The sequence below is a fragment of the Bubalus kerabau genome, chromosome 1, assembly GCF_029407905.1.
Source record: "Bubalus kerabau isolate K-KA32 ecotype Philippines breed swamp buffalo chromosome 1, PCC_UOA_SB_1v2, whole genome shotgun sequence".
Taxonomy (NCBI): Eukaryota; Metazoa; Chordata; class Mammalia; order Artiodactyla; family Bovidae; genus Bubalus; species Bubalus kerabau.
In genome coordinates this window covers 190,366,040-190,630,407 of record NC_073624.1, presented here as the reverse complement: position 1 = coordinate 190,630,407, position 264,368 = coordinate 190,366,040, and the positions used below count along the sequence as shown (strand labels likewise).

At 42.7% G+C, this 264,368-nt stretch overlaps 4 protein-coding genes, 1 long non-coding RNA gene and 1 pseudogene across 6 annotated transcripts; 3 read left to right on the top strand and 3 right to left on the bottom strand.

Annotated features, from left to right (window-relative positions):
• The first annotated feature begins 13,694 nt into the window (after positions 1–13,694).
• On the top strand, positions 13,695–44,593 carry LOC129625354 (uncharacterized). The gene is made up of 4 exons (XM_055543571.1): positions 13,695–13,970; positions 14,040–14,378; positions 23,000–23,115; positions 44,158–44,593. Exons 1-4 carry the CDS (start codon positions 13,695–13,697, stop codon positions 44,396–44,398), a joined length of 972 nt encoding a protein of 323 aa, XP_055399546.1. The 3' UTR covers positions 44,399–44,593.
• Positions 44,594–44,629: 36 nt separating this feature from the next.
• Positions 44,630–46,175, bottom strand: LOC129628449 (uncharacterized). Its single transcript, XR_008702823.1, has 3 exons — positions 46,044–46,175; positions 45,031–45,068; positions 44,630–44,832 (listed from the first exon to the last, which is right to left on the bottom strand). It is a non-coding gene; the product is annotated as an uncharacterized LOC129628449 (long non-coding RNA).
• Positions 46,176–85,186: 39,011 nt separating this feature from the next.
• On the bottom strand, positions 85,187–92,180 carry IRF1 (interferon regulatory factor 1). The gene is made up of 10 exons (XM_055547884.1): positions 92,041–92,180; positions 90,913–91,004; positions 89,536–89,635; positions 88,563–88,739; positions 88,390–88,439; positions 88,150–88,282; positions 87,837–87,959; positions 87,480–87,529; positions 86,490–86,625; positions 85,187–86,175 (listed from the first exon to the last, which is right to left on the bottom strand). The coding sequence occupies exons 2-10, from the start codon at positions 90,997–90,999 to the stop codon at positions 86,063–86,065; spliced, it is 969 nt and encodes a 322-aa protein (XP_055403859.1). The 5' UTR covers positions 91,000–91,004; positions 92,041–92,180; the 3' UTR covers positions 85,187–86,062.
• Positions 92,181–138,471: 46,291 nt separating this feature from the next.
• IL5 (interleukin 5) lies at positions 138,472–141,471 on the bottom strand. The gene is made up of 4 exons (XM_055566672.1): positions 141,328–141,471; positions 141,090–141,122; positions 138,946–139,074; positions 138,472–138,838 (listed from the first exon to the last, which is right to left on the bottom strand). The coding sequence occupies exons 1-4, from the start codon at positions 141,469–141,471 to the stop codon at positions 138,740–138,742; spliced, it is 405 nt and encodes a 134-aa protein (XP_055422647.1). The 3' UTR covers positions 138,472–138,739.
• A 14,252-nt stretch (positions 141,472–155,723) lies between these two features.
• RAD50 (RAD50 double strand break repair protein) lies at positions 155,724–263,858 on the top strand. 2 transcript variants are annotated; one of them, XM_055547866.1, is made up of 25 exons: positions 155,725–156,225; positions 158,741–158,824; positions 190,989–191,140; positions 195,022–195,207; positions 195,545–195,749; positions 203,000–203,128; positions 203,346–203,511; positions 205,460–205,653; positions 206,057–206,263; positions 207,328–207,510; positions 208,311–208,468; positions 214,878–215,053; positions 215,552–215,789; positions 221,906–222,095; positions 224,468–224,594; positions 225,237–225,430; positions 227,654–227,764; positions 228,214–228,306; positions 228,392–228,505; positions 235,239–235,366; positions 237,265–237,489; positions 259,142–259,227; positions 259,777–259,919; positions 261,978–262,111; positions 263,511–263,858. In XM_055547866.1, exons 1-25 carry the CDS (start codon positions 156,097–156,099, stop codon positions 263,695–263,697), a joined length of 3,939 nt encoding a protein of 1,312 aa, XP_055403841.1. In that variant the 5' UTR covers positions 155,725–156,096; the 3' UTR covers positions 263,698–263,858. The 2 variants fall into 2 exon arrangements, with proteins under 2 accessions (XP_055403848.1, XP_055403841.1); XM_055547873.1 differs by lacking the exon at positions 158,741–158,824 and having other exon boundaries at positions 155,724–156,225.
• LOC129641245 (tigger transposable element-derived protein 1-like) lies at positions 199,946–202,080 on the top strand (annotated as a pseudogene).
• Positions 263,859–264,368: the final 510 nt, after the last annotated feature.

Sequence of the window (264,368 nt, the reverse complement as noted above, 5' to 3'; positions counted from 1 at the left end):
CAGCCAAGAACCAAGAACCGGACTGACTCTTCACCCCAGGAGTCTCATATGAGAAACTCTTTTCACGGATGCATAGGGAAGGTGTGGAAATACACCTTATACATCAAGGAGAGTTTGCTGAATGCATGCAGCGGTATCAGTATTTCCCAGGCTGGTCTACTGAGCCTTCAGAACTATTTTATTCATAATCATGTAACCTTTGATTATGAGCAAAATAGTTCTGAAAAAAAAGAAAGAAATGTTATCTTAAAACTGCCTTCCCCTAGATGAAACAAAAACAGCATTAAAATGTAAAAACCTATGAGGTTTTTTTTTTCACCAAAATGAACCAAACAAGAAAGCAGCATAACTTAATACACTTTAGAAACTGGTGGAAGGAAATAAATAGAAGATTCTAACATTGCCCCTCAACTCTTCAGCCATACTATGAATAAAAAGTCATCAACATCTGAAATAGTCTCTACTTACTCCCACATCTGACAAATAGCAAACTGGGTGAAGGTCTCTACTTCTGTATTCAAAGATTTGTGGCAACTATCATAGAAAACAAATGGATGAAATGGAGAAGATGGACAACAAGGCTAATCACTCTGAAAAAAGCGAGACCTGCTTGGGACTTCCCTTGTGGTTCCAGTGCAGGGAACGTGGGTTTGACCCCTGGTTGGGGAACTAAGATCCTGCATGTTGCCAGGCATGGTCAAAAAAAAAGAAGTGAGACCTCTTGTTCTATGAGAAATGCTAAAGGGAGTCCTTCGGGCTGAAATGAAAGAACAACACTAGCACAAAAACGTGAAAGAATAAAGAATACAGATAAACTGGAACTAGCTAATAAATATAAAAGACCGTGTTAATGAGAGTGAGGAAATCACTACCAATAAGAGAATACTATAAACAATCATATGCAAACAAATTAGATAAGCTAGATAAACTGGACAAATTCCTGCAAACACACAAATTATCAAAATTGTCTTAAGAAGAAATCGGAGCACACTTTGAATTAATAAACAGCCTCCCAACAAAGAAAAGCCCAGGATCAGATGGTTTCACTGGTGAATCTACCAAGCATTTAAAGAATTAACACCAATCCTTCTCAACTTCTTCCCTAAAGTAGAAGACACTTCCTAATTCATTCTATGAGGCCAGCATTATTCTGAGACCAAATCCTGACAAAGACATCAGAAGAAATCTATAGATCAATATCCCTTATGAAAATAGATGTAAAATATTCTACACAATACCAGCAAACCAAATTCTGCAGTATAATAAGAGGATTACATATTTGACCAAGTGGGATTTATCCCAGGAATACAGGGGTAGTTTCATGTACAAACATCAATCAATGTAATACAGCACATTAATAGAATGAAGGTTTTCAAAAATGATGATATAAATTGATGCAGAAAATCATTTAACAGGGAATTCCCAAACTATCCAGTGGTTAGGGCTCCGTGCTTCCACTGCAGGGGGCATGGGTTCAATTCCTGGTCAGGGAACTAAGATCCCACAAACTACACAGCTGAAAAAAACCCCAAATCATTTGATAATATGCAACACCTTTTCTTGACACACAGACAAAAAAAGGACAAAACACTCAACAAACTAGAAATAGAACTCCCTCAATATGATAAATGACCTCTATAAAAATCCCATAGCTAATCCCATACTCACTGGTGAAACTGAAAGTTCATCCCCTAAGATCAGTAACACGACAAGGATGTTCATCTGGCCATTTCTGTTCAACACTGTGCAGGGAGTTCTGACCATAATAATAATTAGGCAAGAAGAAGAAATAAAATGTAGCCTAAGTGAGAGGAATAAAATGAAGCTACAGTATGGTTTTTCCAGTGGTCATGTATGGATGTGAGAGTTGGACTGTGAAGAAATCTGAGCGCCAAAGAATTGATGCTTTTGAACTGTAGTGTTGGAGAAGACTCTTGAGAGTCCCTTGGACTGCAAGGACATCCAACCAGTCCATTCTAAAGGAGATCAGTCCTGGGTGTTCTTTGGAAGGAATGATGCTAAAGCTGAAACTCAGTACTTTGGCTACTTCATGCAAAGAGTTGACTCATTGGAAAAGACTCTGATGCTGAGAGGGATTGGGGGCAGGAGGAGAAGGGGACGACAGAGGATGAGATGGCTGGATGCCATCACTGACTCGATGGACATGAGTTTGGGTGAACTCCGGGAGATGGTGATGGACAGGGAGGCCTGGCATGCTGCGATTCATGGGGTTGCAAAGAGTTGGACATGACTGAGTGACTGAACTGAACTAAACTGACAGTAATGAAAACACTGTGGTACGGGCAGAAAGACAGATATATAGACCAATGAAACAGAATAGAGAGCCCCGAAACAAAGGTTCACATACATAGTCAAAGGATTTTTTTAAAAGATGGCAAGACCATTGAAAGGGGGAAGGACAGTCTTTTCAACAATGGTGCTTCCAAAACTGGATGTGTGTTTGTATGTGTGTGTGGTGTGTGCTCAGTTGTGTCCAATTCTCTGCGACCTCATGGACTGTGTAGTCCACCAGGCTCCTCTGTCCATGGAATTTTCCAGGCAGGGATACTGGAGTGGGTTGTCATTTCCTACTCTAGGGGATCTTCCCAACCCAGTGATTAAGCATGTGTCTCTTGCATCTCCTGCATTGGCCAGTAGGGTTAACTTAGTGAAGTGAAGTTGTTCAGTCATGTCAGACTCTTTGCTACCCCATGGACTGTAGCCTACCAGGCTTTTCCGCCCATGAGATTTTCCAGGCAAGAGTACCAGAGTGGGTTGCCATTTCCTTCTCCAGGGGATCTTCCCGACCCAGGGATTGAACCCAGGTCTCCTGCATTAACAGATGGATTCTTTACCACTGAGTCAGCAGGGAAGCTTGGCATTTGATGGTATGGGCAACAAAAGAATAGATAAGTTGGACTTCATCAAAATGAAAAACTTCTGTTGTATGTTGATTATATTTCAGTCAAGTTGGGGAGGGTAAGTTTTGTGTATCGCCCAATATTTTGTCCTTGGTATAGGAGATTACCAAGAGATAAAAAGGCAACCTACAGAATGGGAAAAAATGTTTGCAAATCATATATCTAATAAGGGGTTAATATCCAAAATATATGAGGAACTCTGACAACTCAACAATTAAAAAAATGTTTTAATGGGCAAAGGATTTGAGGAGACATTTCTTCAAACAAGATATACAAATGGCCAATAAGCACAAGAAAAGATGTGTTAGGCATGAAACATGTGTTAGCACATGAAAAGATTTGCATTAGGGAAATGCAAATCAAAACCACAATAAGATACCACTTCACACCCAATAGGATGCTGCTGCTGCTGCTGCTAAGTCGCTTCAGTCATGTCCGACTCTGTGCGACCCCATAGACAGCAGCCCACCAGGCTCTGCCATCCCTGGGATTCTCCAGGCAAGAACACTGGAGTGGGTTGCCATTTCCTTCTCCAATGCATGAAAGTGAAAAGTGAAAGTGAAGTCGCTCAGTCGTGTCCGACTCTTAGCCATCCCATGGACTGCAGCCTACCAGGCTCCTCCGTCCATGGGATTTTCCAGGCAAGAGTACTGGAGTGGGGTGCCATTGCCTTCTCCGCACCCAATAGGATGGCTGTTATTAAAAACAAAACAGAAAATATTAAGCATTGGTGAGGAAGTGGGGAAACTGGAACCCTTGTGCATTGCTAGTGGGAATATAAAATAGTACAGCTACTATGGAAAACAACATGGCCATTGTTTCAAAAAAACAAACAAACAAACAAACAAAATTACCATATGATCCAGAAACTCTACTTCTAGGTATGAAAGTGACAGTGAGAGTCGCTCAGTCATGTCTGACTCTTTGCAACCCTATGGACTATACAGTCCACGGAATTTTCCAGGCCAGAATACTGGAGTAGGTAGGTGTTCCCTTCTCCAGAGGATCCTCCCAACCCAGGGATCGAACCCAGGTCTCCCATATTTCAGGTGGATTCTTTACCAGCTGAGCCACAAGGGAAGCCCACTTCTAGGTATAAGCCCAAACAAATTGAGAGCGCACAGTTAAACATATTTATACAACTATGTTTATAGCAGTCTTATTTACAATAGACAAAAGGTGGAAACAACCCAAGTTTCCATTAACAGATGGGTGGATAAGCAAACTGTGGTATGTATACACAACATAATACTATTCAGCCTTAAGAAGGACTGGAATTATGAGACATGCTATAGCCTGGCTGAGCCATAGAAACACTGTTAAGTGAAATAAAGCAGATACAAAAGGACAAATACTATATGAATTCATTTATATTAGGCACCTAGAATAGTCAAATTAATAGAGACAAAACACAGAATAATGGTGACCATCGGCTGAGGAGGAAGAGGTAATGGAAAATACTGTTTAATGGGTAAATAGTTTTAGCTTGAGATGATAAAAACACCATCACCATTCTGGAGATGAATGGTGGTGTTGACTGCACAACAATTTGAATGTACTTAATGCCACTGATTGTACACTCAAAAATGGTTAAAATGGTAAATTTTATGTTACATATATTTTACCACAATAATTAATTTTAAAAGAATTGTTCAAGTATAATGGAAATAAACATTCTCAAATACAAAATTCAAGCAATAAAGTACCCATAAATCCTTTTTGAAGGAAATTATTTAAAAGTTAAATCCAGCCCATTGCTAAAGGAATCCACTTGCAACTCATATTTTGTTGTTGTTCAGTCACTAAGTCATTATCTGACTCTTTGCAACCCCATAGACTGCAGCACGCCAGTCCTTCCTTCCCTGTCCTTCCCTGTCTCCTGGAGTTTGTTCAAACTAATGTCGATTGAGGTGATGATGCCATCCAACCATCTCATTCTCTGTCATCTCCTTCTCCTCCTGCCCTCAATCTTCCCAGCATCAGGGACTTTTCCAATGAGTCGGCTCTCCACATCAGGTGGCCAAAGTACTGGAGCTTCAGCTTCAGCATCAGCCCTTCCAATGAATCAGTTTGGTTCAGTTGCTCAGTCGTGTCTAAATCTTTGCAACCCCATGGACTGCAGCACACCGGGCTTCCCTGTCCATCACCAACTCCTGGAGCTTGCTCATTCATGTCCATTGAGTCGGTGATGCCATCCAACCATCTTGTCCTCTGTTGTCCCCTCTCCTCCCACCTTCAATCTTTTCTAGCATCAGGGTCTTTTCCAATGAGTCAGTTCTTTGCAATACGTGTCCAAAGCTGTTGGAGCTATTGGAGCTTCAGCTTCAGCATCAGTCCTTCCAGTGAATATTCAGGGTTGATTTCCTTTAGGATTGACTGGTGTGATCTCTTTACAGACCAGGAGACTCTCAAGAGTCTTCTGCAGCGCCACAATTTGAAAACATCAGTTCTTCAGCACTCAGCCTTCTTTATGGTCCAACTCTCACATCTGTACATGACTACTGGAAAAACCATAGCTTTGACTATATGGACCTTTGTCAGCAAAATGATGTCTCTGCTTTTTAATACACTGTTTAGGTTTGTCATAGCTTTTCTTCCAAGCAGCAAGCGTCTTTTAATTTCATGGCTGCAGTCACCACCCACAGTGATTTTGGAGCCCAAGAAAATAAAATCTGTGACGGTTTCCACTTTTTCCCCATCTTTTTGCCATGAAGTGATGGGAAGGGATGCTCTGATCATAGTTTTTTGAAAGCTGAGTTTTAAGCCGGCTTTTTCACTCTCCTCTTTCACCTTCACCAACAGGCTCTTTAGTTCCTCTTCACTTTTTGTCATTAGAGTGGTATCATCTGCATATCTGAGGTTGTTGATATTTCTCCCAGCAATCCTGATTCTAGCCTGTGGTTCATCCAGCCTGGCATTTCACATGATGTACTCTGCATATAACTTAGATAAGCAGGGTGACAATATACAGCCTTGACATATTCCCTTCCCAATTTTGAACCAGTCTGTTGTTTAATGTCTGGTTCAAACTTCTTGTTGCTTCTTGTCCTGCATACTGGTTTCTCAGGAGACAGATAAAGTGGTTTAGCATTCTCATCTCTTCAGGAATTTTCCCCAGTTTACTATGATCTACATAGTCAAGGCTTTAGCGTATCAATGAAGCAGATGCTTTTCTGGAATTCCCTTGCTATCTCTATGATCCAACAGATGTTGGCAGTTTGATCTCTGGTTCCTTTGCCTTTTCTAAATCCAGCTTGTAAATCTGGAATTTCTTGGTTCACATACTGCTGAAGCCTAGCTTGAAGGATTTTGAGCATTACCTTGCTAGTATGTGAAATGAGCACAAGTAGACAGTAGTTTGAACCTTCTTTAACATTGCCTTTCTTTGGGATTGGAATGAAAACTGACCTTTTCCAGTCCTGTGGTCACTGCTGAGTTTTCCAATTTGCTGGCATATTGAGTGCAGCACTTTCACAGCGTCATCTTTTAGGATTTGAAATAGCTCAGCTGGAATTCCATCCCCTCCACTAGCTTTGTTCATAGAAATGCTTCCTAAGACTCACTTGACTTCACTCTCCAGGATGTCTGCACCTCATATAACAAAGAGCTAATTTACCAAGTATAGAAAGATCTACTACAATAATAGAATAAAAAATAAGAAATCAACAACCCCAATAGAAAATTGCTCAAGAAATAAAAACAATCTGTATTGACATACAGATGACATTTACTTTTATTTTTTGGCTGTACTGGGTCTTCAATGCTGTCAGGCTTTTCTCTAGTTGCAGTATCCATTGTGGTGGCCTCTTTTGTAGCAGAGCACTGGCTTGAGGGCACTGAGGCTTCAGTAATTGCAGCTCCTGGGCTCTAGAGCACAGGCTCAGTAGTTGTGGTTCATGGGCTTCATTGCTCCGTGGCATGTGGGATCTTCCCGGATCAGGGATCAAAGCTGCATTGGCAGGCAGATTCTTTACCACTGTGGCAGATGCTAAGTTACTCCAGTGTGTGCTAAGTTACTCCAGCTGCATCTGACTCTTTGCAACACTGTGCACTATAGCCTGCCAGACTTTTCTGTCCATGAGATTCTCCAGGCAAGAATACTGGAGTGGGTTGCCATTTCTATAGGGAATCTTCCCGACCCAGGGATCGAACTTAAGTCTCTCATGTCTTCCGCACTGGCAGGCAGGTGCCTTACCACTAGTGCCACTTGGGAAGCCCCTAGAGATAACTTTTACACCTATGAGAAGATTCTGTACCTCTCTCCTAGTAAGAGAAGTACAAATGAAAACTATTCTGTCCATTCGTCCTTCTGTCTGAATAAGTGCAAAACTAATAATATTTTCCTAATATTAGAAGTAATACTTTTTAGAGAGAAGGATTTGTGGAGCTTTTAACACATTTATTGTGGTATTTGCTACAGTGTTTATATTTCTTATAACGAGCATGTATAAATTTTCAAGTAGTTTTAGTTAAAAAACAAAACTGGAAGTAAATGTGCAAGATGAAAATGAGGATGGATTGTTTTCTTCTGTGTACTTTTCAGTATTTTTGAATTCCTCCCACCCACTCCCAAGCTTTCACAAGTTTTAATGTACTTCAACTCCTGATATGACAGACTTTCAGTTTTACACTTCTTTTTGTCACTCCTGCCTTCATATATACATTGTCCTCCTTCCTCTCTGATTATCCTAATTCCACCCATGTTCAAGGTTTACTTCAAAGCACATCCTCTCCTGGGAGGCACTACAGCTACAGCTAAGTGTCCACACCAGAGCAGATATGTGGTCCCTGAGATCCAAAAGTAGGCTTCTCCACTTACTAGTTCTGTAAGTTTGAGCAACTCACTTAACCATTCTGAGACTCAGTTTCCCCAGTTATTGAATAGGTGGTCTATTTTAACCTATCTCATTAGGTTTTTATAAGGATTCAATTGGATCGTGCATGTAAAGTAAGTAGCAGAACTAAATTTGTGTTGATAACAATATTGCTATTTCTCCTCCCTCCAGTGTAATTTGTGAGTCTACAAATAATCTTTATTTTCTGTTTGGTTTCATGAAGGGAATTATAACTACCTTTGGGAGAGAAAGACAGATCTTTTAACCCTAAAGTACTTAAGTAGTACATTCACTTTACATTTGGTTGTTTTTCAACAAATACTTTTACTCATTCATTCCTTAATGAAGGACAGACCTCTCAGGAAAATATATTTCAAGAAATATGTATACTTCACACAGACGTCTTTTTCTTTTTAGTCATCTGCTGTCAGCCTCCACATTTCACAGTGAGATGGGTATGGATTTTCTGGGGTCTGGGATTAGTGAAGGAATTGTTTGTCCTTTGAGAAAGCGCAATAGTAGTCATGATTTGTGTTCAAGCCTGCTTCAGTAGGATAAGCCAGTGCTGGGCCTAAAGAGCTCTGCCCTCTGACAGGTGATTCACTCCAACAGGCATTCTCAATGGCCAGCTCATCCTATGCCACCAAGCTCTCCAAGGGAAACTTGCTCAGGGAGAAAGATATCAGAGCAAGAGTGACTTTTGGTGTGCTAACTTATTTTTCGCACAGAATGACAGAAATTTCCATCTGTACTGCCAAATATATGTCTTTCCCTTTGGGAACACTTATTAAAAAGACTTCTTTTTCCCAGAAAACCAGGGTCACCTATAGAAAAATAATTTACCTTAGATTGTTCAAGAATAATTGCTCACTTCTTTCTATTTTTTGATTCTTGCCTCCTCCTCAAGAAGGTTGAAAGATATTTTTGCTGTTGGTTGGTCAGATTTCTGTAGAGACCAATAGTTACAGGACTGAGTTCTAAACTGAGGTTTGGAGATTATCCATGGAACAAACATTTTATAAAGAAGATACCAGCTCACACAGAGGACACAGCTGATAGTTTAATAGTAGAGCAAAATATATCTTATGAATGGGAAAGTGGATAGAGAGGTCCCCTGCCCACCTGACACCTCATCGGACATGGGCAGAACCAAAGTCCTCCAAAATAGGGTCCTTTTCCAGACTCTCCAGCTCAGTGAAGGGCACTGTTGTATCAGTTTGAGTCCTCCTAGAGCAGATGGCTAGATGGAATTAAACGTGTGAGCTTAACAGGGAAAGTGCTCATGAAGGGTTAAGAGGAGAGGGAGCGAGAAAAGGCAGAGAGACTCAGATGACATGCAGGTATGTCGCCTTATGAAAGAGGAGAGCAAAGGAAGGAGGACTAGGTAGAAAGAGCCTCAGACTGCAAAGCAGTTCTGGGAAAGTGTTGGCTACACTTACGGGATGTCCCAGAATACAGATTTGCTGTTGGAGTCCCACCTTGGGCAGAAATGGCCTGGCTCTGGAACCCGCCTTGTGATGGTTCATTGACTGGTAGCAACCAGAGTGTGAGGCCTTGTGTGAACACTTCAGTGGATCTGAAGGTGCAGTGGTTACAGACTCACAGCTATGTTTATCGTAGAAGGGGGCTTTTTTTTTTTTTTAATTTATTTTTTATTGTGCTGGGTCTTTGTTGTTGAGAGGGCTTTTCTTTAGTTACAGAGGGCGGGGGCTACTCTCATTGCAGTGGCTTCTCTTCATGTGAAACACAGGCTCTAGGGCACCCAGCTTCAGTAGCTGAGGCATGTCGGCTCAGTATATTTGTGGGTCCTGGGTTCTAGAGCACAGGCTTTGTTACTCCGCAGAATGTGGGATCTTCCTGGATCAGGGATCAAACCCATGTCTCCTGCCCTGGCAAGCAGATTCCTTACCACTGAGCCACAAGGGAAGCCCTAGAAGGGGCTCTTGAAGAGAGAGCTGAATACTTACATGGCTGCCAGAACCATTTATTCAATTATGCAACCTGAGAATCATGCCTGGTGTCTCCTTCTCTCTTATCTCTGTGACCCAATCCATTGGTATATTCCTAGACCATTTTATCTCCTAAATAGGTCTCACATCTGTCTATTGCTCTCCATCTCCTCTACCACTACCACCATCATCTTGCTCCCAACTGGTGACCATCTTTCAACCCATTCACCACACAGCAGATAATCTTTCCAAAACACAAGTCTGATGATATAACTCCTTGCTTAAACAACATCAGTGCTCATGGGATAAAGACCTAAGTCCTTAGCATGACCTTCAAGGCTCTACTTGATATGGCTTCTGCCTTGCTCTCCAGCCTCCTGGGACTTGGGTTCTCCTAACTGCTCAATTGACCCTTTGGGGTATCAGATAGATAATGGTTCAAATGCTCCAGGTTGGTTCTTTCCTGCCTTGGGACCTTTGCACATGCTTTCTTTCACTGATTATCTCTTCTCCAACCCTGTCCCCCTTTACAGTTAACTAATTCTCATTCTTCCTCCCAGTTCAAACAACCCTTCATCTAAGCAAACTTCTCTGACTCTCTCCCTCCCCTCAGGGAAGTTCAAATCCTACTCATAGAATCAAATTCCCTTTGTAACATTTAGGACAGTATTCTATAATTGACTGACCATTTGATTGTCTGACTACATCACTAAACTGTGTTTCCTGAGGGCAGAGACTGTCTATTTTCACTCATTATTGAATCCCCAGGATTAGCAGAGTGGCTGCATTTTGTAGTTGCCACAAAACACTTTTTGAATGACTGAAGTATCTAAAAGATTAAAAAAAATTTTTTTCACTTTTTATTTGAATCACACACCAGGTATTTTCTTTTCTAACCATCTATTTCCATTTATATTGTTCTCTAGCTACATACAGAGAAGGCAATGGCACCCCACTCCAGTACTCTTGCCTGGAAAATCCCATGGACGGAGGAGCCTGGTAGGCTGCAGTCCATGGAGTCAAAAAGAGTTGGACACGACTGAGCGACTTCACTTTCATGCATTGGAGAAGGAAATGGCAACCCACTCCAGTGTTCTTGCCTGGAGAATCCCAGGGACAGGGGAGCCTGGTGGGCTGTCGTCTATGGGGTTGCACAGAGTCGGACACGACTGAAGCGACTTAGCAGTAGCAGCTAGCTACATTACATTATCTCCATCCCCACTTCCATTCCTACTCTCTGACCATGATAAAATTTCTGAGCTCTCACCTTGGACTTAGATTTTTGGGTCTTCATTGATGAGCACTGCAGGCTTGGATAAAGTGCTTATTACAGAACTTGCTATTGCATAATATTTTATTCTAGATTTAGAAGGTCAGGGAGGGTAAGAAAATAAAGTGAGTTACCCCCAAAGAGTTGGAACACACAATTAGATTATAAGTCAAGTCAATCAGAGCAAAGATACGCTTCCATAAAAAGAAAGGAGGACTCCAGGACCTAAAAGGCCTACCAATACTGTTATTCAGTAGGGCCTTATTTTATCTAAAAAAGGAACGTGTGCATCTGAGAAGGAGCAGCCCATGAAGCATAAATAAAATTTGAGGGTCGATCGGGCACCATCCCAAGGAGAAGGGCCAGCCAGGCCAGCAGGAATGAGTGCCCAGTCCTCCCAGCAGGTCATGTGATCTTTCGTGTGGAAGAAGACATAGGAGAGACTACCTAAGGCTGTTATCATTAATCATTTAAAGCAGATAATTCACTCTTCTGATTCTCTGTCAAGCTCAAGAACCCACTTTCTAATGATTAGGCTCCAAATTGCACACTTAGGAGAAGATAATGCATTCATTAGGAAAACCCGAGAGTCCAGTTCTCTGGACAGTTTTGCTTCTTACAGGAACAGTTAGGCTCCAGATTTTGGAATCAGATGACCTTTATTTGAACCCTGACTCTACCACTTATATACACCCTAACTATGGGATCTTGGGCATTTCCTTCATCTTTTTTCCTCAAATGAAAAAATATCACAAGGTACCACATGACTGTAGAGAGATTAAATGAGTCTATAGATGAAATATACTTAACATAAGTGTCTAGCAAATAGTTAATGAAATCAGTAAGTCTGCATTCTGATTTTATACTTCGCTGATTTTTAATCAAAGCTGGAACACTGAAGAGATGAAAATTTTGATCCCAAAGGTCAAGGACCAAATCTAGACCTTGGGAAATCACCAAGACTCCAGGCTAGCCCTCACCTCCTGGCACCTCCTGGTTTCCATGGGTAACATCTATAAAAAGCCAGGATTTGACTTTATCTCTGAGTGTCTTTTCTTCTCTTTTCCCTGCCCCCTATCTCCCAGACATATTTCTTATGCAGAAGAAGATTTAGGTCTATTTTGCTGTTACAGAGTCAAGAATCATCGCCCTCTAACAAAGGAGAGGCTCTGAGGCTGTTTTTTGTTTTTGTTTTGTTTTTTTTTGCTTTTTACTTCATACTACACACCAAAGGCAATGGCACCCCACTCCAGTACTCTTCCCTGGAAAATCCCATGGATGGAGGAGCCTGGTAGGCTCCAGTCCATGGGGTAACTAAGAGTCGGACACGACTGAGTGACTTCACTTTCACTTTTCACTTTCATGCATTGGAGAGGGAAATGGCAACCCACTCCAGTGTTCTTGCCTGGAGAATCCCAGGGATGAGGGAGCCTGGTGGGCTGCCGTCTATGGGGTCGCACAGAGTCGGACACGACCGAAGTGACTTAGCAGCAGCACACACCAAAAGCATCATCTTCTGGAGGCCGGATGTGTGTTTTTCTAAGGTCATCATTTGGCCTGCCCCACTTCCCCACCTGCTCTTGGGGGAAACACTGCCAGGACACATACAAAGCCACAACATCAGTCACCGATGAAGGCCTCCGTGCAGGGAACTGCCTAAATTACACCCAGGCAAACCAAAGTGACTCTGGCAGATTAAGCAGTTTGTTTTTCTGTTCCAGTTATCAGACCACTCTGTGACAAAAACACCAAAGAAACCCATGGTAAATTGTGTTTAGAGTATGGAGTCTTGACAGTGTTTTTTGGTTTCTATGGAAGTGCCTGCTGCTGCTGCTGCTAAGTCGCTTCAGTCGTGTCCGACTCTGTGCGACCCCAAGACAGCAGCCCACCAGGCTCTGCCATCCCTGGGATTCTCCAGGCAAGAACACTGGAGTGGGTTGCCATTTCCTTCTCCAATGCATGAACGTGAAAAGTGAAAGTGAAGTCGCTCAGTTGCGTCTGACTTTTAGTGACCCCATGGACTGCAGCCCACCAGGCTCCTCAGACCATGGGATTTTCCAGGCAAGAGTGCTGGAGTGGGGTGCCATTGCCTTCTCCGTCATGGAAGTGTCTACAGAATTATTTTTCAGATGTCAGTGGCTGATGCTGGACAAAGCTGTAGAGACTTCTGTCAAACTTTGTAGCAGTGGCATAATTACAGGGGCTAATCGGCAGGCTCAGTGTGAGGTGCCCTCCAAAAAGACTGCAGTGTTCCCCCTCCCCCTCAATTCTTCTAAGTCAAGATAACATGGTTCAAACTTTGAAAACGACCGCTTTTCAGCTGACCATTAGAGAATGTCTATCAAGCATCCAGGAAAACAACTTGATCGCTGCCCTCACAAAACCCACCTAGAGCCTAATAGAAAATACCAAGTATTTTCTCCCTTATATCATTTAATTTAATTCCCACAACCCTGAGGTAGGTATGGTTTTTATCCCCATCCTACAGGAGAATAAACTAAGGCTAAAAGGAGTAAATATTTTGCTTCAAATCACACAGCCAAAAAGTGCGAGAATCTGTGCTTGACCGAACCTGGAATCTCTAAATCCTCGGGTATTGATGGGCACCACTTAGGCCAGGGGGTCCAAACCTTAAACTTGCAGTTTCTGTTTTCCTTATCAAACGAAGCGTCCCTCATTTCACAGACATCACTGACTTTTCGTTCTCCGCTGACCCAGGATGAAGAGCCTGGTACCTCACGATCAGGACCCGGCTGTCAGCCTTGCTGGTGCCCCCAGCTCAGCCGAGGGACCAGTGCGCATGTCTGGGCTGGGGAGCGCCGGACCCCTGGGGTCTGCGAGCGAAACCCGCCCCAGTTCCCTGAGCGCCTCCCACGGGGACCCCTCAGTGACGTGCTCCCGGCCACACAGGCCGGCACCCGCCTGCTCAGGCCAGAAACCCACGAAGCGCCGCGGGCAGTCAGGTTTCGGGCCCGCCTGCAACCGCGAGGCCCCGGCGGGCGCTGAAACCAAAGGCAGATGAGGGAAGCAGCGCCAGGGGACCGAGGCGCCGCGGGCCGCGTAGCCGGGCGAGGGCACGCTGCGCCGCCGCGACGAGCGCCATGGGCTGGCTTATCGGGGTCTCAGGTGGACGCGGCTCGAGCCGGAACGCCGCCGGGACCGCCGTGCGCAGACCCGAGGCCTGGGGCCCCCGCTTCTGGCTGCCGGCCCGCGCTCCGCGTTCTCCGCGCACTCGGGCCCGCCTCTCGGCCGTTTTCGCTTTCGCTTTCTTGCCGAGAGCGTTGAGGAAAATGAAAGTGGCAGTGTCCAGAGCCTGCGCGGCAGCCGTCGGGGCGAGGGGCGCACCGTGCGGGGCGGCCAGCCTGGAGCGGGCGAGCCGGAGCTTCAGCCCGCACCCGGCGAGGTAAGCGCAGCCCCTTTCGCGGTCGCCTCGCGGGCTCCTCCTTGCGGACCGCGCGGGCGGGACGCCAGGAGGCAGTTGGACGTGGCGGGCCCGGCTGGGGGTTCTTGCCGCGGGGTTGAGAGGGCTTGAGATGCGGCACCACTGGGGCTTTCGGGGCTCTGGTCCTCCAGGCCGGGCTGGAAGACCTGGGCGAGCCTCGGACTAACGTGCCAAGGATCTGGCAGCCTGAGGTCGAGGTGGGGCGGGTGCAAGCCAGGCCACCCCTCCCAGCACACATTTTCTTTTTTGTAAAATGCCGCCCCGACCCTCCCCCGTCCCGCCCCACCCCCACCCCCACCGAGTTTCGATGAAAATCAAAGTGGGAGGATGTATATAAAATGCTGAGAAGAGTGTCTCACCTGAGCCCAGCAGGGAGGAATTCATAGTTTACCCCTTCTTACCTATCAAACTCCTCTGTTTCCGCACGCGGCCCCAAACCTCGCTTGTTTGGCCAAGTTTTTCAGATCTGGTGCACTTGCACGCACTTGGGATGCCCTCCAAGCGCACCCTGAACCGGGAAGCTTGCGACTAGTCTCTTTTCGTCGTAGGTATGGAGAGGAGCTAGGCCAGGATGCCACCCACTTCCCAAGGCTCTGTCCAGGTGAAAACAGGGGCTGACTCTACAGGAGCCCCTATCCACGGCTGGCAGAAACGGTCAGAGATGGGTGCAGTGAGGAACTCAGTGCATCCCAGACAAGGACGCTTTCTGTGCAGAGTCCGCCAGCAGAAGGGTGAAAGATGAACGCCCAGATCTTGTATGCCCGCTCAGAATTGGGCTCCTCCTCAAGGCTGTTGGGACAGTCTCTGCTTTTGGGTGCCCCCCCATTCCCTGGCAAGAAAAAATATATATGCAAACCAGTTGTGTAGATGAGGGAAGACACTAAATGTTAGGAGTAAAGTGACGAAATCTGCAGGCACTTGATTTAACATTTGAGTGAAGATGGTTTCTGTAGGCAATACCAAGAACACCACCCCCATTTTAGTCAACTTTTGTCTAGTCTAATCACATGTATCTGATCATAACACCCATTACTGAAAGAAAACTTGAATAACCTTAACTTTGAAAACAGATATAGGTCCTTCCTAATTTTTAAAACATGGAGTTCCTCTTTTGTACTCTGCTTCAGGATGGTGGTGAGAATTCACCACCTTTTAGAAAATACCACCTTTATCATGAGCCAGAAAATCAGATTCTTTGATTTGTGTGATGTACTTTCAACAAGCTGTTCCTTTTCTTCGGAATTCATAATGTCTCTCTCTCCTCTCTCTCTCCTGTTAACTAAATTTAAGCTGTAATGCATGGTTCTCTCCCTTTCCTCTTCTGTCTGTGGGTGGAGAGGGAGGGGGTTGTAGTAGACACCATCCACAGCATTTTCACCATGCCAGGTTCTTGCTTCCATGATGGTGAAAACTGAATGACTCCACTAAAGATCAGGCAAGCCTCTATCTTCCCCACTGCCTTCTTTCCTCCTGGCTTTATTACTCATTGGTTTAGCATGTGATGAACTTCATTACGTTTTTCAGAAGAAAATAATGCGTGGGATTTTATTTTCCGTAGGATGTCAGGACTTCAGAACTAAATTGATCGTATTCTTCAGTTAATGGTGCACACTATAATCCTTGGTCTGTTTAGAGTCATTTTGTTTTATTTCTTTCCTCCTTTTATCTTCCATTTCTCAACACCCTCCCTCCCATGCTTGCATACTTGGGCAGGCATGGTGACATATTTGTTCTTACATCTTTCCTTATATCTTCTCAGAAAATGTGTGTCTTTGAAGGGTATGTCATGTTTTGCTCTTGTTGTACTTATCTGAACAAAAGCCACCGTGCTATAAATCTCATACTGTTTCTCTCTTTTCTTTGGCCACATCGTGTGGCTTGTGGGATTTTACTTCCCAAGAATCGAACCCAGACCCTTGGCAGTGAGAACGAGAAGTCTTAACCACTGGACTGCTATAATTCCCTCATACTGTTGATTTTTTTCCATGTTTTTAAGTCAAACCATCTTGATATATGTGAGTCTAATTCATTAGTCCTGGCTGTTGTGTACTTTTCTATCAAGAGTGTACACCGCAAGTTCTTAACCAGTCTCCTGGGAATAGACGTTAGGTGATCTTCATCTCCTTGCTTCCACAAACAGTGCTGCACCAGAAAGCCATGTGTTCTCTAGCAAGAACTTCTCTGAGACAGATAGATGGATAGATAGATGCTAATTTTGGAATACGTGTATGATGTCATTTACTAAAAACTGCTGCTTTGTGCTGCAGAATGGCTTCATCAGTTTTCTCCCATCAGGAGTGCGTGTAGGGTCCCTTTTCCATCATCTGCCAGCACTTGCTGCTGCTGCTGCTAAGTCGCTTCAGTCGTGTCCGACTCTGTGCAACCCCATGGACTGCAGCGTACCTGGCTCCCCATCCCTGGGTTTCTCCAGGCAAGAACACTGGAGTGGGTTGCCATTTCCTTCTCCAATGCATGAAAGTGAAAAGTGAAAGTGAAGTCTCTCAGTCGTGCCCGACTCTTCGCGACCCCGTGGTCTGCAGCCTACCAGGCTCCTCCGTCCATGGGATTTTCCAGGCAAGAGTACTAGAGTGGGGTGCCATTGCTTTCTCCACTGCCATCACTTACTATTCTCTAATTTACTAACTTTTTTGTCAAACTAGTAGGTTAAAGCAGAACTCCATTTCTGATTCAGTTGAGCATCACATCATAGTGTCCTGCCATTTGTGAATTGCCTGTTTGTCTCATTTACTGTTCCTTTAGGTTTCTGATATTTTTCTGTCTGGTTGTCATTTTGACCCTTATATATTGGTATGCTCACTAAATTGTTAATCGTTCATGGAATGGCAGTGTTATAAATCATCCCCTAGTCTGGTCACCCATCTGTTAACTTCATTTATGGTCTTCATTTATTATTAGCACCTTTATTAAGATATAATTTACATACCATAAAATCCACCCATTAAAAGGATACAGTTCAGTGGTTTATAATATATTTGCAGAGGGTGTAACTATCTCCATAATCTAATTTTAGAACATTTGTATTACTTCATTAGCAATCACTCTCCAGCAGCCCTTAATATTCCCCTCTCCAGCCCTAGGCAAGCACTAATCTACTTTCTGCCTCTATATACTTGCCTTTTTCAGGCATTTTGTATAAATGAGATTGTACAATATGTGGTTTGTCGTGACTGGCTTTGTACACTTAGAGTAATCTTTTGGAGGTTTATCCACATTATAGCATGTATCAGTAGTTTGTTCCTTTTTACTGCCCGGTATATTCCATCCTGTGACTATACTGCATTTTGTTTATCCATTCATCAGTTGGTGGACATTTAGATTGTTTTTGCTTTCTGGCTATTATGAATAATGTTTCCGTGAACACCCACATACAAATTTTTGTGTAAGCATATATTTTCATTTCTCTTGGGTGTGCTGCTAAATCGCTTCAGTTGTGTCCGACTCCGTGCGACCCCATAGACGGCAGCCCACCAGGCTCCCCGTCCCTGGGATTCTCCAGGCAAGAACACTGGAGTGGGTTGCCATTTCCTTCTCCAATGCATGAAAGTGAAAAGTGAAAGTGAAGTCGCTCAGCCGTGTCCGACTCTTAGCGACCCCACTGGACTGCATGCATCCAATCAGGCTCCTCCGTCCATGGGATTTTCCAGGCAAGAGTACTGGAGTGGGGTGCCATTGCCTTCTCCATCTCTTGGGTATATACCTATTAATAAAAGTGGAATTGCTGGATCATATGGTATGTCTGTGTTTAAACTTCCGGTTCACGCATGCAAAGTCACTTCAGTCGTGTCTGACTGTCTGTGACCCTATGGACTGTAGCCTGCCAGGCTCTTCTGTCCATGGGATTCTCCAGGCAGGAATACTGGAGGGGGCTGCCATGCTGCCATACTTTTCCAAAGTAGCTGCAACATTTTACATTCTTACCAGCAGGGCATGAGTGTTTCAATTTGTTTGCATTCTCACCAACACTTGTGTATATTTTTTATTATAGCCATCCTAGCAGGTGTAAATTTCTAGCTTATTGTGGTTTTAATTTGCACTTCCTGGATGACTTATGATATTGAGCATCTTTTAATGTGCTTATTAACCATTTGTATATCTTCTTTGGAGTAATGTCTGTTCATATCTGTTTGGAAAATTTGATTGTATTTTGTTACTGAGTTGTGTTATTTATATATTGTTTCTTTTTTCTTATGACATCTGAAATCATCAAGGTGTCTTTAGCTCCATTCTTTCCTTCCTTCATTTCATTCAGTGACTTGGAATTCTGTATCCTATTAGGAGCCCTAAACGTAGGTAAACGTTTTCCTACAAATGCTAAAAATTAATTAAAATCTCCAATTTCATCCCAAACATAAGCAACATTTTAGCATGTTTTTAATTCTCTTCTTCTCCCACAGGCACATGTGTGTGTCTGCCTGAGAATTATTGAAATAATCTGGAAGCCTCTTATTGTTATTAACTCTTCATGCTTCAAAATACATTTTTATTTTTCTATTTTATAAGTCTTTTCTTAAGAATTGCATTAATTTGTAACATATTTGCAATTACCTATCACACCAAGATAGGAAGGCTTGACCATATATTTATTTTAGAGTTTTGATTGACATACTGAAAATTTTTAGTGATTTGTGTCTCAACAGTAGTGCCTCGCTGGGTCTCTTTATTTCTCAGAAGCATTATGTGAATCCATGTTATTCTGATCCTTATTTGACCTTTGCCAGAACAAAAGCATTCTAAAATTTGCAAATGCTAAAGTCACTTCCTCATATTTTACTGCGTTTACTTTAGCTTGGTTAAACCAAGTGCGGTATCAGTTTTGCAATATCACTAGCCGAAGGTTTACATAATTGCCTTCCCCCCAGCGTCAGAAACTGGCCAGAGGAATATGAAAATAGCTTTGAAAATTCAGCTGCTGAGTATCTTACACTACAAAGCTTAACATTTTTGTTTATGACAGTATTTGAGGGTGAAGTAAATCAGGCACTCTAATAGTAAAACTATGGTAAAACTAACTTGGATGGAGTTTATCAAAACCTTCTTAAAACGTCCATATGTTTTTATCCCAGTAATTCTACTTTCAGCATGTATCCTAAAACATGTTTGCCTTTGGGCTTTTTTCAGGTGGTACGGGGTAATTCTAGGTGGGGTATATTTGCAGCATCACATAACACTGACTCCCATGGCGAGAAAGTTATTCCTCTGGTCGATTCTTTTCCAATCTTCTGATCAAGGGAAGGAGAAAAATCTCAGCTTGGGACTAGTATGTCTTTAACACCGTGTTAAGCCTTCCTAATCCCACTTGATATGAAAGGATGAGCAAAGGGATAGCAATATCAACTATATTTTCATGACACCATTGTGTTTTCCATTGTATTTATTCTTATGACTGTCTTCATTTATGACATTTAATGCTGGCTTTCCATTTACAGTAGTAAATAAGGTTTGCTTTTAAAACATTTATTTAAGGGTAGAAATGAATTGATTTAAAGAGAAATGTTAAGTACAGTATATATGACATTTAATTATGGGAAAATAATAATAGTGATGTATGGATGGCTGAAAGGTGTGAAACATGACCCTAAGAAATAATCTGAGCTTCAGACACAGATTTTAAGTGAGGAGGTTTTCTTATAGATGGGGCTGTTCCTCCCAGTCTGACTTCTGTTATCATGAAGTTAGAAACCAGTTAGTTGTCCAGCAATTAGGGATTAATTAAGAGATTTTGATACCATGGAAAAATAGTGATAGAATACTGCCAACTGTTACAAGTATATTTAATGACATGGAAAAATTATATACTATTAGATAAAACAAAGCTGGTTGCCAAAGAAAACTGTGCACAGTATCCTAATATTGTTAGAAAGTGTATGTTTGTATGTATGTCAGTGTGTGAGAATCTCAAAAATTATTGGAAGAAATATTTACAAATAAGTTACCTCTGAACCATTGGGACTACAGGAAATGTTTGTTTTTTCCAGTAATAAACATGTCACTTTTGTCAACAGAAAAACAGTTTATATAAATAAGTGTTTTAAAATGAACCCATTGGAACGTCCCCAGGACTGCCTGGTGTTCTGCCGTCTGCAGGCGCTCCTGCGTCCTTGTGTGAATGCTCCAAGCATCCAGCCGGGTCTCTGGCCTGCAGAGCCGCAGCAGGTTGGCAAGACTTCCTTGTCACCACTCAGTGTCCTCCAAGGTTCTTCTTCTTAGTGTGTCTATATTTATACTTTTGGCGTAAAACAGAACATATCTAAAATTCCCTCTTCTCAATAGCCCTATTAGGTTGGGCCAAATTAGAATCCCACTTTCTTAGCGGGTCTGAATCATTAGATAGGAATGGAGGAGATGGTGAGAGAGGGTCTCCTAGTTTCTCCTTTATTCTTTTTCTGTAACTTCTGCATTATTCTACTGACCATGAAATTTCTACATGTTGGGTAAAACCATGTTTGTGTTTGTTTCACCTGGGTTTAAGATATGTGTATTTAAATTTTAAATGCCTCCTTTCCAGGATTACAAAATCTCTCTTAGGAAGAAAAAAAGGTTCACAGCAAGGCCTCATGTTTGGCCGGAACACTTGCTACTTTTTTACTGGTAGAAATTCCTAGGTTGTTACTTCTTAGAGCATGTTCCTGGAAGTCCCTGGACTTCTTTGTGGGAAAGGGGTTGACAGGTCCCTGTCAAGTGAGCAAATGGTGTCTGTGTCTGGAGGTGGTCTTACCCCCCTGTGCAAACTTCCTCCTTCTACAGAGGGTAGTGGGCTCTGCCTAGGGTGAGCCAGGCAGGTCCTGAGCCTAAAGAAAGCCTGCTTCAGCATTCCAGTAATGTCTGGAACTTGACTGGCAAATACCTCCCCTCCTGAGGTCCTTCTGTTCCCCTTCACCTCTCTGCCACTGCTGTGGTTCAGGCTCTCACATCTCTTGTCTGGGGGACACAGTGACCTCCAGCTGGTCCCTGCCTCCACTTCCCCTTACTTATAATCTGTGTTTTACAGAAGCCAGTGTGTAGTAGTGTATTGTTGCTATAACAAATGAACACAAGATTAGTAGCTTTTAACCATCCAAATTTATTATGTTACCATTGCAAAGTTTTCAGAAGTGCTCTTTTCCTTCTGGAGCTCCTGGAGGAGAATCATTCTGTTGACTTTTCCAGCTTCTGGAGGCTTCCTGCATTCCTTGGCTCATAGACCCTTCCTCCACCTCTAAAACTAACAAGTGTTTCTCACGCTGCAACACTCTAACACTCATCTTCTGAATCTCACTTTGCCTCCCTCTTACAGGGACACTTGTGATTACATTGGGTCCACCTGGATAATCTCCCCATCTAGAGATCCTTAATCACATCTCCAGTGCTCTTTTTGTCATTGTAAGGCAATATAGTCATAACTTCCGGGAATTTAGATATTGACTTCTTTGGCGGGACCATTATTCAGTCTACCACACAATGTAATCGTTTAAAAACACACACAGCCAACCATGTTACTCCTCTGCCTAAGGCCCTGGTGTGGTGCTCTCCTCAGAGGATAAGGACCTCCTGTGGCTGGAAGTGCCGTGCAAGGGCCACTCCCCCCCACCTCCTTCTGCTTCCCATCTCCCTACTCTGCCTCTGGCCTGCTGTCTGTGATCCAGCCTTTGCACATGGTCTGCTTTTTACCAAGGATTCTCCTCCTTCTCCCACTGCATCCCAGGTTCCTGAGCTCCCTAAGATGCTCTCACTGGGACCTGTGCCATTCTGCTATCACACCTACTACAGGTCAACATCTTCGCTTTTACTTAAGTGATCATATGCTTCTCCCATGTGAGTAAGTAACCCCTACAGTCAGGGGTCATGTCTATTTTCATTCCATCAGTGCGTCTCAGTATGGAGTCTGCTTGTGGCGAATGGTTAGTAAGCTCTTGGAAATGCATGAATAAACGAATGAATATTAGCAGCATGGTCATCACCCTCTATCCCCTTTACCCTGCTTTTTTCTTCTGTACAACGTTTATCACCTCCTCTATTGTGGCTTCCCTCCACCAGAATGGAAGCTCTTTGAGAGCAGAGACTTTGTCTTTTGCGTTCATGCCGTTATTCCCAGGTCCTAGAGCAGCATCTGCTCCATAACGGGCATTTGATAAATATTCAGGAATGGATGATCTGGGGATGTTCAGAATCTGTCCCAGAGTTTTCTTATCTGACCCTTCTTTGAAATCAGGTATTACCAAGTTTTTCATTTTAGTTATTCAGCCTAACTCAATAATCAGGCAAATTGGCAGAGACCTCCTAAAACATTCACCCAATTTTTATGAGGATTAAATGAGCTAATAAATATAAGGCATTCAGAGCAGTGTCTGGCACATGGTGAGCCCCGTATAAGGGTTTGCTGATGTTGTTAAGATATACTTGAGCCCTTGATTGTTTAGAATTTTTACCATGTCTCAACTCTGTGGTGGGATCCCAGATGCAGAACTGAGTGAGCTCTTCTGGTTCTTGCACCTGGACAGGACCCAGGTGTTTCAGCCCAGGCAGGAGGGCTTCAGGTGGGTGATTTGAACCATAACTTGTGTTTTTTTCTGTTTTGCCTGCAGATGGCGGTAGGCCCTGGACTTCCCTGCACTGCAGGCAGTGATGAGGCTGGGCAGCAGAGAAACAAGAAAATGGACTCCCTTCTCCTGAAGACAAGAATGCCAGCTACCAGCCATGGGTGAGCTTCCAGCTTGACCAGAGTTTTTCTCTTATTTCTTCCACATTATTTGTTGTTGTTGTTATACAGGATTGGTGTAGACCATACTTGTTTGATTTTGGGGTAGTTTGTTGATTTTCACAGTTTGTTTATCAAGACAGAAAAGCAATAGCAGTGAAACCAGAAATATTACTGGAATGTTACTGAGGGAATGGAGGGCCAGGTGCTCATGCTCTGCACTGGGAGTGCAGCATCCCCTCACTTATGCTCCTTGGGCCTGTCCCTTTTGTCGTCCTAGGGCATGGTACCCACCCAGGCAGTCCCTTTAATTCAACAAGTGTGTGGTAAGCTGGAAATATGAGGTGTTCTTTGCATGGACTTTGTGGTCCTTCTTGCAGTTGCTCACTGGGCAGACTGTTCCTGTGCTGCTGGAGAGACGCCCCTGGCCAGCAAGGCCCAGGGCTTCTTTGTGCTCACCCTGACCTTGTTGCCCCCACAGAGGGCTTCTTCCCCGGATCTCCCCGCTGATCCCGCACTGGGCAATTTCACAGCTCTAGTTTATTTGTCCTAAAACCACCATCAGCGTTGTCACCTGAGCAGTTTGAGTAGAGAGTGTTTCTGTTCTATTTTAACCCCATTTGTGAGATTTGTCCTCAGCAGGCAGTAATTCTAAGTTTCCTATTTGGTAATAAGAATACTTTCTGTCCTTAATGCTAAGGACAACTACACCACTTCTTGGCATTCTGATGGGGTCTAACAAAGGCCTTCCTTGAATTTCAGCATCTGCCTGGTATGGTGGTGTCCTTCCCTTAGCTACAATCCCCTTAGGGTCCTGCCCGACAAGAATTCTGGGACACCTTCCCTCTCAGTGTCACAAGTCTTTGGGAGGAACTTGATGTTCCCTTGACCTTCACCCCAATCTATGCCAGCTTTGCCTCAAGCCTCTATGTGTTAGGCACTATGCTCCACGGTTTACATCTTATTCAGTCTCCTTGCAAACAAAACAAAAAAAAATAAGTGATACAATTCATTTGTTTCAAATATGGAAACCAAGACTCAGAGATTAGGTTACTTTCAGAGCTAAAATGTAGCAAGCCATAGTGGCAGCCCAAGGTCTCCGAAGCTCTTGCCTGTTAGCAGAAACTTAGGCTGCGCCTTCCCTGATAGCTCAGTGATAAAGAATCCGCCGGCCAATGAAGGAGATGTGGGTTCGTTCCCTGATCTGGGACGATCCCATATGCAGCAGAGCAACTAAGCCCGTGCACCACAGCTACTGAAGCCCACGTGCCCTAGAGAGTAGCCCCTGCTCGCTGCAACTAGAGAAAAGCCCACACAGCGCCGGAGACCCAGTACAGACCCCCCAAAAAATAAATAAAATGATTATTTTTCTAAAGTTAGACTGGCCACTTACAGGTAGAAGATGAATTATATTTGCATACATGTATCTGTAATACACTTCTTTTTTCATATTTTATTTAACCTGAACTGTTGGCACACACTGGTAAAATTTGCCCTTATTACTCTTTGCCTTATGTGCATCATTATGTGTACCAGTTGATGCAGGGTAGTCCAGTAGTTTATCTGAAGAACCTGTAACCTCCGTAAATTGAAAAGGTTTGATTTCAAACGTCTGAAGTCTTCCTCTGCACCTGGGAGGTTTAGTGACCCATTTGAGGAGGAACAAACTGACAAACGCCAAGCGTAAATCTGTTTCAGCCTAGTTCCAGTAAAACTGACACAACCTCAGTCTAAACTGTTGTCAGGGTCAGCCGTTTTATAAACCAGGTCACTAACAAGTACCTGCTGATATCTGAATGTTTTAAAATATTACAGTTAAAACTGTGGTCGGTGAAAGAAAAACTGTCCTTTGTCCCCTGGGACTGCTTTAGGGCACTTATTCTCAGGCCACTCAGGACACCCTTGAGGGCACATGAATTCTGGATGTTTCAAACTGATACACTTGTACCGTAGTCTCAGAAATCACAGGCACTAACTTGAGATTGTGGAGTAGTCCACAATCTCAAGTGGAGTGGAGTACTTTTTCTGTGTCCTCTTTTTAAAAAATTTTATCGAAGTATAGTTGATTTAAAATGTTGTGTTAGTTTCTTCTGTACAGCAAAATGGGTTATACATAGATATATCCAGTAATACACATCTATATTATTTTTCATCTCTTTTCCATTATGTTTATCATGGGATATTGAATATAGTTTCCTGTGCTATACAGCAGGCCCTTGTTATTTGTATCTTCTGTATATATTAGTAATCGTTTGCCTCTGCTAATCCCAACTCCCAGTCCTCCCCCCAGCCATGCCCTCCCCCTCGGCAGCCACAGTCTGTTCTCTGTATCTGTGAGTCTTTTCTGTTGCGTAGATATGTTCATTTGTGTTGTATTTTAGATTCCACATGTAAGTGAGACTGTATATTATTTGTCCTTCTCTTTCTGACTTATTTCACTTAGTATGATAATCTCTAGGTTTATCCATGTTGTTGCAAACAGCATTATTTTATTCTTTATGACTAATACTCCATTGTATAAACATGGTACATCTTCTTTGTCCATCCAAATGTCAACGGACAGTTAGGTCGTTTTCATGTCTTGGCTATTGTGAATAGTGCTGCTATGAACATAGGGGTGCGTGTATTGTTTTGAATTACACTTTTGTCTGTATATGTGCCAAGGAAAGGAATTGCTGGGTCATGTGACAATTCTATTTTTAGTTTTTAGAGGAACTCGCATACTATTTTCCTTAGTGTTTGCACTAATTTACATTCCCACCAACAGTGTCAGAAGGTTCCCTTTTCTCTATACCCTCTCCAGCATTTGTTATTTGTAGGTATTTTTAATGATGGCCATTCTGACCAGTGTGAGATGGTACATCATTGTAGTTTTGATTTATATTTGTCTAATAATTAGCAATGATGAGCATGCTTTCTTTGGAGAAATATCTATTTAGGTCTTTTGCCCACTTTTCAGTTGGGTTGTTTGGGTTTTTTTTTGTTATTGAGTTGTATGAGTTGTTTGTATATTTTGGAAATTAGGCTTTTGTTGGTCATGTCATTTGCAAATATTTTCTTCCAGTCCATAGGTCATCTTTTTGTTTTGTCTGTTATTTCCTTTGCTGTGCAAAACTTATGTTTGATTAGGATCCATTTGTTTATTTTTGCTTATTTCCATTGCCTTGGGAGACCGACCCAAGAAAACATTGGTAAGATTTATGTCAGACAGTGTTTTTGCCTGTGTTCTTTTCGAGGAGTTTTATGGTGTGATGTCTTCTTTATGGTGTTGTGTCTTCTTTTTAAGAAACAGCTTTATTGAAATATATTTCTCATACTGTGCAATTCACCCATTTAAAATGTACAGTTCAGTGGTTTTTAGGATGTTCATGGAATTGTGCATTCATCACCAAAGTCAACTTAAAACATTTTTCATTACCCCTAAAAAAAACTGTGTACCCCTAATTATTGCCTCCCCAATCTCCCCATTTCTCCCAGCCGCTGAAAACCACGAATCTACTTTCTGTCCCTAAAGATTTGCCTATCCTGGATCATATGAATAAAACCATACAATATGGGGTCTTTTGCGTCTGGCTTCTTGCACTTCAGCTTGATGTTTTCAAGGTTCATCCACATTGTAGCATATGTCAGTATTCCATTCCTGTTCATTGCCAAATAATATTCCATTGTATGGGGATACCACATTTTATTTATTCATTCATCATTTGATGGATGTTAGGGTTATTTCTATTTTGGGGCTATTACAAATAATGCTGCAGTGAGCATTTTTGTGTACAGGTTTTGTGTGGACTATGTTTTGTGACTCTGTAAGTGTACTGACCAAGTCCTGTTTTTAAAAATATGATAAAGGAAAAGAACTAAGTTGCCATTGTTTGAAATTTAAAGGGACAGTTTCTTCGTGTCGATGTAGAATTGCATTCCAAAAGATTATCTAATACCAGGTTAAAATCAAAAGATATCTTGATACTCTAATATCTCTCTTGAGTTTTCTAAGTGGTATCTTTTAATATTCTTTAAAAAAACACAAGAAAGAAATATACATTGGTCCTTAGGTCTTACTTGAAACAATGTAGAATTAGTTTACCTGGGGAGTTATGCAAGTACTTTTTTCCAGATGTATTTAGTAGATGAGTGGGGGAAGCAGAGGCACGGGCCAGAGAGAGGAACAAGGCAGGAGGGAGATCTCAGGCGGTGTTGCTCAGCTTCCCCAGGGCCCACCCCTGTGGCCACAGGCGCTGGCCAGTCATTCTTAGTGTGCCTATTGCTTGTTCTCTGGGTGTTGTGCTTCACAGCTGAGTGCTTCTGTGTCCAGTTTCACTCTGCTTCTGACTCACAAAGCTTTGGTGTTGAGCTGTTGGTTTTTAGTAAAAGCAGATGTTAGAAAGAATATGCTGAAGGGTGAATCAGCCCCTAAGGGTCTTTGATAGACATGGTCCTAAAAAACACTTCCTGTCTGTTTGTTGTGTGTTGTTTTTTTTTTTTTTTAACACCAGTTAACAGTTTTCAGTTTAACTGTGTTTTCCTTCCTGAAATCTTGAAGTGAGACTAGTCCTTGTGATTTATTCAATGCATTGTTTTTAGGGAGTTCTTTTACTTGTCAAGTCTGGGTTGGAGGTAGAGGTGGGTTTTTTTTTTTTCCCCTTCCCTTGGGTAATAGAGGTAGTATTGGAGAGCATTTTAACTGAATTCTAACTTCAGATGAGTTGGCAAGAATTTTTATGTATTATTTAATGCCTGGTAAGGAAGAGACATCATAAGAGAAGAGACAGTTGCCCTCAAGGATCCCACATTCTGGTTGGAGAGTCAAAACTTTGTTCCTACCTGTTAACATGCAATACTTACACCAGTGAGTGCCCAGAAAAGCCCATGTTGGGGAGACTTCGTGCTGCCTGCCCCTGGGCTTAGGATGACTCTGGTAGGAGAGAAGAAAGTGGGTGGTGGCCCCAAGTGCGCAGGTATGAGAAGGAGCAGGAGTGTTGGAGGGAGTCAGAGGGACCATACCTGGTACACTGGGTTGACCGGATTTTGGTGATGGTGGGATTTGATGATCAAGCCAGGGAGTTTGACTTAATATCACGAAGAGTAGGAAGTAAAGACTTTTGAACAGGAAGACAAGCTTACTAAAGGGGGGACATTTATTTCCATTTTGCACCTGAGAAAAGCAGTGTTTTTCAAATGTTGTCTTTTCAAATGACTCTCCAAAATCACACGGCTGATGGAGGTTGGATCTGTCAGACCCCAGAGTTCACACACACACACACTTGTGTTCACGCTGGCCTGCGTTATCTGCAGAGCACAGACTGGTCTCCAGTTCACGAAGGCTTCCCCCAACTCTGACCTCATGTGACCCTCTGACACTTGCGTTCACGCTGGCCTGCGTTATCTGCAGAGCACAGACTGGTCTCCAGTTCACGAAGGCTTCCCCCAACTCTGACCTCATGTGACCCTCTGAATCTATACATGGCTGCATTTGTTTGTGTCACTCCCTGGGCTGACCCAGTCTAGGGGGGAAAGGAGACTTTGGGCAACTCACTTGCCAGCCTGTCTGAGGCCCTGGGAAAGCAGGGACAGGAACCTAGCCAGACCTTCATGGTCTGCACAGCAACAGCCCAGACAAGTTCCAAGAGCTGCGAGACTGACAGGGGAATTTTGGAGGTACAGGCCCCCAGGCATGCCTTCCCTCCACAGTGGGAGCCACAAGGCTGATCAAGATCTGGGCAGGGCGACAGCACAGCTGCAACCACAACACAAGTTGACTCTTGCTGCTACCTTAATCCTCCAACGCAGGCCAGAGGATGTGAGGACGCGTGTTGATGTTTTCCATTCATTCCTTTGTTTATTCCTTCATAAAGTATTCAGCAAACAGCTAAGGACCTTAAAGGTGTCAGTCTGTAAGCTTACAGCAGTGAACAAAACAACCTGCCTTCCTGGAGCTTGCAGTCTGATTCTGGAGACAGGCAGTGCCTTTTTGTTGTTGTTGTTGTTGGCTGTGCTGGGTGTTCATTGCTGTGCGGGCTTTGCTCTAGTTGCCGTGAGTGGAGGCTACACTCCAGTTGCGTTGCAAGGGTTTCTTGTTGCGGTGGCTTCTCTTGTTGTGGAGCACCACTCTAGGTCGTGGGGGCTCAGTAGTTGTGGTTTGTGGGCTCTGAGCACAGGCTCAGTAGTTGTGGCGCACAGGCTTAGTTGCTCCATGGCGTGTTGAGTCTTCCCAGACTAGGAATCAAACCCGTGTCTCCTGCACTGGCTGGGGAATCCTTTACCACTGAGCCACCAGGGAAGCTCAGACAGACAATGCTTTATGCAATGTTTGGGAGCAGTAGATGCTGTGAGGAAGAGTCAAGCAGGGAAAGGACTTAGAGTGAAAGGGTAGTCCAGGAACACTTCTTTAACGGTGTCTTTGAGCAGAAGTCTAGGTGAAAGTCAGGGAGCAAGCAAAGTGAATGTCTGTGTTCCAGGCAGAGGGAACAGTAAATTCATAGCCCTGAGTCAGGATTGTTTGCACAACAGGAAGGAGGCCAGTGCACAGAGAGCCCTCTCCTCCTGCCAGGGAGGAGAGGCAGCAGCGGGAGGAGGGGCTCACCTCGCAGGGCACTGAGGGAAGGTAGGATCTTGCTCTCCTCCCAGCTCTAAGGTGTGGTTGAAGCATTGTTCCTGGTTGGTTGACCTCCGATCTCAGAATTCTGTTTAGACCCTTCCCTGGCAGTATTAGCCACTATTATTAGTTCTGTTGTCTGCAACTATGAGCCCTGATACAGAGCTTTGCCAGGAGAGGGAAGACCAACCACGGTCAGAAATCAATATTGACCAGCTTTGTCGTGAAATAAAATTTGCTTTTAAGGTTAGAAAGGGTATACTTGAATATTATATTAAAATGTTTAAGTTTTGGTTGGAGGGGCTCCACCTTAACACAAATGGGAATCCTAGTTCTGTCTTCCTCTTAATCTCCCTGCGGAGGGCCTAAGTTGGCCAACTTTGCTTAACCTTTCTGGTGTCATCCATAGAATTTGGCTCGTCGTGGCATTCTTGCCCACAGGGAAGGAAGAAGGGGGAAAAAAAATGACTTATTGAGGGTCTTTCCCGTCTTGGAGGTCTCTGATTCTGTGGACACATTCTGCAAAATGTGCTTCAGGGGACTAGGGTTATACCTTAAGTGATGTCCAGGGAGTTGTGATTTTTATTTATATTTTGAAGCCCCTCTTCCCTTTTTTTTTTTTTTTTTTTTTTGCTTTGAAACAATTTTACAGGTGTCCTTTATAAAGTAACTCTGTATGTCACAGTGGGGAACAGCTTAGAAAACACATGATCCTGAGAGCCAGAGCCACCCTTTCTAACTATGTGGCTCTGGGCATGTCTCCTAACTTCCCTGTTCCTCCACAGTTTGCTGCAAATGGCGGGGAAAATAATAGCTACCTCAAAGGAGTCTCTGAAGATGAATGTGATAATGCATCCAGCATAGGGCCTGGCTCAGAGTAAAACCTCAGTGAACGTCAGCTGTGATGATGGTTTAGACCAGGGAGGTCGAGTGACTTGCTTAAGGTCATGTGGAGAGTTAGGAGCAAAGCTGGAAATAGGAGCCATGGCTCATGGAGTTCCAGGCCAGTGCTTTCTCCCCAGGATTCACTTTGGTGTCCAAGAGAAAATGGTAATGTACAGGAACAGCTCTGAGTCTAATGCTCTGGCAGCTGGTACTGGCTGTTGTAGGGGATTGAGGCACAAGGCCTTCTCAACACACGGGACCCTCAGCCTTGGGCCTTAGGACCCCTTCAAAGAAGGGCATCCATGGTAACAGATGTTGGGAGCCTCCTTTGTTTTCTGAGAGGCAGAATGGGGCTGGGGGCAGTTCTCTTCCCCATCCCCCACCAGACCAGATCAGACCTGCACCACCCTTGCCCTCTCCCCAGGGGGCGACACAGACTAAACCTGGAGTGTGGGGGCGCCTGAGCAAACACACAGGGGGCAGGTGGGCACTCTAGAACTCTTTGTCCTGAGCAAAGCTGGGCCCTTACTCCTACAGCAGGACCCTGTACCTCAGGCCTGCAAAGTGGCTGTGGGAGGAGTCTCCTAAGACCCTCTGGGAAAAGCAGCCTGACTTGCCCTATGGGGGAGGGATGGCAGATGCTCTTCCAGCTGCCCTGGTCACCCTGCGGCCCGAGGACTGCTCCCACTGGTCTTAGGTACACAGTTGTGGCCCTTGCTCCTAGCAAAGTAATTTTAAGGTCTACCCAAGTGGGTTTTCCCAGGATATGCACAGCTCTTAAAATGTTGCTTCAGCTAGTATAGCACAGTAGAGAAGCCCACAATCAGTCAGGCCTGGGCTTGAATCCCAGGTGTGCTTCTTTGAGTGTGTACACAGGTGAGTGGAGGTGTACTTAGGAAATTGTTCAGCTTCTTCACCTCTCATTGTCTACATCTGTAAAATGGGAACAAAGAGTGCCTACCTCACAGAGTTGCAGCTTGAATTAAATGAAATAACCTGCGTGAACTGCTTAGCATGTGCATGGCCCATGCTGGCTATTTTTATCATCCTTGTCAAGCGCATGGGTCCGCTCCACTAATCTGTGGGTGGAAACAGCTTTCACGTGTGGTTCAGTCTGTTGTAGGCTGTACATGAGGAGCCTAGAATGACTGAGCGAAAGAGCTCAAACCTGTCTTTGCTGTACTGTTATTTGTAGTCATTTCTGTTATCCAAGGCAGGTAATTAAGTTTCTGCTGGTGTGTAATACCATGCCATTTAATTCCCTGTTTCTCTTCTGTTTAGTTCATTGTTCTTGAAAGAAAAAATAGTTACACAGCTAAAATGCATTGAGTGTTTTATAACTAAAAGTTTTATGCATTATCCTCTTTAATTCCCATAATAACCAAATGAAGAACCAGAGGTTAAATGATGCCTAAGGCTACTCTGCTGTCGTGCAGCAAGGCCAGGCCTCGCAGGTCCAGTTAGAGGCCATGCTCAGCCCTGCACCGCCTCCCTAAACAGGGCAGTGGTTGACCTTGGTGGCCTTGAGGAGTCAGGAGTCTGGTCTGTCCCCCAGCCCCCTCCCTGTGTGTCACAGAGGGGAGAGTGAGAATCTGTCCCTGAGAACACTGTGACTCTTCCTTTGGTAGCCACTTCAGGGTCTGCAGGGGCAGTGGCTTCTCTCTTAGCCCCCTTGTAGTGTCCCTTTGAGGCCAGTTGTCCATCCTTGAGGGTCGTTCTGTCGAGGGTGTGCTCTGTCGTCAGGTGGACACGCTGACAGTGAGGGTGACCTTCCCCTGGCATGCTGAGGGTGGGACCTTCTGCCCCTCTGACCGCGGTGCTTGGCATCCAGTGCAAATGTGGCCACTCTTCATCCCTGTCTGCCCTCCAGCCAAGTTGCTTGACCACAGCTGACTCCTTCCTCAGAGGTCTGTAGGACTCCTGGCTCTGAGAACAGAGAAAGTGGCCTGTGAGCCCGCTGGATCTCTTGAGGAGATGAGAGGCCGTGTTTAGCATGGCCCGCAGTCCCTGGATTGACCCAGGTAGTGGTGGATCTGCTCCAGCCACAGCAGCCCTTCCAGGGCTACCCAAGGCGCCTTGAGGCCTGAGAGCCAGCATCCACTCTGGGGGATTCTTCATTCAGCAAGCACTTATTGAGCACCTGTTTTGTGCCTCCAGAGCCCACGTGAAAGAGACATCAGGTGTCAGTTGGTGTAGGGCTGTGTCCAGCCCAGCGGGCAGGGCCACTGGTGGCCACCAGGGAGCACCACCGCTCTCAGAAGGACCCGAGGCTGGCAGAGGAGCCAGGTTGGCTGTGTTGCTGTTTATGTGAGCAGCTTCCATGACAACCGGAAGATAATTACCTGAGGTCAAGCAAATCCTGGAGCAAGATTAGGGTGTCTGGATAGGGTGGGGACTGCACTGTTATTTGGAGACCCTTAAGTGACCAGAATCTTTTGGATGGTCTATTCAATATGTTTAACTAGTTTGTTAATTAATTAATGCCCCACTATATTCCAGAAAGGATTCAGAGTGATTTAGAGGGAAGAAGGTATCCTCAGCTTGCTCTGAGCTAAATGTTAGGGTTTAGACCTCACAGGGGTCATTTACCAGCTCAGCTCCATGCTCCCAGGGCTGGCTCCCTGGAAAGCACAGCCTTTGCTGCCAAAACTGGTTTGCAGCATTTCTGTGCTCACCTCCTGGTTCCTTTGCAACAAGTGGCCCCGACGTCTTCCTGCCTTGAAGCAAACCACGTGACTTAAGAGAAGCAAATCTGACCTCAATTACCAGGCGCAAATATCAGTCACTGGGAGTAACCAGGAGGCCAGTGTCCCTGGTCGTTTCGGCCTCTGGCGTTAAACATTAAGAGTGCACTGTTCAGGATGTGATAAAGCCTGTCTCTCACAGTTTATGGTTTCCAGTAAACCAAAGGACTTCAAGGAAGGGCCAGGGGCAAGGGAGAGACTCAAGGCCTGGCCTGCCGCTGAGCTGGCAGAGCAGTTACTGCAGGAGCAGAGGGGCAGGAGGGAGGCGGCAGCTTCTCAAGGCTGTTTCTGTGGCAGAGCCAGAGAGACATGCTGCCAAGCCACGTGAGGCAGGGCCAGCTGCTACACCCAGCCAGGCAGCTCCGTGCACTCTCAGGGTGGTGATATGGGAAAGGAAGATTTCTGTTCTCAGTATGCTGGACACTGCGCTTCCTTCCTGCTGGGTGCCAGCCCAGCTGGGAGCCCTGAGCATGTTCCTCTGTCAGTCTGAGCAGTGAGCATCTGGAGCCACTCTCACAGAAAGCTGGAGGAACGTTCTCAGCATCTGGAGCCTGCAGATACATGGGCCAAGATTCCTCAGCCTCTGGTCACAAGGATGCTGTAAGCAGGCAGCATGTCCCACCTTGGCCTAGGAAGGAACCGAGGCCCCCTCCCGGCCTCCAGGGCCATGAGGGAGACTCGTCTCAGTTTCTCTGGACCACCTACTCCAACAGCTAAGAGAGAAGATATACATCAAATTAAATCAAAATACAGCAATAGTTGCATGCATCATTCATTTGACAGATGTTTCATGAACACCCCGCTAAATGGCACATACTTTACCAGGTGCCAGGCATACAGTTTTGAACAAGGTTCCTGCTCATGTGGACCTTAGGGTCTAGTGGTGGAGATAGAAAATAATTAAAATAAACACATAAATAAAGTGTCAACACAGTAAATGCTATATAGCAAATTAAAATAACTGATGTGGAATCAAGTGACTGAGTGACTGCTTTGGATCAGGGGTCAGAGGCAGCCTCTGAGGACGTGGCATTTAAGAGATTCCTGAAAAAGAAGAAGACTGAGGAAAGAGCAGGCAAACAGTCATAAGGTTACCTGTCCTGACTGCTGTTGGTGCAGGAGAGGCAGGGTGACAGGAGGAGAGAGGAATGCTCTAGAACATGTAATTAGGTTAATTTAATGCCCAAATTAGGTTAATTTGTGACACTTGTATTTTCTGAATTATTTCTTAAACATTCTTTCATTCAGTATCCTTCGTGTGCCAGGCATTCTGCTGAGTGGTGATAAAACCAACATGAGTATAAGGTCCCTCAAGAGGTTTTCAGTCTGTTGGGAGACTTAGGCCAGGAAACAGGACAGTGTAGTATGTACTGTGAGACGATCAAAGAGGGTTAGTGGGAGCATACAGAGGGCTTGCCAGCCCCTTTGGGTGTTGAGAGGAGCAGACAAGTTCAATAAGGCTTCCTGGAGGCAGTGACATCTGGGAGGGTCTTGGAGGATGAGGTGAGATTAGTCAGGTGAAGAAGACAGAGTGTATGTTCCAGGCAGAGAGGATGGCCTGTGCAAAGGCCTGGAGAATCAGCACATGTGAGGAGGAGCAGATAGACAAGAATGTTCTGCTCTGTAGCCTATACCAGACACTCAAGAGTAGTTTGTAGAGTTAAGACAGATTCCTCAGGGGCCACGTCAGCAACAGGCAAAGCCTTAAGGAAAGGATTCTGGGGTTCAGGAGCTCAGACCACTCTCTGGACCTCCCTGCCTACTGGGAGTCATCTCATGAGAGGACCAACTCACTCCAAGCAGACACTTCCCAAATCAAAATATAAGATTCCCTTGAACCAGGCACATAGATGCAAGCATGCATGAACATCCATATGAACAAATTTGACTACTTCTTTTTTGGAGGAAAGAGGGTACTGAGATAAAACCTATTAATCTATGGGTAAGAACAAGATTTGCATTTAGGGTAGGAATACCTCTTTGCATCCTTAGAAGTCTCACTAGGCTTTCTGGCAAGTCTCACCAGGCTGTAAAATTGCAAAGGCACTGTTGTTACATCCCAGTAAGTGCTTAATTTGATCACAAACTAAGATAATCCCATGTCCACTTCAGCCTGATAGGGAACATACAGCTTTCTCCCATCCTTTCCTCCTACCTTCTCCCCTTATTTTGTTTCTCTCTCTCTTCCCCAGCCCCCAGAGCCCCTGGTTATCTTTTTTATGTACTCATTGTACCCTCAAAACCCTGTAATAGTGATAACAGCAGTTTATTACTTGTAAGACACCTCAGTTATTCGTGACCTATTAAAATCCAGAAAGCAAGCAGTAAATTAAAAAGGAAGCCAGAAAGAGAGCAAGTGAGAGAGAGAGAGAGAGAACCAAAGTTCAGAATGAATTAACATTTATTGAGGACTTGTGGACTTACTATGTTCAAGGCCTTCTGCTAAGCTCATCACATTCTCTGTTTTGTTTAATCTGTCCAAAAGCTCTTCCATTTGTGCCTCCAGATCTGTTCTCCACCATCTCCACCTGCTCTGTGGTGTGGAAGACTGACCTGTATGCACTGCATCACCATCTGCCTTGCCTCTGACTTCTGGCTAGGTTTGGCTAATAGGGAGTACTGGCCAGAGATCGGTGGACACAGGAAAACTAGATCAAGAATTTATTCTCCTGGTTTGCCATCGATTCACTGCAGGCCAGTTGCATCCTCCACTGAATCCCACAACTCCAGTCAGACACCTGTTCAGACAGCAGCCTTCTCTGGGTTCGTTTACCTCCTGCCTTCCTTCACGTCTTCAGGCTAGAAGTAGTAACAGCTCCCCATTGTCGCCAGCCCTAAAGTGCTTCACTAACCGTTGTTGATTTCCTTAAACCCTTCCAGTGTGAGTGTGCCATCTGTTTCCTCCAGGACTCTGACAGTACGATAAACTTTTTGAGGGACGCACAGTTCAGTTCAGTTGCTCAGTCATGTCCGATTCTTTGCGACCTCATGGACTGTAGCAGCCAGGCTTCCCAGTTCATCATCAACTCCCACAGCTTACTCAAACTCATGTCCATTGAGTCGGTGATGTCATCCAACCATCAAGTCAGTGATGTCATCCAGCCAAGAGGGAAGCACAGTATTATCCCATTGTAAGATAAAGAACCTGAGGTTAAGAGAAATTTAATAACTTGTTCAAGAACACACAGCGGGCAAATGGTAGAATTAGCACTCAAATCCAGGTGTTCCTGATACATGTGACTAAACACACATATGTTCAGTCATATGTCACATTGCTTCCTAGGACTAAACACCACGTCCCCCAAACTCCACTAAATATCAGTTTGCTCTTGTATTTTGTTTCCTAATCCACAGCCATTTAAAAAGAGTAGAAATTATAAGTCAGTGCTAAAAGCAGGCTTTCAGTTAAATATAGTGAGAAGTGATGGTGACAGTTTGAGATGGAGAAAAGGCATAATTGCTATTAAAAATAGGCCTAAAAGCATAAGAAGCTTTCAGAGTCCACAGTTGGCTGTGTCTTCTCCACGTTTTGAGGGATGGTAGTGCTGACACTATAGTCCACTGGAGCCCAAAGTAAAATTTCTCAGTTGGCCAGAAGAGTTAAGCTGGGGTTGCCCAGTTCTCTCTCACGCTATTCCTTATTATAGTGGCCAGTTTTCATGCTTGGTTTGTGACACTCCAAGCAAAGGGGCAGAGGTTCTTTTTAGTTCTGAAACTTCTGATTCAGTTTGCATGAGGATATTACTTTTTAAGGAACTTTCAAAAACACCTAAAATTTAATTGTAGCCATAGTTGAGTTAGAGAACCCCTGGGTGTACAATTTTCTCCACCTCTGGTGTTTATAGAATCTGACATCATTTGGGTTTGGAGGGAGTCTCTGGGGAGAAAGGCCAGGAGACACTCAGCAGGTGGAAGGGCCTTTACCTTGGGATTCTTCTTGATGGGCAGCTGTATGGAAGTTGTTATAAAGACTGTCAGCTCCTGAGGGTCCTCTTGATGGCTTGTCTGGCCAACCCTTCAAGATCTTAGCATGAGAAGACTATTAAGAAGGCTTCTTTACATTTATTTATTAGTAAAGTTGACCTTTTAAAAACACTTTACATTTGTATTTCTTTTGAGAATTCTTTTTCTTCTTTTCAGCCATATCATGAGGCATGCGGGATTTTAGTTCTCTTCACATGCATGTTAGAAATTGCTAGTTGTTTTCCAATTTCCATCCCCACCCCCTTTCTTAGTAACAAATCCAGTTTTTTAGCTGAGCCCTTTGCCACATGACTGAAAGTCTGTGTTTCCTTGAAGCTTGGTATGACCATGTGACCGAGCTCTGGCCAATGAGATGTAATCATTATGTGGGATTTCTAATAAGTTCCCTTAAAAGGAGAAGAGTGTACTGTTCTACCCACCCTCCCTTTCTCCATCCTACCTCCTTAAATGAGGGCGTGTTGACTAGAGCCCTAGCAACTGGCATGGGCTGAGAGCTGCACCCTGAGGATGGGGCAGAATGAGCAAGATGCCTGTCTCAAATGACTCCTGGAGTTACTATCCTAACCCTGAACTGACTGTGAACTTCTTTTTTTAATGTAAGAGTGAAATAAACTTACATCTTGTTTAAGCCCCTATTGTTTTCTGTTATGTGTAATTGGACAAAATTCTAATCAATACAAAATGCTTGTTTTTGTCTGACCCATTTTTTTTATTAGTGGTTTTTTTTTTAACATATGAGTAATATTTCTTCTCTGTAAATGTTGTGAATATTCGCCCTGGTTTTGCTTGCCTTTTGATTTTGTTTGTGTTTTGTTTTTAAAGAATAGGTGTTTATTTTTAATGTTGTAAAAAGTTAACAGACTTTTAAAATGCTGTTTGCATTTGTGTTTAAAGTCCTCCGTTCAGATCAGATAACATTCACCAATATTTTTTCTAGTTTTTTTTTTTTTTTAACAGTTTCACTGTTTATATTTAGCATTTTAGTCCACTGGTAAGTGCTGCTGGTGAGTTGTGACTCTTCCATAGGTCATAAGTTTCTATCCCCAGCTACCCTCCTAGCTGTGGGACAGAAGCCAGCATCACTTCTCATTTACACCACCTGGCTTGGCCCAAGCCTCTGCACTCAGGCCAGCACACTCAGCACACATCCCCTCTCCATCTCCTTCCTCCACCCACTCCTCCTCTGCAGGTCATGTATGCACTACCCAGGACAGCACTCTGGGCTTCTTTTGGACCTTCTGTCTTTGCCAGAAGGTCCATAGAGCCTGCATTCAGCTCTATTCCCGATCATCTCTAATTCCTGTTTACCTAGACCAGGCGATTGACATTGACAGACCTCCCCAATATCCCAGAAGCTTTTTGTTATAGTTTCCTCTGGATAAGAAATATAAAGAATTTTTATATTTTTTTTTCCAGGAGGACATGGAGCTTTTTAAATTGCGATTTTGTTTTAAGAGAGATTATCTGTGTTTATCACCTTAAAAATTGGAAAATACAGAAAAGCACCAAAATAAGTAAAAATAAAAGCCTGATTCTCTCTCTCTTAATAGTACTTTGTAAAAACATAAAGTAAAAAAGTGAAAGCCCTCCACCCTGAGAAATAATCTTTATCAACAGTTGATGTATCTCCTCCCAGACTTACGTATATAAGCACCTTAGAAGATATGTATATGCACACTTTTGTTCTTGAAAACTGGATCATGTAGTATATTTGTTCAGCAACAGGCTTTTTACAAATGGCAGTATAATGTAAACCTCTTTCTAAGACAGTACAGAGAGGCCTGCTACATTCTTTTTAAAGACTGCATAGTATATTATTTTATTGTGTGGATGTACCATTTTTATCTTCCTTCTTACAGATGAACATGGAGCTTTCTAATGTCATGCTAATATATATAAGGCTACTATAAACATCCTCATCATTATATTTTCATGTATTTGTCCTAGCATTTCTGCCAGATTTCTAAAATTGGGATTGTTGAGTTAGAGTATATACATAGTAAATTATACACGCTGCCAGTTTCTTCATGTCAAAGTCTTGTACCCGTAAATGCACTGTCCTTTTAAATGGCCCTTTCACCACCACGTTCCCTCCCTACTGGTTCATTCCTCACTCTGTTGCTAGATAACATTTATAAAATTCATATTGGATCACGCTTCCCATATTTAAAAGACGTCAGTGGCTCCTCCTTGCCAACAAGTCAGAGTCCAGACACTGAGGATTCATCCAGGATCCTTCTCAGTTTGGATCCTCTGGGTAGCAGACACCAAGATGGAATTCAAAGTTCAGGAGATGACACGGGGGCTGGGGGATAATGCCTGTGAAAGATAAAAGGAGGACTTCCCTGGTGGTCCAGTGGTTAAGAATCTGCCTGTCAATGCAGGGTACATGGTTCCACCTCTGATCTTGGAAGATTCCACATGCAGCTAAGCCCGTGTGCCGCAACTACTGAGCTGGTGCCCTAGAGCCTGTGCTCTGCAGCGAGAGAAGCCACTGCAGTGAGAAGCCCGCGCAGCGCAACTAGCGAATAGCCCCTGCTGACCACAGCTAGAGAAAACCCACAGCAGCACTGAAGACCCAGTGTGGTCAGAATAAATAAATCAATTGAATTCTTTTAAATAAATAAAGGGCAGGCAGCAGGAGTCAGTCAGGAGAAGGCAGCCTCCAGAGGGGAGCCCAGCAGCCAAGGCCGACCTCCTGGGGAGGGAGAAGGGGAGGCAGCAGGGTTGTGCAGGAAGGCCCTCTGGCTGTGACGCAGCTTTGAGAACCTCTCAGTGGGCTCACTGGGAAGCTCCAGCACAAAGATTGCCCGTTAGAGGAGTACCACTAGGAGCAGAAATGGACAAGCCCTAACACCCCTGCCACAGTCTGCTCCTGGCTGGGAACTTGCTAGGAGGCAGTGGGGCCTTGACGTGAATGGTTGGTATGGCAGATGCTGAAGCTGCCAGGCGGTCACTCCACACAGCAGGTCCTCTGAATGGCACTTATCCACGGCTATCATAAACTGCAGCCTGCCTTTTATTTTCTCCTTCCCTGCCCCTAGACCTCAGGCTCTGGCGCCGCTGGCCTAACTACATGATGTTCCCCATGCAACCAACTGTGCACTCCCTCCCCAGACCCTAAGCTTTGTTCTCTCAGTTTTTTCTGCTTGGAATGCCACTCCTTCCCAGCTTTACCCATCAAAATCCTAGTATGTTTTCAAAGCCTAACTTAAACGTCACGTCTCTAGGTCACCTTCCCTGATCCCACCATGCAGAACTAGTTGCTCCTTGCGCCTGAGGTGCCATTTGTAGATTAGTGCTTCCCAGGTTGGATTATTCCTAACTACTCTTTTCTCAGATTCTTGTCCCCTCAAACTTTAAAACCTAGCTCAGTGTAGGTATACAATAAATGTTGACTGAACTGTTTTCCTGCTCCTCCCAAAATGCCCAGAGATTGCGTAACTCCAGCTCCTAGAATGGTAGGACGCAAAGTCAGTGGTCAATAAATGTTTGCAGAATTATCCGGGACCTCATGTGGGTGAGGCAAAGTGGGCTGAAGGGTGCCAGGGAGAGGTTGTTTACTGTTGTTAGGGAACACTTGGTTTGGTACCAAGTCAGAGTTTTAAGACTAGAGCATGTCTTTGTTTATATTTTCCTCTGTGATTTGGAAAGACCCCAAAGGTTTTGTGTGTGTGTGTGTGTGTGTTTTTAAGTCATTATTTTATTGCCTCTGGTCAACAGATGGGAACTTTTGGGGGGCTTCCCTTTTTCAAACACATTTTTATGTGTTGGGATTTTGCATTTCTTCATCAGTCATTCTCTTTATGGATGTAAGAAGAGCCATTAGGGTACCTGGCATGAGATCTCCAGTTATTTTCTAACTGAGTATATTTAGAGAGTGGAGGGAATTCGGAGGCCATAGACATATTTTTCCTCTTCCTCTTTCCCACACCCACCAGTTAAAGAACTTCCCTGGGAGGGGACCTGTGGGAAGTGGCAGAGGGTTTTCAGGGTGGACATAGTAGGGCTGACATTAGGGCTTGGTGTGGGGGTAAGGGTGAGTGGAGAGAGCAGAGAGGAAGAGCTGCTGACCCCGACTCTTCAGCCTCCTTTACATGTCCCTTGGCCACTGTCCCTCAGCTGAAGGAGGTTAGGGCTGGGGTGGCCACACTCTCTCTCCTCTCTTCAACCTCTCCAAGCTGTGGGGCCTGAGGAGAAACACGAGGGTTTTCTGTCAAGGGGGATGGTCCTGTGCCTCTGCATTCTGCCCAGGGTGTCCAGTGCAAGTGGAGGTAGGGTCCTGCACTGAGGCCTCAGCTGCTGGTGCTTGCTTGGCGGAGGTTAGGAATGCTTAGAGGCTTTGTGTTATCAGAAAGCCCCTCCAAGGCCGAAGTTCTTATCTCTAGGTTCACCGGCTCATCTTCGTGGGCTGTGAACCCATTCTTTCCCCCTCAAGTGGTATTTAACTGTGTATTTGGTGGAGACATAGCTCTCATCAGATTCTTTTTTACTGGAAAAGTCTGTGATCCAAACAATACTCTAGCTCAAAGAAGAATAGCCTTTCTAATTTAAAACAACAACCAAAAAAAAGGAGGTGTTTTTCTGTAAAGGCTGGATTCTAGTTGGATTGCCAACTAGGCGATCCCAGGGTGATTCTAGAAAGAAGCCCAGACTGTCACCTTCACACTGTGAATGTCCCTCAGGAACTTTGCATTTCCCCTGTAATCAAGGTTTGTGGTTTAGGGACCAGGAACTTATGGGTTCTGTTGGTAGAGATCCAGAGAGCTGAACCCCTGAGAGTTGTGCCAAGTAGTCTGATGTCCACCTCCAAGGAGACCAACCCAGAAACACAGCAGCCCCTGCAGGTGTGTGGAGGGGGACAAGGGAGCCATGTTGACTCTGGTGGGCACGGAATGTTTATGAGAATAGAGTGTTCCCAGGCTTTTAAATGAATTCCAGCATAACCATGCTAAAATCCCCTAAAAACCTGAATTCTGGGCAGATTCTGGTCTCCATATTAGGGAAACAGTTCTGATGCTGCAAAAGCACAGAACTTTAATATGACAGCCTCTGCAATTTTGACAACCCCCCCTACTTTTATTTTTTAAGTCTTGGCCACAATTGTAAATAGGGAACCATATCTGTTGAGACTTCCCAGGAATTACATAAACAGTTTTTGGATGGTTATATTTTTACACGACAGTTTCTGAAAACACTGGGAAAAAATCCCACTTATTTAACAGCGTGATGCCTGAGCCAGCCCTGGGAGTCCCTGGGAGGCCTTGCTGCAGAATCACTTCCTCCTGGCCACAGCAGGGGCAGGGCCCTGGTGTGATCATGAAGCTCACTGACCAGGCGCAGAAGGACAAACAGGGCATGGTGGGAGGGGCGAGGAGGCCTCAGATTGCTCCTCCTCAGGACAGCTGCTGTGTCTTATCACCAGCAGAGAGTAGGGAACCAGGATGCAGCAGCCATAACTTTTCTGAAGGCTTGGCCCTTTTGCGAAGGAGCATAAGCTTCAGGTGTGTTCCTCCCACTTGAGGACTGCTGTGATCATAGAAACAGGGTTCCTGGGCCCCTAAGTCACAGTGAGAACCTTCCGTTCTTTCAAAGGCCTTAGCAGCCTCAGTGGCCTTGGAGGTGTCTTGAACCTGAAGGACTGAGCTTCATCTGAGAAATTCCTATGTCTCTTTTGACAACGCCTGTCTCTCCTGTAGTAGCCTTAAAGAAGCCATCTAGACAGAAAAACTGATCTTCTGCATGGGTGGGAGTAGCTGAAAGGATAGCAGGAAGGCCTCTTGCCTCAGTGTCATCCTCTCCACCTCAGGTTTCAACTGTACTTCAATTTTGCCGTTTAGAAATACACCTTCAGTTAAGCATTCTCCTTCCCGAGGTGTTGTTTTGAAAATCCAATTAGCTAAAGATGCATATAAGTCATTAGTGTAATTTCACTTTATACTGTAAACTAACTTCATCTTTAAATAGAGGGCTTGGTCCAGTCATTCTCAGCATTTTTTAAGTCACACACCTCTTTCAGAACCTAAGGAAATAGATGGACCATTCCCTCAGGAAAACTCATGAACATACAGGATTTTGTATACCACTTGTGGATTTCAAGGAGCCCTTTAACCTTACCCTGGAGTTGTGAGTTCTTATGAGAGGATGGTAAATGGGAGAAGGTAGTGGTGAGGGGTAGGAACTGGGACAAACAAGGAAATTGGGTGCTGCTGCTGTGATCACTTTGTGGTTTTCCCCAAGACCCATCATGTGAATACGTCAGAAATGAAGTCTGTCACCTGGCTAGTGCTTCTGTGGGTAGTGATGCTGGGGACTTGTGTACCACATCTCTGAGCTCCCAAGACCATGTGTGTGTATCTCTATGAAGCTGCATAAGGAGAAAACTACCCTGGGGATGCTGGAACTGGCTTTCTGCTGGAGGAGCCTTGTGTCCCTCTGGTGGGCCAAGGTCCTGTTGGCAAGGTGATAGGGGCCACCAGCCTGCTACCACCACCCCCCAGCAGAAGAGGTGGTGGCTTGGTCATTCTGGACTACGTACTCATAACCTTGAGTCTGAGATCTCTTTTATTTTCTTTGGGGAAGTCAGCTTTACGAGGCAGCTTGTGATTCTCTGGGTATTGTTCAAACTGGGGGAAACATGGGGGAAGTTTTTGGATCTAGACTTCATCTGAAAGCTCGCAGGGGATTTTGGAAGTGATGCAGCATAGTGAAACAAGCATGCGATCATTTGTAGTCCCATGCTTGTGATGTGAAGCTCTTTCTGTTTGTGGTGACTCGAGGAGGGGAGAATTCCCCCATTGCGAGCCAGCTGGACAAGTGTCAACACTGCTCTCTCTGCAGGTTCCAGCATGGAGGAGGAGGAGCAGGGCATGGACTAGGGGAAGCCGCCAGGGTTTGCGGAGCTGGACCCAGTTTAACACACATGAAAGGGGGTGGTCCTTCTCTTGAGCCAGTCCGCCAAGGTCCCCCTGCCCCCACAGAGCCATGCTCAGACCTAGCACAGCACCCTATCCAAACTGGACACCAACACCTGCTTGCTGAACTGATCAGAGACTCACCTCTCACCTACATCACATCCTAGAGTGAAACACAGGCTTTGCACGTCACACTCAAGTGGGCACACCCTCATGGACAATTGCAGTCTTTCTCCTACTCAGTCAGACTTTGTCCTTTCAATTCTTTGTATTTTTAAACATTAGCTTTTTGTGATTATTTCTGTGTTTACTGGATTTATTGATATTAAAATAAATATTTCTTTTTTTTAAGAATTTATTTTTATGTTTATTTTATTTATTTATTTTTGACTGGGCTGGACCTTTGTTGCTCCGCGGGCTTCACTCTAGTTCTGGTGAGTAGGGGCTACTCTCTCGTTGCAGTGCCTGGACTCCTCATTGCACTGGCTTCTCTTGTTATGGCTCCCAGGCTCTAGAGCACAGGCTTGGTGGTTGTGGCGCTTGACCTTGCTTGCTCCTGGCATGTGGGATCCTCCCGGGTCAGGGATCGAATCCATGTCTCCTGCATTGACAGGTGGATTCTTTACTACTGAGCCACTAGGGAAGCCCCTAAAATAAAGATTTCTTAAACAGTGTACAAAAAGCAATAGTCATCGATGAGAAAATAGATAAATTGAAATTTCATGGGCTTTGGTTCATCAAAAGATACCATTAAAAGAATGAAAAGGCAAACCACAGGCTGGTACTTTCAGTAACATACCTGACAGAGGATGTGCAGTCAGAATATATGAAGAACACCTGTAGGTCAATAAGAAAAAGACAGGCAAGATCAGCAAAAGCCTTGAGCAAGAACATGTTTAAAGTGGATAGCTAAAGAGTCACTTTGCAAGTTAGAACTTATAACACTGTATATCCAGCCTAAAGGAACAAAACCTTAAAGATTGATAACACCAAATATTGGCAAATCCTCATGTGTTGGTGGGCTTCCCTGGCGGCTCAGCCAGTAAAGAATCTGCCTGCAATGCAGGAGACCTGGGTTTGATCCCTGAGTTAGGAAGATCCCCTGGAGAAGGGAAAGGCTACCACTCCAGTTCTGGCCTGGAGGATTCATGGACTATACAGTCCACGGGGTCCCAGAGAGTCGGACACGACTGAGTGACTTTCACTTTCACGTGTTGGCGATAGGAGTATAAATTTGAGCATTTGGAAATTTGGAAAACTATTTAGCAGGATCTACTAAAGCTGAGATTACACTCATTCCATAAACTCTCAGTTCCACTCCTAAGTATGTACTCAATAGGAACGAGTGTGTATATCCTCCAGTGTTTATAGTGCTCTTATTCATCAACTGGAAACAGCCCAAGTGGCCGTCAGCGACAGAACGGATAAGTAAGTTGTGTCATATGCATACAGTGGAATACACCAGAGCAATTTGAAAAAGAACAAACTACGTTGGCACATAGCAATACAGATGAATCTCAGGCGTGTTGAGTAAAAGAAGCCAGATACCAAAAAAGTACATATTGTATGATCCTGTGTTCCTGGAGGATAGGACCACACCTTTTATCTCTAAAAGTAAATATTTGTTGACAGAGTGAGTAAAGGAAGACGTGGCCTTTACTCTCGAAGTTTTCAGAGTAACGTTTGTGTGTGTGTGTTAAGGTGAAATTAGTTCGGGATGCAGTTAACAAATGCTCAGTTTGCTGTAAAATGAAGCAGAAAATACATGCTAAAAAAAAAAAAGAAGAAAAAGCAGAAATGAATCCATTTTACCTTAATGGGGAAGGGAATAACAAAGGGGCTGTGGGATTCAGGAAGAGGCATTCACCGATGCTCAGGGGACAAGGAGGGCTTCCTGAAAGGAACAGTATTGAGCGGAACTTTGGCAGGGGTTGAGATGACAACAAGCAGAGAAGGCCTGAGAAGGACACCCCAGGCTTAAGGAATGGCACATCCAGGCGGTTCTCAGGCTTTAGCACGTGTCAGAATCATCTGGAGGACTTTTGAAAACACAGGCAGCTGGGCCCCACCCAGAGATCTTGGTTCAGTAGTTCTGGAGTAGGACCTGAGAATTTGCATTTCCAACAATTTCCAGCTGATGCTGATGCTGCTGGTCAGGGAACCACACTTTGGGACCCAATGGCTGGTCCAGGTAATTGCATCTCATATGAGTCACATTCACTTACTTAGGTAAGTGAAGTGCAAGATGGGAGGGTGTTTTTAGGCAGGTAAAGTGGGGCCATAGCCTGGAGGCCTTTGGCTGCATCTGAGCTTAGACCTAATCCTATAGACTTAATTTAGAGCCACGTGGATAGATGTGTGTCACATCTGATTTCCAGGGTGTCCCCCTACAGGATCTAGATACCTTCAGCCTTAAAGCTTAAGTCTTAAGCTTAAGGCTGTACAGTTGTGCCAGTGATAAAATGCATCCTGAGCTTGGCCTTGTAGAGACAAGCCCTGCACAAAGCACACCTTCAGAGGGCAGCACAGTTTACACTGACGGGCCGACAAGGGTTGAAGAAAGGCATTAGTTTAAGTATGCAACATCAGGATTATTTGTAGCCATGTAACACATGCATGCAGGGGCTTCCCAGGTGGCTCAGTGGTAAAAAATCCACCTGCCAGTGCAGGAGCTGCAAGAGACATGGGTTCAATCCCTGGGTCGGGAAGATCCCCTGAAGGAGAAAATGGCACCCTGCACCAGTATTCTTGCCTGGAGAATCCCGTGGACAGAGAAGTCTGGTGGGCTACCATCCATGGAGTTGCAAAGAGTTGGACACGACTGAGCACACAAAAACAACAACACATACCACGGGAATGGCAGGTGGAAAAAGAACCTGCTGATCTGACCATTCAGGCCAAAGCAGCAGTTTTACTTTAAAGAAGAGATAATTACTCTGAATATTTCTTTCTCATGGCCCACAGCCCTCCCACATTCCTCAGGACAAGGATGTTACACCATACACCCAGTCCGTTTCCGTCACCAGAGAGACACACAGAGTCAGGAGATTCCCCCCAGATGGTCTTTCTTTGGCTCAGGAAAGGAGAGTTAGTCACCTGGGTGGGATTTGGGGAGGGAGGCACATACCCTGAATAGCCCAGCTGAAGAGTCCCTGCCGCTCTCTGGGGCCATCCTGGTCAGGACACTGGACTAGCAGGACTGCCCTTTCCAGGATGACCCCGGCACAAAGAGCCAATGCCATCTGTCCTCCTTTATACTGGCTTCCAGTTATACCTCAGTAAGCTACAATTCAGTTGCTATTACCGAATTCCAAAATATTCTACTGGGTGTGGTAGAGACACAGATGAATCAGCCACAGACCTGCCCTCCAGAAACTACAGTTTAATAAAGGGGAGAGGAGACAGAGGTTGTTCTTGGTCATTCAGAGCCCTCCTGCCTGGTCCCTTGTTTCCTCCCTCCACATCCCTGGTTTAGGTCTAACGGCTCCCTCTCCCTTAGTCACTACTGTTGGAGGCTGGGGGCTCTCACTCATTCAGTAGGATCCTGAGGTCACAGAGATGAGTAAATCAAGATGCTTGTGGTCTGATAGGGAGCTCGTCCTGCCCCACAGTTGAAGCCAGGCCATCCCTGAGCAGATACCCTGAAGCTGCCACCCCTGTTGCTGGGGCCAAGACCTTCAGCTCTGGGCTGGAGAAACCTGTCCCCTTACCAGCTGGGTTCCACACTGATAGATGCTGCCTGGAGTCCCCACCTTTGCATCAGCCTGTCCCAGGCCAGCTAAACCACAGGCCTCTGGGGGTTGCAGCTGTTGCATGCATGGTGATCCACAGGAGGATAAGAGGGGGCTCCGGTGACTGCTGGTGCCCTGACAACTCTCCAGCTCCCTGAAGACCCCACTCCTCTTGGAGTTCTGCTGGCTTTTTCCCTCGGGGGCCCTGGGAACCAGCTTGCTTCCTCCTTACCCCCACACTATTTGTAAGAGAGTGACCTAAAAGTGAGCAGGGGCCCAGAAATCAGAACTGGGTTTAGATCTTGCTCTGCCACTCCCTGTCTGTGCACCTAGGGCAAGGCACCTAACCTTTCTCAGCCTCAGTTTCCTCATCTGTAGAATGGGAACAACAGCCTTGCTTATTACTTGATATTGTTGTTCAGAGACACAGAGGATACAGACAGAATTCTTGTCCTTAAACTGCCCTAAGCCTAATGGGGTAGTTGGACAAGCACACACAGTGTAATGTGTACCACACCAGAGGCATGTTTGGGATGCAGTAGTGAGCAGAGTAAAGGTAAACTGATTCTAGCAAGGGTGAACTGCAGAGCTTTACGGCAGTGCCATGTGCAGAGCATGGTGGAAGCACTTCTCCAGGGCTTTGGCCGCTAGTGTTTCTTGAATACCTGACACTGTGTTAATAATTTACCCATGTTTTATTTTTTAATTCACAACAAACCAGTGAGGTGTTATCAACCCATTTTACAGATGAACAAACTGAGGCTCCAAAAGGAGCATACATTGACCTGGCATAGGATTTATTGAGCACCTACTACATGCTAAATTTTACAGATATAACAGTAAACAAGAGAGATCCAAGTCCCTCCCTCCTAGAGCTTACATTCTGCAGGTGAAGTCACTTGCTCAAGATGAGGCTGAAATGTGCCAAAGTACAGATTCAAACCCATGTCTGAGGACCTCCTGGGCTTGTGCTTTTCCCACTCACTCCAGAACTCACTGTGTCTGAGGACACTCCTCTCATGGGAGGCACAAACTGTCCCTGCCAACTCCTCTGAGGAATTCAGGGATTCGGGAGCAAGGCTAGATCAGGAGTAAGAGAGGAGCTCCTATTTCTGTAGAACCCTTTCACAAGCACTCCCCAGCAGCCCTGCCCCAAAGAAAGACTGCCGGCCTGACCCCTCAGATATTTTCCCCAGGGAGGGGTGGACGGAGGAGCTTCCCCAAGGGGATTTCAAGGGAGGGGTGGTGCTGTCTATGCTCAGGTCAGAGAGAGACACCCCCTTCCTGGCTCTGGTGGGGAGTCCCTTTGGATTTCACTTGGCCTGTGGGAAGGGCCTGTTATTTTCCTATTCCTCAGGTCCTCTAGGGAGGAAGTCGGGCCTGGGCTATGTCAGAGGATTAAATCAGGCTCTGGGGCTCTTGGGTGCAGGCCCCGCCCTCCCTCTGCCCTTGGCCTCAGGCTGCCTCTTGATGCCTGAGATCTGTGGCACTCCCACTGGGCAGTGACATTTTCTCTTAATCCAAGGAAACAATGAGAAATTTGCAAGTCTCTTCCACTAAAGAAAAAAGACACATATAGGATTACTTATTATAATATTTACTCATAGTAGCAGTCACCTGGAAACAATCTAAATGGCCAGTGTTTTGGAATTAAATAAAATATGATAAAAATATGCCTTCAGTGAAATACTATGCAGCCATTAAGAATCGAATGGAGAAGAAAATTATATGAGTGCTTATAATTTAGTCACAACTCATGACTAAAACAGTGTACACAAAACAGAATATACAACATGATCTCATTTTTTAAAAATGTGTGTATATGTGCATAGAAAAATGTCTAGAAAGATGCACGCCAAATGTGTACAGTAAAAATAAAAAGTGTGAGCAATACCGATCTCTGGGTAGTTGAATTGAAACTTCTGTTTTCAGTATTTCCAAATCTTTCAGTGAAAGAAATGTGTGTATTTTCTGATTATGGAGAGAAGAATCCCACCGTATATATTAGAGAGAGAAGAGACTATCTCTTTTTGGACCTGTACTTAGCTGGTTCCAGTCCCTACTTAGCCTAGGGAGATTTGAAAGCTCAAGAGTAGTGTAGGATTGGGGACAGCTCAAGGAGAATGAGCCGCCCTCTATTCAGTTCAGTCGCTAGGTCATGTCTGACTCTTTGCAACCCCATGGACTGCAGCACGCCAGGCTTCCCTGGGTCTCATCTGAAATGTCGTCTGCCAGAAAGGCCTCCTAATGGCACACCCGGGCTGAAGGAGGCCCCTCCCACATTCTCTCTGCTTCCCTCGCCCCATTTTATTGTCTTCATTGCACTTAATTATGTCTGCAGTGACCTGCTGCTCATCTGTTCTGGGTGGTTATTCGTCCTCTCCACCAGAAGGCAGGCTTTGTGAGAGCAGGACCCCTGCCATCTTGCTCCTCTGACTTCCCATCAGGAGAAGAGACCTGAGCAAAATCTTGGTTTATAAGAAGCAGACCAGGCTGTTCAGCAGCCCTTTAAAGTTGTGGGCATTGATCCTAAGGCTCCAGGTGACCTGGAGAAAATGGGATTAACATCTTGGGAGTCTAGAGACAAGCTGAGTCTAGAGACTCTCTCTGGGGACCAGAACTGGTTGAAGTTGAGCAACATGGAGAACCTGGTCCAGCTTGATAACAGCAGCTGCCAAATTGTTACGTGTGTTGTGGAAGTGCCAGCTTTGTGCTTTACAGCTTATAAATGAGTGAAATAAAGCTAGAAGCAGTTTATCTGATCATCCCTTACCCCTTTGCTTCCAGAGCTCCTGAGGCTGCCAGCCCCATCTGTCCTCTAGCTCACAACTTGGGCTCCTCTCTTTCGAACCTGTTCCAGTCAGGTTCTCATCCCAACCATTTCACTGACTCTGCCTTTGACTGAGATCGCCTGTGCCTCCAAGACACTAAATCCAGTTATTAATTCTCTGTCCTCATGTGACTTGACCTATCACAGTGAATTGCTCCATCTCCTCGAAACCCTTTTTCCTGGTTTCCTTCCTATTGTACTTGCTACTCCTTCTCAGTCTCCTTTGCTGAGCAATTGAATGGAGCTTAGCCTTCATGAGGGCTTCCCTGGTGGCTCAGATGGTAAAGAATCTGCCTGCAATGCGGGAGACCTGGGTTTGATCCCTGGGTTGAGAAGATCCCCCTGGAGGAGGGCGTGGCAACCCACACCAGTATTCTTGTCTGGAGCATCCCCATGGACAGAGGAGCCTGGCTACAGTCCATGGGGTCACAAAGAGCTGGACACAACTGAGCAACTACATATTCACACAGTCTTCATGAACTGAAGGCAGCTTGTATATTGACAGTTACTCCCCTTGGTGACCTCCTCCTACTCCATGGCTTCATAAGAACTACATGCTGAGTGCTTGCAAATCTTCACTTCCAGTCTGGATCTCTCTCCCCTGAACTCCAGACACATATATCCACCTGCTTACTCACCTTTCCACTTGAGTGTCTAAAAGTCATCTCATGCTTAATAAAAACTGAGTTCCTCCCTGCCAGACATGCTCCATCATCAGGCTTCTGCATGCAAATAATGACTATTCCTTCTTCTCATTTGCTCAAGCCAAAATCTCAGCATCCTCTTTGACTCCTTTATTTCATATTTCTCTTCTAAATCCATCAACATATCCTGTTGGCTCTACTTTCTAGTATCTGACTAGATCTCAATCCTGGTCCCCCGCCCCACGCTACCTCTCCAGTCCAAGCCACCATTGTCTCTTCCAGGATTTCTGCAGTATCCTCCCAACTGGTTTGACCTGTGCTCCCCAGGTTACTCTCAACACAACATTCAGAGTGACCTTGTTAAAGTGTGAGACACATCGTGTCCCTTCTCTGTGTAAAACTTCCCAGCGGCCCCCATCTTGAGTCAAAGCTCAAGGTCAGTGCTTGATGAACTTCAGTGCTCTGCACACTCTGGAGCCTCTCACTGCCTCTCTGCTCCCCTCCCTTACTGCCTCATCACTCACTCTTCCCGGGCCACACTCCCCTCCTCTCTGATCTTTACCATCTCAGACAGGCTCTTCCCTTCAGGCCTTTTCACATGCTGTTGACCCCACCTGGGAAGCGTATTCCCCTCTTATTCTCAGGGTGCATGTCCTCATTTTCTCAGGTCTTTGTTCACAAGTCATCTTCTCAGATGTCTGGGCTTCCCTGGCTGCAGTATTTACAGGCTTAACACTCCTTTCCACCTTCTGCTCCAACATTTGCTTCTACCATCTTTTGCTTTGTTTTTCCTCCAGAGCAGTTAACTTTTCTGATTACTATTCAATTAATTAATTTGGTTTGTTGGTCTTCAAGTTCCACAGGGGCAGGGTTTTCATCTGTTTTGTCTCGTGCTATATTTCTAGAGCCCAAGGAGAGTACCTGGCATATGGTAGGTGCTCAGTAAATATTTGATGAATGGATATATGAATAAAAATGTATGATGGGGACTTCTCTAGTGGTCCACTGGTTAATACTCCACACTTCCACTGCAGGGGACATGGGTTTAATCCCGGGTCAGGGAATAAGATTCCATATAGCACATGACATGCCCACCCCTACCCACCCCCCACAAAAAAAAAGTATGACAAAACCACTTACTGTTTATATAAGGCCTTGAGACGAGGGGGAAGAGGTTTCTGCCAGCAAAAGAGTGTCAATGAGCCGAATGAGAAAGAACTGCCCTGAGCAGGAGAATACCCCTGTGGATGTCAGGGGCCTGTTTCTGCCTTGGGCCAGCATGCAGCCAGCTCACAGCTGAGTTGCCGCAGATGAGCACTCATCACTTCCATTCAGGTTTACTTTGCCCCAGGGCTCCCCCTTAGTGCTCTCCCTTAATCACTTACTTTCCTTTTTACCTACAGGTGCCAGTTTGCAGCCTGTTGAAGGAAAACAATATCAAGGTAAAAGAACAATAAGACTGTGTCTAATTTAAAACTTCTCAACTTAAAAGGCCTTGAAATGTATTCAGTGAAGACCCAGAGGGCTGAAAGTGTTGGCAGCCAAATAAAACGAATGTGCGGGAACTCGTGTTGACTTATTGGTTAGAGTGAGAGCTGGGGACAGTGAGGAACAGCTAAGTATTGAGGAATGGGTCAGCAGAGGTGGCTATCCAGTCTTCAGACCCAGGAAGACAGTGCTTCCCTTGGGAAAACCTGGCAGCCTCCCCCACGACAGGCAGTCATGGGCCCACAGCCTGGTCCTCCTCCCCTGCTTCCCTCCTTCCAGGCTACTCCTCTTCTTTGGTCTCTCTGGAAGTTCTACTCTGTCTGCTGAAGTCAGAACAGGCCTTGGCAGAGTGTTTGGGCTTTTCATATTTTTTTAAAGCAAGAATGATTTGGTTCTAAATCTAGAGGAATATATAGGATGCTTCCAGCATAGAGGGGTCTCTGTTTCTGTGTTAAATCACAGTCCAAATTTTAAAAAGTGAAAATATTCAGTAAATAACGAATATGGGGGGAATGTACAACAATGTGTACTGCTGATGTGATTGGAAAAGGGGCCACTTTTAAAAATGTATCTAGCTTTTGTCCAAGCAGTTCTACCATCTGGAATTTATCCTCTGGAAATAAACACATTTTTGCAAAGGTGGATGAATAAAGATATTTATAACTGCATTGTTTATAATAGAAAAAAAGGAAACATTGGAAAGCCCAACAAAAAGGAGTTGGTTGTTTAAAATCTGGCATATCTATACAAAGACATGTCATGCATGCGGCAGCATGACCTAGGGGTGTATATATATTAATAAGAACAATGTTTGCATATATTGCTAGGTTAAAAAAAAAAGTGTATGGTCAGGCCACTCAGTAGAGCTCTTCTCTTTTTTGTTTTGTTTTTTAAATATAATTTTATTTATTTATTTTTGGCTTTGCTGGCTCTTCATTGCTGCTCAGGCTTTTCTCTAGTTGCAGAAAGTGGGGTCTATTCTCCATTTGTGATGCGAGGGCTTCTCATTGTGGTGACTTCTCTTGTGGGACACGAGTTCCAGGGCACACAGGCTTCAGTAGCCGCGGCACATGGGCTCAGTAGTTGCGGCTCCCCTGCTCTAGAGCACAGGCTCAGTAGTTGTGGCACACAGGCTTAGCAGCTCATCGGCATGTGGGATCTTCCTGGATCAGACATTGAACCCATGTCTCCTGCATTGGCAGGTGGATTCTTTACCTCTGAGCCACCAGGGAAGCCCAGAATGGCTGTTCTCTAGGTCTCAGTACATGCCCTGCTGGATCAGTGCCTGCTTCACCTACACCCTATTCACATGACTGCCCTTCCTATTTACTTGCTTGCCACAGGCCCCAACTAGAGATTGTTCTTGTCCAAGAGGCAGTGAAGGGCGTGCCCCCCTGCTAGTTTCCCTGGTAACCGATGAGCCAACCTACCATCTATTCCCCCTGTAACAACAGGCAGTCTCCCCTCCCCAGGAGTGAAGGCTGCCTCCTTGTCCTGCTCACCATCACGTGGTGAGGTGTTGCTCCAGGACTTTGCTTTACACTTGTAAGATGAATCCCCCTATCCATTATATCATTGATGTCTCTGTCACTAACTCCAGGCTCTTTTTTCAGTGTTGAAACTGGGTAAGTACAGGCCTTATAGGCCTGTGAAATGCAGTCCAACAGAGAGAAAAAGAAAAATCTTAACAAAACATGCAAGGAAAGTAGCTTTGTACTCAGCCTAGTGGGTTTAAATCGAGATCAGTCTCTTAACCCACATGAGAACTCAGGCAAGTGATATGATCTCCCTAAGCCTCTGTCTCCTACCTCTAACATGGGCATAATAAGGCCTGCCTCACAGAGTTGTGAGGATTTAGTGGGATTAACGCCTCTAAAGCCCCAGCTCAGAGTCCAACATATATTGAGTGCTGGTGGTATTCAGATGAGACATGAACCAGTAGTACTCTTCCTGGGTACCTGTGAGGAAGCCTGGAAACATTCTGCAAGTTCATAGACAAATATGATTTTATTGATATTGATAGACAAATATTGATTTTATTTGGCTGGTTAAAATATAGATGATTTTCAACATTTTAAAATTTTTCTGCAAGGAATACATTTTACTTATGTTGACTGAAAAAAAAAATATGCAGCCTAGATGAGAATTGTGTTTTATTCCATGAATTTTATGAGGACTTCAAGCCTGGGAGTCAGCCTTTCAGATAGCTCTGAGGGACTGTACTCAAAGAGGTAAGGTAAGGGAGGAGCCAGGATACAAAGGAGTTTTGCCAAAAAGAGCAAGTAATAAGAACATCCAAAAATTACTGTTAATTAAAGAAAACCAGACACCTCAAGTTAATGAATTTAGCGCTTTTCTGTATATGGGGAGATGTAAGAGTTTGGGCTCATTGAAATCCTTCCTTTGATATGCACCTTAGCTGTCTAAGGCCAATATTTTGGCCAGTATCTCAGGCTCACTGTTGGGAGTGGTGGTTAATGACTGATGGCTTGATGATCATAGCATCCCTTGTTTGCTGATATGGCAGGCAATATTTTTCATCCACACTTATATAATGATGATGTAATTTTTAAAAAGGAAGTAACAGTTGAAAAGGCTTAAAAGAGAAAACAAACTTCAGGCAGGCCAACTGAGCGGTCTCTGAGGCAAAGCTCCTGAGGACTGAGGTAGAAGGTAGTGGAGAGGGGTAACAGGCAGTGGGTGAAGGAAAAGGATGGTTAGGCTTGAGGGCTGGTGCCCACTTAGATGTACCTCAGAGGTAAGGCTACAGACTTCATAAGCACGTTCCCCACTTTGCCACCCCACCACCACCACCACCCAGGGAGCCTCTGGTAAGAGATATGGTGACCCATCAGATGATAATGGGTGTATATAGTCACCGTTGGCTGCTGAGACAACCTGACTCGTGCACCTGCAGGGAAGGATCTGTGGCTCCAGCCATGGGCTCAGCTGTTGCCCACCCTCAGAATCCACACTCAAGGGCAGGGTCTCCCAAGCAAATACAACCTGCTGGGAAAGGGATCTGGTGATGACTGCCCAAGGGCTGCTCTGCCGTCCCCCGTCCCCACCCCTACTCCCACCCACCAGGTGCTGGCCAGTGATATCAGGAGACTTCTTCCACATGAATGAGCTACGTGCTGCCCATGCCAGTTTATTGAGCATTCTTAGGGCATGGCTTGCCCACCTGGGTGAATTTTCCAAATAATTAAATTTAATCCCATCATACTGCAATTTGTTGATTGGATTCATTTTTAATAAATTTTTATTTTATCAAATTTATCAAAATAATGTACATATATGGTTTAAACAAAATAGAGGCTTATAATATTAATAAAAATCCTCTCTCAATGTTTTTCTGCCCCACTCTATTCAGAGAATAGAGTTAACCTTTTATTATTTTCTGTTTCTATTTATGATGTTATTTCTTGATTTACCAGTTTTAGACCTCTGTGGACTTCTTGTGGTAGCTGAGAATTGAGCTCACCTACAAAACCACCTCCAGTTCTTCTTCCATTCTTCCAGTAAGACTAACAAGATTTTTGGTTAACTCAATACATAGTGAATGTAGACATCCTTTACTGCTGTGCTAAGTCATGTGTGATGTATCTGTCCTTGAGTTCTGGGGGGAAAAAATTAATTCTTTGATAATTTTCTCCCCTCTCTTTTACCTGTTGAACCTAATGGATTAATCATCTAATTTTCTTATGTTTTCTTTTTTATTTCCCCTCCATTTGCCTTTTGGAAATACTATCTTGATTTTAAAATTTTTTGGCTTTTATATTTTTAATATACAAGTACTCATTCTTGTTTCTGATTGCTTCTTTTTCATAATATTACAGTCTTGTTTTATGAATACACTGTCTCCCATTTATTTCTCTGAAGGTATTACTTATTTTTCATTTGTCTGTTGGTTTTATTTTAATATTTTTCTATTCTCTAAATTGTCTTTGTTTCCCCCTGGCTTCTTTTTGTTTTCTCTCTCTCTCTTCCACATTGGAAGTTTTCCTCAAATACTAGAAATATCTATTGATATTTATGAGTAAAGCAATAAAAAGCTGAATTAAACTGTATTTGGGGAAAACTTGACTGGGGCATCACTCTAGGCAGCAAGCCAGTCTTTTCATTAACAAGCCTCTAAATGTAAGACTCGTTTCTCTAGAGCTGGCTTTCTCCACCTTGGCATATTGACACTCGAGGCCAAATAATTCTTTATTGTAGGATGTTTAGTAGTATCACTGAACTCTGCTCAGCAGGTGCCACTAGTAACCCCCCTCCCAGAATTGTGATAACCAAAAATATCAATAAACCTCACCAAATGTTCTCTGGGGAGCAAAATTACCTCCTTAAGAACCATTGCTCTAGAGCTACACAGCCTCTCAAGAGAAGGATTCTAACTCCTGTTCCAATTACTGTTACTGCCTAACAAACCTCACCAATACTTAGTAGCATAAACAACAACCACTTTGTTGTCTGCAAGTCAGAGGCACGGCTCTTCTCTGCTCGACAGCGTCTGAGATGGCTGAAAGTTGGAGCCAGCTGCGGCTGAAGGATCCACTTCCAAGATGGTTCTTCACTTGGCAGGGAAAGCTGGAAGACTGGGCGCAACAGGACTAGAGACCAGGCAGACGACACATGGACTCCCCAGAGCGACAGCCTGGTAGTTGGACCTCTTGTGTTGTAGCTCAGGATTCTAGTGTGAATGTTCCTGCCAGCAATATGGAAGCTGCAGGGCCTTTTATGGCCTGGCTTTGGAAGTCACATAACATCACTTCCCCTGTAATACAAGCCCACTCAGATTAAGGAAAGGAGAAGAGTCCTCCCTCTCAAAAATTTTTGTAGCCATGTTTTAAATTCACTGTACTTTGTTACAGGACGATACACGGCTGGGCAAGGTGGGGTAGACAGACTTGCCATCACCCCTCCATTTACATCCTTGTGTTCATCTGCCCTCTCTTCTGCCAGGGTCTCTCCCATTTAGTGTCTTCAGTCTCCTGCTGTGTTGGACAGAGTATGACGTGTGATCTGGGAGGATTCCAAACAATTGCCCTGGTTACTTTCCCTACCCTCTTTGTACTTGACTCCCACCATCATAATACCTGGACTCCCCAAGGTCTGAGCTCTCCCACGGTTCTGAGACAGGAGTGGCTTGCTTCATGTCAGTCTCCCACTCTGGGAGCTCTTAAGAGACTAACTTTTTCCATATCAGCCCTCCTTCATTCTTCCATCTGCTTCCCAGTTTCCCAGAGTTTGCTGAGATTTCTCATCCACTAATGTCTCTTTACCATCCTGTTTGCTCTTGAGTGTATAAACCATTTTACTTCTTGTCTGGCATTTTTAGTGACACTTCAGGAGAGAAAGGAGGTAGAGACATGTGAATAACTTGATATGTTTAATGGTTATACTTCTTTTGAATGGGTGTGTGTGTGTGTGTGTGTGTGTGTGTGTGCTCAGTTGTGTCCAGCTCTCTGCAACCCTCTGCGAGGCTCCTCTGTCCATGGGATTTTCCAGACAAGAATACTAGAGTGGGTAGCCATTTCCTTCTCCAGGGGATCTTCCCAACCCAGGGATCAAACCTGGGTCTGTTACATCCCCTGCATTGGCAGGTGGGTTCTTTACCACTATGCCACCTGGGAATCCCCTTGAGTGGATATATGGTATCTCTAAATTGTGTTATAATCTTCTCTTCCCTGTTGGAGCTCTGTTAAGTAGTACAGTGACTACATTTAATGTGTTATTGATAATTTAGACTCTTCTTTATGAACATACATGTTTACTTCGGAATTATTAAACTAAGTAAAGCTATCTATCCCCCTTCATGTTGAGGATGACCAAAATTCCTTAAACCTATTTCATGGACATCTCTATCTCTGACTGCCTCTTGTCCCATTTATATGTGGTGAGGGGGCCATATTACAGCACATTAACTTCTAATTTACTCCTTTTAAATGGCTACTAAACTAGATGACTATGCAGGATATGGACTTCCCTGGTGGATCAACAGAAAATAATCTGCCTGCCAAGGCAGAAGATGTGAATTCAATCCTTGGGTCGGGAATATTCCCTGAAGGAAGGCATGGTAACCCACTCCAGTATTCTTGCCTGAAAAATCCCATGGACAGAGGAGCCTGGTGGGCTACAGTCCATGGGGCCACAAAGAATCGGACACGACTGAAGTAACTGAGGACGCACACATGCAGGGTGTCCCCCACGAGCCTGCCCCTACACATTTTCTACCCTTTCCCACACCTCCCAGTATTTGACCTTTGTGGATTGCACCAACCAGGCTTCGTGCCCTTGTGCTTCCAGTTGGGTTTGGCCAGATGAAGGCCCCTGCAGGAGATAAAGAGAGTAATGTTGGGGTATATTAGGGTACTTTATCCACCCCTCCCCGCTGCCAGCTCCCTCCCTTGCCAGGCCTCAGATCAAGTCTGTGTTCTTCTCCTTAAAGCCACTGCAACTCTCCGCAGCCCTTCCCTGCAGCTCTCTCAGGGTCCTAGAACAGTCCCACCTCCTCCTCCCTCCAAGCCACAGTCACAGCTCCCCATTGTCACTGGCTCCAAGATGTTTCTCCTTCCCTCGATGCTGTTCAGCCCCTTGGAAACAGTCCTTCCTTAAGCTCTGCTCAGTTACCTGTGCAGTGTGTGTGTGTTTCCTACCAGGACCCTGCCCAGACAGAAACTTCTTCTGATTTGCTTCTAAAACAAGAATGGTCCCTGCCTGAGCCCTGAAGCATCCGCTTTGAAATGTTCTGTGTGAGCTCCCTGACATCTCTGGGTTACTCAGGGGCTTTTGAAAATTCACTTCCTAGTTGTTAAGCAGAATAGATAGTAGAGGGTACGGGATTAGTGACGTCTTCATATAGGGAAATGTTACTGGAGTGTTTTGAAAAGGAAAATAAGCATATAAATGGAAGGAAACCAGGAGAGAGAGTTTATGATGACTTTTAGAAATTATAATGACAGGCTGGAAAATATCAGGGGTTTTAGAAAAGGATTAAATCCCTTCCTGCTTAACGGATCCTTGCTGGGTCTTAAGGTAAAGTGGGTATTTGGGGGACATCCAGAGCAATTCTGAGTGGGATTCCCCCAGTGTGACATTAGAAGTCCCTCAGTTAAGACCTGCCAGGCCTCTGTGCTTCCCGGTCAGCAGCTTCTCTGATGCTTTTGCTCTGAGAAGTGTCATGTGCTTGTCTGTCCACTAGAGCCCAGTGAGGCTCATGGCCCTGCAGCAGCATCAGGGCTCACACCCTACAGCAGCCGAGCTCTCCTGTGGCACCTCTGAGCTCAGCCCTCACGACTCACCTTCTGGAATGCTCTCTGGATTCTCTTACCTCCTCACCTGCCATCCAGTCAACCCTTGGTGAATTTATGCACCCCTTTCAAGCAAGAACTCTTCCTGGCCATCCATTTCCTAAAGCAGAAAAAGGAAATGTATCATAAACACTTCTCAAAGATGATGACAGGAAGGGGTAGTGTCACTCGGGCTGGCCAAGGTTTCCGCCGTGGCAGTTCACAGACAGGCGGTGAGGTGGCACATGGGGGCTGATGTCCCAGCCAGGGGCAGCACAGGCACAGCCCTCAAGGTCCAACCTCCCCGACCTACACCAGCTGACTCCTGGACCCTCAGCCCTCCTGGGCAGGAGGGAGAGCCTGGAGGCATTACCCTGTTTCACAGGAAGGAGCCCAAAGCCAGGAAAGTCGAGAGTTGCAGCTTCAGTAGAGAGACATGCTTATACCCTGGCTTCCTTATTCATGATTCTCTTACCTCTAAAGACTTTTTTTATTAATAAATAAAATTATTTTATTAATAATTTGAGGAGTGGGGACTGGACAGTTGGAGAAGGGTTTGTTATTTTCAGTGTGGCCACCCTCAAGTGACGTAGCCTTTTTCAGTTTACCTTAGTCTCTTTCAACCTACACGACTCTGTGTCCTTCTGCCAAGTGAGCCCAACCAAGGCCCCCAGTGTCCCACCCAACAGAGTTGCAAGAGGCCCCAGGCCCCATCCTGTTCATTCTTGCTCTGTAAACGTACCACTGGGAGACAGATATGTAGAAACGTGGCCAGAAGAGCCAGCCCCTGCCTGGAAAGTGGAAGACCCTGGAGAGCTGGGGGAGGTTTCTGGGGCCTCCCTGCACTCCTCCTATAGCCGAAGTGAAGGTTCAAGGTCCATGCACTTCTGGGAGGGTGGATGGGCCCCAAGCAGGCAGAACACTTGTGTAGTCTGTAAGTCCATGTCCTGTCTTGTCCTTTCCAAACTGCCCATAGTTTGCTTCCGTTCAGTTCAGTTGTTCAGTCATGTCCGACTCTTTTCGACCCCGTGGACTGCAGCACACCAGACTTCCCTGTCCATCACCAACTCCTGGAGCTTAGTCAAACTCATATCCATTGAGTCAGTGATGCCATCCAGCCACCTCATCCTCTAGTCGCCTTCTCCTCCCACCTGCAATCTTTCCCAGCATTAGAGTCTTTTCCAATGAGTCAGCTCTTCTCATCAGGTGGAAAAGTATTGGAGTTTCAGCTTCAGCATCAGTCCTTCCAATGAATATTCAGGATTGATTTCCTTTAGGATAGACGGGTTGGATCTCCTTGCAGGCCAAGGGACTCTCAAGAGTCTCCTCCAACACTACAGTTCAAAAGCATCAATTCTTCGGCTCTCAGCTTTCTTTATAGTACAACTCTCACATCCATACATGACTACTGGAAAAACCATTGTTTGATTAGACGGCCGTTTGTTGGCCAAGTAATGTCTCTGCTTTTTAATATGCTGTCTAGGTTGGTCATAGCATTTCTTCCAAGGAGAGACCATCTTTTTATTTCAAGGCTGCAGTCACCATCTGCAGTGATTTTGGAGCCCCCAAAATAAAGTCTGTGTTTCTACTGTTTCCCCATCTCTTTGCCATGAAGTGATGGGACCAGATGCCATGATCTTTTAGTTTTCTGAATGTTGAGCTTTAAGCCAACTTTTTCACTCTCCTCTTTCACTTTCATCAAGAGGCTCTTTAGTTCTTCTTCACTTTCTGCCATAAGAGTGGTGTCATCTGCATGTCTGAGGTTATTGATATTTCTCCCGGCAGTCTTGATTCCAGCTTGTGCTTCATCCAGCCCCGCTTAGGGTGTGCCAGAATTCAGCCATTGCTTGGGCGGCTGCCACTAACCACATAGAATAGAAGGAAAATTCTGAACCCAGGCACATGCACCAAGCCTGACGTGGTCCTCAGCAAGATGTCGCAAGTTCCTAATCTGGACGCAGAGGCCAGAGAGTTTGCTCATCATCTAGAGCCCAGAGTGGGCTGTTACCCACAAACACAGACACCTTGAATGGAACGTACACACCCCGCCTTGCCTGAGGAGGGGCCAGGGCCCACTTGATTCCCATGATGCACCACTGCAAACTGATGCAACCAGCTTTCAGCAGACCCTGCCAGGGAAGAAACACATTACATAAGCATACTGCAATACTTCCTCTGCCCAGGCAGGAGGCTTCATCGCATCAACAAAGTTGGAATTCTCACCCCAGCATCTCACTCCACCAAGCTGGAAGTGCCTTTTATCAAGACCATTTACAGCCTCTTAGTAGATCTGCTTCTCCTAAGAAATTAAACCAATGGCTTTCAATCCTGGCTGCACATTACAGTTATCTAGAATATTGAAAGTACTGATGCCTCAGTACTTGAAAGTACTCATCCTCACCCCAAAGATACTGACTGAATTGATCTGGGCTTTTATAAAAAAAAAAAAAAAATTAAGTCTTTATTGACAGATAATATATATGCAAAAAGTCTTTATTGACAGATAATATATATGCAAAAAAATAAGAAAAAAAAAACAAAACATGAGTGTAAAGCTTGGTGAATTTTGACAAAGTGAATTTATCCTAAGCTGCTTCCAGATCAAGAAACATCATTTGCATCCCCTGGTGCCCCAAAGCATAAACACCATTCTCATTTCTAATGGTAGAAATATAGTTTTACCTGTTTCATGCTTTATATTATGTAAGTAGAATGAAATAGAATATATTCTTTTATATCAGCCTTCTTCTGCTCAACATTGTATTTGTGAGGCTCATCAAAGCTATTTTACAATTGTTTGTGGTTGTTGTAGCTAGTTCATTCTCATTGCTATAGGTTGTTCCACCATGTGGATATTCCTCTGCTTCTGTGTATTTGACTCTCTGGGTTGTAGTTGGCCAGTTGGGGTTATTATGACTACTGCTGCTATGAGCCTTCATTGGTGTCTTCGAGCACATTTGCTTGCGTTTCTGTTGGGTCCATACTTGGACATGGAGTTGCTGGGCAAGTATGAAAATCAGTCTGTACAGCTTTATTACATTACGCCAAATAATTTCCAAAGTGACTGTACCAATTTATACTTTCTCAGTGATGTATGAGAGTTCTGGTTGCTCTACATCTTTGCCAGTGATTGGTGTTTTCTAACTTTTTCATGTTAGCCATTCTGGTGGGTGTGTGATGATATCAGAGTGTGGTTTTAATTTGCATTTCCTAAATCACGGCAGATGGTGATTGCAGCCATGAAATTAAAAGATGCTTCCTCCTTGGAAGGAAAGTTATGACCAACCTAGATAGCATATTGAAAAGCAGAGATGTTACTTTGCCAACAAAGGTCTGTCTAGTCAAGGCTATGGTTTTCCAGTGGTCATGTATGGATGCGAGAGTTGGACTGTGAAGAAAGCTGAGCACCAAAGAATTGATGCTTTTGAACTGTGGTGTTGGAGAAGACTTTTGAGAGTCCCTTTGACTGCAAGGAGATCCAACCAGTCCATTCTAAAGGAGATCAGTCCTGGGTGTTCTTTGGAAGGACTGATGCTAAAGCTGAAACTCCAATACTTTGGCCACCTCATGCGAAGAGTTGACTCATTGGAAAAGACCCTGATGCTGAGAGGGATTGGGGGCAGGAGGAGAAGGGGACAACAGAGGATGAGATGGCTGGATGGCATCACCGACTTGATGGACATGAGTTTGGGTGAACTCCAGGAGTTGGTGATGGACAGGGAGGCCTGGCGTGCTGCAATTCATGGGGTTGCAAAGAGTCGGACACAACTGAGCGACTGACCTGAACTGAATGACTAATGCAGTTGAGCACCTTTTCACACGTTAGCCATTAGGTCCTCTCTTTGCAAAGTGCCTGTTGAAGTCTTTGGACATGAGTACTTTTAAGAAGTTCCTTAGGTGGCTCTAGTGTGCAGCCAAGGTTAAAAACCATTGAACTAAACCACAGCTTCAAATCTGTTGTTCTGCTTCTCAGTGTTCTGCCTTTGAGCTTAGAGTATTTTGGATCTGAGGGACCTAATGGACATGGAGAAAGATGCCTGTTGCCTGCCATGCCACAATGAACCTCCCAGGAAAAAGCAAGAGATTGGAGCTAGAGTTCAAGCAGTTGAAAGTCTTTGGGAATGTGGTCTCCACTTCAGAAGGGTTCAGGGAGGGCCTGTGGTGTCCACAGCTGCCACAGGCATTTCCTGACCACAAAAATCACCCCTTTCTGGTCCCCGTGGAGCTCTAGGCAGTCATGTGGAGGAAGTGGAGGGGCCCCGTGCCAGGTACTTCCCAGTTTCCAGGCCAGCATGAATGGGACACAGCTGGTGTGGCATTGTGGTCAGGCTGAGGGCAATGGAGCATGTGCTTCATGTGAAGCTGAGGGAGGCCTGCTCCCAATTACACCTTGCCTTTTATTAAGTCTTCATTGCATCATCTGTGCTCTTCTCCTCCCCTGCTGCAGCCTCATCCAGGACTGCTGGACACTTCTCTGTGCTCCCCAACAGTGGATTAAGTGGCAATTGGTAACTCAGTGATAATGTCCTCCAAATTGGAAAGGAAGATGCAAAAAAATACAGATTATACACAGTCCTTCCCTCAGCCTGGAGCTCCGCAGGTATCAAGCAGTATATCCCATGAGGGCTCTGTGTTGGCACACGTGCCACTCATCTGGTAGAGGGCTCTGATGCTGGTGCCTGACTGGGTGTGCATACCCTGGTGGAGTTTACCACAGTGCCCAGAGCTGGCACCATGTGCCCTTGAAAAGAGCAGAGTCCACCTTCTGCTGACTGAAGTCCTGCCAGCTCTCTGACATGAGATGAGGTCCATGGAGGCATATGGGCAAAGTTGACAGTTTGGAGCCTGGTGAGCACAGAGCCAACTCTGGGCTCTTGGTTGTTCCATGTCGCCTGGATTCAGGCCCATCTTGGAAATTGCTCTGGACATAAAGCATTTCATGTCCGATAGTCCAAGTGCAGATGCTATGGTTCCCTTCATTGGCCCAAATGGTAGCCCGAACCAATCAGCAACCAGAGTGCTGTCTGAAGCTTGGAAGAGCACTCTTCCAGCAGTGTGTGAGAGCTCCGGTTGCTTCACATCCTTGTCAGCAACTTGCATTTCCTGTTTTCTTCATATTAACCATCCACGTATCATAAAGTGAGAGACCCCTCTCCTCCCATTGACCCTGCACCCCCATCTCTCCCCTTTCACCCAGACCCCTATCCAGCAGTCAAGCCCTTCAGCTCTCTCAAACCTGGGTCTTCAAACTCTCCTTCTCCCCTGCCTCCTGGGGTGCAGTACTTGGCATGCTCCCGTCTCCATCATCCCTGTGATGTTTCCCTCCATCCCCTTCCCCACGGAGTACAGCCGTGCTGTCTGCCTCTCATGGCCAAGATTCTGGAAGGAGACATCTCTTCTCCCCTCTTCCTCCTCCTCACCTGCTCATTTATTCAGCAAGTATTCATTTTATCCCTGTCTGCGCTGGGCAGAGCAGGTTCAACAGTGAACAAGACTATGTGGCCCTGCTCTCATGAAGCTTATAATCAAGTAGGGAAGAGAGGAATAAATCATTACCAAGTGCTAATGGAGGGGCTGCCACAGCCCAACAGCACAGACCAGTTCCTTTCTGCCCTCACACACCTGCAAACGTCTGCTCTTCTTTTGGGGCACAGCTCACAAGCCACCTCATCTGTGCTGCCTTCTCCACACTGTACCTGAAGACAGTGTGGCCCACTGGGCCTACAGAAGCCTTGGGTATAACTACTTCCCACAGGGGTTGAAATCTGAGGGCAGAGACCAGACTACACTCACTTTAGTGCCTCCTCCTATCTGGCACAGAGCCCAGCACATCAGCAGTGCTCTAGATGAATGCACGTCTTGGCCAAGGCTGAGCCAAAGTGTGTGAACGTCTTCAGGGCCTGAGGATCCACATATTCCTTCTTCCTTTTTTTTTAATAGCCTTTTGGTTCTTTGAATCATTGTAAAATTTGGTCACAACAGTGAATTTACTTAGCAATATTGAACTGTACATTTAAAAATGGTTATGAATGTAAATTTTGTGTTATGTGTATTTTACCACAATTTAAAAAAACATAGTGCAAAGATTAAGTATTGCAAAAAATGAGGAAAGGTCCATATTATTAAGAAATAAAGGACAAATGATTTGATTCAGGCGAAATTTGATTAAAAATAAATAGTTTGGGACTTCCCTGGTGGTCTAGTAGCCAAGACCCTGTGCTCCCAATGCAGGGGGCCCACATTTGATCCCTGGTCAAGGAACTAGATCCCTCATGCCACAACTAAAAATCTTGATCTCCATGCTGAAACTAAGCACAGCGAAATAAATAAATATTTTTTAAACTAATAATTAGTTTGGATTAGGGAAATGCAAATCAAAACCACAATGAGATACCACTTCACACCCTTTAGAATGACAATTATTAAAAAAAAAGAAAGAAAATAACAAGTGTCAGTGAAGGTGTGGAGAAATTAGAACCCCTATGGAAGGACTGATGGTGAAGCTGAAGCTCCAATACTTTGGCCACGATGCGAAGAACTGACTCATTGGAAAAGACCCTGACGCTGGGAAAGACTAAAGGTAGGAGGAGACAGGGACGACATAGGATGAGATGGTTGGATGGCATCACCGACTCGATAGACATGGGTTTGAGCAAGCTCTGGGAGTTGGAGTTGGTGATGGACAGGGAAGCCTGGCATGCTGCAGTCCATGGGGTTGCAAAGTTGGACACAACTGAGTGACTGAACTGAACTGATGCCCTGCCACTGTGGAAATGGTACAGTCGTTGTGGAAAATAGGATGGCAGTTCCTCAAAAAATGAAAAATAAACTTACCATATAATCCAGCAATTCTACCTCTGGTAGAATTAAAAAGAACTAAAACTGGAGTCTGAAAGAGACATTTGTATACCCATGTTCATATTAGCTTGAAGGCGCAAACAGTTGACAAGCGTCCACTGACAGATGAATGGATAAACAAGATGTGGTATATACACACGTGGAATATTATTCAGCCTTAAAAAGGAATGAAATTCTGTCACATGCATGAGTGAAATTCCTAAAATTCATGCCGCATGGATAAACCTTGAGAACTAAAGCTATTTCACTTTCTAAAGTAAGAAGAGAAATAAACCAGACACAAAAGGGCAAATATTGTATGATTCAACTTATATGAGGTACCTAAAATAGTCAAATTCATAGAGACAGGAAGGAGAATGGGGGTTACCAACCACCGGCAGTAGGAGAGAGTGAGGAGTTAGTTTGCTGGGTTTGGAGTCTATGTTGAGGACGATGAAAAAATTCTGGAGTTGGATGGTAGTGATGGCTGCACCACAGTGTAAATGTACTTAATGTTATTGAATTGCACACTGGAAAACAGTTAAAACGGCAAATGTTATGTTATATATATATATTTGCCATTATAACGTAATTTGGGTACACTGTAGACATTTTAGAAACTATTGATAAGCTCAAACGGAAAAAATTCAAGTCATTCATAATCTTACCAGCTAGAGAAAGCCTGCTGTTAAAATTTCAGTGTGTATCTTCCCATTCCTTTCTCGTTCTCTCTCTCTAAAAAAAAAAAGTGAGGGTGTGTGTGTATCTTTGGAGACCACACTGGACCTATAGAAAGCCTCATCACATGTCCCTCAATTGTCTTAATTGTTCCTGTTGATGCTGCTTGCTCCTTTCCAGACATTCAAAACGATGCTATCCCTGTTTTATACAGCAATCCTTCGAACAATTTCTCACACTTGTTATAATTTCACCGCTTCTAGGGTTACTCTTCACTGAAAATGCGCATTTCTTCCATGGGTGTGAAATGTGGTACAGAGCGGGCCTGGCCATATGTCTGAAGGGGTTGGAGAGAACAGCGAGTGCCTCTCCCACTTTCTCAGATACTGCAGGTCTTAGAAGCGTGCTTCTGAGCACGTCAGCTTTCTTGGATGATGCAGTTGCTGTGGCTCCTGCAAAAGTCGCTGACAACTAAATGCTAAGCCTGTTGGGCCAGGCTGCACTTAGCCCAGATACACAGGCACTGCCTCGGGCGGGAAGGTCCTTGCTTCTTGGACCTGGTGCTGAGCCTCACATTATCGCTGCTGATTCTAGCTCCTAGATCCAGGTTCTGCAGCCAAGAGCCTGTAGCCCCAGGCCCCAGTGACCAGATCCACCCTCTCCACCGTGAGGGAGCGCAGAGAGGAGTAGGGTCCCATAGACTCTACGCCTGCTGGGTCCTGGGAGAAGCAGCCACGTCCTCTCTTCCTCCCTTGAGAAGTGGGCCGCCTTCTTCACACCAGACACCACTCTGGCCTGCACAGCCCTGAGCCGGCAGGCATGAGCCCAGCTAAGAGATAAGGGTGCCTTCCACTACAGGGCTCTGTGGGCTTTGGGGCCGCCTCAGGCCTGGCCGCCAGAGCTGTGCCTCAGCTGTAGCCCCTTGTGAAAGTGCCCCCAGGCCCTCGCCTCTGGGCCCAGCCGCACCCTCCCTCCCCAGCTGTGCCACCTGGTCCAGGAGCCAGGACACAGCCAGCTTCACCAGCAGTGAGAGGTCAATCAAGAGGCCACCGTCACTCAGGTGACTAAAGTTCATGTCTGTGCCCAGCCTTCATTGGTTTCTAAATCCAGCCACAGACGCGAGACCCTTCTCTCTTGGCTTTGAGGCCTCCACCAAAGGGTTTATTTAAGGTTTCAACCAAAACCTTTATAGCCCAGTCCTGAGAAGATTATCTTTTTATTGCAACTTTGATTAATGATTATCAAAAAGTGATACTAGAAACACTGGAGAACAAATTTGCCCTAGAGATTAGCAAAGGCCTACATCTGCCAGGCTTGGGGACCTAACCACCTGCTTCCTCCACGGTCATACCAGGGCAAGGTACTTTGGAAGACCCACCCCACACACAGGTTTTCTCTCTTTCTGTTTCTGTCTGTCTCTCTCTCACACACACATGGGGAAAATACAGATGTGTAAATGTTCTTAAATCCTTTCTGGAATTAGCAGGGACAGAACAAAAGGGCGTGAGGGCTTTTAATAGAACTTTTCTTTCTTTTGTTTCTATTAATGCCTATTTTAATGTCTACTACAAATTAACATCTTAAAGGGAGATCTGGAGTGTGAGGAAGAAAGGAGGTTGTGTGAGGACCCACAACCTGAGCTTCCTCAGATCTCCCCCTGAAAAGAACTGACATCTGAAACATGTCCAGTTCCAAGCAGGGAAGAGGCAGGGCATGTGGAACAAAGCTTCACACGCAGATGTGGGAAGAGCCTTGGGGAGTGATTGGGCTCTGCTCAGCTGAGGTCTGGATGTTTTGATGGTCTCTGAGGCCGTGAGTCCTTGTAGGGTCCAGAGGCCACGTCAGAATCAGAAGGACCCAAATCTACCACCTCAGAGACAGGGGAGCAGGGATCTGCATTTTAACAATCTCCCCTACCCAGGGTCTGCCCAGTCCCCACCTCTGTGAGCTCCATGGAGCAGGGTACTGACAGGAACATTTTTTTTTTTTCTTCTGCCTCTCGGCCCCTCTGGTGCCCTGGGGCATGAGGAGTGGAGAGCTGGCAGAACAGCTTCTACATGAAAACTGAAAAATGAAACTGGAAATCACACCCTCACAGCTCAAGGAAGTGGGCTTTCTTTTCCACAGGGAGAGTCCCTGAGGGTAAAAGAAGCAGAGGAGCGGGGAGAAGCATGTTTAGTGAAGGCCGCAAAGTGTTTCTTAAGGAGCCTGCCGATGGGCACACTGAGGCAGGGTTGCAATGGCGCCCTGCAGGCCGGGCGGTGCCAGCAAGGATGGCTCTGGGGGCTAGCTGGCTGGCTGCTGTCAGCCCTAGAGGGCTTCCTCTCCTGCAGAAGCTAATTTCAGGCTTTATGTTGAACAGCTAATTTCAGAGGTACTTTAGGAAGAGCCCTGGCTCTCAGTTAATCTGAAAATGTTTCTCAGAATTGAAAGTTTCATACCAGCATTTCATCCCAGCAACTTCTTGCCCCACCAGGCTCTCCCACACGCACACACAGGCCTTTGATGAGGATTGAAGAGGTCTGAGTTTAGCTGAGGATCAAAGATCAAGCACCCTCATCTGCCCGCCCCTCTGGTCTCCCACACCACACACACCTGAGTTTGTGCTCACCCAGGCACAAATGCTAAAAGAGCTTTCACAAAGACACGGCTTGAGGCAGCCTTGAAGATACTTCGCAGAGCAGCCTTCCTGGAAACAGATTTCCTGAAGGGACTGGAATGCGGGGGAGAGGAGGTCAGTGGGATAGGGGCCAAGAACTGTCCCTACCCACTAACTCCACACCATCCTGGCTGCCCAGCCCCCCATCCCACAGAGTCCTTCTTTGATTAGGACCTTGAGGGTGAATCCTCTCACAAGACACTGTGTTTTCCAGATATTTGTGTAATTACTTGCCTCACATCTGTGTCCCTCATTGGAACTAAAGACTCCTCAAGGCCTGGAACATGGCCTGTGTTATTTACCGCTGAATCCTTGATCTTTTGCATAGTGTTTGACACTTGGTAGGGACACACAAAAATATATGTTCCATGAGTGAGGGCAGCCTGAAATGCCCAGCAGAAGGATGGTGCTCTAGCGCACTGGCGTATCTCAGTGTCCACACCTACCCTGGCCCCTCAGAGCACCTTCAGCTGAGGAGGCGGTGGACAGATAGACGCCCCAGCTTGGCTGTCCACAGTCTCCAGGCCCATGATTGCTTTTACTGTCCCGGTGTGTACAGGAGAGGGCTTAGTGTTGGGTTCTTCTGTGCCTCATCCTCCATAGTCCCGGCTTTGCCTCCTTCACCTGACAGATGGACTCATATACCCTCATCCCAGCAAACCAGGACCTTGGCTCTCTGGGCTACCCCAAAAAACAAAGGCCACTTTATGATTATTTTTATTTTTGGCTGCGAGGCATGTGAGATCTTTCCTCAACCAGGAATCGAACCCGCATTCCCAGCAGTGGAAGAGTAGAATCTTAACCACTCTACCTCCAGGGAAGTCCCAAGAAAGGCCATGTTAGCATATAGGTCAGGAGGAGACAAGCTGGCGTTGGGTGTGGGGAGAGGGGGAAGTGTGACAGTGATTAAAAAAAATAAAAAAGAAGATGCCAGTGAATGGTCCTCCAGGAGGAGACGTGGACATGGAAGCAACTTTGATTTCAGGCCCCTTGTCTTTTATTCTTCTCAGCCTCCCTTTCTCATCCAGAAATAGGATTTGTTCTTTTGAATATGCCTCGAAGCCAATATAACAGAAGATAATAGGGATTACTTTGGAATTGGGCTATCTGGGATAAAATGTCAGCTGTGCATTTACGGACTACGGGACCTTGAGCCGGTCACTGAATCTATCTTTACCTCATTTTTCTGTCAAATGGGAACAATCATAGTGGATTCTGTGCACTAATTCATGTTCCTGACACTGGTTGAGAGTTCAGTCATTGTTAGCTATTATTACCTTACCAAGGCTTGTGAGGATCCAACAAGATGACAAATGTGAGCACAGTTTCCAGACCCAAAGGTGCTGGGCAAATATGAGGAAAGAGGGGAATATGTTGGAAATACTGAAGGCACAGCTTCCCTCCCACATTTGTCTGGGGTGGGGCAACAGTTAGCTTATTTAATGTTAAGTTAGAAGATGCACCAAAGGAAGGTGACGAACTGAAACCGCCAACCGTTTGAGCTGTAGGCTGCACTGCAACGTGTGGCCGGTGCAGATGGCGAGGGCCCGGGCAGGCCCACTTCCTCCCTGCGTGCCACGGGTCTTCCTCATACCAGCCGCTTCCCAAGGCTACAGGAAGTGGGGCCAGGAACACTTCAGGGTGTGTGTGGGGAGGCTTGGGCCGGAGGTTGGCAGCTGTCAGGGTGAGAACTGAAGCCTTCTGGGTCCTTGGTGGGTCCCAGGGCCACCTGTGCAGTAGACCCTGCCCGGGCCTGTCCAGAGCAGGTTTGTAGCAGACTCTCCACCCAGGCTCTTCTCTCTTGAGGTTGCAAGCCACTGTACACGAGACGTCCAGCCCAAGAGAGGCAGGCTAGAGAAGAGAGCTGAATCTTTTCACAAAGGAAATGCAGTTGTGGTTTTAAGATGTTCACTTCACATCTGTGGTTGGCGTTTCCCAGGGTTCTCAGAGGTGAATGCAGGGTCAGCCCGATGTTGTCAAATAAGGTTCACCAGTGACCCTAGCAACAGGCTTCGCTGCCCATTGGCTGCCACTGCTGCTGCTAGCCAATGAGACTTCCTGCAGGCCAGTGCTGACGCTTCCTCTTGAGCAGGGATCCAGCTGCTACCTGTCAAATCACTGCCCTTTGAAGCAGTACAGATAGGTAGAGAGCTCGGGGCAAAGGTGCCAAGACAGTAGGACTTGCCTGGGTGCCCACATTTCAGAGTCCACTGGGCCAGCGTGCCACTGAGTCTCTGCACAGCATTGGTCTGCATCCTCAGCTTAATGGCCTGCTCCCAGCTTGCCAGCATGAGTTGTTCCCTCCCACTCCCACCATCTCCTAGCTTGGAACTCTGTAGTTCCTATTTCATAGCTCTGTCCATTCCTCATTTGCACCAGGCACTCTGCTAAGCTCCTTCTACTCATTGTCTCTTTCAGCTCTCTCAATAACCCGGTGAGTGAATTAGCCCCATTTTACAGATGAGGAAACTGAGGCTAATAGAGGTAACTGGCCTGGTGTTGCACCAGTAAGTAGGAGAGCCACAATTTAAACCCAATTTAAACAAATCCAGACCCCACGCTATTAACTGTCGTACTGTATTGCCAGTTGCTCAATGTCTCTGACTCAGTCCCTCCTTCTGTGGCATGGGATGCTAACACCTACCTCACAGGTTTGGGGTGAGGATTACGTGGCATAACTTATGTGCAGGAACCTAGTGCAAAGTGGTGGCTTGTCCAGTGGTGCACCTTGGCACCTGTGAGCTTGGAGCCGGAGAGGTGTGCAGCCTGCACGTTTCTCTCCCACGAGTGTGCTGCTGAAACGCTGAGGTTTGTGGGCTGGACTTCTCTGTGGCCCTCATATTTGGTTTCCACTTCCTCATTCTCAGCCTCCTCCCACCCTCACCCAACTGTATCACTGAAGTAGGGAGGCGGGAGAGGAGTCTGCTGTGAGAGGCCCTGACCTATGGGTGCCAGAGAGGATAGGATGGCTGGGCTGAACAAGACAAGTTTGGAGGACAGGAAGTGGGCCGGTCAGATGCAAGGGCAGGAATCCTTCATTTCCTCTATGCCAGATAGAAACATTTTCAGAATTGAAAATACGTAAATGATCTGATAACAATGAAAATACATGAACCCTATAACCCAGCAACCCCACTTCTCAGAATCTGCTCTAACCAGAGTCTCACCCATGTGCAGCACAATATTCACACAGCACCAGCAAGAGTCCAAATGCCCATCAGCACTAGAGAATGCAAATAAACTGTGGAATATTCCTGCAGTGAAAATGAATGAACCACAGTGACCCATGATACTGTAATATTGGATGATAATACCACAATAATACTGTGGCTCTCATCAGCAATGTTTAAGTGAAACCGCAAAAGAATACACACAGTGTAATTCCTTTCATGGAAAGTTTAACAGCTGGCAAAACTAAATTGTATTGTTTGTTTAACGATATGTGCAGGGAAGGTAAAACTATAAAAAGCACAGAAATTACCGCACAAGTCAATGTAGTTGTGACCACAGGGGAGGGTTGAGGTTGTGATTTGAGGGTGCTGGCATTATTTTATTTCTTGACCTGGCAGTGATACAGGTATTTGCTTTATATTTTGTACTTATTAAACTGAACATGCGCTTTGTGCATTTTTTTCTGCGTAATTATTGTTTTGCAATTAAAAAAAAAGTGCGTGTATGTCAGTTCTAGCGCTGCACCATGCAGTGGATGGACAGGGCAGCAGCATGAGCTCTGCCCGATGCGAGCCTTTTTTTTTTTTTTGAAACAGCATGCAGGAGTTCCACACTGTTTGCTGAAGCACAGCTGTTAACTGCAGATGAGGAGCCTTGGCAGGAATGGAAGATAAAGGCCATTGTGGAGTTTAGGATTGACAATGATATATTCAATGGATTGGACAATGATATGTCCTTTGACGTATCATGGCAGCCAGTGGTTGTGGAAACAGGGGCTGGATCACACCATGGTGAAGACCTGGCTGAACTTGAGGGGATCTGAATGGGCAGAAGGACACACTCAAAGACCATAGCCAGAACCCAGACTGCTTGGCCCCCATAGAGGGTTGATTCAGCCAGAGTTCCCATCCCAGGATCCCCTCTTTGTTGATTATCCGCTGTATGCCTAACCCCGTCAGGATTCAGGAAGACAGCAAAGAGTCGAAGGCTACAGGATGCAGCTTTCCCGTCTCGACCTCTAGGGGTGCTGGCATTTCCAAGGTGGCAAGCTTGTTTTATTTATCCTCATTTCCCTACTGTGAAGTAGGCAATGAATGACTGTTAATAAACCTTTATATAGAATATATGCTGTAGAGAGTAAGGTCTCATCAGGCTCCAGAGGTGCAGCCTGCCAGGCAGCCTGCTTCTCTGGCCCATCTCTAGCCATCCCAGCCAGCTACAGCAGACTTCCTCAGGAGCCCCCAGGGCTCTGGCCCAACAGCAGCCCATTGGGTATCAAAGATAGCCCTCCGTTGTTTTTTTTTTTTTATCTTTCCAACCTAAATATCACCAGTTTCCACAATCATTTGTCTTATAGCCCTCAGTATTCTGGTTATCCAGTCTGGAGAGGCAATAAAAATATCCAGACATGGTCTGAACAGGCAGAAACATGCCTGCAGATGGCAGATTTAAGTTTGTGTGCTTTGACAGTCAGTGTATCGAATCTGTGATGGTGACAGCAGCTGGCGTGGCCTCGGACATGGTCAGAAGGTGCATGGTTACTGCTGAGTGTCTTTCTTTCTTTGGTATTCTCATGGCCTTTGCATGACAACTTTTTGATGTAAAGCCCCAAGCTGTAACCCTTGACACAGTGTCATATTTCTCCTCAATTCTCCTGGAGACTCCCTGATTGTTGGCTAAAGGTAGGCACTCCAAAGATATTAGCTCCTATTATTTACTTTACTATTTTCTTTATTTGAATGGACAGACATAACTTCAGTGTCATTTACTGAGCATGCACTATACGCCAGGCACTGCTAGGTGCTGGAATATAACAGTGAACAGAATAGGCCTGTCCGTGGCTCCCTGAGAGCTCCCAGACACTCTGGGAAGACTTGTTGATTGAATGGTTGAAGGCACTGTGATCCACACCATCACCCGTGACATTCAGACATTCCTTGGGCGCTCTCTGTGGGTTCAGTTCAGAATGCATCCTCCTTGCCCTCCAGTGATGGACTGTGAGAGTTATTGAGGAAGATACCACTGTGGGAGTGAAAAAACTCTGAAGCTGAACTGTCTAGAGATTAAGTCCTAGCTCTGCCACAGACCCACTGTGGGACCATGGATGAGTTGACCCCTCTGAGCGTCAGTTATCTCCTCAGTGAAATGGAAATAACAATCCATCCCTCAGAGACAAAGATGATCAAATAGGGTCCCTGCATGCACAACTCCAGGGGGTGCCATTCACATTTTAGTCTCTGCAGCTGCTGGTGGCCTAGGATTAAATGAGACCACTTTTGCTGTGTGACCTGAAGTTAATGGTCAATAAATGGTAGCTATTGTTATGTACAAGTTAGGAGGGGAGCAGAGTTCTCTGCAGGCTGGCAGGCTGCTTAGGATTCGACCAGGCTTTGTTCTTCAAGGAAGGGCAGGGCTCTGAGAAGCACAGACTGTGCTGCAGGCAATTGCCAGGAGGCAGCGACTCTCAGGGCAGATCTGGTGGAAAGGAAGCTGGTGAGGGAGGTGGTAAGGAATTCTCTAGAAGAAGCCCACTGGAAGCTGGGTATGGAGCAGAGATGGATGTGACTAAGATGAATGCTCTAATTATTGAGCTGCAGAGAATCCTAGAGCATCTTGTCCAACATCCAGTCTCACTGGGCCAGCAGAGACCAGGGAAGGAAAGCAGTTGAATCTCTGAGGTTCTGCAGCGAGGACCAGAGTCAGGACTCCTGCCTTTGCAGCACCCAGCTCAGATGACTTCCAGTCCAGCATGTGGTTACACAGAAGGAAGTACCTGGCATTTTTCATACATATATATATATATATATATATATATATGATTTTTTTTCTAACTGTAAAAGTACTTATAGGTCATTGTTGAGCATTTTTAAGTTATAGCAATATAAAGAAGAACATATAACTGCCTACAGTCCTACTAACCAAAGATATCACCATTAGTATTCTGATGCATTTCTTCTAGTAGGTATCCCATGTATAAAATTATACATTATATATTCATTAGATTGGAACTGTATTGTGTAGAGTTTCATGTTCCACCTTTTCTCTGTAAAATTGTGTTTCATGAGAAAGAAGGACCATTTTTTATGCAAAAGAAATTCTAGAAAACTACTTTGCTTAGGAGAAAAAAAAAAATGTGCAAAGCCCCAGTCTGCAGTGGTGGGAGGACATCCGGAGGTGCAGGGTGGCTCCGTCTCACATCCGGTCTGAGCTCTGAGGCAGCGGCACCAAGAAAGACGAGTCCTTCTCTCCTCTCCTGCCCAGGCTGCAGCCTCCCGCCTGCGAGCAGGCAGAGGTGATGAGTCTGCACTCAGCCTCCCTTCCCTGACACAGGATGTGTCACCCACTCCATACAGAAGCCTGCGGGGCTGCGATCGTTACTGTGGACAGTTACTGCTCGTGAAAGACAACAGCATCTCAGTCTGTGCGGCACAGCGTTTCCTCATGCATTGTCTTTCCCGAGACTCACACACACGGTCAGGCAGATGAGACAAAGGCTGTCTCACCCACTGTACAGATGAAGAGGCAGTCTCATGAGAGGTTTAGCGCCTTATCTGAGGCCACACAGCCACTAAGTAGCAAAGCAGGGATTTTATGAAGATCTGGCTGACTTTAAATCACTTTGGTGATTTTTTTTTTTTCTCTCTAGTCCTAGCTTGTCCTAAGCTAAAATGAAAGAAAATCCCTCTAGTGAGGCCAAAGACTGACAGAGCTGTGCGCACTATGGGTGTGTGGAAAGGACACAGAATACCGCCCTGGGAGTGTTAAGCCAAGTGCTGTCGGCTCTGGCTGGATCCGCTGGGTGGCCTGACCTCAGGGCAGCTCTTCAGGACAACTCAGAGCCAGCACCGAGGTTTGGGGAGTGGATTTAGGCAGGCAGCTGCTTCCTGTAGGCTAGTCCCACAGAGGCACCACTCTTCAGGCATCCTTCTTGACCCACCCAGTCATGGGGCGCATGCCCTGCCCCGGACTCCAGAATCACAGTGTCTCCCAGGACAGTCAGCTCCTTCCCAGAGAGGCTGTGGAACTCTGTGAGGCTAACTCTAACCAAGGGATTCTGAGCAGTTACATCCCTCAGGTGGTATCCCAGTACTACTTCTTTAACAAATTACCATAAACTAAGTGGCTTAAAACAACATAAGTTTATTGTATTTCTGTAGGTCAGAAGTCCAAAATGGGTCTCGCTGAATTAAACTTGAGGTGTCAGCAGGGCTGCATTCCTTTCTGGGGAGCTGTAGTAGAGAGTCAGCTTCCTTGCCCATTCTGGCTTTTAGAGACGACTTGCATTCCTTGCCTTGTAGCCCCTTCTTCCATCTTCAAAGCCAGCAATGGTTGGTCAAGTCTTTCACATAATGCTGTCTCCCTGATGCTGACTCTTCTGCCTCCTTCTTCATTTAAAGAGGCTAGGACACTTGTAATTACATTAGACCCATCCAGATAATCCAGAATAATCTCTTTATTTCAAAGTGAGCTAATTAGCAACCATAATTCCCCATTGCCGTGTAACAGAACATATTCACAGGTTGCATGCATTAAGATGTGGACGTCTTGATTCCACCATGGACCATTATTCTGCCCACTCCTCTGGGTTCTCCAAAGGCCCCGTTCTGAGGCACAGAAAGCAGGCCAGACCAGATCACAGTCAGGATGTGCCCACCCTTATGAGGAGAGGTCCTTTATGCTTAGGTCCTCTCCCTCAGCTCAACCTGTCCTTGATTCCTTTTTTCCCATCCTCTGCTCCCAGTCTTAGGTAGAGAGGAGTTAGGTAGGAAGTGCCAGGGAGGGTGGACATGGAGGAGGGGAGGTGCAAGGGTGGATTCAGCAGGGCTGGATGCAGCAGGGCTGGAAGAAGCCCTGGGAGCTGAGCACCTCCCATGCAAAGACCCTTGGGCTTCTAAGGACTGGGGCCTGAGCCTTGTCGCAGAGCACTCAGGTGCTGAGGTCTAAGGGTAGGTCCAGGCCTGGAGGGGCAGGCAGCCAAGTATTGAAGCCCCTCTGCCTCAGCATCTCTGACTGCCCTTGACAGCCAGAGCTTACCCGGCCTCTTTCCTTCCTGCTTGTCTGCCTTTAGTCATTCCCTTTTACCACTTCTTCTCTGGGCCTCAGGCTGGAACTTTGTGGGGGCCTGAGGGAGCCATGGGCCCTGTGGAGCCTCTGTCCCTGGGCTGCCTGCTGAGGTCCCCAGGGATCTAAGACCCAGGAGGAGGGCTGCCCTCCAAGTAAGGTGACCAGTTTACCCCAGTTGACCCAGGACTTCCTCAGTTTTAGCACTGAAAATTCCCATATCCCGTGAAACTCATCTGTCCTGAGCACACTAGAATACTTAGTCATTCTGCTTCCAAGGCCCTTTGCCCCTACTAATCTACTCTAGATTACCTCAGCAGCCTGGATGGATGGCCCTTTGGACTCTTTGATGCCAACCTCTGCTTGGTGTCTGGGAGCAGAGATCTGGGGGCTGGTGAAAGGCTCCAGTCGAGTGCTGGGGAAGCACAGATCCTGGCTTGCAGTGTTCCCAGCAGAGGCAGCACTCCTGGACCCATGCCACATACCTCCATGGGACAGAGCTCCTAAATATATGGACAGGGGACTGAAAAACTGGGCTTGCACCCGGTCTCCAAACATTTAACAGCCCGATTACTTTGGGGTGGTGGATTGCAAGTGGCTTTAATTAATGTTTCTGTTTACTCATCTGTATTTCTTAACTCTGTACAATTAAACCATGTTCTTTTTTACTTGTGTACATTTTTAATAAAAGAAAGTAATTAATGACTCAGCCTTCCATCTCTAGCAGTCCCGCTGAGGGACACAGATGGGTTGTGCTGCGTGTCGTGGGACACAGTGGCCCTTGTTCTGGGGCCTCTGGCCTCTGGCTGGTCATGGCCCATTCTGCCCAAGGCTGCCCTGCAGGGTCCGAGCTAGTCACCGCTCTGTGCCCTCCCTGTCTCTCCGCCTGCTCCCTGCTCCCAGCCATGATTGTCCCCCAAGGAAGGACTCAGACAAGCCAGGTGCACTGTGGGTAGAGAACGGGAGCAGACACTAACTACAGGGCTTTGCTGGCCCAGCATTTTGCAGAAATGTTCTCAAGCGCCAATCCTGCCTGAACAAGATCTCCTCCTGTGAGAATATGGAAATGAGCTGCTTGCCTTGGTGGAACTTCCAGTCTGCTCAGAGAGGTTGGGCACGTGGGGAAGTAGCAGACAGAAAGGGAAGAGGCACTGGCTGGTGAGGTTTTGCCTGTGTGAACAGTCAGATCTGCGAGGGCCCCAAGACTGCATTGCATGTGTCTCAGTCTGGCCAGAGACCAAAACTGGGGTCCTCCTGAGTGTCCTGAGGAAGGCCCCTCAAGTGGGTGGCAGATGGTCTCCTAGGAGGAGAACTCAAGTGGCTTGCCACTTCATGAAAGAAGTGTGGCCATGAACTGTTTTCAGATGCTGTTCTGAGTCCTAGAAGTTTGAACACCCTTCAGGCCCTGTCTGCCACACCCCTCCGCCTGGCAAGCTCAGCAGCAGCACTGGGAGGGGAGTTCCGAGTCCCCATCAGAGGCAACCACATTCCACCTCCCACAGGCAAGGGCAGCATCCCCACCCCAGTTCACCATCGCCGTGGTATGGGCAACATGAAAGGACTTCTTGACTTCTCTCAGTTTTAAGGAAAGCAATTGCTCTTCTGGCGTAATGACTCTCTCCCTCCCTATTCACCCTAGATCCCTGAAGACCAGCTCCACACAACCGCACAACTTCCTCGTTCCATGAAGTCAGCTTTCTCAGAGAAGCCTGACACACAATTCCCTCCCCCCAATCCCCACCTGAGGACTCAGATGGCCTGGGCCACTTACTTTGCTCCTGAACTCTGATCCCAAGCATAGCCCTTCACCAGTCTGAGCAAAGGTGTGGCTGGAAATTTTTAACTGCTGTGCACCTGCCCTATAGCTCCAGGCTGATTTGGGATTGACAGTGTGAGGGAGAAGTTGCTAGTAGAACCACATACCCCACATCCATTTGGCTGGTAAGGGAGAGGGGAGAGCAGAGACAGAGAAGGCCCCAGGCCAGTCAAAGGTAGACGGCCGGAAATGGAGATGAGCAGCGCCCAGGCTGTCTCTCAGCAGGGTCGGAAGGACGGGGGAGGCCTTCCCTGAAGGAAGCTCTCCAGTGCATCTGAGAGCCCAGCTGATGTAGGGCTGCCAGAGGTGCTGGGTTTTCTCAGGGGTCACAAAGCCAGGATTAGACTCAAAACAGCCAGAGGGTGGCCCCAGCCTTGTGAATGAGAGTTAAGATGCACCATTGACAGGCTTGGCTCATACCCAGAGCCGGAGTCCAGATCTCTGAGGGCCCCAAGGACTTAGCAAAGGCTCTGATTTACAGCAGAACAAGAGAGACCTGGTTGCTTTGCTCAGACAGAAACGCAGCTGAAAAAGTCCTCTTGGATCCCTAGGGCTGAGCCAAAGCCTAGCAGGCTGGAGTTCCCTGGAGCTGGGAGCTGGTTCACAGAGACTTGCAGGGTTGAGCCCTGCTCTGAGGCCAAGTTACAGGCCACTCTGTGTTCCACCCTCAGGGGCCCCACCCACTGAACTGCAGGTGGCCTCCAGGGCATTTGCATCACTTCCCTTTAGAACCAAGTCAAGCCTCACCTCACTGGGCAACCGCCCCCCACCCCCACCCCGGGGCCGGTGGCCCACAGCCTCGTTGCCTGGGGTGGGGGCAGGGAGCTGAAGAACGGGGTCCCACACGGTGTCGGGGCAGCTGCAGCTTCTGCTGCCTTCCCTGTGTCTACAAATGATTTTTGTGCATGAGATACTAGCTGCCCCAGGCGAGCTATCCCAGACACCTTCCCGAGGTCTCAGTTTCCTCCTCTGTGGGCAGCGTGACACTGTGGAACCAGTCTGGGCTCTGGGCAGACAGATGTAGGTTGGAATCCAGGCCCCATGCTGATTAGCTGAATCATCCCGGACAAGCGCCTTGTGCCAGTTGAGCTTTGGTTTCCGTGTCTGTGAACAGTGGGGTGCCAGAGCCATGATGCGTACGGGGAGCTTGGCAAGTACCGGGTACAAAGTGAGCACTCAGGGCATGTTGTCATTACCTAGCCTGACTCGGAGGTCCTTTATCAGTTCTGCTCCTCTCTGAGCTTGTGGAGCTGGATGAGGGATGTTGCAGTGGGCAAATGTCTGTCTCTCCACTTGTACTCAGTCACCATGTCCTGGCCTCCTTGCCTCCAGTATCTTCCCAATTTAAATTAAACTCAGCATAGACTTCCTCAGCCTGCCTCACCGTTGACCTTACAGAAGTAGGGGGTTCTTCTACAACTCCCCACCCCTAGGAAATGGGCAGAAATGGGTCTCTTGAGAGCTGCCTAGAGCTGGGAAGACCATGTGGCCATGTGTACCCTAGTGCTGCCTTAGACTTGGCCTCCCAGGCGGGTCCTGGCTGACAAAGGCAAGCCTCACTCTGCCCTGTACTTTGACTCCTGGAAAAAGAAATCCATGAGCTCCTCATTCTCCCTGCAAGCCTCTGCCCCTTTGACTGGCACAAGTGGGAAAGGTGAGTGCAGAGTTCTGATGAATTTCAAATGTCATTGTGATGGGAGGGTTAGTTGTGCCCAAATTAAGAAAGAGCATGATGTCTGACAGACAAAAGCTTCCTGGGTGCTCCAGCAGGGCTGCTGAGGAATCCTGTACCTTGCTAACACAAGGACTTTTGGATGTGTGCAGACTACGTAAAAAAAGACCAAATGTTCCTAGAGAATGACAGACAGCCTGGGTGTGACTCAGCCCCACCAGCCTGGGGGCATCATTTCCAGGGGAAAGGACTCCACCTCCAACCAGGCGCAGGACTTTTTCCAAGACTTCAGTTCTGTCTTTGGCAGTCCCCACCCAAGACTTCCAGAAAGATCTGAGAAAGCGCTTATCTTGCACACAGTGCACTGAGATACTGCACACTGATATGTCAAGAAGGGATGATTGGCAGGTCTTCCCTAAAGGTCTTCTAGGAAGCTAGCATATTAGCCTCTAGCTTTCTTTCTGTTGCCAAGTGAGCTGAATGAGTAACAGCCCAATTAAAGTGACACCTTCAGAGTAAGGTGAGGAAATTCCTTTTACTAACCAGAAATGCCCTGGAACATCTGTAGACTTGGCAGTTCTGCCTGGTGTGCCTGAATCCTACTTTGCTGGTTTATCCCATTGGAAGGTGGTCCTTCATGACAACGATGTTATCACAACCCCAGCAAAGCAGATCTTTCTATGAACTCCTAGCCCCTCAGCCAAGAGCTTCTACCATCAGTGCTTCAACTGAAGTTCTTGGGAGTAAGCCGCAAAAGCATTGGCAGGGTCTTTGAATGAATTTAAATTATTTTTCCCAAATCTGACACAGATTATACTGATGTTGCTCCATTTCAGGCACTATTTGGCTAATGAGTTAGTGTCAGCTGCCATCTCAGGCGTGGTGGGGTGTGGTAAGGTAGCTCACCATCCTGGAAAATCTGGCTCCATCTCACACTACCCCTCCAGGTCTGGCCCCTGGGACCCAGCTCCCTTGTGATGGGGAGGGGGATATTTTGGGGTCCCTCCTGGACATTCCAAGGAGCTGGTTCCAGTTGTCTCGATGCCTAGGGTATGAAGAGTTGGAGACCAGGACTCTAGAAACTCCATCTTGGCTCTAGAGATTGGGAGTTCATTGCATTGATGGAATTCCTTTCCCATTTTGGAAACTTATAAGTGATGAACTTTGTGTACTAAAACTTGAGAGATTTCCATACCTACCTGGACTTCAGCATATCCACTGCCTACTTAACTGTCAGGGATTAAGTCTGAGGTCCCTGCTGTTTGCCCTGGGTTGCATGCCTTCCCCGACATCCCTCCTAGGTCTGATCTACCTGGCTTCACACTACTTCCAGCCATCATTAGTTGGAAAAGCCACCCACTAGACCTTGCCAAGCCCCCAGTTAGAAGCCACAATAGGCTGGCCTCCCCAAATACTATTTTTCACAGTAAGGGCTGGGCCCTGGAAGAGCTGGGAAAGGCCTTATTCCTCTCCTTCTGTCGCCAGGTGATGTTACTCTTGGAAAATCCAGGTGGATCTTCTGATGGGCAGGGCTTGAGACAAGTCTGCCTAGGCTTCCACAAGTAGAAGGCCCACCCGGCAGGAGGCCACCTGCCATTCAAGGAACAATACTTCCTAAGCTTTGCAGAGAATAGCTGACAGAACTTTTACCCATTTTCCAGTTTTTTCTTTATTTTCCCACTCAGCCTTCCCCCCCTCACACTCTTTCCAGACAGCTTGGCCCAACAAGGGGTTTCTTGGACCAAGAATATGGAAGATGTGTCCGCAGGGCTTGATTTTCCTGAGCAACCCCTTCACTGCCATGGCCTCATTCCCTGGAGGATACTAGTGATGCCTGCTGGCTTTCCTGGGCCAGCTTGCCTACTACTGGGTGCTGTTTAGCCCCAGAGCCCAGCCTGCAGAGAAATGAGAAAAGCCCATTTCCAGACCTCTGACTCTTCACTCTGACTTGGTCCTTCATTGCTTTGTATCAGTGATTCCCAACCTGCAGATTTCAGAAACACTGTCCTGATTCTTCACCCAGAGATTCTGTGTGTGTTAGCCTAGCCAGAACCCTGAAAAGATGTGGAATAAGGATGTCTGCTTCATGTAAGTTCATCCAAGGTTTTCCTAACACATTTGTGCATGGAGCTGTTTCATAGTACACTGCAGGGCTGATTTTCAGCACCAGTTTTTATTAGCTGTCAAAACAGTAAAATACTTTTGAACAGTCAAGTGAATAGTCCCAAGCCCCAGTCCCCAGTGTCCTCCAGCCACCCCAGCCCCTCCCCCTCAAGTCTGCTCCCAATCCAGTATCTACCTTTACTATTCAATATGGTAGCCACTGGCCACGTGTGGCTTTTTGAATTTTAACTAATTAAATGAAACTTTAAAAACCCAGGGAAATCCCTGGTGTCCAGTGATTAGGACTCCAGACTTCCACTGCAGGGGGCATCCGTTCTATCCTGGGTCCAGGAACCAAGATCTTGCATGTGAGCAGCATAGCCAAAAAAATTTTTTTTAAATCCAGTTCCTCCATTGTACTGGTCACATTTCAAGTGTTTGATTTAGCACACGTGACTACACCACTACCTATTGTAGTGGACAGCGCAGACAGAGAACATTCCCATCACTGCAGAAAACGGACAGCAAGTTATGCTCAGCATGGAAGGCCTCAGGGATCTTTATGGGGCTGGGGTCTGTTCTGATGGTGACCATGCTGTGCCAACTGATACCTTTGTGAAGTAGCACCTGAGTACACTTGCATTTGAGTTTATAGCAAAACATTGGAGTTTATGGCACATTCGTCAGAAGAACTCAAAACCTAACACTCCTTGGGGCCCGGGGCCCAAGTCAACTCATAGCTCTACCTATATAGCCAAGGGCAATGACTGTATTTACATGAACATATCCCTGTGGCACAACTGTCCTTTCTCCTGCCCTCTTCTCCATGACCACAGCTGAAAGGATTTCACAAAAGGTGTGTTACCACTCATCCCAAAGTTAAGCTCAGGCAGGATGCCAACAATGAATCCATCAGAAGGTATCTACAAAAAGTAAAATCACCTATGATTTATCTCTAAATAAAAGGCCACAACCCTTATAAACAATACAATTTTTATAAAAAGACAAATGTACATATTTACATACATATTCATGTGTGGTCACACATGACTTAGTGGTCAGATGATACTTCCAATTTTAAATCACACCAAGGTGCTCACGCCTGCCTCCCTGGGCCTGCTGGGGGCTGCCGGGGCCTGCCTGAGGGGGCACGTGGGTGCAGGGCAAGGCACAGTATAAATAAATGCAAAGGCCAAGAGCTTGGGGAAACGTTAGTGTACACCTCTGATCAGAAATGTGGCAAGGTCCACAAGAAAAAGTGCCAGGTTTTTTCACAAGCCCCTCAGCCTAGGCAGGGAGCAGGGCAGAGCTCCTCTGAGGCAGAGGGGGCACTGTCCCACAGGGACCCCATTCTTCCTTCATATTTCACTGGCGTTGGAACAGTCCCCAGGGCTCAGCTAGGAAGGGAGGCGGTTACTTTGGGAACAGGATTCACTTAGTGCAATTGTCTCTTAGTGCAGAGCCAGCCCTGGAGGTGGTGCCATGCTTTCCGAGGTCACTGGTCCGTTCTCTCGGGCCAGCTCAGGAATAGCAAAACCCTCTCCAGGCAGTGGGGCTCCAAGGGGAAAGCTGGAGGCTGAGTCCTGTCTGAGACTGCCACCTGACACACCAGTCTCAGAACCCCATCTTCCCCGGAGGCAGGGCCAGCTTCACCCGACAAGATGAGTCCAGACCCTGCCCTGCCGGACTGCAAGAGGCCACTGTCCCGAGGCGGAAAGACCCATCCTTGGTCAGCAGTGGGGTCACACTTCATCATATCAAGGGGCCGCAGGATTCCTGCTTCTTTGCACCACAGCCACCATGATGCCAGGCCCTGTCGCCTAAAGGAGTCAAAGGGGGTCTGGGGGCCCATCTATGGTGCGCAAGGAATGGCCTGGATGGAGGGCAGCCTGACTGGGGTGAGCAGGCTGTCCAACCAGCTGGGATCCATGTTCTTCATATCTGAAGATATCAGGCCAATATAACCTAGAAGATACAAAGAAGGTTGTGTGAGGACTGGGGGGTGAGGAGGCAGGTGTGTTACCCAACCCCACCAACCCTCCAGCCCATTCCTGGAAGGCACAGACACAGCAGCTCCTGCTGTCGACCCCTCGGCAGCCTCATCTTAGGCAAACCTGAGGGCCTGGGAGCCACAGCCAGTCTGCAAGCTGTCTGTACCCAGATGAATTTAAGAAGGATGCTTCACCTCTGCTGCTATCTCGTCCTGCCCCCAAGTCTCCCCCACCACCTCCATGGGTTTCCCATCTTTGAGAAACCATATGGATCCAGGGTCTTCTTACCCCCAGGGCTGTCAACTTCTGGCTCCTCCTTGCAACTGAACTCTCCATAGACAGAGGTGGGCTGGGCCCCGGGTTCATTAAGCAGGTACCCCTTCCCATCCACGCTTGTCTGCTGCCACCCTGTTTGCTCCAAGAGCTGGGGACAGATAAATAAGAAGCCATCAGGTCACTTCCAGTACAGACTCACCCTCTGGCCCTGCCCCCAATGAGCCAAAGCTTCTCAGCCAGGATCAGGTCCTTGGCTATTTTCATATTCTCAGATGGATACATATGTGGAGTGCAGTTAGGATAAAGGCCTGGAGGTGAGGGTCTGCCCTGGGACCCTGGGCTAACATTCCCACATCTACCTTCTGGCATAGAATCTCCAAGATCTCCCTCTCTAAAGGGTAAGGACATACCAACTGGGAGGGTGGCTTACAGCAATGGTTAACATGCTAAGAAAAGATGCCTTGAAATTTCAGCTAGAGATAGGGAATTATGCCCATATCTCCATTTTCTGTGCTGAAGGAACACAGCCTGGGTACAGCTACTACAAAAACTTTTTTGTATTTATTTAAAAAACTGAAGCAGAAAAAACCTGGAGAATAATTTGCTTAAAAAAAAAAAAAAGCCATCATGTTATAGATCCCAAAGGGTGATTATTGAAACCTGATGTGCATTTCCCAAACTAACAGGACTGGGGCATGTTGGGGCGGAGGACGCGGGCCAGGGACCCAGCACTGATGGGAGCTGAGTCAGAGCTATCTGAGGCCTGCTTTAGGACAGCATGTCAGAAACCCAGCCTCCTTCCTCCCCTCATTCCCACAGTGCTTCTTTCCCATCAGCCAAAAAGGTCAGTGGTCCCCAACCATATGGACGTGACACCTGTTGGACTATGCAAGCCAGCAGGTCACAACAGCAGCAGCAGCTGCCTACCCTACAGTTTGGAAGCCCTCACTGAGAAGTAGCCACCTCTAAAGGGCACCAAAGGAGGAAGGAAGGGGCTTTTACCTTCATGATGTCCTCAGTTAATTTCCCTTCCTCGTCCTCATCTGTTGCAGCTGTGGATGGGGAACAGCAGAGAGGTTAGCTGAGGTCAGCCAGGTTCACCCTGAAGTGCTAGCCCACCTGGTCCCCCTGCTCCTTCCTACACGCACACACACACACTGGCCTCCCAGCAGATGTCTGCCTGCCATGAAGATCACAGAGGAAAACGCTGTCCCGGTGACTCAGCCTCTCGAACCCTGAAGCCACACCTCTTCCCACCTCTTCCCTCTCCTCTCCAGCCCACCAGTCAGCTCAGTGCCAAGTGGAGTTCCAACCCCTCCTTGGACCCCAACAGGAAGGCCAGGCCCCAGAAGCACGAACCTTCAGAGGTGGAGGGCATGGGCGACACCTGAAAGTTGTACAGGTCGCTGGTGCTGTCTGGCACAATTTCCACCGGAATGGACCAGTTAGGGAGAGTGCTACTGACGCCACACGGTGACAGCGCTTCAGGACAACAGAAACCAAGGGTCAGAGCTGTGTGCTGTCTTAGTTTGCCAGATACCCAGCACCCCCCGCCCCCACTCATAGCCTGCTCCAACAGGCCACCACCCACAAGCTCAGTGCCTGCTAGATCCAAGAGCAAGAGCCTTCCCACCAGTGTACACGGTCCCCTGACAGACCCGGCCCTCCTCACCTGGAGTGAGAGTCCGTTCGATGTCCAGGTCCTGCCCCATGTAGCTGCGAACTGTGTAGTTGCTGTGGTCATCAGGAAGGGTGGAGCTACTGAGTCCATCAGAGAAGGTATCGGGGCTGTATTCCCCATATGGCTGTAGAAGGAGAAAGACGCTTAGGCCCAGGCTTGCCGTGGCACTCCTTTCACTACCCACCCTGACCCTCAGGAGACCAAAGGCTAAGTGCTTAGGATCACACTCACCTTCTTCTTGGCCTTGCTCCTAGCGTCTCGGCTGGACTTGGACTTTCTCTCTGTGGGGCAGACAGGCTGTCAGCCCAGCCCTGGTAGAGGCAAGCATGCCAGCCCCAGCTGCCCTTCCTCCTCCTTCCCTCTCTCCCTGAGGGCTTCCCCAGGACCCAGAGCCCTTTGGGTACCTTTCCTCTGGCTCTTGGTGAGGGGTGGGAGCATCCGGTACACCCGCACAGCTGAACTGCCCTTGTTCCTGCTCTGGTCCTTCACCTCCTCAATATCTGGCAGCGAGTTCATGGCGCAGCGAAAGTTGGCCTTCCAGGTCTTGGGATCCGGCTCCTTTTCCCCTGCTTTGTATCGGCCTAGTGGGCAGGAAAGGTGGAGAGGATCGTCAAGGCTCTAGGTGGGAATCCTCATTTGTGCCCTGGCTAGGAAGGACAAAGACAAGAGTATCCCTAAAGTTTGCATGCTGCCAGAGATCCACAGTAATCAAACCAGCATGTATTCCTGGATGACACTGGTGCAGGCCCAGGGCTTCTCAAATGCCCAGACTTGGGCATTTGATACACCCAGCAAGCCTCTGGGAAAGGCCTACCCAGAAGCACTAGAGAGCCCAAGCCCAAAGTGCTATCTTTGTCCCAGATCAAGGCAGTCTCTCTTTGGCTGTCAGCAGCCAGAATGAAGGGACTGGTGCTTGTCTGATAGTTCCAAACATGGGAGAGGACACAGAGTAGGCAACAAAGAATGTTTACTGATAGGTGGACTGAGTGGTCCAAGATGGGCCAAGAGCCCCTTCCTGGAAGGATAAAAGGAGACTGCCAACCAGATGGGCCCAGGACCATTAGTCAACATCAAGAAAAAGGAAGGCCTGGATCTTTTTCAGTGTCCATGCTTGCCACTGCTTTTGCCAGGGAGAACTTTAATTCAGCCACAAACTCCATGAAGCCATACTTTTAAAGATTTTGGCTTTATAAATTCCTTTGTGAACTTGCTGAAATGATGAACCTCTCCCCTAAAACAAAGGCCTGCTCCCTGCCCACCCTGAATTATATACATCTCAGGGAACTCAGAGACCCCAGTGAAGATCCTCTGTGTTAACAGAAGTGCCTCCCTTTCTCTCTTTCCAGCTCCTCTTAAGCTAGAGTCCAGCACACTCACCTGTGTGAATGGCCCAGCTCCGAAACAGACAGGCGTCCTTGTTGATGTCCCAGCCATGCTTCGCAGCGTGCTTCCATGGGATCTGGAAGATCATCTCCTCCTATACAGCACACAAGCACATGTACACACAAAGCTGTGTCAGCTCAGAGACCACAGGTTTTTGGCCTTAATCTGCCCAGCCCCCCAGGTCTGGGAAAAGACTGACTTCCCTTTTTCACCCTGACATCTGGCTGGGGTTGACCCATCCCGACAATGGCCTAAACAGACTGGTGCATCCCTCTGGATCTCTCAGAAGAGGCTCTGGGTTCTGATGAGCTATGGCATCATCAGGTCAGCAAAGACCTCCTTCTGCTCATTACAGATGTGCTAGGACCCATACAGAGGACCCCTGGATGCTTCTCTCTGGCTTGTCAGCACCAACATGGAAGTGAGAACTCAGTCCATTATATGGGGCTTCTCAGAACAACTGTGAGCACTGGCTCCTACAAAGGGGGTTCTGGTCATATACCTTCAGGAGCCCAGGACCAGACTTGGATGATGACTACCTGTGTGACCCTGGCATTGACACTGTACTTCTTTATCCCTCACTGGTTTCCATGGAATGGGGAAAAAAAACAACAACAACAACCCAGTAACAAATATAAAAGCTAAGGTCCCACTGTTCTCATTACTGGTGGTTAACAGTATGGATTTTTGAGTCAGGTTGCTCAGGTTCAAATGTGTGATCTCATAATCTACCTCTCAGTGCCTGTTTCCTCGTCTGAAAATGGAGATACTGGTAAAATCTTCCTCGCATAGCTACTTTGAGGATTAAATGACACAGTGTAAGTAACATACTTAACATGGTGCCATGCTCACTCCTAGTAAGTGAGCATAGTAAGCATTAGCTATTATTAGTAGTACTACTAAGCCTTCAGGGTCTGTTCTTTTTTGCAACAGCAAGAGACCTCTTGGGTTTAGACAACTGGTGCAAGGTTAATTCTTGGGTCACCTGCTGGGTCAGCCACCTCTTCCTGCCAGCAGTGCCCACTTCTCTGTCTCCTATCTGCCCAAGTGGAGCCCTCTAGAAGGCTGTGTGTGCCTGTAGAGGTCTCCCTCAGTACAGGCCAGAACTCTGGCTCTGCAGATGCTGGGAGAATCTTGCTGCTGGAAAACTGTCAGGTGGATGCCCCATGCTTACCTCAAGAAGGGAGGTGGGCAGAAGGCAGCCAGTGGGGCCCTGCCTGGGCTGGGTCTTATACACTCCCTGCAGGATCCACTGGGAAATACATCTACCTACTCCCTATCACTTCCCTTTTTGAACTGCATCTGAAGCTTTGGACCCCTGAAGAACATAGGTTAAAACAGTGGCAGAAAAATCCAAAGAGTAACACTCACTTTATTAATCCAGATCAGCCCTGGGATTTGGTTGGAATTAATCTGCATCTCTAGCCAAGGTCTCATGCGCATCCGAGTGATGGGCATGTTGGCTGTGAAGAGAAGACAGAAGGCTCCTGTTTGGAGTCTGTTGAGCACTCCCTGGCCACTACCCAGCCCCACCCCAGGTCATTCAGTTACCCTCCCCTGCCCTCATCTAGATACCAAGTACTACAATCATGCAGAAGGGGACTTTCTAATAAAACCTCCCTCCAAATCTTTTCAGCATCTTGAGCAACACACTCCTTCCCTCAGCCCCTCCTAGACAGTCTTGGGAGGAGACAGACATGCCAAGTGATACTTTCAAGATTTATGTTAAGGAAAAGGGAGAAAACACACAGATATCTAAATACTAGAACTTTTCTCCCCAAATTCAAATTATTTGGGAAGAGAGGGGCTTGTTTTGCTTGATGCCAAGCAATTTCCCTGTTTGAGTTGTTGTCACTAGCCGTGCACCTTCCCTAATGGACAATTACCCTGCATCCTCGTCACCACCACCCCCCAATCTATCCTATGCCTCCCTGACAGCCACAGTGCCAAGGCCCGTACGCTAACAATTTCGCCCTGGTTGCCCTCCGTGGGCAAAGTGGCCCAAAGAACACCTGTGGCGCCTCTTCCCGCGGTCCCGTGAGGTCCTCCAACCACCCAGCGCAGCAGGCCCCAGCCCCGCCACCTGCAGAGACAGCCTGAAACCTGGGGGCTAGGCCTGAGCTGGAACCGCCGAAAAGCCGGCGCAGGGAGCAAAGGGCGCCCACGCGCTGATATACAGTCGAATCCCCCGCACAGTCCTTGGATGCGTGCAACCAACACAGAGGGCCACCCAGAGGCCGCCAGCGGCTTCGCGCACAGGTCTGCGACAGCGGCCAGGCACGGGCAACCTCGGCGGGGTGGGCGGTCCACGCCGCTACTCGCCCTCCCCGCGCAGCTGCCTGCGGCTCCTCCAGCGCCCTCCCGAGCCCGCGCGGGGGCCCAGGCAACGCCGCGCGCCCGTCACTCTCCCGGCAAGGGTTTTCGTCCCCCACTTCCTGGTGCCCCGAGCGCGCCTTTGTCCGATGCCACCGTTGCCCCCTGCGGCGAAGGCGAGCTCACCTCGACAGCAAGCGCTACCCGACGGCAGCAACCGAGGATCCCGGCGAGGACTGCTTTTGCGGGCGCTAGGAGCGCGATTCAAGTGGGAACGGGGAGAAGGCAGAGGATGCCCAGGTCGCGGAGCCACTGGTCACGGCTGGCCTTGACTTGGCACGGCTCTCGCTGGCCTCTGCTAGCCCGACTTGGGCGCACGTCCTGCCTCGACGAAGGAGTGGCGCGCTCTGCCTGAACCGCGGCGCCGCGGAGAATCTAAACACTTAGCGGGATTCCCCCAGCCCGGGCCGGGCCCCGCCTCCTAAAGAGCCGAGAGGACGCCCATTGGCCAGCGCCGCCTCATCATTTCGGGGAAATCAGGCTGTTGTAGAGCTAGCGGCGAAGGGGAAGTACAGGGCGGCTGCCTCTCCCCACCCCCTCCGGCCTGGCGCCGCTGCCCCGGGGCGACCGCGGGCCCGCCCCGCCGGCTCCCACTCCACCCCCGTACCAGCGCACCCGGGAGAAAGCGCTCCTGGAAAGTCGAACGCCCCCGGCCCGCAGTTGCTCCCCTCACTCGGCGCTAACCCAGCCTGCTAGCTCCTGAGGCCATCTCCTTGCCCTTCTTTCCTGGGGATGCCCCGGGATCTCTGTCTTCCCAGCTCCGGTGAGGGGGTCACCCCGGCACCTGCCGTCCTCTTCAGAGTGGACGCGAGAATTGAGTCCTTGAAAACCAACCTGCTTCCTCAAGCCCGTTAATGGGTGTCAAGCAGGGAGGGTTTCAGCCTTCAAACCTTCGAGGGGTGGCCCACCTCCGGGGGGTTCACCTTCCCCGGGGAAGTGAAGGAAAGCCTACCCTGCGTGGGGCTGCCGAGACTAAAAGAAATCCCAGTTTGACAGCTGTAGTTTCCTCAACTCCAAAACAGTAGCCCTACTTTGCTGCTTTACCGTGACAGAGAGAGGATGTCTGTGAAACATCATGCCCTACTTGGGCAGCAGATGATGCGTGGTTTTCGAGGCCCCTGCCAGAGTCTGTGACCAGGGAGGGACCTCTTCCGCTTCTCCATCTACATTCTTGGGACTGCCCCACTGCTGGCCTTAGGGAAAGAGAGAAGGGTTTCAGAGAAGCCAGGACTGCTGAGTTGGGGTGGGGGTGGGGTAGCCTTGGTTCCTCCTAGCACTCCTGCCTTAGGCCACTTCCACAGACTCCCTTGGCCCTTGCATGACAGCCTTCCTTGGCAGCACTGGTTTAGTTTCTGGGGCCTCAGGGCTTGGTCCAGAGAGATTCTGGGCAAATGGGGGTAGTTGCTTACGTTGATCAAGGCCATGGGTCTAGCTAAAGGGTTGGGGAGCCCAGGTCCCAGGTGCTTTGGGAATGATAGCTATCGAACTCCTGTGCTTACAACTAGACCTTGCCCTACTTGTACACCTAGAGGCTGGGCTGAATGTTCATTTTTCTCTCCAGAGCTCTGGCCAGCAGGCTTCTTTCTTCATCTCCCCAAAGCTGCTGACTCAGAAGTAAATCTCTCTTCCAGGTCAGGTTGATGTGTCTTTCCTGTCATCCCAGCTCTCCCTCCATAGCAGGATCCAGCTGCAGTGTTGCAGGCTATAAACAGACACGTGGATGCACCATTCACCTGTCAGTCACACTACAGCTTTCCTCCCACAGAGGAAATGGATGGGTTAATCCAATTCTGGTACACCAGAATCTGATGCTGTGACTAAGGCCACACTTGGTTCCCAGGAAACCAATAGGAATGGGTCAGAACTGTCTCCCAGATACTGATGGGCGAGGGAGCTGAGAGGCAGAGAGACAGGAGAAACTGTGAGGAATGAGACTACCTGGGTGTTAAGCAGATGGAAGGTGCTGAGGCCCTGGAAGGGGGAGAAGGGTTGGGGTGCTTTAAATGATAGAAGGGAGTGGGAATGCACTACAGAAACCAAGACCTTTCAAGCAAGAAGAGAAGAAAACAAGTGGCTCCTGAGTTGCTAAATCTGTTTTCTGTGCAGCAAATGAGTGCTTGTCCTACCCCTAGGAAACTGACAGCTGCTGGAAAATGCAGAGTGACATTGACCTTGGGAAGGCAACAGGAGAGAGTAAAGTGTGCTTTAAAATAAAAATTTTAATTCATAGATAATCATCTGTATGTATACATCTATAATGAGCGTCTTTCTGTGTCATGAAACGTACTTCTGCAATATCATTTGTAATGGGTATATATTATTCTACCATAAGGATAAATAAAAATTTACCCAATTAATCCCCTATTGTAGGACATTTAGGTTATTTCCATTTTTTCATAATACAGACAGCACTGTGTAGCTAAATCTTTGCGCACACCAATCATTTTTTTGCTAAGGAGAAATTCCCCAGTGTTAGTATTTACCAGTGAAATTGTCATTTTACATTTTTGAAGTGATCTTTGCCTTTTTTTTTTTTTTTAACTGTAGGGATTCTTTCATATTCCTGATGCTTATTATGATTGGGGGTGCTATACTCCAAATCAGTGAAATAAAAGCTAACCCCTGTTTAAGCATCTCACATTTTTATTGTAACTGTTCTTGATGAATCCCATTCTAAGATGCATCACACATTCCTTGGGAAGCTGGACAGATGCATTTTGTCCTTTTTAGGTTTCTGTTAGTAATTCAGGGCTGGCCTTTCCACATTTCTGACTCAAAATACTCTTCTGTACTTCCAGACATCCCCTTTGGGCAGGTGACCTCCAAAACCACACTGTGGCTGCCTTCTGGCTGCTCCCCTACAAACCTATCCACAGATTCCACACACAGCAAACAGAACTCTTGGCCTCCCCTTTCCACACTGCCCGGAGCAGATTTCTTCCTAGTTCCAGCTCCCTCTCTGATGAAGTCTTTCCCATCCTCCTCCCCTCTTGGCCTCACCTAGTCCTCTGGGTCTTTCTTCCCTACATCAAGTCCTGCTTTCACATTTGAGGATCAGACTCTTGTTGCCACAGCCTCCCCTTGGGACTGCCTCCCTTTCTGGCCTGCCCTCCAGGCACCTCTGCTCTAGGATTATTTCTGTAACTTTGATGATCTCCCTAACATTCAGGGTACACATGGGAGCTTTCTGAGTTCCCTTAGACTCCTTAGCCCCACATTCAATTCACTGCTGACTGTGGTCCCAAGCGTCCCATTCCAACCTTCTGTCCCACAACTCCCCTACCCTTGGACTATAGGGCCATGGAAAGAGAACACAGAATTTGAGTTGTGACGCTCCATTCTTGTGCTTTTTGCCACTTTGCTGTGTGACCTCAAGCAAGTTACTGTCCTTCTCTGGATCTCAGTTTTCTCATCTGTAAAATAGAAGTACTCTCTGCACATCTGTCCTAATTGTTACAAAGATGAAAGAAATTATATAGACTATCAAACTCCTTTCTCAAGTGTAAGACATTAGTCAAATGACATGTATTCACAGTAATGCATGAACCTTTCACTGTATTTCCATTCTCTGAACACACTTTGTATTTTTCCCGTCTTTGCTCTTTCCATTTGCTCCTCATCCCTGACTTCCTAGGATACTTAGCATCACTCACCTTACCTGCTGCTCCCCCACTCCCCCCACTTCAATTTCAGTCTCTGTTTTAAGGCCCAGAGCAAATGCCTGGTCTTCTATGAAGCACCTCCAAAGCAGCCAACCAGAAATCCTTCCCCTCCTCAAAACCCCCTAGCCCTCAACTTTCGTGTTGTCTTTTCTCTTCTACTTATCACCTTCTGGGTGGTGACTTTCTGTAGAACGAAGTCTGCATTTGTTTTTGTTTTTGTTTTTTTTTTTAACCACCCGAACATTATGCAAGATCTTAGTTCCCAGGGATCAAACCCATGCCCCCTGCAGTGGAAGTGCAGAGTCTTAACCACTGGACCACCAGGGAAGTCCCAAAGTCTGTGGTTTTTCTGCAAGAGACCTGAGGGTTTTCTGCAGGGTTCCTCACACTGCAGCTGGAGTTAGCTCCAGAGCAGGGTCTCATTCAAGGATACCTTCCATCTATACCGTCACTCAATAAGGGCACATTTATTGCAGTTGTTCTGTATTAGGGTCTGGAGTTTTCTGGGCTGCCAGATGAGGCTGACTGGCTGGCAGAACCACCTTTGAGATGGCCTCTGCAATCAGGCTGCTGAAGGCAAGATCACCTCTCTGGAAACCTTTTCCTTGATGGACCAAATCATGCCCCCAGTCCCCTCCCTCAGGCTCTCCGAGGCTCTCAGTGTTCACCACCCCGGGTGGGTTCTAGTTAGTCCTGAAGTACAGGACCCAGCAAGGCTTTAACTAGGTTTTTGAGAGTAATGCAGTCCTGAGCCCCTGTAGGTCCTGCTACCCAGAGAAGAGGGCACAGTCCCCAAAGCAGATGAAACCCAGCAGGTGTTTCACCCCCCAGGTCCAGAGGGAGGGCTATCTTAGATGCTAAAAGTCCATCCCAGCCATCATCTATTTTCACAGCAACTTGGAAGCAGGGCAGTCCTAAACTATGAAGTGCAGAACACAAAGTCAGGCATAAAAAAATCTAAAAGCAATCCAAAGCTTTAAGATAGAATCTAGGCATCATCACTCTAGCTGAAATGAGCCTAATTGGAGATGAAGAAAGTCGTTTCTTAATTCATTCAACAAATATGAATGGCACTCCTGCTCTGGGTCAATTACAGGTTTGGCCCTGGGGATGTGCTCAGGCACGAGACTAGCCCCTCCCCTCTCACAACTCAGGCAAAAATGGTGTATGACACAGCAGAATAAACGTTGTGCTGTTATAAAAATCCTAAAAGCAGAGTGGGAGGCTGCAGCTGACTGGGAAAACACTAGGGGTCTGGCGATGTAAGAGTGGGCCGAGGATTGCTCCAGCGCTCAGGGACCGGAACCCCGGAGGGGGAGCTGGGTGTCAGTGTGGGTTGCCACTGATGCCCTCTGCAGTTTCATTTCTTATAAACACCGCGTTGGGAGGAAAAGCAGCCTCGGCACTCCAACCACCCCAAGGGGCCCTGAGGCGGGGCTGAAGCTCTGTGGCCACCCGGAGTGGGGCTGGATGGGACCAGCACCCTCCTCCACCCTTCCTACTCCCACCCCACCCCCGCCAATGGGTCTTGCACCACGGCCAGCGCCCCTGGCAGACTTCTTGGCCTTGCTGGGGGCAACAGCACCCCTACTTCGTCCTGGGTAATCGAGTCCCGGTGTAGAGCCCCTCGCCCTAGGTGACCCAAGTTCGCGCTTCCCGGGGTCTGAGATGGGTGTGTTTTTGGAGGGGAGGGGGCGCAAGCTCTTCCGGCCAACTTCCACATTCCTGCTCGGCCCAGGCTGGGGGTGAGTTGGGGTGAACGGCCGGCTCTGGGCTGGCCGGCTTCCTGGAAAGGGAGGGAGAGAAGGAGAAAAGCAAAGCCTCCAGTCCTCGCGGCCCGGGTGGCGGCCTGGGACCGCCCCTCCCCCTCCGCAGCTGGCTGCCCCGCCCGTGCCAGGCAGCTCACCTGCCGGCAGCCGGCCGGGGCACTTCCTCCTTCGCCCAGCCTCCCGCTGCGCGCCACAGGTTTGCAGCCAGCTTCGCAGCTACAAGCTGTGTGATCTCGGGCAAGTTGCCAAACTGCTCTGTGCCCGCCGCCCCCCCCCCCCCACGATGAAGGGGTGCAGAGTCTTGGCACAGAGCTCTTTGTAAACGCCCCTGCCCTTCCTTCTTATCCCCCCTGCGTCCCTCCCCTGGTTTGCCGGACGCACAGTAGGCGCACACAAATGGCGCCCACCTCTACATTGTTGCAGGGGTGGCTGCGCTGCTTGCCACCCCTCGCTGGGCACTCCGCCGTCGGATGTAACCTAAACGATCGGGTTAGAATTGCAGCTTTCCCGCGGGCGGTGCTGAGCCGCTGGGCACGATACCCTCAGGGGGTGGGCGCCGAGCGCAGCCCTGGCACTCAGAAGGGGCCCCCACCTCCGCCTCCGCCCCGTCGATCCGGGAGGGGCTGCTCCGGCCGCCCAGTTCTGACCCAGCCCCGGGCGCAGGCCCCAGTTGCCAGCTCCCGGCTGGCGCGGGGGGGCGGGGCCTGGGTTTCGGTTTCTTGCAAACGCGGCGGCGACAGGGAAATCGAGGAGTTTCCGGGAACCTCGCCGGGAGCGCAGAGGCTCGCGAGCTGCGGATGCGGGAGGAGGAGGGGGACGGGCGGGTGTCCAGTGTCGCGGGCCGGTGGCCCTCTGGAAGTTCCAGCGGGAGCCGGGGAAAACCAGCCTTGGAAAAGCCCCACCTGCATGCACCTGCCCCCAGCCTCCTCCCGGGTGGCGGTCGTTCCTAAGGGAGCGTGGTGCGGTGTGGATGCTGGCTATACTTGCATGTGAGGAGCGTATGCAGGCTGGAGAAGTCAGGAATGTGGAGGCCCCCCTCAGAGGGCCGAGGTCCCCAATTGTAACACTGGCTTGTTGTATTGTCTTCATAACTCTTATCATTGTCTTCATAGCACTTATCATTGCTGAAATTATCCTTTGTGTGCATGTGTTGGAGGATTCCTAGATAGGTAGGATTCCTCCCACCTATCTTGAAGCCCCTTGAGGGTGTGGCCCTGCCTGCCTAGTCCAGCCTGCTAGGTCCTTAGAGCCTCCAATGGGCCTAACACAAGAAGGATGTCCGGTGAGTGCTTATTGAATGCATGAAGAAATGGAATGAATTAGAAGCATTTAGGGTGGCCCCTGTGGCCTTCTGAGCTGCTCCCAGGGGACCTCTGGGCCCCCAGCTGTTCTTGTGCCCTAACCTGGTCAGGTCAAGCTGATGCCCCCAGCTGAAGGAAGCCCCACTCTGTACGAGAGGCCTCAGCCTCCTTGGGAGGGAGTCCCCTGTGACTTCCCGAGAACTGCCTTCCAGATGGGGTGGCTGGGCAGTGAGCATACTGTCGTCATCACAGAGGAATGCTGGCTGTGGGGGTCGGCCACTTCCTTCCCTCCCCAGGGCTTGCAGCTCAGGCCAGGGATAATTGGGGGTTGGGCCTGTATCTGAGCCAAGGAGGCTGGGAGTTTGGGATGGTGCGGCAGAGTCTAACACCCTACCTTGGCCTCTTCAGACCAAAGTCATGCCTGCGGTTAAGGTGGGCTACGCACACATATTTCTTAAATCCTTGCTTTGGAGCTCCTGCATAAAGATCTCCTTGCTTGTAGCCTTGAGAACATGGCTCTTGGAAAGACAAATCAAACAGGTAGAGCTCCCTGAGTCCAGAGAAGCTGAGGGTGGAGCAGTGAGCAGCAGTGGCCACTCTGAGGCACCCAGCTAGCCAGTGGAGGGGCAGACAGACCCTCAAGCATTCCTTGTCCAGTCCAGCATTGGTTTCCTCTGGCCTAGGCTCAGGAGCAGGGTGGCTGGCCTGGGAGAGGGCCAGGGAAACTCCAAATGCTGCAAGAGTGGATCTTGTGCTATGAGCACAGTCCCTGGTGACCCTGGTGACTCAGTCTGGGAATCCCAACTCCAGGGGCTGCCATGGAAATAAGGGTTAAGACATTGAGGGGGTGCCCCTAAGGGGTCCAGAGACCATGGCAGCAATTTAGTGAGGCTCCAGACCAAATAAGGTCTTGTCTCCTCCTTCTCTTGTGGCCCAAGTCTGGACCCACTGTTGCTGGTCCTCTGCCTAGTCCAAACAGTCTCTTTGAGGCAGAGAACTCAACCCCAATCCCTGATCCTCTCCCATAAAGTGGACTAGGTGAAGGACCAAGTCTTCAAGTGTCTACGTCCGACTTCATTTGCTGTCTCATTTTGGAAACAGTAGATGTAGCTTAAGCTAGAAAATATCAACAAGAATATGTCTTTGTAGCTTGGATTCAGCAACTACTGAGTTATAGGAATGTTCATAGAAGGAAAACAGGGCAAGAGACAGGAGAAAAGGGGGTTAGCCCAGCAGGTGCCCTGTCCTGTTCTCTGCTGTAACCCCAGGATCCAGCCTTGCCTGAGCACAGCAGATACCCTATGAGCGAGGTGTGGCATGGATGGGGATAGATGGATGGATGATGGATTTGGATTGTCTTAGCAGTGTGCCCCCAGTGGGAAGGAAGAAGGGAGGGACATGGCTTTCCTGAGCATCACCGTGGTCATTTCTCTGCGGTTCTGTCATTCCAAGAGGATCTTTGCTCCCTCTCCAGTTGTCTTCACATGTGTGTCCTCTCCCAGTCATGCAGAGAGACTGGGTGTCCGGTGACATTGGCCAGCCAGCCACATAACAAGGGGAAGGGGATGTTAACATCAGGTAGGGTTTCTCTTCCTCTCCTAGAAGGTAGGTCCACAAAGGCCTCAATTTAGATAGAACCTCAGCTAAGTATGAGAGGTTCCAGTCCTTTCTCTGCATAAGTGAGTATCAAGAAAGTCTCTCTTGACTGACTGACTGACTGGCAGGAGGGGTGAAGGGTCAGCAGAGACCCACCTGCCTGGATAGTCCGGAGAAAGCATGACTGACTGCCCTCCAGCTTGGCAAGTGAGAGACTACAATGATCATGTCACCAGGTCAGATAGCCACTGTGAGAGCTAACTCCTAGATTGCTGCTCTGGGAGTATTTCAGAGGACTCGGTCCACATTGGGAGTAAAATGGACCAGGGTTTGCTGAGAGAAGAAGCTCCTAGCCAGGAGGCCCCTGGTGACTCGCCACTGCCAGGAAACAAAAATTAGTGTCCTTTCCTCAAGAACCCTCAAGAATGTTGGAGAAGAAGTCCCACAGCCTCATGGGCTGGAGCACACGTGTATTCTTTGTTGCTAGTTGAGTGGTGGCTCTAGAAGCCTGAAGACAGAGGGGCATCTGATGGGCATGCAATGTTTCTCAGGCCCATGCCCATACCAGCCATACAGAGGCACTTTGAACTGAATTGGCACGGTCCCCACTGCTACCCTGGATATGAGCTCTCTGGGGACAAAAGATGATGGGGTTATTACCCTCAGAGCCCCCTCCCTGGCACCCAGCTCATTCCTTACAAACAGCAGACAATTAGTAAGTGCACTTGATTGCAGAATGACAGATGTGTATCCTACCTGGAGTATGAGGCGAAGGAGCAGAGATGCTGGGATGTGGGGACAGAAGCGATTTATCTCAGCCAGAGTTCACAGCCACTCTGAGGAACTGGCATTCAAGGGCCTTGAAGGGTGATGAGTTAGCCATGGGAAAGCATGTTTAGATTGTAGGCACAGCCCAAGCAAAAGCCTGGAGGCTCCCAAGTGCAGGAGAGATCCTGCTTGTGGTGTGGCCTTGTGGCCTCGTATGGCTGCTCCAGGAACTAAGGCTGGACCAGCCCACAGGACCCATACCATGAAGAGGCTTGAGTGCTCCTCAGAAGTATGGACTTGATCCTGGCTGTGCAGGGTGAAACTGGGAGTCTGATCTGTGCTTCAGAAATCTGTCTGTGGAGGAGACACTCACGCAACCCTGTTCTTGCATGACCATGAGAGTGAGTGCCTCCCTTTGAACGTCATACTGCAGGCCCCTATTTGCATTGCCCTTGTCTGGGACCCTGCTGCAAACCGAGGCAGGGCAATGGCTAGGAGGCAGCTCGGGTCGTTCCACGTGGATTGGGGCTCTCGCCACAAGGGATGGAGAGAAGTGAGCTTAGTTGACAGCAGTATTCGTGGATGGCCTGGATGTGAGATGGGTTGGAGTAGAACCCTTCCCAGGCCTTCCCAAGGTTCCCCATTCTGGGAGAAATGTAGGGAGATTCCCCACTTTGCCTAAGGGGCCATTGCTTTGATCTCAGGTTGTGAGTCCGGGGAGCTGAGGGCATTGAGCTAAAGTGTAGGACAGGTGATTAAAATTCACACATTGTCCCAGGAATACCCAGGTCACTGGTGATCACAGCCAGAACCTTAAACAACATACCAGCACTGTTTGGCCCTGCCCTTTGGACACTGGGTGTGTGGGTACAACAGGCCAGGAAAGCTGAATAAGGGTGCCCCACTGCCGGATGCAGTGTTCTATCAATTCATCATCCCTCTGCTGTCTAGTGGGACCAGAGTCCACCCCCAAGTCCACCTGTGTTCCCAGGGGATCTGAGTTCTATTCACAAGCCCCAGCCCTCTGAAAGCTCTGACCCTGTGACCGCAGCGCCCCCTGCTGGATAGCACCCTTCTTGGAGTCTGCTGCTGCTGCTAAGTCACTTTCAGTTCAGTTTAGTTCAGTTCAGCAGCTCAGTCGCTGTCCAATTCTGTGCGACCCCATAGATGGTAGCCCACCAGGCTCCCCCGTCCCTGGGATCCTCCAGGCAAGAACACTGGAGTGGGTTGCCATTTCCTTCTCCAATGCATGAAAGTAAAAAGTGAAAGTGAAGTCACTCACTGCTGCTGCTAAGTCGCTTTAGTCCTGTCCAACTCTGTGCAACCCCATGGACTGCAGCCCACCAGGCTCCTCTGTCCATGGGATTCTCCAGGCAAGAGTATTGGAGTGGGGTGCCATTGCCTTCTCCGTTCTTGGAGTCTAGGGAAGAAAAAAGGGTGCAGAGACAATGCTAGCTCAAAGGGTGTGAGCAGGAATTATGGGTGGACTTTGGCTAGGGGAGATAGGCAGGTGCCACCTGGTAAACAGAGCACCTGTTTCCTGGTCAGTAGCCTTTAGCTGACTGCAAGAAAAGGAAGAGATGGGGTTTTCTATTTCTGCTTTATTGACTATGCCAAAGCCTTTGACTGTGTGGATCACAATAAACTGTGGGAAATTCTGAAGGAGATGGGAATACCAGACCACCTGACCTGCCTCTTGAGAAACCTATATGCAGGTCAGGAAGCAACAGTTAGAACTGGACATGGAACAACAGACTGGTTCCAAATAAGAAAAGGAGCATGTCAAGGCTGTATATTGTCACCCTGCTTATTTAACTTATATGCAGAGTACATCATGAGAAACGCTGGGCTGGAAGAAGCACAAGCTGGAATCAAGATTGCCGGGAGAAATATCAATAACCTCAGATACAAAGATGACATCACCCTTATGGCAGAAAGTGAAGAGGAACTAAAAAGCCTCTTGATGAAAGTAAAAGAGGAGAGTGAAAAGGTTGGCTTAAAGCTCAGCATTCAGAAAACGAAGATCATGGCATCTGGTCCCATCACTTCACGGGAAGTAGATGGGGAAACAGTGGAAGCAATGTCAGACTTTATTTTGGGGGGCTCCAAAATCACTGCACATGGTGACTGCAGCCATGAAATTAAAAGACGCTTACTCCTTGGAAGGAAAGTTATGACCAACCTAGACAACATATTAAAAAGCAGAGACATTACTTTGCCAACAAAGGTCCATCTAGTCAAGGCTATGGTTTTTCCAGTAGTCATGTATGGATGTGAGAGTTGGACTGTGAAGAAAGCTGAGCACCGAAGAACTGATGCTTTTGAACTGTGGTGTTGGAGAAGACTCTTGAGAGTCCCTTGGACTGCAAGAAGATCCAACCAGTCCATTCTAAAGGAGATCAGTCCTGGGTGTTCATTGGAAGGACTGATGCTGAAGCTGAAACTCTAATACTTTGGCCACCTGATGCGAAGAGTTGACTCATTGGAAAAGACTCTGATGCTGGGAGGGATTGGGGGCAGGAGGAAAAGGGGACAACAGAGGACGAGATGGCTGGATGGCATCACTGACTCAATGGACATGCGTTTGAGTGAACTCCGGGAGTTGGTGATGGACAGGGATGCCTGGCGTGCTGTGATTCATAGGGTCGCAAGGAGTCGGACACGACTGAGCGACTGAACTGAACTGAACTGAAGGTAACTTCTGGGGGAGGCAAGTGAACGAGGACCCTGTCTTTTCCCCTGGGGTCATGGCCCAAGAAGGCCCGCAACCTAGGCTGAGCGCACATCTCTTCAGGTGGGCTCAGGAACCCCATCAGGTTCTCCCAGAGCAACCCCTCTGATCCCTAGAGTGATTTGTCTTGGGACTGAGGGCCAAGGGTTAGGCCTGGGAGGGGACAGACAGTGCCCTAGGCACTCTAAAAAGAGGAAGAGTCATCCCCAGACAGAATGACTGCCCAACCATCCAATCCTGGCTGAGAATGGAGACAAGGGCCTGTCACAGAGTCCATCAGCAGCTGTCTTGCTTCTCAGATTCAAACCTTATCTGGACTCACTTCCCTCCTGAGCCCCAGGCCAGTGCCTGGGACACAGGGTCCAATTTGGAGTGCAGTGAGATGCCTAGCGGACAGAGGGGTGGGAGGACCCCAAAGGCGCCACCTCTGCCCCCCATCTCTGAGCCAGAAGTCCACAATTAGGGCCATACCTTGGGCAGCCACTTCCCAGAAGGTGACTTTCCCCGATGAGTCGTGCCCTCCCATGACCCTGGCATCTGGAGCCCCCACCTCCGATAAGGAGCTGCTGGGAGTTTGTTTACATTGTGACTGTCAGTTAGAGTGAAGGCCGAGGCCTCACCTGGCTCCTTGGAGCCCAGGCAGCAGTCTTGACCCCCCAGGAAACTTGTTTCCCAGGCCAAGCCAGGGTGTCTGCTGTCCTCTCTGGGACTGGGCCCTGGAGAGGGCCTAGTGCTCAGGAGAGCAGCTGCTCTCCATGGCCCAGGTGTGGCCTTGGCAGCCATCCTGATTCAGCGGCTGGAGATAAGCTCCTCACAGAGACTCTTCAGAGCACTCACCTACCAGGTTCTTGGGAAGAGATGAGGCCTAGAGGAGGGTCCTTGCAGAGAAGAGACTGATGCTGTGTGCTAAAGCTGCCTAGCACACCAGGCGCCGTCTCACCCAGCAGTTGTTCATTGCTGTTGTTAGTCACTAAGTTGTGTCAGACTCCTTGCGACCCCATGGACTGCAGCACGCCAGGCTTCCCTGTCCATCACTATCTTCCAGAATTTGCTCAGACTGATGTCCACTGAGTTGGTGATGCCATCCAACCACCTCATCTTCTGTCATCCCCTTCTTCTCCTGCTCTTAGTCTTTCCCAGCATCAGGGTCTTTTCCAGTGAGTTAGCTCTTCACATCAGATGGCCAAAGTATCGGAGCTAGAGCTTCAGCATCGGTCCTTCCAATGAATATTCAGGGATGATTTTCTTTAGGATTGACTGGTGTAATCTCCTTGCAGTCCAAGGGACTGGCAAGAGTCTTCTCCAGCTTCACAATTCGAAAGCATCAGTTCTTCAACGCTTAGCCCTCTTTATGGTCCAACTGTCACATTTGTACATGACTACTGGAAAAACCACAGCTTTGACTAGATGGACCTTTATCAGCAAAGTAATGTCTCTGCTTTTTAATATGCTGTCTAGGTTTGTCATAGCCTTTCTTCCAAGCAGCAAGCATTTTTTTAATTTCATGGCTCAGCCAGGAGGACTGGTGCCAAATGGCCTTAGAGAGAGTGGGGACCATGGGAGCAGCATGCTATTACCCATTCATGGGGGAGCTCACCCACCGTGCTGAGGGTTGTGGAGTGGGAAAATTACCGTGCAGACTCCAGGAAGTGGAGGAGCAGAGTGAACAGTGGATTAGGTCAAAAGGGTCTAATTTCCTTTGACAAGCACGCCTCGTGCAGGCCTTTGGGCTGTGCCTACAAACTGCACCATTACCTCCTGTGCATTATGTGTGGGCCTAATAGCACCAGCAACCAAGGTAGAGGCCTCCCTTGGGTGGGAGCCCATACCAAGGCCAGTGATATGACAACTCTGTCATAAAACTCCCCACATACTTCTAGAGGGACTGGTTTTCTCTCAAGCTTCTCTGCAATTTTTCTCTGGTCATTTTCCTAAATATGTGTCTTTTCTCTCCCTCTTCTAGCCCACGGATGCTTTTTGATCACTGATGCCATGGGGGTGGATTACTTGACAAATTCTGACAGCAAACATTTGCTTTCTAGCCAGGTGACAGGCACAGAGGTAGGTGCTATGGGCACAGACATTCAACATGAATTTATTGAGCCTGTACTATGTGCTAAGCATGGCTCTAGACACTAGGGATATCGAAATGAATGAGATCAAGTCCCTACTCCCATGAAACATATTCTAATGAAGACAGGCAACAACAAGGAAAGTGTCACACTGTGGTAACTATTCTGCAGAGAAATAAAATAGCTTGAGGTCAAGACAGTGTGGAGGTAGCAACTTTAGATTTTGTGTTCAAAGAATATCTCTCTAAAGGGGTAATATTTTAACTTTCTAAATGACAGAGGGGGCAGCAATGTGCAAAACAGGGTGAAGAGCACCCCAGGCAGAAGGAATAGCTGGTGCAAACGTCTTGGGAAGAGAACAAACTCAGTGTGTTTAAGGAAAAAGATTCTTGTGACTCCAGCATGGCGGCCAAGGGGAGAATGACAGAAAAAGCATCCCGTAAAATAGGCGAGGGTCAGATAGCGTGAGGTATTTGGGGCTTTAGCATTATGCCAAGGGAAGAGAGAGCCTTTTTATGATGTTATGCATAGAGGAGAAATGATTCAGTGTGCATTTTTAAATGCTCAGTGGCTGCTCAGTCCATTTACAGATTGGACTGTGGTCCAATCCAAGTCTTTCTGCAAGTGTGAAGCAAGAAGACCATGGGGGAGGCCAGAGGAGGAGGACGATCCAGGAGAGACGAGCAAGGGCGGTGGTGGTATCAGTGGAAAGAACAAGGAGTGGATCCAGGCAGAGTATGGAGGGAAAGCCAAGCAGAGCTAAACAAAACACAGTGGCTGCAGAATGGGAGAAAATATTTGCATATCATGTCTGATAAAGGACTTACATGTAGAATATAAGTTTAAGCAAAGAATGTTTTAAACTCAATAATAAGAAGACAACACATTTTCTAATGGTCAGATTTGAATGGCTGTTTTACATCTTCTTTGATAAAAGAAACATGCAAACTAAAACCATAATGAAATGCCACCACACATCTACTGCTGCTAAGTTGCTTCAGTCGTGTCCAACTCTGTGCGACCCCAGAGATGGCAGCCCACCAGGCTTCACCGTCCCTGGGATTCTCCAGGCAAGAACACTGGAGTGGGTTGCCATTTCCTTCTCCAATGCATGAAAGTGGAAAGTGAAAGTGAAGTTGCTCAGTCGTGTCCGACTCTTCGCGACCCCATGGACTGCATGAGGCCCACTAGGCTCCTCCATCCATGGGATTTTCCAGGCAAGAGGACTGGAGTGGGGTGCCATCACCTTCTCCACACATTTACTAGGAAGGCTAAATGGAAAGACTGTACCAAGTATGAGCAATGATATGTAACAAATGGAATGCTCTTAAGCTACTGACGGGAATGTAAAATGATACAACTACTTTGGAAAATGTTTTGGCATTTTCCTAAAAAGTTAAACGTACACCTACCATATAACCTAAGCTTTCCGTTCCTCGGTATGTATGCAAAATAAATGAAAGTATGCGTCCACGCAGACTTGTAAATGAATGCTTATGGCTGCTTACTTTGTAAAAGCCAGAAACTGGAAACAACAAAAATGGCCATTAATAAGAGAATTGATAAAAAGATAGTAGGATATCTATCCAGTGAAATACCACTTGGCAGAAAGAAGGAACGAACTAGGTAACGTGGAGAGAACATTCTCCTCCCTGTCTCTCCCTGTAAACGCAACACTAAAACCTGGATTGACTGCGTGAAAGACTTCCAGGAGTAAATATCAGGGAGTCCCTGGCAGGCCAGAGGTTAAGACCTCAGCTTCCAGTGCCGGGGTTGTGGTTTGACACCTGGGCTGGGAGCTGAGGTCCCGCATGCCTTGGGGCCAAAAGCCAAAACACGAAAAACAAGCAGTATTGTAACAAAGTCAATAAAGACTTTAAAAATGGTCCACATTAAAAAAAAAAAAGTTTTTTAAAAAGTTGTAAGAAAAAAGAGTAAATATCAATAGCGGGTGAACTGGGGCAGAAAAACAGAATTTGGAGTACCATTGACATAGGGATGAGTTTCCTGTTTTCCCTCCAGTATTTCCTGGCTGGGCTCCCCAAGTGGTTCAGTGCTAAAGAATCTGCCAGCCAATGCAGGAGATGGCAGGTTGGATCCCTGGGTCAGGAAGATCCCCTGGAGAAGGAAATGGCAACTCACTCCAGTATTCTTGCCTGGAAGATACCATGGACAGAGGAGCCTGGTGGGCTACAGTCCATGGGTTACAAAGAGTTGGACACGACTTAGTAACTAAACAACAACATTCCCTGGCCAGACTCAAAGCAGCCTGGAACTTTCTGGTGAAAGTGGGCAACTGGGCCATAGACAGTGAAAACTCTAGGAGAACCCTTCTAGTTTTGGTTTGAAGAATGGGAAAGGAACTCCTAATGTTCAAAGTGAGTGAAGAAACACCCCTTTAAAATTTTTTCACTGGTCTTCATGCCCCAACCACCTAATATTCCTGCTAGAGTGACATCTGAGGCATTAAGGCACCTAAAACTCCTAAGGAAGAGACACTTTCATTCTGATTGCAGGTGTATCAAGAGACTGGGACAAATCTCCCTCCTCTTTCACTCGCTCTGTTTCTCTTTTCTCCATCCTTTTGCCACTTAGCCCTGGGTGAGGGCACAGTTGTAGGAAGTACACATCAAAGCAAAGCAACTTAAGAACCAAAAGGAGAATCAAAAAGAGGAGCCCCAGAGAGCCCCAAAGTACCAAGGAAATTGTGGAGAAGGCCCTTGGGCAATTAATTCCATAAAATTGTTTATGAACTGTGCTCTCACCCACAAGAAAAGCATGCATGGATTCAATCCTCAGCAGCACACCCAAGACTGGAGGACTAAACTGAACCACCGCCTGTTCTCAGAATTACCACTAGAGGGTGCACGTACAGGACAAATCTAAACAGCACCGGAAAGGTTTTGAAAATGGAACTTGCCTTGAAACCACAATCCACAGAAGGCTACTCAAGATTGGTGGCTCAAGCCCAGCAGTCAATTGCCTGCTAAAATATACATCTCAACGTTCTCCATAGTATTCAAATAGGACCCGGACTCTCATAAAATTCAAATGTCCAGGACTTAAAATTATTTGGCATACAAAGATCCAGGAAAACCCGGACTTGAGTGGTAAAATATGACCAAAAGAGGCCAACAGTGAGATATTAAAATTAAGTGACAAAGACTTTAAACTGCTATAATGAAAATGCTCCAAAAGGTAAAGGCTAACACTCCTGAAATGAATGCAAGTCTTAACAGATAAATAAAAGATAAATAGGGAAACTAAAATTTTAGAACTTAAAAATATGAGCCAAAATCAGATACTTGCTAGATAAGCTCAAGAGCAGAATAGCAATGACAGAGAAGTCAGTAAGTAAACTTGAAGGTAGACCAGTACAAATTATCCAATTTGGATAACAGTGAGAAAAAGATTTTTTTAAAAAATGAAAAGAGCCTCAAAGTCCCAGAAAGTCTATCATTGGAGTTCCATAAAGAGAGGAGAAAGAGTGCAATGAAGGCAAAAATAATGACTGAAAACTTCCAAAATATGACGAATGACATAAACCTCTGGATTCAAACATCTCAGCAAGTCCCAAAAAAGGGTAAACCAAAAAAATTCATGCCTGTATGTATCATAATGAAACTGTTGAAAACTTAAGAATACATAACATCACATATATGTGTATGTGTGTATTTCACTATTCTTATTGTTCAGTTGTTCAGTTGTGTCCAATTCTTTGCGACCCCATGAAATGCAGCACTCCAAGCTTCCCTGTTCTTCACCATCTCCCAGTGCTTACTCAAACTCATGTCCATTGAGTCAGTGATGCCATCCAAGGATCTCATCCTCTGTCATCCCCTTCTCCTCCTGCCCTGAATCTTTCCCAGCATCAGGGTCTAAGTCGGCTCTTCACATCAGGTGGCCAAAGTGTTGGAGTTTCAGCTTCAGCATCAGTCCTTCCAATGAATATTTAGGATTGACTGGTTTGATCTCCTTGCTGTCCAAGGGACTCTCAAGAGTCTTCTCCAACACCACAGGTCAAAAGCATCAATTCTTTGGTGCTCAGCCTTCTGCTTTTTAATATGCTGTCTAGGTTTGTCATAACTTTTCTTCCAAGGAGTAAGCATCTTTTAATTTCATGGCTGCAGTCACTACTCGCAGTGTTATATGTTATGTATTTATGTGTAAATACTTTAAAATATGTATATATTTTGATATATGTATATGCATACACACACAGACATGTATCTGCCAGAAGAAAATATCTCATTGCGGAAACCCAAATGAAGAGGATCACATCTTTAAAGTATAAGAGCAAAAGAACCATCAACCAGAATTAGATACAATTCTGTATCCAATAAAAAAGAGTGAAGGTGAAATTTTCAGATGAAGGAAATCTGAGAGACTTCCTTGACAGCAGACCTATTCTAAAATAATTTCCAGAATTTTTTCAGATAGAATGGAAATAGTACCAAAAGCATACTTGGAGTATCAGGAATGAAGGAAGACCAACAGAATGGTAAAATATGGGTTAATTTAACATTCTACTCTTTTGCTCTTGAGTTCTTTAAAAAAAATGTATATTTAAAACAAAAATTGTGACATTTTCTGATGGTATGTTCAATGTAGGTATATGTAATATGTAAGAAAACTACAACAGAAAGAAGGGAGAATAAAGGAAGCTATATGATGGCTAGTTTTTACATTCTAAAATGGTAAAAAATATCTATCCTAAGCAAGCCTAAAAAAGGAAATATGTATCTTGTAATACCTAGAGTAACTACTTTAAAAAGAGAGGTAGTTAAAAACACAACAGATGCATTTAACTGGAATGCTTAAAGAGATGTTCAAACAATCCAGACATACTCAGGACAAAGGGAATAGAGGGAGGGAAAACAGAAAATAAATAATAAAATCTCTAGGCATAAACCCAACCATATCAATAATTACAATAAGTGTAAAGAGACTAGGACAGATGGCACAGAAGTGGTGGAGCAGGGACTGCCAAACGCTTATCTCTACACAAAAGCAGCCTGTCCGTCACCTGGACATCTCCCTGTCCCTCACCAAACTGGCAAACCTGTCAGAACTGGCTTTATTGGAACTCTGGATACTTACCAAGATTTTACAGCAACTAGAAAAACGCCTGGGCTTCCCGATGGCTCAGTGGTAAAGAATCCACCTGCCATGCAGGAGCCTCAGGAGACTTGGGTTAGATCCCTGGGTCAGGAAGATCCCCTGAAGAAGGAAATGGCAACCCACTTCAGTATTTTTGCCTGGAAAATTCCACAGACAGAGAGCCTGGTGGGCCACAGTCCATGGAGTTGCAGAGTTGGACACAACTGAATGACTAAGCAAGCAAGCAAGAGGAATACTTCATCAAGAAAAACAAAACAAAAACAAAATGCTGAATCCTGATAGGAGAATTTTGTGGTGTTTTAACTTACCAAGGCCCAGTCCTCTCTCCTCAGCCTGGTGAAGGCCTTGAAGACAGCAGCCTGAATTGTCAGTTCAGTTCTTAGTACCAGAGGGAGCAGAATGGGCTGGGTTCTGAAGGAATTAAGGTTGTTTGTTTTGATCTGTATTTTCAGCTACACAGGAAACATTCTCAAGGGTAAATCATATGGTAAGACATAAAACAAGTCTTAGTGAATTTAAGATTAAAATTATACCGAGTATCTTTTCTTCCCCCACTGTGCCACATGGCATGTGGGATCTTAGTTTTCTGACCCAACCGGGAATGGAATCTGTGTCCCCTGCAGTGGAATCGAGGAGTCTTAGCCACTAGACCACCAGGGAAGTCCCATACCAGTATCTTTTGGATCACTCGGTTTAGTTAAGTCACTCAGTCATGTCTGACTCTTTGCAACCCCATGAATCGTAGCACGCCAGGCCTCCCTGTCCATCACCAACTCCTGGAGTTTACCCAAACTCATGTCCATTGAGTCGGTGATGCCATCCAGCCATCTCATCCTCTGTCGTCCCCTTCTCCTCCTGCCCTCAATCTTTCCCAGCATCAGGGTCTTTTCCAATGAGTCAGCTCTTCACATCAGGTGGCCAAAGTACTGGAGTTTCAGCTTCAACGTCAGTCCTTCCAATGAACACCCAGGACTGATCTCCTTTAGGATGGACTGGTTGGATCTTCTTGTAGTCCAAGGGGCTCTCAAGAGTCTTCTCCAACACCACAGTTCAAAATCATCAATTATTCTGTGCTCAACTTTCTTTATAGTCCAATTCTCACATCCATACATGACTACTGGAAAAACCATAGCCTTGACTAGATGGACCTTTGTTGGCAAAGTAATGTCTCTGCTTTTTAATATGTTGTCTAGGTTGGTCATAACTTTCCTTCCAAGGAGTAAGCGTCTTTTAATTTCATGGCTGCAGTCACCATGTGCAGTGATTTTGGAGCCCCCAAAAATAAAGTCTGACACTGTTTCCACTGTTTCCCCAACTATTTGCCATGAAGTGATGGGACCAGATGCCATGATCTTAGTTTTCTGAATGTTAAGCTTTAAGCCAGCTTTTTCACTCTCCTCCTTCACTTTCATCAAGAGGCTTTTTAGTTCCTCTTCGCTTTCTGCCATAAGGGTGGTGTCATCTGCCTATCTGAGGTTATTGATATTTCTCCCAGCAATCTTGATTCCAGCTTGTGCTTCTTCCAGCCCAGCGTTTCTCATGATGTACTCTGCATATAAGTTAAATAAGCAGGATGACAATATACAGCCTTGACGTACTCCTTTTCCTATTTGGAACCAGTCTGTTGTCCCATGTCCAGTTCTAACTGTTGCTTCCTGACCTGCATATAGGTTTCTCAAGAGACAGGTCAGATGGTCTGGTATTCCCATCCCTTTAAGAATTGTCCAAAGTTTATTGTGATCCACACAGTCAAAGGCTTTGGCATAGTCAATAAAGCAGAAATAGATGTTTTTCTGGAACTCTCTTGTTTTTTCTATGATCCAGAGGATGTTGGCAATTTGATCTCTGGTTCCTCTGCCTTTTCTAAAAGCAGCTTGAACATCTGGAAGTTCAACGTTCACATATTGCTGAAGCCTGGCTTGGAGAATTTTGAGCATTACTTTACTAGCGTGTGAGATGAGTGCAATTGTGCGGTAGTTTGAGCATTCTTTGGCATTGCCTTTCTTTGGGATTGGAATGAAAACTGACCTTTTCCAGTCCTGTGGCCACTGCTGAGTTTTCCAAATTTGCTGGCATATTGAGTACAGCACTTTCACAGCATTATCTTTCAGGATTTGAAATAGCTCAACTGGAATTCCATCACCTCCACTAGCTTTGTTCATAGTGATGCTCTCTAAGGCCCACTTGACTTCACATTCCAGGATGTCTGGCTCTAGGTGAGTGATCACACCATCGTGATTATCTGGGTCGTGAAGATCTTTTTTGTACAGTTCTTCTGTGTATTCTTGCCACCTCTTCTTAATACCTTCTGCTTCTATTAGGTCCATACCATTTCTGTCCTTTACCGGGCGCATCTTTGCATGAAATGTTCCCTTGGTATCTCTAATTTTCTTCAAGAGATCTCTAGTCTTTCCCATTCTGTTGTTTTCCTCTATTTCTTTGCATTGATCACTGAGGAAGGCTTTCTTATCCCTCCTTGCTATTTTTTGGAACTCTGCATTCAGATGGGTATATCTTTCCTTTTCTCCTTTGCTTTTCACTTCTCTTCTTTTTGCAGCTACTTGTAAGGCCTCCTCAGATAGACATTTTGCTTTTTTGCATTTCTTTTCCATGGGGTTGGTCTTAATCCCTGTCTCCTGTACAATGTCATGAACCTCTGTCCATAGTTCATCAGGCATTCTGTCTATCAGATCTAGTTCCTTAAATCTATTTCTCACTTCCACTGTATAATCATAAGGGATTTGATTTAGATCATACCTGAATGGTCTAGTGGTTTTCCATACTTTCTTCAATTTAAGTCTGAATTTGCCAATAAGGAGTTCATGATCTAAGCCACGGTCAGCTTCCAGTCTTGTTTTTGCTGACTGTATAGAGTGTCTCCATCTTTGGCTGCAAAGAATATAATCAATCTGATTTTGGTGTTGACCATCTGGTGATGTCCATGTGTAGAGTCTCCTCTTGTGTTGTTGGAAGAGGGTGTTTGCTATGACCATTGTGTTCTCTTGGCAAAACTCTATTAACCTTTGCCCTGCTTCATTCTGTACTCCAAGGCCAAATTTGCCTGTTACTGCAGGTGTTTCCTGACTTCCTACTTTTGCATTCCAGTCCCTGATAATGAAAAGGACATCTCTTTTGGGTGTTAGTTCTAAAAGGTCTTGTAGGTCTTCATAGAACCATTCAACTTCAGCTTCTTCAGCATTACTGGTTGGGGCATAGGCTTGGATTACCGTGATATTGAATGGTTTGCCTTGGAAACAAACAGAGATCATTCTGTCATTTTTGAGATTGCATCCAAGTACTGCATTTCGGACTCTTGTTGACCATGATGGCTACTTCATTTCTTCTAAGAGATTCCTGCCCACAGTAGTAGATATAATGGTCATCTGAGTTAAATTCACCCATTCCAGTCCATCTTAGTTCGCTGATTCCTAGAATGTCGATGTTCACTCTTGCCATCTCCTGTTTGTCCACTTCCAATTTGCCTTGATTCATGGACCTAACATTCCCAGTTCCTATGCAATGTTGCTCTTTACCACATCGGACCTTGCTTCTATCACCAGTCCCATCACAACGGGGTGTTGTTTTTGCTCTGGCTCCACCCCTTCATTCTTTCTGGAGTTGTTTCTCCACTGATCTCCAGTAGCATATTGGGCACCCACTGACCTGGCAGTTCCCCTTTCAATATCCTATCTTTTTTGCCTTTTCATACTGTTCATGGGGTTCTCAAGGCAGGAATACTGAAGTGGTTTGCCATTGGACCACAGTGGTACAAAACTAGAAATCAACAACACAAGGAAAGCTGGAGACTACACATGGTGGAAACCAAACAGCACACCCCTGAACAACCAAGAGAAATCCAAAGAGAAATCAAAGAATACCTCAGAACAAATGAAAATAGAAACACAATTTACCCAAACCTATGGAGAATCCCCGGGACGAGGAAACCTGGTGGGCTGCCGTCTATGGGGTCACACAGAGTCTGACACGACTGAAGCAACTCAGCAGCAGATGGGATTCTGCAAAAGCTGTTCTAAGAGAGAATTTTATAGTGATAAATGCTTGTATTAAGAAATTAGAGGGACTTTGCTGGTAGTCCAGTCTTCCTTGGTGGCTCAGACAGTAAAGAATCTGTCTGCAATGCGGGAGACCCAGATTCAATCCTTGGGTCGAGAAGATTCCCTGGAGAAAGGAATGGCAACCCACACTAGTGTTCCTGCCTGGAGAATCCCATGGACAGAGGAGCCATGGGGTCGCTGAGAGTCAGACACAACTGAGCGCCAAACTCTTAAGGATGCATCCCTGGTGGTCCAGTGGCTAAGACTCCATACTCCCAGTGCAGGAAGCCTGGGTTTGATCCCTGGTCAGGGAACTATTAATAGACCGCACTTGCTGCAACTAAGGGTTCAAATGTTACAACTAAAGATCCTGCAGGCTGCAACTAAGACCTGGCACAGCCTAGTAAGTAAATAAATAAAAAAGAAAGAGAGAAAGTGCTCATTCAAAAAAGAAAGAAAGAAAAGAAATTAGAAACATTGTAAATGAAAGCTTAGCTTTTACGTCAAAGAACTCGGAAAAGAAGAGCAAATTAAAGCCTAAAGTTAGCAGAAGGAAAAAAATAATAGATCATAGTAGAAAATAAATGAAAATAATAGAAACAAACGAAATAGAGATCAGAAAAACAATAGTAAAGATCAGTGAAACTAAGAACTGCTTTTTAAAAAGATAAGCAAAATTGACAAATCTTTAGTGAGACTAGTAGGAAAAAAAAAAAGAGGACTCAGATAAAATAAAAAATGAAAGACGAGAAACAATAGCTCACACTACAGAAACACATACAATCGTAAGAGACTATTATGAATAGTTATATTACATCAATAAATTAGATAGCCTAGAAGAAAGGAATAATTTCCTAGAATCATACAACCTAGCAAGACTGAACCAGGGAGAACTAGCAAGTCTGAACAGGCCAATAAAGAGTAAGGAAGTTTAACCAGTAATCAAAAACCTCCCAATATAGAAATCTCGAGGGCAAGATGGCTTCACAGGATTATTCTACCAAACAGCTAAAGAGGAACCCCAAGCCATCTCCAACTCTTCTCAAAAACTGAAGGAGAGGGAACACTCCCAAATTCATTTTATGAGGCCAGCATTACCCTGACACCAAAGCCACATAAGCACACCACAAGAAAAGAAAATTATAGACGAAAATCCCTGGTGAACATAGATGCAAACATTCTCAACAAAAATTAGCAAACTTAGTTGAAGAACTCATTATAAAGGTTATATACCATGGCCAAGTGAGATTTATCCCCAGGATACAAGGATGGTTCAACAAATGCAAGTCAATAAATGTGATATCTCACATTCATAGAATGAAAGAAAGCATATGATCATCTCAATAGATGCAGAAAAAGCATCTGACAAACTTCAACATCCCTTCATGATAAAAACCCTCAATTGGTTGGATGTAGAAGGGACATACCTAAATGTAATAAAGGCCATATACCACAAACCCACAACTAGCATTATAATTGATAGAGAAAAATGGAAGGCTTTTCTGGTAAGATAAGGAACAAGATAAGGGTGTCCACTCTCACCACTCTTATTCAACATAGTACGCTAAGTTCTACCTAGAGCACTCAGGCAAAACAAAGAAATAAAAGGCATACAAATTAGAAAGGAAGAGGTAAAGTTATTGCTATTTGCTGGTTATATGATCTTTTATATTGAAAACCCCAAAGACTCAACTTAAAAATATCCTGGATTTAATCAATGAATTTTGTAAAGTTGCAGGATATGAAATCAATGCACAGAAATAAGCTGCTTTTCTATACACTAAAACGTCTGCAAAAGAAAGTGTCTCATTCACAATAGCATCAAAACAATAAAATAACTGCCATTATGGCAATTATGTTGTAATATAACTGTACCAAATCAATACATTGTACACCTTAAATTTATACAGTATTGTGTTTCAAATATAACTCAATGAAAATAAAAATTTTAAAACTTACTATAATGCTACTGTAATCAAAAGATAACACATATCTTATTCAAATTTATACACATATATATTTGGAACAGAATTGACAGTACTAAAACAAATTCTTACATTTATAGTCTATTCATTTTTAATAAAGGTGTCAGGACAATTCAATTGTATTTACAACAAATGGTGCTAGAACAGTTGATTATCTACATTCATGAAGAAGTTATATAATTACCTCACATAAATATTCAAAATGGGTCATAGACATAATTGTAAGAGTTAAAGCTATAAAATGTTTAGAAGCAAACACAGGAGAATATCTTTAAGCAAAGAGCTCTGAGCTACACTACCAAAACCACAATCCATAAATGAAAAATTGACAAATTAGACTTCAAAATATAAACTTTTGCTTTTCAAAGGACATCATCAAGAAAATGAAAAGTTAAGCTTAAGATTTGAAAATATTTGAAATCCTATATTGGATAAGTGAAAGTGAAGTCTCTCAGTCGTGTCCGACTCTTTGCTACCCTGTGGACTGTAGCCCACCAGTCTCCTCTGTCCATGGGATTTTCCAGGCAAGACTACTGGACTGGGTTGCCATTTCCTCTCCAGGGGATCTTCCCAACCCAGGGATTGAACCCAGGTCTCCAGCATTGCAGGCAGATGCTTTAACCTCTGAGCCACCAGGGAAGGCAAAAGATATACCTAATGTATAAAGAACTCAGAAAGAGAAAAGAAAACAAAGAAATGAGAGAACAGAAAATGAACAAAAAAAAAAAAAGGAAGATTTAAGCCACAATATATCAGTAATTAGATGCAAATATTTCAGCATCATTAACTACTAGATAAATGCAAATCATAACTATGATGAGGTACCACTACACATCTATTAGAATAAAATAAAAAATATTGGCGAGACCAAGTATTGGTGAGGAAATGGAGCAACTGGAATTCTCATACATTTCAGATGGAAATACAAAATGATACAGCCACTTTGGAGAAGAATTTGACAGTTTCTTGTAAAGTTAAACAACATTTATTCTATGATCCAGCGATCCTCCTTCTAGGTACTTATCCTAGATAGATGAAGATGTATTACATGTCCACACAAACACCTGTGCACAAATGTTTATAGCCGTTTTATTTATAGCTGTCAAATATTGGAAGCAACTCAAATATGCACCGAGTGAATGGATAAACACACTCAGACACCCATGCCATGAAATGCTACTCTTCAAAAAAAGAAAGGGAGGGAGGGAAGAAAGAAAAAGAAAGAAAAGAAAAAGAAGGAAGGAAAGACAGAAATGAACCCACGATTTGGGTGAATTTCTTAGTCATCGTGCTGAGTAAAGGGAACTGATCTCAGAAGGCTACATGCTGTCTGATTCCACTAAAATGACATTCTGGAAAAGATGAAACTATGTTGATGGAGATCAGATCATTAGTTCCCAGACGTTCGGGGTGGAGATAGCATCAAGGAGTTTTCTGTTCTGTATTCTGATTCTGTGGTGTTGGTTACTCAAATCCATACCCATGTTAAAATTCATAGACCTGTTCACCAAAAAGTTGTGGTTTTTTTTTTTCCCCCCTGTGGGGGACTTTCTTGGTGGTCCAGTGGTTAGGAATCCGCCTTGCAAAGCAGGAGATACGGGTTCGATCCCTGGTCAGGGAACTAAGATCCCACATGTGGCAGAGGAACTAAGCTCTTACTGCTGCAGCTAGAGAGTCTACATACCACAAAAAAGATCCCACATGACACAGTAAGAATCCTGTACGCCGCAGCTGAGACCTGATGCAGCAGCAGCATTTTAAAAGGTTTTTGTTTTACTGTAAGTTAATTTAAATATAAATCTAAATAAATAAAAATAAACAAAGAATAAACTAGTGGACCCTGAACCACGCTGGGTTAGGGATCCGATTCCGCCATATAGCCAAAACATGAATATAACTTTTCACTGCCCCCACACTTGACTACTAATATCCTACTGTTGCCTGGAAGCCTCACAGATAACACAAACAGTTGATTAACACACACACACAGACACACACACACATATTTTTGTTTTTGTTTGGCTGCACCTGGAAGCTTGTGAGATCTTAGTTCCCCAATCAGGAATCAACCTCTTTCCCCTGCGGTAGAAACACAGAGCCCTAACTACTAGACCTCCAGGGAATTTCCTAACACATATTTTCTATATGTATTATGTAGTATATTCTTAGAATAAAGTAAGTTAGAGAAAAGTAATGTTACTAAGAAAATAGTAAGGAAGACAATACATTTACAGCGCATATGTGTATTTATTTTTTAAAATCTTCATTAAGCGGATTCATCGCCAAGTTCAAACCCAGGCTGTTCAAAAGCCAGCCCTACTGATGTATACAGTCAGTCAGTTCAGTCACTCAGTCATGTCAACTCTTTGCGACACCATGGACTGCAGCACGCCAGGCTTCCCTGTCCATCATCAACTCCCAGAGCTTACTCAAACTCATGTTTGTCAAGTCAGTGATGCCATCCAACCATCTCATCCTCTGTCATCCCCTTCTCCTCCCGCCTTCAATCTTTCCCAGCATCACGGTCTTTTCCAATGAGTCAGTTTTTCACATCAGGTGGCCAAAGTTGATATATACAACAATATGATAAATCACACAGTAATTCTGCCAAGTCAAAGAAGCCAGTCTGAGAATGATCCCATTTTTATAAAATTCTAGAAAATGCAAACTAATCTATAGTGACAGAAAGCAGATTCATGACTGCCTGGGGGAGGGAAGGCCAAAAAGAAAAAGTGGAGGAAAGGATTGCTAACTGGCACAATGAAACTTTTAGGGGTGATTGATCTGTTCAGTCTCTTGATTATGGTGACGGTTTCACAGATGCAAACATATTCCAAATTTATTAAATTGCCCAATTTAACTAAGTTCAGTTTCTCCTTTGTTAATTATACCTCAGTAAAGCCGTAGAATAAAATACAGTGGTTGCCCTCAAGGAACACAGGTTCCGGTGACAAGGAAATTGACAGTTCTGTGACCCAGAGTTACAGGAATAGAAACTGTGGGAGCCCAAAGCTGAAACACCCCCACCCACACCAATCCCCACCCAACTCAGACATCCTCCTGCAGCTGGTTACCGCTAACACTTTAACTTTGCATCCACAGCCTGAGTGACAGAAAACACAGGCCAGCTCATGGTAAAGCTGAACACATGAGAAAACTTTTCCTCTTTTCAGATTGCTCTCCCAGCACGTATCTTTTGTCCTCATTCCATATCCCAACTATTCACAAGCTGTGTGACTTTGAGCTAGTTACTTGGCCTCTCTAACCCTCACTTTCCTCACCTATGAAAGATGGGTAATTAAAGTGCCCACCTGGCGAAGTGAAAAAGACCAAGGCTATAAAGTAGCAACATATCCCTAACTGACTGGAGGATACATTTGGGAAAATCTTGCTTTATACATCATGAATACACACACATACACACACACATACATATATATATTTACACCATGCATATAACTCTTTTGATGCAGAAAAAAAGGAGAACTGCAACTCTGGGTTAGGACGACACAGTCCTAAGGAAGGTTGGGTACCTTCTCATCCCACTTACTTCCTAGGGCTGGGAGTGCCCCATTTTGGTTATGGTTGGGGCCATGAGAAGGACTTGAGATGGAAGATGGATCACCTCTACTTCCCCTTGGCCTTTCAGGTTCAAGGTCCCACCTGACCTCTTCCCTTGACTGAACTCAGATAACTGCTGAGACTCAACTGGGTAGGCCCCCAGAAATATAATTCGCAGAAGACAGAACTTGGTCCAAGGACTTGTCTCTGTCTCCATCTAGGGAGTGAGCCGATCGGCATAAGGTTAGGGAAGGCTCTGCGGTAAGAGGTGGTACAGTGGGTTTTAGAATTAACATCTGACAGCCACCAGAGGGCAGTGTTGGGTCATGTGAATACCCCAGGAAACTGTCCCTCAGCCAGGGAACAGTAAAGAGAGCTTGGTTTCCTTTAGCCCAGATTTCCGTGTCAGAATCAGACAGTTTTAATTTGTTTCCTGATGTCTAAAGCACCTTAAACTCTTAGGACCAGTATATGTGCAGGGGCTTCAATGGCAGCCTTGCAGCCAGTCACCGTATCCGGTTTCAGTAGGAATTATTAGGGAAATACCCAAATCAGCCAGTAGAGGGAGCCAGGAGGCTGAGGTGGTGGGTCCCTGGGTGAAAAGAGCTGAGGTCCCCAAACCTCTAGGAAACGGCTCTGTATAACAAACGAACTGGAATTGGGTGAGTGGGGAAGGGGAGTTGGCAAGACGGCACGAGGTTAGAGATGAGAATCGTGAAAAAGGAGATGGAGAAGCGGAAAATCCACCACACGACTTCAAAGACCAAGAACACTAGTGCTCAGTTTGAGACTGCTTCTGTCATAGAGGTCTGGGTGGCTGATCAGCTTTACTGTGTGAACAGGATTCAGTGGAAAGGGCTGCATGCTAGGAGCAGCACTCAGAGAGTATCTGGATAGACCACAAATTGCAGGAGCAGGGAGCCAATGATGATCATGCGAACACAAGCCCCTGGAACCTGCGGCTACCTTGGCAAAGACCGTGGGTGGGCAGATGGGAGCTGAAGCCTGCTCATCCAGGTCTCAGGAGCCAGACCAGACTAGCGTTCATTCGTCTCTGAGTTACAGGAGAGGGCTCCCGGGCCATGAAGCAGCAGGTGGGGAGATAGCGGGCAGGGACCTTAGGTCCACGGAAGAAGCTGCAGGGGTAGAAGAAGACAGAGATCAGGCTCCCACATGATGGGATTCTGCTCCCTCCAGCCCATCCCACACCATTCCCCCGTATCACAGACGCAAATTCAAGCCACCGACAGTAGACCAATAGCCTCCTACCTGGTTTCCTTGATTAAACAGTACCCTCATCTGTTTCTACACAGAAGCAAGAATTTCTTTTTTTTAAGAACATGTGAGATAATGTCCCTCTTCTGCTTGAAACATTCAGTGAGTTCTCACAGTAGAAGAAATGCTAAGTCTTCTCCATGGCCTGTACAGGCCCTCCCTCTCTCCCTAGCATCGTCTCCAGAACCCCAGCTAACACGCTCCGGCGTCTCTGTCTTCCTGCTGTTCCTCAGCCACACCAAGTTCACGCTGCTTCAGGACTCTCCCGCTTGCTGCTCCTGCCGCTTCAGGACTCTCCCGCTTGCTGCTCCTGCTGTATGGCTGTGCCTTCCACAGAGCTGGCTCCTTTTCACCATTAGCACAGAGGCCTTCCCTGATACGTACAGTGGCCCTCACTCCCCAGCACCTCCTCAGTCTCCCTCCATCACATCAAGTACCCGGCCCTTACCACTCTCTGAAATGTCCTTTCCTTAACCACTGGCTTCCTCCACTATGATGTAAGCATGTTGAGGGCCAGGCCTTGCCTGTCATCTTCACGACTGATGCTTTGTGCCTGGCACAGGGAAGTGTTAGCCATTCAGTTGTGTCCAACTCTTTGCAACCCCATGGACTGTAGCCCTCCTGGCTTCTCTGTCCATGGAATTCTCCAGGCAAGAACACTGGAGTGGGTAGCCAGTCCCTTCTACAGGGAATCTTCCCAATCCAGGAATCGAACCCAGGTCTCCCAAATTGCAGGCAGATTCTTTACCATCTGAGTCACCAAGGAAGCCTGGCATATAGAGGTGCTCAGTAAATAGTTTTTGAACAAATCACTGTTCAGCCAACTCTATACAGTAAGATTGATTATCACTGCCAATTTATAGAAAAGGAAACTGAGGCCTAGAAAGGTTGGTTAACTTGCCCAAAGAATGGGCAGTAGAATTTGAACTCAGGTAGCCTGACTTTCGGGCCTTCCAAGGTGGCACTAGTGGTAAAGAACCTGCGTGCCAGCGCAGGAAGACACGGGTTCAATCCCTGGGTCGGGAAGATTCCCTGGACGATGGCATGGCAACCCGCTCCAATATTCTTGCCTGGAGAATCCCATGGATAGAAGAACCTGGCGTGCTACAGTCTGTAGGGTCGCAAAGAGTCAGACATGACTGAAGCGACTTAGCACATAGCCTGACTTTCACACTTACACCTTGACCTTGTGGTTGTTTTCCTCCACCTTTGTCTAGCACTCACCACAGTTTAGGTGTTCGGTCTGCCTGTTGTCTGGCCCCTCTGCTGGTGTAATGGTGCTCGAGCAGGCCAGGATCCTGCTCCCTGCCGCATCGCCAGTACTGAGAGCAGTGTGGTGCATCATGCGTGCTCGGGGAGTGTTTTCTCACCAAGATGGATAGTCAACCATGTGACCAGACAAGGGAGGGATGGATGTGGAGGAACTGAGGGCACGGGTGGTGGCAGACGTCTTAGGCCCCAGCGGGAGACCACGCCCAGAGCCCAGTGCCATCACTGTGGCACAAGGCTTCACTGAGGGCAGGTGACGGACGTGACCTTGCTGGCTCTTACAACAAAGGTCATCATTCTTCAAACTGGGGGTCATTCCCCACCGAGGGGCCTCCGCTTGGCCTGTGCTCCTGACCACAGCTGGGAGTCCAGCCTGTCCAAGCCTGTCCAGCCTGATACCCAGGGTTCTGAATGGATTTGTATAAACAGCAGCCTGGCTTCCACTCATTACATCATGTCAGCACCTTTCTTAACTTCTGAGAAACAGGAAGCATCATGATGTGTGGTGGGGTTTGAAAGGACGATAAGAGACGTAATCACATTTCTCTGGTTTGGGCATGGAGGGCTGGGGTTCCTGTTTCCTCTGACTCTAACACATCACCTTTTCCCTTAAACCAGAATTCTGGAGGATGAGGACTGTGTGGAAAATATGCTTTGGGAGGAGGAGGAGGAGCAGGACGGTAAAGAGCTTTAAAGTGATTATTATGAATGTATCATACATATAAAATATAGTGCACACGTACAATTTAAAGTTTAACAAAATAAAAACCCATGTGCCCACCATCCCATCCCCATCGAATGTGTTTCTTCCACAGCGTCCCTCTCAGTCCCCACCAGAAGTAACCGCTATCTTGATTTTCTGGTTAATTATTTCTTTGCTATTCTTTATAGTTTTATCACATATGAAAATAGCCTCAAATTATATATGATTATGTTTTGCTGGGTTTTGGACTTCTCATAATGGAATCGGTATTTAAAACTGGCTTTTACTGCTCAACAAAATGTTTTCAAATTCATCCATGCTGACCCATATAACTGTACATTTATTTACTGTATTTACTATAATCGGGTGAGTGGATAAACCACAATTTATTTACATTTCCCCTCAACTTTTATATTAAAAAAATTTTTTTTGCTCATTTTTTGCTTATTTTTGGGTGCGCTGGGTCTTCCTTGGTCCCCGATGGCTCTCCCTAGTTGCGGTGAGTCGGGGGCGGCGTTCTCTCTTTTGCAGTGCACAGGCTTCTCATGTTGAGGTGGCTCCTCCTGTTGCAGAGCACAGGCTCTTGGCATGTGGGCTTCAGTATTTGTGATACACAGGCTTAGTTGCCCCCACAACTAAGATATGGAATCTTCCCACATCAGGGGTCAAACCCATGTCCCTTGTATTAGCAGGCAGACTTTTTACCACTGGACCACCAGCGAAGTTCCAAGTGTTTGCTATTAAAAACAATGATGCAAAAAGGATTAGATAAATAATAAGGAAATCTGAATAAGGTACAGACTTTAATGAATAATAACATATCAGTGTTGGTTCATCAATGTGACAAATGTACATTACTCACATGCGGGCTAAGTCGCTTCAGTCGTGTCCAACTCTTGGCAACCCTACGGACTGTAGCCTGCTAGGCTCCTCCTCCCATGGGATTCTCCAGGCAAGAATACAGGAGTGGGTTGCCATGCCCTCCTCCAGGGGATCTTCCCAACCGAGGGATCGAACTCAGGTCTGTTATGTCTCCTGCCTTGGCAGGCAGATTCTTTACCACTAGTACCACCGGGGAAGCACCGCGTTACTTATATACAATGTTAATAATAGGAGAAATTCAGTGTGGGGTACTCTGTACTCTCCTCACAAAATTTACAATTTTTTTGTAAATCTAAAACTAATCTAAAATAAAAATTTATTTTTAAAAAAGCCAGTGCTGTTATGCACAAACTTATAGTTTCTGGTGTACACATGCAAGAATTTTTGTAGAATACACAGTAAATTGAATTTCTGGGTCCAAGAGTGCACCCATCTTCCATTTCACTGGGCACTACATTTCAAAAGTACCAGTTTACACTCTTGCTTACCCTTATACTTTACAACGTGTAAGAATTCCTTCTACTTCACACCCTGGGCAAGACTTGTAATATCTGACTTTTTCATTTTTGCCAGTCTGGTGGGTGTGAAATGTTATCTCATTGCGGTGTAATTTTGCATTTCCCTGACTACTAACAAGGTTGAACATCTCTTGATATGTTTATTGGCCATCTGAGTTTCCTGTTCTGAGAAGTGCTTACTCATGTCATTTACCTTCTTTTTGTAGTGGGTTATTTATCTTTTTCTTATTGATTATGAGGACTTTGTTACATGGTCTAGAAATGAATCCTTTGTCTTTTATACATGATGCAAGTATTTGTCCTACATTGTGGCTTGTGTTTTCCCCCTCCTTGTGGTACATTTGAGAAACGTCGACTGTATCCATCTTTCCTTTAATAATCTATACTTTACGGATTTATTTGCAAAATCTTTGTCTTGGTGCTGGAGAGCACCTGCGTGCCCCTTCAGATGCCCTCGCCGCCCTTCTTTAGCCTGTGTCCTGGGAGGCATACCAGTGTGGACTCTGGAAATGATTCTTTGCTCGAAGGCCCCCCATTGGGTTTGGCTGGGAGCTCAGTCAAGGTAGGATACGTGTCCTCCCAGCTCCCATCTTGCAAGGTTGCTGAGCACTGTGCAACGCAATGGCTGTGTCCCTTGGCTGAGGGTCCTGGCTCCTACCAGTGACCCTCTCCACACAGCCCTCTGGAGCTCAAAGTTGTAGATACTATTCTCTCTCTCATTGCAGCTCCTGTGGTTAGTCTCAGGGGTTGCATTTTCCTTCACGGTTTTCCCACACCCTGTTCTCACTTTTGGCTCCCAGGTGGCTCAGTGGTATAGAATCCACCTGCCAATACAGGAGACACAGGAGATGCAGGTTAGATCCCTGGGTCAGGAAGATCCTCTGGCAGAGGAAATGGCAACCCACTCCAATATTCTTTCCTGGGAAATCCCCTGGAAAGAAGAGCCTGATGAGCTCCAGTCCACAGGGTCGCAAAGAGTCAGACACGACTTTAGCGACTAAACAACATTAGTTCCATTTTTAGCTTTCTAAGAACCTTCCATACTGTTCTCCACGGTGGTTCCACCAATTTACATTCTCACCAACAGTGTCGCAGGCGTCCCTTTCCTCCAGACCCTCTCCAGCTTTTATTGTTTGTAGACTTTTTGAGGGTTTCCCTGATAGCTCCCCTGTAAAGCATCTGCCTGTAATGCAGGAGACCCCGGTTTGATTCCTGGGTCAGGAAGATCCGCTAGAGAAGGGATAGGCTACCCAGTCCAGTATTCTTGGGCTTCCCTTGTGGCTCAGCTGGTAAAGAATCTGCCCACCATGTGGGAGACCGTGGGATTGATCCCTGGATTGTGAAGATCCCCCGGAGAAGGGAAAGGCTACCCACTCCAGTATTCTGACCTGGAGAATTCCATGGACTGTATCGTTCATCCGGTTTTTGATGATGGTCATTCTGACTGGTGTGAGGTGATATCGCATTGTAGTTTTGGTTTGCATTTCTCTAGTAATTAGTGATGTTGAGCATCTTTTCATGGGCTTCTGCCATATGTATGTCTTCTTTGGAGAAATGTCTGTTTAGATCTGCCCATTTCTTGGTTGTGGGTTTTGGTTTTTAAAAGACTGGTTTATTTTAAGTTAGTTCTTATTCTGAGAGTATAAATCTTCAAGGGTCCCAGCTGAAAACAGCAGTACTTACAGGAACTGTTCCTACCTGGTGGGCACGGAACTCCCATTTTCGTTCCCCTTACCCATGAGACTTCGTAAAACTCTGCTTTATCCACAGCCCCTCAGCCATAGCTCTTCTGTTAGCGTCTCTGTGGCTCAGCTCCTCAATCTCTAGACCGATGGTTTGCTGTTCAGTTTCTGAGTCATGTCCGATCCTTTGCCACCTCATGAACTGCAGCACACTAGGCACCTCTGTCCTTCACTCTCTCCATAGTTTGCTCAGATTCATGTCCACTGAGTCGACGATGCTATCTAACCATTTAATTCTCTGCTGCTCCCCTCTCCTTTTGCCTTCAATCTTTCCCAGCATCAGGATCTTTTCTAATGAGTCAGCTCTTTCCATCAGGTGGCCAAAATATTGGAGCTTCAGCTTTAGTATCAGTCTTTCCAATAAATATTCAGGGTTGATTTCCTTTAGGACTGACTGGTTGGATCTCCTTGCAGTCCAAGGGACTTTCAGAGTCTTCTCTTGCACCACACTTTGAAAGCATCAATTCTTCAGCACTCAGCCTTCTTTATGGTCCAGTTCTCACATCCATACATGACTACCGGAAAAACCATAGCTTTGACTGTATGAAACTTTATGGACAAAGTTATGTCTCTGCTTTTTAACATGTTTTTTTGGAAACTTTACTTTCAAGGAGCAAGTGTCTTTTAATTTCATGGCTGCAGGCACTATCTACAGTGATTTTGGAGCCCAAGAAAATAAAATCTGTCTCTGCTTCCACTTTTTCCTCTTTTATTTGCCATGAAGTGATGGAACCAGATGCCTTGATCTTAGTTTTTTGAATGTTGAATTTCAAGCCAGCTTTTTCACTTTCCTCTTTCACCTTCGCCAAGAGGATCTTTAGTTCCTCTTTACTTTTTGCCATTCGAGTGGTATCATCTGTGTGTTTGAGTTGTTGATATTTCTCCTGGCAATCCTGATTCCAGCTTGTAAGTCATCCAACCCAGCATTTCGTATAATGTACTCTGCACATAAGTTAAATAAGCAGGGTGACAGTATACAGCCTTGATGTACTCCTTTCCCAATTTGAAACCAGTCCATTGTTCCATGTCTGGTTCTAACTGTTGCTTCTTGGCCTGCAAATAGGTTTCTCAGGAAACAGGTAAGGTGGTCTGGTACTCCCATCTCTTTAAGAATTTTCCACAGTTTGTCGTGATCCATACTGTCAAAGGCTTTAGCAGAGTCAATGAAGCAGAAGTAGATGTTTTTTTGGAACTCCTTTGCTTTCTCCATGATCCAACAAATGTAGGCCATTTGATCTCTTGTTCCGCTCCCTCCCAGGAGGCACTGGCAGTAAAGAGTCTGCCTGCCAATGCAGGAGACATAAGAGACAGGGTTTCAATCCCTGGGTTGGGAAGATCCTTAGAGTAGGAAATGGCAACCCACTCCAGGATTCTTGCCTGGAGAACCTGTGGACAGAGGAGCCTGGTGGGCTATACTCCATAGAGTTGCAAAGAGTCAGACACAACTGAAGCGACTTAGCACACACATATTCTCTGCCTCTTTGAAACACAGCTTGTATATCTGGAAGCTCTCAGTTCACACACTGCTGAAGCCTAGCTGGAAGGATTTTGAGCATTACCTTGCTAGCATGTGAGATGAGCACAATTGTATGGTAGTTTGAACATTCTTTGGCATTGTCCTTTTTTGGGATTGGAATGAAAACTGACCTTTGCCAGTCCTGTGGCCACTGCTAAATTTTCCAAATTTGCTGACATATTGAGTGCAGCACTTGAACAGCATCATCATTTAGGATTTTAAATAATTCAGCTGGAATTTCATCACCTCTGTTAGCTTTGTTCATAGTAATGCTTCCTAAGGCCCTCTTGACTTCACACTCCAGGATATCTGGCTCTAGGTGAGTAACCACATGGTTATCCAGGTCATTAAGACCCCGTTTTTTTGTATAGTTTTCCTGTGTATTCTTGTGACTTCCTCTTAATCTCTTCCGCTTCTGTTAGTTCTTTACTGTTTCTATCCTTTATTGTGCCCATCTTTGCATGAAATGTTCCCTTGATATTTCCAATTTTCTTGAAGATATCTCTAAATCTTTCCCATTCTGTTATTTTCCTCTATTTACTTCCATTGTTCATTTAAGAAGGCCTTCTTACCTCTCCTTGCTATTCTCTGGAACCCTGCATTCAGCTGAGTATGACCAATGCTTATTAGTCAGTAAATACCTCAAGTTAAAAGCTATGCCATGACTGGCTCACTTCTAAGTTTCCCTCTCTCTGGGCTTTGATATTTTAAGTCTTTATTGCCTTGTTGTGCTCTGATTTTTTAAATAGATTTTAAAAACTATTTAACCAACTTTCCTAACTGTTTGTAGGGCTTCCTGGGTAGTTCAAACAGTAAAGAATCTGCCTGCAAAGCAGGAGATCTGGGTTCCATCCCTGGATTGGGAAGATTCCCTTGGAGAAGGGAATGGCTACCCACTCCAGTATTCTTGCCTGAGAATCCCGTGGACAGAGGAGCCTGGTGGGCTACAACCAAAGGGCTAGTTTGTGAAAGCTGGTCTGCTTAAGCCTGAGGGATGATTGTACATTGAATGGCATTTGATAATCCCTCTTTCTTGCTCTAAGAGCAACTCAATGTAATAGCCATCACAATAAATCCCTGAGAGTCAAAGATCAAGGGACCCTGACTGCCACTATGGCCTGGCTGCCAGTTGTAGAATGATGTCCACCTTGCCTCTGATGACCATGTGCCCCCAAACTTGCCACTGCCACTCCAGGGATCCCATCACGCTCACTGATATTAGGAAGCTCATGTCAATGGCGGCATCCCCCACCTTCCACCCAGCTTACAGAGAACATCCACTACCAAGCTGTGTCATGATGCCTGTTTTCCTCACTAGTGTTAGTGAAGTAACTGTTGCTGTGTTAGTGAAGGAGCGTCCCCTGTGCTCCTAGGCCCTAGGGTCTAGGGAACATAGAGCTTCAACACTACAGAAAGGAAGTTCTGGCTTCACTATTTCGTAGGCCATCATCGAGGTCAGGTTTCAAAGCGACATTCCAGCAAACTGTCAGGATCGGCTCCAAGAGTTCTTGCCAAAACATTAAATCCTGAGTCACAGTGAGTAGCCCGCGTGTCAGTGAACTCAGCCCTGCTCAACTCTGTGTTCTTCTAGACTGATAGCCTCAGGTCCGCTGTGCTCTGGATTTGGACAGCGCATATTAGTGAGCTTCTGGGGGCCTGTTGCTTCCCTGCCAAGACTGAATGTCAGTTTTGAAGCTCTTGCCTTTCAGCTTCACACCTGCCTTCTATACTCTGCTAGGACTGGGTTCTGCAGACCAACTTCTCCTTTGCCAGCCGTTTCTCTGTTAGAATCTGTTGATAGCGGGTGCTAGACGAGGAAGCTGGAGGAAGAAGGGACTTGCCTCTTCCTGTTTGTTTCCTAGTCCTTATTTTTGTTTCCTACTCTCATCTTTGATATTCGTATTCCTAACCCTGAGGTTAACCCTGGCTGTAGCAGTTTGTTCCGGTAGCGGCAAGTGATTACACTTTGCAGGTTTTCCAACATTCATAGAACCAACCTCAGCACAAACTCATCTCCCTTTGAGATCCCAGCACCAGCCACCCGGCACCCTCTAATAGGTCTGGATCCCATTGCCAGAGACCCCTTTTCTCCCCTGGCTCAGAAACACTACCGTCAGTAGGGCAGTGCCCCTCCTCCAGGGGCCTGAGTTTCAGGCCCTCCAAGATTCTAGGTTTTAATATTTCTACTCCTTCCTTTCGACTCCCAGCCATAGGGGTGAGAGCTGCTTCCAACAGCCGCTAGCTTCATGAAATACCTTATTGTTCCCTTTTTGCGCTCCCTGTATTCAAATACCTGCTTAACAGTTATTAATATTCAATTCTATTAAAGTAACCAGTATACTTTCTGTCTTCTAATTGGGCCTTAAATTATACAGGCTATCTGAGATCTGACTCTGATTATTGGCCCTGAGACTGTAGGAAATAAGGGCCTCCTTTAAAGTTGCTATAGAATATTCTAGCAATTGGAGCATATCTTAAAGTGGAATTGGATTGTCCTGAACCCATCATTCATTCTCTTTTGGTAAGGTCAGGAGAGTACTCTGCAATCCTTGTAATTATTAACAACATGGTTCCCATAAGTTCCCGGCCACTTTAACTGCCATTGCCTTGTTCTCCATCTTCCCTTCACCCAAATTAGCCAGAGTTTAAAGCTTAAGACATTCCCAAGCCACTACACATCAGAAGTTATTGCCAGTCCACGTATTCTCAGCAAAAAGGCTCTTATTATTTTACAGAGGTGAGTGCTCCAACCCCAAAATTCCATTCCAAGGATCCATTACACCTGATACCGATTGTCATGGCCCAGTTCTCCTCAGAAAGCAGAATGTGAGGCAAGGATTGGAGAGCTGACACTTTATTTGGCAGTTATAAGCCTAGGCTGGTGATGCTGGGGAGAGCGGGGAAGTGAGGGAAGAAAGATGTGAAGGAAGATGATGTAATGTACTGGCCATATCATCTTTCCTAGAGACTAGGAAACCCTCATGATTCATATTCATATCTACAATCTACAATGTCTGTGATATAAATGGTGCTTCCTGCTGACTTTGCAGTTCACACATACCGTCAGTGGTCCTACAGGTTTTCTTGCATGGTCCACGCTTTCTAAGAAATACTTTAAGTCATCACCATTGAGTGTGGTATTTGCTATAAGCTCATCAGTTGAAAGACATTCCTTTCTATTTCAATCCTGCTGAAAGTAGTTACAATAAATGGATTTTAAATTTCAGTAATTGTTTTATTTCATCAATATAAGGCAGTTTATCTCTTTGGTTAATGTGGTAAATTATATTAATGGATTTGTAATCTAGTTAATCTTGAATTCTTGAAATAAATTCAACTTAGTTTATTACACAATATGTTTTTATACGTACTGGACATGAATTGATAACATTTGTTTACAGTTTTTGCATCCATGTTCATGAGTTTAGGATCATAATTTTCTATTCTTATACAATCCCCCTCGGATTTTACTACAGTATGTATTAGTTTCATAAAATGAACTGTAAAGTATTCCATTTTATTTTCTGTAAAAGTTTATGTATGTTTGGAATTACATGTTGACTTGGAAATTTGTGGAGACTTACCAAGAGAACTCTCTGGCCTTTGTGTATTCTTTGTGGGAAGATTTTAGATGATTGATCAGATTTCTTTATTGGTTGTAGAACCCTTTTGGGTTCTTTTGCCTTCTGGCATCAGTTTTGGGAATTCCTGTCTGGAATAGGACACATGTTTGTATGCCCTCTCTTGCAGATGTAGATGGAATGTCACACTGTGAAATGAGGTCTGGCCTCTCGTGTGGCTGCCAATGACCAGGTGATGTGACTTGAAAGTACAGGGAGGGAAGCTCCGGTGGAGTAAACCTTGACTAATGGGATATGGGAGAGAAAAGGGAGCCCAGCATATCAGCTCCCCTCCCCTTTGCCCTTTCTCTGGACTGTTCTAAGGTATTCTTCCTCCTTTCAATACTTCTGCAGGATGTGATGGGCAGACATACTTGCTGAGACTTGCTGTGTGTCTTCCTGCCTCCATGTGATGGTATGATTTCTAGAACTGAGGTGTGATTCTCCAAAGATAATGGAAAAAGGCAATTGTTTTGTTTGTTTGTTGGTTGGTGAAACCATGCAACATGCAGGATCTTAGTTCCCTGAACAAGGATCAGACCCATGCCCCTTGCAGTGGTTAACCATCGGACAGCCAGCAGCTATTGATATGGCAGCACCCTGGGATGGAAGCATCCTGAACACTGAGCCAACCCGTGAAGGACAGCTGCTGTGCAGGGCTGTCCAGTTGACACCCACAGTGCGATTAAGAAAGAAACTCCCCTTGTGTCCCTCTGCTGGGATCCAGAGGTAATTTATTACTTTAGCATCCTCTAGATGATTCTGACTGATGCATATTCAGAGTTGTATAAGATGGATCTGAAAGACTACAATATAAAAACAAGAGCTCTAAAACGGGAATTCTCTGGCAGTCCAGGGGTTAAGACTGCACTTTCATTGCTGAGGGCCCAGGTCCCAATGCTGGTCGGGGAGCCAAAATCCAACAAACTGTTCTGTAGAGATGCAGCCAAAAAAATAAAATAAAAACAAAGTCTCTGATAGAGGAATGCCCAAAGTAATGCAGGGCATCTAATACTGCTGGGCTAGGCAGAGAGAGAATCAAAGATATTAGTGTAACTAATTAGTGTAATTAGCTAGTATTGGAGCCTGACTGTGAGAGTGGAGATAGAGGGATGAATGAAAACATCCAAAGGATAATTGCAGGTTCCCTGTGTGGAAAAAGACAGACATACTGAGACAGGGTGTGTAAAGGCACAGAGGTGAAAAAAGTCCTGGGTATGCTGGGAAGAGTTTGCATTCCCTACAGAACTTCTTCCCAGTTTTCCACATAGAACATTTATTCATAGAACACATATGCCTTTCAAAATGCAATACTATGTATATGTCCCCCAACCCTGATGCATTTTTAAACAGAGTGATGAGGTGGGGAGCTCAACAGAGAAAACCTTTAGGTTTATTCCCAATATAATTGGTAGCATATCAAAGCTCACAGAAAACAACTGGAAAGGCTCAGAATGTCAACTAAGGGGACATGTAGCACATTATTAGGATAAAGAAGCCATAGTAATGGTTTCATGATCAGGAAGTACAGTTTTAAATATTTTACATTCTTATTTCACCACAATTGATTAAACAAACAAATACAGAAATATAAACCTTAAAATATTTTACAGCCTAATATGTCAGCTTGTTGGTTATACACAGGCATTTTACTGTGTTTTATGTTTTGGAAAATTGGTTGAGGATTTTGGATTAAGATGTAATGCACGAAAAGTTTTCCCATTTAAAATGATGGTAATGAGGCCTCTGTTTAGCATTTTCTTTCAAGCAATGTTTAATGAGAGATGCCTGTGTTTCTGAATGGTAGTGCTTGGAAGGGACAACGGTATGACCTGTAAAGAAAATGGACTTGAGAGCCAGAGGGTTTTGTTTGCAGCAGTGACATGTGGACATGAGTCTATTTTATCAACAGCCCTGACTTGGCAGGTGTGGGGAGAGCCTGAAGTAGGGAGCTGGTGATGGCTGAGTCTAGGTGACAGGTGAGGGCCTCAACTGAGGCACCGATGGAGAGGGGGAATCAGAGAGACAGTCCGGAAGCTGAATGGTTGATGGAAGGGCACAGAGGTTTAAAGTCAGGGAGTCTTCCAGAAGGGTGATAGGAAGGTTCAGTTCAGTCACTCAGTCGTATCCAACTCTTTGAGACCCCATGGACTGCAGCACGCCAGGCCTCTCTGTCCATCACCAGCTCCCAGAGTTTACCTAAACTCACGTGCATCAAGTCGGTGATGCCACCCAACCATCTCATCCTCTGTCGTCCCCTTCTTCTGCCCTCAATCCTTCCCAGCATCAGGGTCTTTTCAAATGAGTCAGCTCTTCACATCAGGTGACCAAAGTATTGGAGTTTCAGCTTCAATATCAGTCCTTCCAATGAACACTCAGGACTGATCTCCTTTAGGATGGACTGGTTGGACCTCCTTGCAGTCCAAGGGACTCTCAAGAGTCTTCTCCAACACCACAGTTCAAAAGCATCAGTTCTTTGGCACTCAGCTTTCTTTATAGTCCAACTCTCACATCCATACATGACTACTGGAAAAACCATAGCCTTGACTAGACAGACCTTTGTCAGCAAAGTAATGTCTCTGCTTTTTAATATGCTATCTAGGTTGGTCATAACTTTTCTTCCAAGGAGTAAGCATCTTTTAATTTCATGGCTGCAGTCACCATCTGCAGTGCTTTTGGAGCCCCCCAAAATAAAGTCAGCCACTGTTTCCACCGTATCCCCATCTATTTGCCATGAAGTGATTGGGACCAGATGCCATGATCTTAGTTTTCTGAATGTTGAGCTTTAAGCCAACTTCTTCACTCTCCTCTTTCACTTTCATCAAGAGGCTCTTTAGCTCCTCTTCACTTTCTGCCATAAGGGTGGTGTCATCTGCATATCTGAAGTTATTGATATTTCTCCCAGCAATCTTGATTCCAGCTTGTGCTTCTTCCAGTGTTTCTCGTGATGTACTCTGCATATAAGTTAAATAGGAAGGTAGTCATGATTATATTAGCCAAGTAGGGAACCTCGAAGGAAAAGGACAAAGAAGGACAAGCAAGAGCAGCAACAGTAGCTTTGAGGGGATGGGGATGGATGACAGAGAGGGGACTTTGGTTTTAAATGCATCATGTTGAGGTGTTCTCTGGGAAGGTTCCTCTGCATCTCTCCAAAACTTAGCCTGATATCTCAATCTGGCGCCTCCCACTGGCCATTAACAGCAGCATCACTAAGGCAGAGAGCAAATAGATGCTCTTTTATTGGAATAAGCTTTTGAGAGGGAAAACAAGACTCGTGCAAGTCCTTCTGTAACCTGGAGCCTGCCAGGCCCTCTCCTCTGCTGTCCTAGGTTCTGGAGCCCCGCAGTAGTCAGGCCTAGGTGAGGAAGCAGTTCATATAACTTGTAGGAGTCCCCCTATCCCTGACCAGGGGCCACCTGATTGGAATTGTTTTACAGACTCAGCTGGGGAATCAGTTTCCACCTTAAAAATCCTTGGTAGGTGTAAGAAGTTCCATTTCTGTGAGTGTCATGCAACCCTGATAGCTTTTGGCTTCTCTAAGACTGGTAGATTGGTAAGAGTTGATGAGTAAGACTTTAGATAGGATATTCCAGCCTTAAATCCACAATAACTATATTGGACCTTGATAAAGAAGTGGGAAAATGACAGTTTTTTCCTGCCAAATTAATTTTATTTTTATTTTAAAAATTGAGGTACAGTTGATTTACAATATTATTTTAGTTTCAGGTCTACAATATACTGATTCAAAATTTGTATAGATTATACTCCACTTATATGATTATAAAATATTTACTGTATTCCCTGTACTGTATAACATATCCTTGTAGCTTATTTATTTTATACATAGTACTTTGTGCCTCTTAACCATTACCTCAATATTTCCTCCACCCTGGCTCCTCTCCACTGGTAACCAGTTTGTTCTCTATATCTATGAGTCTGTTTCTTTTTTGTTACATTTACCTGTTTAAGTTTTTAGATTCTGCATATAAGTGATAACACACAGTATTTGTCTTTCTTTGTCTGATTTAATTCACTAAGCATAATACCCTCCAGGTCCATCCATGTTACAAATGGCAAATTTTCATTCTTTTTATGGCTAAGTAGTATTCCGTTAGATACATATAGAGAGAGAGTTATATACATATATTGGAGAAGGCAATGGCACCGCACTGCAGTACTCTTGCCTGGAAGGTCCCATGGACGGAGGAGCCTGGTAGGCTGCAGTCCAAGGGGTCGCAAAGAGTCGGACATGACTGAGCGACTTCACTTTCACTTTTTACTTTCATGCATTGGAGAAGGAAATGGCAACCCACTCCAGTGTTCTTGCCTGGAGAATCCCAGGGACAGCGGAGCCTGGTGGGCTGCCGTCTATGGGGTCGCACAGAGTTGGACACGACTGAAGTGATTTAGCAGCAGCAGCAGCAGCATATACATATATATGTATATATAAACTTATATATATATATAGTTTCCCTGTTTGGCTCAGCAGTAAAGAACCTGCCTGTGATGTAGGAGACACAGGAGATGCAGACTTGATCCCTGGGTCCGGAAGATCCCCTAGAGGAGGAAATGGCAGCCCACTCCAGTGTTCTTGCCTGGAGAATTCCATAGACAGAGAAGCCTAATGGGTTACAGTCCATGGGACCGCAAAGCACAGGACATGACTGAAGCGACTTAACATAGACGCATACATTTACAAGGGCAGGGAATTTTGTCCTGTTTATTCACTGATGAATCCTAGTTCCTAGAACAATCCTGGAACATATGGGAGCTCAATAAACATTTGCTGACTTGAGTTAAACTGACCTTCAGTCTCTTCTCAAATTGAATTTCCTGTTTCCTGTCAGTTTCGAGAGTACTCAGCGTGGTGCTGTGCTGACATCTCTTAATCAGCTCAGCCCCAGCTCTTGGAGCTTAGTGGGTGCACAGATTGGGAACCTAAGCCACAGCAGAGTGCTCACCACCTTGCCTGAGTTTGCACTGGAAGGCAAATGCGTCTTCTTGCACAAAAGGACTTGCATTCTCCCAACTGGGAGTCTGTGTGTGATGGCCCTGGCCCCTCTCCCACTCCCAGAAACAGCAGGAGTAGTTTCGTCACACAGGCAGTGGAGCACAACATGTGCAATCCACGCAGCTAATGCCAGGTTAAGGGCACCATCTGTAAGGCCCTCTAGCACATGTGCGCAGCGCTCTCCCAGCTCATAGTACTGGACCTGTGATCAGTAAACGAAGGAAGGAATTAGTGGCATAATAAATGTTGTCACTGGGCCTCTCCTTCAGGTCTCAGGTTTTTGTTTTGTTTTGTTTTTAATTTATTTCTGGCTGTTTAGGCTTTTCTCTGGTTGCGGTGAGCGGGGGCTGCGCTCTTGTTGTGGTTGGAGGGCTCTCTGCAATGTGACTTGTTGCAGATCATGGGCTGCAGGGCATGTGGGCTTCAGTAATTGCGGCTCCCAGGCTCTAGATCACAGGCTCAGTAGCTGTGGCACATGGGCTTAGTTGTTTCGTGGCCTGTGGGATCTTTCCAGATCAGAGATCGAACCCCAGATCTCAGTTTTAAAGTACATCTTTAAAACACATATTTTCTGAATCCGTCAGAAACTTCCTCAAGCAGAGAAACTTTCAAATATGGTACCGATAGTGATAAACAGGCTGATTAGGTTGTTGTTCTGCCTAATGCTGTTCTTCCCTGGGAATATAGACGGTAGGCACCTCTAGAACAGAGTCTCCCCATTATAACTGCCTACCAGTGCTTCTTTGCCTGTTGTTAGGCCACAATGTCAGGTGAGGTGAAAAACCCCCCAAGGTCCACAGTGCTCCGGGCTCCACAAAGAGCATTTCCAGCCCCTTCCCCACACTGGCAGAGCGACTGGTCTGCAACATGCTTCTCATAGACTGGAAAGATACCTAAATACAGATTCCTACAGTGCCCTCCTCTCCTAGTGAAGTGGTGAAACTCATTTGAATTCTCTGGCCAGCCCTCATAATCATTCATTCGTTCATTCACTCATTCATGCCTCACCTGCCATTTAGCCTGCACCATCCTAGTCTCTGGGCATAGTGGAGCAGAAGCCAGGCTTCAGCCCCTGCCCATGTCCCTGCTGCCTCCTTCCCCATTCAGTCCCACTGGGTCACATCCACCCGCGGTACGCCTAGCAACCTGCCACGTCTGCCACCCGGAAGATGGGAAAGACCTCCAAACTCAGCATGGTCTCACCCAGATTGTGCTCACTTCAGGAGTAAGACAAAGGCCAGCCACAAACTGAACTAGGGTTGTCTATTTTTGTTTTATTGAAACATAGCTTAGGGTGAAATAAATATTAATTTTCTAAGTTCTCAATTATTTCATAAATAATATTAAATTAACAGACATTTTACAAAATGTTATGTTAAATAAGATAGATAAAAGTATATATATATATGTGTATCTATTTTGCCTGGAGCAAACTTATGGAAAATACTTCAGTGATTCTGACATCTGAAATACAACTTAAATTTTTTGGTTTTATGCACTTTCTGCCTGTGTGAGGTAAAACAGTTGTATGCCTAAATATTTACTTTGCTTCTGAAGTCTAATTACACTGAATATTAAGGCTCCACCATTGCTTGGCCCTCATCCTTGTTGCATTAAAACCTCCTTCTCCTCCTCCAGAAACTTTCACTATAGTGAAAGAGGCAGATCTCAACTTTCCATTGTCCACTCTGTGTTTATCACACCAAGAAAAACTTGCAGGTAGTCTAGGAATTGTTTCACTCTCCATCTTTCTCCTCCACACTTCCTCTGTGAAAAGAACAGACAATAAGCATTGTAGGAAACTGTCAATCCCCATAAATGTAGGCAGAGCCAGACAAGTATACTTCAGTTTCCACTAAATGTTTTTAGCTTACTTTTTGGAGGTCTATGTATTCTTTTATTAAAGACAAGTTTTGGAATATTTTTTTCACAGCATCCCCTTGTGCAGTTTGATTCTTCAATGTGTCTATTCCCTGAAAGACTTCTTCAATGCACAGTTGGTGCTAAATGAGGAAGATTTAAAAACAATAAATAATCAAGACAAGGTATAAAAATTTGGTCCCAGAAGTTAGTTGTGTTGTTTACATGAGTTCCGTTCTCCAAAGAATGTTTTACTTGTTCCTTTTCTAGACCACTTCACAGTGAGATATAATTTCCAAAAATAGATAAAATTTTTGTAATTACTGAGGAGTTTTACAAATGATGTAAATTAACTCCTTAACCAAAGTTAAAATGTTGAGGAAGTATAATGTAACTACAATACTGATTGACCTCACGTGAGTTTCCTTTTGTAGTTCTAGCTGGTAATTTTATTTTAGTTAGACTAATAAAATCATATGGGAGAAGGCAATGGCACCCCGCTCCAGTACTGTTGCCTGGAAAATCCCATGGATGGAGGAACCTGGTAGCCTGCAGTCCATGGGGTCGCTAAGAGTCGGACATGACTGAGCGACTTCACTTTCACTTTTCACTTTCATGCATTGGAGAAGGAAATGGCAACCCACTCCAGTGTTCTTGCCTGGAGAATCCCAGGGACTGGGGAGCCTGGTGGGCTGCAGTCCATGGGGTCTCACAGAGTCAGACACGACTGAAGCGACTTAGCAGCAGCAATAAAATCATATATTTTACATTTTAATAGAACCATGACTTTCTTTAAATGTATGCTGCTACTGCTAAGTCACTTCAGTCGTGTCCGACTCTGTGCAACCCCAGAGAAGGCAGCCCACCAGGCTCCACCGTCCCTGGGATTCTCCAGGCAAGAACACTGGAGTGGGTTGCCATTTCCTTCTCCAATGCATGAAGTGAAAAGTGAAAGTGAAGTCGCTCAGTGGTGTCCGACTCTTCGTGACCCCATGGTCTGCAGCCTACAGGGCTCCTCCGTCCATGGGATTCTCCAGGCAAGAGTACTGGAGTGGGGTGCCATCACCTTCTCCGTTAAATGTATGCAATTCCTTTATATAATCATAATAATTTAAATATGTAGAAATGGCACACATATTAATATAGGGCATTCATTGTATATTTTAATGTCTACTGATCATGATTCTAAAAGTATAACCCTAACTTGCTCAAGTTTCAGAAAGACATAAAAGTGAGGAAAGTCATAGGTGGGCAGAGTTGAATGGAAACTAGGAGGCTCCTCTCACTGAATATGGGATTTTTGTAGAAAGAAGTGCTATTTACAATAGCAATGTCCATTGACAGATGAATGACTAAAGAAGATGTGGTGTATATATACACACAATGGACTATTATTCAACTATCAAAGGAATGAAATAATGTCATTTTCAGCAACAGGGATGGACCTAGAGACTATCATACTAAGTGAAGTAAGTCAGACAGAGAAAGACAAATATCATATATCACTTATATGTCGAATCTAAAAAAATGATACAAAGGAACTTATTTACAAAACAGACTCACAGATATAGAAAACAAACTTATGGTTAGCAAAGGAGAAAGGTAGAAGGAAGGGATAGATTAGGAATTTGGGAGTAACATATACACACTACTCTATATAAAATAGATAAACAACAAGGACCTATTGAGTATCACCTATCACTCTATTTTATAATAACATATATGGAAAGGAGGGAAAAGAATCTGAAAAACAATATATATAAAATAATGTATATGTAAACACACAGACATGTAACTGAATCACTTTGTATGCCTGAAATTAACACAACATTGTAAATCATCTATACTTCAATTTAAAAAATAAATTAATTTTTAAACTATAGCAAAAAAGACATTAAATACCAAAAAAAAAGAATGCCTGACTCGAGGCTCTTTGAAATGTAGAACTGACATCACCAGAGGGCCTGATCCACTTGTTTAATGGATTTTACTTGTTATAAAGTCATTCCTAATATTTTTAAGTACATACTTTTGTATTCACACATATAAAAACAAAATGGAGAAAAGTAAATCATTCCAGTGATAACTTTGCTTTATAGCTTAAAATATGAAATTCACTTATTCACTCAATCATTTATCAAATCATGATTTAACTTACATTTGTATGCTGAGGAGACGGAATCATCAAGTTCTGAAAAGGAAAGGAAATACATTCATTTTAAAAGCACTCTAATATTCGTAACTTTTAGTAAAAATGCTTGCTAGTCGTATGGTTATCAATTATATTTGTACTAACTATCTCATAATTTCATGACTAATGACAGATCTTTAAAAATAGCCACCACAAATGATTACCTATATATTTTAAAGGCTGTAGGAATCAAAAAGAAAATTACCCCATCACCTATCAGCAGAGTTCGATGAGTGGAGAGCAGTGTCAAGGTCTCTGCCACCAGTCTATTCATGGTACTTTCTACAGCATTGGCACAAACATAAGCAGCTCCAAGAGCTACTAAAGTCAAATGCAGATGCATTCTCATGACTGAAACGTTCAGCGTTTGCCTTGGCAAAGAAAGTGCATAGTACAAGATTGCATACCCAACCAATTTATTCTCTCCCTTTGAGGAAATGAATAATTTCTAACAATCAGATAGAGAATGCTTAATAGTGGCATATCATGAAACTAAATATTTCCAATGCCTGTATCTTATAGTTTTACGTTTATCTTTTAATAATAATCAAAATCCCTATTTTTCCCCTTTAAAAACGTTTCTTGTTACCAAAGAAAATCCTTAGACTGATATATCATTGCCCCACATTTGCATGTCTTGAAGTCAGAAGATTGAATTTCCTTTTAAAAGATGAGTATAAAAAGAAGTATAAGGTAAACCACTACATAGAATTTTATGCTGAAATACATAAATGCTGAGAAGTTATTTTCAGATCAAGTAAACTCTAATGCAGTTGTAAGAAAGAAATTGAAAATACTGGTGATTGAAGATGGTGATTAGAGACCATCAAAACTTAGCAGTCAGGTTGTGTTCACTGCACTCTTGATTAGGATCCTTTCTAGTGGCTCAGAGGTTGAAGCATCTACCTGCAATGTGGGAGACCTGGGTTCGATCCCTGGGTTGGGAAGATCCCCTGGAGAAGGAAATGGCAACCCACTCCAGTATTCTTGCCTGGAGAATCCCATGGATGGAGGAGCCTGGTGGGATACCGTCCACGGGGTCACAAAGAGTTGGACACAACTGAGCAACTTAACTTTCACTTTCTTTCTATTGCCAGTAATCAAAACCTAACTCAAACTGGTTGAAGCCAAATGAGGGACTTGTTATCTCATACAGTCAAATGATCCAGGGTGGAGGCTCCTTTATGTTGCTTGCCTCAGGGACTTTTGTCTCCATTCTCAGCCAGTGACCCATTCCTTGGGTCACTGTAGACCCAATATGATGTCCAAACTTTTAAATCTATATGTACCCTGTTCATGAGCCACAGAGGAAAGCAAATTGTGTTTTTCTGATTGCTCAATTATAAGTTCTAGAATTCAGCCTTACTCACCCTTGATCCTATGTTCCCCCCTAAACTGTGGCCAGGGCTATGTGATATACTGATTAGCTCTCCATGTAGCTGGAGGTGGGCTTCATCCCACTTGAATTGCCTAGCTGAGAAATCTGGGGTCCTAGGTAGTAGTAAGAGGGACCTAGATCCTAGGAAGGCAACCAAAAATATCCATCACGTTCACATCCCACAAAGTGGGGGGAAATCCTTTCACACCCTGGGTAGGCCACATAATTCCGGGAGGGAGTAAAATGGGGCCCTCTTCTAGACCACATTCCTCCTTCTTCCCTGGCCTGAGCACACATAATGCAGGTGTAAGCCATGGCTTGTGATGGAGAATTTCAGTGAGCCTCCCAAAGTGGTTCTGTGTCGATGCCCTGTGTGTGTAGTCACACCTCTGAACAGATAGGTTAAAAGTAGTGTGGGAGTTCAGTGGCAGCCTTCACATCTGGTTTTGTTTGTGCTAAACTTTTGGACTCTGTTTGAACACTTGAAAAACCTTTTTTTTTTTTTTTTTTTTTGAAACTTCAGGAGTGAGGTAGTGAGGTAGGAATCACAATAGACTAGTCATGGTGCTCTTAAAATGGTGCTCTCAAAACCAAAGCTGATCATAGCAGAGCCTTCTCTCCCCGGAAGATTTCACAGAGAGTTTGCTGTTTTTCCTTGACTTTTACGGGCTGCGCCAAGAAAGTGTGGGCTTAGATGAAGGTTTCAGAGCAACTGCCATGTGACTTGTTATTTTAGTACCTTAAATACACAAAGTTCTGAGTTTTAAACTTCTCCCTGTTATAGAGTTGCACAGGGAATCTAGGTGGTGGAGGACTAAGATACCACTGTACTAGAATTCACTAAAGCAGGAGAAAAGCTCACCAACCACCATTTTTGGGGAGTCATGCTGGCTGGTTACAAAAATGAGTGAAATGGGCCAGGCGTGATCCAACACAGATGGTGGGGCTGCAGAAAACTGCAGCAGAGTGGCCTGTCTCCAGGTGGCAAGCGCTGCTCAGCTCCAGCTGACTGTTGCCATGTGACATCCTTGGGCTTATGTTGCCAAATCATCCAATTTTTCAAAGAAGCCAGAAATCCTGAGTATCATGTACAATCTCCTGATTTTTAAATGTTGGCAATTCATAGTTTTCAAAACCATACAGGGTGCTGTTTCTCAGCCTCTGATCTATAGTATAACCGTGGGTCCCTATTGGAGGGCAAGTTATTTAAAAATCCTCTTATTCAAAATTAGATACCTCAAAGTTTTTAAAAACTGTGGTAAAATGCATGTAACATAAAATGTGGCGTCAACCATTTTAAAGTACGTAGTTCAGTAGTGTTAAGTACATTCATAATGTTGTACAACCCATTTCCAGAACACTTTTTTATCTTGCAAAGCTGAAACTCTGTACACATTAAACAACTCTCTTTTTCCCCGCTCCCTCCCAGCCCCTGGCAACCACGCTTCTACTTTCTGTCTCCGCAGATTTGACTGTTCTAGGTAACTCACATAAGTGGAATCATACAGTATTTGTCATTTACTGACTGGCTTATTTCACCTAGAATAGAGTCCTCAAGGTTCATCCATCTCATAGCATGTGGCAGAATTTCCTTCCTCTTTTTTTTTTTTTTTTTTGATCATGCCACACTGCCTGTGGGATTAGTTCCACAATCAGGGATTAAACTCAGGCCATGGCAGTGAGAGCCTGGAATCTTCCATTGTATGTATATATCACATTTTGTTTATCCATTCATTTATCAATGGACATTTAGGGTTGCTTCCATCTTTTAGCTATTGTGAATAATGCCATTATGAACATGAATGTACAGGATTACATTTCTTATAATATTGTCATAAGTCATTAACTATTCCTCTGTTAGTCTGATCTCCCCAATCTGATTACAAACTCTCTCTGAGCAGGGACCATAAAATAATGTATTTGAAAGAGGTTTATTGTAAAACTTCAAACAAAAGTTAATCATTTTAATCTCTCGTGCAGAATTCCAGGTAATTAAAATTTTTTATTTTATATTGAAGTATAGTCAATTAACAATGTTGGGATAGTTTCAGATGGATGGCAAAGGGACTCAGCCAAACATATACATGTATCCACTCTCCCTCAAACCTCCCTGGCATTTGGCTGCCCCACAACATTGAGCAGAGTTCCTTGTGCTGTACAGTAGGACCTTGTTGGTTATCCATTTCTAAAAAAGAAATGATACAAATGAACTTATTTAGGAAACAGAAACAGACTCACAGACTTAGCTAATGAATTTATGGTTGCCGGGGTTCAGTACTGGGGGGGAAGAATGGAGGAAGAGAGAAGACAGGGAGTTTGGGACCGACGTGTACACTCTGCTCTATTTGAAATGGATAACCAAGTAATTTTTGTAGATATTCTAGCCTCAAGGAAATGGAGTATAATTCCCTTTCAGTGTGGGATACATTTAAGATAAGTGTAGGATACAATTCAAAGAGTGCAGTCTGGAAAGGGGATTATGAGAGGAGTAACTTTGCAATGGAGAAACCTGGCAAACTTCAGCTGGGTGATCAAGGTCAACATCAGCAGTCATAGGTCATGTTGCTTGTGTGTTCCCTTAACATGGTGTAATGAGAAGGGCATTTTATTTTTGTGGTCTTACTCCTCGCAAACTCAAAACCTCTATCTAACCATGAGAAAAATGCTACACATACCCAAACTGAAGGAATAAATACCTGACCAGTACTCTTAAACTGTCAAGGTGATCAAAAACAAGTAAAGTCTGAAAACTGTCACAGCCCGGAGTAATTTAAAACAACATGATGACTAAATGCAATGTAGTATGCTGGATGAGGTCCCAGACAGACAAAGGATAAGGAAAAACTAAGAAAACCCTCTCAAAACGGTGGAGTCTGGTAATGTGCCGGTGTTGGTTCCCAGCTGTGACATATATACTATGATAGCATGAACAAGAGAGGGAACTGGGCACAGAGTATCTCAGAACTCTCTCTATAATCGTGCAACTTTCCTGCAAATCTAAAGCTACATAAAATAAAAAGGCTATTAAAAATAACCTTGCAAGTTGAAAAAAGTTAATGATTGTTTATATTATTATGTAAAAAGACTTTGTATCCTGTAAGTGTCATGCACTTGGGAACTTTTTAACTTCACTAGATTGTAAACATCTTGAGAATAAGGGTTTTATTTAATTGATTTCTTTATCCTCATTGAGCAGCTTATTGTATACTCTCAATTAATGTTTATTGAATAAACAATCAGGCCCTTAGTTGTGTCCATTGCTACAGTCAATGGAGTTGCAAAGAGTCGGACACACTAAGCAACTAACACAACAAATATGGTTGTGTTAGATGAACACATTAATGTGAATACTGTAGAAACAGAAGGAGTCTGTTCCCTGGGGCTAAGAGCCTGATGACAGAAACTTTGGTAGGACTCCTGGAAAAAGGATAGAGCAAAATTGTAAGCTCATCGATAGAGAACAAGTCAATGTCAACTACCATGTCATTTACAAAAACCCCACGTTGTTTTAGGAGACTAGAAAGAAATTAGCAATCAGTACACAGAATTTTAAAGAATTACTAATAATTTTATAGTCTAGAAGAAGGACTTTGTTGTTGAAAAGTTGTATTAGTAGGCAGCACCCATCCTGTTTTCCTAAAATCTTTATTAGTAAGAAAGGAAGTAAGTAAGTGTTAGTCACTCAGTGATGCCAGACTCTTTGCAACCCCATGTACTGCAGCCCACCAGGCTCCTCTGTCCATGAGATTTTCCAGGCAAGGATACTGGAGTGGGTTGCCATTTGCTTCTCCAGGTGACCTTCCCAACCCAGGGATTGAACCCAGGTCTCCTGCACTGCAGGCAGATTCTTTACCGACTGAGCTACAAGGAAAGCCCTTTGTCTCTATTAGTGGCTTCCAAATTGGCAACATGGTTTTTAAAAACTGATAAGGATAAGTGTTTTGTTTTGTTTTGTTTTGTTTTGTTTTTACTAACTGTATAGTCATTAAGGTCAAATGACTTTTCTATGAATTGATTCTAATCAATCAACAGAGCATGCTGCCACATTTTTTTTTTTTTGCAGTGACTAAATGTAAAATGATAGCATCTCTTTCTTTTTCTTGATCTTACTCTAACTCTCATCCTTTCAATCTCCAAGTATATCTTTTGAATAATTTTTAAATTAATGAATAACATCATAGGAAAATAAACACAGAACAACTTCCCCTTGGCATAGCAACTATCAGATTTTTGTTGACCACTTCCAGTCTTTACTAAGACAGCTTTACAGAGTTATAATCAATGAATACGTGGAATTTTATCTTTTTTTGCTTATTAATACTTCTCCTCCGTGTAGTATTTTAAAGGTTGCATGCCTATGTGCTCAGTTGTGCCTGACTCTTTGTGACCCCATGGACTGCAGCCCACAAGGCTCTTCCGTCCATGAGATTTTCCAGGCAAGAATACTGGAGTGTGTTGCCATTTCCTTTCCAGGGGACCATCCCAACCCAGGGATCAAACCCATATCTCCTGTGTCTCCTGCACTGGCAGGCAGATTATTTACCACTGAGCCACTGGAGAAGCCATTTTTAAAGTTAGATGGAATTGGTGTACCACAGTTTACCTCACCATTTGGGTTGTTGCTAGTATTCCACAATTACAAATAATGCTACTAAAAAGCTCTACGTATAATTTAAAAAATATTTCCTTATGCTGAGAAACTTACATGCTCATTTCAATAGCTTTGTTACATTTTACCAGATAAACCCTGTAAAAATATTCAATGCACAAAAAATAAATCATATTTTTACAGTGTTGTACCATTAAAAAACAACTTTATTTATTTTTGGCTATTCTGGGTCTTCATGGCTGCGCGGCCTTTTTTGTCTAGTTACAGCGAGCAGGGGCTACCATAGTTGCAGTGCACGGGCTTCTCCTGCTGTGGAGCATGGGATCTAGGGTGCACAGTCTTCAGAAGCTGTGGCTCCCCGACTCTGGAGCACAGGTTCAACAGTTGTGGTGCATGGGCTTAGCTGTGTGTCATCTTTCTGGATGAGGGATTGAACCCATGTCTCCTGCATTGGCAGGTGGATTCTTTACCACTAAGCCACCAGGGAAGCCTGTGTTTTACCATTTATAAAGCACTTTCACAAAATAACTTTGTTTAATCTTGATATCAGCTCTGTGGGATGGATTTCTTTCCCTCAAGGTTCTTTAGCACTAGAATATAATGAGAGAAATGGAGTGCTATGAAATGAACCAAAAAAGAAGTGCTAATAAAAAATGAACCAAAGAAGAAGTGCTAATAAAAAAGGTTGATAAATATGTTGGTAAACATAAATAATCCTGGTTTAGAAAATAGATTAGGGTCTTTCAAGACAATATGGAAAAATATTCTAAACACTGATAATGTGGAAACTTAAGATGGAATTAAATTCAGTGGTTCTTATACTGTTTGAAAGGATATTTAAGATATTAACTTCAGATTTCAAAATAGGCAGGTGAAAAATTCAAGGATAGCTATTAAAAGAATCAAAATAGAATGTGCAACTTCAAAACCAGAAAAATACAACAAGAGAATACTGAAAACTCCGTCAATCCAGAAACCTATAAGGAGAAATAGAAGGAAAAAGCACAAAATATGAGAAATACAATCAAATTTATCAGGAATAACAGTTCACTTCATGCAAAATGACACTGTGCTCCATCAATTCAGTAGTGTCTGACTCTTTGCAACCCCATGGACTATATAGCCCACCAGGGTCCTCTGTCCATGGGGTTCTCCAGGCAAGAATACTGGAGTGGGTTGCCTTCTCCAAGGGATGTCTGTCTCCAGGGGGTCCTCCCAGCCCAGAGATGGAACCTGCCTCTCTTGTGTTTCCTGCATATTCTTTACCCATTGAGCCACCTGAAGCCTAAAATGACATTAAAAGGGTTTAAAAATCAAAGGATAGAAAGACACATTGCGTGCGTGCATGCGTTTGTGCCCAGTTGTATCTCACTCTTTGCAACCCTATGGACTATAGCCTGCCAGACTCCTCTGTCCATGGAGTTTTCCAGGCAAGAATACTAGAGCAGGTTGCCATTTCCTCCTCCATGGGATCTTCCTGACCCAGGGGCCCAACCTGTTTCTCCTGCATTGGCAGGAGATTTTTTACCATTGAGCCACCTGGGAAGCCTCAGAAAGACACCCTAGACAAATACTAATCAAAGGAAAGTTGATAGACCTTCCCTGGTAGTCAAGTGGTTAAGAATCTGCCTGCCAACACAAGGGACACAGGTTTGGTAACTGGTCCAGGAAGATTCCACATGTCTAAGGGTAACTAAGCCAGCATGCCCTAGAGCCAGTGCTCTGCAACAAGAGAAACCACCATAATGAGAAGCCCGCACACCACAACTAGAGAGCAAACTCACCAGAACTCAAGAAACCCAGCGCAATGCACCAAAGACCCAGCACAGCCATAAATAAATAAATAGAACAAATACACAAATAAAAGCAAGCTGGCACACTGATATCAATATCAGAAAAAGACAAGGTTTTGTCAGAAAGTATTATAAAGAGATTTACTAATAGGTACACTAATAGGTATTTCACGGTATTTTATTTATAATGAAAGTTTCCCTTTCATTGATTATAAGTGAAGAAACATTTTTAAGTAGTAGCTTACTGAGAACTGGGAACTTGACTGATCTGACTTTTTAGTCTTTTTAAAAATTAATCATTTTTATTGCAAATCTTTCCACCCCTCCTCCTACAGTTGTTACCTTAGTTTTATAGATTCTATAGGTTCCTACCATTAGCAAAAGTGGGGTCTGGCTGCTCACTGCTCAAAAGCCAATAAAGAGGCCAGGGTGGTGGAAAAGAAGGCTTGCTCTATTTTGGATGCCAGCAACAGGAGCAGCGGAGGTGGAGGAAAGATGGATTTCTGTCCAAAAGCTGCCCCTCCCCCTTCCCTCAATCAGGGGGCAAGCACTGTTATAGGCAGAGGGAGGGGCACCATGCAGAAACAGCACAGTCAGCTCTGGCATCCATGTTGAAATCACTGGTAGTCTGACCAGCATCATTTTGATTGTTTTGGATACAGTTAATCTTCAGTTCCATGGTCAGTTTTTCCCATTTCCTTGAGACTAATTCTCGGAATTGAGGCACCTTACGTCACGACTATGGTCTGATCATCATGTAGTTAACGTCTTCCACCTGGTGGAGGTTTCCATATTTGTGTAAGACAGCTCACAGGATATGGCTCAGAGTATTATCTACGGCCCTTGAGAAGAAATTGAAGGTCCTCAACTATGTTTAATGACCACATTATTATTTGGTCTCCTTTGTTGTTTTTCTTTGTTTCTGCCTATTTTTACTTCTCTGATTATTTTTTTTGGCTAAAGTTTTCCACAGTCTTATAGAATCTACAAAACTCCTTATTTTAATGACACTAATCGGAGAGTCTGGGGCAATGTCTTGTAACACATTCTGCCTTCCAGATTTGCCTTTTTCATCCTCATGTTATTATTAATACTTCTTATAAACAGGAAGCTTAATCTAAAGGTGCTAAAGATTCAAGTTAAATTTTGTCTTAATCTAACTTCATAAAAGGTAATGTGGGCTACTTTATATTAAGACCACAGCAGGAGACATATAATGTCTGGTTGTCCAAATGTTCAATGCCATTGATATATCCATCACCTCCAAAAGTTTCTTCTCATCTTATTTTCTATTATATATATTTTTTGTGATAAGAACAGTTAACACAAGATCTACCATCTAGGCAAATTTTTAAGTATATAATATAGTGTTGTTAAAAATACCCATGATGATGTACAGTATTCATCCTGCATAACAAAACCTCTTATTTTATTTTATTTTTTTTGTGTGTAATAAAGTTTTATTAAAGTATAAAGGAGATAGAGAAAGCTTCTGACATAGACATCAGAAGGGGGCAAAAAGAGTACCCACTTGCTAGTGTTAACAATGAAAACCTCTTATTCTAAAGGTGTCTATTCCTTTCTTGTGGTGGTACTTATGATAGGGACAGAGTGAAGGTACAAAGTAGGTAATTAAATATCTAATCCCACTGCTGCTGCTAAGTCACTCCAGTCGTGTCCGACTCTGTGCGACCCCACAGACGGCAGCCCAACAGGCTCTCCCGTCCCTGGGACCCTCCAGGCAAGAACACTGGAGTGGGTTGCCATTTCCTTCTCCAACGCATGAGAGCTAAAGGTGAAAGTGAAGTCGCTTAGTCGTGTCTGGCTCCCAGCAACCCCATGGACTGCAGCCCATCAGGCTCCCCCGTCCATGGGATTCTCCAGGCAAGAGCACTGGAGTGGGTTGCCATTGCTAATCCCACTAGGGGATGGTAAGTAGAAAAAAATATGTATGCTAATGATAGGTACGTAAGTTAATGATTACTTGAGAAAATAGGTTTGCTTAACCACAAAACCAAGCACGTTTGCTTAGCAACAAAACCATGCAGCAGAAGCACGCGACGTGCCCCAAAACAATGAAATAATTGTGGCATGAGACCCACAAACTGCCCAGTGAGCTCAGAAAATTAAAGATTCCCTACAACATGCTCTCTGCACATACAGACAACAATAATTTGTGGAACTAGCTTGACCCAGTAGGGACAAGAAAACTCCCCTCCTCAATCTGGAGAAGGAACCGATGATGGAAGCATGACATCTACTCAAGAAAGACAAAGAAGCCTTTCTTCCCTTCCGCATTTTTCCTTTGATTATAAAACTGTAGTCCAGTAAATTCTCAGGGTGCAGCATCGCTCACTCGCCAGCATGTAAGCCTCACAAGTGTCCTATTCTAATAAATCACTTCTTATCACTTAGCTCTGGATGAATTCTTCTTTGTGCTGAGACATAAAGGACTATGGTACCAGAGCACTTCAGAGCCCCCGCCCAAACACCACCAATTAGTTTTGCTTATAAAAGTGGATTTCCTTTACACATATTTGTGTAATTTTATAGTCTTATAACATGGGCTTCCCAGGTGGCTCAATAGTAAAGAATTTGCCTGCCAGTGCAGGAGTTGCAGGAGACATAGGTTTTGATCCATGGGTCTGGAAGATCCCCTGGAGAAGGAAATGGCAACCCACTCCAGTATTCTTGCCTGGAAAATTCCATGCAAAGTGGAGCTTGGCAGGATACAGTTCATGGGATCACAGAATGGGACACAACTGAGTGACTGAGTGGAAACACACAGAGTCTTATAACAGCTTTTGGTCTACAATAGTAGTTTACAATTTTTTGGTATTAAATTCCTGTCTGCTCTTGTAGAAACTACTGAGGATCCAAAAGAGCTTTTATGTGAGTTATAATTATTAATATTTACTCAATTAGGAGCTAAATCTGAGTTTTAAAAAAGTCACAAGAACATACCTGCCTACAGTCCATCAACCATCATTTCGATGGTGTCTCTGACATCACGTGATTACTAAAACACAGTACATTAATAGCCACTGAGAGTGCACGGCGGCTGCTGCTGCTAAGTTGCTTCAGTCGTGTCCGACTCTGTGCGACCCCATAGACGGCAGCCAACCAGGCTTCCCTGTCCCTGGGATTCTCCAGGCAAGAACACTGGAGTGGGTTGCCATTTCCTTCTCCAATGCATGAAAGTGAAAAGTGAAAGTGAAGTCGCTCAGTCGTGTCTGACTCTAGCGACCCCATGGACTGCAGCCCACCAGGCTCCTCGGTCCATGGGACTCTCCAGGCAAAAGTAAGCAAATAACATCTTAGTTTCGTTAGAAAAACAGCTTTGACCAGAATGGACACCATACCCTCCATTCCACTCCAGGTGTCCCGAGATCACACGATCACACTTTGGGAATCCCTGGCCATCTCAAGTCTTCGCATCCCTTAGTGTTAGTGTCTCTCAGTGCTGCCTCTGAATAATTGTAAGGGATCTGATTTAGGTCATACCTGAATGCTCTAGTGGTTTTCCCTACTTTCTTCAATTTAAGTCTGAATTTGGCAATAAGGAGTTCATGATCTGAGCCACAGTCAGCTTCTGGTCTTATTTCTGCTGACTGTATAGAGCTTCTCCAATGGCTCCAAATATAATCAATCTGATTTCAGTATTGACCATCTGTTGATGTATATGTGTCGTGTCTTCTCCTGTGTTGTTGGAAGAGGGTGTTTGCTATGACCAGTGCAGTCTCTTAGCAGAACTCTGTTAGCCTTTGCCCTGCTTCATTTTGTAGTCCAAGGGTAAATTTGCCTGTTACTCCAGGTATCTCTCAACTTCCTACTTTTGCATTCCACTCCCCTATGATGAAAAGGACATCTTTTTTTGGGTGTTAGTTCTAGAAGGTCTTGTAGTTCTTCATAGAACTGTTCAACTACAGCTTCTTCAGCATTACTGGTTGGGGCTTAGCCTTGGATTACTATGATATTGAATGGTTTGCCTTGGAAATGGACAGAGACCATTCTGTCATTTTTGAGACTGCACCCAAGTACTGTACCTCTGACCCTTTTGTTGACTATGAGGGCTACTCCATTTCCTCTAAGGGATGCTTGCCCACAGGAGTAGATATAATGGTCATCCATTCCATTCACCCATTCCAGTCCATTTTAGTTCACTGATTCCTAAAATGTCAGGGTTTACTCTTGCTATATCCTGTTTGACCACTTCCAATTTGCCTTGATTCATGGACCTAACATTCCAGGTTCCTCAGCAATATTGTTCTTCACAGCATCGGACTTTACTTCCATCACCAGTAACATCCACAACTGGGCACTATTTTCACTTTGCTTCCATCTCTTCATTCTTTCTGGAATTATTGCTCCACTCTTCTCAGTAGCATATTGGGCTCTTACAAACCTGGGGAGTTCATCTTTCGGTGTCCTATCTTTTTGCCTTTTCATACTGTTCATGGGGTTCTCAAGGCAAAAATATTGAAGTGGTTTGCCATTCCCTTCTCCAGGGGACCACATTTTGTCAGAACTCTCCACCATGACCCGTCTGTCTTGGGTGGCCCCAAATGGCATGGCTCATAGTTTCATTGAGTTACACAAGGCTGTAGTCCATGTGATCAGTTTGATTAGTTTTCTGTGATTGTGGTTTTCATTCTGTCTGCCCTCATGGATAAGGACAAGAGGCTTATGGAAGTGACAAATAGATTCAAGGGATTAGATCTGATAGAGTGCCTGAAGAACTATGGACAGAGGTTCGTGACATTGTACAGGAGGCAGTGATCAAGACCATCCCCAAGAAAAAGAAATGCAAAAAGGCAAAATGGTTGTTTGAAGAGGCCTTACAAATAGCTGAGAAAAGAAGAGACGCTAAAGGCAAAGGAGAAAAGGAAAGATATACCCATTTGAATGCAGAGTTACAAAGAATAGCATGGGGAGATAAGAAAGTCTTCCTTAATGATCAATGCAAATAAATAGAGGAAACCAATATAATGGGAAAGACCAGAGATCACAAGAAAATTAGACATACCAAGGGAACATTTCATGCAAAGATGAGCACAAAATGGACAGAAATGGTATGGACCTAACAGAAGCAGAAGATACTAAGAAGAGGTAGCAAGAATACACAGAAGAACTCTACAGAAAAGATCTTCATGACCCAGATAACTACAATGGTGTGATCACTCACCTAGAGCCAGATATCCTGGAATGCAAAGTCAAGTGGGCCTTAGGAAGCAGCACGACAAACAAAGCCAGTGGAGGTGATGAAATTCCAGCTGAGCTATTTCAAATCCTAAAAAATGATGCTGTTAAAGCACTATACTCAATATGCCAGCAAATTTGGAAAACCCAGCAGTGGGCAGGACTGGCAAAAGTCAGTTTTCATTTCAATCCCAAAGAAAGGCAATGTCAAAGAATGTTCAAACTGCCACACAATTGCACTCATCTCACACTAGCTAGCAAAGTAATGCTAAAAATTCTCCAAGCCAGGCATCAACAGTACACAAACTGTGAATTTCCAGATGTTCAAGCTGGATTTAGAAAAGGCAGAGGAACCAGAGATCTAAGGGCCAACATCTATACGATCATCGAAAAAGCAAGAGAAGTCCAGAAAAACATCTACTTCTGCTTTATTAACTACCCCAAAGCCTTTGACTATGTGGATCACAACAAAATGTGGAAAATTCTTCAAGAGATGGGAATACCAGACCACCTGACCTGCCTCCTGAGAAATCTGTGTGCAGGTCAAGAAGCAACAGTTAGAGCCAGACATGAAAAAACAGACAAGTTCCAAATCTGGAAACAAGTATGTCAAGGCTGTGTATTGTCACTCTGCTTATTTAACTTATATGCAGAGTATGGCATATGAAATGTCAGGCTGGATGAAGCTGAAGCTGGAATCAAGATTGCTGGGAGAAACATCAATAATTTCAGATACGCAGATAACACCACCCTTATGGCAGAAAGCAAAGAAGAACTAAAGAGCCTCTTGATGAAAGTGAAAGAGGAGAGTGAAAAAGTTGTCTTAAAACTCAACATTCAAAAAACTAAGATCATGGCATCCGGTCCCATCACTTCATGGCAGATAGATGGGGAAACAATAGAAACAGTGAGAGACTATTTTGGGGGGCTCCAAAATCACTGCAGATGGTGACTGCAGGCTTGAAATTAAAGGACGCTTGCTCCTTGGAAGAAAAACTATGATAAACACAGCGTATTAAAAAGCAAAGATATTACTTGTCAACAAAGGTCCATCTAGTCAAAGTTATGGTTTTCCCAGTAGTCATATATGGATGTGAGAGTTGGACTATAAAGAAAGCTGAGCCCAAAGAATTGATGCTTATGAACTGTGGTGTTGGAGAAGACTCTTGAGAGTCCCTTGGACTGCAAGATCAAACCAGTCAATCCTAAAGGAAATCAGCCCCGACTATTCATTGGAAGGACTGATGCTGAAGCTGAAACTCCAATAGTTCGGCCACCTAAGGCGAAGAACTGACTCATTAGAAACGACCCTGACGCTGGGAAAGATTGAGTGCAGGAGGAGAAGGGGACGACAGAGGATGAGATGGCTGGATGGCATCACCCACTCGACGGACATGAGTTTGAGCAAGCTCCGGGAGTTGGTGATGGACAGGGAAGCCTGGCCTGCTGCGGTCCATGGGGTCGCAAAGAGTTAGACACGACTGAGCGACTGAACTGAACTAAGAACCTCACCCCTGCCCCTCCCCTCCCCTCCCCTCCCCTCCCTCTCGCCCCTCCTCCCTCGGTCAGCAGCTAGGAGACACAAGCCGCTTTCAAGACCTGGCACGCAACCGCCTCAGACTGTAAACCTGCGCGCGCACCTAGCTTCCGACTTCCCGGCCTGCCCCGCGCCTGCGGCGTAAACGCGCGCCGGCGCAGCAACCCACCTGACCCGCGGCGTAGCCAAGGCGGGAGTCTGTGAGTTCCTCCGTCTCGGGCTCCCTGGGCCTGGGGTACTGCCCGCGTGTGTCGTAGGCAGCCCCGGGCTGGCCCCCACCCCCGCTCTCGTCCTTCAGCAGGGAAGAAAGCCACTGTGGGAGGGACGGTCCCACCTGGACCCTTCCAAGACGCTGGAGTCCTTACGACCCGTTCTTGCTGTGCTCCGGCCTCGCTGCTAAACTTTGGTGGGCCCCGGGATCTAGACCCCAGCTGTTGAGAAACGAAACGTTTGCAAACATGTCCCGGATCGAAAAGATGAGCATTCAGGGCGTGCGGAGTTTTGGAATAGAGGATAAAGATAAACAAATTATCACTTTCTTCAGTCCCCTTACAATTTTGGTTGGACCCAATGGGGCGGGGAAAACGGTAAGTCCTCTAAGGAGCCGCCTTCAGTTTATGGGTCGCCACGTGTTACAAATCTGGAGTAGAATATCTGCAGAGTTCAGAACTCTAGGGTGAGAGGAGTCAGTATGACTCAGCTCCTGGGGCCCCAGGGTACACCTGCGTCGTCAGCTGACTTCCGTGCCCAGGAGCATGGCTTCGTGTGGCCTTCAGGTGTCTGTCACCTGAGGCGCCGACCAGACTTTTGTCCACTGCTGTACAGTAGACAAGGTTTTTTTGAGAATCCCGAGAGGCCGGGAGCTAACTGCGTGAGCTTACGGAGCTCAGAGCCCCACAGGAACTTTTTTTTTTTTTTTCTTCTATATTCATGTTTTCTTAATTCTCTTTATTCTCATGGCATAGCATTTATTTCCTGGTAGTTGTCCCCGTTCGGGATTTTGTTGTTGTTGTTGTTATAAAATATAAATATAAATGTATGACTTTAAGAAAACCGACTATCCCGACTAAGCATAATGACTAGGTAAATAACAGTTTTAAAATGAAACATCCATTGGGGCTTGGTTAAATTGGGAAACCATTTTATTGTTGGGATGCTCTTACCTAGTTCAAATAAAGGTTAAGCACAGCATATATACTGTGACTTTTTAAAACCCTGGAAATATTTAGAAATTTGAGTTGAGCCCTGGAATGGTATGCAATTATGAAAGAAGTGTAGCCAAGAGGATCTCTGGTCTGAAAGGGTGGTTTGAGAAAAGCAAGGTGGTATCATTGTAACAGGGAGAAGAGGAAGTGGAAAGCATAGAGAAAGACAAGGTTTGGTGTTGAGTTAAATGCCAGACTCTTCTTTATTTATGTAGAAAGATTATTTACTGATGCTTTTTTATGTACCTAAGCACTATATTAAGTGGTACTGATAGAGAGGTTAGTATGTTTAGTGTTTATGAGCCCTAGCTGCTTGAATACAGAATTTTTTTTTTTTTTGCTTCTCCATTTATTGTGTGACTGGGCAAAAGTGACCTAAATGTTCTTTGCCTTAGTTTTCTCATTTATAAAATGGATGTTAAAAATAGTTTCTATGGCCTAGGGTTAATGTGAGAATTAAATGCTTAATGTATGTAAAAGTGGTTAGTACAGTACCTGTCACATAATAAGGTTGATACTAGCCATTTGTTTTGTTTCAACTTTAAAAAAAATTCAGCTTTGTTGGAGTATAATGGCATATACATTGTAGGCTATTTAAAGTATACATCATGGTGATTTGACAAACATGTGTTCCCCAAAAGGTTTCTCTTCTTTTAGTTAGTTAACACATCTATCACCTTGAACCAGAAAGCTCAGCTTCTCTGTACAACGTTGCCAAATTAAATCCTGGAGACAGTTTTGGGTGAAGTAGAAAAGGGTAGCTTTATTGCTTTGCCATGGAAAGGGGGACACAGTGGGCTCATGCCCTCCAAACCATGTGTCCCCAACTGGGGAATATAGTGACAAGTTTTATAGTAACAGCATGATTAGCTCCTGGCCATTCTTCTGATAGTGAGGAAGTAGGAGTCAACATCATCAACCCTCAGGTGTAATTACTCTGGGGTCTGCATGTCCTGGGCAGCATCCCACCTGGAGGGGTTTCGGTATTGCTGCTGCTGCTGCTGCTAAGTCGATTCAGTTGTGTCCAACTCTGTGCGACCCCATAGACGGTAGCCCACCATGCTCCTCTGTCCATGGGAGTCTCCAGGCAAGAACACTGGAGTGGGTTGCCATTTCCTTCTCCAATGCATGAAAGTGAGAAGTGAAAGTGAAGTCGCTCAGTCGTGTCCAACTCTTTGCGACCCCATGGACTGCAGCCCACCAGGCTCCTCCGTCCATGGAATTTTCCAGGCAAGAGTACTGGAGTGGGGTGCCAGGGCCTTCTCCGTCCGTATCTGCAGAGTAGCTCAAAGATATTGTGATAGTGTGTGTATCTGTTGGTAGGGAAACAGGACCTTGACCCAAGGCTGCTCTTGACTGTCTCTCTCTGGTCTCCTCCCCTCCCTCCCCTAAATAACTTTATTGCTTGAATCTGCCCTTTGGAACTCAGGGAAGGTCATGGAGGGTGAATGAAGGCTGCTTCCTATAGTCAAAGAAATGGGGAACACAGAAAGTCCTTGTGCCCAGGAGCCCCACAGGGCCCTGCAGGGTATCAGCCTCACTTTTTATCCTTGTGTGTGTGTGAAAACATTTAAGTTTCACTCTCAATAAATTTCATTTATACAATATAGTATAATCAGCTATGGTGAGCTGTTTAAGCCATTGTTATTAAAAACTTAGTTTAATTTTAATTAGAAATAGAAAAATTTCCTCCCAAAATAATAATTATTTTTTATTTCAGTATACCTTCTTAATTATATAGCTTTTCTATATTTATACATCACGTTTTATAATATCAAAATTTACCTAATCATATATTTTATAGTCTTTTTTATAAACATTTATAATGAATTAACATTTTATGGTTAAATTCTGCAGTTTTCTAATAAGTAAATAATATAATTTTCTATTTCTTTAGACTATCATTGAATGTCTAAAATATATTTGTACTGGAGATTTTCCTCCTGGAACCAAAGGAAATACATTTGTTCATGATCCCAAGGTAATGATGCCAGTGAAACATCTTTTTTTTCTTTTGTTTTTTAATTTTATTGAAGTATAGTTGATTTGATTGTGTTAATTTGTGTTAATTGTGTTAATTTCTGCATAGCAAAGTGATTCAGTTATATATATTCTTTTTCATATTCTTTTCCATCATGGTTTATTACAGGATATTGAATATAGCTCCCTGTACTATAGAGTTGGACCCTGTTGTGTATCCATGTTAAATGTAATAGTTTGCATCTGCTAACTCCAAACTCCCAGTCCATCCCTCCGCCTCCCCTCGTCTCCTTGACAACCACAAGTCTGTTCTCTGTCTGTGAGTCTGATTCTGTTTTGTATGTGCGTGCTCAGTTACGTCCAACTCTGCAACCCCATGGACTGTAGCTTACCAGGCTCCTCTGTCCATGGGATTTTCCAGGCAAAAATACTGGAGTGGGTTGCCATTTCCTACTCCAGAAACATTTTTTTAATAAAATTTTTATAATGATAAAAGTGATAGCTCATTGTAGAAAACTTGGCAGTGGAAAAATATGAGATATGAAAGTCACTCATGTACAGTCAGTGAGTGATAGCCATTGTTGACATTTTCATGTGTTTCTTCTCCTTTACGTACTGTCTTAAGTAGCTGAAATCATACTCTTAATTTTGTATTCTGAGCTTTTCTTCCATCTAACATTATCATCTAGTCCTGTGTTATTAAAAACTATATTAAATTCTTAGTCTGGGTGTTTGGTACATGGGTGCTTTTTATTTTATTAATTTATTTAACTGGAGGCTAATTACTTTACAATATTGTAGTGGTTTTTGTCATACATTGACATGAGTCAGCCACGGCTGCACATGTGTTCCGCATCCAGAACCCCTCGCCCACCTCCCTCCCGATCCCATCCCCCAGAGTCATCCTAGTGAACCAGCCCTGAGCACCCTGTCTTATGCACTGAACCTGGACCGGCGATCTGCTTCACGTTTCAACACTACTCCCTCAAATCATCCCACCCTCGCCTTCTCCCTCAGAGTCCAAAAGACTGTTCTTTACATCTGTGTCTCTCATCTTGTGTCTCTCTTGCATATAGGGTCATCGTTACCATCTTTCTAAATTCCATATATATGGGTTAGTATACTATATTGGTGTTTTTCTTTCTGACCTACCTCACTCTGTATAATAGGTTCCAGTTTCATCCACCTCATTAGAACTGATTCAAATGGATTCTTTTTAATGGCTGAGTAATATTCTATTGTTTATATGTACATGGGTGTTTTTTAAATCTTTGTACTTCTTTGTCTGAAATATTTTCTACTTAAAACACCTAACCTTTTATGAACATTTTTAATGATTGCATCATTTTCTTATATTTAGCCTTGCTTTTAGTTTTTCATTAAAATGTACCATGATGAAAGTCTGTGTATGAATCTTTGAATTATGGTGTTTTAACTATTTGTGTTTAGGACATAGACTTTTCTATATACATTTTGGTTTATCCTTTTTTTATTTTCCTTTTTTTATTGCAGTATAGTTGATTCACAATATTGCATTAGTTTCAGGTATACAGAAAAGTGATTCAGTGATATGTGTGTATTTTTTTATTTTTTTCCTTTTTTTATTGCAGTATAGTTGATTCACAATATTGCATTAGTTTCAGGTATACAGAAAAGTGATTCAGTGATATGTGTGTATTTTTTAAGATAATTTTCCATTATAGGTTATTACAAGATATAGAATATTGTTGCCTGTTCACTCTTGCTTATCTTATATATATTACTATGTATCTGCTAATCCCAAACTCCTGATTTATCTCTCTTCCCGAAGTAGGTTTTACTTTGGCGGATGTGTAGTGAGGTCCTGTGCCTCTCATTACCCCTGCTTCCCAAGAGTTTGTTGTGTATTTCTTCCAGGCTTTTTTGTGTGTTTATGGAAAAAAAACCTCTGTGTGTATACAAATACACTCACATAAATATTTTAATACATCAATAGAATTTTATTTTGACTATTATACAAATCAAGTATTTATTTTGTGATATTTTTGTTGCTGTTTTTTTAGTTGCTAAGTCATGTCCAACTCTTGTGGCCCCATGAACTGTAGCCCTCCAGGCTCCTCTGTCCATGGTATTTCCCAGACAAGAATACTGGCGTGGGTTGCCTTCTCCCACGGATCTTCCCAACCCAGGAAACAAACCAGTGTCTCCTGCGTTGGCAGATGGATTCTTTACCACTGCGCCACCTGCAGATATGTTAAGATATATATACTTTTGTTTCATTATTTTTTGGAGAAGGCAATGGCACCCCACTCCAGTACTCTTGCCTGGAAAATGCTATGGACGGAGGAGCCTGATGGGCTGCAGTCCATGGGGTCGTGAAGAGTCGGACATGACTGGGCGACTTCACTTTCACTTTCATTATTTTTAATTACTTAATAGTATTCAATTGAGTTTATATTCTCTAGCTTATTTAACTGAAGCACTGTTGATGGTCTTTTAAATTGTTTCTACTTTTATATGGCTAAAGATAACTCTGATTATGAAAGTGATCTTGGGCAATCTTGGCCTGCAGTGGCTTGAAGCAGGATTTTGGCTCCCTGGCCAGAGACGGAAGTCAGGCTGCAATAGAGCACCGAATCCTAGACTCTAGACCATCAGGGCCAGTGGTCACTGACAAGGCCCTGGCCCATTGGTTTTGTAGAAATTAATTTCCACAGAGACAGAAAATCGTGAAACATGTTAAGTGTTTATTTGAAAGAAAAAGAATATGTATGAATAGACTCACATGAGCAGCCTCAGAGAATCATGCCCTGGAGGTAGTTTGAATCACTTATATGGGGCATTCCTTCCAGGTTTCCTCTGGCCAGTCATATTACTTTGCCTGGTTCTGAGCCTGTATTTGATTTAACTCAAGGTCCTCCCCTGTGTGAGCGCACATTTCGCAGCCAAGGTGAATTCTAGTGAAGAGGCCTATGGGCAGGTTGACATCATCTACCATGGGGTGGTTCCCCCTTTTTTTTGGCCCCTTAGGAGCCTTTCTGTGCATGTGTTGTTGGGAATGTCTCCTTGACCTCAAGAATGAGAAATATGTGGTTTCTATCTGGGCAGGGCTCAGGTCCTCCTCACTTCTGCTGTTATTTTCGTCTTGGAGTATCTGTCCACAGGGGACAAACTCCAGCTGCTCAGCCCGGGGCACATCTATCTCCTGTCTCAAATCCCCCCTGAGAGATGTGAACCCCAAGAAATCTTTATTGGGAGGATAAAGGGTGAAGGTCTGTCTTTTGGGCTGGCATGGGGCTTGTAAGCCTACCTAGTTGGGGTCGCAGAGCTCTCACCCTGTCTCAATAAGGGGCCCAGGATGACCTCTCTTGTTACACCAGCAGGATCTGTTCTGAGGAGTGACTGGTATCTCCGCATCGCCATTATCTTGATATGAAACTACTGTAATCTGGAAGAGACAAACTTAACAAGTAGATTAAAAAGGCAGGGGCCAAAAACCAATAAATGAACTATTATAACCAGGGCCCAAGCAGGAGTAAGAACCAGGTTATATATGGTAGCAGTTTTGATCCTGGTCCATATAGAGTCAGTACTGGGATTACCCTGTCAGAAGGGATGGAGCCATTTGGCGTGATCTTACATATTTTTGATGTCTGCTTCTGTTAGCCCAGTGTGATTTGATGTGGGTGTTATCGACTCAGTTGGTTGGACAACCTGACATTAATAGACAAAACAGATCTCATTTCTTCTCAGGAAAATAAGCCTGAAACCCAGTTTGGACCTAGTGCTTTGGGGAGACTTGTAACCAGGTAGCCAGTTGTCTAGTTTAATCTAACTAGGTTTTAACCTTGGATGTGATATTAACACATAAATAATATAAGCTGTTGATCATCATACATGTCTTCTTTTTGTTATTTTGTAAAACAATTTTAGTATCTAAAAATGTAATAGTTACAAGAGGAGACTTTTAAAAAGTAAGGTTGTAGTTGCCAGCTGTTAGCAGACACTGTTTTGAGAATGGCTGGTGGCATCTCAAGACTGATACCGCTCAGAAAACTTAAGTTCCCAACAATATAAGGGCTTGTCTGAAATCACACCCAGTACTAAGTGTCACTTAGTATTGCCTTGGATGTCTGAAGCATAGTTACTCCATTTTGACTTTTAATTGTGGTTTTCTCCTTAATAGTCAAAGCAAATGCTGCCATTAATGATGTTAGTACCTCTCTAGGTATGAGAAGATGCAAGAATTTGGGCTCATAAAATCTCCTGAAAATATCTATCTGAAGACCTGTTTTGTCAGTTTTTCCCAGAGCACAGAGTGAGTGCCTCATTACTGATCTCCACCCTGAACCTCTTTTAGGGAGTGTTAAAGGTCAGCAGCTGCAGCAGCTCATGATTTAATCCTTGCCACCAACCTACAGCAGTAGGTGGCAAGTGCCAGTCTCCAGTTGTCAGGGCCCCTTTATGGTCATTAATTTTATGGTCATAAAAAGGGCCCTTTCATAACCATTTCATCCCATGGTGCTCAGAATGCTCATTCCTGGGTCTGGTGAAATTTTGTTGCTAGGCTGCTCAGTGAGCTATTATTAGACTAGGCCTTATTAACAGTAGCCATAAATTTCTATACCACTTGTATTAATTACTAGGCTCTTACGGTCTAGGAAAAGATTCCCTCTTGTAGCTTCTTCTCATAAGAGTTCCACTGTTATAGTCATTGACCTCATATAGAACTATAAATTTTTGTTGGAGACTCAGTCACACAATGGTAAATGCAAGAAATGACAATCTTGTAAAACAGGCAATGTAAAAAAATAATATAGCTAACAGTATTATTAAGGTCATAAGTAAGAACTTAAGTTAAGAATTTGTATTAGGTACAACCCAGTATATCCCAGATTGTCTGACTTGGTTTTGTACTGATCCTTATCTTTAAGGGAAGTTATCCACAAGGCACTCAGCTCGGTTTCCTAGTGGTGGTGTTCAGTTGCTCAGTTGTGTCCGACTCTTTGCGACCCCATGAACTGCAGCATGCCAGGCTTCCCTGTCCTTCACCATCTCCCAGAGCTTGCTCAAACTCATGTCCATTGAGTCGGTGATGCCATCCAACCATCTTATCCTCTGTCGTCCCTTTCTCCTGCCTTCAGTCTTTCCCAGCATCAGGGTCTTTTCCTATGAGTCAGTTCTTCACATCAGGTGGCCAAAGTATTGGAGCTTCAGCATCAGTCCTTCCAATGAATATTCAGGACTAATTTCCTTTAGGATTGACTGATTTGATCTCCTCGCAGTCCAAGGGACTCTCAAGAGTCTTCTCCAACACCACAGTTCAAAAGCATCAATTCTTCAGCACTTAGCTTTCTTTATGGTCCAACTCTCACATCCGTACATGATTACTGGAAAAACCATAACTTTGACTATACAGACCTTTGTTGGCAAAGTAATGTCTCTGCTTTTTAGTATGCGGAGTTTATCATAGCTTTTCTTCCAAGGAGTAAGCATCTTTTAATTTCATGGCTGCAGTCACCATCTGCAGTGATTTTGGAGCCCAGGAAAATGAAGTCTGTCACTGTTTCCATTGTTTCCCCATCTGTTTGCCATGAAGTGATGGGGCCAGATGCCATGATCTTCGTTTTTTGAATGCTGAGTTTTAAACCAGCTTTTTCACTCTCCTCTTCCGCTTTCATCAAGAGGTTCTTTAGTTCCTCTTCACTTTCTGCCATAAGGGTGGTGTCATCTGCATATCTGAAGTTATTGATATTTCTCCTGGCAATCTTGATTCCAGCTTGTGTTTCATCCAGGCCTGCATTTCACATGATATACTCGGCATATAAGTTAAATAAGCAGGGTGACAATATACAGCCTTGAACTACTCTTTTCCCAGTTTTGAACCAGTTCATTGTTCCATGTCTGGTTCTAACTGTTGTTCCTTGACCTGCATACAGGTCTCTCAGGAGGCAGGTAAGATGGTCCGGTATTCCCATTTCTTTAAGGAATTTTCCAGTTTGTTGTGATCCACACAAAGGCTTTAGTGTAGTCAGTGAAGCAGAAGTAGATGTTTTTCTGGAATTCTCTTGCTTTTTCTATTATCCAGCTGATTTGGCAATTTGTCTCTGGTTCCTCTGCATTTTCTAAATCCAGCTTGAACATCTAGAAGTTCTTGGTTCATATACTGTTGGAAGCCTATCTTGGAGAACCTTGAGCATTACTTTGCTAGCGTGTGAAATGAGTGCAGTTGTGCCGCGTGTTGAACATTCTTTGGCATAGCCCTTCTTTGGGACCAGAATGAAAACTGACCTTTTCCAGTCCTGTGGCCACTGCTGAGTTTTCCAAATTTGCTGGCATATTGAATGCAACACTTTAACAGCATCATCTTTTAGAATCTGAAATAGCTCAGCTGGAGTTCCATCACCTCCACTAGCTTTGTTTGTAGTGATGCTTCCTACAGCGCACTTGACTTTGCACTCCAGGATGTCTGGCTCTAGGTGAATGAGCACACCATCGTGGTTATCCAGGTCATTAAGATCTTTTCTGTATACTACTTTTGTGTACTCCTAGTGTTACTAATTATCCTTAGTATGATTTAATTGTTCCCAACAAAGGAATTAATTTTTCTTTAGAAATAGTAAATCATTTACTACATTTACTGAGCCTTTTCTACAATGACTATTTCACACCTTCTCTTAAACTTAAAATGTACTCTGTTCAATTGATGGATGATCTTGCCTTGTGTTTTCTTGAGAAAATAGAAGGAATCAGATGAAAAGTCCTCATTTCCAATCATTAAATCTACCAAACTACCCTGCATATATATCTGTAGTGTTTTCACCTTTGTGATAGGGGTAAATTGTTTATCATTTGTTTTAAGGTCAATTAAGTCCTCTTGGAACCTAGATCCAATATCAGTCACTTTTGTCAAGTCAGGCATTTTGCCTTTCAGCTGTCTTTGCTCCTGCATTCAGTTTCTCCCTCTTTAGGGTATCATTTACGTCAGCAGATAAACATGGTCAGGTTGCACCAGTCTACAAACAGACACACTCTCCCTTTACTCCAGTTCAGCCTCTGGCTACTACTCTTTGTTCTGTTTATACCAAAATTGTTAAGAGTTATGTGTACTCATTGTTTTCACTTTATTGCTTCCCCTTTTCTCCCCAGCCTACTCTGTTTAGATTTTCTTTTTTTCCCCCTCACTAAAACTGCTCTTGTAAGGTCACCAGTAATCTCCATATTGCCAGATAACTTTTTAAAAAAATATTTGTTTAGCTGTGCCAAATTTTTGTGGTGGCACGTGGAGGTCTTTGATCTTATGGCATGTGGGATCTTCTCTTTTTTTAGTTGTGACATGCAGAATCTTTGTCTTTATATCTTGTGGCATGTGGGTTCTAGTTTCCTGGCCAGGGTCCCCTGTGTTGGGAGCACAGAGTCTTAGTCACTGGACCACCAGGAAAGTTTCAGAACGGTTATTTTCTAGTTCTCAATACTTTCTCTGCAGATTTGATGTATTAATAATTGGTTTTCCTCTTTTTTTAAAAACATTGCTCTCTTGGCTTTCATGACACCATAATCTCATACCTCTTTTTTGATGGGCCATCCTTTAGTCTCCTTTAATGAGTCTACTTTTGCCTGACTCTTATTGGATGATATTCACTCTCACAGCTTTAAGTATTGGTTATGTTGCAGGAAGAGGGACCTCTTTCAGGGCCCAAGAGTGGGCTCTTGTCTAACACTCAGAAACGAATTGTCTGAGGAGACATGTGCTGAAAAAGCAAGAGACTTCATTGGGAAGGGGTACTCGGGCAAAGAGCAGCAGAGTAAGGGAACTCAGGAGAACTGCTCTGTCGTGTGACTCGTGGTCTCAGGTTTTATGGTAATAGGGTTACTTTCCAGGTTGTCTCTGGCCAATCATTCTGACTCAGGGTCCTTCCTGGTGCTGTTCTCATTGCTCGTCCAGGATAGATTCCAGTGAGAAGGATTCTGGGAGATTGGTAGGACATACGGATTAATGTCTCCTGTCTCGTTTTGATGTTTCACAAATTCTTCCGGTTGGTGGTAGCTTGTTAGTTCCACATTCTTGACCAAGAACTCCTGTTGTAAGATAACCCATGCAGATGGTTGCTATAGGGCCTGGCCTTAACAGGCAGTTTGGGTCAGTGGTTCCCTGTACAGTTACATGCTGATGAATTCCCAAATATTATATTTAGTCCTAACTTCTTTCCTAAACTATAGACATGTGTCCAGCTGTTTAAGTATATAATGGGAATCTCCAATTTAACATACTGAAAATAGAACTCTTGGTTCCCTGTTCCCCCATTCCTCTCAAATTCTCAAGCCTGTTACTACCTCAGCGTCAGCACCCTGCAGTTTAATAAATGATGTCATCTGCACCTTTGCTCATGCAGAAACCTGTTTGTCATTCTTTTAGTGATTCCTTTATCTCATCTTGTTTCTAATTCATAAGCAGTTCTTACATACTCTTCTACAGTATGTCCAGAATATGTCCCTTCATTTCATCCCTACTGTTTTCCTGGTCCAAGCCACCACCCTCTTCCCTTTGAACTATTCTGATAGTCTGCAAACTTGTTTTCCTGACTCATTCTTTTCTTTTTCTGGCTGTGTCATGTGGGATCTTGGTTCCCCAACCAGGGATTGAACCCATCCCTCCTGCAGTGGACATGTGAAGTCTTAACCACTGGACCACCAGCGAAGTCCTTCCTGATTCATCATTGAAATTCTTTTTATAGAGAAGAAGAATCTCTTTTCTAATAGCAACAAATTATCTCTATATATTTATTCATTCAGTTAACAGGGAGTGGGTCTTTTAAAGTCTGAGGAAAGAACATTCCAGTCAGTGTTAATACTGACTGCAGAGTCCTTGAGGTAGGATCATATTTGGTGTGTTCAAGGAATCACAAGAGGAGGAGCAAAATAATCAGGGGAAGACTAGTAGAAAATTAAGTTAGACTAGTTGAAGGGTCTAGATCCTATAGGATTTGGGGTTCTAATTTAAATAGGAATCCATTAGAAGATTTAAGCAGGAAAAGGGCATGATTTGTATTTTAAAGTGATCAGCGTAGCTGCTGAGAGGACTGTCTGTAAATGGCGAGGGTAGAAGGGTGAAGATTGATAAAGGGCATTTTGTGGTAATCCAGGTGAGGAATATTGGTGGCTTAATTAAGTGGTAATGGTAGAAAATATGACAAATGCTTGGATTTGGGATGTTTTAAAGGTAGAACCAGCCGATTAGCTATTGATTTGGATAGTGGTGTATGAGAAAAATAGAAACATCAAACAGAACTTCAAGTTTTTTGACTTTAGCAAATAGATAAAATAGTAGTAATGAGGAAACTCTGGAAAAGGAGGTTTGAGGGCCTCTGGTTTAAATGTATAAATTGGGATGGGAATTCCTAGGCAGTCCAGTGGTTAGGGCTTGGTGCTTTCATTGCTAGGGCCCACCACCCCGCTCCCCCCTGCCCCGGGTTCAGTCCCTGGTCAGGGAATTAAGATCTTGCAAGCCGAGTGATGCAGTTAAAAAAGAGGGAAAAAAAAAAAAAACCCACATGTAAATTGGGGGTGTTTGTTATGTTGTTAGATATCGAAAGGAGATGTCCGGTAGGTAAATAGAAGTATGTCTGAGGGGAGGTTTGAGTTAAAATTAGGAATCATTGATGCGTACACTTATGTATATAGGCTTCCCTGGTGGCTCAGAGGTTAAAGTGTCTGCCTCCAATGCGAGAGACCTGGGTTCGATCCCTGGGTTGGGAAGACCCCCCTGGAGGAGGAAATGGCAACATATGTATATAGTCAGTCTTAAAGCCTGATAGGATCTCCTAGGAAGTGAATATAGAGAAAACCTGAGCCTAGAGCATATTAGCATTTAGAAATAAGAGGAGGAGCCAGTGAAAGATGCTAAAAAAAAAAAAAAAAAACAACTAGTAAAGTAAGGAAAATAGAGAATGGTGTCTTAGAAGACAAAAGAATAGTGTCACAAGAAAGGAGTCATCAGCTGTGTCAGGTATGTGGATAGCTCAATCAAGAAGCAGATTTGACTATGTGAAGGTCATTGGTGATCTTGACAAAACCAATTTTAGTAATCTGAGAAAACAGGAGGTGAGGAAGTAAAACACATAGAATTGTTTTATGAGTTTTGCTATAAGTGGAAAGAGATGGGGCAATAACTGAAAAGGTTTGCAGGATCAAGAAGAGTTTTTTTTGGCTTTTGTTCCTGTTTTTTCTACATATGTGTGTATTTTCTGGATGTTTCCATGTTGATTGATGCTCTAGTATCTCTGCCAGTCTCATCTGTCACCCACCCCCTTTCCAATTGCTTTCATCTTTCTAGAGCTGTTTTTCTCAGGTATCTGCTTATGTCCTCTCTGTGGTTCTTCTGGCTATAGTGGTTTAGCTCTCTTCACTTATTACCCGCTTTTCGGCTGCTCGCATTTTCCAGTTCTGAGCTCCCACCCACACTTGTTCATCAACTCTTCTCTCCTGAGTCACTCACACCTCCTACTGTGGGTGGAGCCATTCCCCTCACCTGAATTGCCCACATCCCCTTGGTTTTCCCAATATGCTATGTTCTTCTCAACATTTCAGTTTCTCTCACCCTCTTAGATCTTCAACTTCTCTTGTCTTTCTATTTCCCTGTTTTAATTTGACCCTGCACCTAATATTGTTTATCTTAAACAAATGCCTGGGTTTTTCTGGTTTTTCTCAGTAATTTTTCTTACCTGTGTTCAGTTGTTTCTATCTTTTTAGGTACTTTGATTTCCATGTTGCTCTATTTGCCTAACTTCACACCTTTCTCCTCTACTTCTTTCAAACTTTCAGCTACGTGAGTACATCCATTCTTCTTCTACCTAATTTGCATTTCTTCAGTTGACCTGGACCCTCAGAAGCTCATTTCTCTGTTATCTGCATCTCATCAAGTTTGTTTTGCTTCTGGCTGATACTGTAAATTTTCTGGATGCTTGTTTCCTCAGCAGTTTCTTTATCCCATTTTGTGGCCATATATTGCATTCCTAAAAGTGGGAGATACTAGAACATTTATAAATTGATAGGAATGACACTGGATAGAGGGGGAAATTGATCTAAGGGAGGGGACAATTATAGAGCAAAATCCTTGCGTAGGCAAGAAGAGATAAGATCCATTGCTCAGCTGAAGGAGTTAACGAGAGTGCACACTGTTTATCCATTGTAAAAGGATGGCAGGCAGAGTACATATGGTAAATTTGGTAGTGAGAGAATGAATCAATTCTCTTTTGATTGTTTCTATAGTCTCAGTGGAAAAAAGAAGTGAAATCATTAGCTGAGAGTGGGAGAAGGGGATGATTGAAGCTAGTAAAATTAAAAGGTAGTTTTTATTTCAGAGTAATTTGATTAGGGAAGTGTTAAAGGGTTATGTGACAGTGTCAAGGGGTCACTTGAAGTTTGTGGGTGAAAATTTATAGGGAGAGCAAGCATTATGTTTGTGTGTTTTCAGTTTTCTTCAGCTGCTCAGTGGCAGACATTGAGTGAGTTGGAAAGTTGGATTTAATCAAGGTTGAGGGTTTGCCTGGTAAATAAAATGAAGGGAGTAAGAGGCAAGGAATTTACTATATTCTTTTTTTTTCCAACTATGTTCTCAATAGATTTACTTATTTGATCAATCCCCTTATATGTAATGAATCTCCTATTGGTGCACCAGAACTCTAACACTCCATACTGGACCAACTCTACCCGCCATGTACACACACTCTTCATCCTGCTTGGGCTGTAACTCCTCACGCTGGCCCCCTCATGTGGATGTTTTCCCATTCCGCATGGGCTCTGACTTTCCATGCTAGGCTACCCCCCATTTTCCACCCATGAACACCTTGCTTACCTTTCTCAGCCACAAATACTCTTTACCACGAGGCCTCTTGTAGGGTGGCCGTCTCTAATCTAGCATCTGAATTGTCCCCGCAGGCTTCCCCCTGCCCATGTGGATTCCCTTGTCAGTGTTGTCAGGCTCTGCATCCCCACACTATGCCTTCCCCTAGGACAGACATTGTCCTTCTCCTGAGCTTGGTCATCCCTACTCACAGATGCCCTTTTAGCCTGCTTGAATTGACACCCTTGGACTTTGGAAACCCTGGGCCAAGCTGTCTGTCCATGTGTGTACCCTTGTCAGCCTACTCAAGCTCATTCAGCCTGCTCCATGCTGAGCTACCATGTCCCCCCACCTCCAGCTAGCATGCACGTGTACCTTCTTCTGCCCCATCTAATGGTTTTACAACTAGATTGTTTGGAAAGAAAAGGGCTTTTTTTTTTTTTTTTAAAACTAGATTGTGTGGAAAGAAAAGGGCATCCAGGTTTGATGCACGATACTGGATGCTTGGGGTTGGTGCACTGGGACGACCCAGAGGGATGGTATGGGGAGGGATGAGGGAGGCGGGATGAGGATGGGGAACACATGTATGCCTGTGGCAGATTCATTTCGATATATGGCAGAACCAATACAATATTGTAAAGTTTAAAAATAAAATTAAAAAAACAAACAAAAAAAAAAGAAAAGGGCTTATTATGTTTTTTTTGTTTTGGATAGAAATTCTTCTAAAGTGTAATATATGTTTCTCTGCCTTAATACCAGGGAAGCCCCTACTTTTTGAAGAGCATCAACAACAGCATTGTGCTTGAAATGCTACAAAATACGCCTTCTTGACAGGTAGATGCCAGGAGAAAAAATATGTATTTGCCTAACCAGGCTATTTGTAACTAACCAGGCATATTGTAAACAAGTTAACTCATTTTCTGGTACGTAGATGTGAAAAATCCTTTAACTGCCATGGATTAAAATCTCAGTAGTTACTTTCCTTGGCTTCCCTCCTAACTCAGTCAAGAATCTGCCTGCAATACAGGAGACCCAGGTTCGATCCCTGGGTCGGGAAGATCCCTGGTGAAGGAAATGGCAACCCACTCCCGTATTCTTGCCTAGAGAATCCCAGGGACAAAGAAGCCTGGCAGGTTATAGTCCGTGGGGTTGCAAAGAGTCGGACACAAGTCAGCGACTAAAATAGCTACTTTCCTTGGGATGAAATGATAGGATCAAGTCCCTGGGCAAAGCTGAATATTAATCTTTTGCCACCTCCTCACTAAGATGTCTGTATCTAAATTTCTCCTGGATTACTCTCAGCTTCTTGTCTTGCCTCCGTCCAGTCTGTTTACCCTGAAGACAAAATGGTTCTTGTAAAATGCATTGTCTACTGCATGGTTTTCCTTTAAAATCATTAACTTTAATGATTTTCCATTGCTTTAAGTCCAAAACTCTTTTAACATGTTTCAGAAAGCTTTTAATTAGTGAAACCGTCTTCTGTCTCTACTTTCCTTTTCCCTTCTTTCTGCAGAAAACTTTCTGAAATTACTTTAGCCATTCATTGTCTCAGATCTTTTCATCTGCTTACTCCTGCTTATCTTTGTCGGGTTTCTATTTAAATATTCATTTCTTTTAGAAAACCTTCCCAGTACTCTCCTAGATAAGTTAGATGCCTCTACTCTGTGCTCCCAGAGCATCTTGTACTTCTCTTATGATGCTTAACATTCCTTTTTCTACCCTTTTGTTTAACCCCTCTGTCTTCCATGCACCAAAGGAAAAAGTGTCATTTTTGAACCAAGACAACACATGAAAGCTGCTGCTGCTAAGTCGCTTCAGTCGTGTCCGACTCTGTGTGACCGCATAGACTGCAGCCACCAGGCTCCCCCGTCCCTGGGATTCTCCAGGCAAGAACACTGGAGTGGATTGCCATTTCCTTCTCCAATGCATGAAAGCTAATGAATGCCTAATAAATATTTGTTAAACAATTGATGAATATGAAAGTTAAATTTATGCTAAAAAGTCATTAAAAGATCACAAAAGTTACTTACGGTTTTTTTAAAAAGGCAAAACCCCAGAGTTTGTGATTTTGGTTGCAACAGAATAATGAGTATCATACTTGTGCTCCCAAGATGAACAACTATAAAACTGGAAAAAATATTTGAATCAACTCTTTCAGGCATTGGACAACAGATGCTGGGTTGTGATATCGAAGAAAAGAAAAATATATGTGGTGACTACACATTTATTCTAGCTTTCTACCTAGGGACACTTTGCAAACTTCAGTGCATAGAATTAGAATCCAACAGAGAGCAGTAGTCACTCGGCAGATGAAACAAAGAAGTTTGGGTTTGCTGAGGTGGTTGTAAATTGTGAGGCAAGGTTCAGGGGTGGGATTGCTGTGTAGAGATGGGACCCCAGAAATCTTCATAAGGAACCCATGAGTCTTTTGCCAGATACTAAGCTGCATGTGTTTTAGAATGAGATTCAGTGAGGACTAGCAGAGAACAGCTACTGGGGTAGAGAAGTGGGATTGTAAACTGAATAGAGATTCTAGCTTTCCTTCCAAGGAGCAAGTATCTCAATTTCATGGCTGCAGGCACCTTCCATAGTGATGTTGGAGCTCAAGAAAATAAAATCTGTCACTACTTGAAGTTTTCCCCCCTTCTGTTTGCCATAAAGTGATGGGACCAGAAGCCATGATCTTAGTTTTTTGGATGTTAAGTTTTAAGCCAGCTTTTTCACTCTCCTCTTTGACTTTCATCAAGAGGCTCTTTAGTTCTTCTTTGCTTTCTGCCATTAGAGTGTTGTCCTGTGTGTATCTGAGATTGTTGATATTTCTCCTGGCAGTCTTGATTCCAGCTTGTAATTCATCCAGCCTGGCATTTTGCATGATGTACTCTGCATATTAGTTAAATAAGCAGGGTGACAATATACAGCCTTGACAAAATGTTTTCCCAATTTTGAACCAGTCTGTTGTTCCATGTCTAGTTCTGACTGTTGTTTCCTGACCCACATAGGTTTCTAAGGAGGCAGGTAAGGTGGTCTGGTATTCCCATCTCTTTAAGGAATTTTCCACAGTTTGTTGTGATCCACACAAATACTTTAGCATAGTCAATGAAGTAGAAGTAAATGTTTTTCTGGCATTCCCTTACAAAAAGACCCCAATAAAAAAAAAGGAATACCAGTAGGTTGTTTTTTTCCTAAAGTATAGTTGATTGACGTTTTTGTGTTACTTTCAGGTGTACAACATAGCGATTCAGTATTTTTGCAGATTATACTGCATTATTGGTTTTTACAAGAAAATGGGTATAATTCCTTGTGCATTCTTGTTGCTTACCTTTTGTATGTAGTATCTTGTATCTGTTAATCCTTTATCCAAATTTATTCCTTTCCCCTCCTCTTTGGTATCCACAAGTTTGTTTTCTATATGTCTATTTATGTTTTGCATATACATTCATTTGTATTATTTTTTAGAGGGAATAACTATTTTTAAATATAATAATACAGATAAACATAAAAGGATGGAAAATGTACTAAAATATGCCAGCTAATAAATAGAAAACTGAATTGGCTATATTAACATCAGACAGTATACTTTAGAACTAGTAATGCTATTAGGGTAAGAAGTGATGTTTTATGATGATAGAAGAATCAGATCATCAAGAGGATATAACAGCTCTAGATTTGATCATATTTACTATCATTATTCTGAATTCTTTTTCAGGTAGTTTGCCTATTTCCTCTTCATTTATTTGGACTTCTGTGTTTCTAGTTTCTTCCTTCATTTGTGTAGTATTTCTCTGCCTTTTCATTATTATTATTATTTTTTAACTTATTGTGTTTGAGGTCTCCTTTTCCCAGGCTTCAAGGTTGAATTCTTTCTTTTGGTTTCTGCCTTCCTAAAGGTTGGACTAGTGGTTTGTGTAAGCTTCTTATGGAGTGAGATTTGTGCCGAGTTTTTGTTTGTTTGTTTGTTTTTCCTCTGATGGGCAAGGCTGAGTGAGGTGGTAATCCTGTCTGCTAATGATTGGATTTGTATTTTTGTTTTGTTTGCTGTTTAGATGAGGCATCCTGCACAGGGTGCTATTGGTGGTTGGATGATGCTGGGTCTTGTATTCTAGTGGTTTCCTTTATGTGAATTCTCACTATTTGGGCTTCCCTATAGCTCAGATGGTTGGAGAAGGCAATGGCACCCCACTCTAGTATTCTTGCCTGGAGAATCCCAGGGATGGGGGAGCCTGGTGGGCTGCCGTCTGTGGGGTCACACAGAGTCAGACACGACTGAAGTGACTTAGCATAGCTCAGATGGTAAAGGATCTGCCTGTAGTGCAGGAGACCCAGGTTCGATTCCTGGGCCAGGAAGATCCCCTGGAGAAGGGAATGGCAACCCACTCTAGTACTCTTGCCTGGAGAATCCCATGGACAAAGGAGCCTGGCAGGCTACAGTCCATGGGGTCACAAAGGGTCAGACAGGACTGAGTGACTAACACTAACACTACTAGGATTAGTTCTCTGGTAGTCTAGGGTCTTGGAGTCAGTGCTCCCACTCCAAAGGCTCAGGGCTTGATCTCTGCCATGTACAGCAGCACCATCCTCACCCACAGCTGGTGCTCACAACATCCATTCCTGCTCCTGGTGAGTCTGCAGTGAGTCTACAGGGCTCGGCTAGGGCACACATTATTTTTAATCACTCTAAAACATTCACAAATATTCTGAACTGTAAAACAAGTGTAAATAAATTGCAAAGAATTGAAGTCATACAGAATATATTCTCTGACCATACTAGAATTAGACTAGAAGTCAATAAGAAAAAATCTCCAGATACTTGAAAATTAGACAGTACGTTTCTCAATAACCCATGGGTCAAAAAAGGAATCATGAAAGTAATTTGAAAAATACTTTAAATAAAATGAAAGCATACCATATAAATATTTGTGGACTGCAGGTAAGTAATGGTTAAAGATTTATAGGATAACATGTTTATATTAGAAAAGAAAAAATGCCTAGAATTAATGACTTGAGCTTTTATCTTAAGAAACTTGAAAGACAAGAGCTAATTAAACTCTTAAATAAAAGAGAAATTAAATAAAGATAAGAGCAAAATCAGTGATATAGAATACAGAGACAATAGAACCAGTGAAAGCAGAATGTGGTTCTTTTCTTTTTTTAATCAATAAAATGAATAAACCTCTAAGCAAAGTGATAAATAAGCCACAAATTACCAGTATTAGGAATGAAAGAGACAACATCACTGTGAATCCTACAGCCATTATATAGGTAATAAGGGAATATTGCTAGGAGGTTTATGCCAGTAAATTCAGCAACTTAGATGAAATGAACAAATTCTCTTAAGAACATAAACTACCAAAGTTTACTCAAAAAATATACCTTCTGAAGAAACTGAAAATCCTTACACCAAGAGTTTCAGGTTCTGATAATTTTACTGGTGAACTGTAAAAAAACATTTTAGGAAGAAATAGTGTCAATTCCACACGAACTGTTTTCAGAAAAGAGGCAAAGGAAATATGTCCCAACTCATTTTATGAAGGTGGTATTACTGTGTTACCAAAAACTAGACAAAGGCATTACAAGAAAACTACAGATGAGTAACTCTCACAAATGCAGAGATCCATAACAAAATATTAGCAAGTCAAATTCAGCATTGTATACGTAAAGATAATACACTATGACAGAGGTCCAGAATTTAGTAGTAGGAGGAGAACATCCACAAAATCCTGATTGGGAGTCAGAGCCCAAGAGAAGAATGTGTTAGTCCATAGTGATATTTTAAAAATGAAAAACAAGGTGGCATTTGTGGGGGGGGGGGGGGGGGGGGTGCTGCGGGGCAGGGTGTGAAGGATAAATCCCTTCCTTATAGTAGAATCTTAATAAATACAGGAGGAATAATGGAATTAGAAAATTATCCTTTGATAGCTATCACAGTAATAATTCATACAAGAAACATTAATAGAGGTGCTAAGACTGATGAAGGAAAAGCTTGATGAGATATGATACATTTACACAGTCTCAATGTATCTGTTTCCCAAATATTGACAGCAAAGCAAAAAATAATATGATGGAGAAGCCTGGCAGATACCACCTTTACCAGGAGATAGAAGGTAACATTCTCAGTAATGATACAAATTGAAATAGTGCCCATCTGATAAGATGCAATGTAAAGAATATATCATCACTTCTGTGATACTGCTGTAGAAAAGTGAAGTTGCTCAGTTATGTCTGACTCTTTGTGACCCCATGAATAGTAGCCCACCAGGCTCCTCAGTCCATGAAATTTTCCAGGCAAGAGTACTGGAGTGGGTTGCCATTTCCTTCTTCAGGGGAACCCAGGTCTCCCACATTGTGGGCAGATGCTTTACCATCTGAGCCACCAGGGAAGCCTGATATTGCTGTAAAGATGCATAATCTGATTCTAGTCCTGAAGACATATTAGAAAAATATAAATTTGGGGACACATTCTATAAAATAATGTTCAGTAATTTTTAAAATTATCAGTCATGAAAGTCAGGGAAAATCTGAGGAACTATTCCAGATCGAAAGAAACTAAAGAGACATGACAACAATGTGTAATTCTGAATAATGCACAATATAATGTGTAATTCTGAACTGGATCCTGTTATTGTAAAGGACATATTGGGACAGTTGCAAAATGGAATGGGAACTGAGGACCATACGGTAGTAATATATCATTCTCAATTTCCTGATTTTTACAGTAAAAAATGCCCTTGTTTCGTAGGAAATACTGGTGTTTGGATGTCAGATCAGCAATTCATTCTCAGGTGGTTTGAGTGGAAAAGTCATGATGTATATTGTATTTCCGTTTTTCTGTAAGCTTGTGATTGTTTTTTAAAATATTAAAAACAAACACTTGGTTCTTAAAAAGATAAAATTCATTTATTTTAAAAATAATGGAGGTAGATAATATAGTTCTGGTAAATTGAACTGTACTTTTCCTCATGCATGTATTTTTTTAATTCACTTACAATTTGTTTAAATTTATTTATGTGGTTCCACTGGGTCTTAGTTGTGGCATGTGGGATTTTTTGTTGTTGCTGTTGCAACACTCATATTCTTAGTTGTGGCATGTGATCTAGTTCCCTGACCAGGGATCAAACCTGAGCCCCCCACATTGGGAGAACAGAGTTTTAGCCAGTGGACCACTAGAGAAGTCCCTTAATTTACTTTAAAAAAATTTTAATTTCATATTGAGGTATAGTCGATTTCCAGTGTTGTGTTAGTTTCAGGTGTACAGCAAAATGATTCTCTTAAACAATACATATGCCTTTTTTTCCCCCAGATTCTTTTTCCCCCAGATTCTTTTTCCCCCAGATTCTTTTTTCCCCCAGATTCTTTTCCCTGATTATTCCTAATCAATATTACAGAATATTGATTAGAGGCTCTTATGATATTACAGTAGGTCCTTGCTGATTGAGTATTTTGTATATGTGTGTGTGTGTTAGTTGTTCAGTCATGTCCAACTCTTTGCAACCCCACGAACTGTAGCCTGCCAGGCTTCTCTGTTCATGGAATTCTCCAGGCAGAGTACTGGAGTGCATTGCCATTCCCTTCTCCAGGGATCCCGACCCAGGGATCAAACCCTGGTCTCCTGCATTGCAGGCAGATTCTTTACCATTTGACCTACAGGGAAGTCCTGTATTTTATATATAGTGATAGTGATAATGAAGTCACTCAGTCGTGTCCGATTCTTTGCAACACCATGGACAGTAGCCAACCAAGGTCCTCCGTCCATGGATTGTCCAGGCAGGAATACTGGAGTGGGTTGCCATTTCCTTCTCCAGGGGATCTTCCCGTCCCAGGGATTGAACCCGGGTCTCCCGCATTGTAGGCAGATTCTTTACCATCTGAGCCACCAGGGAAGGCCTAATTTTATATATAGTAGTATGTTAATCTCAACCTCATAATTATCCTCCACCCCTAGCCTTTCCCTGTTGGTAACTATAAGTTTGTTTTCGAAGTCTGTGAATCTTTCTGTTTTATAAATAAGATTTTTTTTAGATTTCATATATAAGTGATATCATATTCTTCTTTGTCTCAGCATGATCATCTCTGGGTCCATCCATGTTGCTCCAAATGGCATTATTTCATTCTTTTTTTTTTTTTTTTTAATGGCTGATTAATACTCCATTGTATATATTACCACATCTTCCTTATTAGTTCTTCTGTTGATGGATATTTAGGTTGCTTCCATGTCATGGCTATTATAAATAGTGCTACAGTGAACATTGGGGTGTATGTATCCTTTTGAATCATGGTTTTCTCTGGGTATATGTCCAGGAATGGGATTGCTGTATAATATGGTAGTTCTATTTTTAGTTTTTTAAGGAACTTCAGTACTGTTCTCCATAGTGGCTGTACTAATTTAAATTCCCACCAACAGTGTAGGAGTTTTCCCTTTCCTCTTCACCCTCTCCAGCATTTATTGGTTGTAGACTTTTTGATGATGTCCATTCTGACCAGTGTGAGGTGATACATCCTTGTAGTTTTGATTTGCATTCTCTAATAATTAGCAATGTTGAGCATCTTTCATGGGCCAATTGGCCATCCGTATGTCTTTTTTGGAGAAATGTCTGTTTAGGTCTTCTGCCCATTTTTTGATGGGATTGTTTTTTCTGTTGTTGAGTTGTATGAGTTGTTTGTATATTTTGGAAATTAGCCCTTGATCACATTGTTTGCAGATATTTTCTCCCATTCTGTAGGTTGTCTTTTCATTTTGTTTATGGTTTCTTTTGCTATGCAAAAGCTTGTAAGTTTGACTAGGTCCCATTTGTTTATTTTTGCTTTTATTTCTATTGCCTTGGGAAACTGACCTAAGAAAACATTGGTACGATTTATGTCAGAGAATGTTTTTGCTAATGTTCTCTTCTAGAAGTCTTATGGTGTCATGTCTTATATTTAAGTCTTTAAGCCATTTTGAGTTTATTTTTGTGTATAGTGTGTTCTAAGTTCATTGTTTTACATGTGGCTCTCCAATTTTGCCCATACCACTTGCTGAAGAGATAGTCTTTTTCTTGTTGTAAATTCTTGTCTTGTCAATTAATTGACCATAGTTGTGTGGATTTTTCTGTGCTGTCTTATTCCATTCCATTGATCCATGTCTGTTTTTGTGCCAATACCACACTGTTTTGATTATTGTAGTTTTGTTAGTGTTGTCTGATATCTAGGAGGGTTATGCCTCCTGGTTTGTTCTTCAGGATTGCTTTGGTGATACTAGTCTTAAATGGTTCCATATGAATTTTAGAATAACTTACTCTAGTTCTATGAAAAATGTCATGGGTAATTTGATAGGGATTGCCTTAAATCTGTAGATTGCTTTGGGTAGTATGAACATTTTAATAATAATAGTTCTTCCAAGCCAAGAGCTTGGGATAGCTTTCCATTTCTCTGCATCATCTTAAGTTTTCTTTTTTTTTTCTTAATATATATATTTTATTGAAGTATAGTTGACTTAATGTTTCAGATGCACAGTAAGGTGATTCAGTTATACACAAATATTAGTTTTGAAATTATTTTCCATTATAGGTTATTAAAAGATGTTGACTGTAGTTCCCTGTGCTATCTAGTAAACCTTTGTTGCTTGTTGCATATCTGTTTTTTTAAATTGGAAATCTAGCATTCTATTTGTAAGTCAAACAAGTGGAATAAAAATATCATAAATGTTTTAGGTAGAGAAACATTCATAAGTTTTCTAAAATATATCTAATATATATTATTTATACATATATATACAAAAGCTTTTCTACTATGCTTGATAAAGTTTTGAGAAAGAACATCCAAAAAAAAAAAGATGGAGAAATTGGAAAACATAAACTAAATGAGATAGGAGCACTGACTATGTAATAGAAAAAGTGAAACTAGATAAAAGTAAAAGATCATCGTATAGTCCAGTTGTGTTTAAATATGGTTGCATATTAGAAATATATCTGAAGCTCTGGCCAAAAAACCCCCAATATCTGGGCATTTGTATTTTTCAAAAAATTCGAAGATAATTCTGATATGCATCTGGATTTTAAAAAGTGATTACAGATTTTTCTGTTAAACGGTAGTTTTAGTGATACTGAATTCTATTATTTTCCTGTTGACCAGTCATGATGCAGTGGTATTAAGGGAGTAACAGTTACATGATCACAATAGTAAAAGATATTTATCAGTTTTCACAATCAGTAGCCAGACCAAAAAAAAGAGATAATTACAGTGGCAAGCCATAATGGGAGCATGATTAATCTAGCAATATAAACTAGTCACGTACAACTTGAGGGGTCACGCAGAGTGGTGTGGGAAGTGGAAGTGCACACATGCACGTGTTGTCACCTGCCCAGCCAGTCTGTGTCTTTCGGTTGGTGCATTTAATCCATTTACATTTAAGGTAATTATCAATATTATGATCCTTTTACCATCTTCTTGGGCTTTCCTGGTGGCTCAGAGGTTAAAGTGTCTGCCTGCAATGCGGGAGACCCAGGTTCGATCCCTGGGTCGGGAAGATCCCCTGGAGAAGGAAATGGCAGCCCACTCCAGTACTCTTGCCTGGAGACTCCCACGGAGGGAGGAGCCTGGTGGGCTGCAGTCCATGGGGTCGCAAAGAGTCGGACACGACTGCACGACTTCACTTCACCATGTTCTTAATTGTTTTAGGTTTATTTTCTGTAGGTCTTTTCCTGCTCTTGTTTTCCTGCCTAGAGAAGCTCCTTTTAACTTTTGCTTGTCTGGAAAGATGATGATTTCTCTATCAGATCTGAATGAGAATCTTGGTGGGTGGAGTATTCTTGGTTGTAGGTTCTTTTCTTTCATGCCATTCCCTTCTAGCTTGTAGAGTTTCAGTTGAGAGTTCCCTGATGGGAGTTCCCTTGTATGTTTTTTGCAGTTTTTTCCTTGTTGCTTTTAATATTTTATTTTTGTCTTTAATTTTTGTCAGTTTGATTACTATGTGCCTTGGTGTGTTCCTCCTTGGGTCTATCCTGCCTGAGGCTCTGCTTCTGGGACTTGGATGACTATTTGCTTGAAGTTTTCAGCTGTTATCTCTTCAAATATTTTCTCAGGTCCTTTCTGTCTCTCTTCTTCTGGAACCTCTATAATGCAAATGTTGAAGCACTTAATGTTGTCCCATAGGTCTCTTAGGCTGACTTCATTTCTTTTCATTCTTTTTTCTATATTCTTTTCTGTGGCAGTGATTTCCACCATTCTGTCCTCTAAGTCATTTATCTGTTCTTCTGCCTCAGTTATTCTGCTATTGATTCCTTCTAGTATATTATTCATCTCTGTTTGTTCTTTAGTTCTTGTAAGTCATTGGTAAACATTTCTTGCATCTTCTCCATTGTTTTCCCAAGATCCTGGGTCATCTTTACTATCATTCTGAATTCTTTTTCTGGAGGGTTGCCTGTCTCCACTTCATTCAGTTGTTTATCTGGGATTTTATCTTATCCCTTCATCTGGGACATAACTTTCTGCTTTTTCATCCTGATATAACTTTCTGTAATTTGGTTTTTGCTTTAGCTGCTGTGGGGTCTGCGCTTCTTCCTGCTTCTTCTGTCAGTTCTCTGATGGAGGAGGCTGAGAGGCTTGTTTAAGCTTGCTATGGGAGGGGCTGGTGGTAGAAAAAACTGGGTCTTGCCCTGGTGGGCAGGGCCTTGCTCAGTAAAGCTTTAATCCAGTTATCTGCTGATTGGTGGGGTTGCACTCAAACCTCCCTCATAGTTGTTTGGCCTGAGGCTACCCAGCCCTGGGGTCTGTGGGCTCTATGGTAGGGTTAATGGTGGCCTCTAAGAGGGCTTACGCCCAAGGGGTACCTTCTCAGACTGCTGCTGCTAGTGCCCCCTTCCCTGTGTGAGCCCTTGCCAACCCATGCCTCCACAGGAGACCCTCCAACACTAGTAGGTAGTTTTGGTTCAGTCTCTTGTGGGGAGACTGTGCTCCTTTCCTCTGGGTCTTGGTGGGCACAAGAGTTCGTGCTCTCCAAGACTGGAGTCTCTGTTTACCCTAGTCTTGTAGGAGTCTAGTAATCAAATCCCACTGGCTTTCAAAGTTAGATTCTCAGGGGATTCCCAGTCCCTTTATCAGATCCCCAGGCTGTGAAGCCTGATGTGGAGTTCAGAACCTTCACAACAGTGGGAGAACTTCTTTGATATTATTGTTCTTCAGTTTGTGGGTCACCCGCCCAGTAGGTATAGAATTTGATTTGTGATTGTGGCCCTCCTGCCGTCTTACTGCAGCATCTTCTTTGTCTTTGGCCGTGGGGTATCTTCTTTTGATGGGCTCCAGCGACCTCCTGTCAGCGGTTATTCAGCAGATAGTTACAGTTTTGCTCTCTCGCGGAAGATGAGCACGCATCCTTTTATTCCACCATCTTGACCGGAACCTCAGTTTTCTTTACTAATGTTTTATAGTCTTCAGTGTAGAAGTTTTTCACTTCTTTGGTGAAGCTTATATCTAAGTATTTTATTTTTGAGATTGCAATTTTAAAAAGTATTTTCTTTTCCAGTTTTCTTTCTGAGATTTCATTGTTGGTGTAAAGAAATGTAGCCGATTTCTGTCTGTTGATCTTGTATCTTGCTACCTTGCTGGATTCTTTTTTTAGTTCTAGAAGCTTTTGTGTGAGTCTTTAGGGTTTTCTATGTTACTGTTATTGTTCAGTCGTGTCCAACTCTTTGCAGCCTCATGGAGTGCAGCATGCCAGGCTCCCCTGTCCATCACTCTCTCTTGGAGTTTGTTCAGATTCATGGTCATTGAGTTGGTGATGCTATCTAACCATCTCATTCTCTGCCACCCCCTTCTCCTTTGGTTGTCAGTCTCTCCCAGCATCAGGGTCTTTTCCAATGAGTCAGCTCTTTGCATCAGGGGACCAAAATATTGGAACCTCAAGCATCTGTCCTTCCAGTGAATATTCAGGGTTGATTTCCTTCAGGGTTTGATCTCCTTGCATTCCAAGAGAGTCTCAAGAGTCTTCTCCAGCCCCACAATTTGAAAGCATTAATTCTTCAGCACTCAGCCTTCTTTATGGTCCAACTCTCACATCTATACATGATTACTGAAAAACCATAGCTTTGACTATATGGATCTTTGTCAGCAAAGTTATGTCTCTGCTTTTAATACACTGTTTAGGTTTGTCATAGCTTTCCTTCCAAGGATCAAGCATCTTTTAATTTCATGGGTGCAGTCAACATCCACAGTGATTTTGGAGCCTAGGAATAATAAAATCTGTCATTACTTCTGCTTTTTCCCCTTCTGTTTGTCATGAAGTGATGGAACCAGATGCCATGATCTTAGTTTTTTGGATGTTGAGTTTTAAGTCAGCTTTTTCACTCTCCTGTTTTACCCTTATCAAGAGGCTTTTTAGTTCTTCTTCACTTTCTGCCCTTAGAATAGTATCATGTGTGTATCTGAGATTGTTGATATATCTCCTGGCAGTCTTGATTCCAGCTTGTGATTCATCCAGCCCTGTATTTCCCATGATGTACTACTCTGCATATAAGTTAAATAAGCAAGGTGACAATATACAGCCTTGTACTCCTTTCCCAATTTTGAACCAGTTCATTGTTCCATGTCTAATTCTAACTGTTGCTTCTTGACCTGTGTACAGGTTTCTCAGACAGGTAAGGTGGTCTGGTATTCCTATCTCTTTAGGAATTTTCCACACAGTCAAAAGCTTTAGTGTAGTCAATGAAGTAGGTGTTTTTCTGGAATTTCCTTGCTTTCTCTGTGACCCAGTAAATGTTGGTTATCTGATCTCTGTGAGAGAGTCACTTCCTAGGCAGGTTGATAAGGGGTCCCCAAGGAGAGAGGGGTCTGGAATTCTCAAGGAGGAAGAAAGGACAAACTTTTTTTCTTTCTCCACATTCCTTAGGATTATATAACAATAATGTATCCTGCCTGAGGACAGTCTCTGGATTAAACCTTCTGGCTAATTCTATTATCTTAAAATGTGAATTATGGAAGTAGGTCTGATGAGGTCTTTACAACCTCCAGACATTCTTTGGATTATATAACTTCATTGTTAACACTAGCAAGCAGGTACTCTTTCTGCCCCCTTCTGATGCCTATGTCAGAAGCTTTCTCTATCTCCTTTATACTTTAATAAAACTTTATTACACAAAAGCTCTGAGCCATCAAGCCTCATCTCTGGCCCTGGATTAAATTCTTCTCCTCCGGGGGCCAAGAATCCCGGTGTCTTCGCGTGATTCAACAACAACCTTTCATCTGGTTTCTCTGCCTTTTCTAAATCCAGTTTGTATGTCTGGAAGTTCTCAGTTGATGCACTGAGGAGTCCTAGCTTGAAGGATTTTGAGCATAACCTTTCCAGGATGGGAAAAGGTCAGATTTTCATTCCAGTCCCAAAGAAGGGCAATGCCAAAGTGTTTTCTATATATAATATCATATCATCTGCATACAATGGCAGTTTTACCTCTTTCCTTCCAATTTGGATCCCCCCCCCCCCCTTTATTTTGTCTTACTGATAAGCCATGGCTAGGTTTTCCTCTACTGTGTTGAATGAAAGAGATGAGAGTGAGCATCCTTGTTTCATTCCAGATGTTAGCAGGAAGACTTCCAACTTTTCACCACTGAGTATTATATTAACTGTGGATTTGTCACAAATAGCTTTTATTGTCTTGAGATGTGTTCCCTCTATATCCAGTTTGGTAAGACTTTTTATCATGAATGGATGTTGCTTTTTGTCAGATGTTTTTCTCTGCATCTATTGAGATGATCATGTGGTTTTTGTCTTTTCTTTTGTTTGTGTCTTCTGTCACATTGATTGATTTGCTTTTGTTGAACCAACCTTATAAACTTAAGATGAATCCCACTTGATTGTGGTGTGTGATATTTTTTATGGGTAGTCGGATTCAGTTTGCTAATATTTTGTTGAGAATTTTTGCATCCATATAAAGGCAGCCCACCAGGCTCCCCCGTCCCTGAGATTTTCCAGGCAAGAGTACTGGAGTGGGGTGCCATTGCCTTCTCCGAAACCAAAGATATTGGCCTGTAATTTTCTTTTTGATGGTGTCTTTGTCTGGTTTCTGTATCAGGGTTGAAAGTGTTTCCTGCTCTTCCATTTGTTGGAAGAGGATCAGTGTAAGTTCTTTATATGTTTGATAGAATTCTCCTGTGAAGCTGTCTGGTCCTGGACTTTTGTAGAATGCTTTTTTGTTTTAAAATAATTTTATTTATTTTTGGTTGTGCTGGGTCCTTGTTGCTGCTTGGGCTTCTCTCTGGTTGCAGTGAGTGGGGGCTACTCTGGTTGCCGTGTGCAGGCTTCAGTAGCTGTGGCTCACTAGTTGTGGTGCTCAGCCGTAGTTGCTCCTCAGCGTGTGGCATCTTCCTGGGCCAAGGATTGAACCCGTCTCCTTTATTGGCAGGCAGATTCTTTACCTCTGAGCCACCAAGGAAACCGTATAGAGTACTTTTTAATTACAGATTCTGTTTTGCTTCTAGTGATTGATCTGTTTCTTCTTGATTCAATTTTGGTGGAGTATATGTTTCTAGAAACTTGTCCATTTCTTTTAGGTTGTCGAATTTGCTCCCATGTGATTGTTCATAGTATTCCCTTAGGTTTTTTTGTATTTCTGCAGTATCAGTTGTTACATCTCCTTTGACATTTCTTATTTTGTTGATTTGGATTCTCTATTCTTCCTGGTCAGGCTGGTCAGGCTGGCCAGAGGTTGTTAATCTTGTCTGTCCTTTCAAAGAACCAGGTCTTGGTTTTATTGATTTTTTTTTTTCTCATATTTAAAAATAAAATTGTATTTTACTCTTTTTCTTTCAGATTTTTATTATTTCCTTCTTTTGGCTGATTTTAGGTTTTCTTTTCCTTTTTTTTTTTTTTTCCCTGATTTCTTAAAGTGGTAGTTTAGGTTGTTTGTTTGAGATTTTTCTTGTTTTTGAGGAAGGAATGTATCACTATGGACTTCCCTCTAAGAACTACTTTTGCTGCATTCCAGAGATTTTGCATGGTTGTGTTTTCATTGTCATTTGTCTCAAGGTATTGTAAAATTTCCTTTTTAATTTCGTCATTGACTCATTGGTTTTTTAGTAGCATGTTGTTTAATCTCCAGTAAATTTTTTTTTCTCATTTCTTTTTCTGTGGTTAATTTCTAGTCTCATGCTGTTGTGGTCAGAAAAGATGCTTGAGATAATTTCTGTACTCTTAAATTTGCTGAGGCTTGTTTTTTGTTGTAGTATGTGATCAATCCTAGAGAATGTTCAGTGTGCGCTTGAAAAGAATGTGTATTCTGGGATTTTTTTGGCTGTAATGTCCTGAAAATATCAATTATGTCTAACTGTTTTATTGTATCACTTAGGATTTTTGTTTCCTTACTGAGTCTCTGTCTAGAAGATCTGTCCATTGATGTGAGTGTGGTGTTACAGTTTCTTATTATTGTATTCCTGTCAGTTTCTTCCTGTATGTGTGTTAGTATTTATTTTATGTATTTGGATGCTTGTATCTTAGGTGCATATATGTTGTGTAAAATCCTTTTCTTGTATTGATCCTTTTGTCATTGTATAGTATCTTTATCTTCTTTATGGCCCTTTTTAAAAAGGAATTGAATCATATGCATTTATTTCTTTTTGGATATGCTGGGTCTTCATTGCTGTGTGGGGGCTTTCTCTGTCTAAGGTGGGCAGCGGTTCCTCTCCAGTCGCGGTGTACTGGTGTTTCTCTTGTTGAAGAGCCTGGGCTCTAGAGTTACAGACTCAGTATTTGCAGTGCACATAGGCTTAACTGCCTTGCAGCGTGTGTGGTCTTCCCATTCCAGGGATCAAACCCTTGTCCTCTGCATTGACATATGAGTTTTTAACCCGTGGACTACAAGGGAAGTCCTGTGGCCTTTGTTTTAAATTCTGTCTTGTCTGATACAAGTATTGTAATCCCTGCTTTTTTGTCATTTCTGTTAGCATGAAATATCTTTTTCCATCCTCTCACTTTGAATCTGTATGTGTCCTTTGCCCTGAAGTGGTTATCTTTAGGTATATTGTAGGCTCTTGTTTTTTTTTTAATCCAATCTGCCACTCTGTCTTTTGATTAGAGCATTTAGTCCATTGACACTTAAGGTAATTATTGATAGATATGTATTTATTGCCATTTTAAACCGCATTTTCCTCTTGATTTTGTATTTCTTTGTTCCTTTTTGTTTTTCCTGTTGTGCTTTGATTTTTTTTTTTTTTTTTTGTATTATACGTATGTTCTTTTTGTTTTTTGTGAATCTATTTTATGTTTTTGATTGTGGATATCCTGTTTTTCAAGTATGTCAACCCCTTCCTTATGTATTTCTCTTAGACTGGTAGTCATACAGGCTGAAAGACATCCTAGGAAGAAAACTACATTTTCTTCCTTTCCTTGTCCACATGTTATGATTTTGATGTCCTGTTCTACATCTTCATGTTCATCCTTTTGTTCTTCATTGTGTTATCACTTTAATAGAAGTTTAAAAAAATTGTTTATATGTGTAATGGTTTAAGTGATTTACTTTCCAGTTTTGATTTTCTCTTATAGATTCTTATTTTCTTTAAAGATTTAGAGAAGATCTTCCAATATTTCCTTTAAGATAGGTTTAGTAGTGCTGTGTTCTTTTAGTTTATGCCTGTCTGAGAAATTCTTTATCTCTTCTTCTTTTCTAAATTATCTTGCTGGGTAGAGTATTCTAGGTTATGAATTTTTCCCTTTCAAGACTTGGACTGTATCTTGCCACTCCCTTCTGTCTTGTAGTGTTTCTGTACAGGTGATAAACCTGCTGCTGCTGCTGCTAAGTCACTTCAGTTGTGTCCAACTCTGTGTGACCCCATAGATGGCAGCCTTATGAGGGCTCCTTATAATTAATCTTTGTTTTTTTCTTTCTGCCTTAAGAATTTTCTCTTTAACTTTTGCCATTTTTATATAATATGTCTTAGTGCAGATCTGTTTGGGTTTATCTTATTTGGGATCTCCTGTGCTTCTTGTTAGGGCTTTCCAGATGGCTGAGTGGGTAAGGAATCCACCTGCAATGCAAGAGTCAGAGGAGATGTGAGTTCAGTCTCTGGGTTGGGAAGATCCCCTGGAGGAGAGCATGACCACCCACTCTGGTATTCCTGCCTTGAGAATCCCATGGACAGAGCAGGATATCTGTTTCCTTTTGTAGGTTTGGGAAGTTTTCGGCCATGATTACTTCAGATAATTTTAGACCCCCTTCTGGTAGCCATCTTATTGGTGGACTTGCATGCCTTATACTATCCCATAGGTCTCTTATATTGCTTTCATTTTTTTCATTTGGCTTTCTATCTGCTGTCCTGATTGAATGATTTCCATTATTTTATCTTCCAGGTCACTTATTCATTATTCTGCATTGTTTATTCTGCTGTTCATTGGTTTTAGCTCAGCCTTCATCTCTGCAAATAAATTTTCTAATCATTCTTGGTTCTTTGTAGTCCTTTATTTCTTTTTACAGTAGTCTGCATTTCTGTTGATAGCCTTTCTTAATTCCTTCAGTATTTTCATTACCTCCTTTTTGAAGTTGATGTTTATTAAAAGAGGTCTGTTTCATTGTTCTTTTGGGGGATTTCTCTTGGTCTTTTAATTGAGAATGGTTCTTCTGCTTGTTCATTTTACTTATACTTTTCTTACTCTGAGTTTAGGAAAACTAGTTATATACTGTGGCTTTGTAGGGCTGTTTATATGTGAGGTTGTCCCTTTGTAGCTTGTCTAGGATTAATACATTTGATATGAGGGCACTTTCTAGTATGGATGCCTAGAGCCTCTTTCTTCAGTGTGTACTGGTTTTTATCCCCTTGATGGGAGTGTACATATGCAGGAGCTTATTGCCCAGTCCTGAGGTTCGCCGTGGTGGCCCAGGGGCACCCCTGGGGCAGGCGATGGGAACGGACGTGGCTCTTGACTATTCTGGAGTCTGCTCAGGCAGCAGTAGGAGCTTGTGACTGCTCTTGGGTTCTGGCAGGGAGGTGGTGGGGACTTGCAACCATTCTTGGTGTCTGGAATGGAAGTGGTGGGGGCTGAAGAGCACTAGAAGCGCATGCTGCAGGCAGTGTCCTGTCCACTGCTAGTACGCACACTGGGGAAAGGGACTGTAATCTGAGTCCTACCCCTCTTCTCGTTGCACCCCCTAAACAATGGTACCTAGCCTCTAAGGTCGCCCAGGCTTCCTTTGAGTTGAGCTCAGACTGGCTTCCAGCCCCACGCTCCAGACTGTTCCTGCAGGGCCAACTGTAGTTCTCTTTGGTTCTGATCTCTGAAGCCCGCCTGTCAGCACTCAGTCCCTGTCCGCACCAACAGAAGAGCACCTCAGGCTAAGGAGTGCAGGTTGGCAGCACCGACCATCTGTGCAGTTTTCCCTCTGGCCTGACTATACAAACGAGCTGCACATTCTTCTCTGAGACTCAGAAACTCCCCTTATGTCCTGGCCAATCTCCTGCCAGTGAGGAGGTTCACAGGGTGCGGGAATCTTTCCTCTTTCATGGCTCCCTTCCACCGGTGCAGGTCCCATCCTGATTCCTTTCTCTATTTCTTTTTGTTCTTTTTTCCTACCTGGTTATGTGGAGATTTTCTTAACCTTTCAGAAGTCTGAGGTCTTCTGCCAGCTTTAGAATAGATACTCGGTGAGAATCATTCTACATGTAGATTTATTTTTGATGTTTGTGGGAGAAGGTAAACTTCAAGTCCTACTATTCTTCCATCCTGATGGCTCCCCTGTATGTCTTTTTTGGAGAAATGTCTAGTTAGATTTTCTGTCCATTTTCTGATTGGGTTGTTTGTTGATAGTGAGCTGCATGAGCTGTTTGTATATTTTGGAGGTTAATCCCTTGTCAGTCACATTATTTTCAAATATTTTCTCCCATTCTGTGGGATGAATTTTCCTTTTGTTTATGGTTTCCTTCACTCTGCAAAAGCTTTGAGGTTTAATTAGGTTCCATTTGTTTTTGTTTTGATTAGTCTAAGAGGTAGCCCTAAAAAGATACTGCTGCGATTTATGTCAAAGATTGTTCTGCAACAGTTTTCCTCGAAGAGTATTATAGTATCCAAACATACAGTTAGGTCTTTGATCCATTTTGAGTTCATTTTTGTGTATGGTATTAGAGAATGTTCTAATCTCATTCTTTCACATGTCACACACCAATTTTCCCAGTACCACTTATTGAAGAGACTGCCTTTTCTCCATCATATATTCTTGCCTCCATTGTTGTAGGTCAATTGACCATTGGTACGTGGGTTTATTTCTGATCTTTCTAGCCTGTTCACTTGATCTGTAAGTTTGTGTTTGTGTCATTATGTACTGTTTTGATTACTGTAGCTTTATAGTATAGTCTGAAGTATTAAGGTAGCATGATTTTCCTCTTTTTACCTTCAAAGGTTGCTCAAGAAACAGATGTTAGAGCCCAGATTCGTCTACAGTTTCGTGATGTCAATGGAGAACTTGTGGCTGTGCAGAGATCTATGCTTTGTACTCAAAAAAGCAAAAAGACAGAATTTAAAACCTTGGAAGGAGTCATTACTAGAACAAAGTAGGTGTTTATTTTATATTTGAACGTCTGATCCTTTTTGTCTTTCGGTCTACAAACCTGTATGTTTTTATTCTACATTTTAAGTTTATTTTAAGGGGACTTACTATTTTCTTTCTTTTTAAAAGTATTTCAACGTAACTATGCTTACAGAAATACACTCATATGGGTTAATAGAATACACAATTTGGACCAAAATCCTGGTACAAGGTTTGCTTGGGGAAAAAAAAAAAACACCAAAAGATTTGCAGTCTGGTTTTTTAATCTACTCAAAATGGAACTTATTAATTTTTTAACAGACTTTACCTTTAAACCTGTTTTAGTTTCTTAGCACAACTGAGCAGAAAGTAGTTTCATCCTATCTCTACACCTGCACAGCCTTATCCACTATCATCATTTAATTTTTTATTTGATACTCTTGAAAGGTTGTTGTTGAATCACGTGAATACACCGGGATTCTCGGCCCCCGGAGGAGAAGAATTCAATCCGGGGCCAGAGACGAGACTTGATCGCTCAGAGCTTTTGTGTAATAAAGTTTTATTAAAGTATAAAGGAGATAGAGAAAGCTTCTGACATAGGCATCAGAAGGGGGCAGAAAGAGTGCCCGCTTGCTAGTGTTAGCAATGAAGTTATATAATCCAAAGAATATCTTGAAGTTGTAATAACCTCATCAGACCTACTCCCATAATTTACATTTTAAGATAATACTGTCCTCAGGCAAAATACATCCTTGTAAAGACCAGGTCTACTCCCATAATTAACATTTTAAGATAACAGAAGGTTGAATCCAAAGACTGTCCTTAGGCAGGATACATTATTGTTATATAATCCTAAGGAATGTGGAGAAAGAAAAAAAGTTTGTCCTTTCTTCCTCCTTGAGAATTCCAGACCCCTCTCTCCTTGGGGACCCCTAGACTCCCTATCAACCTACCTAGGAAATGACTCTCTCACTATTTATCAGTTAAACAGAGTGATCGCATTAAAGATTTAGTAATAATGGTCCATTCCTTTGAGTAAATTTATGGATAGTTGCTGAATTCAAGGTGCATAATCACTCAAATATAGATTGAATGACTGAAAAGTGGTAGTAATCATGTCTATAGGGAAAGATGAGGTAAGCAGACAGGTAGGAAAGCATATTGTCCCTTTCAGCTGTTGTCATTCTGTTAAGGGCAGGTATCATCTTGTAATGGGTTTGGATGTTGAAATTAGGCTGCCCTGAGTTCAAAGCCTTATCCTTATTGAGCAAATTATTTATCATCTTATCCCTTTCATTTATTAATTTGTTAAACTAATTAAATAATCTGTTAACCAATAATGTGTAGCACCTATTATGTGCTAGAGAAGGTGGCTTTTAAACACACTCAGGTCTCGCCTGCAAGCTCAGGTTTCGTTTCACTTCAGTTACAGTCTGTCTTCATCTTCCCCTTTATGGTCGGTTTTTTTTCAGAAGAGTTATTGGTACTCACTATCTCCATTTCTTCACTTCCTCCTGACTCCTTCTCTTGCCCCATTCTTGTATTGAAACAGTTACAACGGTCACAACCTCTGTATTAGAATAATGCTATTGGGCTTCCCTGGTGGCTCAGAGGGTGAAGAGTCTGCCTGCAATGCAGGAGACCTGGGTTTGATCCCTGGGTCAGGAAGATACCCCTGGAGAAGGAAATGGCAACCCACTCCAGTACTCTTGCCTGGAGAATCCCATGGACACAGAGGCCTGGTAGACTACAGTCCATGGGATCACAAAGAGTCGGACACGACTGAGCGACTTCACTTCACTTTACTTTACCAGATAGACCTTGCAGTGAGTCTATTTTTTAATTTGTAAAATATGGCTTCGTTATCACTGTAGATATCTTAGAAAGATGTTAGGGGTTGAAGTAAAGGACATAAAATGCTTAATGTATCATTGGGACTCGTGTATTAGTTTTCTGTGATTGCTACAACAAATCACAAACTTAATGGCTTAAAACAGTGCAAACTTATAGTTCTGTAGTTTAGCCAAATCGGATCTCACTGGCTTAAAATCAAAGTATTATATGCATATTTCAAAAGTAAAAGACATTGTACAGTTTTAATATGTGAAGTTTATTATGAGTAATTTGAAAATATTTTAAAATGTTTAAAATTGTAATAAAATACACTTAACATCAATTTCCAAAAATAAAGTCAGATGAGGAACAGTCCACTTAGCCATGTAAACTAACGCATTTAAAAATTCCAGGAATTAGAATATAACTATCCTGGAGGGTCTGTGTATAACTCAGTACTTCTGTTTTATAACACAATATTTTTGCCTGTTTCTCTCCCTCACTCACATCCTACCCAGTCAGTTGTTTGGAGTTCCATAGGCTCTTAGATCCTCTCCTGTTTTTGTTCTACATTCTCATTCTTTTTCATTTTATTTGTACATATTTGTCAGGCGAGTGTGTATGCTCCTCAGTTCTGTCTCATCACAACAAAGATTTGGAATGACGGACATTAAAACCCTCTGCGTGTCACGGCTCTCGGGTCTTGGACAGACTGTGTTATAGCTCTTAGGCAAATCATTGTTACAGCTCTACTTTATTTAGAAAATAGCAAGAGAATCCTCGAGGTGTGAGGGCATGCTGACCCAAAGACATGAAGAGAAGAGAGTGGGGGAGCATGCCAGTGCGCAGGAGAGGGAGAGAGAGAGCGCCCTTTGGCCCCTCTTTTTATGTGTTTTTCCCTCCCCTGGGCCTGCCCTATGCAAATTGGGCTAGCCAGGAGTGCTGTTTGTTCTACCTGAAGTCCTCACTGTGGTCCTCTGACCTTTCTTTGACCTTCCTTTGTTCTATTTTCACGGGCTTTTCCCTTCCTTGTCTTTTAGCCACCGCCATTTTGGACTCCTGTTTCCTATTCTAACTACCTAACATATTCATATGTATTTGTAGGTGACTCATACGTGAATGTCTCTAGAGTAGACCTCTGATTCCAGACCCATGTACCGAGCTGTCTCTTTCATTTTCTACCAGTTCTTCCAAAGAAACCTCAGTTTCAATGTATTCAAAACCAAGCTCATAATCCTTTCCCCCTTGGCTCCCTGTTAGAAAGCCGCCTACAATGTCCTGATCTGTCTTTGTCCATTCTGTCCCCCTACAAAACATTTTCAGTACATTCAGTGTAACATTTTCAGAATACATACAGAAATGACAGTAAAGACAGACATTACCTCTACTGACTGTATACAAGACAGAAGGTTTGAAGGAAAATGGTCAGTTTACCCTTCTGAAGAAAGGTACTGAGAAACCACTTGGAATCCAAGGCTAGGGATGCTCCTGGCCCCAGGTGTAATGAAATAGGGAGCTTATTTAAAAGGCCCTGAGGCAATTCTGTTTTGATTGTTTTGTTCTTGTGACCCTAGAACTTAGGTCTGTTGATTAAGAATCTTCCTAGGATTTATTTGGATGGGCATCACTAAGGTTTGCCTTTATACTCTTTTTATTGTGTCTTTTACTAAACAGTCCCTTATCTAATCAGCACAGTATCAATATTTTTTTAAGTACCTTTGCCTGTCTACTGTGTATCATTATGTTTTATTCTTTTGAGTCTCTTATTTTCTGTATTTGAAAATTTTGAGGATAGAAGATAGTTTATTTTCCTTTATGTATTACCTATAAATGTTTTCCAACTACATAAAAAAACAATTCTAGCACCTGTTCGCTACCATCCTGTTTTACATACTTTTTCATTTCACTTTTACGTACTGAAACATTTGAGAGTTGTACTTTTTAGTATAGAAGGCCATCCACTGGGGATGGATGAGGGGGATTTTTTTGGCTTTTTTGTAAGTACGGGCATGAAGAATTAATTAACAGACTAGATGCCATTTTACATAAATTCTTGATTTTCCTTTTCTGCAGGCATGGTGAAAAGGTCAGTCTCAGCTCCAAGTGTGCAGAAATTGACCGAGAGATGATAAGTTCTCTTGGGGTTTCCAAATCTGTGCTAAATAATGTCATTTTCTGTCACCAAGAAGAATCTAATTGGCCTTTAAGTGAAGGAAAGGCTTTGAAGCAAAAGTTTGATGAGATTTTTTCAGCAACAAGGTTTGTAACCTGTAATTAGATTTTGTAGTCCATTAAGTTATTGAGCCAGAATTGCCATTTGGATGCTTCTATTTCTAAACAGAAAGTCAAGCAATTATACCACTTATCCAGTGGAAACCAGCAGGCATATTTCCTTTCAGTTTTCTTTCTTTGCATCGTTATTCACTTGGTTGACAGAATATATGTAACATTTGTACTTACTGTTATGTCATAAGCATTTTCTGAGTTATTAAAAACTCTTTGTAAATGTTATCTTAATGATTGCATAATATCCATTGTTTGAATATACTATAGTATGCTTACCAAGAAATTTGATTTTTATTTAATATCTTCAAAGGTACATAAAAGCCTTGGAAACACTTCGGCAGGTACGGCAGACACAAGGTCAGAAAGTAAAAGAATGTCAAACAGAACTAAAATATCTGAAGCAAAACAAAGAAAAAGCTTGTGAAATTCGTGATCAGATTACTAGTAAAGAAGCCCAGTTAACATCCTCGAGGGAAATTGTCAAATCCTATGAGAATGAACTTGATCCATTGAAGGTAATTTGATCTCTTGTATGCTGAGGAGAAGGTCACCATTTATCTATCTCTTACCCTAAAAGTACTTATTTTTCTGTGAATGGTGTGTATATTTCTTGAAAAAAATGATCAGAGACTATATGTTATGGTTATGTCTTAGGTCTATGTTAAGATAGTCCTAAAGTTGCCTGAAGATCTTGCATCTGAAGGTAAACAAATTTGTAGTATCGTATTAATGAGTCATGTCACTAGTTTTTAACGGTGTAATGACTCATCCTTACAGTTCTGTATTCTTAAGATTATTTTTTTAATCATTTATTTATTTACGGTTGCACTGAGTCTTTGTTGCTGCATGCAGGCTCTCTCTAGTTGCTGTGAGCAAGGGCTGCTTTTTGTTGCAGCGCACAGGCTTCTCACTGCAGTCACTTCTCTCGTTGCGGAGCACAGGCTGGAGGTGCATGGGCTTCAGTGGTTCAGCATGCAGGTTCAGTAGCTGGTGGCTGTGGGCTCTGGGGCGGGTAGGCTTCAGGAGTTGTGCTGTGGGCTCGGTAGTTGAGCCTCTCAGGCCCTGGACCATAGGCTCTGTAGTTGTGGTGTGTGGGCTTAGTTGCTCTATGGCATGTGGGATCTTCCTGGACCAGAGATTGAACATGTCCCCTGCATTGGCAGGTGAATTCCCAACCACTCTACCACCAAGGAAGTCCAAAAGAGATTATTTTTTAATTAACAGGTCTTTCTTTGCAGTTTTTATAATTTGTAGGATGTTCTCGACATTGTGCAAAATTTGAAATTGATGTGTAGCATGTTGATGTATTTACAAATGAGTTAGATTTCTAAATTCTGTGATTTGTAAGCAAGACTTTAACAGAATCCCATTCACTCGTTTCACAAGCATTCATTAAGTGTTTCCAGTGGGTCAGGGAATACTATGTTTGGAGCTACAGGTGCAAAGAGAACAACAGTAGTGTCCTTCCCATTTAAGGTATTACTGGTCTAAAAAAACAGTTTTTTAAGTGGCTTTTTAAAGTAGCAGATAGAGGAAAGTTAAAAAAAAAATTTTTTTTTAATTATTTGGTTTTTTAAAACTCTCTTATAAATACTGGTATAGATATTTGAATTGTAATCTGAAAATAGCTTGGTTTTCTGTCCCAGTGCCTATTGACATGAATGCATCCTTTAGTGAGTATTTATTCTTTTGTGCATAACACTGTGCTAGGTACTCTTGAGGATTGTTGTTGTTGATCAGTCGCTAAGTCATGTCCAACTCTTTTAACCCCATAAACTGCAGCATGCCAGGCTTCTCTGTCCATCACTATCTCCCTGAGTTTGCTCAAGCTCATGTCCGTTGAGTCAGTGATACCATCTAGTCATCTCATCCTCTGTCACCCCCTTGTTCTCTTGTCCTCAATTTTCCCCAGCATCAGGGTTTTTTCCCATGAGTCAGATCTTTGCATCAGGTGGCCAAAGTATTGGAACTTCAGTTTCAACATCAGTCCTTCCAATGAATATTCAGGGTTGATTTCCTTTAGGATTGACTGATTTAATCTTCTTGCTGTTCAAAGGACTCTAAAGAGTCTTCTCCAGCACCACAGTTTGAAAGCATACATTTTTCGGTGCTCAGCCTTCTTTATAGACCAACTCTCACAGACATACGTGACTACTAGAAAAACCATAGCTTTGACTATACAGACGTTTGTTGGCAAAGTGATATCTCTGCTTTAAAACACTGTCTAGGTTTGACATAGCTATTCTTCCAGGGAGCAAGTGTCTTTTAATTTCGTGGCTGCAGTCACTGTCTGTATTGATTTTGAAGCCCTGTTCTCTTGAGGATAGGGAAGCCAAAGACTTAGACTTTGTTTTTAATGATCTAATAGTCTAGTTAGAGAAATACAGAATATATTTTGAAAGATAGTTAGGATTACAAAGAAGTAAAATGAAGAGCTGTAGCAATGTGAATGATATAGTTTAAACATAGGTTCTTTAAGAGCTTGAAGATGGTGATTGTGGCACAATTGAGAAATGAAAAGAAAATAGTAAATGGGACTTCATCAAAACAAAAAACTTTTGTTCAGCAAACTATACCATCAACAATGCAAAAAGACCACACACAGAATGGGAGAAAATATTTGCAAGTTACATATGTGACAAGGAACTTTTATCTGGAGTATATAAAGAATCCTTCTTGTTGTTGTCTAGTCGTTAGATTGTGTCTAACTCTTTTGCAGCCCTTTGGACTGTAGCCCACCAAGCTCCTCTGCCCATGATATTTCCTAGGCAAGAATACTAGAGTGAGTTGTCATTTCCATTTCCAAAGGATCTTCCTGACCCAGGGATCAAACCCACACCTCGTACATTGGCAGGCAGACTTCACTGAGCCACTAGGGAAGCCCCAGCCAAGATAATGTTAATGCTGCCACAGCACAGTGAAAACACTGATGGAAGCCGACAAGTTTCTGAGAAGTAGAAACTCCTCTTTTACAGTAACAGGGGTATTCCTGTTTATTGCCATTAAGAATTAATCCAGTTCTTCTTGTTAGACTGCTCAATATATTTTCTGAATAGTTTTTTCCCCACAATTGATATGAATGATCACATTCATGAAGGACTTTCTGTATGCCCAGTCACTGATCAGAATGCTTTAAAACATATTATACAAGCCCCGTGGTAACCCTGTGAAGTTTTTCAGACAAGAAAAACAGGTATTCATACTGGAAGTAAGGGGTAAACCTAGGATTTAATTCCAGGCCTCTCTGATTCCCAAACCCATACTTTTCTCCTTTGGTCAGATTTATCAAAATATAATTTACTTTTAATAAAATCCACACTTTTGAAATTACTATTTGATGAGTTTGGACAAACGCATACAGTAGCAGTATTGCTGTATGCTACGGTAATACATACTAGTAGGAGTATTACTGCTACTAGTACGGTCAATATATGGAAACTTTCCATCACCCCCAGAAGTTCTTTCAAGTCTGTTTGTAGTCAGTCTGCTACCTCCATTCCCAGCCTTTGGTAGTCACTAATTTGTTTTGTGTTTTGGCCTTTTCCAGAATGCCACATCAGTGGAATCGTGCATTATGTAGCCTTTGTGTCTGACTATTAGCGTAATGCTTTAAAATCTATCTGTGTTGTTGCATGTTTGAGTAGTTCATTCCTTTTTATTGCTGAGGATATTCCATTTTAAGGATATATTGCAGTTTGTTCATCTGTTCTCTTGTTGGTAGATGTTAGGTTGTTAACAGCTTTTAGCTATTACAAATAAAACTACTATAAACTTCTGTGTAGAGGTCTTTATTTGGAGATAGGATTTCATTTCTCTTGGGTAACTCCCTCAAAGTGGGTTGTTAAGTTATATATTAAGTGTGTGTTTTACCTTAGTTGCCAAACTATTTTTCAGAGTGTCACTTTGGTAGTCCCACAACAATGTTTAAGAGTGTAGTTGTGCTTCATCCTTATCAGCACTTAGTGTTACTGTTTTTTATTTTAGCCATTAAAATAATGTCTGATTGCTGCTGTTGTTGTTCAGTCACTTAGTCCTGTCTGACTTTTTGCGACCCCACAGACTGCAGGATGACAGGCTTCCCTGTCCTTCACTATCTCCCATAGTTTGCTCACATTAATGTCCATTGAGTTGGTGATGCCATCCAACCATCTCATCCTCTGTCGCCCTCATCTCCTTTTGCCCTCAGCCTTTCCCAGCATCAGGGTCTTTTCCAGTGAGTCGGCTCTTCTCCAGTGAGTGGGCTCTTCTCAGGTGACCAAAGTATTGGAGCTTCAACTTCAGCATCAGTCCTTCCAGTGAATATTCAGGGTTGATTTCCTTTAGGACTGACTGATTTCATATTGCTGTCCAAAGGACTTCAAGAGTCTTTTCTAGCACCACAGTTGAAAAGCATCAGTTCTTTGGTGCTCATCCTTCTCTATGGTCCAGCTCTCACATCCATACATGACTGCTGGAAAAACCATAGCTTTGACTATATGGACTTTATCAGCAAAGTGTCTGTGCTTTTTAATGTGCTGTCTAGGTTGATCATAGCTTTTCTTCCAAGGAGATTTTTACTTCATCAAAATTAACATTTTCTTATAGTTTTTGCTTTATGTTTCCTATCTAAGAAATCTTTGCCTGACCCAAGGTCACAAAAATTTTCTTCTTGAAGTTTTATAGTCTGAGTTCTTATATTTAAGTATATTTCAGGTTAATTTTTTAATACAGTATGAGGTGAGGTTGAGATTTACTTCTTTACATAGATGTCCAGTCATTCCAACTCCCAGAGCCTATAGTCCTAATTGTTATACCACCTTGCCTCCCAGTGTCATCTCCCATTTTTAAGTATGGGACTCTCTACAAGTCCTGAGTCTCCTGCTGTACTTGGCATGTACAGGCACACTTTGCTTTATTGTGCTTTGTAGATAACTGCTTTTTTTTTATTGATTGATTTTTTTTTGTAGTAACTCTATGTCAGGCAAGTGTGTTGGTGTCATTTTTCCAACAGCATTTGCTCATTTTGGAAGACAGCTGTGCTCACCACTGTATCACCAACGCCATTTGCTCACTTTGTGTCTCTGTGTCACATTTTGGTAATTCTTGCAATATTTCAAGCCTTTTCATTGTTACATTATTATGGTATTTTGTAATCAATGATCTTTGGTGTTACTACTGTAATTGTTTTGGGGTGCCACAAACCACACCCATATAAGACAGCAAATTTTATTGTTGTACTTCATTAAATTTCTTTTTTTAAGACAGCACATTTAATCGACAAATGTTGTAGGTGTTCTTACTACTCTACCAACTGTCGATTCCCTTTTCTCCCTCTTCTTCTGAGACACCCATTATTGAAATTAGACCAGTTATTAACCCTGTAAGGGCCTCTCACATCTTTAAGAGACAGGAATAGTCATACATCTCTCACTTTAAATCAAAAGCTAGAAATGATTAAGGTCGGTGAGGAAGGCATATCAAAAGCCATCACAGGCCAAAAGCTGGGTCTCATATGTCAAGTGGTTAGCCAGCTTGTGAATGCAAAGGCAAAAGTTCTTGAAGGAAATAAAAGTGTTACTCCAGTGAACTCATAAATGATAAAAAAGTGAAACAGCATTATTGCTGATGTGGAGAGTTTAGTGGTCTGGATAGAAGATCAAACCAGCCACAACATTCCCTTAAGTGAAAGCCTCATCCAGAGCCAGGTCCTAACTCTCTTCAATTCTGTGAAGGCTGAGAGAGGTAAGGACGCTGCAGAAGAAAGGTTTGAAAGTAGCCAGAGGTTCTTAAGGTTTAAGGAAAGATGCTGTCTCCCAAGACTTCAGAGTGCAAGGTAAAGCAGCAAATGCTCATAGAGAAGCTACAAGTTATATAGAAGACGTAGCTCAGACCATGAGTGAAGTTGGCTTCATTGTACAGTAGATTTTCACTGTAGATGAAACAGCCTTATACTGAAAGAAAATACCATCTAGGACTTTCATGGCTAGAGAGGAAAAGTCAATGCCTGGCCTGAAAGCTTCAAAGGTCAGGCTGACTGTTGTTAGGGACTAACATAGCATGTGACTTTTAAGCGGAAGCCAGTACTCATTGACCATTCTGAAAATCTTAAGAGCCCTTAAAAATTATGCTAAACCTACTATGCCTGTGTTCTATAAATGGAGCAACCTGGATGACAATGTATCTATTCACAACATGGTTCAGTGAATATTTTAAACCCATTGTTGAGATCTACTGCTCAGAAAAAAAATTTATTTTTCAAAATTTCCGTAATTTTGCTCATCAACCATGTATCTGGTCAGCCAAGAGTGCTGATGGAGATGTACAATGAGATTTATGATTTCATGTCTGCTAACATAGCATCTATTCTGTAGCTCATGGATCAAGAAGTCATTTTTCATTTTCATGTCTTTTTAAGAAATACATTTCATAAGGCTGTAGTTGCCCATAGACAGTAATTCCAATGATGGCTCTGGGTAAATTGAAAACCTTCTGGAAAGGATTTACCATTCTAGATGCCATTAAGAATATTCATGATTCATGGGAACAGATCAAAATATGAACATTGTTTTCTTTTAAGACGTAATACTATTGCACACTTCTACATGGTAGTGTAAACAACTTCTATATGCACTGTGAAGCCAAAAGATTTGTGTGACTTAACTTTATTTCAATAATCACTTTATTGCAGTGGTCTGGAACTGAACCCACTTTGCCTGAGGTGTCATAATGATTAGAGGGAATATATAGCAGCACTTAGTAAAGTGTCTGCAATATAGCAAGTCTTCAATTGCTGATAACTATAACTGTTACTGATTATTGTTTTTTAATCTCTCATTCAGCTAACATACTAAACACTTGTTACATGTGCTAGGGAAGCGTTGGTGAACAAAGTGAACAACGTTTCTATGATGATAACATTACCTACTAATACATAAATCATAAGATATGGCATTAGTGAAGTGAAAGTCGCCAATTCTTTTCGACCCCATGGACTACACAGTCCATGTACTTCTCCAGGCCAGAATACTGGAATACTGGAGTTGGTAGCCGTTCCCTTTTCCAGGGGATCTTCCCAACCCAGGGATTGAACCCAGGTCTCCTGCATTGCAGGCAGATTCTTTACCAGCTGAGCCACCTTAGTATAATTTAGTAAATGACACTGAAGTTGAGGATGTGTTTTGGTACAGGTATGAAAGCTTACAGTTGATACCTGTAATAAGTTAGTTTAAAAGGTATCTTAGAAGAGAAATTGGTCAGCCTTAGAATTGTAGAGGAAAACACCAGAAGAATATCCCCAGCATCATCCAAGGAGGGAATTTTCTGAGCCAGGTCACCCATATTCCTAGGAGGTGAGGCAGCCAGCTGTTGCTAGAAGCAGGCAACTGAGATCATTTGTCACATTTCACTTGTGATGCAGCATGAGTTTCTAGTCCACTCAATAGTTCTAATTTCTTTTTTAATAAATAGTTAGCCTTTTAAGGATTAAGTTCTTAAAATGTGGTACTTTACATAATGTGACTCCAGTTACCCAGTGAGTGAATGACTTTTGTGAGAGGTGTTGAAGGTAGGGCATGGGCTTTGGCGTTAGAAGGGAGTTTATTTCCTTCTTTTCTTTATGAGCTATAAGGAGTTGCATGAGTTACTTAATGTCTAAAATCCTCAGTTTCTCTGTGCTGTCTTAATAGCAGTGTGACTAAGTGACTGGCCCTGGGACATATTATTTATCTTCAGTTATTTGCAGTGTAAACTGTAGTGAATTTTACTTATTCAGGGTGTTTATTTTCAGAATCGTCTAAAAGAAATTGAACAAAATCTCTCTAAAATAATGAGACTCGACAATGAAATTAAAGCTTTGGAAAGCCGAAAGAAGCAAATGGAAAAAGATAATAGTGAACTGGAACAGAAAATGGAAAAGGTTTGTGGTGGTGGAATTTTGTTCTACTTCAGAATTTTGAGATTATTGTAATGAACCTCATTTGATCCCATTTTGTCACCCATTTTCCAAACATAGAAATCTTGATGTTTGTGGTTCTTCCGTGTTTATGTTAAAAGGACGGATATTGAATAAGCTCTGGTTCATATTTTGTACCTCAGTGTGATACCTTGTTATACTTTATTTTGGTTCTACACAGGTTTTTCAAGGGTCTGATGAGCAGCTAAATGATTTATATCACAATCACCAGAGAACAGTAAGGGAGAAAGAAAGGAGATTGGTAGACTGTCAGCGTGAACTGGAAAAATTAAATAAAGAATCTAGGCTTCTCAATCAAGAAAAATCAGAACTACTTGTGGAACAGGGTAGGACAGTGTTTACTTGTTTTTTTTCTGTATTATAATAATATGCATTTTCTGTATGAATGATGAATCTCTAGGGAAGTATGCCATGTGAAAAAAGTCAATCTCAAAAGATTATATATCATATGTTTCCATTTTATGTGACATTTTGAAATACTAAAATTTTAGAAATCTAGAGTAGATTAGTGATTGCCAGGGTTACCCAGTAGGAGGAAGAATGGGAGGAGGGTTAGCATGATGATGGTTTTATAATTTTATTTATTTATTTATTCATTTTTGGCTGTGCTGGGTCCTCATTGCTGCACAGGCTTTTCTGTGGTTGCAGAGAGTGGGGACTACTCTCTAGTTGTGGTGCCTGGGCTTCTCATTGAGGTGGCTTCTCTTATTGTAGAGCACAGGCTCCAGGACATGTGGGCTCAGTTGTTGTGGTTCCCGGGCTCTAGAGAACTGGCCCAGTAGTTGTGGCACACAGGCTTAGTTGCTCCACAGCATATGGGGGTCTTCCCAGGTCAGGGATCAAACCCATGTCTCCTGCATTGGCAGGCTGATTCTCTAGCACTGAGTCACTAGGGAAGCTCTGGTTATGGTTTTAAAACAAAGAAGAGGGGTTCTTGTGGTACTTGAACTGTTCAATATCTTGACTGTCATGGTGAATGTAAGAACCAACACAGCTGATAAAATCATATAAACTTATACACAGAGATACAATTTAAACTGGGAAAATAAAAGATTGATGGATTGTAATAGTCTCATTATCCTTATAGTGATATACTCTAGTTTTTCAGAATTACTAAAAGAGAACATTGTTTTTCTACTCAACAACAGTTCTGACATCAGATGTGTAGGTTTTTCCACACCAAACAATTTTCCAGTTATCAGTGGATACCAGGTGTCCTGTAATTTCATTCATTTCTGACATTCCTGGTCCGAAATTAGCACAGACCCCACAGATTAAGGACTCAGTCCCATGAAACTGTCCCTCAATTTACTTCAGATGCCACTCCCAAGTCCCAGGTTGTCTAGCACCTGTACTTCTGACCAACTGGCTGTATAAATCAGAGGTTTCCACAACTCCTTTCTCAGGTTCAGTAATTTTCTATAACTCTTCCTAGAACTCAGGGAAACACTATTACCAGGTTATTAAGAATAGAGCTCAGGAACAAACAGATGGAAGAGATGCATAGGGCAAGATATGTGAGAGGGACATTGAGCTTCCATGCCTTCTCCACATGTGCAACTTGCCTAGCACCTCAATGGAAGCTCTTTGGGTGTCATTGCTTAGGGTTTTTATAAGTTGCATTAAGTAGGCCTGATGGATTAAGTCATTGCCCATTGGTGATTGAACTCAGACTTCAGCCCCGCCCCAGAAATGGGAGGGGTGGATATTGAAACTTTGGATTCTCTAATCACATAGTTGGTTCCTCTGATGACCACATCCCATCCTCCAAGGGTCACCTCATTAGAATAAACTCAGGTAAAGTTGAAAAGGGCTTACAATGAATAACCAAAGATACTCTTCTCACCCCTATCACTGGGAAATTCTAAGAGTTTTTGGAGCTGGTTCAGATGGTAAAGTGTCTGCCTGCAATGCAGGAGACCCAGGTTCAATCCCTGGGTTGGGAAGATCTCCTGGAGAAGAAAATGGCAACCCACTCCAGTACTCTTGCCTGGAGAATCCCACAGACGGAGGAGCCTCGTAGGCTACAGTCCATGGGGTCGCAAAGAGTCAGACACGACTTCACTTCACTTCACTATCAATAACCAAGGACAAAACCAAATATGGATTTCTTACTGTATCTCAATAATATAGTTACCATTGGGAAAACTGAGCAAAGGATATAAGAGATCTTGTTCTATTATTTTTTTTACAATTGCATGTAATGTACAATTATTTTAATTTTTTTAAAAAAATCAACTGATAAAAGAATTACTATGATTATGTTTTTTAAAGGCCGTCTACAACTACAAGCAGATCGTCATCAGGAACATATGCAAGCTAGAGATTCATTAATTCAGTCTCTGGCAACACAGCTAGAATTGGATGGCTTTGAGCTTGGACCATTCAGTGAAAGACAGATAAAAAATTTTCACAAGCTTGTGAGAGAGAGGCAGGAAAAGGAAGCAGAAACTGCCAGTCAACTGTTGGTAAATACTGTTATCTTCTTTTGTTTGTATCACATTGTCTAGTTGAATTGTTTTAATTTTTGGGTGGATCTTATTTTGTCATATTTTTGGATTAATGTTATCCATTAAAATTAGCTATGAGGTAAAATTAAAACCTTTATGGAAACAAATTTTGTAAACTTTATAATTGTAAAAGTACAAAGGAAATACAGACCTACGTTTCTTATTTGATTTTAGGTAAAAATTCTCTTTAATTTTGCCGAAGTTTGCTCATAGTTAATAATCATCTCTGAATGATCATCATTACATTTTTTATGTTTTTCTGTATTTTCCTCAAATTATATTACTTTTGCATCAAAGAAGCTTTTCCTTAGTGGTGTTTTTTGTGAAAAATTAATGCTTATGCTTCTTGCTGTGTATTTAGAATGACTTTGCACGAAAAGAGGCTCTGAAACAAAAACAAATAGATGAGATAAGGGATAAGAAAACTGGACTGGGAAGAATAATTGAGCTCAAGTCAGAAATCCTAACTAAGAAGCAGAATGAGCTGAAAAATGTGAAGTACGAATTACAGCAGTTGGAAGGCTCTTCAGACAGGATTCTTGAACTGGACCAGGAGCTCACAAAAGCTGTAAGATACTCTGTGTAATCCAATAATTTTAAGGTGTAAGATATTTGGAAGTACTTTATCTTTTGCTGGTCCTAAGATTATGGCATTTTAATAAAAATATCAACCTTGTCTATCAGTCTCCTATAAAATGAATTTATTTGTCTTAATCACCCATCTCTAATCCTGAAACCTGGTGTGCTGAAAATTAGAATCATCTAAGGAAAGTTTAAAAAAAATACTTAAGCTTACATCTTAAACCTTCCAAATAAAAGTCTCTTAAGAGTGGGATGTGGAAATGTGTGTTCAAAACAGAACTGGGTGATTCTTAGGAGTACCTTAGTTGAGAACCACTTGTCTCAGTTTAAAAAAAGTAGTATTTTCCCGCTAGGTTCCACACACTGTAGATATTATGATTAAATATTGTTTAGATATATATTTATTGCCATGCTACCACTTTTTCTGTGGTAGAAACTTTCTTAGCCCGCTTCTTCCTTCCGTGAATTTCCAAAATTTCTTCTCCATTCCTAATCTGTTCCCTTCCCTCGCGTCTCTGTTAGCAAAATAAGCATCCTAAAACTTGGTAAATCCCCCGTTTAGGTCCCATCTTGATAATTTAAATGTTTCTTTTTGCTCTCAAACTTAATAGTTGGCGTATATTTTTGTCAGTTTAACCCTTGATCACAATATTGCTCTGTTGTGATGGAGAGATACTGGTCAGGGACCACATCACACTTTGTGTATGCTAGGCAATGTGTAGTGAGTTACATACTTCCTTGATAAATGCTTAATTATTGACTGAAGAGTCATTGAACTGTATACTTAGGCATATTTTTCTTAATTTTGCACTAATTTTCATTTTCACTCCTGTTGGACTCTTGTAGATTTATTTACTAAGTCTCTACTCTTATAGTAAGGTAACTTTGTAAGATATTTCTTAAAAAGTTTATTCCTTCTGTTTTTCTGTTGTTGAATAAAATCAAACTAATATCTTGACCATTCTGAGGAGTAGCTGATTTCTAATACACTCTGCCATCATTTTAACCCAAAACGTATAAACCTGTTCATTTGTTTGAATTATCAATAAGGAACGTGAGCTAAGCAAGGCTGAGAAAAACAGCAATGTAGAAACTCTAAAAACAGAAGTAATAAGCCTTCAAAATGAGAAAGCAGACCTAGACAGGACCCTGCGTAAACTGGACCAGGAGATGGAGCAATTAAACCATCATACAGCAACACGTACCCAGATGGAGATGCTCACCAAAGACAAAGTATGACCTTTCTTTTTATTCTAATTATACTCTCTGGTATTTAAAACAGTTTATCTTACATTCATAATTGTTACACTATGAAGTATTTAGTTGGTATTGGCTTTATATTTTAAGGGTTAAGTGAGCTTTATGCTCTATAAAATAAACTTTCAGGCTTAAAAACTGTACTCTAATTACAAAAAATAGCAGTACAAAAGTGTTTACACAAACACACATGTGTACATTTCTATTAATTTTTATCATATATCATACAGAAATTTTGATCTTCCCAAGTGACTCAGTGGTAAAGAATCTGCCTTCCAGTGCAGGAGGCTCAAGAGACTCAGGTTCGATCCCTGGGTCAGGAAGATCCCCTAGAGAAGGGATGGCAGTCTATTCCAGTGTTCTTCCATGGAGACTTCCATGGACAGAGGAGCCTGGCAGGCTAAAGTCCATGGAGTTGCAAAGAGTCAGACATGCCTGAGAGACTGAGCATACACGTACAGAAGTTTTAATTTTTGTGTCATCAGACCTGTTATTCTTTCCTCTAATACTGTAAGAAATTTTCAAGAGTTCCCTGGTGGCCAAGTATTACTTGTAGTTTCACTGCCATGGTCCAGGTTCAGTCCTTGGTGAGGCAATTGAGATATCCCACAAGCTGCATAGCACAGCCAAAATTAGAAATGATTTTTTTTTTTCTTCTTTCATTTTCAGTTTTATTTTTAAGCCTAGAGCCGTAATCAATATAAAATTTGGTTTTATTCTTTATGTAATGTGGAGATACTGAGTTTTATTTTTAAAAGATTTTTTTTTCCCTTTAGGCTGACAAAGATGAACAAATCAGAAAAATAAAATATAGGCATAGTGATGAATTAACTTCGTTGTTAGGATATTTTCCCAACAAAAAACAGCTTGAAGACTGGCTTCATAGTAAATCAAAAGAAATTAATCAGACCAGGGACAGACTTGCCAAGTTGAAGTAAGTAGTTATAACATTTGAAGTTGTAATAGAAGTCTCTTATGTCATGCTTTCATTTTTAATTGTTTTGAAATCATTTATTGTCATGAAATGGTATGTCTTATTGATTGAATTTGATTCTCCTATATTTTACAAATTAAGTAAAATGGCAACAGTGATTTGAGTTTCTTGTTCCTTAAAAGTTTGCATAACTAAGAGAAAGAATTAAAATATTCCTCTGTAAAAAGTGAGACTTGAAAATACAAAACTCCTAAAAGGTAATGTGGGGACAAGTTTCATTATGTTGAAATTGGCAATGATTTCTTGGTTATGACCCCAAAAGTACAGGCAGCAGAAGCAAAGCTAGACAGATGGGACTACATCATACTTAAAAACTGCTACACAACAGAGGGCAAAGGCAATCCACGTAATGGGAGAAAACATTTGCAAATGATATATCTGTTTAGGGTTGTTGTTCAGTCACTAAGTCATGTTCAGCTCTTTGTAGTCTCATGAACTGCAGCATGCCGGGGTTCCCTGTCCTTCACTATCTCCCGAACTTTGCTAAAACTCATGTCCATGGAGTTGGTGATGCCATCCAACCATCTCATCCTCTGTTGCCCCCTCCTCCTGCACTCAGTCTTTCCCTGCATCAGGGTCTCTTCCAGTGAGTTGCTCTTTGCATCAGGTGGCCAGGGTATTGGAGCTTCAGTTTCAGCATCAGTCCTTCCAATGAATATTCAAGGTTGATTTCCTTTAGGACTGACTGGTTTGATCTCCTTGCTGTCCAAGGGACTCTCAAGAGTTTTCTCTAGCGCCACATTTCGAACGCATCAATTCTTCAGCACTCATCCTTCTTTATGGTCCAACTCTCACACCCATACATGACTGTTGGAAAAACTATGAAATGAAATGATGAAAGTCAATCAGTTGTGTCTGAATCTTTGCGACCCCATGGACTAGCCTGCCAGGCTCCTCTGTCCTTGGAATTCTCCAGGCAGGAATACTGGAGTGGGTAGTCATTCCCTTCTCCAGGGGATCTTCTCAAGCCATGAATTAAACTTGGGTCTCCTGTGTTGCAGGAAGACTGTTTACTATCTGAGCCACCAGGGAAAAACCAGTTTTGACTGTATGGACCTTTGTTGGCAAAGTCATGTCTCTGCTTTTTAATACATTGTCTAGGTGACCATACCATCGTGATTATCTGGATCATTAAGACCTGTTTTTGTAGTTCTTCTGTGTATTCTAGACACCTCTTCTGTTTCTGTTAGGACCTTGCTGTTTCTGTCCTTTATTATACCCACCTTTGCCTGAAATGTTCACTTGGTATCTCTGGTTTCCTTTAAGAGATCTGTAGTTTTTCCCATTCAGTTGTTTCCTTTTATATATTGCATTGTTCACCTAAGAAGGCTTTCTTATCTCTCCTTGATACTCTCTAGAACTCTGCATTCAATTGGAAATATCTTTCCCTTTCTCCTTTGCCTTTCTTTTCTCTTTTCTCAGCTATATGTAAGGCCTCTTCAGACAACCATTTTGCCTCCTTGCATTTCTTGTTTGCATTTCTTGTTCTTTGGGATAGTTTTGGTCACTGCTAGTGTTAAAATCCCATGGACGGGGGAGCCTGGTGGGCTGCAGTCCATGGGGTCACGAAGAGTCGGACACGACTGAGTGACTTCACTTTCACTTTTCACTTTCATGCATTGGAAAAGGAGATGGCAACCCACTCCAGTGTTCTTGCCTGGAGAGTCCCAGGGACGGGGGAGCCTGGTGGACTGCCGTCTACAGGGTCGCACAGAGTCGGACATGACTGAAGTGATTTAGCAGTGTTACGAACCTCCATCCATAGTTCTTCAGGGACTCTGTCCACCAGATCTAATCTCTTGAATCTATTTATCGTCTCCACTGTATAATCATAAGGGATTTGATTTAGGTCATACCTGAATTGTCTAGTGGTTTCCCTGCTTTCTGAATTTTGCAATAAGGAGTTCATGATCTGAGTCACAGTCAGCTCCAGGTCTTGTTTTTGCTGACTGTATAGAGCTTCTCCATCTTCGGCTGCAAAGGATGTAATCAATCTGATTTCGGTATTGACCATCTGGTGATGTCCATGTGTATAGTCGTCTCTTATGTTCTTGGAAGATGGTGTTTGCTATGACCAGTGCATTCTCTAGGCAAAACTCCATTATTTTTTGCCCTGCTTCATTTTGTACTCCAAGGCCAAACTTGGCTTGTTACTCCAGGTGTCTCCTGACTTCCTAGTTTTGCATTCCAATCCCCTATGAAGAAAAGGACATCTTTTTTTGGTTTTAGTTCTAGAAGGTCTTGTAGGTCTTCACAGAACTGTACGACTTCACCTTCTTTGGCATTAGAGGTTGGGCACAGACTTGGATTACAGTGATCTTGAATGGTTTGCCTTGGAAACAAACCGAGATCATTCTGTTGTTTTTGAGATTGCATCCGTGTACTGCACTGATGCAAAGAGCTGACTCATTGGAAAAGACCCTGATGCTGGGAAAGATTGAGGGCATGAGGAGAAGGGGGCAACAGAGGATAAGATGGTCGGATGGCATCACCAACTCAATGGACATGAGTGTGAGCAAACTCCAGGAGATGGTGAAGGACAGGGAAGCCTGGCATGCTGCAGTCCATGGAGTTGCAAAGAGTCAGATACGACTGAGCAACTGAACACCAACATCAACTGCATTTTGGACTCTCTTGTTGACTCTGAGGGCTGCTCCATCTCTTCTGAGGGATTCTTGCCCACAGTGGTAGATATAATAGTCATCTGAGTTAAATTTGCTCATTCCTGTCCATTTTAGTTCACTGTTTCCTAAAGTGTCGATGTTCACTCTTGCCATCTCCTGCTTGACCACATCCAATTTACCTTGATTCATGGACCTAACATTCCAGGTTCCTATGCAGTATTGTTCTTTACTGCATCAGACTTTACTTTTACCACCAGATACATCCACAACTGAGCGTCATTTCCACTTTGACCTAGCCTCTTCATTCTTTCTAGAGCTATTTCTTCACTGTTTCCCAATAGCATATTGGACCCCTACCAACCTGATGGGCTCATCTTCCAGTGTCATACCTTTTTGCCTTTTCCATGAACAATATGAACAGTATGATTAGGGGTTAATATCCAGAATATATAAAGAACTCCTACAATTTGGTAATGAAAAAACAAATACCCAGATTAAAAAATGTCAAAGGACTTGAAGAGCAGTTTCTCCAATAGATATACAACTAGCTAACAAGCATATAAAAAGATACTCAGAATCACTAGTCATTAAGGAAATGCAAATCAAAACCATGGTGGTATAGCACTCCACACCGGTTAGTGTGACAGTTATCAAAACAATAGGAAATACAGTAGTGTGTTATAATAACTTATAATAGAAAATGAAAGAGTAATATGTATATAACAGAGTCACTTTGCTGTGCAGCTAACACTAACACATTGTAAATCAACTATACTTCAATTAAATAAAATAAGTTTTTAAAAAACCCAGAAAACAGGTGTTGAGGATGTTGAGAAATTGGAACTCTGTGCACTATTCATGGGAATGTAAAATGGTGCAATTACTATAGAAAACCTTGGAGGTTCTTCAAAAATTAGGAAAAGAATAACCAGATGATTGAGCCGTTCCACTTGTGGATATATATTCAAGTGAAAACATGATCTCAGGGAAATATTTTTAGTCCATGTTCACTGCAGCATTATTCACAATAGCCAACAGGTGGAAGCAACCTGAATGCTTATTGATGGATGAATAGATAAATAAAATTTGGTGTATATATGATGGAATATTTATCTTTGTAAAAGAAGGAAATCCTTCTGTGTGTTGATGAACTTTGAGGATATTAAGTGAAGTTAAGTGAAGTATACTAGTCACAAAAAGTACTACATGGTTCCACTTAAATGAAGTATTCAAAGCTGTCAAACTCTTAGATACAGAAAGTATATATATTGGAGGTTCAGAGTAGCCAGAGGATGACGGCAGGGTGGGGTGGGGTGTGGTGTTGTTCATTGGGTAAAGAGTTCAGTTTTATAAGATGAAAAAGCTTTAGAGATCTGTTACACAAAAATGTGCATACAGTTAACACCACCATGCCATACAATTTAAAATGGGTAAGGTGTTACATTTTGTTTTTTTCCACAGTTTAAAAAAAGTGATCAATTTTTTTGAAATATCACCTTGAGTGGTGTTTAGATAGGAGGGTCAAAAATCCCACACATTTCTGAGGAAGATGGTGAATTTGGCCATGTTAAATTTGTATTTCTTGTGGAAATGTCTGTTAGGGAATAAGATATTAGAGTTTGAGGTTTAGTAGATTGGAAGTTGTCACTTTGCAAATGATATTGGCGTCAGTAGTACATGTCAACTTGGAGTTATTCAAAGAGAAGAGAAAGAATTGTAGTCAAATTCCTGGAAAACATCAACATTTAAACTGTAGGCAAGCAGAGGAAGAGGAGCAAGAGAACCAAATGCCCAGGGAGTGAGGGTGAGAGCAAGAGAGGAGTGTTGTCTGGTTTGTCTTGAGAAAATATTCTTCCAAGGAGGAGCCCAAATGTATGTGGTACTGTTAAAATAGTGATCTTAATGAGCAGTGCTCAATGGCTAGGATGGTGAAAGCATCATCTGCATGTTATTTTTTTTCCAAATTTTTACTGCAACTCACAATGGAAAGTATCAAGATGAGGCATGTGTGCACTCATGCATATTTATTTGAAACAGATTTCTTAAAATAGTACCAATACTAACTACATTCAATCCACTCCAATATATTCTACATAGTATGTTCAGTTTTTCAAAATATGCTATGATACATTAAATTGATTATATGATACATTAAATTGATTACATGACTTACCTAATGTATCAAAACCTGTAAATCGACCCCTGATTTGTATGGGCATGGAGGCTGGCTAGGATGATATTTAAGAGTTGGAGTGAAAATTAATTGTACTAGTGAGCAAAGTCTTTGATGAATGAGAGGGAATGAGTGATCAGGTTGTAAAAATTGGTTTGGCCAAGGTGTGTGTTCGGTTTTTCCTCTAAGGTGACTCTGGTAGCACTAGTTGTCTTTAACTTCATTCAGAGCAGTTTTGTTAGATTGTATTATGACGCTGTCCCCTCAGCATGCTTTTTAAAATAAATAAAGTGTCCCCAACTTGGTGAATTTTGTGTAGCCATTTTAGAATTGAAGATGAAAGAGAAAAGCAACATTTTCACATATTATGCTTTGTTACTTCAAGAAAAGTAAAAATGCACCTGAAACACAAAAAAAGATTTGTGCCATATATAGTGAAGGTACTCTGGTTGAAAACAGTCAGTGTTATGCCATACGGGATGTAGCTGACATACTTAAAATATCCACATCGAGCTCTGAAAATCATGTGCACCAGCTTGGTTGTGTTAATCAATTTGATGTTTGGCTTCCACATAAATTGAGTGAAAAAAACCTTCTTGAACATATTTCCACATGCAGTTCACTACTTAAACATAACAAAAAGTTCCATTTTTAAAAGAAATTGTGACAGGCAATGAAGAGGGGATACTGTACAATAATGTGGAATGGAAGAGATCATGGATCAAGGAAAGTGAACACCACCAGCCATACACCAAAGACCAGTCTTCATCCAAAGAAGCTGATATTGTGTATATGGTGGGATTGGAAGTGAGTCCTCTACTATTAACTCTTTCCAAAAAACCAAACAATTCCAACAAGTACAGCTGCAAATTAGACCAACTGAAATTCTCTTAATGGAAAAAATTTCAGTTCTTTGGAAGACCATAAAAGGCACCTGGAACAATTAGTTCTTTGCTCAAATAGATAAAGTTTTTGGAAGATGGAATTATGAGTTGCCTAGAAAATGGCAGAAGGTAGTGGAACAAAACAGTAAATACATTGTTCAGTAAAGTTCTTGGTGAAAATGAAAAATGTCTTTTATTTTTACTTTAAAACAAGTGAACCTTTTGGCCAACTCATTGGATGACAGCAACAAAGAGGGAACGAAGGGAACATTTTTTGCTGGAGGAATGGAAGTACAGTTTTGAAAGGGTTCACACAGAGTTAAGTGAATGCTCTCCTTTTTTCTAATCTCCCTCCAGTAGATCTGTGAAGCATATTCTCCTTGCTAAGGTTCTTAATGCAAGATCTAAGACCATGATCCCCCTCAAACCAAGCAGAACTCGGTCAGTACACGTTTTTCTGGGAGCCGGTGTCTGACCAGGGTGAGCCAGTGTACTGTAGGGGTAGAGTGCAGGCAGTAGTGGGCTGCTGCCATGACTTCTGAAAAAAAAAGCACCTGGTCACAGCAGACTTTTGTAGCTATTTTCTGGCAGAGTTTATCTTGTATCTGCCTTCACACTTTGAATTCATTTCTCATATTTTAAAATTGTAATCTATTTTCTTATTTTAGCAAGGAACTAGCTTCAGCTGAGCAAAATAAAAATCATATAAATATTGAGCTAAAAAGGAAGGAAGAGCAGTTGTCCAGCTATGAAGACAAATTGTTTGATGTCTGTGGCAGCCAGGATTTTGAAAGTGACTTGGACAGACTTAAAGAAGAAATTGAAAAATCGTCAAAACAACGAGGTAAGTTACCATCTTTATGTTATCAGGGCATGTTCATGTTCTTGAATTTTTGTTCACAGGTAGCTGTTAAGGATGGGAGATTTAAAAACTTGGTGCTGGAGCCAGGTGGCTCAAGTTTCAGTTCTGGTTCTACAACCTACTTGCTTTATGACTTTGGACAGATTATTAAAACTTTTTATACTTCAGATTCATTACCTGAGGACATAATTGCCTCAGGATGTTGGGGAGGAGTAAATAAGATAATAGTGTCTGGCACATAACACTCTCTTATAAGTTTTGTTATACTTTTTGTGTTACCAGAAAATATATAAATCTGAATGTATTGTGCCCTTGAGAAGATTTAAATGTCAGAATTTTTATTTCTTTCATAGTGTGTTTATAAAGCAAGAAGACTATCATGTATTTACAGAAAAGGATAGAAATATATTAAAACCATATTTTATATGCATCTCACTGAGAATATATATATATATATATATATATATGTTTTTTAAATAGCCATGTTGGCCGGAGCTACAGCAGTTTATTCCCAATTCATTACTCAGCTGACGGATGAAAACCAGTCGTGTTGCCCTGTCTGTCAGAGAGGTTTTCAGACAGAAGCTGAATTACAAGAAGTCATCAGTGATTTGCAGTCCAAGCTGAGGCTTGCTCCAGATAAGCTCAAGTCGACAGAATCAGAGTTAAAGAAAAAAGAAAAGCGGCGTGATGAAATGCTGGGACTGGTGCCCATGAGGTGAGAATAGCAATTTCCTGTTACCGTGCCTGCATAGCAGCACTGTAAGAGATAACCTATCTACCTCCTAGCATAGGGTGGGTATTCAGTAAGCAAGAGTTGAATGAATAAAGGTTAAAGTCGGGAATCTAAGCCGGAATGTTATTCTCGTGTTAATTTATGTGATAAGAAAGAATTGTTTTGTTTCAAAATAAGTTTGTTTCTTAAACTACTCACAGGATGGTGGTACATTCTTTACTCTGTGTGAGTGTGTGTGTGAGTTTCATTCCTGAGACTTGGGTTGAGGGCAGAAATTTTTAAATCTAAATTTTCAGACTATTTGCTGACATGTCACTTTCTAAACCCAGCAGAAGAATTAAAGTACTGGAAAGCCCCCCCTTGAGAGACGAATTTTAAACTATACTTATGGTTTTTCTCATTTCCAGAAAGAATGAATTATAGATGATTTCTGTTGTTTATTTTTCCCTCTCTTCTATAAGAAATCCAGATGATGGTCTATTTATAGATAAAATCAAGTCAGAAAGTATGTGAAGATTGCCTTGGTATTTCCCAGAACATAGAGCACAAAAATGGTCACAGAGACCAATAAGACATGACCTTCATGGAGCTGATGATCTTTGTAAGGAAAAAAGCTCTCAGAATTAGATTTAGAAAGTTAGACTTGATAAAGAACTTAATTGGTTCAAACAAATACATTAGTTAGGAAGAAAGAAGCCAGTGGACTACAGAATTTTGAGGCAAGGAAGACTGTAAAGCATAGAAAAATAGATTTGACTCATTTAAGAGAAGGAAAGGGAAGAGGGAAATTAGACCAGTGTATATAAAGGACAGGGAAGACTGAGACATGTGCTGCAGCAGAAACATTATCTGGAGTTTGAGAACCTGTTTGTAGTGACTGATTCCCATAAGTAGGGAAGACAGAGCTGCATTATGTTCATTCCTAGTTACACCTCTGTCTTTTAGGTGATGGGGAGCCATCCTCAGGGATTTATTGAAAAATGTGTTTTAGGAAAATTAATCTAATGTTCAGTTCAATTCAGTTGCCCAGTCATGTCCTACTCTTTGCAACCCCATAAATTGCAGCACGCCAGGCCTCCCTGTCCATCGCCAACTCCTGGAGTTCACTCAAACTCATGTCCATTGAGTCGGTGATGCCATCCAGCCATCTCATCCTCTGTCGTCCCCTTCTCCTCCTGCCCCCAATCCCTCCCAGCATCAGAGTCTTTTCCAACGAGTCAGCTCTTCGCGTGAGGTGGTCAAAGTATTGGAGTTTTCAGCTTTAGCATCAGTCCTTCCAAAGAACACCCAGGACTGATCTCCTTTAGAATGGACTGGTTGGATCTCCTTGCAGTCCAAGGGATTCTCAAGAGTCTTCTCCAACACCACAGTTCAAAAGCATCAATTCTTCAGTGCTCAGCTTTCTTCACAGTCCAACTCTCACATCCGTACATGACCACTGGAAAAACCATAGCCTTGACTAGATGGACCTTTGTTGGCAAAGTAATGTCTCTGCTTTTGAATATGCTCTCTAGGTTGGCTATAACTTTCTTTCCAAGGAGTAAGTGTCTTTTAATAACATGGCTGCAATCACCATCTACAATGATTTTGGAGCCCTCAAAAATAAAGTCTGCCACTGTTTCCACTGTTTCCCCATCTATTTCCTGTGACGTGATGGGACCAGATGCCATGATCTTCGTTTTTTGAATGTTGAGCTTTAAGCCAACTTTTTTACTCTCCTCTTTCACTTTCATCAAGAGGCTTTTTAGTTCCTTCACTTTCTGCCATAAGGGTGGTGTCATCTGCCTATCTGAGGTTATTGATATTTCTCCCGGCAATCTTGATTCCAGCTTGTGCTTCTTCCAGCCCAGCATTTCTCATGATGTACTCTGCATATAAGTTAAATAAGCAGGGTGACAATATACAGCCTTGACTTACTCGTTTTCCTATTTGGAGCCAGTCTGTTGTTCCATGTCCAGTTCTAACTGTTGCTTCCTGACCTGCATGTAGGCTTCTCAAGCGGCAGGTCAGGTGGTCTGGTATTCCCATCACTTTCAGAATTTTCCACAGTTTATTGTGATCCATGTAGTCAAAGGCTTTGGCATAGTCAATAAAGCAGAAATAGATGTTTTTCTGGAACTCTCTTGCTTTTTTCGATGATCCAGCAAATGTTGGCAATTTGATCTCTGGTTCCTCTGCCTTTTCTAAAACCAGCTTGAACATCTGGAAGTTCACAGTTCACGTAATGCTGAAGCCTGGATTGGAGAATTTTGAGCATTACTTTACTAGCGTGTGAGATGAGTGAAGTTGTGCAGTAGTTTGAGCATTCTTTGGCATTGCCTTTCTTTGGGGTTGGAATGAAAGCTGACCTTTCCAGTCCTGTGGCCACTGCTGAGTTTTCCAAATTTGCTGGCATATTGAGTACAGCACTTTCACAGCATCCTCTTTCAGGATTTGAAACAGCTCAACTGGAATTCCATCACCTCCACTAGCTGTGTTCTAGTGATGCTTTCTAAGGCCCACTTGACTTCACATTCCAGGATGTCTGGCTCTAGGTGAGTGATCACACTATCGTGATTATTTGGGTCATGAAGATCTTTTTTGTACAGTTCTTCTGTGTATTCTTGACACCTCTTCTTAATATCTTCTACTTCTGTTAGGTCCATACCATTTCTGTCCTTTATCGAGCCCATCTTTGCATGAAATGTTCTCTTGGTATCTCTAATTTTCTTGAAGAGATCCCTAGTCTTTCCCATTCTGTTGTTTTCCTCTATTTTTTTGCATTGATCACTGAGGAAGGCTTTCTTATCTCTCCTTGCTAGTCTTTGGAACTCTGCATTCAGATGCTTGTATCTTTCCTTTTCTCCTTTGCTTTTCACTTCTCTTCTTTTCACAGCTATTTGTAAAGCCTACATTGAATAGATTAAAGTGAGAAAAACTCTAAAAGCAAAAAATAAGGAGGATATGTTGACTTGGAAAACTGAAGAGGAGTGCAAGGGAAAGGCGAAGGAAAGATGCAAGAAGATGTGCTTTGTGGTAGCCAGCCTGTAAGATGGTCCCCAGCGATCCTTGCCTCCTGGCATTCACATTCTTGCATGGTTGTCCCTCATGTTCCAGGATGGGTTCCAGGATGTGTAACCAGTAAAATACAACAGAAGTGATCACATATTCCTTCGAGGATCAGATTATAGAAGACACTATAGCTTCCTGCTCTCCTTTTCTTTCTCTTGGATCTGGGGGAAGCCAGCTGCTGTGTTGTGAGCAGCCCTTTGGAGGGACCCACTTGGTGAGGACCTGAGGCTTTTGAACAACCACATGAGTGAATGTACCATTTGGAAGCAGATTCTCCAGCAGTAATACCTTCAGATGACTGCAGCTCACAGCTTGACCGCACCTTCTGTAACACACCCTGAGTCAAAAATACCCAGATAGTAGCTAATCCTCCTATCTGTGGGAAATAAGTGCTATTGTGTTTTAAGCTGCTAAGTTTTGGGGTGTTGTGTTATGTAGCGATAGATAACTAATATAATCATCAAGAATAAAAACCAGATCATTAGGGGCTACAGAGAGCATGTTGTATCAAGACAAAAGCAATAATTTGAGAATGAAAAGGAATAAGGCAGGATCTTAAAAAGAAAGACATCAAGTGAAAGATAAAATTAGAAGTTGGTAGAAAGTACATGTAGTTCTGTGTCAAACTGATAAATTATGAAGAGCAGAAATGAACACTGTATTATTTTAGGACCCTTGCCAACACAGCTCCCCTTGTCAGAGTAAGGTACATATCTTAATCATTGTTGTGCCTCCATAACTCTTTGTGTTTTGTAAGTTTGGTAACTATTTGCTGAATGAATGAGAACTGTAGTAACTGTAGTTCCATGTGTTTATAGCTGCATAAGAAACCCCCCTCAGAACTTGGTACCTCACAACAATGGTTTATTATGATCTTCCGTGGTTCTGTGGTATAATTGGGCTTAACTAAGTAGTTCTTATTTGGGGTATTTCATGCAATTGCAGTCAGATGTTGGCTGCAGTCATTTCAAGGCTCTACTGGCCTGGACATTCAGTATAGTTCACTCATATGGCTGGTGATGATGCTGACTGTTGGCTGGGAGCTCATCTGAGGCTCTGCTGGCCTGGGCATTCAGATGGTTCACTCATATGGTCGGCAGTGATGCTGACTGTTGGCACAGGCTTACCTGGGCTGTCACACACAATGCCTTCATGAGGCTTCCACCTGTGTCTTGGGCTTTTGGAAGCATAGTGGCTAGATTACCACAGGAAGTATTCTAAGAGCAAATGTGTTAAGGCCTGGGCCCAGAAACTGTCATAGTGTTACTTCTGCTGTTTTTTATTGGTCATGCTGCTGCTGCTGCTAGGTCGCTTCAGTCGTATCCGACTCTGTGCGACCCCATAGACGGCAGCCCACCAGGCTCCCCCGTCCCTGGGATTCTCCAGGCAAGAACACTGGAGTGGGTTGCCATTTCCTTCTCCAATGCATGAAAGTGAAAAGTGAAAGTGAAGTCACTCAGTCATGTCTGACTCCTAGTGACCCCATGGACTGCAGCCTACCAGGCTCCTCCATCCAAGGGATTATCCAGGCAAGCGTACTGGAGTGGAGTGCCATTGCCTTCTCCTTTATTGGTCATAGTGTTACTGCTATTTTTTTTACAGAGACCACGTCTATGTGTGTGTATGCAGATGTAAAAATGGGGTTAAAATTTAATGGATGCCTGTAGTTCTCCACAAAGATGACCCAGTCAAGTGAATGCTTGATTGTCATTAGGCTTTTGTAACTTTGTCACTTTTTAGGTAGTGGGCACATAACTTAAGACAAACTTATGGTCCATAACATCAAGAAATAATGTGAGCTTGACTTATTCATAACTGAATACGTTCATATTTATTCAGGAAAGTTTTTCATTGCTCTAATATAAAAGATTACGGGGCTTTTGTCACCACAGATTGGTTGATTGGCTTTTCTTGGTCATAGTGTGGACTTAAAAAATCATTAAGTAATAACAGTGTAATAGCTAATGCTTGAGTTTCTAGTTTATTACAAGATTCTCATTAGAAATCAGTTTAATTTATCATACTAATTTGATTTTGATTAAGAATTTAAAACTTTTCTGAAATAAGCTTAATAGCTTTTTATTTTTCAGATTAAATACAAGTGTTGTTGTTTCCGAGGTATCAACAAAAACAGGTTTGGGGCCAGTACCTGCCATGGGGGTGATAACTCATCAGCTAGAGTAGCAGTAGTAAAGTGGGTTCAACAGCTTTTGTACCATAAACCCATGTAGCATTTGACTGAATGGTTTCCTTCCTTCCTTCCTCTTTTCTTCCATCCTTCATTTTTTTAATGTTTAAAGTTTTTTTTTTTTAAGTCTTAAACTTTTAAAACTTTTTATTCTGTAATTTTACACTTAAAGAAAATTTACAAAGATAGTACAGAGAGTTCACATGTATCCTTCACTCTGTTTCTCCTGATGTTCACAATTTATGTTACCATAATATGGCTATCAAAGTCAAGAAATTAACTTTGGTATAATTCTATTAAACTACAAACCACATTTGAATTTTAGCAGTCTTTCTGTTAATATCCCTTTTCTATTTCAGGATCCAACTTAGGATCTCCACATTGCATGTATTATCCTTGATATTAATATTTGTCCTTAGGCTCTTGTGTGGTCTACCATAGTTCTTTCTTTGTCTTTCATGATCTTGACACTTCTGATGAGTATGGTCTGGTAATTTGTAAAATATCTTTCTATTTAGCAGACAGCATGGTAAAATTGTTGCTATGAAGATCTCTCAATAGGTACTAAAATCAGTGGACAAAGGTTTGAGGAAAAACAGAATGTTTACATTGTCTTAGTGTATTTCTCCTAGATATTTATTGATTACATAGAGAAAAATAGTAACTTTACAGTGGATAAATCTGGCTGACACTGTCTTTTCTAAGTAAGAGTTACATACTGACATCATGTGCCCACTAAAGATGCCCTGAGAAGGATACAACATCACTTCTATGGTATTCTTGCCAAAAAAATATGTAATCTCCATTTCCTTATGAAGAAACATTACATTGCTTATTTTTAATTGTGTTTTCTGTGAAGGCAAAGCATAATTGATTTGAAGGAGAAGGAAATACCAGAATTAAGAAACAAACTGCAGAATGTGAACAGAGACATACAGCGCCTCAAGAATGACATAGAAGAACAGGAAACACTCTTGGGTGCAATTATACCAGAGGAAGAAAGTGCTAAAGTGTGTCTGACAGATGTTACAATTATGGAGAGGCTCCAGGTACAGTTACTGCAGTTTAACGCAGAATAAAACTTGTTTCATGGTGGTTTGAAAATGACGTGTGAGTGTTTCAGTAGCTAGTTTTCAGGTACAGATTGTGTTTAGAGTTCCGTATTCTGAATTTCAGGTAGTTTCAGGGAGTAACTGCTTAACTTACATTTCTGAGTTTAGTTCTTTTTATCCATAAGTTAGGAGAATTATGTTTATTTTTCTTTTTTAGTCTGCTTCCTTTAATTTGCATCCTCAGTTGGGTCTGACTCATTGTGGCCTCATGGACTGTAGCACACCAGATTCCTCTCTCCATGGGAATTTTTTCAGGCAAGAATACTGGAGTGGATTGCCATTTCCTTCTCCACAGATCTTCCTGACCCAGGGATCAGACCCACGTCTCTTGTTTCCTGCATTGGCAGGCAGATTCTTTACCACTGAGCCACCTGGGAAGGTGCCTTTATTTTCATCATTTAAATTAACTTAAGCATAAAATTAAGAGACTAGAGAGCTCTTCAAGAAAATTAGAGATACCAAGGGAACATTTCATGCAGAGATGGGCACAATAATGGACAGAAATGGTGTGGACCTAACAGAAGCAGAAGATATTAAGAAGAGGTGTCAAGAACACACAGAAGAAGTATACAAAAAAGATCTTCATGAGCCAGATAATGAAAATGGTATGATCACTCACCTAGAGCCAGACATCCTGGAATGTGAAGTCAAGTGGGCCTTAGAAAGCTTCACTAGGGACAAAACTAGTGGAGATGATGGAATTCCAGTTGAGCTATTTCAAATCCTAAAAGATGATTCTGTGAAAGTGCTGCATTTAATATGCCAACAAATTTGGAAAACTCAGAAGTGGCCACAGGACTGGGAAAGATCAGTTTTCATTCCAACCCCAAAGAAAGGCAATGCCAAAGAATGCTCAAACTACCGCACAGTTGCACTCATCTCACCTGCTAGCAAAGTCATGCTCAAGATTCTCCAAGCCAGGCTTCAACAGTACCTGAACCCTGTACTTCAAGATGTTCAAGCTGGATTTAGAAAAGGCAAAGGAACCAGAGATCAAATTGCCAACATCCGTTGGATCATCAAAAAAGCAAGAGAATTCCAGAAAAACATCTATTTCTGCTTTATTGATTACACCAAAGCCTTTGACTGTGTGGATCACAACAAACTGTGGAAAATTCTGAAAGAGATGGGAATACCAGATCATCTTACCTGCCTTCTGAGAAATCTGTATGCAGGTCAAGAAGCAACAGTTAGAATTGGCCATGGAACAATGGACTGGTTCCAAATTGGGAAAGGAGTACGTCAAGGTTGTATACTGTCACCCTGTTATTTAACTTATATGCAGATTACATCATGAGAAATTCCAGGCTCTATGAAGCACAAGCTGGAATCAAGATTGCCAGGAGAAATATCAATAACCTCAGATAAGCATATGACACCACCCTTATGGCAGAAAGTGAAGAAGAACTAAAGAGCCTCTTGATGAAAGTGAAAGAGGAGAGTGAAAAAGCTGGCTTAAAACTCAACATACAAAAAACTAAGATCATGGCATCCGGTCCAATCACTTCATGGCTAATAGATGGAGAAGCAGTGAGAGACCTTATTTTCTTGGGCTCCAAAATCACTGCAGATGGTGACTGCAGCCTGAAATTAAAAGACGCTTGCTGCTTGGAAGAAAAACTATGACCAACCTAGACAGCATATTCAAAAGCAGAGATGTTATGTTGCTGACAAAGGTCTGTATAGTCAAAGCTGTAGTTTTTCCAGTAATCATGTATGAATGCAAGAGTTGAACTATAAAGAAAGCTGAGTGCCGAGAAATTGATGCTTTTGAACTGTGGTGTTGGAGAAGACTCTTGAGAGTCCCTTGGACTGCAAGGAGCTTAAACCAGTCAATCTTAAAGGAAATCAGTCCTGAATATTTATTGGGAGGACTGATGCTGAAGCCAAAACTCCAGTACTTTGGCCACCTGATGCGAATAACTGATTCATTGGAAAAGACCCTGATGCTGGGGAAGATTGAAGGCAGTAGAAGAAGGGGACGACAGAGGATGAGATGATTGGATGGCATCACCGACTCAATGGACATGAGTTTGAGCAAGCTTCAGGTACTAGCGATGGACAGGGAAGCCTGGCGTGCTGCAGTCCATGGAGTCACAAAGAGTTGGATACGACTGAGCAACTGAACTGACTGACTGAAGCATAAAAATAATTTCATTTTTATTGTATTAAAATTTGTTAAAATTACATCTGAGAACAGTTACAAATTAGATTTTTAAAAGTAATTAAAAGCAGTTAATTTTTAAAGATTTTGAATAATGATAATGCCATAAATTTCCTAAAGGAAATAACTTTTATTTATTCTTAAGATGGAACTAAAAGATGTTGAAAGAAAAATCGCACAGCAAGCAGCTAAACTCCAAGGACTAGATTTGGATCGAAGTGTTCAGCAAGTAAACCAGGAAAAACAAGAAAAACAACACAAATTAGATACAGGTAATAGAGTGTGTTTCTTTATAAAGACTTCAACATTCCAAGTATATGGTTTTTACCACTAATTTTGTAACCATTATGTGGACAAGGAACAGTCTTCCAGTCCATGGTATAGTCACTTTCTTTTCTCAAAAGCATCACTTCTTTGTTTCCTTTCTGTACAGAACAGACTTTGAATAATAGGAACTTTTGAATAATTAGTAATAGATGGAAAGTAAAAGTCGCTCAGTCATGTCCAGCTCTTTGTGACCACATGGACTATAGAGTCCATGGATTTCTCCAGGCCAGAATACTGGAGTGGGTAGCCTTTCCCTTCTCCAGGGGATATTCCCAACCCAGCGATTGAACCCAGGTCTCCTGCATTGTAGGCGGATTCTTTACCAGCTGAGCCACAAGGAAAGCCCAAATAATAGATAAGCTGTTCTTTCTCTCAGTCATACCTGTCCTGTGAGCTCACCCATGGCTGTTGGGGCAGCAGGCGGGTTTGGGAGCTGGATAGATTGTTCTGGCATTTTTCTTGCAGTGGGTGGAATCCACAGAAGCTCAGCCTTTGTGAATGCCACAGACCTATAAACGGGAAAGATGTTACTTGTAGTATTTTCTGTGCCCTTCCACTAATCACTGTGTGGATGTGTTCTCATGCAGTTTCTAGTAAGATAGAATTGAACCGTAAGCTTATGCAGGACCAGCAGGAACAGATTCAACACCTAAAAAGCACAACAAATGAACTTAAATCAGAGAAACTTCAGATATCCACTAATTTACAACGTCGTCAGCAGCTAGAGGAACAGACTGTGGAATTATCCACTGAAGTTCAGTCCTTACACAGAGAAATAAAGGTAAGAACATTCATATATATTTGTTTTTTAAAATTAGTTCAGATATATGAAATGCTCTTTTTGGGACAATGGCCAAAATATGGTTATTGTGAGAATCAAATCAGAATGGTATACAGAACTTGTACTAATAGGAAAAGACTTCTAGAAGATTTACTGGCCATAATAAGAAAGAACTGGCTGCCTGGTTAAGTAGTAAACTTCCTATTACTGGGGGTGGTCTGGTGGTGGCTGCTAACTCCATATAAGGATTCCTACTTGTACTGGAGATTTGTCTTATCTAAAAATCCTACATGGATGGCAGCCACTGCCTCTCAGACATAGCACTCTTCTTTGATTCCAGATGTAATTTCAGCGTACTTCCCACTACAATCAGCAGGCACTGAGTTGACATATGGAATGGAACCTAATTGGCCTCCCTCATCTAGTTTAATCAAACCTAAGTAAAAAGTGAGAGTCGCTTGGTCACGTCCGACTCTTAGCGACCCCACGGACTCTACAGTCCGTGGAATTCTCCAGGCCAGAATACTGGAGTGGGTAGCTGTTCCCTTCTCCAGGGTATCTTCCCAACCCAGGGATCGAAGCCAGATCTCCTGTGTTGCAGGTGGATTCTTTACCAGCTGAACCACCAGGGAAGCCCCCAATCAAACCTAAGACTCAGCCAATTAAATTTTTGAACAGTTTTATAAAAAATAGTCTTATCTAGGTTTATAACCATGCACATTCAGTAAGAACTAAGTATATTACTGAATCTGTTGTTACTATAAATGTTTCTTAAGTAGTTTTAGATTACAGAATATCAGAGGTTTAGAGTATAGTATAAATAGTAGTACTACCTTTCTTTTTTATTTTTTATAAAAAATAAACATTGTGACATTTAAACTGTTGTATCTCATTTTGCATTCAGTGTATCATTTTGATAAATGTGACAAAATTTCCTTCTTATAGAAAAAGAAGTTGAGACTTGGAGATATCCCATGATTTGTCCAAGTTCATACAGTCAGAAGGAGACAGAGTTAATTTACTGGTATATATCTTATGATATGTAAAACATTTGACTTCCTACCATACCTAACCACTTTCTAATATAAAATATACCACAACTGAACTAATTCTGAACAATTGTTTCTACCTTTATGAATTCACTAGGTACTTCAGGATCTTTTGAGGATCAGGGTTTTGAACACTGGTTATTATATTATGCTATAGAGATGTTGCAAGGCCAAATGATGTGGACTTCTGATTAAAATAGTTTTTTTGAAAACCCCTTTCTTTCCAAAATAAGTCCGGACACACCTACATCAATGTACTAGTATGGTTTAAAATTACCATAAAATATCTACTTAGCTTCAGCAAGCTAAGCTTAATGTCAAAAGTTCCTTCATGATCATATTTCCATCTGTAAAAGAAAGAACTGAACTGAAAGAGCTTTCCTATTCTTCAGTTACACAGAGCTGATATGGACCCCTACAAACTCAGGAAAATGTATACCTGAAGCCACATGCTCATATAATTTGAAGCACATAGCGTAGATTAAGAATCAAGTCAGTGATCTAAAAAGAAATGATACAAATGAACTTACAAAACAGGAGACTCACAGACTTAGAGAAAGAACGTATGGTTGCCGGGCTGGGGAGGGATGAGGGAAAGGGATAATTAGAGAGTTTGGGATATACATGTACACACCACTGTATTTAAAATGGGTTACCAGCAAGGACCTACTGTGTAGCACATAGAACTCTGCTCGATGTTATATGGCAGCCTGGATAGGAGAGGAGTTTGGGGGAGAATGGATACATGTATATGTATGGCTCAGTCCCTTCCCTGTTCATCTGAAACTGTCACAATGTTAATTGGCTATACCCCAAGACAAAATTAAAATTTTGAAAAGAAAAAAGAAGTCAGTATAGCATATATACTTGCTGGACACAGTATAGCATAGTGGCTAAAAGAGTGACTCTGGAGTTGAATGAGATTTGAATCCTGGCTCCTTCGTTTACTGGTTTGGGGGACCCTGGACAAATCATTTCTGTGCTCGTCTGAAGTTTAGCATGAAAATAATGGTACTTTTCTCATAGGGTTGTTGAAAGGAGCAAATGAATGATTTAATCTTTTAAATGATTTTTAAAGCCTGGTACATAGAAAGTGGTTTTATTATAACTATGAAGTGTGAAATATGATAATGTAATGCTATTATATAAGGTCTTATATTTTTTATATCTTTAGGATGCTAAAGAGCAACTAAGCCCTTTGGAAACAACACTGGAAAAATTTCAGCAGGAGAAAGAAGAATTAATCAACAAAAAAAATACGAGCCACAAAATAGCACAAGATAAAGTAAGATTTTGTTTATTTATCAAAAACATTTTTTTTAATTATTATATTAAAAGCACCAAGTTGGACACTAATATTTCACATGAAATTAAAAGCATGATAAAATGACATTTGTGACATAATATTTGTGACATAATCTTTTTTAAATAAGGATTAATTGTAAATTATTTTACTTTTTTTGTATTATTTTGCTTCTGGATTTGAACTATTAATAGAAATTTGAGAATTGAGAGCTTTTAATCTAATCCCATAGGTAATAAAGGGAGGTCATAAAATTTGATTTGAGATAAAATGTGTCAGTGATGGAAACTGGAACCCAGTGTTTCTAACTTCCAAGCCCATGTTTCACTGTATGCTCCTATTACGTTTTTGTTACCTTAATATAAGATATTCCTTGGAAATAAATCTTCCTAAATGCCTACTCCCAATATTTAATAGACATTTTTCTACAGATAAATGAAATCAAAGAGAAGGTTAAAAATATTCACAGTTACATGAAAGACATTGAGAATTATATTCAAGATGGAAAAGATGACTATAAGAAGGTAACTAAAACTACTTAATTGAATATAATTTAAAATGATTTGTTTATATTTTTATTTCTTGTGCTTAAGAAATTTTCTTTTGTAGCAAAAAGAAACTGAACTTAATAAAGTAATAGCTCAACTAAGTGAATGCGATAAACACAAAGAAAAGATTAATAAGGAAATGGGAATCATGAGACAAGATATTGATACACAGAAGGTAAGTCCTTTTTTTGCTGATGATTTATGGTGGTTTTTATACCAGTAACATTCTTACCTTTTTTATTTTTTACTCTTCAATACTTGCATTGATAGATATGAAAACAGTAGGGAAAAGCAATTCTTATGTATATATTTATATAAAAAGTATGTTTCTCTTTTACGTTATTGAGAGACAAAGCAAATTTTCCTGTGGCACTATAAAAAGAGACATATTTTTATTTGTAAAATGAAATTTTACAAAAGTACACTTGATGTAACTTAAGTTATTGTGATTCTTTTGAGCATAACATTTGTTTTCTGATTGTATTCTTTTTTTTTATTGAAGTATATTTGGATTACAGTGTTGTGTCAGTTACTGCTGTACAGTGACGTGACTCAGTTATGTATTACATACACACTCTTTTTCATATTCTTTTCCATTATGGTTTATCACAGGATAGTGATGTAGTTCCCTGTGCTGTACAGTAGGCCTTTGTTGTTTATCCATTCTCTATCTTGCAGTTTGCATCTGCTAATCCCAATTCCCAGTCCCCAGCCTCTCTCACATCCCTCCCCATTGGCAACCACTAGTCTTCTTTCTGTGTCCATGATTCTGTTTCATGTGTGTGCATGCGTGCTCAATCGTGTCTGACTCTTTGTGACCCCATGGAATGTAGCCCACCAGGCTCCTCTGTCCATGGGATTTCTCAGGCAAGAATACTGGAGTGGGTTACCATTTCCTTCTCCAGGGGGTTTTTCTGACCCAGGGATTGAACCCGCGTCTCTTGCATCTCCTGCAGTGGCAGGTGGATTCTTTACCACTGTGCCACCATAGGTTCATTTGTATCATATTTTAGATTCTCTATATAAATGATATCATATGGTATTTGTCTTTGTTTTTCTGACTTCATGTAGTGTAATCTTTAGTGGCATCCATGTTGCTGCAAATAGAGTTATTTCATTCTTTTTAATGGCTGAGTAATACTCCATATGTATGTACCACATCTTTAATTCATTTGTCAGTGGACATTTAGGTTACTTCCATGTCTTGGCTATTGTGAATAGTGCTGCTGTGAATGTGGGGCTGCATGTATCTTTTTGAATTATAATTTCATCTGGATGTATGCCCAGGAGTGGAATTGCTGGTTCATATGGTAATTGTTTTCAATTTTCTGAGGAACCTCCATACCATTTTTCCACAGTGGCTGCACCAATTTATAGTCCCACCAACAGGGTAGGAGGGTTCCCTGAGAAAAGCAATTCTAATAACATTGTGATTTCTTCTTTCCTTTTTTGTTTTCCTTGGTAAAAATTTAAACATAAAAACATAAAAGTCTCCCTCCCCTGCTGACAATTGTCAGTCTCACTTCTCTATATTATTCTTAAATGTTGTAAGTAGACTATATGTTTTTCATTTGATTCCTTTATTTGCTTTCTCTATTAAAGAAATTAATTTCTACTGTATAATTAAAATCACATTGAGAAAATAATTTTCAACATGTCTTATATGAACATGATGGTTAATATCTTTAAAAACTAGACCATTTCTCTGTTCTTGCTGTTTTGAACAAAATTTGATGTTTGAATGCTTTAAACACTTGGTTATAAATAATGGTTAAAATCTCTTTAAAGATTAGCCATATCTGCAGATTCTCTGGCCATAGTGCCAGGAATGTTAAATATGTATATCAGTTCAGTTCAGTCACTCAGTCGTGTCCGACTCTTTGTGACCCAATGAACCACAGCATGCCAGGCCTCCCTGTCCATTACCAACTCCCAGAGTTTACCCAAACTCATGTTCATTGAATCGGTGATGCCATACAACCATCTCATCCTCTATTGTCCCCTTCTCCTCCTGCCCTCAATCTTTCCCAGCATCAGGGTCTTTTCAAATGAGTCAGCCCTTCGCATCAGGTGGCCAAAGTATTGGAGTTTCAGCTTCAACATCAGTCCTTCCCATATGAGTATCAGTCAGAGGTAAATCGAATCTCTGCCATCTAATAAATGCTATATAAATTCATAAAAATAAATGGTAACTATATAATTAGTTACCATTAGCTTATTATGTGTGTTTTCTATTTAAGATCACAATCTATAAATAAAGTCCATACAACTATATGGAGATAATTAAGATAATACCAGTCTGTGACCCTTTTCAAGTTGATGGTCTAAATTTAGTAGATCTGACTACATTAGTTTACTTTTATAACCTACCTTGTTTTAGAAGTTGTTTACTAATTATTTACATAAAGCAATGCTAAGTAATAATGAGAAAATGAAACAGTGTAGAAATAAGGATAAGAAGAAGGCAGTGAAGCAGGAGAGTACTAAGTATATAAAATGTAGGCCATGAAATCTGATATGCTTGCTGAAGATCTCAGTAGTCACATGAAAAGAGAAAGTCATAATTAAGATTCACATTGTCTCAAAACTAAAAACAAACCAGTTTCTTGGACTGAGACCAGAGAAAAATGTCTCTGTAGGCATTCATGGAAAGAAAGGGAGACACTGTATAGATTAATAGAAACCAGGTCTTCAACAGACTTCCTGAGGCCTTTTTTTTTTACAGTGTGTTTCAGTACCTTTATTATCCCCTGAGGAAGGTTCTGTAGAAAGTGGTATGCTTGGAGCCTAAAATAAACATTAGAGTGTTTGGAGAGCAAAAGTTAGCTATCAGTTCATTTCAGTTCAGTCACCCACTCTTTGCGACCCTATGAATCTCAGCACGCCAGACCTCCCTGTCCATCACCAACTCCCGGAGTTCACCCAAACCCACGTCCATCGAGTCGGTGATGCCATCCAGCCATCTCATCCTTTGTCGTCCCCTTTTCCTCCTGCCCCCAATCCCTCCCAGCATCAGAGTCTTTTCCAATGAGTCAACTCTTCACATGAGGTGGCCAAAGTACTGGAGTTAGCTATAGGCACCTATCAAAATCACATGGGTTTTCCCCACTCCTAAGTATATAACCAAGAACTTAAAAAATATATTTGCAAGCGGCTGCCACTGCTGCTAAGTCACTTCAGTCATGTCTGACTCTATGCAACCCCATAGACAACAGCCCACCAGGCTCCCCCGTCCCTGGGATTCTCCAGGCAAGAACACTGGAGTGGGTTGCCTTCCCTCTCCAATGCATGAACGGAAAAGTGAAAGTGAAGTTGCTCAGTCGTGTCTGACTCTTAGCGACCCCATGGACTGCAGCCTACCAGGCTTCTCGCCCATGGGATTTTCTAGGCGAGAGTACTAGAGTGGGTTGCCATTGCCCGCTCCAATATATTTGCATAAAATATGGAAAACAGCCCAAATTGGTTATCACCTGATGAATGGATGAACAGAATGTGGTATATTCATATATATTTGCCAGGAATCTCCAGAGAAACAGAACCAATAAGAGACTGATAAATACAGATAAAGATATAGACAAAGATAGTTATCGTAAGGAATTAACTCAAGTGATTGTGGAGGCTGAGAATTCCCAAGATTTGTGGTTGGCAAGCTGGAGACCTAGGAGAGCTGATGGTGTAGTTCTGGCCTGAGAACTAGGAGAGCTAAAATATTCTCTCGTTCCAAGAAGAGCCAAGGTTTCACCTTAAATATGAAAACAGGAAAAAAAAAACACACCATCCCAGCTCATACAGTCAGGCAGGATGATTGTTCAGGTCTTTAGTTGAATGGATATGATCCATCCACATTAGGAAGGGCAGTCTGCTTTATTCCGTCTACCAATTTAAATTTTAATCTCACCCAGAATCATAGACAGAATAATGTTTGACCAGTGTCTAGGCACCCTGTGGTGTCAAGTTGACACATAAAATTAACCGTCATGGAATATTAGTGAAGTCACTCAGTCGTGTCCGACTCTTTGTGACCCCATGGACTGTAGCCTACCAGGCTCCTCTGTCCGTGGGATTTTCCAGGCAATAGTTACTGGAGTGGATTGCCATTTCCTTCTCCAGGGGATCTTCCCGACCCAGGGATCAAACCCAGGTCTTCCGCATTGTAGACAGATGCTTTACTGTCTGAGCTACCAGGGAAGTCCTCATGGAATATTACTCAACCATTAAAAGTAAGGAAATAATAGATGCTCTAATCTGGACAAACCTTGAAAGCATTATGCTTAAATGTAAGAAGTCAGTCACAAAAGACCATAATGTATGATTCTATTAACATGAAATGTATAGAATAGGCAAATCATAGAGACAGAAAACAGATTAGTGTTGCTTGGGAAGGAGAGAAAAGGGAATAGAGAGTGACTACTAATGGGTGTGGAGTTTGGGGGGCAATAAAATGTGCTGGAATTGGCACTTTATGAATACACATGAATTGTACACTTTAAAGTGGCAAATTTTATGGTATATGAATTACATCTCAATTAAAAAAAGTAAATCGCCTGGGTTATTGAAAATACACATCTGTCTCCATTCCAGATCAATAAATCAGAACCTCTGGGGCATGGGCAGAGGCATGTATATTTTGTTAAAGGTCCTCAGGGGTTCCGATGTATCCCCTTAACTATATATCAGTTACTGAGTCAGAGCACTGTATAGCTTTCAGGAAATTGCTGTATACGTGACATTTTCCCCAACTAGACTCTTGGTGAATTTTGGAATGTAGTTTGTTCAGCATATTACTCTCTCACAGGCACCTATAATGCAGCTAATTTTCATGTTTCCTTTAGGTGGCAAACCGCATGCATCAACTCCTCTCTGAACTGAGTGATTGGGATTACTATCAAACAGTTGAAGAACCTAACAGCATATTTATGTACTTAAGCCCTGTTAATTTACTCCACAGAATTTAAAAATTTGGAAGTTTAATAATCTTCCTCATTTTTCAGATGAAGGAAACTGGAGGTGACCTGACTTGCCAAAGGTCATCAAAGTAATAGAGTCGAACTTGACCCTACATTGTCAAATTGCTAGTATAACGGAAAAACAGTTTTATGACTGCATCTCGTTTTCTCTGATGCTTTATCTCCTTCCTCTAATATTTTATATTTTGAAGACTGTAACTGGAATTTTTACTGCTTAAAGTACAGCACAGATTTGACCCAAAAATATTTCACTAGCTTATTGAGCTAAGCACTGTATTTAATACTTTTTATATACAATAACTACTTTAATATTCAAAGTAGTTCTCTTGACAGGTGGTGTTATTATCCCTATGTTACAAGTAAACTGAGGCTCAGAGAATTTAAACTAGTTTGCCTGAGTCATCCTGTTTGAAAGTTGAAGTGCTGAGATTTGAGCCTAGGTATATCTGACTTCAAAGCCTATATACTCTTTAACTACTGTGCTGTATACTGTCTTCCTGAATGAAAAAGCAATCAGAAGCTGACCTGAAAGAAAGAAATCTCTAGCTTTCTGGTGACCGTGCAGGCTAACAGACCAGGAACATTATTTCATGCAAAAAATCAGTCTCACCTAAGAATGTGATAGCCCTTCAGAGAATCCTTTCAGGTATTCATGAAAGCAAATTCCATTGTTCTGTTAGATAAAAGCAAGCAATGCCACATTCTTCTGTTCCTAATAAGGAAGAAGTATAAGCATAGTCCCCCATGGAAGAATCTTAGGGAGTCATAGCAGCTGTGGTGGTACATTAGGTTGCCTTGGCAACAAAAGGTAGTTTACAACTATATCGTTTTCGTCGTCTCTAGCTTATAATGATGCCTTTAATAGATATGTATATATTTACATAATTAGTTCTAGGAAGACTGAAAGGAGCCTTAATGAAGTTAAAAACAAAAAACAAAAAAACAGCAAAACTTGGAATAGTGATTTATAGATGGGCAGGATTGGATGTGAACATTAAGCATGTGAGAGAAGTGGCTTCCCTTCTGATCTCCCACTTCCCAAAACCGTGGTGACTCTGGTGTCATTACTTTGGCAACAAAATGTTATCAAAGATGTGCCTCCTCCCCTCACCCCCACTTCCCTCCACACTGAGTTTTTCTCAGGTTGCTGTTGAAGGGTCTTCTTTGAAAAGGCCTGACTCCAAACTTAAGGTAAATTTTTTATATTCAGGCTCTTTTGGGCCGAGCCACCATTTTTTTGCAGGAAGACTTTTTCTCCCTAAGCTGCAAAGAGTCAACTTATAAATTGTATTCTGTTCATCTCTTGACAACATAGTCCATTACAATCACCAGGGAAACTACTGAAATAACGGGGTGGTGCTGCTGCCACCAAATGATTTAATGGTTGCTTTTTAAGGACAGAACTACTCAACAAGAACAGCTAAATTTAAAGTTTTTCAGTTCAATTCAGTGGCCAGAAAAAAATGTCATCAAGTATATAGACATACTATTTTTGTGAAATTTCTTACTGCCTTGTCAGCTTGAAGGTAAAGATCTTATCTGACATACAGTATATAATGGTCTTGGCACATGTTAGTAGACAAATACAACTAGGGAAAAAAAGTGGGGGAGTCTTTGATAGTAGTCTTGCTCTCTTGTATCTCTTAGATCAGTGGGCTCCATTTTGAGGTTCTTAGGAAAGATGATCCTATGGGGCCTAGGTATGAAATACTGAAAATCTAGTTGTAGCATTTTCTCTCATCATTTAAATGTCTGTTTTGTGTGTATATGGGCCTTCCAGATTTGTCTAGGCCTGGAGGTCCCTTTACACTGGCTTCTCCCTCTGCTGAGTTACACATGAGTCTAAGGCAGAATTGGTACTGCCTGTTGCCAGTTACCTGCTATGAATCACATGTTGGTAACTTGATTATTTTTGTTAATGAATTTCATATTTACATTTAGATACAAGAAAGGTGGCTACAGGATAACCTTACTTTAAGAAAAAGAAATGAAGAACTAAAAGAAGTTGAAGAAGAAAGAAAACAACATTTGAAGGAAATGGGTCAAATGCAGGTTTTACAAATGAAAAAGTGTGTTTTTAAAAATATTCTTTAGTTTAAATAAAGGTCCTTATTATTGACATGTGAAATATATTCAATGCATTTTTTTTTTTAAAGAATTTAAACCTGTGGCCAAAGTGTCCTTTCAAACTTGAAAGAAGGTGGGCACTTGCATACAAATACGTTTAATGGCTTTATAAACCAAATTACTGAAGAAGTAGTAATAGAATTTATAGTCACGTTGTAACTATGCAGTGATAGCCAGTATTAAAAATATCTAATTCACAGCCTTGAGCAAGCCTGCTTCACAAGTGAATGATTGGAAGAATATCTGGCCTCTGAACCCTGCCTGGGTCAGTGCTTATGCATTCTGTAATTGCTAGTGGCGTTACAGCCAGTTCTTTGTCCTTGGTGACCCATTGTACATGGTCCCAGGTATAATTATGTGCCAGCCAGAGCATTTGATTAATTAGATTCTTCTTTCATCTGGTTTTGTTGATACTTATTATAGTTGCTATCTTCCTGCTACAGCAGAAAAGATTTTATTCTTGGTTTCTTTGCCTTAGGAATTCTGTAGGAAGCTGGCTGATGCTGAGGCATTAGTCTGGTGTTAAAGGTTGTACTAGCCAAACAGAGTTTTTGGTCCCACCTCAGCTGGTTAGATATACTCATTCTTTCAGCCATTCCTTATGGAATTTTCATTTTTCTTCTTGACTTCACAAAGAAATCTGGATCAAAGAATGCTTATGTTTTTCTGAAAGATATAATAAATTGAAATTTAATTTAGTTATTAAAACCTAACAAATAGTTACTCCTGTGTTGTTATAAATTCTCTTTGTTTGGCCATTTTCAATCTCATATATTAAGGAAATAAGACTTAACTAGAAGAGCTCTTTATCTTTCAGCCTGTTTGTTTTTTATGCATTAGGACACTGAGACCCAGAAAAAAAAGATAATAGGAAATTAGAATGAAAGCCAGGAACATGACCCAGATATCCTAGCTTCCAGGCTGCACTCTTTAACATTGTAATGTTGGTGCTCTTGGTGCCAAGTTGGGTGGGGGGAAAGCTTATAGAAAAAGTCTTTAAATGAAACCGTATATTCCTTGCTACTAAAGACCAAAATCAGATATTTTTATAATTCCTTCTGTAATTGGCACATAAAAGTGCTTTTCACATTCATTCAGACTGCTAAGCACAACTGCTCTTTTTCAAACCTTTCTTCAACCAGGACACAACAGCAGTGTCAACAAAACAGAAATCAGGCCAGTTCTTTAAGGATATTCATAAACTTGAGAGGCGTGCTTGGCAAATAAGAGGACACTTAATAAGTAATTGTTGAATGAAAAATTTTAAAGCATATGTTAAAATCTGCATTATCTACCAAGTTATGATAAAAGTTTAAGTATTTTACTTTTTGATCAGTGTGATGCTTTTTATACTTATGTAAGAGAAATTTTGTTTTCATAGAGGAAAATAAACTATTAGTAGTATTACTGCATAAATTAATAGTTTGAGATAAAATTTTATTTTGTCTAACATACTGTGAACAAACTGATAAAGCCTGTTAGTAACTTCTCAGAGTTGTGCACTTAGTTCACAATGAGAAGTTCGTAAATTTGTAATATTAATCGCCAAAAGTACTTTACTTAGGTTAATGTGTAAACATCAGGAACTTTTTCAGTGTTCACATGTTATGAGAGTCCTTTATTCAGCACACACAAATCAGCTGTTTAGAAACCTGGATGCTTCAGAGATTTGAAAAGAAGAAAGTTTTCTTTAGTATTGAAGCCTTAAAGAAAAAGCAAGGAAAGACTGTATTCTGATTGCAAAGAGAATGATTTATCTATCTAGCTGAAGAAATCTGGCTTTTCTACTGTAGGCTGCTAAAATCTAAAAATGGTCCTCATTTGTTATTTTCCCTCCTAGTGAACATCAGAAGTTGGAGGAAAAAATAGACAATATAAAAAGAAATCACAGTTTGGCAATAGGACGACAGAAAGGTTATGAGGAAGAAATTATTCATTTTAAGAAAGAACTTCGAGAACCTCAATTTCGGGATGCTGAGGAAAAGTACAGGGAAATGATGATTATTATGAGAACAACAGAGCTTGTGAACAAGGATCTGGACATCTATTATAAGACCCTTGACCAGTAAGTACTGGGGATTTGGTTCCTACTGCAATCAGTATCAACTAGCATAATTTAGTCTTACCACTCCCTTTTAACTTTTTTAATGTATTTCATACCTAGCAGAGAATAGAAAAATATATGTATGTATGTTAAGCAAAGCATGCTTACTTAAATTACGAAATTAAGTTATAAGGCATATTAATATTAATGAGCATCATGATCCCACCCCCATACCCAATCTGAGAACTCTACCATTATCACTAACTACTGTCCACTGAGATGCTCCTCCTCATCTCAACCACTTGTCATCCCCACTCCCTGTAACTGCTGACACAGATTTTTGCTATCTCTGCTTTAAAAAAATAATTTTGTAAAGTGTTTCACTTTTTTAGCTTTTTTTAAAAAATGATATTGTTTTGTTTTGTTTTGCTTTTATTAAGTTGCTTATAGCTATGGTTTATGCATTTTCAGTGCTGTATAGAATTCTGTTGTGGAAATATACCATAATGTATCCATTTTCTGGTAGACGGAGTTTGGGTTGTTGCCAGGCCTTTGCTAATCTAACCCTTATTGCCAGGAGCATTTGTGTCGTGTTGTGGAGTAAAAATGTAATAAGAGATTCTCTGGAGTACACGTGGGAGTAAAATTGCTGGGTTGCAGGGTATGCTCAGTTTCACAAAATAATGTTAAATTATTTTCTAAAGTAGTTTTAATGATTTATACCACTAACAGGATATAATAGTTACCTTTGATGTATGTTGTGACATTGATTTTGCCGATTTTGTTTTTGCAGTTTAATGGGTTTTAAATGATAAATCATTGTGGTCTTCATTTGTAAGTCCCTTGATTTAAAAAAAAAATTTTATTTCGGTTTTGCTGGGTCTTCATTACTGTGGGGTGTTTTTTTCTAGTTGTGGGGAGTGGAGGGCTACTCTCTAGTTGCGTTGTGCGGGCTTCTCTCATTGCGGTGGCTTCTCTTGTTGTAGAGCACAGGCTTTAGGGTGTGTGGGCTTCAGGAGTTGCCATCCCTGTGCTCCAGAGCATAGGCTCAGTAATTGTGGCACACAGGCTCTCTAGTTGTGGCAGATGGGTTTTAGTTGCTCTACTGCTCTGGGATCTTCCTGGACCAGGGATTGAACCTGTGTCTCCTGCACTGGCAGGCGGATTCTTTACCACTGAACCACGAGGAAAGCCTTGCTGTCCCTTGATTTCTAATGATGCTGAACATCTCTGATCATGTTTTTTCTTTGAAATATTTGTATTTTGTACCCATTTTTAATGTATTATTGATGGTCTTACAGATTTGCATGTGTTCTTTTATCTTTTCTGAATTTTAATTTTTTGTTATAGGTGTTATAATTATCAGGTTTTTTTGTATTTATCTTTTTACTTTCTTTCTTTTTTTTTTTTTAATTTTATTTTTAAACTTTACATAATTGTATTAGTTTTGCCAAATATCAAAATGAATCCGGCACAGGTATACATGTGTTCCCCATCCTGAACCCTCCTCCCTCCTCCCTCCCCATACCATCCGTCTGGGTCGTCCCAGTGCACTAGCCCCAAGCATCCAGTATCGTGCATCGAACCTGGACTGGCAACTCGTTTCATACATGATATTTTACATGTTTCAATGCCATTCCCCCAAATCTTATAGTGTCTTTTAATAAACAGATTTGATTCTTAGGTAGTTATATTTACTCATCTTTTTAGGTTAGCTCTTTTGTGTCTTGTTTAAAAAATCCTTCCCTATTCCTATATTTTCTTCTAAAAGTTTTAAAGTTTTGCTTTCACACTCAAATACATCTAAGTATCTAATTCTAAATTGAATTTTGTGCACAGTATAAGGTAGGAATCCAGTTTCTTTTTTTTCCTATGGATACCAGTTTCCTGGCTAGTATACCATGTGTTGCATGGGTCATTTCTGGGTTTCATAATTCATTGGTCAATTTGTGTCATTACCAAGATTGTCTTAATTACTATAACTTTACAGTATAGGTTAGTGCGTGGGAAAATTTTATTTTTTATTCAGTCTGTCCATCTTTGTCTTTTTTGGAATGTAGTTGCTTTACAGTGTTGTGTTTGCTGTACAACAAAGTGAATCAACTCATTTTTGTCTTTTAACTAGTGAATTTAGTCCATTCATTTCATTGTGATTGATTACTTAGTTGTATTTATTTGCTTTTTTTCCTACTTCCCTGACTTCTATGGGATTGGTTTATTTTTCTTTATTCATCTTTTCCCCCTTCTTTGGGTTGTAAATAATATGCTTTAGTTATTTGGATGTTTCCCTTTACTTTTTTTTAACATTCATATTCGACCTAAAAATCGAGTGTTTTGATTCCCAAAGGGGTCCTAGAGCAACATTACCAGCATCACCTTGGAACTTACTAGAATGAAAATTCTCAGTCTCCACTCCAGATCTGTTACATTAGAAATGTTATGGACAAGGCTTAGCAGGCCGTGCTTTAACAAGCCTTCCAGGTGATTACAGTGCACATCGAAGTTTAAGAACCGTGGCTCTGATATGACTTGCTTTACGTTCTTCCAAAATGTTCATTTCTCCTGTCTGCTGTGTTTCTATTGCCTGGTATTTTCATTTAACCTTATTTTTATATGTCAGATTAGAAAATAATTAATGTGGTTCATAGTCAGGGCTTATTCATAAACCCACATGTTTACCAATTTCTTACAAATCTCATTCCCTCCTTCTTTAGGTTCAGTTTCTTTCTTTTTTTGAAGTATATCCTTTAATAGTTTTTTTCAGTGAAGAATTGTGAGTAGTAAATTCTTTTTCAGTCTGAAAATCTTTGCTCTCAATCTTGATACTTTAGGTGAGCAGAGTTCTAGATTGAAAGGATGTTTTTTTCTTTCAGTACTTTGAAAATATTCCATTTCTTCTTGATCTCCATGATTGCTGTTGAGAAATCATTCTAATTATTCCTTTGGAAGTAACCTGCCTTTCTTTTTCTTCTGGTTCTTTTGAGAGTTTTCCCTTATCTCTTGTATTCTGCATTTTTTTGGAGTGTGTCTAGATGTAGGTTTACTAGTTCTGTTTAAGAATTATGCCTATTGATCTGAGGATTGATACCTTTCATTAATTTTGGAAAATTCTCATGTATTCTGTCTTCAGATATTACCCTTTCCCCATTTCTTACTATTTCTTCCCTCCTTCATTTGTCATTGGACATAAATAAACCTTATTCTTTCCTCCACAGTGCTTAATGCCTCTTGCATATACTGGTAATTCCCTGGGTAACACCCTGATGAAGACCTTCCAGTGCACAGATTCTTTAGCTGCTGCTTATACTGCCTGTTGAGGTGTCCATTTTTAATCTGCTTTTCATTTCAATATTTCAAGACATTTTTCAATTCTGTAAGTTTTATTTTACTCATTTTCAGAAATTTTTATTTTTCTTAATGTATTTTCTCCTTAGTGTTTTGATTCCTTCTTGTATGTCTTTTGGGACTTCCCTGGTGTGCAGGGGTAACGCGTCTGCCTACAGTGCGGGAGACCTGGGTTCAATCCCTGGGTCAGGAAGATCCTCTGGAGAAGGAAATGGCAACCCACTCCACTACTCTTGCCTGGAAAATCCCGTGCATGGAGGAGCCTAGTAGGCTACAGTCCATGGGGTCGCAAAGAGTCGGACTCATTTTAAATATAGATTATATTCTTTTTCACAGTCATTTTTTTATTTCACACTTTTAGGAGTCTATTTCTGCTGTATTGTGTGCTGACTCTAGCTCTAGGGAATTATTTCTTGGGTTTTCATGTAGTATTTAATTGTAAACTCATCTTTAATGGTGACTTTTTTTCCCCTCTATGAAGCGCCCCTGTGACTTTTTTATGTGGATGTCCTTTCACTTGGTTGTTTTGTTATCTGTTAGGCACTCGAGGGCTAACACTGGTCTGAATCTAGTTTTTAATGTTAATTTTTCAATTTGGAAGTTCCTGAACTACACTGGTGGTCTAATAAAGGACCTTAAACTCTTGGAAGGGATTTGCCAGAACTTTGAACTCTCAGCTTACTAATTTTCCACTTTTTCACTGAAGTTACTATTCAAGAGTCTCAGCCTTTATGTTGGGAGTCACTTGTCTTTGCCTCACTTGGGCCCTATACCTCATCTTCTGTCCTAGGTGAGAATACCTAAACCCTGGGTTATGAAAATAATAACTAAATTCAGCTGCAGGTATCATATCACACACTGACCATTCTGGTTTTTAGTTCTCTGTTTCCACCACATAGAGAGTTGCCTTTCTTGTAAATTCAGCTATACTGTAAAATAATTTTTGTTCTAAATTTGTCTAGGATTTCTAAGTATTTTATCAAGAGAATGATCAGTTACCTTAGATTTTGTTTGTTACTGTTTTCTAAAAAGGAATATATCCTCCTCGATAGAATCTATGTTTTAAGGCTTCTTCCGGAAAGAGCCTAGTGAACAGACCAGCCTCAGCGTTGGGAATCAGACCACAAGGCTCAGGAGGGCAGGAAGACCCCACTTTTCAGTATGAGGATTCTTCTAGTTCATGATGATAGCAAGGGTGGCCCCAGAATCACTTAGCTGTAACTCTGGCATGTACAGGTTTTGGAGAGTACATAGTCTTTTAAGATAAGTGAAAACTGGAACTGAGCCAATTGTGTTAGTCATTTTTAAAAATAAATACTAGTAAGGTTTTTGTTGGATTAAGTTCGGCTTCTGTAATGAAGGAACACATCTTTTGTCCTCGTTCTCAGTGAGCAAATAGGTTAACATTACAATGCTCCTTGGGTTCAGAAAGGCTCATGGATATGTATGTGTGTACCAACTAGGAACTTTTGGTTTTAACATCTTCAAATATTGAAATCTCCCCTAGATTTTTAGGTCCAGCAGTTAAAGTTGTTGAGATTTCATGTTCTGAAATAAGAGCAAATGCAGGACATTATTAAAGAGTCCTTGCCTGGTAGACTATTACATATACAACATTTGTCTTTTTTTAAAAAAACTTCCATAATTCTTTTTAGTATATCCAGCTATAGGCATATATGCCTGTAGAAGGCTTATTACTTTTTGAATTCTTTAACAGCTGATGCTGTGTATGTGGTAAACGTTCCAAACATTTGTTGAGTGCTAAGGAATAGGAAACCCAATCCTTACTGGCAAGTTTATTTGAAGAGACAAAAATCGAAACAGGTTTTTATCAGTAAAAATCTGTACAGAATAGGATAACTTAACTTGGTTTTGATGAAAAAATTAAGCTGAGTCTTAAACAGCAAGAACTGTTTGTATAAAAGTTGATAAATTGTACCTTTTCGAGGCCTGAAAAAAAATCCATAATTTGTTAAAAGTATTGTCTCTAGTCTCTAGAGATTATCTGAATGTGACTTGACATTTAGCAAATTACTTAAATACCCTGAGCTTCCGTTTTCTTATCTATAAAACAAATTTTTTTAAGTCCATTATAGCAGTCATCGTAGAGTCAAAATTAAAAGGGAAACTCACAGGCCATTTAGTCCGGCTCTCCTTGTCATGTTACAGTCTTTAATGTATATTGTTAAATTCTCTATTTCTTAAGGGCACTAAGGAACTTGACCAAGAAAGCATAGGTTTTATCTAAAGCGTATGTTTCTATCTAAACATGCTTTAAGACTAAATTTCTCGGGCAGGGGCTGTGCAGAGGAGATACTAATAGTAATTAAATACTTAATATATGTTGTTTAGTTGCTCAGTCATTTCCAGCTCTTTGCGACTGCAGCATGCCAGGCTTCCCTGTCCGTCACCAGCTCCCGGAGCCTACTCAAACTCATGTCCATGGAGTTGGTGATGCCACCCAACCATCTCATCCTCTGTCGTTCCCTTCTCCTCCTGTCTTCAGTCTTTCCCAGCATCAGGGTCTTTTCCAGTTAGTCAGTTCTTCGCATCAGGTGGCCAAAGTATTGGAGTTTCAGCTTCAACATCAGTCCTTCCAATGAATATTCAGGACTGATTTCCTTTAGGATAGACTGGTTGGATCTCCTTGCAGTCCAAGGGACTCTCAAGAGTCTTCTCCAGCACCACAATTCAAAAGCATCAATTCTTCGGCACTGAGCTTTCTTTATAGTCCACCTCTCACATCGATACCTGACTACTGGAAAAATCATAGCTTTGACTCTACAGATCTTTGTTGGCAAAGTAATGTCTCTGCTTTTTAATATGTCTGTTACAGCTTTTCTTCCAAGGAGCAAGCATCTTTTAATTTCATGGCTTCAGTCACCATCTGCAGTGATTCTGGAGCCCAAGAAAATAGTCTATCACTGTTTCCATTGTTTCCCCATCTATTTGCCATGGAGTGGTGGGACCAGATGCCATGATCTTTGTTTTTGGAATGTTGAGTTTTAAGCCAGCTTTTTCACTCTTCTCTTTCACCTTCATCAAGAGGCTCTTTAGTTCCTCTTCACTTTCTACCATATGGGTGGTGTCATCTGTGTTAGCCATAATTTAATTGAATTCTATCTCGACAAACTGTGGAAAATTCTTAAAGAGATGGGAGTACCAGAACACCTTACCTCCTGAGAAATCTGTATGCAGGTCAAGAAGCAACAGTTAGAACCGGCCATGGAACAATGGACTGGTTCCAAATTGGGCAAGGAGTATGTCAAGGCTGTATATTATCACCCTGCTTATTTAACTTATATGCAGATTACATCATGAGCAATTCCGGCTGGATGAAGCACAAGCTGGAATCAAGATTGTTGGAAGATATATCAATAACCTCAGATATGCAGATGATACCACCCTTATGGCAGAAAGCCATCACTTCATGGCAAGTAGATGGGGAAACAATGGAAACCGTGACAGCCTTTATTTTCTTGGGTTCCAAAATCACTGCAGATGGTGACTGCAGCCATGAACTTAAAAGACGCTTGCTCCTTGGAAGAAAAGCTCTGACCAACCTAGCCAGCATATTATAAAGCAGAGACAATACTTTGCGGACAAAGGTCTATATAGTCAAAGCTACAGTTTTTCCAGTAGTCAGTTTTGGATGGGAGAGTTGGACCATAAAGAAAGCTGAGTGCCAAAGAATTGATGGTTTTGAACAGTGGTATTAGAGGAGACTCTTGAGAGTCCCTTGAACCTCAAGGAGATCAAACCAGTCAATCCTAAAGGAAATCAGTCCTGACTATTCATTGGAAGGACTGATGCTGAAGCTGAATGAAGCTCCAGTACTTTGGCCACCTGATGCAAAGAAATGACTCATTGGAAAAGACCCTGATGCTGGGAAAGACTGAAGGCAAGAGAAGGGGATGACAGAGGATGCGATGGTTAGATGGCATCACCAACTTCTTGGACTTGAGTTTGAGCAAGCTCTGGGAGTTGGTGGTGGTGGACAGGGAAGCCTGGCATGCTACAGTCCATGGGGTTGCAAACATCAGTCACAACTGAGCGACTGAACTACTGGTATAGACCTGTAAAGAGCAAGTATTCATCAGAGAGACCAAGCAGACTGTCCAAAATTACCCAGCTAAGTGGTAGCGATGAAATTAGATCTCAGAACTAAGGCCTTTCTATTCCCACTGTGCTGTGCTGCTACCACCATCCGTCCCCCGTCTTTTTTAACCTTTAAAAAACAAATATTTATATTAAAATTTTTTCCTTTACTTAACTCATGCTTCTTGGTTAAGAGCCACAATAGTCAATTTATATATTTTATACCTCCTCAGCAAACTGCGTATATATGTATGTGCAAAATATATCTTGTCGTGTGCATTAGGACTTTGTTCAATTAAGATTTGAGTGCTTGTACATTTGGTAAGGTTTAGATGTTGTATACTAAGTATGTAGAGATGAAGAAACAAAGTTCAGAAATAAATCCGTAAATGGTGAAAATTAACCATGATGATGGGAATAACTGAGGGTCTACTTTAGGCCTTTTCTAAGGCGGGATCTTTTTTGAGAATGTGACATTTAAGCTGAAATGTGATTCATGCAAGATATGCAGAAAGCGGAGATGCAGGCATTCCAGATGGAGAGATAACTGATGCAGAGGCCCTAAGACCAATACAAACATGAGGTGTTCAAGGAATAGGAAGAAGGCAAGCGTGCCTGGCTACAGTGAGCAGGGGAATCAGGTCAGAGGGGAATGGTTCCCAGAGCATGCCATGCCTTGCAGCCTTAGTTAATAGTTCAGTTTTATTCTAAGTGTGATGAGAAGTCACTGGAGTGTTTGAAGCAGGGAGGTAGTATAACCTGATTCATAATTGGAAGAAATCACACTTGTTGCTGTGTGGAGAATGGATTGTGGAGGCACCCAGGAGAGAGTGGTGGACTGGACTAGGATGGTAGCAGTGGAAATGGAGAGAAGTAGATGGGCTCAATTTTTGTTTTGGAAATAGAATTGACAGGTCTTGCTTCTGAACTGAATGTAAGGGAGGAAAGAGGGGGGAAAGGAAGACTGATCCTACATATTTTTTCACGAACAATAGGATGACCGACTCGATGGACGTGAGTTTGAGTGAACTCCGGAAGATAGTGATGGACAGGGAGGCCTGGCGTGCTGCGATTCATGGGGTCGCAGAGTTGGACGTGACTGAACGACTGAACTGAACTGAGGATGTTGAGGGAGCAAATTCCCACTCCCTGAAATGGGCAGGATTGGGGAGGAGAAAGTGTTTTGGACACTTGCAGTTTGAGGTGCACTTTAAGTAGAAATGTCAGGGAGGCAGTTGGATCTATAATTTAGAGTCTAGAGTTCAAGGGGAAGCTATACATTTAGGAATTATCAGGACTGATGCTGAAGCTCAAACTCCAATACTTTGGCCACCTCATGCAAAGAGTTGACTCATTGGAAAAGACCCTGATGCTGGGAGGGATTGGGGGCAGGAGGAGAAGGGGACGACAGAGGATGAGATGGCTGGATGGCATCATCGACTCGATGGACATGAGTCTGAGTGAACTCCGGGAGATGGTGATGGACAGGGAGGCCTGGCGTGCTGCGATTCATGGGGTTGCAAAGAGTTGGACATGACTGAGCGACTGAACTGAACTGATGTAGTATTTAAAGCCATGGAATGAGATTACTAAGTATGGAATAATTGTGGATAGAGATGGGAAGGGTCCCAAAACTCATGTTTACTAATGGAGTGAAGAAGTAGCTGATGAAGAAAGAAAAAAAAAAAAAATTAAAAGGCATAGTAGCTTGAAAACCAAGGAAAGAAACTATTTCAGGAATCTAATGTTATTGAGAGATCAAATGAGATAAGGACTAAGAAGTAACCCTTGATTTGGATAAAATGGAGAATGTTCATGACTTTGAGGAACAAACTTAGTGGCATGGTTGGAACTGAAGCCTTAGAGTTGAGTGAGGAGACAGCAGGTGGCAAGAGATGAAGACAGTGAGTACAGTAAACTCTATTAAAAAAAAAAAACTTCCATTGTGAAGAGTAGCAGGAAAACGGGGTTAGGTATGTAGACTGCTTTTATCCTAAATCTTTTTTTTTTTTAATCCTAAATCTTAAGTTTAGGTAATTCTGCTACAAAGTAGCTCTTCCTCTTAGTACACTGGCTTGCAGACCTGGGGTTTCATAGATGTTAACTGAATGGAAAACTGTACCTAGAAGCCCTCCAGCTAACCCTGCAAGACCCTGAGAGCACTGACAGCAGGAACAAAAATTCCCTCAGTGAGGCACCTGTTGATTGGGAAAAAAAATCCCTGTTCTGTTCTCTCTGGGGAGATAGAAATATGCCCTGTTTTTCCTGTAAAGTTGTAACCTCTCAGTAGGAGACTATGGTAGGTGGTCCACAGGCTGTATTGACCTGGGCCATGAATAATGAAGGAAGGGCATTTCAGTAGAGAAAAGAGCCTCAATCATAGAGGCATCACACTGAGCAGAGGGCGGGCATATGTGGGAGCTTGTGGGGTTGGGGAGGTACAGGGGTGCTTCCCAACAATTTAGGCTTCCCTCAGAAACAAAGGCAGGCTGTTTACTGAGTTCTGTTGTCTGGCAATTAGATGGATTCTTCTAAATGAGAAGAAAAGAAGTGGTACAGATTTACCCAAAATTGAGTGTTTGTGGGCTTAATGCTTGCAACTCTTCTTAAGGTTTATACTAGGAGCCTTAAATTTGCCTTCTCACCTAGAAGAAGAAAGCAGGGTCCAAAATTTCCCTCATTGTCTCACCTCTTAGAAGAAGCATGCAGTCGTCGTAATTGTGCATTCATCTATCTATTTAAGATAACACAGGAAATTAACAGTGCATTTTCAAGAAAAGCTGATTACCATCTGTTATTAGTAATCATCTAAAACCATCACTGATTGTCAGCATTACCAGTGGTCAGAGACACACTCGACAAGGGGAAAACATCCATTATTCAGAATTTACTCTCCCTTATCCACTTCCTTAAAAAAGCCATCAGTTAAAATTAAGTGATTTTGGAATATATCATTCAAAGTACACTGTTCTGCTCTATCCCCAAAATGTTACACTGTTTTCCCCCAAATGTGGAGTGTTGAATATTAAGTCATACTTCTTCTGAGACTCAGTGGAAACATGTAAGTTTTATATCCAGGGCAGCCAACTCTCTCTGAGTCTCTTCAGAACCCAGCTTCTTACACTCAATGAGGGCTTGATGCAGGACTCACCTCATGGCTATCATTCTCATTCTTATCTTAAATACAGCACGGTTTCACATCAGCCCCCATAGCATCAAACAAGTAGATTATAAAACCCAATGATAGCTAGTGGCATTTCACAATGACTTGCAGGTTTTTTTAACCAAATATTTATCAACCACTGTAGCAATAGTGGTTGACCCATTACCTGAATTTTAGAAGCTGATATTTGGGAGTCTGGTCAAAGGAAATTACAGCAGTTCAATAATTTCAAGGGTTTTAGGAAATTAGTTTAATAGTCTTAAAGGGTTTATCTAGAAAAAGAGGACATTTTTCTTATAAATGTGCAGCTTAGGATTGGCAAGTTAGGGATTTTAAAGTGTGCTAAGTAATAAAACTTACTACTAGTTTGGAACACAATACTCAGTAGAATGTGATACTCATCATATCATTTCCCTTATACTAGAGGGCTTCCGCTGACCTATATGTAGGAAGACAGGAAGTTCTCGTGGTGGTAACTACAGTAGGGAAGAGTATTCAATATAATAATGAACAACAAAATTGATCTTAGCCAGTTTTCTGGCAACCTGTATATCTCAGGAAGTGAAGTGAAGCAAAGTAAAAGGTGCTCAGTCGTGTCCAACTCTCTGCAACTCTGTGAACTGTAGCCACTAGGCTCTTCTGTCCATGGAATTCTCCGGGCTAAAATACCAGAGTGTGGAACTAATGAGTGAAGAAGCATATGAGAAATACATAAAATCTATTGAGAGAAAATGGAACCCCTAAATAAACTAGTTTGAAACAACTTAATCTAGCATGGTTGTCTTAAAATTAGGGGTGGATATGTATTTAAAAGCAACTTTTAGGAAAAGAAACCACTTGTAACAATGTTTCCTAAAGAAAATACCCCTTAACTTCCTAATAACTTCAGATAAACACTGCATCTTTTTGACAGCACCCTATGATTTTTAGGCTAGGTGCCAGTTACAATATTCAAAATTCCTGAAATTATCTGTGGTAAAACTAGTTATAAAAATGATGTAATTCAAGGATAACACGGTTATCTTAAGCCTTATATAATTTTGTAACTTGCTTACAGCCATCCCTGGATTTGGGTCAAAATTATCTTCCCACTAGAAATAACTGGCAGGAGAGAAAAGTTTGTTTGTTGTATAGCATCCAGTAAAGAATATTACTATCTTAATTTTGCAATACACTGTGTTTGCTGGTGCTATTTTTACACAGTGAAGCAACAGCCTTGCAGGAGAATAAGAAACACTTTAATAATAAAATATTTCAACTTCTTAATTAAAAAAAATACTGGAGTGGGTTGCCATTTCCTCCTCCATTTGGTACAATTTTATGTGCGAGGATGAGAATAGTATTGTTGGAAAAAGTCTTTGTAAGTATAATCTTTTCTCTGCTTTTATTAGGAAGGCTCGTCTTTGACCCCTTCAATATTTACTGAAATAGCTTGAGTTATGGGGAAATCCAGTTCAAAATTTGCCATTGTACATGCATTTCTGACTCTGAATAGCAAAATGGTAACTAACCTTCCTCAGTAGTTGGAGCCCTGGAGATGGCTTAAATATGAAAGGTGTAACATTTGAAAAGGTGTTTGTCTGGCAGGTGAGGTTTTAGTCTACCTATTTTCTGACCACTCCATTTCAGGCATTCAGTTCTCTGCTAATGACCAAGTCCTGTGATGATTTTAAAAGTGGCCAGAGAGCAGCAGCAAAAACTCGGAACTACTGTCCTGGGGATTCCTAACATGCTTCACCTTGTGACATTGAGAACCCATGTATGCTTAGAAAGTAGACAGCTCCAAGGCTTGCAGAAGCTTTTTATTAAAGGCCCAAGAGTGGAGACAGTTTGACAGCTTAGAACAAAAAGGAAAATCATCTAGAAATTGCTGGGGCAGAAGCCATAGTGCAAAGAGGTGCTGATGGACAGGACAGTCAGCTTGGCATTCAAAGAGTTGCGTGTGAAGAAGGAAGAGGGACATGTATGAAAACAGCTCTACAGACTACATTAGTTCATACTCCTTTTTCTGTTTTTCTCAATAGATTATTTTTTGAGCAGTTTTAGGTTCACAGTAAAATCGAGCAGAAAATACAGAGATTTCCCATATACCTCTGTCTCCAGCCTTCCCTGACCATAGCCTATCCCACAGTCATCCCTGACCAGAGTGGTACATTTGATGAACATCATACTCACCAAAATCTGTAGTTCACATTTGGGTTCACTCATGGTGTTCTGCATTCTCTGCAATTAGACAAATGTTTAATGACATGTAACTAGCCATGTAGCCTGGCGTGCTGCAGTCCATGGGATCCCAAAGAGCTGGACGCGACTGAAGAACAACTGCCCGTATAGTATCATATGGAATAGTTTCACCTGTATGAGTCCTTTTGTCTTTTGGCCTCATTGTGCCCCCTTTCAAACAGTAAATATGCTAGGCCTTTGTCATCTCTGAGGATCACATTGTAAGACTTGCATGGATCACTAGAATTTAAATACCACTAAAACTATCCTTTGTCCTCATAAAATGCAATAGATTGTTACTGAGATTTTCAAGACAATCTTTCAGATTACCAAGAATATTTCAATATAAGATTGATTTATAAATCAGTTTTCTTAGAACTTTTCATTTTGGGAAATCATTTTTCACAAAACATACACATAACATGCGTCAGTATTATATGCATTTAACTGAGTGACAGGCACACTCCAGGCACAGGTGGGGCTGATGCAGCTAGCCCAATGACATCTACTTACAATAGTTTCCAGCCCATGAAATTTATATCTCTGCCTAAGCAGAATCATAGTTTACTAGATGTCATGGACCTTCTTAAGTGTTAATTACCTGTAACATACAAGTGCTATAATTTTTTCTTCCTTTGTATATCATAATATTTTGTACCACTTAACCCATTCAGCCTTGTATCACATATATTTTTATTTCCTCTATATCATTATTCTGCAAATTACAGAACATGGTTCAGATTGGGACTTGAAATTTCCTTGACAGGCTCTGACATTTATTCAGCAGTTCAGTAGAATTACACTGATGAGACATTTTCATTGTCTTCACGGTGCTTTTGCATTATGTACACATTTGCTTTGTGTGAATAGTATCACATTGTAGATACTTTTTTTTTCCACTTTACCATGTGATGAAATTCATGTTTGTATAGGTAAATACCTCATTATTTTTAATGTCTGCATAATATTCTATAAGGTGGATGCTACCCACTTGATTTGACCACTGATAGACATATTAGGAAGCCTTTAAATGTTTGCTACTGCAGGTAGTGCCACAGTGTATGTCTTCTTACACTTGTGCAGATGTATCAGAAAGATGGCTACTTAGAAATAGAGCTGCTGGGTCAGAGGGTATGTGCCTTTTTTATTTGTTAGTGCCACACTGCCTTCCAGAAGCACAAGGTCTGTTTCTACCAGTAGTGTATGAAAGTACCTACTTAAATGTATCACATTTCTTTATGTCTGCTTTACATATTATCAACTTTTAAAATTTTTGAGTCTTACACATAAAATGTTCTCACTTTACATTCCCCTGTTTAATAGTGAGGTTAAATGTCTTTTCATATGTTGGCTGTTTGTATTTCTTCTCCAGGAATTGTCCAGTCATATCTCTTCGCCAAGTTTTCTATTAGGTTGTCTTTTTCTAAGTGATTTGTGTTATTATTTTAAAATAGATTCTGGATATTAATCCTTTTCACATACACCACAAGGAGTTTTTCCTAGTTTGTCATTTGTCCATTAGCTTTCTTGATGGTGTTATTTATTTGTAGCTTAGTGTTTAAGTCAATACATTTTTGGTCTTTTAATGTATGACTTCTCAATCACAAGGGCCTTCCCAATCCTAAGATTACAAAAATTTTTCTTTTAATAGTCTTACTTATTTTTAATCTTTTATTTGGACTTTATTTGAAATTTGATAAAAGATAGTGATATAATTTTAATTTTTCCCTCTTCCAAGCACTATTAAAACCTTTCCCATTGACTTGAAATGTCAGTTATAAAGTTCTGTATATAGTTGGTTTAATTTTTATTCTTGTCCTCTATGATTTTATTCAATCACATTATCTCTCATATATTAACTTTAGAGTCGTCTTGTGGGTTTTATTTTAAAAATTATTTAATCTTGTTGGGAGTTTTGTTTGGATTGCATTTAATTTACGGATTACTTGAGGGAAAATGTTTGCAATATTGAATCTCCCGTTGGAGTCCTGTAATGTATTTTCAGGATGGTTTTGTTCTCTTGTAAAGTATTATAACTTTTTCATTTAGATTCTGTACCTCTTTTTCTCCTGGTATTTCTTAGTTTTTATTGCCATCATGAATAGGATCCATTTGTCTATTATATTTCATATTGAATTCTGCCACAGTAATGTATGTTTATTTCTGACTACTTATCAGTCTTTAATAGTTTGTCAGTTGATTTCTTAGGTTTTCTGAGTGTATAGTTATATCATCTGCAGAAACAATAGCAAGTTCTTATTTTTGTTCCCCTCATTTAGTCTTCATTTCTCTTTATTGTCTTGCTCAGTTATTAGGGATCTCCAGGACATTATTTTAGAGTAACAATAATAAAAGTTCTCTTTCTCTTGTTCTTAGCTTTAAGAGGAACACTTTTGTATATTTTAACAGTAAGTTTGATGCTTGCTGTGGGTATCTGATAGTCATCTTGTCTAATTAAGAAATTTTTCTATTTCTCTGTATTTAGTTTTTATCAAAACTCAGTATTATACTTTTTGACATCTGTTTAAATAATATTTTCTTGCAATCTTTTAATGAAGTGAATTATCTTAATTTTCTGTTGTACCATTCTTGGGTTCTTGAGATAAACACTATTTGGTTGTAATACACTGTTTTTAATATGCTCAGCCCTAAATTTGGTTTTATTTAGAATGTTTGTATCTGTATTTGTAAGCAAAATAAGCCTATCCTTTTTTTTTCTTATGTTTCTCCTTGCTATGTAGTATTTACATACTTCGGAACTAGGTGTACCTTGAAGATATGAAAACATTCACTTGTAAAACTATCTGAGCCTGATGGCTTGAAAGATGGCATTTTGACTGCCTGTTCAAATAATTTTGATTATATTCAAGGGCTGTTAATATCCCATTTTTCTCTGATCTTGAGCACATTACTAATTTGATTAAATCTCAAGTTTTCTCCCCAGCTTCTGTTTTATTTTATTGAGAAATAGTTAACATACATCACTGTATATGTTTAAGGTGTATGGCATGATGGTTTGATATACACATATTATGAAGATTACTAAAGTAGGTTTAGTTAACATCCATCATCTCATGTAGATAAAAAGGAAAAAAAAAAAATGTTTTGATGAATACTTAGACTTTACTCTCCTAGCTGTCTTATGTCATACAGAAGTATAGTTAACATATTGTATATTATGTTAAGTATAGTTAACATATTGTATATTACAGACCTAGTACATATTTATAAGTGGAAGTTAAATTCCACATGTAAGTGAGATCTTACAGTATTTGTCTTTTTCTGACTTCTTTTAACATATTGTGTATTATGCTAAGTATAGTTAACATATTGTATATTACAGACCTAGTACATATTTATAAGTGGAAGTTAAATTCCACATGTAAGTGAGATCTTACAGTATTTGTCTTTTTCTGTCTGACTTCTTTTAACATGCCTTCAAAGTCCATCCAACGTCGTTCCAAATGGTAGGACTTCTTTGTTTTTTATGGCTGAATAATGTTCCATTATATGTGTAAATGTGTATGTGTATAGATATGATATATATATGTGTATAAAGATATATATCTCACATCTTCTCTATCCGTTCATTCCATGATGGACATAGGTTGTTTCTGTCTTAGCTGTTGTGAACAGTGCTGCTGTGAATGGGGGAGGAGGGTGCAGATAACTTTTCAAGTTAGTGTTTTCCTTTCCTTTGGATATATTCCCCAAAGTGGAATTACTACGCTATATGTTACTTCTAGTTTTAGTTTTTTAGGACTCTGTACTGTCCCCGCAGTGGCTGTACCAGTTTACAGTGTATGCTGGCAACAGCGCACAGGGGTTTTCTTTTCTCCACGCCCATGCCATCATTTGTTACGTTTTGTTGGTGATGGATGTTCTAAGAGGTATGAGGTGCTCTTTCATTGTGGTGTTAATCTGCAGTTCCCTAATGACTGTCAGCATCTTTTTCATGGACCTTTTAGCTGCTAAAAGGTCATGGACCTTTCGTGTATGTTCTTTGGAAAAATGTCTATTAAGGTCCTTTGTCCATTTTTAAATTGAGTTTTGTGTTTTTTTTTTCCAGGTTGTATGAGTTCTTTATATATTTTGGATATTAACTCCTTATCAGATTCATGGCTTTCAAATATTCTTTCCTATCCCATAGGTTGTCTTTTCACTTTGTTGTTTGTTTCTTCAGCTGTGCAGAAACTTTTTAGTTTAATACAGACCCCCACTTTGTTGTTATTGTTTGTGCTTTAGCTATGATTTCCAAAAATCATTACCAAGACCCATGTCAAGGAACTTTCTTCTGGGAGTTTCATACTTTCAGGTTTTACATTTAAGCCTTTGATTCATTTAGAGTTCATTTTACGAGTGATTAAAATAGGGATCTGGTTTCATTCTTTTACATGTGAGTATCCCGTTTTCCCAACACCATACTGAAGAGACTGTCTTTTCTTCATTGAGTGTTTCTGGTTCCCTTGTCAAATATTAGTTTACTGTATGTGTCTGGGTTAATTTCTGGGCTGTCGATTATGTTCTGTTGGTCTTTTTGTCTTTTTATGCCACTGCCATACTAGGTTTTTTTTTAAAGTCTCTTTTTATATTGAAGTATCATGCAAAGAGTTGACTCATTGTAAAAGACTCTGATGCTGGGAGGGATTGGGGGCAAGAGGAGAAGGGGACGACAGAGGATGAGATGGCTGGATGGCATCACTGACTCGATGGACAGGGAGGCCTGGTGTGCTGCGATTCATGGGGTCGCAAAGAGTCGGACACGACTGAGTGACTGATCTGATCAATATAGTTGATTTACGCTGTCATGTTAGTTTCAGATGTACAGCACAGTGATTCAGTTATATATATGTATATATTATTTTACAGATTCTTTTTCCTTATAGGTTATTACAAAATATTGAGTATAATTCCCTGTGCCAATACAGTAGGTCCTTATTGTTATCTGTTTTTTGCATGGTAGTGTGTATGTTAATCCCAACCTCCTAATTTATCCCCCTCCTCCCTTCTTCTCCTTTGCTAACTATAAGTGTTTTCTGTGTCTGTGGGTCTATTTCTGTTTTTTAAATAAGTTTATTTTAATCTTTTTTTTTTTTTTTTCAGATTCCACATATAAACAATATCATATGATCTTTGTCTTTCTTTGTCTGACTTATTTCACCTTAGCATGAAAATCTCTAGGTTATCCACATTGCTGCAAATAGATGGCATCATTTCATTCTTTTAATGACTGAATACTATTCCATTATATACATGCACCACATCTTCTTTATCTGTTGATGGACATTTAGGTTGTTTCTATGTCTTGGCTATTGAAACAGTGCTGCAGTGAACATCAGGGTGCATATATCTTTTCAAGTTTTGTTTTTCCCTGGATATATGCCCAGGAGTGGGATTGCTGGATCATATGATAATTCTGTTTTTAGTTCTTAAAGGAAATTTCATACTGTCCTCCATAATGGTCATACCACTTTACATTCCCACCAACAATATAGGAAAGTTTGCTTTTCTCTGCACTCTCTCCTGCATTTATTGTTTGTAGACTTTTTGATGATGGCCATTCTGACTGGTTTGAGGTGATACCTTATTGTAGTTTTGATTTGCATTTCTTTGAGATGTTGAGGATCTTTTCATGTGTGTTTTGGTCATCTGTATATCTTCTTTTGAGAAATGTCTAGATCTTCTGCCCATTTTTTGATGGGTTGTCTTTTTTTGGTTTTTTTGAGCTGTGTAAGCTGTTGGTATATTTTGGAGATTAATTCCTTGTTGCTTCTTTTGCAAAGATTTTCTCCCATTCTGTGGGTTGTCTTTTCATTTTATCATTTCCTTTGCTCTGCAAAAGCTTTTTAATTAGGTCCCTTTTGTTTGTTTTTAATTTTCATTACTGTAGGAAATAGATCCAAAAGGATACTGCTGCAATTTATTTTTATTTTAAAGTGTGTTTTGCCTGTGTTTTTCCTCTAGGAATTACACAGTGTACAGTCTTATCTTTAGGTCTTTAACCAATTTCAACTTTACTTTTGTGTGTGGTGTTAGAGAATGTCCTGATTTCATTCTTTTACATGTAGCTGTCCATCTTTCCCAGCACCACTTATTGAAGAGACTCTTTTCTCATTGTATATTCTTGCCTCCTTTGTCATAGATTAATTGTCTATGGGAGTACAATACTGTTTTAATTACTACAGCTTTAGTATAACTTGGAATCAGGAAATACAATACCATTGCTTTGTTGTTTTCTCAGGTTTGGCTATTTGGGGTCTTTTGTAGTTCCATGTAAGTTTCAAGAGTGTTTTTTCTATTTCTATAAAAAATACCATTGGAATTTTGATAAGAATTGCATTGTATTACATACATGGCTTTGAGAAGTATTAACATAATTAATCCTTCCAATCATGAACATAGGGATACCTTTCCATTTCTTTTTTTCATTTTGGCCATGTCACCTGGCTTGTGGGATCTTAATTCCCTGACCAGGGATCGAACCCATGTAGTTACTGTAATCATTGCATAGTGGGGCTATAAACTCCATATTAACAGAGAGAGAAGATACAAAGTGGGATTCCCATGTGGCTCAGTGGTAAAAGAATCCGCCTGTCAATGCAGGAGACGCTGGTTTGATCCCTGAGTTGGGAAGAGCCCCTGGAGTAGGAAATGGCAACCCACTCCAGTATCCATGCCTGGTGAGTCCCACAGACAAAGGAGCCTAGCGAGCTACACACAGTCCATGGAGCCACAGAGTCAGACATGAGTGAGCGACTGAGCGTGCATGCAAGATACAAAGTGAATGGTCCAACTACTGTTGACATCAGCTCTGTCTGCCACACTCATTGGTCAGTGTGAGGACTGGAGTTTTTTCTCTCAGCAGACCTACACATGGGTGAGGATGCGCCACCTCTGTCCCAGGGAGCCATGGTGTAGACTATACGTATGCCTCTTGGACATGTGTGCCCCACCTGGAGCTTGTTCTCCATGTTGAGAGTGCTTATTTATGTTAATTATGGACGATTTTTAACTTGAATGGAAAGATGACGTTTTTTAAAAGTCATTTGAAGAATCAAGATCATAATGTATAAAGCTAAGGATCACATGATTCATCTCAAGAACATTCTCTGAGGTTTTTTGGCTTTAAACAAATACTTAGAAGTTGTGTCTCTGTCCTTTTGAAAGAAGTATAAAATCTGAGATAAATATATAAAAGTAGAAAATAGAGACTTGTTGCATTCTCATCAACAGGCAGAATATGGTTTTTTTCCGGGCTTTATACTTAAAAATCCTTCATCTGATATTTAAAATGTATTTATGTTGAGTCATTTCTTTCTCTTTTGCTGGTAAACCAGAAGATCATGAAATGATTCTGCAGAGGCAGTAGCATTACGTTCAGTTTCTTTTTTTGTATATATCAGATAAGAGACTTGCAAATGGAAGTATGTCCGCCTCACATCCTTTGTATGGTGATGGCAGTGATGGTCGCCTTTTTGTGACTGTTGCAACATTTATTAGTTCATAAACCCACTTCCAAAGAACCTAAGGGCTTTTTGGCGAAAGGTGACTATAGTAAAAACGATGTTAGATTTTGACAGGCTACTTTTGTTTTTACAGACATTTCTTTTTCGTATTTCAAAACGACTAGTATTTCAAGAGTGTTGTGGGGGGTAGAGGGGTGCACAAAAGTTAATGCACATATTTGGAGTTAGGATTTTTGAATCTTTAGGAAGGGAGAATAAAATTTTGAAGTTCAGGTCAGCTTAAGTCTCGATATCCTCCTCTCTGAACCAGCACTTCTGGTTGGTAAAAAGCTCACAGATCTGAGACAGAAGCAGCTTCAGAGGTTGACTTCGGTAAACTGTAATAAAATAGAAGAGGAAAAAAAAGGCAGCAGTTCCAGAGATTCACCTGTTTTCCTGTGGATTAAGGGACCCTGTACACCTTCTATCCCCTCTTTTACTCACTGTCATCCGTTCAGCAGAGCTTCCTATATAACCAGTTGGTATCAGTAGAAACAGCGCTTCTGTTAAACCTAAGGAAAAGTCTCATAAAAAACTCTCTTCAGAAGTTTTCACAGTACTTAAGCATTTAAGGGAATGTTTGTCTTATCATGGAGCTTCCCTGGTGACTCAGATGGTTAAGAATTTGGCTGCAATGCAGGAGACCAGGGTTTGATCTCGAGAGTGAAAGTGGAGAAGGATAAGGACCCTGGAGTGCTGGAATTATATATGCCTGACAGTTCGCAATACTAGCCAATAGCAAGGTTTTGGTTGTATTTATTTTTTTCTAGCTGTTACTATATTCTGCTGCTGCTAAGTCGCTTCAGTTGTGTCCGACTCTGTGCGACCCCATAGACGGCAGCCCACCAGGCTTCCCCATTCTTGGGATTCTCCAGGCAAGAACACTGGAGTGGGTTGCCTTTTCCTTCTCCAATGCATGAAAGTGAAAAGTGAAAGTGAAGTAGCTGAGTCTTGTCCGACTCTTAGCAACCCCATGGACTGCAGCCCACCAGGCTCCTCCGTCCATGGGATTTTCTAGGCAAAAGTACTGGAGTGGAGTGCCATTGCCTTCTCCTATATTCTACTTTTTCTCTACTATATTCTACTTTTATTATTAATATGGGGGAAGTTATCTCATTGTTATGATGTTACTATATATATTATTAAACATTTTGTATATTTTTAATATATACTGTTAAATATATTGGTCTTCCCTGGTGGCTCAGATGGTAAAGAATCTGCCCGCCATGCAGAAGACCCAGGTTCGATCCCTGGGTTGGAAAGATCCCCTGGAGGAGGAAATGGGCAACCCACTCCAGTTAAATATTATGTTACCTTTACCAGTGGATTCTTTTTCCAGAGCAATAATGAAATTTCACAGTATGAAAATGGAAGAAATCAACAAAATTATTCGTGACCTTTGGCGAAGTACCTATCGTGGACAAGGTAATTAACATGGTGTAACACGAATGCTCTTTCTAAAGCCCTGTGTCAAGCTCTTGCTTCATATGACCTCTCATCATGCCAGTATTGCCTCTAGACCCCTTTCTGAACATCTCTTTCAGATTTTCTAAGAATTCTTATCTTGACAATATCTTTTAGAAGGAAAAAAATGCAAAGTTTTCTATTCCAAAGCCTGACAGGACTTACAAATTTGGCTATGGTACACATTATATTTAGCTGATGACATAATAGGTTCTGTTGAAGTGCAGATAGGGATAAGCTGAAATGAGATAAGAAGAAGAAGAACACCATTAGGAGGAAATTCTTAATAGGGGAACTAAGAAAAGGGCACAGCTGAGAGCAACGGTTGGTTGGGTATCTGGTTGCTTCTGACCAGGAATCCTCATAACCAGGGAAAAGTTTCCAAACCACCCAGTGTTTCCCCTGGGAATGTCAGCCTCCCATGTTGCTTATAACGTTCTTTGATAAGGTTTGCAAATGACAAAAGGCTGCAGAGTATAGGTTCCTAAAATCTTCTTCTTTCTGTATCAGATATTGAGTACATAGAAATTCGATCAGATGCCGATGAAAATGTATCAGCTTCTGATAAAAGGAGGAATTACAACTACCGAGTGGTGATGCTAAAGGGAGACACAGCCTTGGATATGAGAGGGCGTTGCAGCGCCGGACAAAAGGCAGGTATCTTCACGAACGTAAGACCACTTGTACACAGAAAATTGACGGAGAAATGATTGTCAGTGCAGAGGAAGCACCCAAGGTGCCCTTGAATGGTGGGAAGCTCCTTATAGCATCATTGCTGCCGCATGAAGTGAACCGGGCTCAGTTACTCTCATTATACTCTCAATTCTAACCAGCATTTCCTGCAACATTATGTAAAGTAGGCTTTTAGAAGGGCCTGAAACAGTCTCACAGGATAGCCTAAATGTAGAGCAAAAAGCTGAAGGCCATTCATTGTTTCATGGCATTCCTTATGAGAATAAGGTTGTTTGATCATCAGTTATAGACCCACACTAATTTATGTGCCACCAAGAAAAAAAAAATTCAATAGTAATTCTAAGCTGCATCTTGATTTCAGAGAAGTCAAAGGATAAGGAACGGTATGTTTTACAATCGGTGACATACAGTATTAGCAAACCAGACCCTAGATTGAGCCAGATGAGGCATTACAGTAACTAAGAGTCTCTCGCCATAGGACTGAGTCCCCACCACCACTCCCCGGCCTAGCCTTGGGGCCTGGGGACCGTGTGAAAGCGGGCCTACCAGAGTCAAAGGCTGTGAAAGCCACAGGGCCTCTTCCCCCACCACCACAGGGACTCAGCGCTGGGCCAGGCCACCTGGCTCTGCAGGGAGCTCTGAGGAAGCCGAGGTTGGATGCACAGAGGACTAATATTTCAACAGGTTGGAAAGTAGGACCTGCATCCTTGGGGAACAGTGCTGGGTTCTTCCACTGTGCGCTGGTTTGTCCCCAAAATGTTATCGATTTTTGATCTTCCTCCTTTGCAGATTAGAAGAAGATTATCAATATTACCTCTGGACCCCTGATTCTTAACAAAATTTTATAATTCTGTAAATGGATGCTCATATCATCTGAGTCATTCACATAAAAAAGTTTGCAGTTTTTTAAAGACACTCTATGCATGTATTTTTGTCATCAACCCAGACAGCTGATACCAATTTATAAGGCATCTGCAGATTATTATCTTAATCAGATTGCAAAAACGACAAATTTGTGATCTATAATCAATATCCCTTGAGTTTGAAACATGTCTATTTGGATTAAAAATACTTTCTGAACAAAAGCGGATTTCCTGTAGCTACTATAAATTATAAAAATTAGTGCTAGCGTTTCCTTGGTGTTGAGTGACAGGACAGACAGATGCTGTGTAAAAGTGGGCCGGGAGCTCCATTCCGACTCCACTCTGAATGGGTGATGGTGGCAGCAGGAGAGCAGGGCTGGCCTGTGGCCCTGGCATCTTCAATCTGCCAGCCTGCCCTGTGCATCAGAGAAAAGCTCTAAAGTGCTCTGAGATCACTCACTCACTGACGCACCTCTGCTCACAAGTCGGGGTGGAGGGGACATCACAGCCCCCACAGAAGTCGTGCATCTTCCTGAACTCGTCCCTCCCTCTTGGTTCTGTGGCCTTGTGCCCACAGAGGGCTTCAGTGGCGGTCTCAGTATGAGGTTTGTTATCCACAAAAGTTCCTCATAGTTTTGGTTGCTTGGATTTTCCACAGTCAAGCTTAAATAAAACCATACTTCTGTATTCATAGTTTTCCTCTCCCTCCCTCTCAGAATCATACACACAAACATTTAAGTTTGGGTTAGAGCAATGGTGCCACTTTGGCTCCACAGAACAGAGAGATTTAAAGATGTCTCCAAGAGAAAAGGTGTCTGTGAGGCTCTGGAAAATGTGTTATATCCAAGTTTTCTAACATCATCAGGAAAATAGCCAGATTATGAATTTTTAAGGTTGTTCATCTTATACCACTATTAAAATTGTCAGTAACATTAGATAAGTGCTAACTGCATTTCTGATGCAGGTCTAATTGGAAGCTTTGTTATAGCTGATGTGAGGTGTGGCCTGGCATTTTAATGATGTACACCTGAGGTCAGTGATCCTGTGAGATTGCCCCACCTTTCCCTTCGAAAGACACTGTGCCAGTCTGCCTGTTTTCCTCAGGTGAATGAGAAATGTGTGCAGTGCAGCTGAGTTCTGGCACCCTTTTTCCAGGTATTAGCCTCACTCATCATTCGCCTAGCCCTGGCTGAAACATTCTGCTTAAACTGTGGCATCCTTGCTTTGGACGAGCCAACGACAAATCTTGACCGAGAAAACATTGAATCTCTTGCACATGCTCTGGTTGAGTAAGTATCTCAAATTTGGGGCCAAGTTATGATTGTTTTTAAAGGAAGATTAAGAGAATTCTATGGTGAAAATAGAATCCTCTGTAGATGTGTCCTCCTTGGGGAAACTGGTTTTACCAGACCTTAGGCTTTACCTTGATAGTAATTTTTCAGATGCTTAAAAAAAGAACTACCTGGTGAACAGATGCCCCAGACACATCCTACATCTCCCCAAGAGTGTTCACAGTGAGGGTTTCCTGGCTTGGTTTGGTTTTCCTGTAAACCCACCAGAGGGGCCCATGTGTCTCAGACAGGAGTTAGCGTGCTCCACTAAAGCATTTCTAGGTGTTGAGAGTGGGTTTTAAACTCTCTCCCCAGCTGCTCACATGTGTCAGCGTCTATGAGGAATGACGGTTCTTACTCAAAAAGTGTATTAGTGGTGAGGTAGGCTCCAGACTGCAGACACACTTATCACAGCTCACCGCTGGGGTGGTGCAGGTCTGGGGGTAGAGAGCCCTTGCTTCTGCACGGTCCAGCAGAGGACGGGCAGTCTCCATGAGATAGAGAAGCTCTTCTGGGGGGGTCTTCACTCCAGACAGACTCTTCCTAGCAGAGAGAACGTCTCCTGTGATAGGAGACTTGAGTGGCCCCAGAGCCAGCTGTCTCCAGCCATCTCTCTGAGTAGTCCTGTGTGACCCACAAGTAAGGGTTGGTGCTTGTGAAACCTAAGTGCATCCAGCTCCAGGCAAGGGATAAATAAGCGGTTAGTTAAAAGAAAAAGTCGTAAGTCTCAGACTCATAACTAGTTACCTCAGCATATAGATAACAAGCAGAAATGTTCTCAGTACGCCCACTCAGGCCCCCTGTGTGTCATACCAGTGATGCATCTAGTGACTGGTGGTGGCAGAGTTCTAAGTAGACCCAGCTCCTGAGAAGGCAGTGGGGCTCACAGTGTTATTCCCCTTGCCTGTAGGCTTTTTTAATAGTTTTCTTCCAGAGAAAACTAATACCAGGTCAAGAAAACCCCAGGAATAAGTCAGACTCCTAAAGTTGAGTGGCACAGATTATTAAAGAAAGTGCAATAAAACATTTCTACCTGCTTTAAGAATAAAACTAGTTCATCATGTATTCTCACCAGTTTTTAAGCCAGACCTCAGTGAAGAGTCAGGCTACGCATCCCCACTGTCTGGAGAGGAGATGAGACTGCTACCTGGCTGGCCTGAAGGCCTGGATCCACCTACCCCTCCCCCCTGCCACTTCCTGCAGGGCTCTCAGGGGCCCTGATACTCACACGACACAGGAAAAGCCTGGTCATCACACACAGCACACACTTTGTGTCTGACAGGGTTCTCAGTGGCTTTTGCAAGTAAAGGAAAGAGTTATGTATGTTCTTTAGTAATAAAATGTTATATTGTTTCAGGATAATAAAAAGTCGCTCACAACAGCGGAACTTCCAGCTTCTGGTAATCACTCATGATGAAGATTTTGTGGAGCTCCTAGGGCGTTCTGAATATGTGGAGAAATTCTACAGGATTAAGAAGAACATTGAGCAGTGCTCAGAGATTGTGACGTGCAGTGTTAGTTCCCTAGGATCTTATGTTCATTAAAAACATTCAAGACTTACATACTTTAGAAACACTGGTCCTCTGGCAACTGCTTATTTCTGGTATTGAGACAATATGAAAATGTTCTTTCAAATGAGCCTTCTGTCTAGCGTTTTTAATGTCTAAGAGGTTCAAAAATCATTAAAAAAGTGTTTCACATGAAATTTGGGCTGATTCTCTGAACTTCATTCCTCTCCAGGCAGCATCTGACAAGCCTCAACAGCAGTGAAGATATGCTCAGCTTCCCTGCTCCCCTCCCTAGCACTAATGAAGGAGTCTATAGGGCCTGAAGCTTCTTACTAAACGTTCACTTCCCAAAGCATTAGTGAGAAGTAGTTTCTCTGCCTGGAAACTAGTTTGGGCATTAAAAAAAAAAAGTCAGTGTTAAGATTTACCTCTAAATTTAGTTTGTTGGATGTGGTTTTAAAAACTGAGTTATCAATATTAATATCTGAAGATGAAGGATGATTATTAATAGCTGGCTCTGCTCTTTATAAATCTAGGTAAGTGACCTCTTCCTCTTGGGACCTCAGTTTCTCCAACTAAAATTTGCAGTAGTCAAATGGGGGCTTCAAAGTTTGAAAGGAATCTTAAGTAATTTAATTTCCATGCCCACTCTATTCCCTCCCCACATATCCCTACCAGGTAGTCCCCAAACCTGGGCTGTCTGAAGA

Coding starts and splice junctions, on each gene's coding strand:
- LOC129625354 (XM_055543571.1), top strand. CDS start 13,695: ATGAAGAGCCTGGTACCTCACGATCAGGACCCGGCTGTCAGCCTTGCT. Junction 14,379..22,999: donor TTCAGCCCGCACCCGGCGAG/GTAAGCGCAGCC, acceptor TTTTGCCTGCAG/ATGGCGGTAGGCCCTGGACT. Junction 23,116..44,157: donor ATGCCAGCTACCAGCCATGG/GTGAGCTTCCAG, acceptor CTCTCTCTGCAG/GTTCCAGCATGGAGGAGGAG.
- IRF1 (XM_055547884.1), bottom strand. CDS start 90,999: ATGCCCATCACTCGGATGCGCATGAGACCTTGGCTAGAGATGCAGATT. Junction 89,636..90,912: donor GGCTGATCTGGATTAATAAA/GTGAGTGTTACT, acceptor TGTGCTGTATAG/GAGGAGATGATCTTCCAGAT. Junction 86,176..86,489: donor AGAAGTTGACAGCCCTGGGG/GTAAGAAGACCC, acceptor TGTATCTTCTAG/GTTATATTGGCCTGATATCT.
- IL5 (XM_055566672.1), bottom strand. CDS start 141,471: ATGAGAATGCATCTGCATTTGACTTTAGTAGCTCTTGGAGCTGCTTAT. Junction 141,123..141,327: donor CTCTGCTGATAGGTGATGGG/GTAATTTTCTTT, acceptor TTTCCTTTTCAG/AACTTGATGATTCCGTCTCC. Junction 138,839..138,945: donor AATACATAGACCTCCAAAAA/GTAAGCTAAAAA, acceptor TTCTTTTCACAG/AGGAAGTGTGGAGGAGAAAG.
- RAD50 (XM_055547866.1), top strand. CDS start 156,097: ATGTCCCGGATCGAAAAGATGAGCATTCAGGGCGTGCGGAGTTTTGGA. Junction 207,511..208,310: donor AGATGCTCACCAAAGACAAA/GTATGACCTTTC, acceptor TTTTCCCTTTAG/GCTGACAAAGATGAACAAAT. Junction 208,469..214,877: donor GACAGACTTGCCAAGTTGAA/GTAAGTAGTTAT, acceptor TTCTTATTTTAG/CAAGGAACTAGCTTCAGCTG.